Below are 264289 nucleotides of genomic sequence, written 5' to 3' on the forward strand. Positions count from 1 at the left end.
ATAATCATAGGGATTAAATATCGGGGTTATTATTATCGTTATTATTAATAATAATAATATTGTCATTATTATAATTATTTACAGGACAGTTCTGTCAGAAAACACTGCAACTAGATTGCGGGTTTTTTGTTTTGCTTGTTTTTTTACAAAAATCCTTCGAATTTGTCCTTTTTACCTGCTGGCACATTCAGTCACTATGTGATGAGATTTATTGTAAACAGAACACCAATTAGCACATTTTATATCATATAAATAATTATTATATTTGATGAAAAGTTGTTCCTCCACAACATAACCCGTCACTGAAGTGAGTGTGAGGGTTTTGCCTCCTGGATGTGGACGTGGACACCCACACTCCCCACACTCACGTCAGAAGATTTCAGATTTACCCCTGACCTGTGTCATTCCCCCACGTCTGAACGACTTTTCACCTTTAACCAAAAAACAAGGTGTTCCGGGGTAGAAAATATCTTCACAAATGCATAAACTGCTGTTATTATTGCTGCTGCTTCCCCAGGAAGAGCCAGGACCCTCCTGTTTTCACTCTTCTCTTGCAAACAGCAGAAAAAGAAGCCTCCTCACAGACACCTCCCCCCTCCAGCAGGGACAAGAGGTGCCCCCGCACTGCCCGCGGTCCCTCCCGCATCCCCCGGCTCCTTGGATGCTCCAGCCCCGTGGCACTGCCAGCCGCTGCCCCCCGGCTCTCCAGGAGCCCCGGCAAGCCCTGCAAAGGGTCTTTGCCCTCTCTCCCTGCTCCCTGCTGGAGTCTAAACCAAATTTCTTCTATCAGTAATGCACAGATTTTAGAGGGGAAAAAAATTAATAAATTAAATATTCCAGGTCGTGCTCTGCCAGGGGTTTCCCAGCTCTGGGATGGGGAAAGCACCCTCCCAGCAGGGCTGTTTTACAATAGAAAAGTCTCAGAGCCCTTACAAATTACACTGAATATTTGTTTTTTAAAATAAGAGGGTCACACTGGAACTGAAAAATCAGCAAGTGGCATTTAGAGGAGCACTGGAAAGACAACATCTCCAAAATCTCTAGTAATTTAAACATGGATTTTAATGTTTCCTTCAGAAGGTGGAAACTTTTTTTTTAATCTGAAAAAAACCCACAAAAGTGATTTTCAGAGTCATTACTCTGTGCTCAGCTCAGGGCTCGGTGCTGCCCCTCAAAGCAAGTCCCACATTTGCCCCTAAAAATAATTTTTAAAAAAGCCCAGACTGAAGCACTCCCTGGTTGAGCCTGAACCCTCTTTTCCCTCTCTGTAAATGCTGCATCGCAAGGAAAACATTTCACCTGGTGGCAAATAGTGATTTGGGAGGAGTCCCCCACATTCAATGAGGAAAATCTGAGACCAACATCTATTCCCTCTGAAACCACAGCAACACTCAACACCACGTTATTGTTCTCCTCGGGAGCAGACAGGAATATTTCTCTGCTGTCTCTCATTATCCATGTGCTGGTCCCCTTTCCTACCCAATCCCCCTTAGAAAGGAAATAGAAATCCATTCTCATTTGGAAGATGATGAAGTCACACACACGTCCTTTTATCATACATAAACAATTTCTGATAACACTGTCACGGATTTTCATTTCACCTTCTGCTGCAGGAGCAGCCCAGGCCTGATCCTTCCCTGACAAAACCAGCACTTTTTGGTGCACGAGGCATTAAACAATGAGGAATTCGGGATATGTGCACCTGTCCTGGCATCATAGGGAAGTCTCCATGAAGGGATTGGGAATTCGATGTCTCTGGCTGCAGCAGCTCTGCAGGACTGGTGGGAGGCAGCACCAAAACCTCAGCAGGGGAATGGAGAAAGCCCAAATAACTAAAATTTACACCAAACGCAGCTCTGACCAGGGTGGTGCTTAACTGGATAATTCACAGGGATCAGTTTAGCATTCTCTACGTGGGCTCCCCCCTCCTGTTCCAGCAGCAGTTATGGGATTTAGCACAAAAGGGCTTCTAAGACCACTGATCCTATTAAACTTCTGCAAACAGGCAGGGTGATGCCGACGGCCACGGGGCCGAGGAGAGGGGGACAGTCCAACAGCTATGACCCCACATCCCTGGGGAAGATGATGTGCACAGGCAGTAAGTTTGGAGGAGCCCTCTTTCCTTCTCCATGCTCACCCCACTGACCTGCCCAGACCCGCTCATGGGACCCCCCTGCCCATGGACTGGGCACAGGTTTGAATTCCCAAGAAGGTCCCAAAGCCCAGCTGAATGAGGGGCATGAGCAGGGTCATGGGGTGGGATGGAGGGTTGGATGATGATCCTCAAACCCCAGGCCCATCCACACTCCTTCTCTCTTGGCTTTGCCATCAGCAGGCAGGGACAGGGGGTCACTTCCCTGAGGATGTTCCTGAGCCAAAGCAGCCTGGCAGGCAGGTCAGTGCCCATGGCTGGGGAGCAGCCCCTCAGGGACCATCCCTGCATCTGCCTTCCCACCAGGACACGGGTCCCTGGAGCAAAATCCCCCCATGCCCCAGACATACAACAGGGCAGCCTTCACTGACCACCCTTGGAAAACCCCAAAAGCCCAGTGGGGGGGGAACTGGGTGCAGCCACCAGCCTGGAGCCCCAGCAAAACCAATCTCTTCCCGCTAAAACCCACCAGTGCTTCCCAGTGCCAGCAGAAAGCTGGCACCCTGGCACACACCGTGGAGAAAAGAGGGCAGCAGCTGCCAGGCAGCGCCAGAGCGATGACAATTATTGGGGGGGTCGATGGGGGCAGCTGGCTGCTGAGTTTTGTTTTGTTTTGTTTTGTTTTTTTTAATTCATCTTCCTTTAAATAAGATTGTTCCAATTAACAAAGCGCTCGCCCAGAACAGGTTTCGGAGGAGAGGAGCAGGCGCAGGATGCGACAGCCCCCCACAAACAGCCTAAAAAAAAGAGGAATCCAAATCTATTTATACGTGTCTGTCTCTGCCTCAGCTGATCCACGAGCCCGGCGTGGGGGCCATGGGGTGTGATTTAGGATTTCACCTACGGAGGGACCCGGCTCTGTAGGGCAATGCCCGGGATGGCTCCAGCCCTGCATCCCTTTCCTATCCCAACTCCACGTACCTGCTGCAGCACAACAGCCCTTTGTCTCCCAGCCCTGTGGCGGGAGTGCCCTGCATTTTAGTGCCATTAACGTCCAGAAAATAAATGGAAAATAAACACTCTCTTCACAGCTGAATCGCCACATCCCCCCCCCATTAATACAACATTGAGCCACTGACAAATATTCCCTTTAAAAATGCCAGTACAGTTGGAAAGGGATTTGTTTTCATTTAAGGGAGATGGGTAATTTTTGCCTTAATAAATATTTTTCCTCATTTATGCTGGAATAGGAAATTTATGAGGGGTCATTTGATATCAGAGCTGCAGAGGCTGCAGATATCCGTGTCGGGACTATCACGACAAGGCATCCCCACTCTGTGCCACAATCTTAAGCCTTTTAAGACCAGCTGAACTCTGCGATGTTTAACTCGAAGATTTATTAATATTTTGTCGTGTCTAAACACTAAATATTTTAAATTATTCCACCTATGGAGCGCAGGGAACTGCATAGCAATTGGCTACATTCAGATCTGGTCAAAATATTAATTTTTTGTGGTGATGTTTTTGCAATATTTTTGCCAAATGTTAACTAGGACTGTGTGGATATTTCATGACAAAAAAAAATTAGTTTACTCACAGAGCTTTTCTGGTTTAAGTACAAGAAAGTATTGATTTTTGCTTGACAAAAGTTTAAAAGAATTCCCATGTTCCATTAAAAAAAAATTAACAGACATCCCTTCCCTTCTCCTCTATGGCACTTTTTTCCAAAATTATTCGCAGGAGAAGGCTGGGATCTCCTGCCCCTCTCAAAATGAGTGATTTCAGCAATTCCAACAAGATTCCCAAAGCATCCCTCCCACAGCTGTAGCCGCTCTCTGTGGAGCACAGTGCTCCCTTCTCACTGACGTAGCCAGAACAAGGAAAATAAATGTATTTTATAGAAATGTTTAGGTTGGAAAAGACCTTCAAGATCCTGAGTCCAACCGTTAAAAGTTTAAACGAGTTGGAGTCCTTTCTGTCAGCCAGGGGGTCCCTCAGCCGGGTCACAGCCCTGGGGCACTGCCCACCCTCAGCAGGTCCTGAGCAGCCCTGCCCAGGGATGAGGGGAGGGAGCAGCTCAGGGGGTCTCGCTGCTTTTCCAAAAGCAGCTGGTGGGGCACAGGGACAGGGAGGGATGAGATCTGCAGCCCCTGCCCGGGCAATGCCCATCAAAGAGCCAGCACACCCCCACTGCCCTCCCAGACACCACAACCCAAAAGCAAATCCTGCTTTAAACTGTTTAACCAAGCTTTTAAGCATTAAATTGCTCATTATTTTAACCCCATAAATCCTCTCACATCACCCTGCTGCAGCCCAGGAGCTGGTGAGTGCAGAGCAGACCCAGCAAGGGCAGGATCTGGTCCCCAGCCCACGTCTCCACTGAGGGCACTACTGTCCATCCTGCCCTGTGTCTGAGCTTGGGCTGCTCATCCCTGCCAGCCTGGCCCACTGCCACACCAGCCTGGCATTTGGGGGGTTGTTTTCTCCTGGCATTTGGGTTTTTTTCTCCTCATTTTCCATAACTTCTCTCAGTGGGAACATGAAGCTGCATGCACTGCAGTTCCAGGGCCAGTGCCAGTAGAGGCCCCCGGAGCCACCTTCAGCCCTGCCTGGTGCTCCCAACTGTTCCATCACCTTCCCAGTCCCCAAAGTGCTCCTGACTCTGTCACCCTCATGATTCCCAAAGTCAGGGCTCACAGGGAGCCCAGCATCAGGAGGGGTCAGGGAATTGGCTGGTGTTTAACACAGGACAAGCCTCCGACTCTGATTCCTCCTTGGTGAGGCAAAGCCACCACTTCTGCTCTGTTCCCCCCTCTTTTCATAAACCTCTTGTCAGCCAAAGGGCTCAAATATTAGGGCAGGGGAAAGCACAGCCCCATCTGTTTTCCACCTGATTTTCCAGGGGAGAAAGCCAGACAATTATGCTTTTAAAAAATAACCCTTTCTCTGCCCTGAGTCAAGTATTTGGCAAGAAGAGCTCAAAGAGCACAGGGTTTTCCTCCTGGGAGCTGTTCTTTGGCTTCTGGGGTTGATTTGTTTGCAGCTCTTACCTCCTCCGTGCCCAGTTTTGGTTTGGGGTCTTCTGGAGGGCTGGGGGAGGACACATTGCTCCAGGCCATCTCCTGCTGGGGCAGGTAAATGAGCCTCCTCTGCACTCCTGAGGTGCCCAAAACAGGCAGGAAATGGGAGCAGCCTCATCCCGGCCCTTTCACCCCAATCCCTGCAGAACTGCTCACCCCAGGAGGGCTCTCAGGCCACAGTGGGAACACCAAGAGAGTTGCTCTTTTGGTGAGCAGGTAACTTCAGTTACCCATTGGAGAACAAACCCAAAATCCTTCAGGAATCTGGAGCTTCCCTGAGCCCGAAGCTGCTCAGCTTTTCCCCAAACTTTGCTGGAGGCAGGGGGGACACACCACATCCTGCACCCCTGGGGTGAGCAATGCTGCAGGGCGTCCCAGGCTGCCCTGGTGGGATGGAGAAGAGAGGTGGCAAGGGACAGGCTGGAGCTCAGCAGTGAAAACATCTGGGTTTGCACACCAGCACCAAAAACCTGGCCAAATCTCAGCACCCAAGGGGGCCCCAGCGCTCCCCTGGCTTGTGCTGGTGTCAACTGAGGGGTTTGAGTCAGGGGTGGGAGCAACCTTTAAATCCTTCCCTGGGACTGACAAGCTCCTCTCTCTAAATGTGCACAGACTGAAGCTGTTGGGGATATCACCAGTGAACGGCTCAGTGGGTGGAGCTGGCTGGACATTTTCCTGATGGAAAATGACAATTCATCAAAAGCAAGATGTCACGCCTAAACACAGTCCATTTCTACAGAGTTTGTTTTGAAAGAGAAATAGGGAGGGGAGAAGCACTGAAACGAGATCAACACATTTTGCTTTGGGCTTTTCAAGAAGGAACACTGAGCTGTTTTTTTTTTTTTAAAAACACTTTTCATTTTAATATTTCACATTATAGAGTCTAAAGTAATTTACTTTGCAATTTCACTCTGAGAAAAACATTGAAGTTTCATCTCTTGTTCTTCCTCAGAAGTGGAAGAAAGGGGGAAGGAGAAGGGAAGAAAAACCTCAAGTATTGCCAATGAATCTAAAACATCCTCTTCCCCTTCCGGCTGTCTTAACGAGATCAGCCCTGAATCTGTAGGAACCCTGCTCAGGAAAAATCTCATTGGAAATGTTTTCTCAACAACAAAAGATTAGGGATGGAAATGCCCATGGGAAATGAGCAAGTTGGAGAACAGTTTTTTGGTGGGGGAGAGGGAGCTTTTGGCGAGGATGAGCATGAGAAGGTCCCCTGGGATGGGGGAAGGGACCATCTGGAACGACTTGTAGCCGACGCGACATCACAGGGAGCAGCAGCATATGAAGAGTGTGGAGGCTGCACTGAACCCCCTCCCCATTTCAGTGGGAGCAGCCCTGAACCATCCCACCAAAACCAGCCCAGGATTCACCCCAACAGTGGCTCTTCTGTCCCTGGCTGCACCAAGGAGAACATGCACCAGGCCGTCGGCCCAGAGAGCTGAGGCTGCCAGAATAGGCAGCTTTGCTCTGGAGAAAACAATTCAGTGTCTTTCCATGACAAAAAAAAAAATCATCTAGAGGAAACACAGCAGCAAAGAGCTCCTGGATGAAGTCAAGCAGCAACTCAACCTGCAGCTGCTGGAGAGGCAGTGGCCGAGCAGGGGCTGCTCCAGCCACTCCCTTGAAGGGGAGTGCCAAGACACGTTGGAGATCTGTGGCAAAATTGTGCCAAGATGGGTGATCAGGAGCCTTGCTCAGGCTGCTGCATCCCCGAGGGCAGAGCTGGTGCTCGCTGTGCCTTCCACGCAAAGTGCCACCATCACCACCTTGTCACATCCTGCCAGGAGAAAGCAGTGGGACAAGGAGGCTCTTGATCCTCCCTACTGAGCACTCTGCACACACTCAGAACCAGGCAGATCTGGGACAAGGCGTGCAACCAGAGGAAGAGTCCACACCAACCCTTACAGTTGCTCCTGGTTTTGGAAAACACTTCCAAACATGGGGAATAAAATAGGATAGAGCTGGAGGGATGGCCAACTCCTGGCAGACACAATGCCCTGCTCCTCCTCTCCATCCCACTCTCCAGCACCTGCCTGGGGGCAGAGCTGCCTCCTGCTCTCCCGTGGCAGATTTTTAGCTGCCACAATGGCGCAGGCAACGGTGCCGGGGCGATGCCAGGCACATCCCGGGCCAGCGCTGCAGCCCCTTTTGTCTGAGGGCATTAAAACCCCAGAAACGTTGGGGTGGCGGTGGGGGACCGGGGGGCTGTCAGCGTGTGATGAGTGGCTGTGCAGCGTTACCCGTCTGGCACCGGTGCCCCTCACCACAAATGCCATTGGCACAGCTCTGCACAAACAGCTTTTCAGGGCTCGCCTGGTTCTCCCGGCTGCCATAGAAACCCCTGTTCAGCTGAAAGTATATTAAAGGGTGGTGCTGGCCCTCGCACTGAATTCATCACATTGTATTCCCCCAGAAAAAAAAGAGAGAGAAGAAAGCCCACCCCTTTGTGCCTCCGCCTTCGCTTTCTCTGTCCGAGGGAGATGGGTGCTCTCCGGTCCATTTGGAACCTGCATCCCCCCTCCCCGAGCACAGCCCAGCCCTGGGAAGGACCCCTGTGCCCCACCAGCCTCATTGCTGGGCCTCCTCACACTCCATCTCCCCAGACACCACCAAGGCAACACAGAATAATTAAAAAAAGCAGATATGAGAAAATATGGGGGTAAATGCCTCCCTACTCTTCATCGTTCCTCCCCAGCACTGCAGACAGTCATGGAATAAAGCTGGAGTTCCAGCCAATGGGTCCCCACAGGGTTTTTTGGGAGGCAGAAGCATATTTGGGCACACAGGTCCGTTTCCTTACAGAACCAGGTCGAACAGGAAGTGCCCAGCTTGAACAGCAGCAAAAATGCAATGGAATACATCTCAAATATAGATGAAATTATAGGTTTGAAGAGGAATAAACCTGATTTTCCCCAACTGCCAAGAGAGCTCATCCCCTCAGCACAGGCGAGGACCCGGTTCCAAAGCCTCCCTGAGCTGTGCAGAGCAGCTTCTCCCGCCCTCAGCAGCCCAGGAGGGACCTCGGGGCAGCAAAGAGGTAATTTAGTCATTTCAGGCACATCGGCCGGCGCGAGCTGGGAGTCACCAATTCAAGCAGATTTCATGCCCTGCCACTGCCCGTATCTCTCTATCAGGGTGGCCGGCGGAGGTCTCACAGCAGCACCCGGGGTCGATCTCCAGCCTGCTCTGCACAGCCGAGCATTTGTCCCACCACAGCAGAGACCCAAGGAGCCTCAGAACACTCCAGATTTACACCTGGGACAAGTCAAAAGCCCAACTGTGTTAGTCCAAACCCAGCTCTCTGGGGTTATAACCTGTGTTTGCACTTCCAGAAAGAGAAAACTTCCCTCTGTCTTGCAGAATTTGCTCAGGGTTTGTAACAAATTCTCCTGCAGTGTCACCACGTCCCATTCCACCCTCCCCCCCACCCAGGATTTAAGTTTATTGGATAATTCCTCCCCAAGCTTCCCATTTCAGCAAAAAGAATCAGTTTTTCCCAAATTGATGGGCCTTTGTTTTTAGCCAGAACAGTCCTCAACCCTACACTGACTTTACTTCTCATTGCTCATGCCAGCCCCCACAGAGGTGCCTGAGCTCAGCCACCGCCTCAAATCTGCTGTGAAAGTATTGCTGAAATTTAAAAAAAACCAAACCTCGCACCCAATTTAATTTTTAAACCATTTATTTTACCTCCACCGACAATAAAAGCAGAAAGGATCAAAGCCAGGCCCTTCTGTGGCTCGGGGTGCCCCCGCCATCAGTGCGCTTTGTTCGAAACCCCCTCAAAGAAACTCTCATTTTGGTCAAGAGCCAATTATAAAAATTGGGCTGGGGGTTTGCTTTGCTTTAGAGGTGCAAAATTGTCATCACATCTGTAAAGCTACCAAATGGCCCTGCTCAGGCGGTGCATGAGGCAGAGGGAGGGGAGGGTGCGGTTGGAGGGGACGCGGATGGAGAGGACACGTTGTTCAAAGGCTGGTGCAGGAAAGCAGTTTCTCAGCTCAGGAACGAGCCCTCTGTCCTCATCCCTCCTGCACAGCCGCATTTCCCCTTCCCCTGCCACATGCAGCAGGTCCTGGGTTGGGTCCTCAGGAGCACAGCATGGGCTTTGCTTGCCTCCAACAGCTCAGCTGGTCCCCACAGACACCTGACCCCACACAGCCCCTCAGGTCCCAGCAGCAGGACCAGGACCGCAGGAATCACCTGGATCGAGCTGACACAGGTGCAGCAGTCCTGGGAAGAGTGACCCAAAGCCATCCCCTTCAGGCCCACACGGGCAGGGGGAGGGTGTCTGCTCTGAGGTGGCCCCACACCAGGACCCAGCCTTGCTGCCAGGATGCCCCTGCCCCAAACGGTTTGTTAACGTCCTCCCGGTGCTGCAGGAGCACCCACACCCACAAATCCCACACCACAAACCAGCTGAGGGCAGCCCTCGGTGTCCCCCACAGTGCCCCCCACTGCCCGGGGAGAGGGGCAGACCCCCACTCCGGCCCATGCCGGCACATCGGTCCCGCTCGACGTCACTGTGGGGGGACCCTGCCACGCTCGTCTGGCCGCTCTCTGCCGATCTGCATCACAAAAGCCCCATTCTTGCGAACTTGGGCGACCTCCCGACCTCGCCAGCTCGGGGAGTGAATGGCTTTAGTCTGCCACGACCATCATGTCACTTTGATTAGTGCGTGAATAAACTCTCAATCCCGGGCTGGGGGAGGCAGGGCTGGCGGGAGCTGCGCTGGATCGCGGGACCGGCACTCGCAGTCCCACACCCCGGGATGGCCACAGAGATCCCACCAGCACCCAGAGCACCCTCACCCCTCTGCCAGCCAAACCATACCCACCCCCCTGTCCTGCGTGCATTGAGTCCCACCTCAGTGTTTGGGGGGGACCCCAACCCCCTCCCACCACTGCTGCCTGCCCACAGGACCTTGATGGTGAGCAGAGCAGCCAAAATTAAATGTTTCAGGATGTACAGGGAAATACTGAGTTTCCCATATTACTTCAGTGCCCGAAACTCAGGCAGCAGCACCCAAAGCATCAGTGGAACCTCCTGTACAAGCACTGTTGGAGCAGACTGGCTTGGATCCAGCCAAAGGTCCCCTCAGCCCCTGGAGGGGTTTGCAAAGGGCCTTCCAAAACATTGGACTCTTCCCAAATTGCACAGGGAAAGAGCAGCGAGGGCAGTCACCTCTCCCCAGCCTGGGGAAGGATCTCCCGAGCACACAGATCTGTGTGGGGCTCAGTCATGTGTTTCTGTGACAGCAGGCAGTTGGGTCCCACTCACCCAAAGGAGGGATGGGTGCTGTGGGGACAACTGGGTGCCCCAAGGATGCTTCCAGCCCACTCAGGTCCAGTGGACACATCCAGCTCTGCAGAGGTGGCCACACTCTCCACCACCACTCCCAGCTTCACTTAAAAATCAAGCATCAACTGGGGGATCAAAAAGGTCCACAAAAGCGAAGAGCAAGCTTTTGGACAAGCAAAAGTTTGTCCTTTCAGGGGAAAACCGGGGGGATCTTATCTTTCAGGAGGTCCTGAAGTACACCTCAATTTATAAGCCAGCCTGCAGTATGTAACAAGTCTCAAACATCTGCTTTCGAGGAAAAGCTGAACTCCTGCACATCCCTCCCACTCACTACTACAACATCTAATAAACCCTGAGTTGCTCAACAGCCATCAAACCTGCCAAAATATCACAATTTTAAGTCTGAAAATTCAAGATTTGTAGGAAAGGGCTAGGAAGACAGTAAATTAGGCCCTGCATGAAGGGCTCTACATGGGAAGCTAATGACCTTTTGTCTCTCCTGTCTGCAGACAGGCCTCATTTGCATGTATGCAGTTGGAATAATCTCGCCCATATTTCAAGCGTGTGGCTGCATCCCCGTGTACTCCTCCAGAGAGGTTCCCTCCCGCTGTGCATGCCATTATCCTGGTGCAGCCACTTCAGGCTGCCTTTAAAGCCACCTAGACACCAGCCAGGCTTCTCCAGCCCCACAGGAGCCTGTGCAAGAGAAAGAGAGGCTTGAGGCCCCATGTGTGACAAAAGAGAGAAGCCCTGATGTGCCATTACTGGGGGTCACTCCAAGCTGTGAGACCCCGACAGCAGTGCCCACACCTCAGCTATGGGGAGCATCCCTGGGCTTTGGGGGAGCTGCTCCAGGAACAACCCCCTGTCCCTCTCTGGGAACCAAGATTTCAGATCGATCTAAGGTTTATGGAGCCCAAGTATTTTACCAGATCCCTGTGCTGTAAGCTGAAGCCCTGGAATGCCCTTTCTTCAGTGCTTTCGGGATATTTTTGAAGCAATTCCAGAAGTTGCAGGTTAAAAATGTTGGAAGTGGAAAATCTGGATGTCACTTGAGGTCTCTCCTCACATCTCCCTCCTCATATTGCTTCTCCTCAAAGCCTGGAGGTCTCTCGGAGGTGGTTTAACAGCCTGAGGAGGAGCTGTGAGCCCGACAGGGGCCAGCTGATGTTACTGGGGCCAGATCAGCTTCTTGCAATGCCCACAAACCCAATCCCCACTCAAGGTGAGGGGCAGCAAGGTGACTGCTCTGGCAGGGTTGCCTTGCCCAGCAGAACCATCTGGTACCCCTTGGCTTCACACTGGCCAGCCTCACCCACAGAGCCCCACAGAGCTCCCCAGAGCAGGACCACAGAGATCCCCAGAGCAGGATTAGCCCCAGTTCAGATCCATCCAGATTGCAAAAGCCAGAACAAAGCAATCCAGGTCCCCTGGAGAACTCTCTATGCCAGCACCACCAAACGCTGAGCGCCGATGTCCCCCCACCTCCTTCCCAGCCCTTCTAAGGTTAAAAATATTAAAAATAAAATCTCTCTCATGTATGCTCACATCCCACTCCACTGAGCCCCAAGAGCTGGTCTCAGCCCCTCTCCCTGTGCCAGGATCGGGCCCGCGCGGGTGCGGAGCGGCTCCGTTAACAACGATCACCTCCCGTTCGGGAGCTGGGAAGGCAGAGCCGTGGCAAACACAAGCCCTCAGACAGGCAGAGCTGTCAATCCGGCCCCGATCTCTCAAAAGATTGATTAAGGACAAAAAAAAACAAACAAAAGAGAAAAGAGAACTTATGGACATGAGCTGAGAGGCGGGGAAAGAGGGGAGGGGAAATGAGCCGGGCCAAGTTAAAATTCCGACAGAGAAGTTGCAGCTGAACTATAGAGTCTAGACAAGCATTCACAGCCCCGGCCCCGATTGTTATAGAGCCTCTATTGTCTTAATTAACCATTTTAGCTGCAATGGAAGCAGACAAACCTTTTCTTCTCCATCCCACCCCTCCTCTGCTGCACACTCATGCAGACAAACACCACCGAGTCAAGTGCTTTGATTTAAAAACCCCTCGGCATATCCACACACACCTTCTTTCGAGGCAGAGCTTTGCAGGGTTCGTTGAGAAAATCACTCGCCAAACAAGCAAGGGGAGAGGGGCGAGCTGGAGGTGGGGAAAAAAGAAATGCAAATCCTGATGCAACATGAATGGGAACAAATGGGTTGATTCTTTTAATCTCCTAATGTGCTTAATAAAGCATTATTGCAATGCAAATTTTATTTTAATGCTGTACATATTTTATTTGACATGCTGGTAATTTTAGTTGGCTGAACAATCCACTGCTTTGTTTTACTGAGTTATTTCTGTTTGGGGGGATATTTTTGAGGGTGTCATGGGACTTCTGACAGTTGATACCCCCTGGGAATCTCTGCAGCACTCTCTTCAGAGGCTTAAGCTAAAAAAAATAAATAAATAAGAGGGCCAAATTCTCCTCTCATGACCCCGGTAGAAAGGCAGGAGCAATCCAGAAGCACGTCTTTCCCCCCTCTCTGAACCCTCATGAGCCCCACAGACTCTCCTTACTCATCCCACACTGCCTTGCTGTAATTCCATCCCATTTGCACTGATTTAATGGGTTTAGTGGGAAAAGCCTGACCAGCAAAGCAGGTGGTTCCCCTCACTGAGGACACCAGTGTGAGGTTCTGCTCGGGATGCTCAGGGGAAGTGCATCAGTGCAGAGCCCTGCCCTGTCCTGAGATGCTCCAGCCCAAATCAAATCCAGGGAAGAGCCCTCCATTTCTGCATCCAGCCTTCTCTGGAGTGGGGCTGGGATTTGCCTGCTCAGGAGGGTGACTGCCCCTTCAGAAGGGCTTTGCACGAGGCATTCCCAGTCCCTGGCTCATGGTGTTGTTAATATTGTCCTTCCCTCACCTAAAGCCCAAACTTGGCATCTCTGCAGAGGCACCACAGGGCAACAGCAGCTTCCCCTAAAGAAATCAGGGGGTACAAGAATTTTGAGAGTGAACCTTGCCCTGAATGGGGGGGGAATCTCTTTCATTTTATGCCAGTGTGTCAAGGTACAAACTGATTGCCAAAGAAAGAAATTAGTGACAATTATAATCACCGTGCTGGGCTGCAGCTCTCTAATGGAAAACTGTCACTGTGGAGGATAAATGCAGCTCAGGAGCTTTGTAACACAAACAGGGACGTGTGTGAGTGTGCAAGACTGTGAGCGCTCCCAAGGCCACTCAGAAAGGGGTTTTTTCAGGACAGAGATGAACATCTAACTGCTTCTTACACATCAGAAGCTTATTATTTTATATAAGGAAGAAGGTTTTTACAATGAGGGTGGTGAGACCCTTGCCTAGAGCAGTTGTGGCTTCCCCATCCCTGGAAGTGTTCAAGGCCAGGTTGGATGGGGCTTGGAGCAACCTGGTCCAGTGGAAGGTGTCCCTGCCCCTGGCAGGGGGTTGGAATGAGATGAGCTTTAAGGTCCCTTCCAGCCCCAAAAGAGTCTGTGATTTTATGTAGGGAATCCAGGGGCTGCTCTGCTCCACCAGGAGATGAGCTGAAATCAGGGAAAAACCATGTGAAGCACTTTAGGAGACAAGAGGCGCAGCTGGAGAAGCACAGAGAAGGGATGCAAAAGTCTTTAGCAAATGCACTTGTGGGGTCCTGGAGCTGGAGGCCCCCACAGCAGAGTCTGCAACCCCTTCCTGTTTCACTGAACTCCTGCCATGGCATCTCATCAGGGCAGATGGAAGCACTGCTCTGATGGTGGAGATGGGTCCTCTGACAGGGGGGAGAGAAGGGAGCCTGATGTTTTGCAGTGCAGAGGGAGCATTCCTTGCTGCAAGCCTGGAAATGCAGACCCCAAATCTGTGTGGCTGCAGATTCAGGAGCAGGCAGGAAGCTCTCCCTGTCCTCACTCAGGCCTACAAGTGACCAAGACTTTGCAGCAGAAGGTGTGGAACCCAGAGACACAAAGCAGGTCAGTGGTCATCCTGTCACCTCTGGGGAGCAGGGATCCCTCTGCAATCAACTTTAGCAGTTCAGAGATGGTGTCAGGAAGCCTTTCACGGCTGATCACCACCAGGGAATGGCTGCAGGAAGGTTTAAGGGGATTAACGTGATCCAGGAGCTACTCCAAGAGGTTTTCCCCAACCAGAAAGCTGGTCTGCAGCACAAGAAGGGCCTAGCAGGGCCCCTTGGCCTCAGCGAGGGAGCAAGGAGTCTGCAAGTCAAAAGGGGTCCAAAATGTGCCCTGGCCTGTAATGGTCCTCCCTCGGGACCTGCCACAGCTGTGCAAACCCAATGAGCTTCCACCAGTGCATCCCCCAGGATGCAAAGGGCAGCATTTTTGGGGAGAAAAAGCCAGTTCTGCCTAGCCATGTTCACAGCCACGTCTGCAAACTCCTGAATTCCCATGGCACTTCATTCCTACAGAAACAAGGACCCTCGAGGCTCCTCACTTTGAGCCATTACTGGGGACACCTGAGGAGCATGAGACCCTTCATGCCACCTTGACCTCCAGCCACCCCACAAGGGGGGGGTCCCGTTCTGCAGCAACAAGCCCAGCTACACATCCCTTCCCACCTACACCACCTTCACTAGGGCACTCCAACCACTGCAAAAGCAGCTTTGTCATGGTCTTTCAGAAGAGCAGATCCTACAGAGATGATCAGGGTCACCAGCACCCTAACCCTTTACCATCACCCTCAGCACCAGCCAGAGCCTTCAGCTCCCACAAAGAGCAGGGGCAGAGCTGAGAGCTGTGGTACAGGACTGGCCATGGTGTGGATGCCCATCACAGCCTGCAGCATGGGCAGAGGCTGAGCTGAAGGTAGAAGGAAAGCAGAGCCTTTCCATAACCTCCTGGCAATCAGATTGGCCCCTGCCCTGATGGCTCATGGGTCCCAGGTGGCATCTCCTCAGGCTTTTTTCTACCACCCAGCTGCTGACACACTGCTTGATGCCCACCCAGGAGGGTGCAGGAGGGACCTGGAGCAGGTCAGATGAGGGAGGTAGTAGCTTGGTGCATGGTCTGACCATCACACGTGTGTTCCATCCATCACATGTCCTACAGCCATCACATTCATGCTTCAGCCATCACAGGTGTGCTCCTACCATCACGTGTGTGCTCAGGCCACCACATGTGGGTTCCAACCACCACAGGCATTATTCTGACCATCATGTGTGTGCTCCAACCATCACACGTGTCCTTCATCCACCACGTGTCCCCCAACCCCCACGTGCACACTCCAACCATCACCCACGTGCTCCAACCATCACATGCAAGTTCCAACCACCCAGACCTCTCTTAGGGAGGGCACAGACAAGTCCTATGCCCTGGAGAGGGGCTGGAGAGGCCCAGAGGATGGTGAGGGTGTTGTTGCCCCTGCACACACACTGGAGACTTCATCTTTGTTGAAACCTCCAGGCGTGCTCTTAATGTTACCTCTCTAATAATAATATTTCATCTGCCTGGTCTGATTAGGTTAGGCTCATTTGATTTTTGCAAAACACCTTTAATCACCTTGCGAATTCCCCATCATTACAAACTGAGCCACCACAAACATTATCGACAATCCGAGTTTTATTTTCAGCAATCTTTTTTTTTCATAGGCAAGAAAGACAGTTGTAAAAAAACATAATTTTAAAAATATGAACAAGACAGAGGCTGAGAAAACATTAACAAGGCCCTGTGCTTTCTGCTAAAGTGCCTTCATTTCATTATCATTAAATTTGCCTAGTAATTAGATTTCAGTGCATGAATATTTTAAAAAAAATGTAACAGACAGCCTGTCAAAAAAAAGCACTACAACATCAATTCGATAATTTTTTAGACAGAGACATTCATAAGCAATTAACACAGATTTCCTGGGGTTGGAGACTCTTTTTCTCTTTTTTCTTCCCTTTTTTTTTTCCTTCCAGCCTTGTGTTCTTGACCTGAAATTAAAAGAAAAATAAAATCACCGTAAACATCAGCACTTTGTGCCATTTTTTCCTGGTTTGCTGACAAGATTCCAGTGCCAATTCCCCCTCGCTTAGCATGCTGGGGCGCTCCTCTCCCCTGCCTCCCACCCCAGCCTTGCTAAACACGGGCAGGCACAAGGTTGGGTCATCCATCAGACCTCCCCACTCCTGCAGGACCAGATTAAATTAAGGTTGCATGAAGCTTCTGTCTTGATCTTCAGGCATTTCTGCTGAAAACAGTGATTTTGATCACTATTTGCATAATTGTACAGTTACGTATTCACCGGGTCCCTAATTACACGATCCGTGTTCGACACCGCTCCCGACGTGGGGAGGCTTGTGAGGGGCACCAACCACTGCTCCAGCTCCAGGTGAACCCGGGATGATCCATCCCTTTCCCTCAGCTCCTCCCTGCAGGCTGGTGGCCACCTGACCACGGTGGGGACAGCCCTGCCCCCTTGTTTCGGGGTGACATGAGCTGAGAGCGACACCAGCCCCCCCCAGTGGGTGGGATATCAGTCCCTGCCCTACAGCTGCCAAAACACCCTCCTGCAGGGCCATCGTCCTCCCATTTTTACCCACAGCCAAGCTCCAGCACCACCACCCTCTCTCTTGCCCATCCTGCACATTTCCAACAGGGCCAAAAGGTGGAAGGAAAACAGCATAGTCCCAAATTTTCACCTTTTTTTCCCTCCTCAGCCATCCCAGAAGAACCTCACATGCCAGAAAGAAATCCATCTGGGAACTGTTTGCTGCGGTGATTCAAGGTCTGAGCTGGTTTGGAGGTGGGGGTAGCACAGAATAGGTTCAGTCCGTGCCTGGAACTAACACAGACCCCAGGACACATTTCCCACACAACTGATACAGTGTCACTGAGCCCGTGGAGATGCCCAGGAAGGAGCTGGTTGCTCACCATCGGCTTCTTTCACCTGCACAGGGCAAGTTCCTGCTCCCTCCTGAATTCTTTGTTTGGAAAGCAGCAACATTTGTGGGGATTTTCATAGAATCATAGAGCCATGAGATGGTTTGGATTGGAAGGGACCTTAAAGCTCATCTTGTTCCACCCCCCCTGCCTTAGGCAGGGACACCTTCCACTAGACCAGGTTGCTCCAAGCCCCTTCTAACCTGGCCTTGAACACCTCCAGGGATGGGGCAGCCACAAGCCATTTTATTTCAGACAAAGCTTCCAAAATTCCTGGGTTTAGTCCTAAATCAGGACCAACACCTGAAATACTCTAAAAAGACTGCGCATACCAAGTCCTTACTTCAGTGGAGCCCTTGGAATGCCAACAGCCCACCCAAACCCCGGCGTTAGGGCTGTGCTCTCTTACAGGAGCAACGTTTTACAGTAAGTCCCACCCAGGACAGCTCAGGGGTACTGCAGACAGGTAGCCAAAATTAACTTTTCAGGTGTTAAAGAGCATGAGCCAGAGCTAAGAGGTGTGTTGGGAAGAGAAGACAATAACCAAAACCCCAAAGCCCAATTATTTGACCTAAACGTACGCAGATGTTAAAAACCCATGACTATGTTATTTTTGATTATTGCTATCATCACGATCATCACCTCTGGCAAATTAGGAATACACAAAACAGCCACACACAAAGAAAATCCTGGACCTCAACTCAGGTCATGCCTTCCTAAAATCTCCTTTGCAAGGTTTTATCGGCAAGAGCAGGGAGTAGAAGCAGTTGGTACAAGCAGCTGAAAGACCAAATCAAAAGCATGTGAGCAGATTAAAGAATCAATCTCTCCGTTTGATGCAGAGGAAATCCCACTAATTATAAAGAAGGGGCTTATTTCCTGGAGTCACTCTGTTTGAAGTCATCAAAACTAGTAATACTTAATTACTCTACTTTATGGAATATATAACATCGAGGCCCTTCCCCACTCGCCAGCCCTCTGCTGCCCTCGCTGGCGCTGGGTTTCCAGGGGCTGTGGTGATGTTCCTCCTGTACCTATGCCCTTACTTATTCAAATGAAGCCCTTAACAGCCCTCACACCAGCCTGCAGGGGAGCATTTAAACATGCTTTAAAAGGAGGTTATAATGTAAAAAAAACCCGGAGTGATTTAGCCCTGTGAGTTACCTGGCTGTTCCTGCAAAGTGTGTGCACTGTGCGTGTGCCAGCAAACTCCTTCAGAACCAGATCCTGAGGATTAAACCAAACTGAAGGTTTGCCTCATCCTAATCCTTGAAAAGGAAGGGGACTGGCAATGGTGTGACTGAAACACAGACTCCACAAACCATTCAGACCCTGCTGAGTAACCTTTGAAGGGCCAAGAGCAACCTGCCAGCTTCTGGTTTGTGGGCATATTTAGATGACATCCATAGATAGGGGGAAAAACACATTCAGGTGTCTTGAGGAAACCAAAGGAGGCACAGGATCTTCTCAGAACTGGGATAAAGATATTTAAAATTGAGGACTCTCATTCCTCATGTCTCCAGGTGGCTGTAGGGCAAACCTGGTCAGCATGTGCTTTGTTCAAGGACTGACAACCCCCAGCCTCATCAACCACCACAGTAACGCTTGAGTTTCTGACACTGGGTGATTACCAGGGAGGGGAATCATAGCTTCCAGTAAAAAACAGCAATAATCATATTTTTAGAGGTTGAAAAAAAACCTTGGAAAATGTGACCCAGGAGATTCAAGCAGAGAAAGGCAAGTAAGTTATTTTTTGCCAATCTTGGTGAGATCTCGAGGGGAGTTGAGTATTCCTGAGTGCATCCCTGGCACTGATGCTGCTCCCAGGACCTGAGTCCTCAAGCGAAGCTGTTCCTGGCAAGGGAGCAAAGCCTATGGGATCAAAACCTTCTCCCAGGATGCAGTGAGGCTCTTTAAGCCCATCACTCATCTAAAGGCACCTCCAGGGAGCAGTTTTGGTGAAGAGCTGCCCATTTCCATGGCTGGGTAGCACCAGATCAACCCAGGCGTGGGTTTGTCTTGCTCAGGCCTGCCTGGCTATGAGACTTTTTTAGAATTGCTCCTTTTCCAGCAAAGCTGGTAAATTTTGCAGAGGAAGGACAAGATCTCAGCTCTTCATCACCACCTACACACACCCACCTGGGGCTGCAGGAGCTGCACAGGCAACACTATTACTAGTGGCAATAATAAATCTGCTCCATCCTGGAGTTTCTCCCAAATAATGGAGTCCAGCTGGGGGAGCAAAAGGAGATGTGGAGCCATGTGCCACTGTTTGAAATTCTGCACATACCACCAGCAACAGGAATGTCCCAGGAATGCTGCTATGGAGTCATGAGGCTTCACAGCCAGGAACTGGGAGTGAAAAAGGTTTTTTTCCCTAAGATGGAAAGGGAAGAAATCTGCTAAACCCAGGTTTGACCTGACTGGGAAATGCAACTGGGCTCCAGACTAGCTCAGTTGCCCTGAAAAATCCCTTTTAAGATGTCTGAGCTTTGTGAAAGCCTCAAGCAGAGCACATCTCTAAAAACCCTCCACCTGCACGAGGTTCCTTGGATTCTGCTGCCAGTGGGAGAACAGGCAGGTGTCCTGCAGAGCAGCATCTGCAGGGCAGGGATTGGCACCTTGCTGCTCCTCTTGCTCTTGGCTGTGCCCTTCCTTGGTCCTTTTTTGCAGATCAGGCCCCAAAAGGGCCCCAGCACTGCTGGGCTCTGCAGGAGGATGGATGTGCAGTGAGGCATCCACGCAGATATGTGGGGTGAGAGCTCAGTTCCCAGCCCAGTGATATGTTTGCTCCAGGTGCCCAGGACTTCATGGCCCCACTGGGACTTTTCCTTGGGTTTCTCCTTTGGAGAGCAAGAATCCACCTGGAGAAGCACAGCTCAGAGCTCTCTTTACTGCTTTTTGATGCTTGGGAGACATGAATCAATATATTTCCCTGAGCAACACAAAGAATTCCAGTATTTTGCCCATTGCAGGTGGTGGGAATAGTTCAGGGAGGACATGAAACAAAACTCTCACATCTCAGTCCCTCTGGACCTGAGAAATACTCACGATGAGCCTATAGCTGAATTTTTTGCCTCACTTCTGCAGCTCTAAAGTATCAAAGGAGGAAAAGAAGAATCCTCTGTGAGGTGAATGTCCCTATCTTTGCTGGCTGGCAAGAGACCAGCAAGGAAGGAATTTTTTTTTTATCCAAAGAGGATTTCTACGGCTGGACACATCCTTCCCTGACATCTATCGTGCCCCAGGCAGCAGTGGACCAGAGCCAGGACTGAGCCCTGGGTCTCCATCTCAGCCACCAGAGCGAGGACCGGCTGCAGGTGGGAAGGAGCCCTGGCTGCATCCCCCAGAACTCCAGGCAGATGGATGGACTCAACTCCCTGGTTCTAGCCCTGTCCTAGGTCAGAGCTCTGTGCTCTGCTCCTGACAGCGGAGCACAAACTAAAAGCTTGGGAGCTGCTGCTGTGCCCTGAGGCCACAGGAATGGACCTTTTCCCTGTGCAACCTCAGAATGTGAGCTCGAGCTAAGGTGGGTTTTATGCCTGGAAAACAAACACGTCCACAAAACCTAAACCTTCCTGAAAGTGAAGGACAAGGGCTTAAACTCTCTGCTCAGAGGGGTGTGGAAGGGGGTCCCCCTCCCTGTTGGCTCTCCCCAGAGGAAGGGGCGAGCCAGTCACCACCACCACCGTGGAGCGAGGACCTCGCCACAGCCTGGCCGAGGTCTGTTTGTCACTTTTCCTTCATTATTTGCAGTTTGTACACAGCGTCATTAGGGATTCATTCGGTTTCCCTAGCAGCAGGCATTAGTCTGGCTTCCCTTTCCCCCTTCTCTCGCCAGCGCCCTTTATTTTTAGTGTCTTATTTACAGTTTGACAGAGTAACTGTAACCCTTGCAAGCTACTCCAGCGGCTTTAATCGGGGGAATAATGAGTCCTGTCTGGCGATGAATAGAATTTAGGGGACAGATTGTTCCACACTCGCCCGGTGGGGTAATTTATTTATGTGCGCACTTGTCAGGAGGAGAAAGGGACGGGGGATCTGTATGCACCGAGGACACTGCCGGCGCTGAAAGGGAAGGGAGAATGGAGCCAAACGCCCCAGATCCCGCTGCCCCCCCTCCTCCCCTCCGGCAGCTGAATGCCTCCGGTGGCCGTGAACTTGGATGGGCCGAAAGCCCCATTCCCAGGCCCTCGGCACGTCAGCGGGGCCGCCGAGGGCCCGGGCTGCCGGCAGCGGGCTCGGGGCTCCAGATGGGTCCGGGCGCGGCGGGCAGCCCTCCCCGGCACTGCCCCGCATAGCCGCGGCGCGGGGAGCACGTCCCATAGCAACCGTACAGTAGCGGGAGCACAGCGGGGGGCTGGGAAGAGAGGCAAAGCCCTCGGAAAAATACAGGATGGGTCCAGACAATGGCCCTCTCTCATATCATAAATTACACGGCAGCAACAAAAGGCGACGGATCCTGCCCCCTTCCCCCCTCCCACAGCCCGTGCGCTCGCCGGGTGCCGTGGGCATCCTCGGGCACGGGGGCAGTGGTGGCATGAGGGGTTTCTGGAGGAGGGAGGTGAAGGCATTGCACCTCCCAGCTCTCAACATCTCCCTCACCCTTTCCCTCTCCCCTCAAAGTGCAATTTCCTTTGCTCCGCAGCATTCCCGCTTTCTGCTCCCAAATGCTCCCTGAGCATCCACTGCCTCAGCACTGGAATCGTCTGTCCCACCATGACTGTGCTCCTTCAGCCAGTGCTGACCTTGTGCTGGATCAGAGAGAAGCGGCTCCTGGTCCAGAGGTGGGATGCTCTCTCCTTCTGCTCTCCAGGGAAAAGGCCCTTTTGCTCCTCTTTGCTCTCCCTGGCTCAAAGCCAGGAGCATTTTGCATCTAGAGACAGCTCAGTGTCTTCTAGAGGATGGCTGGAGCTGGACCAGACTCCACCGCAGCCATCCCTGGGCTCCTGTGCAAAGCAAGGACAGTGGGATCCACCAAGCTCCAGGGTCTCCTCAGCTGGGCAATGGTCCCCCTTAGCAGAGAGGATTCACCCCAAGAAAAGGCAGGAGAGATGTGCAGGGGGTCTCTTTGCACCCCCAACTGCCAGGCAGGATCAGACTATAACAGAGGGGGGGCTGAGGCTGAACCCATCTGCACTTAGACATGGAGGTGCTCAAGCTCCATCTGAATTTGTTGCTGGTATTCCTTAAACCTCTCCCTGCTTGGCCCAGCTCCCAACTATGTTTGGCACCTTTCCTTTCCCAAATAGCCTCAAAGAGAGCCCACAATTACACTTTCTACCTAAGTTTAAAGTTTGCTAGTGTGGCATCAGGATGCTCTGGCTCTGGCAACACCCTTTTCACACCCATTTTGGCTGCAGGGGATTTGCCTTCACTACTCTGTCAGGCGAGCCAGGACTGAAATGGCAGCAGACTCCAATCCCCATTAACAGCAGCCACGTTGATTCCTGGGGTTTTACCAGTTTAGTGGTGTACTGAGAGAGATGCTTAGAGATGGGTGAGCTGCATAAGTCTGGGAGACATCCAAGCAAGCACCCACACACACCTCACCCAGCCCAGGTTCTTCTCTGCAGGTGAGGATGCTACAAGGACCACAAGTTCTGGCTACATTAGACTCCAAACCATGAAATTGGGAAGCTGCCGGGTGGCAGAGAGGATTAAACCAGGCAGAGAGCACTTGTGATGTCATCTCCAGGCCATGGAGCAGAGAAGTGCCAAGTCTTCTCTGTATCTCCACTGTCTGGAAGAGAATCCATACAATGCTTCTGGCACTTCGCCACCGCAGCCCTGGGACCAAAGGCAATGTGCTGATTTCTTCTGCCCGATGGTTCCCGCTGCCCAGTCCCAGGGGTGGAGAGAGCCCTCGGCCAGCACACAGGTGTCTAGAGGGTGGGGACAGTGTCTGCCCAGACCCCCAGACAGGACCTCACCCCAGGGACCCTCCACCAGCTCCCGGCCAAGGGACACTCTCAGCCCAAGAGCCTGTTCCAGGGAACACCGTTCCTTTGGCAGAGACCGAGAACTCTCCTCGCTTGGCCGAACCCAAGGCAAGAAAAGGTCTTTGCACCAGGAGCCTGTGGGGCTTTTTCTGCCCCAGGCAAGGGCTCTGGCGGGTGGGCAGCCCAGCCCTGGGGTCAGAGGCAGCCCCTGCCCTGCTCCATCCCAGCTCAGGGGCAGAGCGGTGACGATCGCAGAGAGACCTGCGGGACTGCATCAGGCCTGGGGAGGGGGAAAACCTCCTCCTCGGGGTACAATGACTGTCTATTCTGCTGATCACAAGCCTAATCCTCTTTGGTTTTTAATTGGCATTTGGGCTAAGCTGATTTAAACCTCTTCACCTTGTTGGGTCCCCCCCTCCCCATTTCTTTCTTTTCTTTTTTTTTCCCCTTTTTTTTTTTTTACACCAAATAACAACGCTGCCATCACCAAGTCCCCGGCACAATGACAGCTTTGTGCGAGGGCGAGAGGAGAGGAAAGGAGAAGGGAGGGGGAGAAGGGAAATGTGCTGAACCCACTCGGAAACAATGAGGAGTTTGTGATTCAGACTTGACCACTGGCAAAGGACCCGCTTCAGCTGCGCCTCAATAATAAACACACTGTCCCTTCCCAGCACCTCTCCCCCTGCCCATCACCTCCTCCTCAGGCCAGCTGCCCACCGGTGTGGGCTCTACCTGAGGTCCCCATCCCTCAGTGGATGCAGTTTCCCCGTGCCCCAGTGCCACCTGCCAGAGAGGTGCCCACGTCCCACCCCAGTCTCACCAGCAAGTGGTCCCTGGGGTGCTGTGCAGCAGTGGGATGGGGATGTCCCGGTGTCCTCTCCACCCATCCATCCCTGAGCTGGTGCTGTGGCCCCACGCCGAGGCTGCTCAGCAGCCCTGCTCAGCCTGGACGGACGCTGGTGCAAATCATGATCTAAGTCGTGCTGCAGGCCGGGGTCTGCTGCTTGGAGGAGGAGGAGAGGGCATGTGGGATCAGCCGTGGTGAGGGGCTTCTGCTGAGGGTCCCACAAGGCAGGTCCTGCTGTCAGATCCCCGTAGGCAGGGGCTCATGGCTTTTGGAGGGTGGGGGTTTCCATATAGCCCCCACTCCTGGGTTCATATGGTAACGAGCTGATCTGAGCTACAAGGAAACGCAAGAGAAACACCTTTATTACCCCCTTTCCATTTAAAAGGCAGAAAAAACTCCCCAAAGACCTTAAAGGAGCCCTTTGTTCCTGCATGTGGGACAGACATCTCTCCCCGGGTTTGGGAATAACAAACCAACAAACCCACAAGAACAGATGTTAAGTACAGAACAAAATCCCTGGATGGTTGAGACTTTGGGCCATGTGGTCAGCAAGGAAGGTGCTGGTGACCACAGAGCTGGTGACCATGGAGCTTTAGGCCCCTCTTTTTCCCAACGATGTGGTCGCCGTGGGCAAGCACCAGTCCCCAGACACTTGCCATAGTGACACTCGGCCCATCTCAGCAGAGTGACAGTGCCAGAGCCTGGTGTAAGAGCTTAGGGAAAGCCTATAAAAAATTAAAATTTTTTAAAAAATCCACTTACCAGGATATTCCCTGTGAACTTTCACGGGGGACAGAGACCTGCGACTCGTCGGCCAGAAAATGAGCTTCACATGGGATGAACTCACGTCCTCCCTGACAGGAAGAGAAAGAAAAGTGGATGGGAACACTTTAAATGTCAGCACCATGTTCCCTGTCTGCATTACACCTGGACAGGGAGATTACAGCCTCTTTTCTGGCAGGAAAAGGGAATAAGGAAGAGAGAAGAAAGTTGGAAAACTCTCAGCATCCTTGCAGCAGGGTTGGTTTCCAAATTTGAGATGCCCCAGTGGAGCTTCTGCCCTGTGGGAAGTGAGAGGAGCCGGGATCTGCTCTGGGGGGAATTGAAATGGGGGAAAGCTCTCATTGCACCATTCCCTGCCCCCGGCAAGTGTGGGGCCAGCCAGCATCCTGCTGTGGCCACGGTGGCAAAGCCAGCCCCAAGTATTCAGGAATGACAAGGCAGGACCAAACCCCATAAATCTAAGGCAAACCCCCACCTTTATTTATTCTTTGCCTTCAGGGAAGCTGTGTTCTCCAGGCTTCCCTCTCTGCCCAGGGCAGTGGCTGCAGCACCAAGGCCGAAAGCTGAACCCAAACCCAGAGTACCCTGTGGCCCCCGATGGGGGGATTTATCCTGATTGCCCCAAGCACTTCCCCCCCAAACCCAGGGACACCACCGGTGGGAGCCACATCAAGGGAAGGGGCTTGGGATGTACTCTGTGCTCTGCAGGGTTCCCCCTTGCTGATGCAGTAGGAACCAAGCGGGAAAGCTCCAGCACTGCACATCCCTGCCTAAAAATAACAAAACCAGGCAACCCTGACCCTTGTGCTGCCAGCCCCTGCTCCAGGCTGCTTTGGAGCATCCCTACAGAATTGTTTTATATTTTAATAATGTATTAATATTCACTTGGTATATTTTTCCTCTGTGTAAACTCTGCTTTCAGTTGTGGCTACTCACAGGCTACACATCGATTTAGACACCCAGTACAGAACTGACGTGGCTTGTTTAAGAGAGGAAGGGCTCAGGCCAGAGAAAGAGCCTGTTCTCCCGTCCATTAGCCCCATAAATCATTTATAACGCTACAGAAATCAGAGACAATCCAATTCTGTGGAAATTCAGCAATGGGGAGCCCGAGTGGCACTGGTGGGACCAGAGCAGGGACGCCCAGACCCATCCTCCTCTTCCAGCCCCACTTCCAACCCACTAATGTGCCCCATCCCAGGGAAAGAAGGAGAAAAAAAAAGGAAGAAAAAAAATAAATCCCCCAGCATGGACTGAAGTTTATAAATAAAATCAGTGAGAAATGGGCTAAGTAGCTGCAGCTTAGCCCAAGAGCTAAGAGCCTTAGTGCATTTTTGCAAGTTTTAGGGAAGTATTTCCCATTCCTGACTAAGCACGTTTGGCAGGCGGAGCGAGCGCGTGGCCACACACCCTTCCCAGCTCGAGCTAAAGGGGTACAACTGTGACAGTCACCCCTTCCCCAATCCCTTCCCACCTCACAGACCCCACCAGGGACCAGGATTGAGACGAGCCCAGCCACAGTTCCCCACGGGCCCCCCCCAGCCAGGCATGTTCGGGGCCCCGCCGTCAGCCCACCGGCAAAAAATGTGATTTATTTTTCTTCTAAGGATAAATTTCGAGGTGGTTTTAATCTGCTTTCAAAATTCCCGTCACACCAGGGTTAAACTCACTCAACATATTTAGGCTTTTAAGTTTCCAGGTCTCATGGCAACAGAGGGATGGGGAGAAATTAAAAAGAACAACTAACGCGGCCTCTGGAACACCAAGATTTTCCCCTAACCCACAAGCCTCTCACAACAGGTCTTCAGATAAAATACCCCAAAACATTTCAAGTCCTGTAGTAAAATTAACCAGTTCACACCCCACCAGGTTCTATGAGGAGATTTTTCGCCTCTCTCATATTAACCTGAGCACAATAACTTTGTGCTCACAGATCATCTGGACTAGGTGAAGTCTCTCACACCTCAGCCCATCACGCACAAGGAGGGGATGGAGTCACTCATGATTCACATTGATTTTTTTCCCCCTTTCCTGAATAGCCACAAAATGGTTTCAGCAGCAGAAAAAATGAGGCCGTTGAATTTTTCTAGTCCAAAAGAGGGAGGAGGGGTAAAAAAAAATAATTAAACAGCTGTTTCACTAATGCTATCATAGTACACAAAGAATGAAATGTCATCCATTGCATCGAGGAAAAAATCCTGCAGCCGAGCCTCAAGCCCCACAATGTCCCCAGGAGGGCGTTTCAAACAATAATTATAAAAAATCTGGTGAAAAAAGGACCACGCGCTCGCTTTTGGTGCCGTCCCCATTGCAGAAGACGAGACAAGAGGAGGTTGGGTTGGGGTCGGTGCCTCGTGCGTGACCCGGGGGGTTTCGTGGCTGCGACGCCCCGAGCTGGGAACAGGGACCAGGGAAATCCGCGGCCGAGGCCGGGACGAGCCCCGCGGTGCTGAGGACACGGGACCGGGGGCACCACGGGCAGGATCCATCCCCGCCCGCGGGATGGAGCCGGGATGCAGCCGGGATGGAGCCGGGACGCAGCCGGGATGGAGCCGGGATGGAGCCGGGATGCAGCCGGGATGGAGCCGGGATGGAGCCAGGATGGAGCCGGGATGGAGCCGGGATGCAGCCGACCGCGTGGCGAGGAGCAGGGGAAGGGAATCAGCCATTTTACACGGCAGTGCCTAAAATGGTGGCTCCCACCTTGTCTCCTTCCCCTCTGCCGCCGTTCCAGCACGCATGCACCCGCAGGGAGGGAGGGAGAGGGGCCGCAGCCCCCCGCGCGAGAGGGCGCCGGGAACGGGAGCCAAGATGGAATTAGAGGCAGAAATTAGAGGAGGGGAAAGGGGGGAGCGGGAAAGGATGCGCTTCGCCTCGACACGGCCCATCCGCCCCTTGGTTGGCTTTGTGCGTCCTGCGGAAAGAGAGGCAGGAAGGCATCGAGGGGGGAAAAAATGGGGGGAAAGAAAGGGGGGAAAAGAGCATTTGGGCGAGGCTGGCGAGGGGCAGGGATGCGCGTGGGGTGCAGGGAAAAATCTTCCCTTCTTTCTTCGCCGACCCCCCTTCGCCCTCCCCGCAATCCCGCTTTGACTTTTCCCACAGAAGTAGCCAACCTCCAAGAATGCAAATGACATTCATTATGCAAATGCATGCAAATCAGGTTTAACTATCGGAAGAAGGGCTCGGAATTTCTAATGGGTTAACTCCTTCGCGCGCGGCCAGGATAACAAGAGCCCCGTGTCTTCCTTGGGGCTTTGTGTTTCCCAATCCATCCCAGGCACCCCGATCCACAGCCCTCGGTGGGCACCGTGGGCCCTGGGGAGGGTCTTGGGTGGAACAAAGCATCAGGAAAATACCAACAACAACAGACAAACCCCATTGGCGTGGGAGCGGCTGCCCTTCGATAAATGTTCTGGCAGGAGACAAGACAAAGCAGGCTTAAATGCAGAATTAAGGAAAAAATGGAAATGGAAAGAAAACAAAAAATAAACAAAAAATAAAAGCAACAGCAAACCCAGGAAAAATAAAATTAAAGAAAAATAAAAAAATAGAAAGGAAAATAAAAAAATTTCAAGAGAAAATTAAAAATTTAAAAGGAAAATTAAAAAAAAGAAAAATAAAAAATAGAAAATTTTTTAAAAATTAATTAAGAAAAGGAAAGAAAAGAAAGGGAAGGGATAAGCAGGCCACTCTCAGCAGAAGGTGAAACCTTCCCTGTGGTGCGGCGAAAGGTTCTGGCAGCCACGAGGGTTCTGCTGTTCACACCCAACCCGCTCACCAGGGTGGGCACGGAGCCACCGGCTCTTCGTCCACTGGAAACAAAGTCACAAAACACACCAAGATCCCGTTCTTCTTTTTTTTTTCCCAGCTTTTTTCAGTGAGGAAAAAAAATAAATTCTGGTTTCCCCCGGTGCTGAATGAGCCTGTTGTCCTCCAGGGAGGGAGAGAGGAGCAGAAGGATGGCAGAGGTGGCACAGGCCCCCCGTCCACATCCCCGTGACCCACCTGGCATCTCGGGATGCTCAGAGTGTGTTGGGAACATACACGGCATCGGCGTGGGATCACTGCCCTGCTCCTCCAAACCTTTGGAAAAACCCCGATGCCCAATCCCAGCCCCAAAAACACAAAGACCCCTGTGCTGGGAACTGAAACAGGAAAATTCTGGGTGCGTGGCCTCATGCTCACCAAATGTTGGGACTGCAGGAATTATAACTATTACAATGGGCTGTAAAGTGGAGAAATAGAGGCATTGCAGAATTCTAAATATTTTGTAGCAATGCTGTGTTGATTAGCAATAATTAAGCGGTTTAGGATTATTGCTGTGTTTGGCTAAAAATTATTCCTCATTTTTTCTGAAATCTCCTGATTATTCTGTTGCTTTCTATACCTCCTTTTACATTTGATTTTTTTTTTGCATCTAATTAAAAACTCTTGTTATTTAATCTGGAAGCTATTGAGAACAGGAGAAATAATTGTGCAATGGCAAGAATTTCCCAAATTTTAGGGGTTTGGTTGGAGACATCATAAAAATCATTGTTTTAGAGTCAATCTGATGTGCTCTGAAATGCAAAAGCCCAGAACTACTGGTCAGTTATAAAAAAAATAAATCCTTTTGTTTTGTTAAGGTGGTCCCACTCTGCAGAGTGTAAAATATACTCAAGGTTTGCACTTCGGAAAATGAAAAAAAGAACAAGCCCTTTCCCTACCAAAAAAAGAAAAAAAAAAAGGGTGAGGGAAAATAATAATAAAAAAAAAAAAAAAGAAGAAGAATAACTTTTTTAAAAAATAAAGCACCTGCAATTTGGTTTCTTTGTCTTCTGCCCCCCAGCCTGCAGAAGCAGAAGCCTTGCTCTGCTCCACTCATCTCGTTTTGACTCCAAGCCCCAATTTCCAAGTTCATGCATCATTCCAAAACTGGAATTGGGTGGTTTTGTTTTAATAATTATTGTGAAATATATTTCTTTAAAAAAAAAAGGAGGCAAGGAAAGCCCAGTCCTGTGCAGCAGAAGGGCTGGGGGGTGCTGGTGGGCACAGCCGTGCCCAGGCACAGAGCTGGCGCTGGCAGCTGCTCCTCACTAATGGCTAATGTGCAACTGCCTCACCCTGGCGTGGGGCTGAGGGGACAAACGCCTTCCATGCTGCCTCATGAGCACCCAAACAGCACAGAAATTGTTGTTTCCCAGGAAAATAACAAGTCAGGATGCACTTAACAGATACCTGGTGTCCCGGGCACCCCCGGAGCTGCGGCAGAACGGACCTCGGGCTGCAGGACAGAAAACCAGTGTTGGGGTTTAGCACAGTGTTAAGGTAAGGACTGGTGCAGAAATTGCTGAATTTAAAAAGTCCCAAGTGGAGTCACGTGAAAAGGGGTTCGGCACCAGCTCCAAAAGGGATTTTAAAATTTTTACTAGTCTTTTTTATTTAAAAGGCCCCTGTTCATTCACCTCTTTTTGCCTTTTCTTCTCTGTCAAGTTTCACTGCTCACATCCACATCTGTTTCAAACCCAATTGTTCTGCTTTTCCCTATTCTTGATGCATCTCTTTGGCCCTGGAAAACTCCCGAAGGCACCTGGTTGTGGCCTTTGGGCACAGGGTGAGAAAAAAGGTGCTGTGGGCATTTGCAGCCTCTACATCAGCCCATCAAAAAATTCAACTTTCAAAATGTTTTAATCCCTTGGCATTAGAAATCAACTGCCAAGTAACACTCTCCAGGAGTGTTTATCCACACAGAGGGTGGAATGGAGCCTGGCAGCTTCCACAGCTATTCCTTGTGTGGAGGGACCTGTAAGATCACAGGAATGAGGGAAAAACAAGAGAGGGGTAAAAGTTACGAAGGAAACATATTTCTTGTCAATAATTTCAAGCAGCTTCTCAATGAGGTGCAGGGGCTGCACGTCCCATGGGAGATGAGCGACGGAAGCAAAGTGACTCCATACAGCCATTTTCTTCCCCATTTCTCCCACCAGCCACTTGAAAAGCCACTGTCCAACCTTTCCAACATGCCAAGGAGTTTTCTGCCTCAAAAGTCCTATTTTCCCCCAAACCCCTATGTTCCCTCCTTGCCATAGGGGTGTTTTCCAGGTGGGATGCTCTGGGCTTCACATGGCCCTGCTGTGGGGAAAAGACAGGCTGGGAGAAGGTACTGCTGGTCCTTGAAGGAACCCAGCATCAGATCACGAAAGGCAGGGACATATGGAAAATGCCAAATCCTTGGAATGGGACGTGGTGCAGCAGGAACACCACCAGGGGTGACAGTCCCAGGTGCCCCAAACCAGCCTTCCCAACGGAGAAGAGTCTGGGCAAAACTGTGTGGCAAAACTGCTGTGGCAAAACCTTTCGGTTTTCTTACCGAGCAGGACGTCTGTGGGTGTTTTAAGGAAGATCTGAGGTTTGGGCTATTCCAGACAGCAGAAGGCTTCCCTCCTGCTCGCCCACACCATCACTGGTCCTGCCAGGAGTGACCAGGGGACAATCCTGCACCAAGCACTTTTAGGGAGAATCACTCCTGTTTAAGGGCAAGAGGAAAAGAGGAATTTTGCAGCAGCCATTCAATCCACCTTGTGATAGTTGATGCTCATCACCTCTTGGAATGCAACGGGATGTGGAAGCACCCTTGGACCACGAAACAATTTCCTCGGGGGAAATTTGGAGTTTGATTATTGGGCCTTAAAAAAAACATCAGTCAGAGGCTCTCGATACTGTTATTTTTGGAAACAAGGGTTCTCGATACTGTTATTTTTGGAGGCAGGGGCTCCAGATACAGTTATTTTTAGCTGGTTTAAACTCATCTCACCAAGCCCTTTTTTTAAAGCCAGCTCCCCAACCTTGCAGGGCCAAAAATTTATTTTTTTTTTGCCAGACTCAATTCTCCAGCGCCTGGGGCTGCCGATAATGTTCTAAAAAAAACCCTACCCCCTCCCTCCCCCCCCCAAAAAAAAAATCAATCCCACCACCCTTTTCTTTCTAATTTTCCCAAAGAACCCGAAGGCGTGAGCACTGAGAGTCAAATTTGCCCAGGACCCGCGTTCCCTAAGAAAGCAGGGCTCATTCGCCTTCCACAAACTCCGCAGCGGCAACAAAAGTCCCTTTCAAGCCCTTCCAGACGCAAGTCCTTCAGCTCAATTAGTCAGGCACACAGAGACACAAAAAAGCCTCCCATTCAGGCCAGTGGCTGGCTGTGGAGGACAAGGGCGAAGAAAGGATCTTTCTCCCACGCTTTCACTGGGTGTCATAACAAGCAGAAAGCCCTCTTACGGGGGGATTATTGGAGATAAGAGTCCGATGGAGGGGCTGGGGCAGGAGCTGGGGCTGCAGAAGGAGGGGAGGAGGGGATGGGGATGGGGTTGGAGGTTGCAGCTCCCAAGGTCGGGTGAGCACGGCCGCCGACGGCATCGCACTCTATCAAAAATGTTCAAAAAAAAATCCCGATATTCCCCCCACCCCGCGCACACACGCGCAGAGTAATCCCGGTTCTCCATGGCAACCCGCGCCGTGGCCGTCCCTTGCACCGGAGGAGGGAGACAGCTTTGCCTTCGCTCCGGCCTCTCGGCCGGCTTGCTCTGGTGCTGGCAGAGCCTTGGCTGAGGGGGCAGAGTGGCCAGGCAGCACAGCCAGGCTTCCTCCTGCTCCCCACCTCTCCAAAAGCAGTGGGTTTCTAGAGTAAAGAGCACCAAGGAGATGCACAGCTCGGTAGGAAAGCTCTCCCTCCAAAAACCCACCCCACCCTGCTGATGCTCCTGCAGGTGGATGGGTTTAAGGTTAAAAACAACTTTTGTTCATTAAAAACCAAAAAAAAAAAAAAAAAAAAAAAAAAAAAAAAAAAAAAAAGACAGAGAGAAGAAGAAGAAAAAAGAAGTGTTTGTTAGTGTGTGTTAGTGGGTTTTGCTGTTCAAAGCTAAAACAAAGAGGAAGATGGGAGAAAATTCTCCAGAGAGTGGGGTTTGTCTGCAAAATTGTGGGGTGGGGCAGTGGCCCAGGGCCATCCATCCCCCATGGTCCCTGTCCAGCCCAGCCCAGCATCCAGAGACCTCAAACCTCCCACCAGCCAGAGGGGTTAATCCTGTACCTCCCCACCAGGCCCCAGCAGGGAGAAAATTCCTGGATACTGACAGTGCCCTGCAGGATTAATCAAAGTTCCTGAGTGAATTATGTGCCTAATTCCCTTGAACAATCCAAGTTATATTACTAATTCCTCATCAGTCTCCCACTGACTCTATAGGTGGCTGTGGAGGCCAGTGCCCCTCCATCTCTTTTCAAAGATATGATTCCTCTCCCAAAACCAGGGCACAGAGGCAAATTCAAAGCAAATGCCAGAAAATTGGGGGTATTTTTCCTCCTGCTCAGCCCCAAGCCCCCGCCAATTGCCACGGAGGGATTGCCACCACTTGTGGCACCGTGGAGGGCCAGGTGACAAGAACATCCAAGTTCAGCGACATTTTACAAGGATCAGGGAGGGGATATAAACTCTCCGGCTCAGGAACGGAAAGCCAAGAAACTCTCTTGGAATACATTATCCCATAATTGTAGGGTTTCAAGCACTTTCTTCCCAAGCAGCTGGTGCCTGCTGATGCCAGAGGAAGGTTATTTGGCTCTGGCACATTCCTGCCCGGTTCAGCCCAGGAATCCCTAAAGCAATCCACTCCTAAGAAATACTGTAAAAGATGAGTATTTCACTCTTACCTAAAATAGCAGAAATTTACTAAAAGCCAGAGGAGGAGGGACAGATGAAACAAAGCAGATTCCCCAGGGAGAAATCTTCCTCCTTGCCAAAGAGCACCCAGTGCCTCCATAGGGGTGACAAGGATCTTGGGGACCCACTTTCCCCTCCCCAGAGCTCCCATGCTGATCCAGCAGGGTTTATGTGGTTTTTTTCAAAGGATGTGTTCTGAGCTTCCAGCAGGCAGGAACCTTCTGAAGGTCAAATTAAACCTGGTTTACCTGCCTTGACCTAAACGCCACAAGGCCACAGGATGAGCCAAACAGGCCCCTTGAGCCATACACAGGTCTCGAGGTCAGGTCATCCCACCACACCAATGAGTGTCCAGTGTTTTTCATTCCCCACACTTAGTAATCTGCCTTTTTTTCTCTTTTTCCTCTGAGAGCCTGAATTTTCTCCCTGTCCCAAAGCAAGGTCCATCTCATATCCTCCGCCTGCCTGTAAAAATTCTTCACACGAGACCCAGCAGATGCACCCAGTGCGGATGCTCCCTCCTCCTGCTCCAGCATCCTGGCACTACCCCCTTTGTCCCTGCTCCAGCAGTACTAAAACCCCTGAAAGTAGAATTACAATGATTTTTACACCTAGCCTGAGCTGTCAAAGCCAGAGCTCAGGCCGCAGCCACCACTGCTGGATGAGGATTACACAGCTTAGCTGTACAGTTACAGATGCCAGGTCCAAGTCTGGTCTCAGCTGTAGCAGGATAAATCCTGGAGTTATTCAGCGAGTAAGAGACTGTGATCCACTGATAACCAGAGATGGACTCAGCCAGGAGCACCGATCCAAGACCTCCCCGTTCGCTTTACAGACTTCAGTACATGCAGACACCCCCCACCTGGAATCCCAGCCCCAGGATTCGGGGGGTCCGTCACAGCAGCTGGCACGGGGCTCCTGAACCAGAATTTCTCAGGGCCACCACAGCTTTGCCGGCAGCAGATCCCGCCCGCTCCCGGCGGCTGCCACCCCTTCCCCTGCTCTCGCAGCGAGAGAGGCAGCGAGCAGGGAGGTGTCGGGACTCACACGCACACGTCCCTTTCTATATCTGTCCCTGAAAATCCCGCAGGGCAAGCCGGAATGCGGCCCCAGGACTATTTTTAGGGCCCCCCCGTCACGCTGGCAACGCTGTCACACAAGCCCGGGCCTGCAGAACCTCCCGCCGCGGCGGCGGGCGACGCGGAGAGGTGAAGCTGCCGGCGCGGGCGGCGAGAACCGCGGCTCCGCTTTCACATCCGATCACCCCGGCTGCATCTGAGCGACCTGCCCGCTGGCGCCCGTCTCCTCCCAGCAGCCTGAAGACCACAGAGCTCATCATTTTCCTTCCAGCTGTACCCTCCTCGGGGCACTGCCACCCGCTTCCCCCCTGGCGGGCTGCAGTGAGAGCCACCCGGTCTCGTTTTTGGACACTCAGCACCACGTTTGCAGCTTGGAATATTAAGAAATCCCCTCTCCCTCCTGCTCCTGCCGTACAGAGACCGGCGGCGGCTACTCTAAAACCGTCACAGGGTGGTGCAAAGCACCTTGCAAAGCGCTATGGGTCGGTGGCCGGACCCATCGGCAAAGCCACGGTGGGGACAGGGCCGAGGTGACCCTGCCCGCACCCCTCCTCGGGTCTGTGCTCCGAAACGGGGGACGCCGGGGCCCAGAGCCCAGACGGTTAATTCCGAGCATCGCCCCAGCCTCCGTTCCCACACACCCGCCACTTGCTGAAATTAAAGCAGGGCCTGATCTGATTCCTATGGCGGCTTAGCGCGCCCACTCAGCCGGTTTATCGTAATCCCGACATAAAAATCGTTCCCTTGAAAACGCTCAGGGGTTTGAAGCCCTGATTGTTTGAAGAGGAAAGACTCTGTTCTCGGCACAAAGACGTGCTCCCCTCTCAGCCCCGGTCCAGCGGCTGGAGGCTTCAATCAGCATTTTGACCCCCATAGGTACCGATGGCAGGAAGCCTCATGCTTTGCTTTGGCACAGAGATCCCCCCCAAGCCAGTCCCGACCAGCTGGACCACACACTACACAACCTTGACACCCCAAAACCAGCAGAGCTTTGAGGAGCAGTGCTGGGAGCGAGTCACTGCTGGCTGCCAGCCCTGCCGTGAGAGCACCTTTAAAAACCATCCCCTCTCCCACCAAATCTGGATGCAACTGCTTGGAGGAAGGAATTATATCTGTATCCGTACAGATACACACATATTCCTATTGTATCAGCATGATTTCTTTGTGGTGGCACTGCAGTGCCATTCCACACCTGCCCAACCCACGGCACATGGGACTGTGCCGAGAGGGAGATGCTGGGGAGAGAAAGGGACAACATGCTCTAGGGAGACCTAGAAGGCTTGAGCCATCAGGGCCTCCTATTGTTTTCAGCTGAAAACTGGAAAAGACCAGCAGAAAATTCCTTCAGTGGGGAAATGTCTTTTTTCCTCCAACACCAAACAATCCTGACTATTTAAAAATATTTTTTAACTATTCTTTGTCATTTGGGGGTGAGAATTTTCTAATATTAAATATTAAAAAATATAAATATTTTATCCATCACAAAGTAAAAGTTCATATCCACTGGCAGCACCAACCAGCATGAGTATTTCTGCACTTTTGCCACTTTTGCCAGTCCCCTGACTCACAGCGCATCGTTCATATGATGAGAGTGGTGTGAAAGGGCTTTGGACTCAGCAACAAAATGCCCTGCTGCATTTCTGTATCCTTGGCATAAGCATTAAAGACAGGAGCTAAAGGGGATTTATTGAATGAAATTAATAATTTTCAATAATTATGTTTGTATAGGCTTGTTCTCCACAATGACTCACCGAATCATGGAAAAATTAGTATTGCATTTCCTCCTTTTTTTTTTCCTGCTCCAAGCTGCTGCTAAGCAAGAGAAGGGATGTGGAGAGCTGATCCCTTGCTCCTGAACATGCGAGTGTGTCTCCTATTAACGTCTCCAGCAGTTATACGGCCAGAAGGGAGAACAGAGTAGACAGTGCTGAGTGTTAACCAGTCAAATCATAGTGTCCAGGCAAGCTTAAATGGCCACATGTAAACTGCAATTTGGATCAATGTCATGCCAATACACCAGGCTTACTGCTAGTGCACTCCAGAAGCAAATCAGAGAGAAAAGGGGAAAAAAAAATAAAAATCAGCTCTTTGCAAGACTATCCTAAAAGCCTTTGAGAGAGCCAAGCTCGCAGCCATGCAGCCGGTCTTGCCACTGGGAATGGCCACCCCCCACAACAAAAATCCAAATTAAAAAGGAATCTCCACCCAGACGAAGAGCAACACGCTCCGACAGCACCCACAGAGCCCACGGGCCGCGGCAAAGCTCGTGGCACCGGGACCCCCAAGGACCCACCGAATGGTCAAGGGGCAGTGAGTGGGGTGAAACTGGTTCCCATTCACCCTGCCAGGCTGGGAGCACAAAGGGATGGGTGGTGACCAGGAGACGCTTTAGCCCCATGGTGTCACCACGTCCCTGAACGGGGAGAGTCACAGCCATTTTAAGGGGAGTTTTTTGCAGCTCGAAATGAGGTGCACGGGCTCCAGAGAGCCAGGTCGGGCCTGGTGGGCTTTAAACCCACCCTCTCCATCACAGACCAGCACAGGCACATCCTGCCCCTGGGTCTGGGCCCACCACACATAGTTTGCCAAATTCCTGGCCGAGTTTCGTCCTCATCCCAGTTCGCATCCCCCCACTCCTGCCCGTGCCTTTGTTACAGCCAAGCAAGTGACACCATCAAAATCAGCCTATGGCAGTGCCACACGGACCAGGATTGGTCACCCAGGAACACCAAAAGATGCTCACATGGCATCGCTCCCAGCCCCTGATTGGAGAAAAGGCACTTTCTCCCCCCTTGAACGAAGACACCGGCCAATGGTGGGTGGCACATGGCAGCTCCCCAGTGCTCACCCAGAGGAAGAGTCCCTTGTCCCCCTGGGGAGCCACCTCCCCTCTTCACACGAGGACTTCAGGCCACTGCTCGGTGCCGGTGTCTGCCCACAGACACATCCCAGTCCCTCAGCCTGGCTGGAGCAGCACCTATCCACACTATCCATCTGGACCAGCAACGAGGCTCAGTCTGCCTGGGAAGGATGAAGGAGGAGAGCTCTGTGTGGTAACACCCCACTGTCACCAAAGCCAAGAGTGTCCAGCCTCATCCTACGAGACACTCAGGTGTGAGTGTCCATGGAGGACGCTCTCTCCCCTTCCGTGGAGGATGCTCTCTCCCCTTCCGTGGAGGATGCTCTCTCCCTGTCCATGGATCAAAGCTCAAATGATTTCTGGAGCTGGCTCCCTCTTGCCCTGTCCTCTGCAATGTCCCCCTTTGACTGGGGATGAGCCACCTGGCCAGGAGAGCAGCACTTCACTCGCCCCAGGGAGGAGAAAGAAGAAGGCAACAAGGAAGAGGGAATCATATAAGAGCCTGTAAAAACTTCCCTTGCCACCACCGACATGGGCTGCGGGAACAGCACCAGGAACAATGGCAGCACCCAGGTGAACCTCGATGGGAAGACAGAGAGGAGGTTTTCCCTAAGCTTTCCCCTAGAAGATCATTACATCCCAGTTAACACAGGCACTAAATTATTTTGAATTACAGGGCCATGGGTGAGGGGGAAAAAATACCTTGTTTATTAATTTCAAGCAATCATATGAGCAGGATAAATCTTTCGTGTCACCCGCAGCGCTACAGCCCTTCCCTGGATGAGGTGCCAAGGGACAGTTTCTTCTGCCCTTCTGTTTTTTTAAAGATCCTGATGAGCACATGAGCAAAACGAGCGGGTCCAGCATGGGTCAAAAGTCAGCTCATTTCTACATCTCTCACAAGAGGGTTTTCATAAAGTCACAAAGCTATAATTGCTCCTTTCCAAAATTAGTTCAGGTGCCGTCACCCGCATTAGCTCTTTATTATTATTAAGACCTTCCTTTTTTTCCCCTCTCCTTGGAATCACCATTCTGAGATTATTTTTTCTTAATCCACCATGAGATCTTTGTGTTCTTCTAAGCAACATCAAGACACCTTTGCAGATATTTTGCTGTATTTTGAAGGTAGCATCTAAGGCAACCAGTCTCACTATTAAAAATGAGTGGGAAGCACCCAGCTCACCTCTTTGATCCAAAATTCCCTTCTACAGTAAAGCAGGTAAAAAAAAATCTCAGTTTCCACAAGGAAGAGGTTGACACATAATCCAGTAAAGAGGGGTAAGAACCAGTATGGATTTGCAGAGAAGATAAACTAAGCAAAATCAAGTTTCCCAAATAGTCTCACACGGTTCCATACACAAGTTATATATATCTATATATTTTGTGAATCCCCAGTCTTGGAATCTTGAGTCTATGCAAAGAAATGTTCATAGACAAAGGGTTAAAAGAATAAAGAAAGTGTTTGGATAGATACTAGGGAAGAAAAACAAAGAAAACTGCAAGAAACCATTTTCCAAATCACCATATCCTTCTTTCTAATCCTGATATCAAGTTATAGCTGTCAGGGAAGAAAATTAAATGTATAACAGATAGGGAAGAGTGGGGGAGGGAAGTAAAAAAAAAAGGAAAAAGAATCCAGTACTTGTATTTGCAAAACAACCATTAATAAACATTGCTCTGTTGCTGCTTTATTAAACAGATAATCCAACACAGTAATCTGTATTGATTTATGGATTCTCTGATGCTCTACGACTGGTTATGCAATGAAAGTTCATCCTTGATCTGTAGTCTGGGTCCTGGACTTAACTAATTCATAATCTGATTGGAAGTTTTACTTTGTTAATTCAATTACGGTTAACGGCCGAGGAGAGAGCGGCAACATCCTTGTCTTTCTCAACACAGACGGTTTCTCCCCACGCCCAGAATTAGTAAACTCTTAAAACCACAGGAGGAAAATGAGTTCTTAAAAAATAAAATAAAAAAAATCCTACCTCGGGTTTTAATTCCAGACTCTGAAAGTTGTCTTTTTCCCCATTTTTTTTCTGCCTCTCATTTCCTTTCTCTTCCTTTTTTTTTTTTTTTCCTCTTTTCATTTTTTCTTTTCCTCCTCTTCCTTTTGATGAATTTCCTTTCTTCTCCACATCCTCCTCAGGCGTGTAATGGGGTTATTTTTACTTTCGGTTATCTAGCTTTATGAAGAATCGACACCACTCATACAGCTAGATAACCAAAGATAACAACCAACCCCTGGAGTCTACAGCATCATCAGGAAAAAGCCAACCTCCTCTTCTCCAGGGGTTCGGGGGCACGTGGCTTTTAAGGAATGAACGAGGGAGGAAAATGAATAAAAAGAGATGCAAATATTAGCAGCCAGATCCATAATATGTGCACACAGCTACAGCCCTGGCACTGTTCCCGCAGCCCAGCCAGCCCAGGGCACAGAGTCCTGAGCATCACTGGGACAGGCAGGATCAGGCCCCTCGGAAACACAATTTGGAGCAGAATTACAGGATCACCACGCAGGAGCTGCCTATTTTCTGCCGAGTTTCAATTTGTTTCATTTGCAAACCAAATGATATTCTGCAGGTGCCGAGAATTAAGCCCACATTATTTTTAATAACTATCAAATTAATGCATTCAAACTGGTAATAATCAAAGCAAATATAATTTGCGCCCGCAACTTAAGATATGCAGAGAAGACCAAAAGGACATTTCCCCACCCAGAAACGCGTTTAACGCTCTCTAAACAAAATGACTGCGAGAAAAACCTGCCGGTTAATATAAATAATAACTTGTGATGCTTTGGATTCAGCCAAGATCTGGGGGAACAGAAGCGATGAAAAACACAGAGGAAATGATGAAAGGAGGAAAGAAGGAAGGGAGAGACTCATGCTCGCGGCTCAGGACCCCGGCTCTGCACGGGGACCGGGACCCGCATCCCTCCGTTCGTTCGGGGGGGACCGGAGCTTTCCGCTGGTGTGGACCCGCATCCCTCGCCTTCCTCTCCCCGTATCCCTCCGTCCTTTCTTCTTTCGCGGGGAGTACGCATCCCTCCATCCTTCCTTCGTGGGCTCTGCATCCCGCCATCCCTCCTTTCTCCAGGGGTGGGGGAGAACCCTTCTCCTTCTCCGGAGTGACCTGCGTCCCTCCACCTTTCCCTCCTCCGGGAAGGAACGCGCATCCCCGCACCGCTCCTCCTCTCCAGGGCATCCCGCATCCCTCCATTCTCCAGGGGAGGAACCCTCACCCCTCCCCTTCCCCGCGGCACCCCGCAGTCCCAGCCGCCCGCCTCCACCCGCATCCCTCCCCTCGCCGAGCGACCTGCTCCGCTCCCATCCCTCCTTCACCTGCAGCCTCCGCGCGCTGCGGGGAAGACGCGGAGCCCTCGCTCCGCCGAGATGCCGCGGCTCCTCCGCCCCCGCCTTCTCCCGCGAAGCGGAGCGCCGGCAGCGCGGGGCCGGGGCCCTGCCGGCAGCTCGGGGCCCTGCCGGCGGCTCGGCTGGGCTCGGCAAGTCTCGGCTGGGCTCAGCACGGCTCGACTGGGCTCAGCAAGGCTCGGCTCGGCTCATACCTGCTGCCCGCCCCGCTGCCCGCAGCCTCTGCGCCGGGGGGAGCGGCGCGCGGCACTTTTCATTCATGCTTTCCCACTCCCGGCCCTCTCCGGGCGAGCCCATTGGCTCGGCCCCTCCTGACGTCACCCGCCCCGGCTCCCACCCCTCTGCAGCGCCCATCGGTTCATCAATGGGTTTGGGAGGGGCCGCGAGCCGCGCGCACACGCGCGTCGCCGCCGCCCGTCACCCCCCATCCCTATCGCCCTGCCCTCGTCCCTCTCACCCCCGTCTCTCTCACCCCCATCACCCTTCCCCATCATCGCCCCCCACCATCGCCACCATCACCGTCTCCACCATCGCTATCACCCACCTCAGAACCACCATCACCATCGCCATCACCAGCACCATCATTCGCCGTCACCATCACCCTCATCACCATCACCCTCATCACCATCACCCTCAGCACCATCGCCCTCATCACCATCACCCTCAGCACCATCACCCTCATCACCATCACCCTCAGCACCATCACCCTCAGCACCATCACCCTCAGCACCATCGCGTGTACCACCCTCAGCACCATTATCACCACCATCACCCTCACCATCGCCTCGTTCACCACCCTCAGCACCGTCGTCCTCATCACCATCCTGTTCACTACCCCCAGCACCATCATCACCACCGTCATCCTCATGTCCACCCTGTTCATCACCCTTGGCACCATCACCACCACCATCCTCATCACCACCACCACCACTGGCCACCACCCATCGCCACCACCCACCCCCAACACCAAGTGTCCCACCACCAGCCATGACCATCATCCCACCTCTCCAGCTCTCCTCCTCTCTGCCCCCCAGGCTCAGCCCCCCGGGCTCTCCTTTCTCGGGGAGGGGAACCCTTGCTCATCTGCGCTGCCGCCGCTGTCCGAGTGGTGCCAGTGCCACTGGGGCCCAGCCGGGCTGTGCAGCTTCCAGATGGAATCAAATGCTACTTTATTTTTGTAGTTTTAACCCCACAGGCCACTAACTGCTCTGATTTTCCTGCTGTAATACAGATCCCACCAAAAATAAAGCCATGATTTTTCCTTGAACAAGAATGGAGATTGGGGGTTGGTTCCCACCCCCCACATTTTCTCTTAAAATTCCTCTTCACCTTGGAATTTTTTTTTCCTAGCATAAAGCCAGCTGGGTTTGGGTCTGTGAGTTTAGAGTGGGAAGTTACTCCCACTGTCACCACCAGTGCAGCTGGTGGCATGCCCACCCTGTCGGGGTCCTCTCTCCCAGTTGCCCCCACTGGGAAAATGGGAGCCCACTGGTCTGGCTCCCATCAGGCCCAGCACTTACAGCTCTGCCTGAGAGTGGGGAAAGGGGGCCAGGGGATGTGGAAATAACCCCAGGGAGGGTCCTGTGGGGCATCGAGGCAACAGAGAACCTTCTCAGCCCTCAGTGTTCCCAAACTTTCCCAGGGGGGTGGTCCCAACAGCTCAGCGTTATGGACAGCCCAAACCATTCTGGCCCCAATTCCCGGGGCTGGGGCTCTGCCCCCCCGGACTGTCGCTGCTCCGCCGACAGCCCCTCCCGCGGCCTCCAGCCTGGCTTCTCTGTGGGCCCCGTCTGCACAGAAGGGTTTTGTGTGTGGGGTGTTGTTGCACCTTTTCCCCTTCCCTTCGTCTGCTTCTAGACTTGGTTGGGGAGGAAAATGTAGATTTCAGGAAGACTCTGTGGGTGCTCGCAGGGGATGGAGGGCGGGGTTGGATGCAGCACCTTTTGGAGGCATCAGGGGATTCCCCCCCACCTGCGACCCTCAACCGAATTGCAGCCCCCAATTTCTTTTAGGCAAAGGGCCCTTCCCACGCCCTCCCGGAGCTGCTCGCGCCCCGGGGCTGGCGGTCCCCGGGATTTCTCCCTCCTCGTTTCCCCGTCACCCACCTGAGCCGCGCTCCCCACGCGAGCGGCTTCTCCCCCGTGGGCAGAGCGGGGCTGGGGCCGGCCGGGGGGGAAGCAGCCACTGGACCCGGAGCCAGGGCTCTCCTGGAAGAGAAGACACAGAAAGGGTCGGTTAAAGAGCCGGCAGCGCCGGGGGTGTCCGCGCAGCCCCCACGCGTGGGTGTCGGCGGAGCAGCTCTGCAGGGTCCCGGCGGGGCCGGCCTTAACCATTCCCCACCCTCGCTGAGATGGGATTTTAGAGACACAACCACACGCCTTCCCTCTTTTTATTCTCCTTTTCATTAAATCCACATAAAAAAAATATCTAAATTTCTATTTCAGGCTCCTCCAGAAATTATAATTATTTTTTTAACCCGCCAAAAGAAAAAACACGACGAATTTTGCGATTCATCCTGAGAAAGGCTGCAAAGACACGGATTTTGCTTTCAAACTCGGATTCTCCCCGGGATTACCCCGATGACAGTGCAGTTTTAGTTCTAATTTTATTTAATAATAACATCGCGTTAGAGTCATCCCGATCTGGGAGGATTTAGGGAAGGACACGAGCGATTAACAGAAGATGCTCGGATGTATTTTGAGTCTCTTGGCAAATAAAAACCTGTTTGCTGTTTTCCCGAAAAAAAAAAAAAATCCAAATCGCCGGGAAACAGAAGGAACCGCCGCGATCGCGGGATCGCCCCAATAACGGCAAATTTGAGGATTTCCAGCCCTAAAATTTCCACGCACAACAGTGCATAAATAAAAACTTAATTTTCGGGGACTAAAAACGGAGCCGAGCCGGGCAGAACCTGACCCCGTGGGTACCAAGTGGTTTTCTGCAGAGCAGGGAATCCGTGCACGAACTGAAAAATAACCTAAAATAAGCTCGGTTTGATTTTTCCCCGCGCACTCTTTGAGTGCAGCTTCTTCTCCTTCCCCGCGCAGAGGGGAGACTCAAGGACAGACTGCAAGGATGAGGATTTTAAAGACACACACCCAAAAAAAAAAAAAAAAAAAAAAAAAAAAAAAAAAAAAGGAAAGAAAAAAAAGAAAAGGAAAATAAGAACTAAAATACAAGTTTAAAAAAAAAAAAAAATTAAAATAGAAATTAAAACTTCCTTAGCAGAAAATAAAAAAAAGCCGCGAGGGATTTTCCATCGGTGGCAGCACCGGGCGCCCGGGCCCACTGCAATCGAGAGGCGGATTTCGGCCGGGGCGTCACGTCTGGCTCCAATAACTGCTAAAGAAACCCTAAATCCACTTAATTTGGGTACCCTTCGCAGCCTGATGAGGGGGAGCCTTGGCGGGGCCGCCCCACGGCCGGTTATTTACGGCGGGGGGGGTGGCGAGTGATGGAGCGGGTCGAACCTGATTGGGGTGGGGGGAGAAATTTAAGAAATGCCACGCAAGGAGAAGTTTGCGAGGCTGGGGAGGGATCGTGTCCTCTCCGCTCCGCACCCGCTGCGCTCCGCCGCGCACGGAGGACACGTGGAACCTCAGCACCGGCTCTATTCCCACGCGGGTTTAATTCACTCCCAGCCCCATCTACTGGGATTTGCTTGTTCCATAACGGGGTGCGGATCCGGGGAACACTCGGCTCTGCGTATCCCACTCCCTCCCCTCCCAAAATCTTACTCCGGGATGGACGTGACAGGGCCCTCCACTTCCCGGGTCACCCGTGTGCGTGTCCCCACGCGACGCCGCCCACGCTCCGCGCTGCCACCCGGCCCGGCCCCTGTCGGCCCCCTCGGCCTGTCCCGCGGGGAAGCCACTTGCAGGAGCGAGGATTTGGGGGTGCCTCTCCCCCCACCGCGGGCGCAGGGGTGGCTCCACGCCCCGCGAGCATCCCCTCCAGCAAAGCGCAAAGCCCCGTGGCCTGGCGTGGAGGGCAACAATGAGCCCACGGGCGCGCGTGGATGGGGGACGAGGACTGGGAATGGCCGCGTCCTGCCAGGCCTCTCCCATTCCCTGCCCGAGGTGGAGAGGGGGATTCCAGCGGGGCACCCGCACCTCAAAACTGGGTCCTCGAGCCGGGAGAAGGTGGAAGAAGTGAAACCCTCCCTCACTCGGAGTGGGTCTGGGTCATCCGCGGACCGAGAGAAAATCACGGCGGTTCGGGAGACCGCGCTCGGCCGTCCCCAAACTCTCTTAGCTCAGATGCCGGGGTGCCGGGATGGGGGGAGAGGAAGAGGGGAGAGGAAGAGGGAGGGAAGCTCCCCCTGCCCTCGGGGCTTTGGGAGAAACTCCCACCCCGCAGCCGGCCTTTGGTGTACCCGCGCCCCCAGCCCCAAGCAGGAGCTGGACCCGCTCCCGGGGCATCCTCCACCCGGCCCCGCAGCTCTGCCGCCCCCAGCCCATAATAAAGACGCTTTGAGAGTCCCCCCTTCCCCCCGCGTCCGCCCCCCGCCCCCCCGTGCCCCCCTTATTTTTTTTTATTATGGTTTTCTTACCGAGTCCAATAAATCGCGCGGCTCGTCTGGCCTCAGACGTGTTCAGCAACTCAAGCCCCGCCGCTTTTGTTCCGCCAAGTCTCACATTGTTTGTCCGGCTGCGGGGCCGGCCCCGCGCGGCGCGGGAGGCTGCGGGGGCTTCGCGGGGGCTTCACGGGGGCTCCGCGGGGGCTCCGTGCCCCGGCCCGGCCGCGAGTGCGGGGCGGGGGTGGATGAGCGATGGTCGGCCGGCAGAGTCCGGCCCGGCCGCTCCTCGTTCTTTCTCTCGGGTTCCCCCTACTTCTTCACCCAGCTCGGGGCGTCTGTCGGCGGGGGATGCTCCCGTATGGGCAGTGGGTCCTTTCTGCGCTGCCCTCTCTGCCCTGCTCTTCATCCTGCACTGCCTGCCCTCCCTGCATTACCCTGTCTGCACCTGCCTTCTCTGCCTGCACTGCCCTCCTTGCCTTCCCTCCTTGCCTGCCTACCTGCCCCTCCTGCCTGCACTGCTCTCCTTGCCTACCTGTCTGCATTGCTCCGTCTGCCCACCTGCCCTCCCTTCCTGCTCTCCCTGCCTGCCTATCTTGCCTTCCCTCCCCTGCTCTCTTTGCCTGCCCGTTCTGCCCTGTCCTCACCTGTCCTACCCTCACCTGCCCGCCCCCGGCCCGACTCGCCCCCGGGTCCCGCGGCCCGCGGGTCTTCACGGTGGCCCCGAGCCCGGAGCCGCCGCCGGAGGAGCGGGGGCCGTGCCCGGCGTAAGGATATATAGGAGCGGCCGAGGAGCCTCCACGTAGCCGATACGTAAAGTGTACGTGTGAGAGTCAAAAAAAGTTGGGATGCAAATGCGGGGCCGGCTCCATCGCGAGGGGAGGTTCGGGAGGGGGGCTGGGGGAAGGGGGGAGCCGCGCTATTTCCAAGCTTCCTTAACCTCTGGATTGCTCGAAATCGATCAGCAAAGCGCAGCAAGCCTGGCAATTAGGAGCTCATTACCATATATGCAAATATGGCAACCTCTCTCCTCCGCAGCCACGGAGGCGCGGGGGGCGAGAGAACCGCAGCAGGGTTTGGGGTGGGGATTGGGGTGATGCGTGCGGGGGAACGGGGACAAGGAGGGGAAAAGGTTATTTGGGGGTATTTGGCGGGTTTTAAAAGAAAACGGCGAGGTCGCGGGGGCAGAAGGAGCTCGGGAGTGGAGGGGGGGCGCAGACACGCGCGCCCGGGGCCCGCGTGGCTGCTCCGAATTCGCTCCTTAAATCAAATAAAATTTTTCTCCCTTTGAAACAAACTCCGAGCGAGCAGCACGGCCTGGCTGGGGTGTGTGGGGGGGTCCCTCCGCCGACCGAGGAGCCCCCAAAAACCGCACGGTTCCCGCAGCATATATCGGGGATAAGCCGGTACTTCGGGGACACGCGGGGGGCCGGGGCAGGGGCCGGACGGCTCCAGCTCCGCTCCGAAGGAGTGTTTTAAAGGTAATTCCTGACTCCTTGCATTTTATTAATAAAAAACCCCACCATAAAGCGGCGATCCCAGGCGCACGCACTCGATAGCGGGTTTCCTTGTTACCTGCGATTTTATAAGCATCGTAGGGTTTTTTGCTTAATAAGCACGGATTAGGGGCAAAGTCTCCCTGGCATTTCCTGAAGGCTGATTAAAGCCGGGGGGTCATGGCAGGAGCAGCGCGGGGAGCGGGTTTTTTCCGCGGTGTGGCTCGGGGTGGGGGCATCGCAGCGTCTCCCTCAGTGGCACATCATGAAGTTCCCCCCGGCTTCCCCCTCGACTGGGGAATTGACTTTGTTTTCCTCCTTCCACAAACCCTAATCACGGCGTATTAAAGAAGAATAATGCCCGTTTCAAGCTGGGCTCCAATATTCTACCCTGCTCTAGATTATTTTTAATTTTTCCCGCAAATAAATAACATTTTCTCTCTTTCAGCCGCCACCCAAACCCCCAAATAACGAGAAAGAACTGAAATCAGGAAACGATTCCTTAGTCTGAGCGTGTTTTGCGGCTTGGTTTAAATACTAAAAATATAGAAAAAATAGTCAAAGTGAACAAAACATTCCCAAGGGCTCTGGGGGGCATGGGGGTGGCAGCAGCCCAGCCCCGGGGACACCGCAGCATCCCCGCAAGCCCGGCCGGCTCCGTGTGCCCGAGCCCGGGTTATTCCTGCTTGCAAGCGCAACAGTCGTGGGGACAGAGTTAATTGCGTGGATCTTTTTCCTTCTTTCTTTCCAGTTTTTCGAATTTATTCTTATTTTATTTTATTTGGGGAAAGCTCTTTTCAGCCGTTGCATTCGCACCTCGGCAGCTGAGCCGCTTTTCTCAGCCCCGTCTGGGTCGCTGCTCTCTGCGTTCCTCTACCCTCTCCCTCTTTAATTCCCGAGTCACCAGGATTTATTTTTACAATAATAAATTTTTTCCCATTCATTTTTTTATTCCGAATGGCCAGAACCGGGAACAGCCGCGGCCCCGGGCAGAGGGACCGTCTGTCACCCCGAGCATCTCCGTCCGTCCCATTCTATAGTTTGATTTGGTTATTATTTATATTTGAGGAATTCAGCCGCCTGTTCCTGCAAACCTCCCGTGAGCTTCGAAATGCAGAGAACACTATTTAGAAAGGAAATTAAAAGAATTAAAATTCCTTTTCGGTTTCCTCTCTCTTGGCAAATTCACAGCTACCGACGACCAACGAGATGAAGCGTTTTCCCTGCAGAAATCATCACTCCAGCTCCGAGACCCTCTGGCATCACTTCCCCGCCCGCCAGCAAGGACGGCGGCTTCGCCCACCAGCTTATGCAAAAAAAAAGAAAAAAAAAAAAAGGTGGATTATTGTTTTTTCCCTCCTTATCCCGAAGTAACAATTAAAGAAAGTGGGGACCTTTGCCTTCTGCTGGGACAGACCTTGAATTTTTTTTTGGGTGCCGCTCTATCTTACCTAATACTGAACTTTAAAGAGGAGGGGTTGGAGCAAAGAGAGAGAGAAATTTTTTCGGAATTCCCTCGGCATTGCAGGCTCCTCCAGTGGAAGGTACGCAGCCTTTCCCTCCAGCCCGTTTTGTGCCCGTCTCATCTCACATTTATTTTTCCAGCGCCAGGCGCTGCCACAGGGCAAAGAAAGGGTCGTTAGTGCCGCAAAATGGGCGCTTTAAACTTATTTTTAAAGCGAGTTTCTGCCGGAAGGCAAATCCCGGGCTGCGGCGGCGGGGGCGGTCAGTCTCGGATAATCCAGGAGGATTTTCACCTCGGAAAACCGGGATTTTCGGCGGTGGGTGTCCCGGGGGAGGCAGACGGGCAGGGACCCGCGTAACCCCCGCCGCCGCTCCCGGTCCCGCGGCACTTGGGCTCCGCGGAGGCCGCGGAGAAGCCGCCCCCACAACCCCCTGCCCCCGCAGGGAGCCGCCCAGCCCTCGCACCCGTAAAAAAATGCAAAAACCCCTCCCTAAAACCCAAAGAAAACTCGCAAGTCCGCCCGGAAGGGTCTGGTTTGCAGCGCGCAAGGCGAGGAGGGTCCCCAACCTGGTGCAGCCCTCCCCCCCCCCGGGTTTTATTTGTAAGTCTTTGCAAGGTACCACAGCGCTGTGGGTGCAGCTCTGTCCTCCCAGCCCCTTCCCCACCCCCTGCCACGGTGAGACCCGGGGAGAGGTCACACACATCGGGGGGGGACGTGATTCGACAGCAACACCCCCAAAACTGCTCAGAAACCCTCGGGGTGTGCATAAACCCCGCGTGTGCTGCCCTATCCAAGTGTACCCGCCTCGTGTGTGCCCTGTGTGTGCGTGCCCTGTGCACGAAGGGTGTGTGTACCACAGGTGTGGCACACGGAGGCCCCGGGCAGGGTGGGGGCACGGTGGGATTTCCACCCAGCTGCACGGGGCACACTCCAGCTCCATCCACCCAAGCAGATCCGGGCTCCCTCCTTGCAAGGCTCCTGTAGGGAGATACAGACACTCCCTCTGCCCCTGTGAGTGTGGAGGTGCAAAATAGCCACTGCGAAACGCCCTGCCTGCAGCCCTTCCCTGCTTGGGGAAGAGCAGTGGGTGCTCCCTGTGCTCACTGGTGGGTGCTGGACACCAGCGAGCGCCTCTGAGGCTGTGCAAGGTGCAGGGAGCCTGCAGGGCCCCAGCATGGAGCTTCCCTGCCGGGATTTTTAAGGGAAATTCCCTTCTTTTTCCCCTGCCAGCTCAGAGAGGCTCCATACGGGAGATGTTTCAGCTCTGGAAGAAATGTCACACATGGATCAAAGATGATTTTTGGCTTTTTAAGTATTTGCTCTGATATATCCACAAATATGTGTGACTTTAGACAAGCCACATGTATTTTGTATAAACCACATCTACACAACCACCACTGCCTCTGAACCTGTGTGTGACTGCTACCATGGGATGTTCAGATACAGGTTTTCATTTGAGATTCTCCCAGCAGTCCCAGTCACCTCAAAATTTGGGGTACAGGTGCCTGGGCAGGTTAGTGGCTCATGGATTTGGGTGAGGAAGAGGGGTCTGGAGCTGGGTAATTTCTAAATAAATGTCTTTGTCTCAGTGCAAACCCCCAACCTTGTGGATGGCCCTTCCCTGCATTCACTGGGCACTTTGGCCGTGCGGTGCCACCAGACAAAGAAAATGGCAACAAAAGCCGCATTTTGAAGCAAGCGGGTGCACACTGAGGGAACAGCATCAGAGAAGCTCCAGGGCCATCCCCAGGCCTGCAGGGCTGTGCCAGTGGTGTAGAGGCAGCCACTGCCTGCCTGCAGCCTCCACCCTCGGCACCTGCTCCCTTTGCTCCAACCTTGACTGGACCCCGTAGTGAGACAACCCCTTCTCCCCCGAGTCCGCTCAGGGCTGCAAAGCCTTGTGCCTTCCTCCTGCCTCTCTCCCCAGCAAGTGTTTTCCTACCTCAGGTAGAGATTTTAACAGCTTGGGAGATTTTAATAGTTCACCCCAGAGGCCAAACAGTGGCTCGATGCCTTCAAAGGCACCCATGTAACCTGGTAGCTTCAGAGGGGAAGGGGGCTGGAGCCTGAAAACAAGCAAGTTCATTTATATCAGACCATCTCAGCCTGAGACGTGATGTTATCCTCAGCTTCAGCTCATCTCCAAACCAATAGCAAAAAAAAAAAAAAAAACCAGGAAAAAAAGAAACCCAAAGACTAAACCTAAACCAAATATCAAAATTTCCCTCTTGTGAGAAGAGGGGAGCTCTGTTTTGTGTCGGTAAAATTGGGTGAAGTGTCCCCCCGGCACCTACCCTGGCTCACCCAGCTGCCCAGAGCCCTCAGTCCAGCAGGTGCCTTTTCTTCTGCCTCAAAGGGCTTTGATCTGGACAGCTCTTTTGGAGAATGGCTGTTGTAAGAGATGCCTGGCACGAACACGGCCTGATTGCAGCCCAGCTCGTTAAAAAAATGTTCCCTAGGTATTGAAGGGGATAACAAGGATATTTAAACATTCCCAGCGTGCACCTTTAAGCAGCAGAAAATAAGGGAAATTGCTATCATTTAATTCAGTATTGCTCCTTTTGAACTCCCACTGGCTCTGCCTGCAATTGTTCCCTTCGCCGGAGCTCGGAGCTGACTCTGGATTACAGGGACGATGGGGCTGCGGGTCCGGAGGGCTGGGAGGGCTGAGCACAGCAGGACCAGCCTCCCCCTGACAGCAAAAGGCCGACGAGGCTGGTTTCCATTCGGGCTTTGAAAGATTTCCCTCAATAGCTCAGAGCAGGGTCCAGGTTTGGGGCCCACAGCCTCAGTTTGTAATTACTCTCGTATTTTGTGTGCGCCAGGGAGAGGGTGGAGCGGCGTTTCTTTTTTGTCTGTATCTCTGAGGAAGCTTTTTCCAAAGCGAGAGCAAAAAAATCCACAGCTGGTGTTGGTGGATGAGACACTCAGCCATGTTCTGGTGGGGGGAAAAAAAGACAAAGTCTAATTTTAGATGTTCTGAAATGCTTACAACATGCATCCCTCCAATGGCCTGGCACGGGCACCGGTGGTTATTTCCACCCCAACAGAAGGAGAGAACAGGGAGCTGGGATCCGCCGTACCCTGCACTGGGCTCTCCCCAGGTGACCCCGAGGGATCTGCCCTAGGCAGGCCCATTACTTAATATTTATGGAGAACAGCTCCTGGGCAGAGGAAGAGACAGGGTTCCTCTTATTTGAGGCAATTTGCTCACATTTTGGCTGAGCCCCTCCTGGCCAGAATTCCTTTGGGAATGTCTCTATCTCCAGAAAAGCAGCTTTGGGAGCCCCACTGATGACAGGCTCAAGTCATACTCCAACAGCCCATTGTTTAACAGGAAGTTCGTTATTTCCCAGGTTTTTTGCCCTCAACACCTATGGTCACCCCCTCCACGCTTCCCCCACGGTCTCGGTTCCTCTGCCAGCCCTGTGTGCCAGTGGAGCCCCAGCCCCATCCACCCCTCCCACACCCATCTCCCTCCCAGACTTTTCCTGCCAACCCTGCGGATTTTGGACCCAGACCCAAACAATTCCTCGTTTTCCCATTTAACCCCGAAAGAGCTGTTCTGAAGAAGCACTTGAGTACAGGAGAAGCTTTCGGGGGAGCAAAGCCCCTGCGTTCCCGCCCCGGCGTGGGGAATGTGCCATAGAGGCAGGACAAAGCGGCTCAAAGGGCTGCAGCCCCCTGCCCGAGCCGAGCCTTAGGGGAGGGTGAGGGTCTCAGCTTACCCGGCCTCTCATAAAAGTCTCCTCCATTCTAGCAAATAACCTTTATGTCCAGGGACTTGCAAAGTTTGCTTTCTCCCTCCAGGGTTAGTCACAGCAGGAGCGACAGAGAAAGCAACCGCTTGTAGGAGGTTCCTCTGCATAATAACCTCAGAGGAGTTTAGGTCTAAAGACTAAAAGGCTCTATTTACTTTCACTGACAAGGAACAATCTAAGCAGATGTCCTTTGATGGGATTAGTTATTAATCCTTGAATCATGGGTAAATGGGAAAATGATCCATTATTTTCTGCAAAATCCTTCACTACTTTAGATTTCAAGGATGGGGTGGAGGATTGTTAGCAGAAAGGTCTCGACCTGTCTGTTTTGGCCGTTTTAAAATGTATTTTTACAGTTTGTGCCGTGGAGCGTGACTCTGAAATAAAATTAAAAAAAAACCTCAAGAAAAAGGGGTTTGATTTCACTGACGGCCGAGAACAATGTGCCGAGTCAGACACTCGGCAACGATGGGCCCAAGCATTTCTTGGGTAAATACCTTGAGGTTTAAAATAATAACAACAACAACAAAACAACAACAACAATAATAATAATAATAATTACTCCCCCCTCTAAAAACATATTCTGCAAACAGCTTTGGCAGCTCTGCCTAAGTGTTTAGATCCTCCCGATGTCTCTGTGTCCCATCAGTGACAAACAGCAGCGGAGCCCCCGTCGGTCAGGTGGGGCTCAGCGTCGGCTTGGGCATCCCAGAAATAGTGTGTGTAGGTGGGTGCGATGCGTGGGATGAGGGAGGGATGGGAATTGCTGGTGAGACACACCGGGCTGGCTCAGGGGGCTCATTCTCCCCCGGGTGTAAATCCATGCAGCCGATTTCTGGTGCAGGGGGAGGTGTGGCCACACGAGCATCATCCCACGGGCTGGGGGGAAGATCCTGTCCTGCACCGAGGGGCTGGAGGACACGCTGGTGGAGCTCCTACCCAAGGGTCACCACCCCAGCCCCTTGGCCCCCACGGGAGAGCAGAACCAGGAGCTGCAGTTCCCGGCAGTTCATCCATCCCTCGGCGCTGTGGCCGCAGCTCAACGGAGTGAATATTAACAGTCCCGAGACAGCCACTCGCCCCGAACTCTGCCTCCAAGTCTCCCATGTAGGGAAAGCAGGAATAGATTCCCAATGAATAATTTACTCCGCTTTCTTTTGATTTGCGTTCTGATTGTGCACAGCAGTGCAGGCTCGGAGGGGAAAACATATTCTGATTAAAGATTTATACTGGGCCTATAATTTTGTTGTTGCTGCTTAAATCTACTTCAAAGTGGGAGTAGGGTGGCTGTAAAATAAACACTCTGGAGAAGCCAAGAGCTTTTGGACCATCTCAGGGTGCGAGTGTGGGGGTGCACAGCATGTGCAAAGCATGTGGTTTCATGGATACAAATTTTGCACTGGCTCTCTGGAAAGGTGCTGTCCCAGGCATCCTACTCATATCAAATCCAGCCAAACAGGGATTGAAATGCCCTCTGTTGTCTCAGACTACTGACTCTGGGTTCCTTCTCCTGAGCTGAGACCACATCTCAAAAAATGAGAAATAACATGAATTTGGGCTTTATTCTTTTACTACTCTTTTTCTGTTCTTTTGCTATTCTTCCATCACACAAAAAACAGTATCTGGCTGCAGGGAGTGATTAGACCTGGAGCTGGAAGAGGCTCTAACTAAAGGCAACCCCATATATAGGGAGGAACCAAACTTCAGCTTCCAGCTTCCTCTGTTACCAAAACTTGGAAATATGTGAGTGCAGCATTCCAGGCCCTTCCCAGGCTGCCAGCTGAGTGAGCAGGGCAGAGGATTTTTCTTTCCTTCCTCCCTCTTCCTCTGGCTGCCACGTCCCCAGCAGGCAGACCCACTTCCCAGTGCAGCCGAGCTGTGGGACAAACAGGATCATCCACCATCCCCTAAAGAGCCTTTGGATAAACCCTTGGTGTTGCCATCCCCATGTCTGGTTGACTGGGGAAGAGGGAGACCCGGTTCCTGGAGCTCCCAGCCTGCTCCTGGGAAACAGCAGTTTGCATGAAGTGGAGTTTTGTAACAAAAATGTTTTGTGGGATATTTTGGGGCTTTTTTGTGGGCATTCAGCTGACTGAACACGTCGCTACAAAGCCCTGCCAGGAGAAACCCCTCAGAGATGGATGGCTTTGATCCCACTCTTCAAACCATCTTCCCAGGATGGGGAAACTCATCTCTGGAAGCACTGGGAAGTCTGTGGATGCTCCAGATCCTCAAAGGGAAAGACAGGTCCTTGCCTCACCTGCATGGGTAGGAAACTTTGCAGGTTGCCCACAGACCTGGCTGCTGTCGTTGGCTCGGTCAGCAAAGAGTCAGAGAATCATGGAATGATTTGGGTTGGGAGTGAACATAAAACTCATCTCATCCCATCCCTCTGCCATGGACAGGGACATTTTCAACTAGACCAGGTTGCTCCAAAGCTTGTCCAACCTGACCTCGAACACTTGTAGGGATGTGGCAGCCACAGCTTCTCTGGACAACCTGTGCCAGGGTCTCACTACTCTCAAAGCCAAGAATTTCTTCCCAATATCCCATCTTACCCTGCCCTCTGACAGTGGAACCCATTTGCCTTTGTCCTGTCTGGCCAGGTCCTTATGCCATGGAAGGGGCTCTCAGGTCTTCCTGGAGCCTTCTCTTCTCCAGGTGAACACCCCCAGCTCTCTCAGCCTGTCTCCAGAGCAGAGGGGCTCCAGCCCCTGAAGCACCTCCGTGGCCTCCTCTGGACTCACTCCAGCAGCTTCACATCCTTCCTGTGCTGGGGGCAGGGCCGGAGGCAGCTCTGCAGGTGTGGATCTCACCTGAGTGGAGCACAGGAGCAGAATGCCCCCCTGAGGTGCTGCCCACGCTGTGGGATGAGCCCAGGCCAGCGCTGGCGTTCTGTGCCGCCGGTGCCCGGGAGCGGGTCCCGCCAAAGCCCATCCCTGGGGTTTTACTCCTGTCCGAGGAATTCAGGCCAGACCGCGGAACTCCCCAGCCACGGAGCACGGGGAACACGGAAACAACCCGCTGAGGCCCGAAATTCCCCTGCTCTGCAGCCTCGCGGTGCCCCAAAGTCGCACCCCCGGCCGCGGTGATTGACAGCTGTCAATCAGCGCCGCCAGCCCCGCCCTCTGCCGCCACCTGGCGGTGACGCGGAGAAACGCGCCGGGGCGGGGGCGACCCCCCCAACCCCCCCCACTCCCCAAAACCGGGTTGGCATCGGGAACAGCTTGGCTGTACGAGCATTAAAGGGAATAAAGGGTCAGAGCAGAGCCCTCGCGGGGTGGGGAAGGGGATCTTTCCCCTTCCCCCAATCAGTTTTGGGGTGAAAAGGCTATTTTTCGTTGGGAGGCAGTTCTTGGTCTGGTTTAATTGAAACCATACAGTCATGGAATTGTTATGGTTGGAAAAGGCCTCCAAGATCGAGTCCAACTGTTCCCCCAGCACTGCCAAGGCCACCACTAAACATTTCCCAAGTACCATGTCTGTTAAATCCCTCCAGGGATGGGGACTCCACCACTGCCCTGGGCAGCCCTTGCCAGTGCCCAACCATCCTTTCAGCGAAGAAATTCTCCCGAATATGCAACCTAAACCTCCTCTGGTACCACCTGAGGCTGTTTCCTCTTGTTGTGTCCCTTGCTCCCCGGGAGCAGAGCCCGACCCCTACTTGGCTCCAACCTCCTGTCAGGCAGTTGTAGAAAGTGAGAAGGTCCCCCCTGAGCCTCCTTTTCTCCAGGTTGAGCCCCCCACAGCTCCCTCAGCCTCTCCTTGTTCTCCAGACCTTCCCCAGCTCCACTGCCCTTCTCTGGACACACTCCAGCCCCTCAATGTCTTTCTCATTGTGAAGGGCCCAGGATTCGAGGTGAGGCCCCCAGGAGCTGGGTGCTGCTGCCCTTCCTGCAGGCATCAGCCTCACAGCATTCCTGGGTGTATCCTGAACCCAGAGGTACCCAGCTGGGGTGTGTGACTGGGACCCCAAATCAAAGGCAAGTCCTCAGGAGCTCACACTTACCTGGCATCCTGGCTGGAAGCCCAACAGAAATCCACCCCTGGGTGGAGGGAGGCCCCGTTCTTAAGTCAAGCCCCCACCAGGAAAACCTTTGGGTAGGAAAGGCAGTGCCTGACCTGGAAGGAGACTGCAAGGGTCCATGGGAGCCACAGCACGGCGTGTCCTGGGGTGTCCATTCCAGCCCAAGGACTCGGTGCCTCCAGCAGTAAGGCACCAGAAACTGGGTGGTGGGGACCACCATCTCCACTGAGAGTATCCCAGGGGAGCCAAGAGCATCCCAAGGCATCTGAGAGCATCAAAGAGCAGCCAAGAGTACCCCAGGACAGCTGTCACCCTCCTCAGGGTGGCCTGTGGGGAGGGGACTCTCCACGAGCCAGGGGTATCTTGGTCCTCAGCCTGGTTGAATCCCTTGTGGACATGAGACAGGGAGACTGGGAACACTGAGCAGGACAGAGGGTAACGCCCTGCTCCTGCATCCCTGGGGCTGCTCCAGGTGTGTCCCTCTGCCAGGCCACTGCTTTTCATCCAGGTGATCTCAGGCCCATGTGCCCAGTGGAAGCAGGGACAGCAGTGTTACCTGCAGCCACCAAGAGCAGGTGACACAGGAGCAGCCCCCCCTTGCTGAGATCTCTGACAGGAGCTGGAGGCCAGAGAGACACACCCTGCTGCACCCTGCCATGGGGAGGGCAGGAAAGAAAGAGCCAGAGGCACGGAAAATTATCAGAAACGTGTATTTTTTTTCTTTTTAATAGTAAACCTCTTTACAACAAATATAGTGAAAGAGTTTCCAAACAAAACTCATAAGAATTTCTCATGGTAATTATTATTATTATCATCATTTTTTTATATATTTTTTCTTATTGTGGAATATACAATAACGCATCACCATACAGCACAAAAAAGGAATATTGAAAAAACGAAACAGACGTCTCAACCACGTGCTGCAGTCCCTGGGAAGGAGCCACTGATTGTCAAGGGAGCAGGGACAGGAGGGGATGGGGATGGGGGGCGACGGCATCCCCAGGGTGGGGGAGGTTCTCGGTCAGGCCAGACCCCAAGGGTGCAAATACTCCAGAGAAAGATGGAATTATTCAAAAACCACGGTTAAAATGTTACAAGCTCTCAGCATAAATCCTCCCTCCCCTCCCACTGCTGCTTCTGGGCTTCTGCTGCATCGCCCCTGGAGAGCTGGACACGGGGAAGGGGACACCCTGATCCCCCGGAGAGCTGGACACGGGGAAGGGGACACCCTGATCCCCGGGGAGCTGGACACGGGGAAGGGGACACCGTGGTCCCCACTCAGAATCCCTTGACTCACGCACACACACACGCACACACACACGGGTGGAGGAGCATCAGGAAAAGAAAAGAGGTTAAAAATATATATATATATATTATAGATACACAGTTTATTTTTTTTTTTCCTTTTAAATTGCTTCTCAAAACAATAAATAAAACTCCTCAGGGGAAGTGCACATCCTGTTTTGTTTCTACCTGTGCAGCACCCTGGGGAGAGGATGCAGAGCTGCCTGCGCTGTTACAGACGGGCTGAGCGGGGCGATCCAACGAACCATCACACAGAGAAGCTGAGGGAGAGGGGATTTATGTTTGTTTGTTTGTTTTTTTCTTTTAGTGCATCATTTAAAGGGTCTATTCTATTTTACAAAGGTTGTTGCAGACACCCCAGAGTTTGCTAACACCTACCTGCTTTACTGAGCTACAGGGAACCAGAGGTGTGAAGGGGATGGGGGAGACTCAACCCAGAGGCCATGTGGGGCACAAAAGGGGAGCAGCAGCACAGCCGTGATGGTCCCCACCTCTTCAGTGTCCTATTTGCCTGCACACTGCTCAGAAAGAGCCGTGGGGAGGAGGGGTGTTGTGGCCCGAGCTGGGCTGCTTCACCCCTCGGCCTTGCAGGAGATGCTGGGAGCCCACGGGGACATCTCAGCATTGTCCCACGACAGCGTTTCCCTGTGGAAAGGATGCTCCATAAGGCTCTGCAGTGGGTTTGTGCCCAGAGAGAGAGGAACTGGGCTGGTCTCTACATCTCGGTGGCACCAGCAGGAAAATCCCGCTCTGCAAACCCAGCCGAAGGGAAGAAATCCCTCATTTGTGGGTGGGATGCAGGGGGGGAACAGCTCACCCCGGCTCACCAACGCCTCTCCCCGCAGCACTGGGCTGGGGATGTTGTAAAACTTCCAGTTCCCGGAAAACTACTTCAGACTGCTCGGAGACGATCCCCGCGCAGTCTGAGCCACACCACCCTCTTCTGGCTTAAGGAAAGCACATTCCAAACAGGCATCGCTCCAGAGAACGGAGCTCGGGAGGAAGAAACTGGAAAACAACGTGGTTTTCCACTCGCTAGGGAGGAGAGGGGAGCTGGAATGACCTCATCCATTCCTCCGAGGTCCCTGATTCCTGCCGGGAGTGTAGCAGAGAGCGGGAGCATCCCTGCACACCAGGAACCTCCTTATATCCAAGGCTCACTTAAATATCCTCCTGCATGTTTCTGACCTCTCCAGACCCACGGGGGGACACGCCGGCGTGTTGGGAACCCTGTGGAAAAGCATCCCTGGTGTGAAGCCATTGCCAAGTGGCTGCTCCCAGCTGGGAGCCCGGCCAGGTCTGGGTCTGGGACATGGAAACCTGGGGAGCAGGGAGGGACGGGGAGGGGAAGAGCAAGGGAAGAGCCAAGAGGGTTAAACAAGAAATCGCTGTACAACTCGGCCATGTCCAAAGTCAGTATTATTACAATATACTCTGACAAAAATATAATCTCATTTCATATCAATACAACAAAAAACCCCCCCAAAACCAGTTTTCTGTACTGTTACCATCGCTAACAGATTGAAACTCGCTATTTACAGTTACAGTAGCCAGGTAAAACACTACAGGTGAGAGACCAGAGAGAGGAGGGGCAGAGGGACACAGAGGAGATAAAATCTCTGGAGGAAAGGGGAAAATAAAGGGGGAAAGGCCCTCTTACATCCCGAGCATGGCTTCTGGCATCAGAAGGGGAAGGGTGATGGATGGAGGTAGTGAAAACATAATACTTGGTTTATGGGTCTGGTTGGGATTTTTTGTGGAAGAGAAAAAGAAACAAAAAACCAAAACAAAACGAAACAAAAAAAGATAGAAAAGGAGAAAAAAGAGAAAAGAAAGAAAAAAGAGAAGAAAGAAAAGTGAAGTGAGAGGGGAAGGCAAAGGATAAACATGGGAAAGGGAAACGAGCAAACGTTCAGCTGAAGCCCATAGTTATGGACTCGCCCACAGCCCTGGGAGAGGTGGATAGAGATGAATTTTTTCCACTTTAAGTGGTAAAAATCCCCAAAATATTCCCAAATTGTGCTCTCAGCCAGAAGGATGGGAGGACAAGGCAGGATGTGGCACCAGGGATGGCACGACCAAGGCATGGCTGGGAATATCCTTCCTCATCCAATGGATGCTCACCCCAGCAACACAGAGGGACCCGTGTGGAGGGACCCCTGAAACGTTGAGGGCCCCTCACCCCTGGCAGAGCTCTAGGCTGGCAGAAGCAGTTTGCAGCCTTCTCCCCAGAGCTGGTGACAAACTTCACAATTCCCATCCAAAGCGTTAGGGGGAATCTCCCAAATGAGCAACATAAGGGAAGAAAAAAGTGCAGGAGGTGAAATTTTCAAGGAAAAGGTGGGGTTTTTTGTAAATTTGCTTTTTTCCCTGGTTTGCCAAGATTATTTTGGGAGGGAAGATGGAGATGAAAAAGGGGGGAAGAAAAGGAAACTCTTTCTCCTTGCCCCACTTTCCCCCAGGCCCGCGCACGGCCCCTTGCCAACAGCTCTGGATTTAACACTTCCATCACCCTCCAATCCCAACACTGGCAGCAGCCCCAAACACACAACAGCAGCAAAACCCTTCCCCAGGGGTCTCCTTGCCACCACCCCTGGTGGTGCCCCTCGCACAACCACAACCCACTGCCGGACCCCTCCAGCACCGACGCCCTCATCCAAACATCCAACACAGCCGAGCTCTTCGCCATCACCCAAAACCACCCCAATCAGCAGGGGGTCACCCTGTCCCCCACACCCCACCCTGGCACCAGCGATCAGCCCCGCAGCCGCCCAGAGCAGGCGAGACCATCCCCCTCGATCCATCACCATCCTCACCACATGCCAGCAGCCCTTCCCGGGATTTCAGGTTTGAGATACCATTTAGGGCCCGCTCCATCCCTAAATCTCCTCCCGGGGTGGGCAAGCAGCTTCCCACCCCATCCTGCTCCTATGGCTACCAGTAGCAGCATCACCTGAGCCAGACCCTGCAACCTCCTTCCATCCTCCTCCTCCTCTCTGCACCAAACCCCGGCCACTCCGGCACACGCTGGCGGCAGAGCCCTCGTATGCTCCGTGCTCCTGGCACGTGGGACTCATCCCTTCCTCTGCATCTGCCCCCTGCAACACTGCTCCCCTGGCATCGTCCCACGAGGGACACTGCGGTCCTGGCCAGCCCTGTCCCCCCGCTGCCGGCACAAACACCCCAAAACCAGCCAGCCAAGCCCTGGGAAAGACCAGCCTTCCCGGGACGGGGGTCACAGCCCCTCCCACAACACCAGCACCGCGCTCACATCCACCAGCACCCCAAATCAGCCGCCCTGGGGCAGGGAGAGGAGGGGGCGACGCCGGTGCCCCCACCCTGGCTTACCTGTGGCCGCGGCGTCAGGCCCCGGCGGGCATGGGCTGGAGCATCCACAGAGAGTTCAGAAGGTAAAGATCAGAAACAGACTTTGGTAAGTAACCACACGTTTAGAAAGGAATATATCAGTTTGGAAACATCTCAGTGCATACTTCTTATATGAAAATATACACAATTGTATTTCATTCTCCAAAAAAGGAACAATTAAAAACAAAAGCAAACTAGCCCAAACACAATATATTAGCTGTTTTTTTGTTGTTTTTTTTTTCTTTTTTTCTTGTTGTTGTCATCCTTTAAAATCTTAAACGCTACACTTTGTTCAGGTTACACTTTTTTTGTCTTTTTTTTTTTTTGTAAATGTTTTTTTTCTTCATGCATTTTACACCTTTATAGCCTTTGAGAATAAATAAGCTCCATTTTGCTTCCACATCTCTAAAAACTGCAGCATTTTAACTATTGTCATTTAAATCGTGCAATTTTTTTTTGCAACACCCCTTTTTAAAAAATGGAAAATATATATATATTTTAAAACTAAACCCTATACAACGCAAAAATTCCAAATTAAAAAAAAAATTATACACAATTGTAACTGTCAACAGTACAGATGAGCACAAGAAATAAAATTAGATCAGAAACATATTTATAGAAGCACAAAGGAGGGTGTTGGTTTCTTAGATTGTCATTCTTCTCGTTGTCTTTTGAAAATTAGGAGGAGTTTACCGGATACTACAGTCTGGGGGGAAATAAAGGATAATGACCCGGACAAAAAAAAATAGAATAATAAAATAACCCTAAGCCCCCAACAAAATGAAGACCCCGACAAACAGCCCCCAAACCCCTTTCACCACAACGTGAAGCCGTGTCTGACCCGGGGCAGCCCCGCCTTCCCACGAGCCATACTTGCCCGTGGCACCAGCCCAGGGGATCGTGGAGTTCTGCTGCCGCGCTGCTGCGGATCCGTCCGGCACGGCACAGCCCGGCGCTGAACCGCCGCGCCTTCCCCGCCAGGCACATCTAAACCTGCATCTACGGAACCCAGAGCGTTTGTGTCTTGGATTTCGGGTTTTTCCAGGCTCTCAGCTTCCAGGCAGAAGTGTGAACTTGGGAGTCAGGGCGTGAAGTCCATGAGCAAAAATGTTTTTTTGGGTTTTTTCCCCCGCTCAGGGTTTGCTCTGCACCGGTGGCGTCAAGTGCCAGGGGGGTCTCGCCGCCGCCTCCCCGCTGGGGTCTCTGGAGAAAACTGCTCTGCTGGGCCCTCCTGCCGTGTCGCTCCCAGCGGGGCAGACCTCGGTGAGTTGGGTTGAGTTTCTTTTTTGTGAAGGAAAAAAAAATTGAAATACAAAACAAGAGCGATGAGACGTCGTTATCCCGCCTAATTTCCAAAGCAAAGGCCGTGCAAAGAGCTCAGGTGCGCGTCCGGTACATCGGGCATCGCCGGGTCGGGGGGTCACAGCGGGGGCGAGGAGGACCACGGTCCGCAGTGTCTCTCCCACTTCTCAACGGACAAACGGAGATGGAGGGAGGGAGATCCGCTTCTGCCACCGATGCCGCGCCGGCATTCCGGAGGTGAGAGCCGAGCATGTCCCTGGCACACAGTGGTACCCACTGGGTTCGTCTTGGGGAGGGGAGACGGGGGGTTTAACTGCACAAAGCCTGCCAGGAGCCCTCCCTGGCACCACGGGGCTTTACCCTTGTCTGCCCAAGGCCCTCCAGAGCGCAGGAACAGGAGAGGGAACTCCAAATTTATCATTGGAAAGGAATCAAACCATTATTTGGAAAAGCCTTTGTGGCAGGAATTTGATATGACAAGATTTTGATGGGGTGATTTTATCCCCCACATCACTCCGTGCCTCGTTCTGCAGGCAGGGGATGCCAGTATCTGGAACTCTGGCACTGCCAAGCATCTGCCACCCTGGACCGTTCCCCAGGTCTCCACACCCAAATCAATGAATCCTTGGGAGAGGAGAGAAGGTCAGGGCAGGTATCAGCTCAGGAGGGATGTGTGGGTGACCCCCCTGCAAGGATTTTTGGAGGATTTCCTCTCCTCCCCCAACCCCTCCCTTTAGGTCACCCCTGTTCATTTCACAATAATCACCAATTTTTTTGGTCTAGTTTTTCCAAATTAGAAACTTTGGGATAAATGCTTGGTTGGGAAACGTTTATAAAAAAACATACATTTTCTTCTGCTTTGCCCTCATTCTGGGACATTTTTATGCCATCCACCTCATTCCAAGGCTCAGTTGGTGCTGACACCTGGCAGAGGGATGCAGGAGGAGGATAAATCCCCCTGTGACTCTGCTCCTCTCCCTCTGCTCCAACTCGGGGGAAGCTGACCCCAAAGCATCTCCCAGCTCCTCTGAAGCCCCCCCAGCCTGGCCAGGCTCCAGTTGCTGAAGGAGTTGGCAAAGGTGGCATCCAGGCAGGTTTTGTGCCAGTTTGTGACCGTGAGCCCAGGGGTGAGCGGGGCTGGGGTGTCCCTGCACAGGGTGACAAGGCAGGCTGGCAGAGGGATGGGGAACCAGCATCCCAGAGGAGAGCGCCTGCAGGGAGGAAGCTCTCCCTAACACCTACACAGGTCGGGAACAGACCCTTCTGCTCCAAATCCTCCAGCCCTGAGTTGGCTGCTGCATTTTGGGATCAGAGTGCTGACACCTTTCCCTGGGAAACTGCCAGAGCAAGTGGCAAGACAAGGAAATTCCTTCTTTTTCCTTTTTCCTTCCACTAAATCACTGCATCGAGACTTGAGTAGATTTTCCACACAGCTCACCCTTACCTTTTGAGGCCTAGAAACCTTCAGGCAGAATCCCAAAGGATCATTATTTCAGTTGCATCCTTCAATAAAAAAATAATTTCTTCCCATTTTCCTGATTTAAAGCTTTGGCCCATGTGGAATGGGAATGCATTTTTAAAATGCTTTTACGGATGTCATTTGATAAAACCCACCATTTTCTTTGAAAAGCAGCACTAATACATCCTCCCTCTGCACACCCACTGCACCCAGGCAGAGGCAAGGCTTTCCTGGGAAAGAGGAACTCCAGTGTTCCAGTGACCCTGGCCAGAGATGGCAGAGTTCCCTGCTCTGCTAGGAAGGATGAAAGGATGCTGTCTGCATCCATTTGTCATGCAAACTGCAAACGGGATTAAGCCTTAAAAATTCTGCCTCTTACTCCCTGGATTAAGCTTTCCAGTATCCAGGAGGCCCAAGCAGGCTGTGGATGCAGCTGCATCCTGTTTCATACCAAAGCCCCCTCAGCCTCCCTTTCCAGCTGGTTTAGGAAAACTGGTGTAGGAAAACCCTTTTTGAGGAAAACTGGTGTCTGCCAAAGCCCTTCAAGCTTTCGGAGAGCTGGATTGTGTCTGAACTGCCCCTTCCTGCGCATGGACCCAGGAGTGCCCGGGCACGGCGTGAAGGTGCATTTCAGGGGTGCTCTGTGCCCTGTCTCCCCCTGGAGCCCTTCCTGCTGCAGGCGCTCTTCCCAAGGGATACGGTCCCACTTCCCGGGAAGGGGTCTCGCCAGCCAGTGGGCACCGACTGCCCGGCCCGCCCGCCCGCGGGGGAGCATCGCCAGAGGCTGCTGTTTTTGGCAAGCACACAGATATTCCATTCCCGTGCCCCGTTCCCACACCCTTGGCTGTTCCCGAGCCCGCGGCCCCGGCCAAGGAGAGCCGTATGTACTGCGTGCGTCGCCTGCTGCGCTAGAATGAATGCCTACAAAAATCCTAAAGCTATTTCTCAGGCAGTTTATGATAATTTTCCCCCCACCCCAGCCCATCCCCATCACCCGTTTCGCCCCCCCGCCCCTCCCGCCCCCTTTCCGCGGCCCCACCGGAGCCGGCGGCGCTCCCAGGGACGGCGGGGACGCGTTATGTGACCCAGGTATCCAACCGCATGCGCTTTACGGAGGGGCTCTCCCCCTCGGGCTCGCTGCTGGGCCGCAGGAGGCCCAGGGATGAGCCGAAATCGGGGCGGGCGGGATCGTCCCGCTCGCTGCTGCCCTCGTAGGAGCTGGTGTTGCTGCTGAGGCTGTCGACGGGCGAGCGGCCGGTGGGCTCGTGCCGGGGCTGGTGGGGGAAGGTGCTGAGCGGGGTGGCAGTGTTCCTCTCCCGGTTGGGTGAGACGGGCTCCGACTTGATGCTGATGTTGGGGTTGGTGTTGACAGTCAAAGTGGTGGTGTGGGACAAGTGACTCCCTTGTCTGGGCATCCAGAAGGCAGGGGAAGAGGTTGGGAAAGGAGGAAGAGGAGAAGGAGGAGAGCAGGAGGGGGGGGAGGGGGAGAAACAGGTGAAAAAAGAGATAATGGTAAATTTCTCATTATTATCTTTTTCACAGCCTTTTACCCTCCAATACACAGAATCCAAAACCTGCACATTCCACAGCCAAATGAACACAGGATTATGAACCTGGATTAGATTACTAATCTGGATTCATAATTAGAATTATGAATCACTATGACTGCAGAACACACGAGCTGTGCGCTCACCAGGACACGTCGCTGCCGACCTGGCACCTGCAGAACCCCGCGAGCAGCACCTATTCTCCCCCAGCACCCTGTGATCCAGCTCCAATCCTACCCACCGTCCCAAAGCAGCAGGAGGAGAAGGACAGGGTGTGACATCCCTGTCCCATGGGTATCCGTACAGCTCTGCCCCAGCATCCCCGTGGGCTGCACAGACATGCTGGAGGGTTTTGCTCCAAACTGGGAACCTCTTTGCTACAACCCAAAATTTCATCCAGACTTTCCATGCTGGTGCAGGAGGTCTGGGTGGCTGCTGGGAAAGCTGCTGTCTGCCCTGCCTGGAAATGTGCTCCAGGCAGTGAGGAAATGAACTGAACTCCCTGCACAAAAGCCTAGTCAGTCCACCCCTCCCTCTCGCCGTCTATCCGTCCATTCCTCCATCCATTCACCCAGCACTTCATGCTGGGCATATCAGAGTTTTTGATTCAGTGACTGGGGCAAAGTCACAGGTTTCCCCTCTTCGATTCCTGCCTCTTTCTGTCCCACAGTCTCAGTGTCATCTCAGGCAAGTTGCTTAAATCTTTATTTTGACCAAGTAACTTGGTGTGTGGATGCTTTATTTCAGACTGAAAGGAGATCCACTTCAGAAAACCTGCTCCAAGATGTAAGTGCTTGTGTTTTCTTCCCTGGAGGAAAGCAATCCATTTGCAATACTAAAAGCCACCTTCTTCCTACACCAGCAGGGCACAATTCCAGACACCTTATCCTGCAACTTCTGTTCCATCTAATGCTGACTCTGGTTGTATCTCTGGCCCCCCAGTTGAGAGCAGGGAGCAACCCTGCTGTGGACAGACAGCAGGATGCAGCTCTTGGAGCATCCCTGAGCATGCCACTGCTCTGATCTCAGCTGGGGACTCTGGGTCACTCCTATGACAGAGGCAGGGACAGGACTCCCCAGACTTCCTGAGCTGGCTGGGCTGGCTCCTCTTGCAGCTGCTCCTGCCCCCCAGAAACACAGCGTGGACCCACCGGGGCCCAGCAGGGAGGAGTCACAGCTGGAGTTCTGCAGGTTTGGCACCTCTGAGGAATTCCCCATTTCTGTCTGAGTGGCCCTGGTACCTGTTCCACTTACATTAAGTTTCCTAATGACACAGGGACCAGGTGCTGCTGCTGCGGCTGCTGCTGCGGCTGCTGCTGTTGTTGCTGCTGTTGCTGCTGCTGTTGCTGTTGCTGCTGCTGCTGCTGTTGTTGTTGCTGCTGCTGCTGCTGCTGCTGCTGCTGCTGCTGCTGTTGCTGCTGCTGCTGCTGCTGCTGCCAGGCAGAGATGTTGCCAAGGGACAGCCCTCCAGGTGAGCTGAATGCTGGCAGCGAGGACAGCTCAGCGCTCGTCAGCTGATAATCTGGAAGAGAAGGAGCCCTTCAGTCATTTCAGTGTCAAACCTGCTCCTACAGCACCCTGAGTGCTGCGAGAAGATGGAGACCTGCAAGAGACACAAACACACAACGTACGGAATATTGTCTCGTGCTGCAAGTGGTACAGGGATGCTAGCTAGAGGACACAGCTCTTGGAACCATGGAATGATTTGGGCTGGAATCACAGAATCATGGAGGTTGGAAAAGACCTCTGAGATCATCAAGTCCAATCTATGACCAAACAACACTATGGCAACTAGACCACGGCATTATGTGCCATGGAAGGCACCTTTTAAAGGCCATCTAGTCCAACCTGCAGGGTCACCTTCCACTATCCCAGGTTGCTCCAAGCCTCATGCAACCCAGCCTTGAACACTTCCAGGCATGGGGCAGCCACAGCTTCTCTGGGAAGCTGTGCCAGTGCCTCAGCACCCTCAGCATAAACCATTTCCTCCTTATATCCAGTTGCCTTCTGGCCTCAAGGCTGGTAGGACCCTCCACACCCCCAACACCCACTGGTGCCATTATCCCCCAGGCACAGCAGTGGAAGGGGCAGCCCCATGGTGCAGCTGCATCCAGCTCCCCCCAGGAAGGACTGTGGGCATGTGAGACACCCCACAGCCACCCTCCAGCTGGGTATACAGAGCACAGACACACATGTCCTCCCCTCCCTGGGCAGCAAACCTCCAACAGCTGGTGAGACCCACCCATACCTGGGGCATCCCCACCCATACCTGGGGCACCTTCACCCACAGCTGGGGCATCCCCATCTGTGCCTGAGGCACCTTCACCCCTACCTGGGGCATCCTCACCTGTATCTGGGGCACCATCACCCATACCTGGGTCACCCCCCGTGTGACAGCAGGGGGCGCTCCCCACCCGCCATGGGGACATTCAGCAGCCACCGTGTCCCTCCCCACGGACACCTCACATCCCGGTACCCCCCCACGCTTGCAGGACGATGCCCTTCCCCTATAGGATCTGGGAAGCATCCCAAATCCCCGTGGAGCACCCCATACCAAGGGGGGATTTTACAAGGGGCGGGAACGACGATGGAGAAAACTGGGGGGAAAGTGCTGCTGCTCCTGGAGATGGTCAATTCTCGGTCGGCCACATCAACACCTGACACAGACACCACGGACCCACAGGTCAATCGAACCTTCCCCGTGCCCTCTTCCTCCCCCTTTCTCTAATTTTGGGTGTCTCGTGGTTTCAGCTGTCCCCGCCCAGCAGCACACACAGAGGTGGCTGTGCTGGTGCTGAACCGCTGCCAACGCCGCCGGCGGATCCCCGGCACACCCCACCCAACGTCCTTCACCTCCCGCACCGGCCGTTCTGGTTTGGGAGCTCCAGACACCCACTGGTTACAGTGGCCGCCCCCACAGCCCCCACCAGGGCTGGAGCTGGAGCCTCTCTGGATCACAGAGCTGGGAATGGTTGGGCTTGACTGAATCCAGCTGCGGAGCCGGCGTGGGAAAGGGCACGTAACCCTGGCCAGGCAGCTTGGCACAACTGCACCCACTCGAAATCCAGATAATTCCCACTCAATTAACAGGTGAGTCCTGGAAAGAACAAGTGGCAACGCCTCAGGCTGGGAGTTTGCTCAGGGTATCTGCACCCCACAGTGACCCACAAGATGATCATCCTGGCAGCATCACAGAATCATGGAATTATCTAGGTTGGAAAAGCTATCCAGGACTATCAAGTCCAGCCATTCCCCCAGCATTGCCAAGGCCACCACTAACCCATGTCCCCGAGTGCCACATCCACACGTATGTTAAATCCCTCTAGGCATGGTAACACCACCACTGCCCTGGGCAGCCTGTTCCAATGCCTGACCACCTCTACCACGATGAAATTTTCCCTAATATCCAACCCAAACCTTCTCTGGCACAACTTGAGGCCATTTCCTCTTGTTCTGTCACTTTTTACCTGGGCGAAGAACCCGAACCCCGCCTGGCTCCATCCTCCTGTCAGGGAGTTGTAGACAGTGAGGGAGTCCCTCTGAGCCTCCTTTCCTCCAGGCTGAGCTCCCCCAGCTCCCTCAGCCACTCCTTGTGCTCAAGATCCTTCACAAATTGAGATAATTCCCACTTAATTAACAGGGCAGCCCTCGTAAAACAAGTGGCAACAGCCCAGGCTTGGAGTTTGCACCCCATAGCGATGCCCCCCACGCTCACCCCCACAGCAAACCCCGTGGCACAGACACCGCTGGTGCTCGGGCAGGAACACGGCTCTGCCCGTGGTCAGCTCTGAGAGAAAATAACTACAGAGAGCTGAAATTCAGCCCCTCCGCCCTGAGCAGCAGCACAGGGCTCAATTAAAACCTATTTTGGGGACTCTGGCTGTGCCCAGCCTGGCTGGCGAACGGCACGGCCAGCGCCGGCTGCCACGCGGGGAGAGGAGCCTCATCACGCACAACCGGCATCTTCAGGGCTACACCTACTAATTTAGGAGAGGGAGTTCCCAACACGCCTGTTCTGGGTTCTTCCAGACAAGCAGCTTTTTACATTTTTGCAAACTTTCCTCTGAGCTCAGAGCAAGTTACACAGGCAACCAGCAAGTCCTCAAAGTTTTCACGGAGGTCTGACAGGTGGTAGATGAACAACCCCTTTGCTTGGGCAACTGCGCTGTCACCGTCGCCTCGGGCTGGCTTGAACCCTGCCAGCCTGAATCAGATGTGCCTACGAGCAGGCTGGTTTGCATTCTTCCCAAACTTTTGGGGGCCTACGCTCATTGTCATTAAGCCCCTATTACAGCATCCCCCGAGCTCTGGAGAGCCCAGGGATGGGTGTAGCTGTAATTAGCATCCACTTCCACAGTTTGATGGGCTACAGTGGGGCAGGATCAGCCCTCACAGCCCTTCTGGCTATGACAGCATTTATATAATGACTTTCCTCTTGATTTTAATCCTGTGGAACCTTCGGACTCAACCATGTCTTGCAGCGGTAAGTTCCGTGAGCGACGATGCAGCTGCTCGGAGAGCACAGGCACATTTCCCTCTCCTGTTAATTCACTCAGCGGAGAGCTCAGACCTGGCCACTGCTCTTACCTGTGTTGTACGCTGTGGGCATGGCAGAGAAGGGCAGCCCCTGTGTCAGCAAACTCGGAGTCGCCACGGAAACAACCGGTGTGGTCAGAGAGTGAGTTGCTTGGGAAACACCCAACCTCTGCGTGTTCTGCTGTGGGAGCAAACATGGAGGGAATTAAAACCCAGATGGTTGGACTCTGTCGTCTTCGGCCTCAAGACCCCCTAGGCATGCACTGGGGTTGAGTACAGAGACTGTGGGATAAGCAGGATTGATCCTCTGGCCATTCCACACTGCAACAAAGCAAAGTGCAAACCACACCAGCTACTGCCACTCTGGACCTTGTGACACTCATCTGCAGGTCACTTGGCCTTATGTCCCCTTCGGGCCCAGGGCTGGGCTTCACCCACCAGGACCAGCCATGTCCCTCTGTGCATGGGGGGCAAATGTCAGCAGGATGCTTCAGACTATTCCTCACTGCTTTCCAGAGGTTGTGTGTGAGGTTTGCTGGGCTACCAAGCAGTGACAAAGGGACCACCAGGACCAGCCAAGGCAGCACAGAGCCAACACATCCTCTTCCCTGCAGCTCCAGTGGCCAATATCTGCCTCAAGGGAAGCTGAGGACGCTGAGCATTGGCCTCAGGATTTTAAAGGGACTCTGTGGCATCCCTAAACTTGAAGTCCAGTGCTCAGCAACCTGCCAGCTCAGTGCCCTCATGAGGTTTGTGTGACTCAGGCATTAGCAGGTCCACTGTGGAAAAATTCTGCCCTTGGACCAGTGCACGCCAGCCTCCCCCTGTGGTTTTCCAGGCAGTTACGTGGGCGGATCTACAGGTCAGATTCAGCCCTGTTTACAAGGCAGATAATCTGGACTGTCTCTGCTGATCTGATTTAAATCAGACTCAAAGGCTTGCCTCTAATCCGAAGCACCCCAGCACACGTCACCCTGTGAAGACTGGGGCAGTGCCCAGCTTAAATCATGCCTGGCACGAGGCTGGCTGCGCCCTCAGCACACAGCGAGGAGCCTTCCTCCCACACTGAGGGCTTCCAGGGCCTTGGAGGGCTGGGCATGGACCATGCAATGCTTCATGGCCATGGGGACTCTCCCGGGATAAGGCTGGAGGCTCAAACCCTGCCCTGGCCACCTCCAGAGGGTGATAGCACCCGGCTGTGCTGGATTTGCACACCCTACGCCCACATGGTGCCCAGCCCGCAGGTCCCTCCCGCCGCCCGCCCAGGGAAGGCGATTACCAGGACTCTAATTGCTAAAGCCCTGGGCTCTAGAAGCGGGTTTTCCTGGCACGCATCCTGCTGGCAGCCACCCTCGGCCATGCCCACTGCCATGGGTTAAGGACACGGCAAGAAATGCCTCCACAGAGAGCAGGACCCAGCCCCATCCCTCTCCTGCGTGTACTGGACCCCGAGCCAGTTCAGCAGGATGCAGCCCGCAGCCCCCAGCCCCATCACCTCTGCCCCTTGCTCTGGGGCTCTGCAGCTTTCCCAGGAGAGCGGAGGCACAGGGACAATTGTGGCCACACTGGAGGGCTGGGCTGCTGGGACACGGGCTGTGCCAGGCATATCAGCCCTGGGAATCACAAGGCAAGTGCAGGGATGTCATCCTGATTTTCACCCCAATCCATGCAGAGAGGAGGTGTGCAAGCTGCCCCCCACCCCGGGCCACTCACACTCCATGCCCACACACAATGCTCCAGTTGCAAACTGCCATTCCAGCTGGCACCAAACCATGCACATGCTCCCAGGGAGCCCATGCGTTGCTGTGGGTCCACGAATGGATCCTGCTCCCCCTGCCATGTTAGAAGTGTGGAGACAAATGGGGGGATGCTTCTCTGAACCCTCTAAAGGAGCAGAGCGGGCTCAGAGCCCAAAGCTGCAGGAGCGGAGCCGGGGCTGGCAGGGCTGGGGCTGCCGGCAGAGGCTCTGGGCAGAGGGCAGGACACAGCGGAGGGGCCGCTGACTCATCCCGCTGCTGCCTGGAAAGAGGTGGGAGCTGCCATTTGGAGAGAGGATCTGGTATGTAGGTTGAGCAATATGGAGGGAGCAAATCTAGGGAGAAGGTTAATGGAGCAGGGGGGCAGCTGTACCGGACAGGAGGGATCAGCAGGGACAATGCTCCGCATTCCCTTTCCCGATCCAGTTGTGCCAAAGTCCCTGTCCCCCACTCACCGTATTTCATCACCCTCCACCTCCCTTCTGCCACCTCAGCTGCGCAGAGGATGTTCTTCACTTCCCAGAGCCTGGGAACGCCTTGGGCAGTGGGAATGGGGATGAGCAGACCGGGAGGAGGGGAGTGACTGCTCTCTCTCTGCACATGGGGAAACTGAGGCAGGGAGCTGCTGGGAGGGGGCCACTAAGCAAGAAGGGTTTGGGGGCACAAAGAGCAAAAGAATCCACGTCTGCCAAAGCCCTGGCCCATCCCTGCCCTGGCCAAGAGTGTCTCCTTGCAGGCTGCCAGAGGGACTGGCTTACTCCTGTGTTTTGGAGAGCTTTTCCCTGTCTGTGATCTGCATCCTGCAGCAGCTCTTGCCCTTCCCTCGCTGCGCTGACCTGTCGCCCATCTGCCCTGCACCAGAATAGCAACGGAGCAGAGTGAATCATTGCCACAAACAAGGTGGCATTCACTTTGCTGGCAGGAAGAGGAAAAAAAAGCCATAAAAATAACACAGAAAAGTGCCCCGTGCACAAGGGAGGTTTAGGGACTGCACTAGCCAGCCCATGGATTTACACAGGCTTTAAATAATATCCTTAATATGGGAAGAGCCTGATTTACTCCCTGTCTCTCATGTGCTGGCAATGGACCAGGTCTTCCCGTGTTGTAACTGTGGTGGTTCCAGCAAAGCCCACGGGGCAGGTCCAGGCCAGTGGCGGCGCCCAGCTTGGCTCTACAGCCCCCAAAGGGACCCTGGCTCACCTCCCTGGGGTGACCAGCACAACTCTTTTAGCCTTGGTAGAGAAACAGATGCTTTACAGCTTGTGTCAGCTCCTTCTTTTCCATAGGGTACTCGATTTTCCTATAAGTGCATTTTTCCTGGGATTGATTTTCTGAGGCAGGACCGGATGTGTGTTTGGTGCCCACATCCCACCACATTCCCAACGGAGGGCAAAGGAGCCAGTGTCCACCCCCTCCGCATGCTCCACGCCTCTGTCAAGCCAGGGCAGGGTGTGGGGACCAAGGGGGACAAGTGGCCCACGTCCCACCCTGCTGCCATGCACACTCAGAGGGAACTCACCAGAGCCAAGTGGTCCTCGGTCTGCCCGCGGGAGAACAGGGAGAGAACCGAGAGGCACCGTTAACTGGAGCGCCCCATCCCCGCCGCACCCCGCGCTCGCCGGCACCACAATGGGAATCCAAACCTTCCTCCTCAGATCTCCCTGCCGGCACAGCCCCAGCCGGCTTCCACTACTACTGCATGGAACAGGCGCCTGCCCTGCATCTGCTCCAGCACCAAGTCCCCCTGCGGCCTGTCCACTGCCAGGGGACCCGCTCCCACCCCAGCTGGTGTCCCAACAGACCCACGGGCACTCACCAGGTGGTGCATCAGCCCCTTCCCGCTCTGCGAGGTGATCACACGCAGGTCTGGCTTGCGGCTGTTGGCGGCGAGCTGCGTCCCATGCGAGGGTGGCGGTGGGGACTTGGCTGGGATGATCTTGCCCAGGCTGCTGCCATTGGACACAGGAAGGAGACTCGGCGAGGCTCTGGCACTCACATAGCCATTTCCTGCAAGAAAATGGGTGACAGAGATGAAGGAGGTAAGTTCATGGTGTGATGGCGAATGCACGGCAGCGAAAGCACGGCAATGGCAAGTGCATGGTGGTGAACAGGTACAAACTGAGAGAAGGGACATTTAGGCTGGATATTAGGATGAAACTCTTTGCTGTTAGGGTGGTGAGATACTGGAACAGGTTGCCCAGGGAGGTTGTGGATGCCCCAACCCTGGTAGTGTTCAAGGCCAGACTGGAGCGACCTGGTCTAGTGGGAGGTGTCTCTGCCCATGATAGGGGGTTGGAACTAGATGATCTTTAAGGTCCTTTCTAACCCAAATCATTCCATGATTCTATGATTCTACAAATGCATGGCAGTGGTGAATGCATGGTGGTAAATACATGGTGATGGTGAATGCACATGCACAGCAAGCAGTGGCACAGCGGGGCTCCATGGATGCTCCTCCCAGGGAGAGCAGCACCTCATGCCCCCAGGCTCCCCAACACCCTCCTGCACCCAGGCAGGCTCACCCTGCAGGGTAGGCAGTGGCCCCGAGTCCCCAGTGCCCAGGGCAGCTCCTCAACCTGCAGAAACTCCCTTTTGTTCCTGCAGTAACACCTGATACATCTCAGAGGCCTGATCAGAGGCTCTTTACATGCTCTGGCCGGGCACCACGGCTCTGCCATGGCAGGTAATTACTGGCACATTCACTTGTAAGGTCTCCTTATGGTACCAGAGCAGCAAAAAGGGGCTATGGCCAAGTGAGGACTCAGTTCACTGCTCCCATTGCCCCTCTGAAGATCTGAGGTTCCTTCCTCCTCCTCCTCCCGATGCCCCACTTAAGGATTTTATGTGCAAAGAGGGGGAAAAAAAAGAAGAAAGGAAAGGAAGAAAAAAATTAAAAAGGAAAAGATTTGATGAACATCAGGAAAGGAATAAATTGGATCAGATTACTGTTCTGATGAGGGTTGGTTTTTTTTTTCTGAATAGGCCCCAAAGATAGAAAGGCGTTCAGCAATCACCAGGATTCAGCCCTCATATTCATTGCACGTTAGACCAGGAAAAATAGGTCGCTGATTGCATTATTAATCACATCTACCATTGCTGCATCTGCATTTCAGCAGGCGGCTGTGGCAGTGACGCCGCAGCCGCGGCGTGCGGGGGCCGAGTGCCAGCCACTGCCTCTCCAGAGCTGTCCCGGGGCTGAACGCAGCGGAGATGGGGTCAACCAGGCACAGGGGACGGCCACGCTCCCTGGGAGCCATGGGTCTGATCCCACCGATGCCGCCAGGGACGGGAGGTGCTGCCCCACCAGGCGCCTGGGAGCTGCCATCGGGGATGCCCATGGTGGCCAGGCTGCTGCAGGCTGGCAACTCCGGTACCCATGTCCCTGATGGAGGGAGAGGACCAGCTTTCCTGTCCCCAGTGAGGTGTCCTCCAGGTCTGAATCACTGTGAACAGCCCTGCATAAGGCATGTGCCTGGTGCATCAGGTCCTGGTACCGTGAGCTGTCGGCGTCCCGCTCACAAGGCCACTGGCTTTTAGATTTATTAACAACAAAGGTGCAGAAATTTCCCGGGTGACCTTTGCTACCCACAGTGCCAGTGGCCATGGATAAGCCAAAAGAAATGTTAAACCCCTTGATATTCTCCTGCCCAAGGTGGTACCGACACGGGTACACACGTGGCTCTCATGGTGACTCCCTGTTTGAGGCGTGGCACGTTATCGTGTGTGTCACCTGGGGTGTGGATCGGGGTGGCCCCTGTGCTGGAGGGGAGCTGGTTTGGGTTCCAGTGCTGCCACTCACCCCAAAAGGCCTTGAGTATTGTCATCACTGTCTCCACCCAGCCTGGACTCAGCCACCCCAGTGAGCCAGAGAGAGAAGGGCTGTGCTCCTGCCCGGATTTCCCAGAAAGGCCCCACCCCCAAAAAAAGAGGTCTAAAAGTGAAGAACTCTGGGCTGCCTTTGCACCACCCCAATGTGAATCTGAGCAGAACTGGGGACGGCCAGGGCTCAGCATCCCCTTCTCGGGGCAGGCAGGGTGGGCCGGGTGCCGCATCCCGAGGGTGGCACACGCTGTGGTGCACGGGCAGGGATACAGCCGGGATACAGCCGGCATCGCTGCAGGATCCAGCCAGAGGCACCCGCAGCTGATGACTCAGAGGCAGCAGGTGATCACTCAGTGCTGCAGAGACTGCAAGGGAGGAGGAGGAGGAGGAGAAGGAGGAGGAAGAGATGTCCCAGGTATCTGAAAACCGCAAGCGCAGTGCCAGAGCCAGAGCCAGAGCCACGCTCCCCTCCCGCAGCCGTGAGGGGAGCCCCGGGGCGGGCAGGGGGTCGGGGACAGCGGGGGTCCGGGGCTGGCCCCGGCCGGGCTGTCCCTGCTCCTCACACCCGTTTCCTGCAGTGGCGGCAGGAACGCGGGGAATGCTCCGGTGACGTCAATGGTGACATTCACGGGCCCTGCCAAGCTCCGACCGCCACGGCCGCTCCCGACAGCTGACGTGGGGGCGGCGGGGGGACCGGGGCCGCCAAGGTGCCTGGCGGCCGGGGCACGACGGCCCCTTCCCTCTGCCCTCAAGGAGCAGCAAAGCTTCGTGTCGGGCACTGCGAGGCCCCGGGGAGATGCAGCCTCCCAAACCGCCCTGGCAGGGTTTGCTCTGGAGGCGCAGCTGGGAAGAAATCCCGCTGGCACTGGCATGGCTGGTGCCCAGCACAGGGAAAAGACTATTCCCAGGAGGGGCTGTGGTGCAGGGCACAGGGACAGGCGGCCACAGTGCTGCCGAACCGCAACTGGACCAGCCCCATCCGCACAACCGGCGGGACCCAGCTCCAATGTGGTTTTAATTGGGGCAATGTGGAATTTCACACTCCTACTCTGTGCTGTCAGCTGGAGCCCTGCTGCAAAAAGGCCTGGAGGGGGTGAGAAGCCATGCTCCTGGAGCAAGGCTGCCTTCACCCTGGGACGGATGGCATCCACCCTGCCAAGCCCAAGCCCATGGCCTGCAGCAGCTTCCCAGCAGGACCTGGGGGCATCACTGGTTTTTGTGCTGTGCCCACACCAGCGCTGGGCTGACACCCTCAGCCTGCAGATGGCGGAGGCAGACATGGGGATGGAGATGTTGTTAATGCATTTTACAGCCAGGGAGCTGAGCCACAAGGCCTGAGCCTTGTTAGCATTGAGGCTCTCGCAGTGGAAAGGGACCTTAATGAGCTTTTTTCCTTGCAGTAAAGTTGCTTTACAGGGCCCAAGCGTGAGGAGGAACTGAGTGTTAATTGATCACGTGAGGTCAGGGGGGGAACTGGCTGCAGCGTGAGGAGCTAAACCCAGTGCTGCCCAAATCCTGGTCCTCAGGGATCACTTCTCTGATCTTCAGCAATCCCAGAGACCCAGGGGAGATGGACACACCTCAGTCTCTGGGGTCTTCACTGAAACCAGCCCTCCCCACAAAGGCTAGAGCTCCACATGCCAACTTCTCCCACTGCCAATGGCAGCAAAATTTTCCCCAGCGCTTCCCACTGAATAGCGAAGCAAAATCCTATCGGACACATGGGGAAACCATGGGCAGGAGTGGCACACGGGGCCCTGGGCACAGGGCTGAAAGGCTCCTCACTTACCCACAGGGCTTGGGCAGGCTCCGTTTGTGTTGTTCAGGTCTCCCCCAAGCATCGCCCCTGCAAAGCAACCGGAAACACGGGGTCACCATCCACACTTTTGGGGAGCAGGAAGTGGGGGAGGAGCACAATGGAGGGAAGCAGAGGAATATAAGTGGGGTTGCGGCACCGGGGAGAAAGTCCTGGGTGAAATGAGCAGCATTCCTGGTGATCAGGTTGGGAAACATTATCCAGGCAGATCCGTTTCCTTTGGGAAGGAGCCAGGTGCACAGGAGCCTGCTCCAAAGGAGGTAAGCTTGGAAAACACTGCGGCTATTTTATTCCAAGCCCCCCTTTGGGGGACACGGGGCCGGTGCTGCTGGGGAAGAGAGCCCCAGCAGCACGACGTGAAACACTATCCCCCCTGTAATGTTCACGCCGAATGGAAACCATCCCTGCACTGCCAGGACGCTGCTACGATCCGGCCTCCCACAGTCCCAACGCTTGGAAAGTGCCGCCACTCCCCACCAGGCCGGGAAAAAACAGACAGGGGGCTTTTACGTTCCCAAAAAACTGAACATTTTGCCTCTCCTGCAAGAAGATTTGACTTTTTTCTGCCATGTTATGGAGTCACTTCTGAAAGCCACCTATTCCCCAGCTGGGGCTGCCTGGCTACGCCGGGGGCGGCGATTGTGGCCAACAGCCGGCACGGAGGCTCTGAAGCTGCAACCGCAGTCATCCTGGAGCCCTGGGCTGGGGAACGAGGAGCCTCCGATCCCAAACCCCACCTCTAACCACCGCCCAGCCCTTCTCAACCCAGATGGGGAAACCTGAGACAGAAACCTTTATTCAGCCCATGGCTCTTGGCTTCAGGCTTGCAGCGAGCCCCTGACACCGGGAGGAGGGCAGGAGGGCTGAGCCATTGCTGTGAAGGGTAGTATAGTTGCTCCCCACATGGGAGCAGGGTTGGGAACAGAAGTGGTCCCAAATATTGTACAGCTTGAGAAAGGGCAAGGTGACCCACAAAATGTGGCAGACATGGCACCACAGCATCCTCCCTTCAAGGAACGGGGCTGTAAAGCCAGAGGTCCTGGTGCCTCTAAAGTCCTGGAGGAAGGAACCCACCGGGATTTTAGGGCTGTGCCCTGCTGTGGGACTCCACTTGCACCCCAGCCTCTGGTGCCCAGGCTGCTCAAGTGGGCTCACTCCCTTGGGTGAGTGATGCCAACCCTGCTCCCAGCCCTATACAACCCCTTGTCTGCCCTTCTCCCATCCCCGAGCCGATGGCATTGGGCAGTGCAAAGGCACCCACCCAGCACTCGCTGCGCATTTGCTTTGGAAACAACACTCCCGGCTCCGGTGCAGTGCTAAAAAAAAATTTAAGGGAAAAAAGGGAGTTTTTCTAACATGCAAGGCCCTGGCTCCCACACGCAGGATTTCTTCTGTGTCCCAGGCAGCGAGCGAATGAGACACAGATGGCCGGACTTGGAACACCTCTGCACTCGCAACCACAAAATGATCCCCCTCAAACGAGCAGCGAGCGAGCTGGAAACGGCGAGCCCCCAGCGGGGTCTGTTTTACCAGGGAGCCTCCTCTGTTCTCAGCCGAGGGGCCTGTGAGAGGGCGGAGATCCCTGCAGCCGGAGTGCTGGCTGCCCATGCCTGAGGAGGGTTCTGCTGCCCTGTCTGCAGTGAGATGCTGCTCTGTGGGACCAGACTTAGAACGGAATGAGCCCTGTCCTGCAAGTCTGGGGCTTCATCCTGATACTGATACCTGAGCACTTCAAGGCACCTCAAAGACCCCCTAAGGGGAGAGCAGTGAGCAAACAAGCCATCTCTGAACCACGGCTCCTACTGCATCCCAGCCAGGCAATTCGCTGTGCTCTCCCCGACCCACCACATAATGTGCTTCTGGAGGCACCTCCCAGCCCTTCTCCCCAAATCCACCCCCTTTGCAGAGCCCTCCCGAGCTCTCACAGCGCCGGGGGGCCAGAGCCAAGCACCCACCGCCCAGACGTCCAGGCAGTCACAGGCACCAGCTCTGCCATTTTGCAGCCCATGCAACTTTCACAGACCATCTGTGACACCCAAAATAGCAGGCAGGGGCTTTCTGCACACTATTATTATTTATGATCGCACTGTGGGAGAGCTGGGCTGTGGTCACACGTCGTCCTCGTCCCCCCCCCGGCACTGCAGGGGACACGGGTGACAACTCCTCTCCCCCACCCCGCCCTCCACCACCCATCGCCGGTCCCTGCTGGAAATGATGGCTCCTCCAACCTGTCAGCAGAGACACATGAATAATCACTGGGACCAACTGCAACCAGCCCGGCCCGACTCAGAACAGCCCTTTTTAGGCAGCAGTCCCATGTCACTGGAGTGCCACCGGCAAGCGGGATGCCAGCAGCCACCCCCAAGCCTGGGAATGGCACTGGGTGACTCATCTTGTGCTGTCCAACCTTGAAACAGATCCCTGCGGGGATCCAGCTCTCAAAGAGATCTGGGTAAGGCGGGGGGGTTGCCCTTCGTTTGGGGCCAAGGTACAAACTGGGGGCATCAACCTCTGGCAGGAGGACAGGAGCACACGGCCAGGGGCAACAACACTTCCAGGCTGCTCCTGCCACCCACGGATGCTGGGACACGGACCCCTGGGTAGGGGATGGAGGCAGCAGGGGCATCCCCTGCCACTCGGGATGCCCTGTGCTTGGTGCTGCACGCCCAGCCAGGCTCTGGGCAGGGAGGATGGGGAGGGGAGGGTGTGAAGGGTCACGGCGTGGCTCACCTGCGCTGGCTGGCCGCTGCGGCAGCCCCGGGGACACCGTGTTCCTCTGCAGTGCCGGCTGCTGCGGTGACAGGAGCCGGGGGTCTGTCAGCGACGAGGTCACCAGGGACTGGGTCACCAGCGAGCTGCCTGGGTTGCTGAACTGCAGCGTGTTTTGGTTGGTCACCGGCACCGTCACGGGCATGGCAAAGTTGGGAGCGGGCACTGCGGACTGAACAGAGAGTGGGGGGTAAAGGGCAGCCAGAGCCGAGTTCCTGCAGCACAGCAGCAGCAACACCCACTGCTGACCAAGGAGGGACAGCCAGGGTCCCCAAACCTCCATCTCACTGCTGGCCTGCACTGCTGTGCTTGAACCCACACTGGCCCTTCAGGAGGATGCACCAGAGCCCAGACTTCACCAGGGAACACGGGAAGAGCAATGGGCTGTCCCCTCGGACACACCAGAGCTCTGCAACCTGCTGTTTTGGCCTCATTTTCAGACTATTTATTTACCCTCAGTGTGTTCAGGGCAGCCACAGAGGAGAAGCTGAGAACATCCCAGAGCATGAAGATGGGCAGCACCCCAGTGGTCTGCCCCACCAGCACAAACAGTGGCCGAGCTCGGCACTACCCTTCACCCCAAGAGCCAGCAGGGGTTTTATGAGGCCATTCCTCATCCAGCAGGGTGGAAAGAGCCCTCCAAGGAGCCAACAGTGGATGTCAGTTTGGGCTGGCACTGGTGCTGGTGGCCGAGCACCTGGGAAAGACTCATTTTGCTCCACACAGCCCCCAGGTGACACTGTCATCTACCCTGGCTCCTCTGGGAGCTGCTGGGAAGGAGGAGCTGACCCCAGGGAAGCAGGAGCATCGCTAAAGCCCTATCCTTGGCTGCAGGTCGAGGACCAGCTTCACCTACCAGTGTCCCCGTGGGAGCCAGACCCGCTGCGATTATCCGGGCTGTCTGTCTTATGTCACTGATTTGCTCTTCGTTAACAGGAGCGGGCACCTGCTTAGAAGCTTTAGCAGGGGCTTTGCTAAAGTCCCACTTTAATTTGCTCAGGGATGGAGAGGCAGAGTAGCCCAGCGCTGGATGGGACCACGGCAGGACCAGACCCAGGACCCCAGAGGCTGCTCTGGTGAGGGCAGAGGGAGTTGAGAATCTCCCCACTACAGCTGGACGGAGGCTGCTGCCCTGTGGCCCCTTCCCCTCCAGAAATCTGCCCTTGGACGGGTGCTGCACCTTGGTGGCAGAGGGGAGGATGGGAGGAAGGAGTGGGACGGCGCTCACCCACGCCTCGCTGCCAAGAACCCTCCCCACCTGCCTCCAAGGACACCCTGTCCTTCAGAGACATCCCGTGGTCGCAGCCAAGCTGCGAGGACGGCGGCTCTGAGCCTGCGCTGCAGCACTGCTCCCGTTCACAGGGGCAGGGCTCGGCAATGCCCAGGCTGCTGGGGAGAGCCAGAACGTGGAGCCCTCCCTCTGCTCAGCCCCAGGACCTCATCCTGCACAGCAGCAGAACCAGAGGAGGAGGAGGAAGGTTTCTTGGGCGTCGCACGAACACCAGAGCAGTTGTGTAATAAATCACTGCCAACACGTCTGTGTGCGTGCACATTCCCAGCGAGGGAGAGGAAGATCTAAACCCCCTCTGCAACGCAGCGTGAGTGATAGAGCCAGGAGGTGAATACACCGGCCCGAGAGCCGAGGTTTGCCTTAATTCAGCTCTATCCCACTGCACCTGCAGACCAGCATCAGGCTGATGCTGCCCCAGCGTGCAGCAACACATACCCAGGCCACCAGATTCCCCCTGTCCCAGGGAGGGCACAGCTTGGGACAGTGGTTTGCATATTGGTCCAAAATTTGGGGAGAAGATGCATACGTCAGCCAAACTCCAGGGTTTCCGCTCTCGTTAGAAGCAAGGACAAACACCAGAGGCAGAAGCCCCGTCAAGGCCTCTCGTTAGCAGACACAGCTGTCATTAAGCTGCCCCGGCCACCCTGTCGGGTTAGTTCTGGTCACACACCAAACCAACCCAGCAGTTAAAATGGAAAAGCGTCATCTTCAACCGCACACGCTCCACCTGCACCGCTCGGCCCCTCGCTGCCAGGGAGGTTTAGTGGGGGAGCCGGATGCTTCGCCCTGACCAGGAGCCGCCCAGTGCCTGAATGCCACCAGCCGTAAGGACTTTTGGGATTGTCCCTCTGGATTGGCATGTCTGGATGACGAGGGTCTGCTGGGAGCCCTCCCTCTGCAGCAGATATGTACTGAGGCTGAGCAGCCCCTGCTTCCCAAGGGGAAAGCTCAGGTGGCTTTTGGGCCTGTTCTGTGCTAGTGGCAGGGCTTGTGCCAGGTGCTAGGGAGGTGCACGTCCAGCTGGGGTTGTACACCCGCACCACGCAAGCCCTGGTAAGGTGGACACCTGCCCCCCACTAGTGAAACCAGGGAGGATGAGGTAGACCAAGCCTCACCAGAGCTAATCCTGCCCTGAACCCACCCGTGGGCCTGGGCTCACTGTCACAGCAGATTTGCGAGCAACCATCACCTCCTGCACCCCACTCTTCTCCACTCCTCAGCCCTCCCAGGTCTCAGAGCAGTCTCCTCACCCCGTCCACCCCAAGATGTAAGGGATGGAGATGCAGATTTTGGGGTCCTTGCGAGGCTCCTGGAGTAACACAGCACTGAGTCAGCAAAATAAGAACTGGGGATTTCACAAGACCTAGCTCTCGAGAAAAGCCAGAATTTTAACTTGTGGGGGGTTTGCAAAGCACAGGACAGATTATTTTGCTGGAGGGGGGTGTGTCATTTTTGCTGTGCTGCATCCACCCCTGGAAAAGGAGCCTCCCTCCTGCTCCCACAGCATTAATTATGGCTGCAACAACTCGGGGCTAATCCCCCTGAAAAGCCGTTGCCTGCATCGACAGTCTCTGCTCCCTTGAACTAACAACTAATTTGAAACACGTCCCCCTCCTCCTCCTGTCTCCTGACACAAATCCCTTTCAGCACTGTCCTGATGCCACCCCGCTGCTGGTGACAGCTCTGGGATCACAGGCTAAAACCTCCCTGGATTTCTGCCACGGCCACCAGCTGCCCCGAGGGCTCGGTGGATTTGGGGGGAATTAATGTGAAACAGCCCAAAACGGGCTGAGCCCTGCAGGGATGTGAGGGGTCGGCACCCACCACCAGCTCGCATGAACATTGGAATCTTAACCCAAACAAAAATTCTTTTTGTGGGGAAAAGAAGGTGAAAAAGGAGGCCCTAATTCAGTATTTGCAGCAGAGGAGGGAAGAGAGACAATATCCTCCTACACTGTCCAGACAGAGCTAGGAAAGCTCAGGACACTGGAGCTAATGGGAACCGTTTTCTCAAGGGTGGGAAACAGGAGGGACCCTCAAGGCCCCTCGTGCATCTCACCTGTCAGAGCCGGCTGCATTCGGGGCTGTGGGGGCTGCGGGCATCGGCTCCCAAGGCATGGCACGGCTCCGAAGCAAAGCCATGCAAAATCCCCCCCCCGTCACCTGGAGGCACCGGGGAGGGGAGCGGGGGGCTGCAGGCCACCAGCTACTCACTGCGAGCCGGTAACTCTGCATCATTTTATCAAACTCCTCATCAATCTTTTTATATTTCTCTTCCGTCTGCGGGGTCAGCGCAAACACTTCATCCCCTTCCGGGCTCTCGCACTCCCTGTGCTTCTTGTTCAGCGCCTGTTACGTTTGGGGGGACACGGGGGGTGTCGGGGAGGGAGCAGGGGACGAGGTTGGGAGGAAGTCGAACAGAAGAGAAACAAAACAGAAAAGAACATATAATGAGGGTTTTCCAGCCATGGGCAGGTACTTACACCGTATCGCTTGAACAGGATATCCAGATCCTCGCTGCCTTTGCGGTATTTATCCTCCATCAAAGGGCTCTGGTCTATGGAGTCGTCACCGTCGGGCTCTGGGCTGTCACAGCCGTTAAAACCTTTCTTTCTTAATGTCTGAAAACACAACCGTGACAGTCTGAGATCCAGGAGTGGGGATGGGGAGCACGGGCAGGTCCCCCCCAGAACACCCACCAGCCCGGACGGATCACAACTTGCCCTCACACAAATCAACACCATGGCCCCAAGATGCTGTTTACCTCAACAGGGTCAAAAAGTCAGGATAGAGATCCTAGGTTTTGATGACAGGGCATCTCTAATTTAGGAATTACAGCACAGGGAGGAATGGAGAGAAACTTCTTGCTTTCAAAGGCTCTGTTTACGCTGGAGCTGAACTTGGCCCCACACCAGCTCAGGCACATTTGTCACCTACAAGTACCACATCATAGAGGGGAAATAAACCTTAATGCTCTCTGCTTTACTGCAAAAACCAGGGAAAACCTGCTCACAAACAGAAAAATAACCCCCAAAATTATAAGCAAAGAGTAGCTCATCCTTGACAAAACCAAATGGGTGGCATTTACCAAACACAAAGGTGCCACAGGAAGAGCATCACAGGACAGGGCATGTGGCACAGTGACAGCTGCGAGCTCTGCTGGGGGTGGCACAGGGGGGTGACGGTGACAACACTGGGCAGCAAACCCCACGCCAAGACTGGACTCATGAGCAGGAAAGGTCCCCAGCATTGCTGCACCAAGGTAACAAGGTGACATCTCCTCGTTAGGAGGAGCCCAGTGACTGCCCGTCTGGGCCATGCACAGGGGACAGTGACACCCCAAAGTCCCTCGCTCGTGCTCAGCAGCCAGTTGAGATCCACATTCAATCACTCTATTTTCAACATAACAAAAGCAATCAGGCGTTATGATGGAACCAGCACTTGCCAACTCAGTTTTTTTTAGAAGTCAAAGCTACAGAATTTCCTGGAAGTCTCGGTCCCTTTTCATGCCAAAACCAGCAGTGGGGGGAAAAAAAAGTCTTGACAATTCTCTGTCTTCCTAAACAGCAATAAACATCTCCATTCTGAGGCCAAAGTGTGTTCAGGAGTGGCTCTTCCACTACCTATGAGCTCTGGGAAACACAGGGCTTGTAGGGGAAGTTTTGCTGGAGAGAATAAAAACCGGGATGTCTCCAGAAAGGCTGGGAATGCCGCGGGTAGGATATGCTCGGCACTGGTCCGCACAGCACTGGTGCCACACAGCTCCACTTCTCCTGCAGGCCTGGCTTAGTGGATGCTTGTGCCAGGTGGCCACGGCCAAGCAATGGGCACCACACCCACCCCCAGCCTGTTCTCCAGCCAGCTGAAGCTTTTCACAATATTTTCCATTAAAATTACTCCTTCCGTGGCGCCATTTTCACTCTCGCCGCTGGATTCAGTCACAGAAGGGAAACGTCCTCGTCCAGGTCCAGCTCCAGCAGTGAAGGACCAGGCTCGCTCCCGGCCACAGCGGCATCTGACACTCTGCTTGGCATTACCAGTAATTCCTGCTACCTAATAACTATTAACTAATTACCTAATAATAATGATTCTGAATAATTCTTATACACAACAATAATATTCCTAATAATTCCTGGTACCACAAGTTCCTGTGCTGTCCTTCTATAGAGAAAGGCAGTGGGCATTGGAGTCACTGCCATGAATGGGAGATTCCCAGGGCTCGTTCTGCAGGTTCCCGAGGATTTTTCCCTACTATTTTTCTATTTTTTTATGTGTCCTTGTTTGTTCTCAGAATGGCCCAAAAGAGGAAGAGGCACTGCTGGTGGGGAAGGAACAGCTTAGCCTTCTTTTTTTTTTTTGAAACTGCTTTTTGTGGATTTTTTTTTCCAAAACCTTTTGTTTCACCAATGCATCTGAAAGACGGAAAGTTGAGCTTTTCTCTAAAAAAAAAAAAGTTTTTTCCTTTTTTTCTTTCAGAGGAAAAATGGAAAAAGTTGTTCCATGATCAGCAGAAGGGTTGAGGCTGGGTTTCCTTTGGGTGCTGGGGAGACTCTCCGGTGTCTCAGGGGCTGTGCCCATCTCGCCACGATTCCTTTTGCAGGGACAGGAACTGGACCTCACACCTCTGCCCTCCCATCCCTGGCTGGGAATTGGGAAAGCAATCCCTCACATCCCTGGAAGCTCCTCTCCTCCAGCAAAAGCTGCTGGCAGGTTCAGAAGCTGTGGGAATGGATGAGCCATCGCCATCCCCTGGGACCTTCGAAGGAGGGAACCTCACAACAGAATTTTTAAGAGGTTTCAGCCAAGCAAAAACATCCTTCTCCTTCCTAAAACCTGTAGCAATGACACAGAGGCCTGGATGTTTTAGACAGCTCCCAGTGCCCCTGCCTCTGCCCCCCCATTCACCACCCAAACCAAGAGCAGGGATGAGTGAGGGGCTGCTGCCACCAGCTGCAGTATTTTGCCATTTCTAAATCCTCATGAAATCATCCCAGGGATTGCTTCCTCAACAAGGCTGTCAAGGAAAGCAGTGGAATGGGGTGGACGTGGCTCTGCTCACCTGAACCCTGAAACAGCTCACAGCATTGCCCTTTGCCTTTCCCAAGGTCTTTCTCTGTGAGTCTAACATATTTAGTGCCCAACACAGCTTTACCTTGGTCTCCTCGCTCTTCCCAGCCACCAACTTCTTAAAATCAGTCCTAACTTCATTGTCTGTGAGACCCACAGCTCCCTGCCTGGGTGGGTTTGGAGCATCCCGAGCTGTGAGGGGCTGCTGCAGCGCTGTCATCCCCGCCCCAAGCCTGTTGTAACCCTGCCTGTAACCCTGGCCACAGCGAGGGGCTGCTGGAGCTGCGGGGAAGGGGAAGGGGACGAGCTCCAGAGCTGGCACAGCCGAGGACGGGGCTGATCTGCAGCGCGGTGGGACGGGAAGCACCGGCGGCGGTGAGTGACCAGGGCCCGAGTCGCAGCAGGACACGAGCCAAGGCAGCCCAGCTCGCAGCAATCTGCTGCTCAACAAGAGCTTTGGGACAACAAAATGCCATTTTCAGCCATACAGGCATTGGCTGCTGGTTCTTTCATTTTTTTTGACAAAAAAAATGTGTGTCCCACATTTTTAGCTTTTTAAGATGATGTAAAAGGAAAACAATCCTACTGGAGCGGGAATCAAACCCAAAGATTCCTGTTTTCAGGATCTCTGGAAGGTCTTTTAGAAAAGAGCTTTCCTTCTCATTCCTCCTCATTCTCTTTGCCAGGGTAAAAACAGAAGATACAAAGAGGTTTTCAGGAAACCTTTCTGTCACTGGGCTGCAGCCAGTGGAACACGACTATTTTTCATATAAAAGAGACTTAAAAGCAATTCTTTCCGAGCAGAAAATTTTCAGAGGAGAAAACCAGGGTGAGAACTTCCCACAGCAAAAACTGACCTCGCTCATCGTCTGCCCCTCTTGCTGCCACCCCCAGGACCCCCATTCTATCAGGATCCACTGCAGGTCCTTCTTTTCCAGGAAGTATTCCCACTCCCATGATCCCAGCTCACACAGGAGCACACTTCCAACCTGAAGAGCATGAGAGAGCAGCAGGAAATGCAGAACATGTGAGAGGAAACGATGCTTGACCAGGATGTGGTTGACTTCCCTTAGAGGAGGGAGACTCAACCACCCTGGGCTTTGGGGAAGTCTGGACGAGGATAAGGATGAGAATGAGGATGAGGATGAAGATGCGACACTGGCAGCTGCCTCTGCACTTCGCCGCCTCCCCAGCATCCTGCAAAATGCCTCATTTTACACATCCTGGGGAATGACAACTCCAGGAAGGAGAATTAGGGGAAAATCAGCCCCCCTGCAGAACATTCAGCCAAGGAAAGGACAGAAATGGCTGTGTGGCTTTAACTGGCTGTGGAGCACCCCAGTGCCCAGTGAGCTCTGCTCTGCCCAAGTCCCTTATCAGAAACTGGCACGTCAGCTGGGCTGCGAGGAAACGAGAGGCGACAGCGAGGAGCAAAGCCGGCGTGATCCCAGGCCGGGCGCGCACGTGGCACCCAGCGTGCCTGTCTGGGGGCTCAGCTGTCCCCCGCCTGATTAAGGAAACCCCCCTCTCTGCATTAGAGAGATTTTCTCAGACTTAAAAGCTTCCAACAGCCAGGACTTTGCCGGGCACGGAGAAGCCGCAGGGGTTGCGTGGCTGAATCCCGCTCACGACAGCCACTGCCGAGCCCTGGCATGGCTGAGACACAGGGATGCCCCCGTGGGGGATGGTCCCCAAAAGGCAGTCAGGGGGTGTGGAACCCCTCTTGAACTAGGGCTGTGTACGCTCATCCCAGAGCAGCTCTGCCTCCTGCTAAATATCCAGGGGGATAAACTGCTCCAGGGCATTCCTGTGCAGCATGGGCTGGGGTGCCTCCAGTGCTCCCCACACAGATGCCTCTCCCCACAGCCAAAAACCAGGAGATCCTCCCGTTTACTGTTGTTTTAAAACATAATTTGGACAGAGAAACTTGTCCTGCCCTGAGCTGTGGTAACAGTGCCCAACCTCCAGAGCCACCACCCACTCCCCCTCCACCAGGAAAACAAAATCAGGAGGCTTCTGCCTTGATTCCCCCAGGTCCCAGCTGCTCCTCATCCTTCCTGAGATGATGCCAGAGTCCCTCAGAGCTGCATCCCTCGGCAGGAAGGGGCTGTGGGCATCACAGGGAAGGTGGGTCCTTGAAATCCACTTAAAATCATATTTGGTGACAAATTCCCAGCCTCAACCTTCAGGGTCTCTAAATGCTTAACACGGGAAACTTCTGAAATGTGAAGATACTTTCTGGGAGTCATGTTCAACTGGGAGACACCAAGAAACATGAGATAAATTGGGTTTGTGTGCAGTGGGGACACAGCTGGGCTGGTGGGACCTGACCTGGGCGAGGGGAAACGGAAATCAGCACCAGGAGCAGGAATGGTCTCCTGGGGGCATGGATGTGGGAGAGAAACTGGTAAAAATCTTAGAGCAGCCCTAACCCTGTTCCAAGACAAGATGAAGATGAGGAAGGAAGCTTGAGCAGCCTCCAGAACTGCCTTCACCCCAGTGGGTTTCGCTCCGTGACAGCTCTGCCAGCAAGATGTGCCGAGCCCAGCGTGTTTGGGCTCTTTTTCTTGCCATCCACCAATATCCTTCCGCTCCCGATGTTCCTCTCCTTGGCTTTGGATGCAGATCCAGCTTTTCATGTGGTGCAAACACAGTGTTTCTTTGGGTGCCAAGGACTGTGTGTAACTTGTCGGCTTGGGAGTGTTTGCATCTTGGACCATACGGGAACAGAGAACGCTGCCCAAAATGTTTACGGTATTTTTAGGCCAAGACAAATCTGTTCGGCGCTGCAAGCGCCGCAGTCTGAGCATCCCGGAGAGGCTGCGCTGGCGAGCGTGGCAGGGAAACATGCCTGCAAAACCCGAGCATCTTCAGAGAGAAGGGGCATCACCTGGCTCAAATGGGCCAAAAAGGACATTTCTGAACCATTTCTAAGGCCCCTACGCAACTGTGCGGTGGCAGAAGAGTCTCCAAACCCCAGCGAGAGAAGGCAGATGCTGCCAGATGCTTGGCCATGGCTCAACTAGATGGACAACGAGGTGAAAACCTCAAGTCCAAACCTCTCAAAAAGACACATTTCATAGAGAATAAAAACAAAAAGAAAGCAAGATTTAGGGGGCTGGTTGGGTTTTTTCCCTTCTCCTTCATGAAATCAAAGCCTGAGCATGTTGGCCAAGACACACCAAAGGGATTCAAAGGCAGAAGTGGTTCAGCCTGATTCCTCCAGCAGCACAGGGCTCCTCTCTGTCACCAGCGGCTCTGCAGGCATTAATTGATGCCATAATGCTGCTAATTACCCAGCCAAGCCCTTCGTTTGCCCAGATTTAATGGCACTTGATGACCCCACAGCTCTATCTCCGTGGATGTGACCAGTGGCTGAGGCACCGCTGGCACCTTTGTGTGAGCCAAACGCCGTGTGCTTGGGCCCGGTGATGCTCTGCCAGCACCAGGGATGAGGACAAAGCAGTGGAGAGGGCCAGCACAGGGGCACTGACAGCACATGGCAGCTGAGCATCTCCTGCAATGCCAGCAGACTGGAGAGAGCAGCCTTGGCATGAGCACCGTCTGGACATGGCAGCGGCAGTGCCAGGGTGGGTCAGACTGGACTTGGTTGGGTCATCCCTGGAGACCCACAAAATACAGATGGACAAGCCTTGAGCAACCCCACCAACCCGTGAGCTTGGCCGTGCTTTGAGCAGGGGCTGGACTAGAGGCGCCCAAGGTCCCTCTCATCTGAACTCCTCGTGCCCTCCCACAACCTCACTGTGCCTGTCAGAACACTGGGCTGTGGCAATGCCACCAGCTGCACCAGGCACCTCAGTGCAGCAACCCCATGAGATGCCTCCAAACACGTGGTTTGTCTGGACCACAGCAAAGTCCCACAAAGCAAACCTGCACCTCAGTTTCAAGGCAGCAGGTCAACACATAACTTGAGACACCTTCAACTCTACCACCCAAATGGAGTATTTTTGTAGGCTGAACCAAAATGATGCAAAATCCATCTGGCACTGAGTGTGGAAGGTCTGCTCGCTCCATCCCCACCCTGCACCAACCTCCTGCGTTCGGCGGGGTGCCAGACCCAGCCCTGGCTCCACCACAACAGCAGAGCCGGGGAGCGGACGGGTGGCCTCACCTCGATGATGTCTGCGTTGGTCCGGCTCTCATGGGGCTCGTTGTACTCGGTGTACTTGAGCAGCACCTTGTCCATGTCGGTGCTGGCATACTGGAACAGCTTGTTGGAGTGGTTGAAGATGATGAGGGCGATCTCGCAGTCGCACAGGACACTCAGCTCATAGGCTTTCTTCATCAAGCCAAACTTGCGCTTGGTGAAGGTCACCTGAAAGCAAGGACAGCCGTGGTCAGAAACTCTGTCCATGCTGCCACAGACCTGACACTTCCCAGAGACAAATGGAATGATCACTGGACAAAGAGCAAAAGGAAAGGGAGGGCAGTTTCCTCAGACGGACCCAACCCCAAGCTCTCCTCTCTTTTTTCCCTCTTCCAACCGGTTCATATCGATGCCTATTTTGGGATCCTCCAAAAGCAGACACTTCACAAGCACAAAGATGATTATCAGCGTTGGAAATCACATATTGCCAAATCAAGAGAAAATAAATTTCAGCAAAATCCCCAGCAGAGCTGCCATCTGTCTGGGGGCTGCGGGTTCTCGGCGGTTTTTAAGTCGAATGTTCAAGCGATGGAGATCTCGTCCTCGCTTGCCGCAGCAGCACTGTGAGCACCCAACCTTAGGGGCTGCAGAGCTGGGGGCTCAGCACCCTGAAGCTGCCTTGGGGTGCCCACCCCACCCTTGACTCACTGTCCTGCTCACCAGCCCCCACTTCTCCTGGGAGGCTGTGCTTCCCCAAGGGCACCCCGACCCCCCCACGCTCCCTCTTGCTGTCCCCATAACCTTGTTGGGGGGTTTTCTGCATTGCCTGCCTACTGGGGTCCCCTGTCCCCCAACCTGCCCTGCCTTGAGCTGTCACCAGAGCTGTTGGGTAATGAGGCAGCTTCTGCAGGACTGATCCTGGTGAGCTGGCTGGGGCCCGGGGCCAAACTGGGTGCTGGCTCCAACACCCGCTCCAGCTGCCGGGCAGACATTGGGCTGCAATTCCCAGCCCACACTCAGCTCTTGCTGCCACGCTCCTAACAGGACCCAGCTGGAGGGGAGGGAGCTGGTTTGGGGCTCCCAAGTCCCTGCTGCAGTGCAGACAGCTGTTGAGGGTCCCTCAACCCTCCAGAACACGTGGCACACTGCTGGGGAAGGCATGATGCTTGGCCAATGCCCTCTCAGCAAATAAAAAGCAGAAAAAGACAATAAAAGGCAGGAGGTCACAGCTTTGCTCTAAGCATCGCTCTGGGGGTGAAGCAGCCGCCGGGTGAAGGGCTGGAGTCGAGCTGAGATGCCCTTGGGTGCCGAGAGCTGCTCCCTCGCTGCACGGGAGGGCTCGACCCCACTTTGGGCCTCCACCACAGCATCGATTTTGCAGCTGAACAGCTTTAATGTGCAGAGCTGAGGGAGGAGAGTGAAGGAGGCTGCTGCCTTTGCTCAGCCCGAGTCAGTGGCGTCACAGCCACAGTCCAAAGAGCTCAACATGGAGTCTCCCAGCCCACACCAGTGTTGAGGAGCAGTGCCACCACGATGCTGCCACAGCACCCAGCACACACCCCCCGGGATCCTGCACCCCTCGAGACAGAGCCGTGTCCCCGCGTGTGGTGGGAGGGCAGAGCAGAGGCAGGTCTGGGCACACTCGGCACAGGGAGCTGCTGCCCCTCCCCACCATCTCCCCGAGATGATTAAGCAGTAACGAGATTCGGCTCTAATCACCTCATCCCCTGGAAAGTGCAGGGCTGGCACCCCACGCCGCTGCGCCCTCCACGTGCGCCCGCTCTCGCTGCAGCCGGGCTGTGAGCACTGTGCTCACATTGCCAGCGCTGCCCCAGCCCTGGCACGCTCTGACGCAAATTAAATTACTTGAGGGCCAGCTCTGGTGTCATCAGCAATTTCCCCTCCTCGGTGGCATCCTGGGCCTCTTGGCCACCCAAAATCGCTGCTGCCAGGTGCTGGACCCGGCTGCTCCCAAGACCAAGAGCTGGCAGTGCCACGCAGCAGCCAGTGGCCGCATGGTCAGCTGATATTCTGCTCCTCCATGGCAGGACAGGCACTAAAACCAAGCCAGGGCTCCCCAGCACTGTGGCAGCAGCGTTTCTGGTCCCACATCCCTACCAGAGACCAGGTGCTCTGCCGCAGCTCTGGCAGCACCACAGCCTGGCACGACCTGCCTCGCTGTCCCGCTGGGACAGCCCCACAGCTCTGACTCACCCTCTAAGCAGCCCGAGGAGCCCCTGAGAGGAAAACACACCATGTCTCTGCCAAGACAGAGGGAACAGCCGAGGGTGGTTGCTTCTGCTGCTGCCAGTGCTGGGGATACCTCACCAAAACACACCTTGCCAAGCACCATGAGACCTCTCATCCACCAAGATCGGAGGCAACAGGGTGAGGCCGAGGCGTGTGAGCAAGGGGGCAGCTCTTGGCAATGAAGACCAGGAACAAGTTTGGTTTGGGTTTTGCCCTTGAGTGTGGGGTCACCTTCCCCAAACCAACCAGCAACCTGGGCAGAGCTGAGCAGAACCCAAAGCACCAAATTATCCCTCTACAGATGAGGAGATATTCCCTCTGCAGACAGGAACAGGGCAGAGGAGCATCCCTCTGTCTTGGCACCCTTGCTTCTTCCAGAGAAAAGCAAAGATTTACCATTTAGCCACCACATAACACAAAGGCATCACCTAATGCTGCCTTGGGCATCCACCCGTGACCCAGGACAGAAACCCCAAACCTTCCCCTGACGCTGTGCACGAACCCGATCTAGAAGAATTAACCTCGTAAGTCTAAGAAGGTAATCAAATCTCATGCTTCAGGGCATAAGCCGATCACCAAAGGGGTCAGGAAGGAATTACTGCCCCACACTAGCAGGGGATTTTTGCCTTTCCCCTGATGCAAACCATATTGGCGGTTGCCAGAGTCAGCGGCCTGGCCCTGAAGGACTGATGGCCTGATCTGTCGTGGCAAATCCTCTCCAGTAATTCCTCTAATGACATTAGTGACTCTTACTTGCTCTCGTCCCCTGGTTTTGGCTGCTGCTGTAATTCACAGAATCGCACAGTGCTTTGGGTTGGAAGGGATCTAAAAGCTCATCTTGTCCCATTCTCCCGCCACGGGCAGGGACACCTTCAGTGAGACCAGGTTGCTTCAAGCCCTGTCCAATCTGGCCTTGAACACTTCCAGGGATGGGGCAGCCACAGCTTCTCTGGGCAACCTGTGCCAGGGCCTCAATACCCTCACACAGAAGAATTTCCTCCTAATATCCAACCTAAATTCTCCCCCTTTTCAGTTTAAAACCATCCCCTCCTTGTCCTTTCTCTCTAGGTCCTTGTCCAAAGTCCCTCTCCAGCTCTACTGAAGCCACTGTAGGCACTGGAAGGCACTCCAAGGTCTCCACAAAGCCTTCTCTTCTCCAGGCTGAACAATCCCAGCTGCTCCAGCTTGTCTCCAGAGCAGAGGTGCTCCAGCCTTCAGAGCATCTCCGTGGCTTCCTCCAGACCCACTCCAGCAACTCCACGTGCTGTTGGAGCCTCCATGTGGGTTTGTGGTCTGTGCCCCCATGAAAGGCAGAACGTGGGACATGAGCAGGGTCAGACTCACTGATGCCGCAGGCTCAGTGTGAGATGCAAGGGAAGAACTTCATCTCACAGTGAAGGCTCTGGAGAGCCCCTGTTCAGCCTTAACTCTCCCTGAGGTTCACGATGCCTCAGCAGCCCTCAAACCACGGTTAGGGATGAAATCCTCGGCAGCACAAGCGGAACCGCAGGTGTCGAGAGCGGCTCTGCCTCCAGCTCCTCGCACAACCATTCTCCAGCACATCCCTGCGCTACTCCCATTCCTCATCTCTCCCTCTCCCGGCAGGCGCAGGTGCCATGGGAGCCATCCGGGCACACCGAGGATGGTGCACAGAGCTGCCAGCCCTACATTTCCAGCAGCAGCACCGCGGCACAAAGCTCCATCCATAATTCATCAGTGCCAGGCTGCTCCGCTCCTGGGGCACGGCACCGGAGAGCCGAGCGTGCCCCCCGCACCGAGCCAGAGCGTGGGGGCTGCCGTGGAGGCAGGGGTGGGCTGAGGATGCTCCCAGACAGTGGGTTTAAGCCAGCTTAGCCAACAGCCCACAGCACGCACGGACACCTCTCACCGCTGATCCGCAATAACAGCCGGAGAGGGAGGACACGGGAGCGAGAAGGAAGAGGCAGCTCCAGGGAGACCTCAATGTGGCCTTTCAGCTTATAAAAAAGATGGAGAGGGACTTTTCACATGGGCAGATATTGATGGGACAAGGGGGGATGGTTCTAAAATGATGAATGGGAGATTTAGGTGGGATGTTAAGGAAGAAGTCCTTCCCTGTGAGGGTGGAGAGGCTCTTGTACAGGTTGCCCAGAGAAGTTGTGGCTGCCCCATCCCTGGAAGTGTTCAAGGCCAGGTTGGATTTGGCTTGGAGCAACCTGGGCTAGTGGAAGGTGTCCCTGGCCATGGCAGGGGTGTGGGACAAAATGGTCTTTAAGGTCTCTTCCAACCCAAACCATCCCATGATTCCACAAGATGAAGCAAGAGGGGACACTTCTGACTCTGGGGAGCAAATCGTGGCACTGCTCATGTACAGTGTGGAACAGGAGGGTTCTCACCCCCTTTACAGCTCCCACTGTGGTGGATAGAGCAGATCAGCAACCCACTGCCTGGAGCAGCCCTTCACAAAATGTCCCATCTTCCTGGTGTGTCCTTGTTTCCCAAAGAAAGGGAGCAGCGAAAGTAACTGATTGCAAAGCTGCACTGATGACCAATTAAACAGCTGCAGCTTTGCTGACACTCAACTTCAACAGGGCTGGGTTTTTGGGAAGCAAAGCGAGACGTGCCGTGCTGGGGTGGGGAGCAATGCTCCCATACTGGGTTTTGGAAGAACCAGCCCAGCCAGGGCTGCAGCTGCTGCCAGGGGAAAACCAATGTCCCCCAGCCCAGGGAGCTGGGCTTTGGGGAGAACATGTGACATGGGAGACACGCTAAAGCCACAGCACCCAGCTGGGCAGAGCAATTCCTGCTGCCAAATCCCACCTGGTGCAGCAAGACCCCCAAAAACAGCCCCACCACCTTGACTGTTGTCTCTGGCAGAGAAGTGCCTCCTTCCTTTCCCGAAGCCTTATCCAGCAGGGCCAGGCTGTGCCACCCCCCTCCAGCATTACCAAATATTTTCCATTTGTCTGAACTTCCAACAGGGCTCCAGTCGCTGTGGATCCCTCGCTTCCCCCTCAGTGCTGCCCCATAAAATACAGCCTGGCTCCTTTAATAACCCCTAAGGCCCCGTTTCCTCTTCATTATGGACACAAACAGTGCCAGGAGCAACTGGGACATCAGCAAAACCCATTTGATGTTCATCCCAGCCCCCTCCCCTCAAATGAAGCTGTAATGAGGAAAACCTGCCATTTCCTATTGTTCTGCTGCAGAGCAATAAACTGGTTATCCAATTCTGTTCTTTGCCACTCTTTAAGCATTAGGAATACATCCACACTTTTTTTTGCTGTTTTTTTTTTCTGTTTTTATGTAATAAAAGCATCAGGAAAGAAGTGTGGCAGGCCATTCTGGGGTGTGGAGGTTGCTGGACTAAGGGCAGTGGCTTGGATCTGCTTAGCCAAACTCCAGGAGCACAGGAAGCAAAGGGACCTGCCTGGAAGTCTTGTGGTTATGGGGAGTACACCGATGGAGTCATCCCAGAGCAAACCTGGGCCAGCACAGAGCTGCTGCTCCGCTGCTCCGGCTCAAGGAACACGGCAATTTGGGAAAAACCTGATGGGTTTTTTTCCCTCTGAGATACACAAATGCATTCCTACACACATGCACATGCATGTGTGTCTCGGGCTTGGCTTCAACACAGCCCAAGGAAAAAAACCCTGGAGCCATGTAAGTTTTCAATTGAGAAGAAAAAAAAAAAAAGGAATAATTTGGGTTGTTTGCGTTCAGCAAAATGGATACTTGTTGTGGCTGTTTTTTATTGGAAAAACCACATGGAAAATGTCAACTGAAATATATTTTCTGCAAGACAAAAAAAAAAAAAAAAAAAAAGGGAACTAACTAAGTGGAGAAGATACTTTCTTCTGGAAAAGCACTTAGATGGAAACGGCGCGAGGAGCTCCAAGGCGAGGAGCAACGCCTGGGTGGGGGCCGTGGTGCAACGGGGCTGTTTGCCTGGTTCTGGGATCTGCCTGGATCCAGCCCCGGCACCGAGTCTCACCCATCTGCTCATTTTATGGGCTGGGAATAAAACAGCACCAGTGGCCCAAAATGAGATGGAAATGGGTCGTTTTGAAACAGAACCCCTAAAATCCCCGACGGGACAGGAGGAGAAGGGGCAATGAGGGGCAGCACCAACCTGCCGATTGCGCTCGTCCGTGATCCGCTGGATCTGGATCTTTTTTCTCCCCATCTTCTCTGGAAATCCTCACTGCACCCGGGACGACTTCGGCTCAGGGGAGGGGAGAAGTAACCCGCTTCAAAACGCTTTCATTAAAGAGCGTCGAGGGGCTTTTTTCACGGGTGGAAAACAAACCCAAAAAAAGCCAAAACAAAAAAAAAAAAGAGAGTTTTGGGTGTCTCCGTGCTCAGTTCATGGTACCCTCGTGTGCGGCCGGATCCAGCGGGGCTGAGCTGTCAGCAGCTGCTCAGAAACCTGCACAAGGAGAGAGACAGGAGTGAGCCAGTCTGTTCCCAAATCACATCCAGGACCCAGCACCCTCCCGGCATCCTCCCTCCGCCGGTGCGGATCCCACTCCCCAGGCCATGGGGGTCTCTGGTCCTTCCTCCCATTCAGCTCTGGGGCCAGAAAGGCTGCAAAGGGATTTATCCAACCTGGTCTTGAAGAACCCCAAGGATGGAGCCCAAGAGCACCCGCGCCACAGGACACGTGTGGGCCGGGCATGGCGATGCTCAGGGAGGAGGAGGAGACGGCAGCAACGCGCCCATGAATCATTATTCCTCTGTGACACTCCAGACTTTTTTTTTCTCTTAATAAAGTCATAAGTAGTCGAGTGGCTGGTGATTAGCTCGGGCAATTTAAATCCGTCTCCAATTTCTGCACTAATCTTCAATTTGGAATTTTAAAATATCTTTATTTGATTACTTAAAAAAACCTTATAACCAGGCACAGAAACCTAATTCTTATGAGAAAGGAAGACTCTGAAGGTAGCTGAGGCAGCCTGGCCTTCCACTGAGCTCAGCCACAGCCAGACACTGGATGTTTCCATTGATCTGGGGGGTGTGTGGATTGACTCGGGGGTATCTTGTGCCCTAAGCTCTCCCAAAGGGGTGAGTCCACAGATCCCAGAGCATCCACATGGTTCCAGCCTCACTCTGGGATCCCACAGCAGATCACAGGGCAGGGACTCAGCCCCCCTGGGCACCTGCATCCCCTGATACCAGAGGCTCTATCCAGATGTACCAGGGCACCTCCTGACACAGCCTCCCAACCCCATTTCACCCCCATTTCTCAGCATGTGCTGCAGTGCAGCGAGGGGGACAAAGAGGGAACTTCAGCCAGTTCCTTTTCCACAGGTATGTTTTTCTCCCAGCTCTCTCTGCGAGCGGCTGGATAACAGCAGTGATAACGTTGCATTTAAGGCGAGGTGCCCTGTGCCAAGACCCGGACAGAGGGAAAAGCCAGTCCCAAAATAGCTTCCTATCTGCCTTGACTTGGCAGTCCCCAGCTCTTGGTCTTGTTACAAAAAGCATGAAAAAAAAAGCTTTTTCTTCCATCCCTTCATCCCAAATGCACTGCAGCAGCTGCAGCCAACCCTGACCAAGTTCCTCCTGCTCCTCTCCCACCCTAGAGCCCCCTCAGGCCCCACTGAAGGCCCCCAGGGACCTTGGCCCCGTCCTCTGCCCTCTCATCAGACCATGTTTCAACAACAAACAAGCCCTGATGGTCTCACTTCCACACTTGTTTTTGGGGTTCATTGAGTCATGTGAGTCACTTAATCTTTTTTTTCGGTAAAATTATTCATCGTGCACCATCTTTTATGGTTTAGTGCAGGTTTAAGCAGCCCAGAGGAGAATGGGGAGACTTTTTCCCCCCACCCCCAAAATCCACCATTTGCCCTTCAGGGAGGATGCGCAAGAGGAAGCACAGGAAGGAGACCGGAGAGACAAAGGGCAGCAAAACCTGCTTTTTTTTTCCCTTGTAAATCCCACCAGGAAGACTCTTTGCAAGGACAGACCATATAGGGATGGCATTTGCTGCTTGGACCATTATTTCTCAAAATTGGTGAGTGTTTCCCTCCCAGCAGCAAATGGGAGGGACCGTCTGGCTGTGAGGAGCATTGTCACCACGGGGGATGCTGAACCAGTGCCAGGGATGTCCTTCAGCTCCCCGTCCCTCTGTGGGCAGCCTCAAAAAGATAGGTCCCAGAGTATTGCCAGTCCCAGAGCATCGTTGACCCCAGAGCATCACCAGTTCCAGAGCACTGCTGGACCCAGAGCATCACCAGTCCCAGGGCATCACCAGTTCCAGAGCATCACCGGTTCCAGAGCATCACCGGTTCCAGAGCATTCCCAGTCTCAGAGCATCACCAGTGCCCCAGCATCACCAGTCCACAGCATCACTGGTCCCAGAGCATTGCCAGTTCCAGAGCACCACTGCCCTGGCTGGCACCAGCAAGCAGGGAATGCAGGTGCTGGGCTGCCACAAGATTATCCCTCAAAGGTTGGTGATATGAGAAGAGCCAAAAGGAAAATGAGGACTTTTGTTACATCCACCTGGAGTGTCTGCTCAGTGTTTCCCTCACTGTGAGGCCGCACGGGACAGAGTCCACAGCACAAGGCTTGAGGCCAAGGTGAGCATTTTGCATGCACAGAGAGCTTTGGCAGAGGAGAAAATTTCTGCCGGGTTTGCTTTGCCACTTTTCCCTTCAGAGATGCCATTTCTTTAAACTGGCTGAAAAATATTCACCTTCAGCATCTTCAAAACCGCCAGCAGCAGCACGAAGTAGCAACAGCTCCACATCCGGACCCAGGGCAAGATGCTAATTCTTTCCGAGTGCTGCAGCTCTTGGACAGAGAAACCCTCTGAAAGACGGCGGATTTACTGTCCAAACCAGAGAGGAACTCTCCAGAAGCAACAATAAACACTGGAGAACAACGGGCAGTAAATTTAAACTGAGTGAAAGGAAACATATTTTAACACAATTTCGTTGTGGGACTTGTTCACAGGATGCTATTGCAGCCAAAAGCTCCAGAGCGCTCAAAAAGAGATGGGATATTTGTAGGGCTGAGAAGATCCCAATGCTGCTCATGCCTGCCCTGACCTCTGCACGAGCCGACACTTCTTGCATGGGAGCAGCGGGATTCAAACCACATTCCCCTCCCTGGGCCACAAATAAACCCCAAGTGTTTCAATTCAAATCCCCTTTTTCAACCACCAAACCAGATTCCTCCTGCTGCTCTGAATCCCAAATCCTGCATCCTCAGCACCTCGGCTGGATGGGGACTGCTGTCCCAGCCTCAGGGTTTGCTCATGCCACTGGGTAAAGTTCTCCACAAGAAAAAGGCAACTTAACAGTTTCTTGCTCATCATCATGGGGAGAAAAGGAGCTGCCGTGTGATGCTCTTGATCCTTCTCCCCTGCACGGGAAGGAAAACACCCCATTGCAAGGGCAACCATCAGATGGGACAAAGAGGAGGGATGGAGAAGAGCAAGGCATGTTTGCTGCCCTCCAAATGCACCCTACAGAGGGGATTTCAAACTCCTCCCTTTTCTCTTTATGCTCCTGGTGTTGGAGTTGGGGTTTGGGGGTGGGTTTATTTGTTTTTAGGTTGGGGTTTTTTCCCCACCATATTTTTAAACCCAGGTATTTTCATGTTTCCTGCCCGGGTGGCTGTTTCAGAAAGTCCAACCACAGGCTCGAGTTTCTGATCAGCACCTGGAAGTGCAAGAAACCTGGAGAGCTGCCTTTGTTCCTCCTGCCCCCCATGCCAGCACTGCCACTGCCAGCTCAGCCCTAACCCAGGAGCACCCCTTTTGCCCCTGGAGCTCCCTCTCCTTCACCACCAAACTGCTCTGTGTCCCTGATTGCCCAACCCGAGGCATTGGGATCACCCATGACTCTTCTCCCCTCCACGATCAGGTGGAATTTAAGCACCTGAACGTGTATATAGAGAAGCACCCAGAGAACAGGACTGTTAAAAGGAGTTGAGCTCCTAAATAACTTTCAGCCTTTGGGGTCTCAGGTGATTTTATTCAACACAATAACCCCAGTCATTAAAACATGTTCTTTCTCAGACAGCAGCTTCCTTCTCCTGAGCCTGGTTTTCCAAGGAAAATGCTACAGCCTGACGAGGAAGGTCCAAGGGCATCGAAAGGGACCTACAAACCTGCTGGAAAGCAAACCACTGGCACTGCACCGGCAAAAAGCCACCCTGTCCCTCTTCCGCCCCAGGGAATCTCGGCAAGGATCAGGGAATTCAGCATCGCCCCGGGGAGGCAGCGAGAAGCGCTGGGAGAGAGGCAGCCGCCAGCGCCCGCACACCACCCCCCGCCCTACACCACCACCCCCCACCCCCCGCACTCGCACAAGTGTGACTATCACAGCAATTAGCACACATGCCAATTAACTCCGAGCAGGTGCTGGTTAACTCTGTGCTGAGTAATTCATCCCCGGCTCCCAGTAAATTGCTCCAAATTGGAGAGACGGGCGAGGGAGCAGAGTTAGCATTTTGCAAATGGGGGAAGAAAGAAAAAGCAAAGAGGAATGTCAGCTGGGAGATGTTTTTACAAAACAAGGCATTTGGGGGGCTGGACCCCCAGCTCCAAGAGCTGGGGGACACAGGGGAGCTGATAACTCTTCCAAGTCTCTATTTCTGTATTTTTTTACCTATATTTTTCTGATCTATTCTACCTGTTTCTAAGTGGCTTCACCTTGGCTTTGCACAAGCAGTGGGGTGCTCTGCACCGCTCTGTAATTTGTCACTTTTCCATTCCTCCTGAACAGCCCCACGTTTCTGAGCAGGGACACTCAAAGTCTCACATCCACTTTCTATGGCCATTTGCTATTTTTAATATACTTTTATTGCATCTCTTTTTAGTTGCTCCTTACTAAAGTTAGCACAACACACTGCTCCTCTCGAGGGCAAAGGAATTCAGCTGCCCTTCCTTAATGCCCGCCTTGCAAAGCCGTGTGCTCTCAGCACAATGTCAGCTGAGATAAACCAAACCTTGGCCGTGCAGCTGCAGGGGGAAGATCAAAAAGATGAATCCAAAAGCTTTAGGAAGATAAATAAAGGGAAATAAACGCATCCTTTCCAAAAATGTATTTGCCTTTGGAGCTCTTTGTTTTTCCCGGCGTGTGGCACCACGCTCCCCAGTCCACTCGTGCCTGTGCAGAAACACACAGCAGAGCCAGCGACACGGGTGACAGTAAAACTGGGATGGGTTCAACATGGCACTGGTTCAAGGGACGTTTCCCCCATCTCCATTCCCAAACCAGGGCTGGCGCCATGGGGACGTCCTTGGCTGTGAGGAAACCTGCAAAAGCAGCTTCAAAGGACAGTCGGAGCTTGGGTAAAGAAAGGATGGAAAAGGGAAAGAAATAAAACACTGTCCTGTGAAGATGCAGCTCATCTGATGGACGGGGTGAATGGGAGGATGTCTGATCATGGCACAGAAAGCCCCAATTTGGAGGGAGAAATGCAGGTGACAGGCAGAGCACAGCCCAACTTAGCACCTGCTCTGCCCAGGCACCCAATGCTTTCACTGTAGGATTAATCCACCTTTTACCCAGGATTTGCAGGAATTCTCCCAAAGATGGGTTTGTCCTTACTTGGCTCCATCAAGTCAAAGGGCTGGCTGAGAGTTACAGGTCTGAATGCAGCGAGATGGGGTCTTCCCCACCGGGTACCCCCCTCCAAGGCACAGGGCACCCAACAGGACTGAATTCACTGACCCCAGCCCAGCGGGACCAACACATTCGGGGGAGGGGGGGGCTCAGGGTTTATTCACATACAGAAGTTACTGCAATAACATGTCCCTGTCTTGCAGCATCTCCATGGGAGGGTCATTGCAAGAGAGCTTCAGCACACAAGCAGTGGGTACATGGGGTACGAGGTGCAGGGTGTTACAGAACTGTAGAACAGTTTGGGTTGGACAGGACCTTAAAGCTCATCTCATCCCACTCCCCTGCCATGGGCAGGGACACCTTCCACTACACCAGGGTGCTCCAAGCCCCATCCAACCTGGCCTTGAACACTTGATACAGGGGCAGCCACAGCTTCTATGGGCAACCTGGACCAGGGTCTCACCACCCTCACAGCCAAGAATTTCTTCCCAATATCCCATCTAACCCTGCCCTCTGGCAGTGGGAAGCCGTTCCCCCTTGTCCTGTCACTCTAGACCCTTGTCCAAAGTCCCTCTCCAGCTTTCTTGGAGCCCCTTTAGGCACTGGAAGGGGCTCTAAGGTGTCATAGGACTCTTCTGCAGGCTGAACAATCCCAGCTCTCCATAGCAGAGGGGCTCCAGCCCTTAGAGGATGTCCAAGGCCTCCTCCGGACTCACTCCAGCAGCTCCACATTCTCCCTGTGCTGGAGGGCTGGAGGCAGCACTGCAGTGGAGTCTCACCAGAGCAGAGCAGAGGGGCAGAATCCCCCCCTCATCTGCTGCCCACGCTGTGGGGGTGAGCCCATGACAGTGCTGGATTTCTGTGCTGCAAACCAGCCCACGAGCTCGGCCTGCCATGGGAAGTGGTTTACACCCACCACGCCGAGCCACTGCCGAGCCCTTCACCACCCTGTGCTGGGGTGTGGGAGAAAGGGCCAAGCAGAGGGAGGGAGCAGTGATGCTCTCAAGGTGGCAATGATACTTTAGAAAGAGCAGCCCCCCTGCCCTGCTGCATTGCTCCCCGCCACAAACCTGCAGCTCTTATCAGGAGGAGCGGCTGAGTTGAGGTGCAGTGTGGTTGCCCTGCCCCGGCAGCCCCCGGCACAGCTCTGACTCCCCACCCGCTGCAAAGAGCCATAAAAGCAATTGCAAATAAAGCAGCAGCCGCAGCCGAGGTCTCCAAGCCTCGGCTCGAGGCTACCGAGTCCTGCACTCGCACAGACTGACGGAGTCACTTCCCCACCCACGACCAGGGCTGGATCCTTTCCCTTAAGGACGAGGATTTAGCTCAAGTCACCTCTTGAACCCGCCTGTTTAACTGCAGTTCTTGCCTTCCTGTTTCCTGCTGCCTTTTGTGAGTTAATTGTTGTTTTTTTAACATATCCTCCATGCTGACACCAAGGACTTTTAGTTTCCTTCTTGGTGGTTTCTGGATCTGCAGGACCAACTTCCTTCTCCTCTGCAGAGGGGGAAAAGCATTCTTCCCTAAAACGCAGTGCCTGTACCCAAGTTAACATTGGTCTTCCTCTCCAGTAAAGGCACCCTCGTGGTGCCAGCCATCGCCCCGGTGATGGACACGAGCTGGCTTTGCTGCAGGATGGGGGGCAGCACTGGAAGAAGCAGCCCCAGCAGAGGGATGTGGCACCCTGGAGGGATGTGGCACCCTGGAGGAATGCGGTACCTGCCTGGGGATGTCCCCAGCAGGGCAGCAGGCAGCTGCCATCGAGTTCACCAGCCCCGCTGCACACACCGGGAGGGACTCCAACTCGGCAGCTTAGCATTGTTTAGCACCTCTTTATCTACAAACCGAGATCAAAACCGCACAAACATGCTCAAGTCTCCTCCAAGGCTTCTATTCTGGTTTCAGGATGATGTTATCTGGGTTCCTGTGTCGAGCCTCCAGATGCAGGCAGGGGGAGGGGAGAGGAAGGCGTCCGAAAAGCAAACCTCCCGCTGGGAAATGCGGCTGCTTGACCCTCCCTGGGGCTAAATCCCACTTGCCTGGCAGGTGTCAAAGCAGAGCTCCTCCTGCACACCTCATACCTGCGGCAGGACCCCGATTTCCCCGAGATGGGCACCAAACTCGGCTCCTCCTGCCTGCACAGGATCGGTCCCGCCAGCTGCAGGTACAAACCTTGGGAGCTGAGGGGAGCAGGAGCGAGGCTGGATCCAGTCAGGCCCCCGAGGAATTTGAAAAAGACACATATATTCCTGACCCAGATTCAGGCACTCTCTGGAGAAAAGCAGATGCCAACCGCGCAACCAGCTCCGCTGAGCTGTAACAAAACCTCGCGCGGTGCCAAGCCCGGCAGAGGCTGGGGAACAGCACAGCCCTGACACGATGCTGGAGAACCAGCATTTGCTGTGCAAGGGCGGGTGAAAGAAAGGATTTAGGGGAAATTATTAAACCAGGGTTGATCTTCTCTTCCCCTGCAGCTCGTATGCCAGTGTGGACCCAGACAACACCCACAATAAGAGTGTCAGCACCAGCGAGGACTGGAGGCAGCACCCAAACCAGGCACCCTGGTCCCCTGCACCCCAAATCCCACGGTTTTATCCCACGCCACAGGGAGGCCATCACATCCACCACACCAGGAGCACGTCCCAGGCTGGGGATGTGTTCTGCAGAGGCTGGGTGGCAGCAGGGACAGCTGGTGACCTTCTCTGCACTGTCAGCGTGGCCAGAGCCAGCAGAGGCTGGAGGAGACATGGGAAAGGGAGGCTGGGCAGGAGCCCTGGGCGAGGTCACTGGCAAACCTGTGGCCCTTGCCAAAAGTCAACCAGGGAACCATTGTCACCGCATGCCAAGGTGAGGACGTGGCCTCCAGGAGGAAGAGCCCACAGGACCAGGACAAGCAGGGACTTGCAGCCCCTCATGCCACATGGCTTCCCAGGGTGGCAGCTGGTCCTCTCTCCTGAAGGGAGATGCTGCAGGGAGGGACTAGCAGGGACGAGCTGCTGCAAGGCTCAGTGTTAAAATGGAGGGCTCAGACAGCCCCTTGCTAAAGTGACCTTCAAAGCACCCTGGGAACAGCAATCAAAGGCTGATGCAGCTGCCAGAAAAGTCCTATGACCTTGAGCAGCGACCTTGGCAGTGGCATCCTCACAGTGGGGGTCACTCATCACCCCAAGCCTGGTTCTGGTCTCCAAGGTGGTTCAGTGGCTTCCCTGGGTGTGCACAGCAGGCTGGGGTACCCCCATACGGGTACAGCATTCCCTTCTCTGGCTGGGACCAACTGCTTGCACAGGGCAGCCCTGTCATCTCCATGCCCATCTACCCTCCATCCGCATCCATCCTCGTCCCCGGCCACCTTTATCCCCTTCCACCCCCATCCACTCTCTATCCCCATCCACCCTCATCCTCACCCACCCTTGGCCCCCATCCATCCTCCATGCCCACCCCACCCCTTCACCCCAAACCACCCTACACCCCCAGGGAGGAGCAGCCGGACCCTCCAAAAACCACTCCCCTTCCCCATGGTTATCCATAACCAGCTCCAGAGCTGGAGACCGGGGGTAATTTTCCCCTCTACACTAAGTAGGGTTTTCTAAATGATGGGAAGCGAGAGCCCATTATCCGGCTCCGTCGCCCACCCCCACGGCTCCCTGCAGGGCATGAAATAACCACCTGCCAGCTCCCCAGAGCCCCGCGCCGTGGCAATGAGATCGCAGCTTCCCCTGTCACTATTGTCAGAGCAAAATTTAGATACCTGGTAATGAGGAGGTTTAATATGACAGATGAGAGGTTGACTCATTAAAAAAAAAAGAGTGAGAAGGAGAGGGAGCTGAATTCGGGGTCGGATCCTGCGCTCATAAATCTGGAGGCCGTCACAGCCATCCCCGCACCGGTGGGGAGCAGGAGCAGCTCTCCACCCCAAACCAGCCCTATAGAGGGGACTTTGCTGGTGTTGAGGTCACATGGAGGAAAGGGAAGGGATGGAGAGAGTGGATGTCGCTACAGTTTTTGGGTCCACCCAGTTCTGCTGCTCACAGAGTTGCCTCCCCCTCTGGGGTGGGGGGTTTGAGCCCAGGAAGAGCCTCAGTGCCCAATGGCAGCAATGTCTCACTTTGAGGGGTTTTCTCTGTCAATGAACAGCATGGCAAGATGCAAACCTGGGGAGTGGGTGCAGCCAAGGTTCCCCACACTCCCAACACCACCCCTATCCCAAGGGTGCACCATGCCCTAGTGCAGCCCAGCAAGGATCCTGCTGCCAGCACCTTCACGGTGGTCACCGTCACCACTATGGTCACCAAGGACATCGATGGCTTGCGAGTCCCAAAACACAACAGGCCAAAGGGGGACAACCACTGCCTTCAGCTCACACACAGGGGGCAGGATCCCACCACTGTGACCCAGTGAGGCTCCCAGGGGCAGCTCAGCAGCATCAGGGTAAAACCCTCCCTGCAGGGAATTTAGGGGCTCTCCATGAAGGGGACAGGATTTCCCCCAGCAGCAGAGGGGACAACTCTCTCCCATGGTGGGTTTTACCCAGGGGAAATTCCATGAGACCTGACTGTTGCTCTGGGCCATCCACGAGAGCAATGGAAATCCATGGGCAGCCCCGTGGGACACGGCAGAAAGTGAAACTGTCCCAGAGGAAACACTGCTCTTCCCTCCCATGTCAATGGCACGGGGATTGGGGATGTGTCCTCTGCAGCCAACCTGGAACATCCTGCTGTCACCGTCCCTTTGCCCAAGAGCAGTGTGGTACAAATCATGGAATCCTAGAATTGTTTGGGTGCGAAGGGACCTTAAAGCTCATCTAGTTCCAAATTCCCTGCCACGGGCAGGAGCATCTTCCACTACACCAGGGTGCTCCAAGTCCCATCCAACCTGGCCTTGGACACTTCCAGGGATCCAGGGGCAGCCACAGCTTCTATGGGCAACCTGGACCAGGGCCTCACCATCCTCACAGCCAAGAATTTCATCCCAATATCCATCTAACCCTGCCTTCTGGCAGTAGGAAGCCATTTCCCCTTTTCCTGTCACTCCAGGCCCTTGTCCAGGTCCTTGTTCAAAGTCCCTCTCCAGCTCTCTTGGAGCTCGTTTAGGCACTGGAAGGGGCTTTAAGGTCTCCTCGGAGCCTTCCCTTCTCCAGGTTGAACAGCCCCAGCTCTCTCAGCCTGTCTTCATCTCCATCCCCAGCCCAGCCCCACTTTCAGGGACCCCAACCAGGAAGGGACACCCCAGAGCAGCTTTGCAGATCCTCCAGCACCCAAAGCCCAGTGCAGGCTCAGTCTGGGAGCCAGGGCTGTTAAGAGGACAGAGGCCCACAGTTGCCACCTCAGAGCTCAGCCCTCTAACACGATCCTCCCTCCCAGTGCGTGACCTCGGCAGCGCTGCTCCCAAAGACTCAGCCCTTTCCCAAGGGCCACCAAGATCTTTCAAACCGGCCTCCCAAAACCACTTCTTTGTTGGTTTTTCACCCTCAAGCACTGGTGAGTAACAGCTGCAATGACCAAAGTCACGAGGTTGCTGATTTTATTTGCATCTAGTGACTGCTGACTGCATCCATGCCCAAGGCAACTGTCGCTTCCGTCGGGTCCAAAGATATGGAGGCAGCAGAGAAGCAGATATTGCTCTCCATCAGGGTTTACATCTTGAGCTCCTGGGCAGGAAGCACCAGGTTCCTCGGGGGCTGCAGGATCCATGACTCATCTGGAGTGTGGAGGAGCTGGTGAAGAAGCCAGAAGCTTCCCATCACTGGGGAAGGAGACGGTGGTCACCAGCTCCACTTGACCACGAGAAGGATAAGATGCAAAAGAGCTTAATTTGTTAGTGATATGGCAATGCTGATTACTGGGAGGGTGATGCTGCAGCAGAGCTCACCAGAGTCCCTTGGAGTGATAAATGGGAAAGATTGGGCCAACACCACCAGGAACGGGCAAGACCAGGCTTCTGCCTGCATCCCAATGCTCAGATTCAACTATCACAGCTCCGACCTGTCCCTGGCACTTCCAGCCTGGAAACAAACCCACAAAAATTGTCATCCTGGCTATCTGCTTTTCTCAGAGGTGGACATGCCAATCCACCTTTACACATTCCCAAAACCCCACTTCGGTCTGTAGCCACAGTATCACACGCAGAGTGCACTGCCATCCAACACTTGGGAGCTCACCACCAGACAGTGCTATTTCAGTGAATAAAGGAAACAAAGGCCCAAACCCAGCGCTAGGTTATCTGGGTTCAAGGCCCTGGGCATGAGAAGCTGTCGCTTGGCTCCAAGATCTACAGTCCAAGTGTGAGAGGAGGAGCCACTGATGCCCAGGGACTGCGGTCCGGCTGCCACCAAACCCAAACCGAACTCACTCTAAGCAAACGGAAGGAACCAGGACAAGATGCTCCATGGCAAAAACGGGTCTAACTTCCTCTTCCCCTGCACTGCTTTGAAAACACGGTGTCTCCTGGCACACAAATAACATCGGCCACCACCAGCGCCCCTCATCCAGAGCCCAGGCACTGGAGCAACCTGGGGTGCCCAGAGCTGCTGCAGCCAAAGCCAGGGTGGGGAGGAGGGCACAAACCAGATCAGGGCCCCTTGTCCCCAGCACAACCCTTGGCTGCTGGGACCAGGGGATGCCCACTGTGCCCAAAGGCTTTGCTGTCAGCCAGGACAGGATCCAGCCCCGCTCCCCAGCTCAGACACAACTTGCACCCACATGTATCCTGAGCTGAATGCCAGCAAGCCGGAGGGGTGAGGATCCGGCTCCGGCTCATCAGGCAGCCGAAATCCTTCAGGACAGCTGGCTCTCAGCTGTTGCTACTCACTCACAGGATGCACATTCTAGGCCCAGGTGCACAAATCCTGTCCTTCTGCTCCCTGGCAGCAGCCAGGCCACCACAGTGAGGCCACGAGGTCTGCCAGCCCCGTGGCCAACAGTGGCAGCCGCAGACAGACCCACTGGGTGATGGTTCCCACTAGAGAGAGACGGATTCATCCAGAGCTCATCCCGGCACACAACCTCCAGGAACAGTGGGGAAAAGTATTCTGTTTTTAAAAGGGGATTTTTTAACCCCAAAGCCTGTGTTTCAGCAAGGAAGATTTAGGTGGGGGTAAGGTCCCCAACAAGCTGAGCCCTTCTCCGCAGCTGCACCAAAAGCCACGTGCCAGAAGGGTGCTGATTTTGACCAGCCTTGTGCTTTGGGGGTGTGGACACTGCCCATGTGCCCCTCAAGGACATCCCAGCAAACCATGGGGGAAATGGTCAGGAGAGCAATGGGGATGCCCAGCCACTGCCGAAAATGTCAAGATTTGGCACTTTCCAGAAGCACCCAGGTCTGGCACACTCCACAGTCTCACACTGGAGCACCACTCCAATGCACGGCTATGGCTCAGGCCAACAGCTTGGTCATGGGTTCCAGCTGGATTATGAGGGATGGCAGCAAAGCCACTGGGATGCTCCTGCAGCACAGAGGAGATGTATCCCAAGGGCAGAGCCATCATGAGTGCAGGAGTGTCACGGATAAACATCAGCCACGATCCCTCTTGGAAAAGGGTAAATACTGGGAAAAAAACTCAAATAAGGCAGTTTCTTACGCATACATGCAAAGGGGGGGGGAAGAGAAAAAGTGAGGCACAAGTTTGCAGGTAGAAATAAAAATACTTCAGTCAAAAGTTTTGCTGAAGGGTGGGGATGTAAAACTGTGTCAATAAATAATTGCCCTGATGGGTTGTTTGCCCAAAAGAGGAGGAGGAGGAGAAGGAGGAGGAGGAGGATGAGGAGGAGGAGGAGGAGGAGGAGGAGGAGGAGGAGGAAAGGCTCTGCAGCCCAGGGCAGTATTGGGGCAGCCGCTCGGTTCCAAACCCCTGTAGTAGGTTCCAGGACCCTGTAGTAGCTCCTGCAACAACAGGGACCATCCTGTGACAAGTTCCCCCAAGTCAAGCAGAGGGGAGAACCCGCCTCATCCACCCCCAGCGATGGATAAAGGGTTGTGTTTAGCCCAAAGTGCAGTTTAGCCTCCAGTCCTGGTTGTGTTCAAGCCATCCATGAGCATCAGAGCCAGGGCAGTGCACACCTGGGAAGGGAAACACTTTTCCCTCCCTCTTGGGAGGGAAACACTAAAAGCACTTCTGAAGAATGCTGACCCCCTTCCTACAGGCTCCACATCTCCATTTTCACAGGCATGGATAAGCAATTTATCAGTATTATTAACTCTCACCCCAAAGCAGCAACAGCACAAAAACCTCTGAAAAAAAATTGAATAGAGAAAACTTTTTCTAGGATGAGCCAAACCCAGCACTGGTCCCAGCCCTATCACATCCACCCCCACCACCTCCACCTGGGCCAGGCTGGGCTCTAGAGCAAACTAAGCATTTAAGAAATAGTCAAGGGAGGAGAAGGAACTGGAGAGAGAGCCCCAGTGTGACATCGCTGCCGCCCCTGATGCCCGGTGCGTGGTACCCGGCTCACCTCCGCTGTGAGCTCCCGCCGCACCGGGCATCCAGCCCCGGCCAAGAGGATCCGGCACTGAGCAGGAGGGTATTAAAAACCCCCGGTACCAACCTCAGAGGAACCACAATAAATAATCTCCGAGTTAACACGGCAGCTGCTCCCCACTCGCCTTCCTGTTTGCTTTCGCAGATCCGGGCTGGGACGTCCACTTCCAACTGCCGGCCCCGTCCCGGCGCAGCAGAGCTCCGGCCGCAGCACCCTCCACCCGCACAGTGTCACCCCTGGAACCGTCCCTGCCACAGGGGACCCGTGAACGCGAGCTTCCCAAAGGGATTCATCCCCCGGGACAGGCACCGATCCTGCATCTGAGCCCACGCCTGCTGCCTTTTCCTTCCTTGTCTATGTTTGTTTTGATTTTAAGAGGAGGAAATCCCGGCTCGCCCACTCCCCGTCGGTGAACCTTGTCTCCCCTCCTCCGTGCCTCAGTTTCCCCCCTCTCTCCAGCAGGGGAACCCCCCATCACCCAGACCCCCCCTCTCCTTCCCTGCCCACGCAGCCCTCGATAAAAGCAACGGGTCCTGATTTACGGGCACTTCAGTGCTTTACCACGAACACAAAGGAGAGGGGAAAACAAGAGGCAAACTCACATCGAGGATCTGTGTCAGAAGCAACAGGGGGGTCCGGGGCAACCCCCCCTGGCAGAGCAGCGGCGACCGCGGAGGCTGACAATAGATAAGGGTCTAAATTCGGCGCTGGGCTCTGCCCCAGGCTCTGTAAGGCGATCGGGGTGGGGGTGCGCCGGGCTGTTTATTTGGCTCCGAACTCCGCACCGACACTGCAGCGTCACCCGTGTTTAAAAAAGAAAGGAACGAAACGAAGGGGGGGAAAAAATAAAGAAATAAAAAAGGAGAAAAGTGCACGCACACGTTCAACAATAACAACAAAATAAAAAAAAAAAAATCAAGAGAAAAGGAGCCGGGGGCGGGGGGGGGGGGGGAATAAAAGGAAACCCAGTTGGGCTGGCGAGGTTTAAAGCGACGCCTGCTTTAAAAAAAGAAGTTGCTAATTTTAACTCTCCAGTGGAAAGAGTGAGAGGTACTTACAGGAGACAGGGTGGCTGCGTCCTTCTCCACGGCTGCTGCGCGCTGGCGGCCGGGAGGAAGCACACGGGATGGAGCCGCCGTGCCCGAGCCACCGTCACCGCTGCCGAGGCCACTGGCCGGCCCCCGAGTCCCCTCCAGACCCTGCCTGGGGGGCACCGGGGCGCTCGGCGGCGGCTGAAGGGCAGAGGCAGATGCGGAGGCAGGAGGGGGTGGTGAAGCGTGTGGGGGGAAGGGAGCGGCCAGAGCTTGCCAAAAACAGCGCCCTGGTCTCGCTTCCTCCACCACCCCAAACCCGGGGACGCGGGGACGGTCGCCGTAGGACCCCCGGGGAGGATGAGCCAGCTGCTGGGTTAGATGACATTTCTGCGCAGACATTTCTGACCAAGTTGGCTTTTCCCCAAGGGAAAAGGGCTTTGAAGACATTTTTTTTTTCCCCTGCCAGTGGCAAAATAGCGGATGAGCTCAGAACCCAAAGCGCAGGGCAGAGCCGTGACCAGGAAAGGCCGCCCGGCTCCGCAGGGACTGGAAAGGTGACCTCCAGCAGCTCGGCCACATTTCAGCTGCCACAAGGGCAGCGGGAACCCACTGCTTTACCAAATCCAGGATCCCATGTCCCAAAGGGGCAAGAAGTGGAGGTTTAGGTTTTGGTGTGCCCACCAGCTGGCTTTTATGAGCTCCCCCTGAAGAGAGAAGGAAGATCCCACCAGATGCAAAGAGCCAGGTGCCAGGCGAGGTGGCACACTTGCACCTCGAGCATGGCTGGAGCCTGGAAGCTGCCAACTCCAGTCTCCACCACCATTAAACCTTCAAGAGAACACAGGCAAGGCCTCAGACAGTAGAGGAGCAGATCTGGTGACCCAAGGGCTCTTCCCAAGCAGCTGGAAATCAGCCTCAGGCTGCAAAATCTCATCAGGAGAGAAGTAAGGCTGGTACAGACCCCGGGGTGTGTGCATGCGGGGACGGACACATGATTTACCGAGCATGGCTGCAGTGAGACGATGCGACTGTCTTCAGGACATAAAAGAGTCGATTCAATTAAGGTCACAGGCCCTAGAAGAGTTTTCTGCGGCAGAACAAGGTTTTCCTGGTGTGCCTCAAACAGGACTGGCCTCAGAAAGACAAAATGCCTATTGATCATGGGCAGCGATGCTGCACGTCCAGGACGCAAGGACGTGGCTTCGTTGGGATTAAATCGCCCGGTGCAGGCCGTGTCACGCTTCCCAGGCTGGGTCGATATTGCTCCTCTAATTGCTTGGCTCCTGTTGCTCGCAGAGAGAAGGGGATGAGTCTCAAAGCAGTCCCTGGAGGTGCTTTTCTAAATCCTCCTCCCTAAGCGCACCACTTGCTGCACTGCTCCTCAGAGCGAGCAGTTCTGCAGTGGCAGAAATCACTAAACTGCTCCTCCCCACCTCAAAACTCTGTGCCGGCGCCAGTGGCAGTGAGGGGCTTCGTGGGAGGACACTGCCGACCCGAAAAACAAGAATTTGTGTGAGCCTAAAAAATAAGGAGCCATTGTCACTGGTCAGGATGGAGCCGGCGGAGCTGAGCATCCTGTCTCCAGCAGCAAACCGTGATGTGGGGGAGAACGCAGTTACAGAGAGATCCTGCCAGGGCCCACCAGCATCCGGGCTGGGGGACAGAACATGCACAGAGCACCAGGACCATAGTACTTGGGACCCAAGGAGGGTCCTGCCCTCACACACCCCCCACAGCAGACAGACCCATCACTACAGTGCTCCGTGTAGTCATTCACTGCACTAAAACACGTTCGCAGAGCGAGTGGACCAGAGACGGTCCCGTACCACCCCCTGGAACACTCCCACAACACCGTGCTCGGCCGAGCTGCAGCAGGACAGACCCGGCCAAGCCCTCCAGCCCTGCTCTCCTCCAGCACACCACGGCCCATCCCTGGCACACACCGAGCACCACTGAGATACAGTGAGGCCTGTCTGCTGCACTCACCCCAATCCAGGCTGGGGAGCTGCTCTTGGTTTCTATCAGCAGATGAAGCCCTTGGTGCTGACCTTGCGGAGGAAGCAGCGATGCTGTCCCCATCTCCCAGCATCAGGCCTCTACATAAATTACCTGCCCCTTCTCCGGCACTAAAAAGCCATCACAACCCCACAAAACTGCTCACTAAGCAGCGGCAACAGAGCTCCCTCCGTTCAGGAGCTGGGGGCAGATTATTTTTAAAAATCTTTCCTTTTTATTGATTTTACTCTCAGGTACAGAAGATGCATTACATGAAACTGTAGAGCCCTCATAAACTGGGCCCACGGTGGTGTCTGTACCACAACCTCACTGCAGACACAGGAGATGCAAACATTTACTGTAAGAGCAATAAACAGGCCAAGAAGGTTGAGAAGGGAAAAAACCTGGACATGATGCCCTCTCCCAGGGGCACCTTATTTCAGAGGAATGCAAGGGACAAAATAACAGCAGGTTTAGCCACATGTCTCGTCCACACAGGGAGAAACCAGGTCAGGAAAACCCTCCTTTGCACGGATACAAAGTGATGCATTGCAAAAAACCCAGAGAGTCCCAGATCACTGCTGGGGCCATGGCTGGGACTCAGCAGAGCTGTGCCAGGCAGGGAAACGAAGGGGAGCATGGGCACTGGAGAACAGCAGTGACACCCACTGTTGGGTGCCACCTTCCTGCCCTGCTCTGGGGGCTCTGCTGCCCCGTCCCACTCACTGGGACCCCCGTGTGCGGCAGCACGTGAGGGGTGCACAGCCAGGCAGGATGTTCCCTGTGCCCTTGCAGCACCAGGACCTGCTGTTCCTCCTGCCACCAGAGCAGGGCTGCAGGGTCTGGTCAGCACCACTGTGGGATTCTGAGCCCCTGAGCTGCACCCAGCTGGGGTGACCTCTGTGGGGACCCCCTGCTTGCCCCCAGCCTGCAGAAACACAGTCCCTGGCAAGCGAAGCCAAGGGGGAAGGCAGGAGCCCAGAGGCTGGGATTTCCACTGTACCTGCTACGCAGCCTCCTGCATCTTCTACTCCTGCCAAGGATGAGCTGCAGCCACCACTCCTCAATCCAACTGCAAAGACAAAGCGAGCAGCCATCAGTCTGAGGGGATGGAGGCAAGGACAGGGCTCCCCACACACCCCATCTGTCTGGCATGGTGGCCACAGGGGACAGTGAGGGGCTCCCAGTGTCCCCTGCTGAAGTCCTGGCGGCAGGTCCCCTCCTTCGCTGCCCTGAACCTGAGCATCACTGCTAAGGCCACGCAGGTGGGGTGGGACCTGGCTGGGAGCCTGCAGGGAACCAGGAGCCCTGAGGCTATGCATGGAGAGCATCCCAGTGTCCGAGGTGGGGACAGGATACAGGAACTTGTGGGACCGTGAAAGGAAAGGGGGAAAAGGAGTGAGGGAGACATGTATAAAGAGACCGGGGGAAAGTAGCTAAAAAGAGTTCAGGAATGAAACAAATGGTAAACCGAAAGTTATCATTAATGAGGGACACAGTTCAGGCTGGCAGCGTGGCCAGCAGCAAGTCACTCAAGGTTTTAGGTGAACCGGCAATTTCTGGGAAGACCCTCACACACATCCCACAGGGAAAAGCACCAACCTGCGTGCTCAGATACCCTTCTGGAGAGCGAGCACAGCCCACACGAGGAGAAACTGCCATGGCCCAGGAGGAAATGTGGCTGCTGAACTCATCCCACTCGCCACTGGGAGATAGGAGGTGACCCACAGGGCAAAGCCCAGCAGCTTCAGCCAGTCTCATCATTTCATCTACCAGTGGCCGTCACCATCCTACGTGGGACAAGCCCTGCCCTGTGCAGAGCCCATCCCCAGGGCACACTCCTGCAAGAGGAGCGTTGCTGAACAAAAGGGAAACCGAGGCATGGAGGCCAACACCCGCTCTCCGAACACACCATCAGCTCCCGAGCTGCAGCCTCACCCCCAGTGCCTGCAACAGAGCGAGGAATTGTGCTCGGCTTTCCGGCGTCCTCATCCTCCGCTCCAACCACAAAACCAGCCTTCCTCCCCCGGCTGCCTCCCCTCCCACGGCCAGCTCATTTCCTGGCATTACAAAATTCAGCCTGAACAAAGCCCGAGTGAGGAGCGTGTGGCTCCAGTCGGGGCTGCACCTACCCCTCGCTCCCAAGGAGCCGAGCAGAGGGGACACCCCAAAACAGCCAAGGTGCAAGCAGCTTTCCAGCCTCCAACGTCATGCCACATCATCTGGGGTCCTCCAGATGGACTAGTCACAAGGTTTCTCTCATCAGGACAAACAGATGAGTCTGACTGTCACCTCCACAATGGGGGAGTAGTGGGTACAATGATGTGGGGCTCCTGCCCCATTTGTACCTGTCAATGCCCAGACCAACCTGTTGAGCCGCCCAGAACCACCTCTTTATTTCCCTGAATAAAACAGAGCATTCTACTGAATGACCGACCACGTGGGGACAAGGGGACCCATAGAAGAAGCTCCACCTTGCGAATGCCACACTCCCAGCCAGGATGAGGGAGGCTGGTGTTTATTGCAAAGGGACTCTCGACAGGCTTCTGAGCTCCCCCTTGGTGTCCAAGCAGCTCTTGTTGGTCTCAGCAGTGCCTTGCAGGGCTGGTGGCAGAGCCACACGGGGACCAGGGACCACGGGCTAGACTGGGTGGAGGATGTGGCTGAGGTTTGCCCCAGGCTGGCTCTGCTCTGCGCAGCTGAACCCCCCCTGCCTCGGGGGGCTCGAGGCCAGCTCTGCCAGCTCCTGGGATGCAATGGGGGACACTTGGCCAAGCAAGACCTCATATATCTGTACACAGAGTTGTTCCCCTCCGTGGGGGACGCCGGTAGACAAGCCTTGAGCGTGTGTTTCCGTGGGCTCCAGGATCCCCAGAGTGCCACGGGACAGCTGGTACAGCCACGCGGTCACTGCTCACACAGACCCTCGCACCGACGGAACTGCCCATGGTTGGTTGTTGGCAGCAGCCACATCCTCAGCTCCCAGATCCCACCAGGCTGTCAGGACAACAACTGTCAGACAACACCCAATTCCATGCAGCCTTTGGCCGTGTCACAGTCCCCAGATTATGACAACTAATGGCAGTGCCTCTGCCGACCACTGGGGCAAGGCAGGGTGAGAAACTCCAGAGGGACCAGGATCAGTCTCAGGGTGTATAGCCCACAGTGCAGGGTCACACCCCAATGTCACCCAAGACAGGGATGAACGGCATGCATGGAGTGACAGTCTGGAGCCCTCAGTGCACACAGACACCAGCTCAAAGGCTCGACCCTCTCCAGCCCCACAGCTCCAGGGCTGCTTCACACCCCAGCCAAGCTGCAGAAGCCACTGCTCTTTGGACCCAGTGGTACATCCAGCACCAGTAAACCCCATTTTTGCAGCTTTTTTTGCTGCAAAGGATCAAAGCCCCCACTTGCCAGCACTGCCATCTCCCCATGTCTGTCCATGCACATCCTGTGCCCCGGTGGATGACCATCCCGGCACTGCTCCCAGAAACTCTGGATTCTGGAGTATTTTGAAAGGTCACCGTCTCACCCGCTGCAGCTCTGTGAGACCAGCTCCCAGTGAGGGGCTGGGGCTGGGCCGGGCTGGTCCACCAGCAGCCCCCATACAACCCACAGCTCTCACCCCTGTCACACATCTGCCTTTGAAGCCTTCTTGTTATAAACAAAGAAATGCTGCCCAGGAAAGGGGAAAAGTATCGTGTTTTCAAAATGTTCTGTTATTTCATAAGCTGAGGGGAAAAAATCACGTAAGGGAGGGATGGAGGCGGCAAAAGCAAGTGAATTCCCCTTTCTGAGTGAAAAGAGGAGGGGAGGAAAAAGGGGAAAGAGGAGACAATCCTTATGTCCAGTTTTGGGGCAGAAATGCTGAGCAGGCGATACCATTGTTCCTGTTTGAAAACCAAAGCTTCGGTTTCGCCAAGCGACAAACCAAAACTCCTCAGGGCAGGGGGGACCTCCTGGGACCCCCGTTTTTAACTGATGCAGTAGGGCTGGCACAACCTGCCATGCAAAGGCAGTGGATGCTGGGAGCTGCTCCAGCCTGCCCAGAAGGATCCCAGAGGATGTGCAGGGATGGCTTCCGGAGACTTCCCTGGATATCTGCTCAGCTGATGCTCAGCAGCCCCCAAGCCACAGCCAGTCTTCACTAATACCCCCAAACACAGGCATATTCCCATATATATAATGCCACCAAAATATATGCATATTCCCTTATATACAACCCTCCCAAAATATACATACTCCTATATATATAACCCCCCAAATATATGTATTCCCACTTGTATATATAACCCTCCAAATATATACATTCCCACATATATAAGCCCCTCTCAAATATACATATTCTCCTATATATAACCCCCCAAATATATATTTATTCTCATATATATAAACCCCCAATATATACAAGTCCTGTGTACATGATATATACATGTAATACCCCCAAATAAACAATTCATGGCCACTGCCATGGCAGGAAAGCCAAGGGGAGATGGATGGGCAGAAAAAACAGCCCCGGAGCCAAAGGGGCCAAGAGGGAGGCGCAGATTGCGGAAGGGAAGAGCAGCGACCGCAATCTCTCCTTCCTCTTTTTTCATGTTTCCTTTAGCAATGGGGTCAGGGCTGCAAACATTTGGATGCCAAACCTGAACTTCCCCACCCTGGGCTCCCAATTCAGCTCGCCGCTCCTCTGCCAGGAGTCCATGGACGCCCACCCCAAATCAGGGAGATCCCAGATCCCAGTTCCCAGGCTGTGCCGGGTTGGTTTTGGGAGGATCCCAGCAACAGCAAGGAGCAGACAAAATAAAAAATAAAAAAAAAGAACTTTCTCCATGTTTCTCCAATTTTCTCCATTTCTCCAGTCCATGAAACTAAAGCATCCCAGCCATGGCCTGGCCTTTGGCTTGCACCAGCCACTGGGAATATCCCCAGGGCTTAATTAGACCTGATGAGTCTTTTACAGTTGGGTTTCCTCTGGCTTGACATCAAGAGGTGGGAAGGGACAAACTGGGAGAGATCCCACTTTGTGGAAAGGGGGACAGGAGGGCAGCGTGTCAAGCCAGGAGGGAGAAACCCACCTCCAGTGGCACGGGATGCTCAGCTGCCTGGCATGACAGCACAGGGGTGAGCAACGGCCCAAGAGTGATGGCACAAGCCAGCTGTGCTGAGCGCACATTCACACCACCCAGAATGCAACCACCACCACTGGAGTTCCTCCAAACCTGCACAGGGATGAGGTGAAGGTGTCCCCAGCTCGAGGCAGGGTGGGAATCGTGGAGGGGCATTTCCCTGCTCCTCCAGGTAACCTTGCAGAGGCTTTGCCCCACAGAGTCCCAGCACGGGCTCCCTGCCCAAATCGAGTCCCTGGGCTGTCCCTGCTGAGCTGCGCTCCAGGGAAGGTCACAGGGGCCGAGCGTGGCACAGCTGTCGCTGCAGGTGTTGCGACAGCGGCTGCTGGCCCTGCCAGGACCTGGGGGACACGAGGGGGTGTCGGCGGGGGGGCGGCGACCATGTGCAACCGTTGGAGCCACCGAGTTTCGCTCTCGCTGGCTGAGTTCCCCTTGGGCAGCGGAGATGCAGAACTGAAACCTCCAGCTGTATTGGACGCGGGGGCGGCCGGAGGTGCAGGAGGGCTGGAGACTGGCACGGCTTTCGGAGCACGGCCACACACCGTCACACTGGTGACCAAGGGGTGCTGGAGGGACCAGGGGAAGCAGAAGATGACAGACAGGCAGGAGTCTCCTCTGGCTCACAGCACCCACCCTGCTTCTGCCCTCTCTGCACAGCTGGGCCACCCATCTCCTTGCACTCGGCACATCTGACGGGAGCAGAAGCACCCCGGGGCATGTGGGTGTCCACACCTGGGTTGGCACGTCTCCACTCCACAAGCCTGGCAGGACGCCCCTGCACATTGGGCAGGAGCTGGTCAGCAGGACCACAGCTGCCCACACGGGGTGGTCTCACCGCCAGCAGCACCACCTGAGCCTTCCAGTACAGGGAAACTGAGGCACGGAGAGGGGAAGGTAACAGCAGAGCTTGACACACAAGCGTCCCCCAGCCCAACTCCCAGTTACCTCCCCCTGAGCAATCCCCTTGACTCCCTCCTTGTCTCATCCTGCTCACCCACCAGGACCAGGAAGACCCCAAAACCAACTCCAAAACAGCCAAGGACATCACCAGGACTCCCATGAGAGCACAGGGATGCCAAGATGTGGGTGTCCCATATGCCAAGCACCCAGTGCTTGCCCTTGCCCTGGTGACAGTGACAATGCTTCAGACCACATTGCCACCTGCTGGCACCAGCCCTGGGGCCCAAGGGCACCAGCACCTTCCCCGAGGGAGGCAGCAACTCTGTGCCAGGCACCGGGTCCAGGTTCAGGTCCAGGTCTGCGTCCAACTGGCTGCTGCCACATTTGATCAGAGCAGCCACCGCTCACTTTCCTGAACTAATTTTATCCAATTATCTAATTTAACTTCATGGCAGCCTGGATGGTGCATGTGCAAAACCTTCCCGGGGGTGCCAAGAGGGGCTGCAGGTGCCTCTACCGTGCTCAAAGCCCTCCGTACTTGCCAGGGCACCATGTGAAAGGCCCCGGTGCTGTTCCAGGGATGCAGGAGATTTCACAGCAGCATTGACAGCCACTCCGGATTTCTAATTCCAGCTCCTGTTGGCATTTCCAGGCAGAGGTAAAGCAGAGACAGTACCATCAGATGTTTTGCCCCCCAGACTCCTCCAAGCCTTCCTGACTCCCCACTAACCCCTCCTGCCCTCTGCTGCTTCTCCCCAGAGGCCACGGATCCGATTCTCACTCATCTGTCAGGCCAAGCTCTCCCTTCTGTCGCATGGGGGGACAGATCCTCTGTCACTGCTCTGCAGCCGCTTTACATCAGTGTAAACCCCACGCAAGGCACGGGGGGGATGCAAATCCCACCTGCACAAACACACAGGTAAAACAGCAACTCATCACTGATGCTCCACAACCGGACCAACACAACTGCCCATGGATGGCACAAGTGGAGCTGGAGGAAAATCAACGCTGAGTTTGGTTCTTCAACACACACATAGAGAGCCTCCACTGCCCCCGGAGGGAGGCAGGTCCAAGGGGGTCCTGGCAGGAGCAAGGACCAGGCAGAAGATGCTGGAAGGAACCCCATCCATGACCCCGTCCCGGTGCGCCAGGCACGCATCGGCACCAGCCTGGCCACCACCGTGGCCTCCCGTCAGGCAGGGCTCGCGTGTTTGCAGCGCTGACGTGGATCCATGTGAACGGCTCATGGAAGGCAACAGGAGTTGCTGTGTGTGTGCCCAGCACGGGTGAAGTACACGGGGTCACGGCAAACGGGTACCAGCTCCCCTCACCGCCTCTTCGGGAAATACCCCCCGTGGGCAGGTACCCAAGGACCCCAAGGGAGTTCACCCAGGTGGATGGAGCACTTGTCCCCTCCCAGAACATGGGAAACCGACCGCTCTGGGTGTCCCTGCACCTGCCGGCATCGAGACCAGCTCAGCCCCAGCCCCGGCTCTGGCTCAGTGAGGCAGGTCCAAACTCCAGGGCCACTGGATGAGGTGTGGCGCTGGAGCCGGGCAGGAGGGAGGATGGGAGACAACCGTCATCGTTAAGAGCAAAGCCCTGACCCCTCATGGCCCTGCTCTGCTGTCACCTGAGTCAGCAGCCACCAGCCCCGGGACATTCTTCATCGCCACAGAAACCCCGGGCAGCTCGGGCTGCCACCGGCCACCGGGCCCGGCCTCTCCCCATGGAAACCAAACAAACACCATCACCACGTCCAAAACCTCCAGCCCATCCATCTCCCTGCTCTGACAGATGGTGGCAGGTCCTAAGTCACCTCTCGGCTGCGATTGGGTGATGTGCTGGGGTGGCACAGAGCTTTCCCAGGGCGGACTAACCCTGTGCCAACACCATTGCAAAGGCAGAGGGAGGAGGTGGGCACGCACAAGGAAGGGGGATAAGGCAAATCTCCCCCTGCCCCTCACTGCTGTCCCCCACCCTGGGAATGGGGACAGATCCCAACCCAGCTCTGTGGCCCTTGTTGGAAGCCGAGAGCTTTTTTTAAACCTGCTTGTAAGGCGACTCGCAAACAAGAAAGAAAAGGGAGCTCCTTGTGCGGAGGGGATGTGGCTCCGTGGTCAAACGCCGGCGCCTGGGAGACTCACACTTAATTCTGGGTTGTGCTACAGCCCTTCTGGTGTGCCCTGAGCAGACTCGGCCGCAGTCAGGGTTGCTGCCACCTTCCAGGCCGCAGTACCCTTCAACAACACCTCCTGGCCTCGCTCCAGCACCCAGCCCACCAGTGCCAGCCATGGACCTCAGCACCCACCAGATACAACCCCTGAGAGGGGCTGGAAAACCACCTGGCACAGGTGTGACCTGAGCCAGAGCCGGGGCTGCTCAGCCCTGGGAAGCATAAAGAGGGTTCATTCCCGAGCCGATGTGCACACCCTGACCCCTCGTGCAAACTCTTTGAGTCCAGCAGCTGAGCACGGCTCCTCACCAGCTGCAAAGCGGGGGTTGCATCCAGAAAAGTGGGAGTCACATCCTGATGGAGTGAGACTCTGCCACCCAGCCGCCTCCAAAAACCCAGCAGGGGAAAACTCCAAGCCAGAGACTAAAAATCATCCTTGGGGTTACCCAAATCTCCTGGTTCAAGCCCCAGACCCCCTCGTATCCTCAGTGAATCTCTGTGGAGTGGGCACCTACTCCTCAAACTTCAGATCCACTATTTTTTTATTAAAAAAGAAAGAAAAGAAAAAAAAAAGATTAAAATATTTCTCCCCAGTGAGGTGCAGAGAAACACTTGCACATTCGGTGCCACCGTCAGCAACTCCTACACTGCCCCCCACGTACGCCACTGCGAGGGGGGAGCAGAAGAGGGTGTATAGGCACCTACAGTGACAAAAGAAGATTTCTGTGTAATTTGGTTAATCAGTCAACTGAACAGCACGAATCCATAGCAAACTGCCCTGTGCTCCCCAAACGACTCAGTCGCCTGTGGGGCAACGAAGCATCCGTGGTTGGTACAAGCATCACCTGCCTCTAATGGATCTACACCAATGACCCTTGCAAAAATCCCAAATCCCAAATGCAATCCCCAGTTTGAACACGCTGACACCAGCAAATGCAAAAAAAAAAAAAAAAAGAGTTTATCAAGTCTTGCAATCCCCAGAAAAACTCTTGGTGCTGCCAAAGGGGACCCTGCAGTGGCCTCACAGACCTCAGCATCCTCAGTGCTTCTTCCCCTCAGAACCCCTCAGTCCTGTCAGCTAAAGCAAAAATCAGAGTGCTTGGATGTGAAAGGGATGTAAAAGCTCCTCGCTGGCCCAGGAGCCAATTACAACAAACGGAAAGTGTTTTGCTTTTTAATCTCGTGATTTTTTAGCTAATCTCTCCTTTGGAAAGGGACGATCAGCTCAGCAGTGAGATGCTGCTGGGGAGATACAGCACGTGCAGAGTCCCAGCTGGGATGGCAACTTGAGCTCTCGCTCTCCATTCCTGTCCTTTTTGGGTGGATTTATCCTGGCTTTTTCTCAGAATGACAGTAGAGAGGCAGAGAAACAATAGCAGAGCTTTGGGAAACTTCTGAACAGGGGATTTTGCTGTGTTTTTGTCTACATTTCCTGAAAAGGGGAGTTTTCTCTTTTCAAAATATTCTTTTCACTTTGAGTTTTTCACTGGTTTGCACAGGAGGGTTCATAGGCAGGAAAACCCTCCCCAGCCCCTGCAGACCTCTCTGCTCCCATGGGTTTTGCCCCTTCTTGGGAAAAAAGCTAAGTCCTATTCGTCATCTGCCCAGAGGTCGTGGAATCGCAGAATTATAGAATCATTTCAGTTGGAAGAGACCTTTAAGGTCATCAAGATGATGCTTTTCCTGCTGCAAAGGGAGTCCTGCTCCCAGGAAATTCATAAAAATGGGAAGTTTTAAAAGTGGAAAGAACCACAAACACCCAAGAATGGGTTTGTTTCCTTCTCCAGCCCAGGGCAAGACCTTGACAGGATCCAGCAGAAGGGGAAAACCAGACCCAGCAGTCCAGAAGAAGACAGAGGTCTCCTCACCCCCCGCCACCGGGGCAGTGTCCAGCAGCACACCAGAGTCAGGAGCTGGCTGGAACCTCTTCGCCAACCCAGACGGACTCATCCATTCCCCCAAACACGTGGAGAACCAGAGCAGGGAGGAGGCCATCAGATGCCATCCCCAGAGCCCATAAGTTACAGCAGGGAACAGAGTTGCATTTGCCCTATTTCTTATCTGCTTGGAAATTGCACCGCTTTCCCAGCTGCAAAGGCAGCTCTGTTCCCAAGAATTTCAGCAAAGCCATGACCTCTTTCCAGGATCGTACAGTATATGGTGGCGGGGAGCCAGGGCTAATTATAGGCACAGGAAAAGGGGAGAGAGGGTTTGGAAAAGCTCTACCTTCCCAGCAGCAGGGAGTGGGGCGTCACAGCCCCAGCCAAGCCCACGGCAGGAGCACCCCAAAGGGCTGCGAAACCCAGGGAAGGAGAAAGAAGGCCAGGGATAGGTGCTCCTGGGCATCACTATCCCTCTTTTCTGGGAGGATAAAAGCCAACATAAATCTCAGCTCACAACACTCCCCAATTCCTACGTGCTCTGGTGTAGAAGAGAAGCCCCTCACGGGGAGTGGGACCAACGCTGCCCCGGCACAGGACAAGTGCCAGCACAGCACTGCCCCGGTTGCCAGAATAAACATGGCAAGAAGCAGTGTTGCTCAATGCTATGTCGGGAATCTGAGTTTGGGTTCCCTATGGAGACCCCATCTCCTATAGCTGAGCGATGCCACAAGCCCCTACCATGCCCTCATGCCCTGGCACTGCCCAAAAGCTCAACCTGCAGAGATGCTCCCCAACCTGGAGGCAAATAAATGTGCATCAATTTAAATGCCAGCCAAGGCTCTCAGGCAAAGCCACACACAGGCTTAGAGCCAAGTTCATTGTCGCTTGCTGGGCAATGTCACAGGAGCCACCTCCCTCCCCCGACTCGCCACAGGAGTGGACAAGGACACGGAGACACACATGCCCACGAGACCTTCCAGCACGGAGGAGGCTGGGCAGGAAAGCACAAAACAGGCAGCAACTCATTTAGCCACCAGTCTCCTCTTCAGAGCCACGTTGCTGCACAAAACAAAACCCAGGTAAGGTAAAAATCCCACCTATTATTTTCTTGAGGGAGGAAAAAGAAAAGCCAGGAACTCTCTCGCTTGCCGCAATGGTTTTCATTTTCCACCAAATCAAATCGAGTCTCGACTCCGGCTGCTGGCAGATCCCCTCCCTGCCTGCTCACTGCCGTGTGTGCCTGCGCATGTGGGAATGTGTGGGTGTGCGGGTTTTGTTTTGCTTTCTGCACAGGCTCTGCAGACCATCTCCTGCTCTCGCCGATCGCAGCCTGCGAGGCTCGGCCCTGCTCTATTATCCGGCAGGATGGACTTCCCATTTCTCCAGCTTTAGCCTCATGCGAGGCTGCTCTCCTCCTTCAAAAACTTCCAGAAACACGGCTTGCAGGTATCCCAGCCCCTGGGTGCTGCAGAGCTGTTGCCATTGCCAGTCGCCCCAAGAAGGTCCCTGTGTCTAGGGGGGTGTCAGGGCTGGGTGCTGTGGAGGGGGAGCATGGCTGTGCCAGGCTGGGACGGGGGAGCCGGCGGGATGGAGCAGGGAACCAGCTCAGCCTCCCAGCGGGAAAGCAGCCGCTCACTAAGGGAAGGAATCTGCCTGTGCACACTGGGGCCAAACGATGCCCTTTTATAAGGCTCCAGTGGCAGTGGGAAGGGAGTTCAGCATGTGCTGAGCTCACCTGGCTCCTGGCGAGCCCCTCGGGATCACCTCCCACCAGTTCCCCACATAACCCCAGCTGAAACCTCACCCTTGGCACCTGGCCCCGCCGCAGTGGGGGCTCCCAGAAACTCTCCCGAGGCCAACCAAGCCTTGGTGCAACCAAACCCAGCACTTTTTAATGTGACACCCCCATCCCCAGCTCCGACACCCCAGATGGGCATGTCCAGGGATGGAGGGGAAGATGAACAGAAATGGCATCCCCACAGTCCACAGCAAAGACCCTGGGACTGCCGGCGCCTGATGCCTGCCCAGCACCCACTCCTCTGCAGCAGTGGGACAGAGGGACAGGACCCATCCCCACGGGCAGAGCCCACTTCGCCCAGCTCTGCCAGCACATCCCAGCAGAGCACGTGGCCATGGCAGGGCTGACACAGTCCCTTCCCACTCGGCTCCGCAGGCGCCACCGCACACGGCTCAGCCCTAACGGGATAACAAGCTCACAATGAGATCCTAATGAAGGATTAGCGAAATACAGTTTAAAGAGATTAAAGCTGGGTGCAGCACTGAAACTTTCTTATTTATTTAATTTTTTTTTTCCTGAGAGCCCCGCAGAGGTGAGACCCAGATTACAGCCAACACGGACAGAGCTGGTATTCACTGCCAGCTCCAGCAACTTGGGATGGTTTTTCCATTGCATTCATGCAAAGGGGGGCTGGGGTTGCAAAAAGTATGGAGGAACACACAAAAAATGGCTAAAATGGCTCGTGGCGCCTGCAAGCCCTGCCCGAGGCACTTCACAGCGAGCCAGAGGCTTTCTTCATCTCTCCCTTCCCACACCAGTCCCTTCCCATCTGCATCCCAGCTGCGCGATGCTCTCGGTCCTGTTCATAATGACTGTTGATGTTATCCGCTGGAGCCAGAGCCTTCCAAGGAGCCCCAGGGAAGCAGGTACTCAGCTCTCATTCAGGGAAAGTTATTAATAGTAATTTCTTGGCTCTACACAAACAGAGCAAGAAGTCAGCCCTGGCCTCGGAGAGCTTGGCGTGACTGCCAGCCCCACGCGCTCCGAAAGGTCAGGAGTCTGGTTCGCCCCCAAATCAAAGGAGAATGTTTAAAATAGAAAGCAACACATCTGGGGTTGCTTTTTGGGTTGTTTTGGCCACTCGTATTGTCTTCTGCAACCACCAACACCACAAATTTTCTCCTCCCAAGAAAGGGCAATGTGACTGTCACCCTATCACAGGAATCCAGGAGTGGGAATTCACTAAACCAAAAGTGGTAACGCCCCGGCAGAGAAAGGAATGGGAGAGCAAGGCTGGCACTTGGCAATGGGCTTATCTCATGGGCAGTGGGGCAACTGCTCAAAGCCCACCCCTCATTTCAGCCAAGTCCTCAAAAGCCACACGACGAGAGGGAGGTGGGGAGCTGAGAAACATCCCTGTTGAGAAACTACAAAACAAATCAAATGAAGATGTTTGGAGCAGATCCAGATGTTTATTAGTGACGCACATGGAGGTATAAATAATTATCCGGTAGGAATTTTGTTCACAGGCAGCTCTCCCTTATCTAATCAGATCTCAGTGCGACATGGCCCTGGCCTCCCCCTGCTTAAAAAGTCTTGAGAAAACCAAATGCAACATTAGAAAAACCCTCACTAGGGGCACCAGTTTAATCCCATTAATCACTGGACACTGGGAGCAGAGCTGCCAGCACTCAGATCTCATACAGGCACAGCTCAAGGGAGGATTTTTTCCCCCAGTGGAGCACTGGAGGGGGGGCAGATCCTGCGCGAAGGTGCAGAGCGGAGCCAGGAGCTGAACCCTCGCACCCTGCCCTGTGCCCGGCACAAGGCACAGGTAAAGTGGCCCATGTGGGAACAGAAGGCACCACTGCATCAGCTGAGCTCCTCCACACCAGCACAAGGAGCTCGCCAGGCTCTCGTCTGTAAGAAACCAACTGCTTAAAATACACTGGCCAACAAACCCCTCTCTTGTCCGGCTGCGTGGTACTGACCAGCCACTCCAGCACTCGGACACTGCAATTACCTAAAAATAAACGGACCACAAACCTCAAGAGGCCGAATGGCTGAGGGGGATGAGGATGACGGGGAAGGTGCCCCAGCAGCACGGGGGTACCGGCAGCTGCCAGTGGCTGTTGTGACACCACCAGGAAGCCCAAGCCGAAGGGTTCACATGCGACCAAAAAATAGGTAGAAAAAAGGCTTTAACATCTCAGAAAACCCACCTGAGCTGATTTTTCCTGGCCCTTAGCATCACCTAACCCGTGGGAGGTGCCAGCCCACGGAGACAAACTCCAACCCTCCGCGCCAGCAGCCCTCGCCCCGCCAACCCCCCCCGCCAGCATCTCCAGTGGTTTTCCAAAAATTCAACCAACCCAACCCACCGTAGGCGAGGCTGCAGAGGGTTTCACAGAGGCCAGAGAGGAGCAGTGTTGGAAACTTACTGTAGGAAATTGGCCGCTCGGCTCCAGCTCCTTGTCCCTACTGGTGGGAAAGTCTATAAATCTCTAATAAAGAAAAAAAAATCCCCTCCCATTTTATTCCTTCTCTCTCCCCCCAGCTCCACTCCAAAGGATTGTGAAACAGAGAGGGCAGCCGGGGCTTGGATCTGCAGCATTTCTGAGTTCCTACAGAGTCTGGGCTCTCTGCCACCAGCAACAGCGGCTCTGGGGGTGTGGAAAAAGGGAGGAAAAAAAATAAAAAGAAGAAGAGGAGAAAAAAAATTGTATAAAAAAAAAAGTCCTGTTTATTTTGGGGGATGAGAGAGAAAACTTGCACTGCACAAAGCGGGGTGGAGGGGGAGCAAGGCTCTGGCACTCCTGCAGGCACCGCACACTTGGGAATCAAAAAGACTTTTGGTTAAAATGCCTGGATTTTGGGTGGGAATACTGAGCTTGCAGAGGATGCTCTTTCCCAGGGTGTACACGGGTGATGAGTGATCTCATACAGAGGGAGGGAAGCACCTCCTGGGGCAGCTGGACCCCCCGGGGGCACCCATGGGTGCCAGCGGCAGCTCTGCCCTGCCCTGACGCGGCCCCGGGCGCTGTGAGGGGAATTACTGAAGACAGGCTGGAAGAAAAGTCTGCTCCAGCCGTGACCCAGATTCCCCTCCAGCCTGATCCCTCACTGAAGTCATAATCCTTGGAGGGCTTCTGGTCCTTTTTTTTTTTTTTTAAATACATCCCTGCTCGTTGCCATGGTGACGAGGGGGATGCTATAATTTCAGCATTATAGACTTCAGCACGAGAACAGGAGGGAGAAGGTGGTGGAAATATGGACGAGCTGCACTGGTAACGCATTTAGGGAAAAAGAATTAAAAAAAAAAAGAAAGAACCAAGGCAGCACCTTGGCTTCAGCAGCAGAGGCTGGAGGAGCAGGGTTGTGTTGCAGCTGGAGGGATTCAGGGAATCATGGAATGGTTTGGGTTGGAAGGTACCATAAAGCCTGTCTCACTCCACCCCCCTGCCATGGACAGATACACCTTCCACTAGACCAGGGTGCTCCAAGCTCTGTCCAACACTTGAACACTTCCAGGGATGGGGCAGCCACAGCTTCCCTGAGCAACCTGGACCAGGACCTCACCACCCTCACAGCCAAGAATTACATCCCAATATCCCATCTAACCCTGCCTTCTGGCAGTGGGAAGCCGTTCCCCCTTGTCCTGTCACTCTAGACCCTTGTCCAAAGTCCCTCTCCAGCTCTCTTGGAGCCCCTTTAGGCACTGGAAAGGGTTCCAAGGTCTCCCTGGAGCCTTCTCTTCCCTGGAATGTGGATTTGCTCCTGTCCCCGGGCCAGAGTACCCACTTTGGGGCACTGTTTGGGCAGCAGCTTCCCTGGCATGGATGCTACAGACCCTGCAGGGCTTTGGGAGATGCAGCAAACCTTGCGGAACTCGAGGCAAACCCGCGGAGGAACACCCTATTTTGGGGTGGCTTTAGCCTTGCCCACCATGGCTCAGCACCTGGATGGGGCAAAACCAACCTACTTTGCAAAGAAGCAGCTCCAAAAGAGCTGCCCTCCCCTTTTTACCTTTATTCCCCACCATCTTTCCTTTCTGCCCTGCTCTGCCCATGGCAGGTCCCAGTGGCATCCCATCAGCAGCAGGATGTGGGAGATCCTGAGTTCCTGTCCAGCTCCCAATTAGAAAAAAAACCACCACTGCCCTGTGTTTTTGCAAGGTCATGAGACACCTCTGGGTGCTCTTAGTGTCACACTATCATGGTTCAGCCCCAAAGAGCCCCTGGGCTGATGTCAATGAGTTTTCAGGCTCGTAGGTGACCCGTGACCCCATTGGAGGTTTGGACTGTTAACCCGAGGGCTTCAGCCCCCCCAAATCCCAGCAGCCTCAAGCTCTCCTACGGCACAGAAACAGTAAAATTGCATGAGCAGAAGCTAAACCAGTTTTAGCCACGTTTCCATCCTTCTCGCCCCCCTTCTCACCCCATCGTCAGGCACTGAACCGGCACCCGCCGTGACGAAAAATTTCCGAAAGACACACAAATAAAAATAAGATTGCACACAAACACCTCTGCCCAAACCCAGCCTAACGGCCTGTGACCCCCCATCACGAGGGAGACGGGCTGCTAGGGGCTCACAGGGTCCCAGAGGAAGCCAGAGAGCCCCAGGGAACGCCAGGCCCACACCACGCTCGCCCACGCGCGAGCAGGGAGGTGAGAAAAAGGCTCCGGTCCGGTGCGCGGCACCCGGCACAGCGTCCGGCACTGATCCGGCCGTGCAGCCTGCACCCCTCAGCCTCGCTCTGAGGGGCAGGAGAAGGACCCCAACAGCAAAACCCAGGTGGTCAGCACCAGGGGGAATGGAGACATCACCATCGGTCCTGCACTGGAGCCACAGTGCCTGGGAACAGCTCAGTGGGGGTCCTCAGAGGGCGATGTGATGCTGGGGCAAAAGGGTCTCCTGAGTTCTAAATGCTTAAAAAAAACCCACAGCACATCATTGCAAAAGTAGGAAATCCAGGCATGGGGCAGTGAGTGCCAAGGACCCCCCACCAGGGCTTGCAATGTTCCTCGCTGCAAAAAATTCTTGTATAACTCCAGGCGGAAAAACAGAGAGAGCGTTTTGTTTCCATGCCCAAAGCAAAGCCAAACACCCAAACCACCACCTTCAGCATCCGACCTGTCAGCCCTTGGGCCATCAGGGCGCTTTCAGCAGTGCCCCAAGCTCCAGATTTAGCCTCAAAGGTATTTATCTCCGTGAAGCTAAAACCAAAGATGCATTTGCATAACAAAAAGACCCCGATGCTTGGTGGGGACAGGGCATGCAAAGCAGCCTCCCTCACCAAGCAAAGGCACTCAAGGTCACCCCGGCTGATGCTGAGCTTGCTGTGGCCGGTTCTCTTCCCTGGAAAGGACAAGGCAAGAACATCTTCCCTTATGGGAAGCATCTTCCCGACCTTCCCACTTCCACTTTGTCCAGGTGGAGCAACCCTCTCTGGTGCAAAGCCAGGTGTGAAGTCTTCCTCACTAACACACACACGTCTGGCTCTAAAGCTCAAAGACCTGAGGGCAACTAACAGGTTTTTTCCAAACTCTCTCAATTTGCGAGGAGACCTGGGCTCACCATTTCCTCTCCTGGGTGCCAGTGGCCAGAGCAAGGACGGGCAGCTTAGTCCCCTCAGGAGCAGCGTCTGAAGGGGAGCAGGGTAGTGAGGAACCCAGCCCTTGGCCTTTCCCCAGCAGCAGTCCCTTGGAGGAAGGAGAGTTTGGCCCGAATGCAGCTCCCAAAACACCTGGGGACCCCTGGAGCAACCAGGAACTCACCCCACCAGGACCCCCCACCCCTCCTGTGGGAGCAGGCAGAAGGCACGGAGCCGTGCTCAGCCCTCTGACACACCAGGTCAGCACCCACTGCCCACGCCGTGCCCACGGCTCAACCCGGCACCTGTGTCATTGTTTTGGGACAAAGTCCCTTCAGCAACTGGCGCCACCCAACTCATCTCCTCCTTATCTTGCACTGGCGCACGCTGCTGTGGCACACGCCGACCAAACCCCCTCCTGCCCACCATCCTCACAGCCCACTCAAAGCTCAACTGTTCCAAAAACCCAGGAGGTCACACCAAACCCCAAAAACCACCGCTGTGCCCCAGGCTGCCCCAAGAGCCAGATGCTTGCCTCTCCCCCCACAAGGAAACGCCAGCTCTGGGGAGAGGATTGATGGAGGAGCAAGAAGCAGCCACCAGCTGCCGTGGGAAGAGCCTTGGCTGCCTTTGCCACCAGCATCCTGCTCCAACCATTTGTTCTGCTTCTATTTTAGAAAGCGCTGGGGCTTGGCTCTCCACGGCTCCCAGCCTCCCTCCCAGCCTCCCTCCCAGCCTCGCTCCCAGCCTCCCCTCCGCCAAGCAAGGCGACAGATTTCTGCAAAGAGGTAGCGCCGGCTCCGCTCCCCATCTTGGCAGCGGCATCCGCGCGGGGCCGGGGATATTTTTGAACGAGCGAGCCGAGAGGTGCTAGTTTTCCTGGCAGCTCATTGCCGGCGCGTGGGAAGGACGGCCATGCCGAGTCAGGGAAGGTTGAGGATGGATCCATGATTGATCCCTGTGCTTAAAACCCTGGAGACGAGGCATCGAGTCCTCCTAAGTCACACAAAGTGAGATGTCCAGCAGTGCACGGAGCTCTCTGGGAAAGCATCACCCAAGAAACGAGGTTGGAGATAAGGCCTGACTCCGGCTACATCCCAACCCACAGCCCTGAGCCCTTCCTGGGAGCCCCCACACTGGTCTTTGCTCTTGAAGGAGAGCCTGGCATGCACACACTGTCCATGTGATCCCAAGTGCTGCTCCTCACCAGAATACCAGATGGAAAACTGTCCTAAGCCCACGTCCAAGCAAGCTCTGCCTCCACCCAACCCTTCTACCCTGTCCCAGTTATTGAAATAAATTTGCTGTTTTCAGAGGGCTTTCCTAAGGGCAGAGACACATATCCAGGGAAAATGTGGTTTATCCCCTGGGATAAACCCAAGGGTTGGAGCGAAATGATCTTTAAGTCCCTTCCAACCCAAACCATTCCATGAGTCTGTGATGACCATGCCTGAAGGCACCTCCTCGCCTCTACCACAACCTCCCTGGTGATGCCAGTGCCGAAGGAGATGCTCGGTGACACACACAAATGATTTGCTTTCCCCCATGGTTTTTCCAGCAAGTTCTGAACTGGTCCGAGTGCCACATGCCAGGCTCCATGTTCATGGCAGAGCCAAAGCCAGAGCTCCCTGCAGTGGAATTTTAAAAGGCAAAAATTCCCTCCACAGTGCCCAGCAGGGAGAGGGTGCTGGTGGCAGAGCCAGGCTCCAGCAATGCCAGGATTTTAACAAGCTCTGGGGTCTTCAGCCACTCCAACCTGCCACTCATTGTCCACCCGAGCAGCACCGGGGTCCCCTCCTGGAGGAGGTGCCACGTTTGTCACAGGACACTACAGCCCAGGGATGGACACCACTGGCATTCAGACCAGACAGGCTGTTCCTCTCAAGCCTGGGACCTTGCTCTCATGGCAGTGGGAAGCCTGTGGGTACCAGCTCCATGGGGACATTTATCGGGATATTTAGACAACACACCGACAGCTCAGCCTATGGTTACACAAACACATGACCCCTCTCTGCCTCCGGACCATCCAAGACTGGTGAAAAACATGCATTTCTTGGCAGTCCCGAGCTTGCAGAAAGTCCTCTCCCACAGATGCCACCACAGACCAGGAGCACCTGTGCCTGGAGCCAAATCCCAGCCACTCCCTGCCCCAGCCCTGCATGATGCTGGTTTATCTGCTGGTCCCAGGACTAACCACCACGGCCCAGGGGCAGGCTGGTCTCAGTGACTGCCCTTGCAACAAAAAAAAAAGGCTGGTCGGTCAAAATAATTTGTCTACATTCTTCATTTTAATTTTTTTCTTCCCTGTCAGTGGAAACTCCTGCTCCGGCGCTGTGTCTCAAGGTTACTGCTTGGGGTGGGGGAGGATTTCAGGTTTTACAACTGAAAAATTCCAGACAGAAGCCCAGAAATGTTGCCAGCTTTTCACTAAACTAAAGTTCTTCATCCAATTTATTTAATTTATTTAAAGGGGTTTTTTCTTACACTTGATGCAGCAGGTTTTAAGCAAACTCCATTTTTTCAGCCCCCCAAATTTTGTCAGCTTTAACAGAAAAGTGTCACTGATGCCTTGAACATTTTCCATTCTCAATTTCTTTTCTAAGGAAAACCAAACCAAACTAATCTGACCCCACATATTTTCTCCACCTGCACAACATGGGATGTGTTCCTGAATATGGCGCCTAGCAATTTTTCCCTGAAGTCTTCCAATAATTGGAAAGGAAAACATTTAAAAGTAAAAAGAAAAATTTCATCTTCAAAATAAGAGAAAAAAAAAAAAAAAGATGCTTTCCAAAAGGATGGAGGAAAGTCACTTTGTTCCAAAAGGCACTTCCATTTAAAACGGAAGATGAAAACTTTCAAGCAGGGCTATTTATAAGCACTGCTTATATCCACCAATAGCACCTTCCACCCAAAGCTTCACCGCATCCTCCGGAGCAGGAACCCCCCTGCCGACAGTCCCAGCACCCCCAGGGCTGCAGGATCCACCTCCTGCTGATAATCTCCCGTATTGCAGGAGAAGGATGAGGAGGAGGAATCCTACTGGGAATTCTAAGATGATCCCTTGGCAGCCCTGGGGTGGGCTCAGGTCGGGGACCCCACAGGCTGCCTCCCAAATCTCGTTACTATTTTTTGGGGCTGGGAGGAAAAAAAATTCAGGAGCCATGGATTTGCCCTGCCTCCTTCCAAAAAAAAAGGCCGATGCGGCAGCAGTGCTGCAGTGGGAGGTCACCCTTCCCCACAGCCCACAGCCCCCCACCCGTGCCTCAAGCCCCCCAGTTGGGGGGCGACAGAGGCACCTCCTCTTGGAAGCGGTTTTGGGTTTGTGCCGGACGCTTGCTGGAAGCTGCTTGAAGCTCTGGAAAGAAAAACGATTCCTCCTCCTTCCCTTCCTCCCTGCCCAGAAATAGGTCACTTAATTACCCCCTTTCCAACCCCAAACACCAGTGACTCAGGACAGGAGGGGGGAGCTCTTTCACCCCGTGCCGGCTCATGCCCGGCAGCAGCCCAAAGCCACCGCGCACGGCTTTGACCTTGAGCTACCACGCCGGCAGGACCTGGGCGCCAGGGCACGGCCAGCACAGATGGCAGGGACTCAGCTCCCCCCCTCTGGACTCCAATTAGCACTGATCAATTAAAGAGAGGATGGTCAGGGCCGTGGGTGCTGCCGACCCCCTCCATGAGCAGCCACGGGCACAGCCGTGCGCCGCCTCCAGGAAAACCAACGGCTAATTGCATGTTGGGAAATCATACGTGTCCTGCTCGGCACGGAGTGAAATGCACGGCCCTGGCACAGTCTGGTCCGGCTGCCTGGGGATGGGACACCACGGTGGCTCCTGGGTGGTGGCAGGAGCCTGACACATCCCGGCACAGGCATCACCCCGCCCTTCCACCTCGTCCTCACTGCATGCACCGAGACACCTGCCCGGCACCGCTCCCGCCAATTCAGGCTTCGCTTTTGGCAGCCAGGGAGCAGCAGCACCGCGTGCCCGCTCCCCTGGGAACCAGAGTGGCACGAAGCTGTTTAAAGTCCCACTGGGTGCCACAACAGCACTCGGCATCAGGAACAGGCCCCGGCAGCTGCTTTGGCATCCCAGCGCTCAACGACAACCGGGACATCTCACTGCGACCAGAGCCCTCCAGGTGACAAGGAAGGTGGCAGCGAGGAGCCCCACAACCACTGCACAGACCTCATCTCATCACCCCCTTTTATACAGGGCTCACCTACAGCTCAGGAAAGCAACGAGGGAATCAGGAAGCAGCTGCTGCACACCCCCAGCCTCGGCGTGACCCACACAAAAACAGGCTGAGTTTCCCCAAAAAACTCTCCCTGTGCAGTTCAGTGGTCCTGCTTCCTCATCTTTTTAGCCCCCATTTAAGAGAAAGCAAACGTACAGCCTACCCCTCCCAAAATAAATCACCCCAAATTGATTTCCTGCATATTTAACAAACCCTTGCCCCAAGTGGGCACGTTTTTAACAATTTTTTAAAGGATGCAGCCTCTTGTCTGTTTTGTAAGTGGTGAGGACCTACAGCAAGGAGACACCAAGAGTGAGGAAAAAGGAAAAATTAAAGAAGAACCACAAGCAAAGCAAAGTGGAGTGCGAGATGCAAACCGACAGATCCAGGGAGGCAGAGCTGCTGGCAGGCAGACGGCAAGATCCATCTTGAAAGCAAAAGCAAACTGCTGCTCACACAGGCAGAGGGAAAAACCTAGAGGTCTTCAGCACTGCCTGAGCTCTGATCAAACAAAGTGATTAACAAATTTCAGCTCTTCATTGAAAGCTTCCCTAATTAGAGGAAAAAAGGAAAAGAAAAAACAAAACCAAACCCCTGAGAGGTGCATCAGGTGGTGAAGTCTCAGACACCAGCGGGGAGGCAGGGGGTGATGCATCCCACAGTCCTGCCAGCACAGGGAGGGCCCGTGTGGCCGGGGGCACCCGCTGCCTGCCCCGCGGCACTGGTATGGCCACGGGTTTCCGTGCCTCCCCAGCCTTCCTCCTCCTCCTCCTCCTCCTCCTCTGACTCACTTGCTTTCTGCTCACCGCGTCGGGCTCAGCGGCAGAGCCGAACCTTCCCAGGGGCAGGACTGTCATCTGCAATAGAGTCACCTCTGAACTCGGGACGGCTCAGCCTCCAGGAACTGCCAAAATAGTGATGAAAATAAGAAACAGTCCCTGGCCCGAGGAGTTTGCCCTCCGAACAGATGGGACGACGGCGGGGCGAGGCAGGGGGATATTTTTAGCTCTGGTTGCAGATGGGGAAGTCCGGCACGGCACAGACATGGCATCAGCACGGCAGCCCCACCACTGCCCGTGCAGCTCACCGTGGCTTGGGCCACCTCCGTGTGCACTCCCAGGTATTAACGGGATTTAAATGGGATGTTGTCTGCTCACTTCCCGAGCCTCAGGCATCACCTTCCAGGCTGGCTCACACCACCATGGCTCCACATGGCAGGTCACCAGCACTGGGCTGTTGGGGGCACCCAGTGGGGCAGCAGTGGTCCAGCGAAGTGGAGTTGATGCCAGCAACCCACATCCCTCCCCTCTGTCCCCTCTGTTCCCAAAACAGCCATGGTCCTGCAATCCATGACACAGGAGGGACACCACACAGCACCCAGTGGCAGGTCCCTCCTGGCATGCTCCAAGCGATGCCAACCCGACCCTGGGAAGCACTCTGGCTTGGAAAGAAGAGGGAAAAGCAATTTCTGCCCCTCGCCACAGATGCTTTTCTAGATTTAAATGACTCGCCCAGGGTCCCAGCGAAAGAGCCCATACTGAGCCCTCCACACCTCGTCCAAGCTCTCCTGTTCCTTCAGGATGAGCTAGGCAGCATCTCCCCCCATCCTCATGTCCGTCCTCTCTCCATGAGCCGGGGCCTGCACCAGCATTGACACCTCCCTGCCAGACAGCTGCCAGCACTGGCTCCCGGCACGCGCCAGCACCGCGGCAGCTGGGTCCCACTCCCGTACTTTTCGTCCGACACTTTTGGCTTTGTTCTCTCTCGCACAAAGCCGCTGTGAGGCTGCCCTGGCAGCACGGAGGGACCTTGAAGTGGATGTGGTTTATGACCATATTTAGGCTCCTTTACGTTGCCAGAGTCGCAATAAAGGGCTGCAGCGTTAAATGAGACTCAGACCCCACTTGTTTCACTTGGCAGCCTGGGAAAAATCCACCCCGGGTGACTCCAGCACCGTCCATGCCTCCGTCCTGCCCGCTCGGGGACAGCACGAAATAGCAACAGCCCTTTCCAGCTCTGCAGTTACACTTCCCAAGCTCAGCCAAGAGCCCCACAGCAGTGAGGAGGGGGGAATTAAACCCAATTAAACTCATTAACCACCCCCCCCTCCGAGAGCAACACCAAAGCATGGGGAAGCACAGGGACATGCCCAAGGTCACTGGCTGACAAAGCTGGTACTTCCCAAGGTTCCCAGAGCCCCCCAGCAGGACCGAGCACGTGCACGGATGTGACCATTCAGCCCAAGGAGCCCCCAAGCCGCTTTGTGCCCTGGGGAGAGCCGGGGTAGGAGGGGAAGCACCGAGCCACCTGACACGGGAGCTAATGCCCCTTCAAAACGAGCATGTTAAATCCCTGCCGTGGCAGAGGCACTGGAGAAACCCGAGCAGCGGCCCCACTGCTGCGGGGACATCAGCCACCTGCTCCGAGCCAGCACAAGTGTGGATGCCTCAGCCTGGCAAAGCCACGACAACTGCAGGGGCTGAAGGACAAGGTGGTGGGGGAGGAAAGGAGAAGCCATGAGGCCCGTCCAGAGGTCTATGACCTTCAGGAGCCCATGACAGCAATCCCGAGGGCAGGGCAGGCAGCTCACTTTGAGTTCCCAAGGGACACGAGCAGCCCCAACACTCCCAGGTCAGGGCCACCAGCACCAAATCGGCTCAGGGAAGGGAAGAACATACCCAGAATAACCCTTACCTACACCCAAAACCCGCAGCCTCGCCTGGTGAGCATCCCCATCGCACTGAGGTTGGCAAAGCCCTGTCCCTGTCGGCAGCGAGGATTCAGGCTGGCTGTCCTGGGACAGTGCTTTGAGAACACCCACCTTGGTGGAGCAGAGCCAGCCCGAAAACCCACGTGTGGCCACAGGCACTGTGGGAGAAAGGGCTTTGGAGGGGCAAGATCAGGCCTTCCCTGGAAGGCAGGCAGACAGACAGAGGCGCTGAGCCAAAGTGCCAGGGGAATTTGCACCAGCACCAGTGTCTGTGTGCCTGCCCGGACCCCTCCCCTCAGCAGCAGGGAGTCACCGGCCAAAACCTTGTGGCAGCTCCGACAGCCGGGGAGGATGAGAAGGGCAGTGGGGGGGTCAGCTCAGTTGGTGGCCATGCAGAGCCAGAGGTGCCATGGGGCTCCCGGGGGGAAGAGGGAAGCAAGCACACACGTGTGTCTCGCTGACGGGGTGCTGCTCCCGTGCGCAAGGCGGGGGGAGGGGGGGGAGGAAAATAAATAAAAAAATAAAAGCCAATGACAAAGCCAAAGGGGTTTGGGAACTGCGGGGAAGGGATAAGCCGCGGGCAAGCAGGCGTCACGGATGCCGAACAGCCGCAGATGCCGGACGCCCTGTCACTGCATCCCGCCCCGGCACCGCTGGCCCCTCGCACCGCCGAGCCAAGGAAGCTTTCGCCGCCCCGGGGTGGCCGCGGGGGCAGTGCTGGGGTTTGCCCCCCACCACGGCACTGAGCCCCCCCGCACAAACAATCCCAGCTGTCGGGCTCCGGAGCCGGCGCTCGGCCAAGGCGTGGACGCTCCCGGGACTCGATTTACCGCCGGCTCTCCCAAAATCTGCTCTTGCCAATCAAACCGCAGCCCACACCGGCACCTCGAGCCTCACCGGCGGGTCCCGCCACAGCTCCCCCGTGTCATCATCCCGGGGGAAGGCAGCCCCCAGCCCCCGAAAGCCGCTGGGCCCTGCTTCTCCCCGGGTCCTGCCAGGCCGCGGCGGGTCCCACTCGGGGGTGGCCGCGGTGTCGCGGGTGGGCTCGTGGGCCGTCACCACGGATGTCCCACGGGGACGCAGCCCACCGCCCCGGGGCGGGGTGGGCACCCCCAGTGCTGCCCCCGCCCCATCGGCAGCACCCAGCGGGACCATCCCGGCGCGTCGCACCCGGCCACCGCATCCCCCCGCGTCCCGCATCCCGCCGTGTCCTGCACCACCCCCCGCGCCACACACCCCCCGCCCCGTGTCCCGCACCCCCCTCACCTGTCCCCGCAGCGCCCAGGCCGAGCCGCCACCTCTTCCCCTTCCTCCCGCTCCCTCCTTCACCTCTGCACCATTTTGGTGACGGTTTGTTTTGAAGCGGCAGGGGGAGGAGGCAGGAGGGGGGCGCGGGGGGAGGATGTGCCGCCGCCGCCGCCGCCCCCGCCCATCCCCGCCGCCTCGGGGCGGCACCGCGCGGCGGTCGGGGGGGGTCTCTCCGCTTCCCCCCACCCCAAACACCGACAGGCGCCCCCCCTCCCCCGAAGGCTGCCCGGGGAGAGGAAGGGAGGGAGGCGTTCTCGGAAGTAGCGCCAGAATCGCGAAACGTTAAAAAAAAACACCAAAAATAATTTAAAAGAACAATTAAAAAAAAAGGAAACAAAACAATAAACAAACCAAATCGGCGAAGAAGAGCGAGAGGGACCCACCTGAGCGGGGCGCGGACCGGCCGCTGCCGGGGCTGCGGCGGAGCCGGCGGGGAGCGACCATGGCCGGGCCCGGCCCAGCGTCAGGGGCGGCGGCGGCGGCGCGGGCGGCCAATGGCCGCGGCGGGGGGGGCGACCGGGAGGGGACCGAGGCCAAGGGGGGGCAGAGCCGGGACCTCCCCTCTCTCCCCCGCAGGGTCTGGCGTGGCCCCCCCGTGTCGGTGGGCAAGGGGGGTCCGGCCCATCCCCGCGGCCGAGGCAGCTGCCCCGGGGTGGTGGGGGGACGGTGGGTTCTGCCCCTGCTTCCATAGGGTGTCATGCTCAGAGCAGTGGGTCTCTGAGGTCCGAGTGTCCCGAAAGCCATACGGAGGACATCAGCCGCCCGTGAAGGTCCTAGTTCTGCTGCCAGGATGCTGGATCTGGGATCAGAGGCAGTGGAAGGTCCCGGTTCAGTGTCTGGCACCAGCACAGACCCCTCGTGGGTATGACCCTGCCCGTTTTACCCTGACACAGGCCAGGGGCTGCTCTTGCCTCTGGCATCCCCACTGCACAGGACTCCGGGGGCTCCCAGGGCTCCTGGGGTGCCCAGTCCTGTCCTGGCCCTTCCTGCAGTGCCATGGGCTCAGCCGAGCACACGGCACCATCACTGGGATGGCTCCATGTGCTCCTTGGTGGCAGGGCCACAGCTCCCAGGCCCTGCTACAAGTCGGGACACTACATTCCCTGCTCCTCCAGTAGCTGCAACCTGGATAAATTGCTTTGTGCTGCCCTCAAGAAATCCATCAGGTCAAACAGTGACTCCCACCTCCATGTCAGGACAGTTTGGGGCTGTGGATTGGGGCAGGACTCTGATTTTTAGGGGGTGCTGTCCCTGTCTTGCTGCCATGTCTGGTGCTGTGCATCCACGGCCTCAGGACAGTGCTGGCACCAGAAGCCTCGGGGCTGGGGGTGCGGATGGAGCTGATGGCTGGCGGGCTGCAGACCTCCTGCCTGCACCCCAGGTCCCCAAGGAGGGGCACAGCAGGAGCTGGTGTTCCCACTAGATGAGTTCTCCCACCACTGGGAATGCCAGAGGAGTGCTGTATGGCACAGCTGGGGCTCAGCATGGGGCACAGGCTTTCCTTTCCCAGGGCTGCACGTGGCATGGCAGGCCTGGGCGGGCTCCCACGCGCTGCACAAAGCAGTAAAAATAAAAATGAGGCTGGTGTGGGACTGCTCCCGGTGGAAAAAAGCTTGTGCCAGGGGTTGGAGCCTCCCCAGGAGATGTTTCATGGGTCCCCCTGACCAGTGGAATGCAGCCCAGCTTCCGATACCAGCAGCAAGGAGCCAGCACCAGTCCAGTAGGACTCCAGTGCCCCATAAGTCAGGGATACCAAGTGATGACTCTATCACATACAAGGCCACTGTCCCAGCACAAGGGGGACTGGGGACCAATGACAAGGATGTCTAAGTCCTTTTGGGTCACATTCAGCTGGAGCACTGGGAATACAGGCACTCCCAATGTCCTTGGAGCACAAAACCAGATGCAGGGGAGCTGCTGGGGATGGGGGCAGAGTCACTGCATTTTCACCCAGACGATGCCCATAACCATTAGCACAGCATCACATGGTCTCCCTGCGCCAGCCCCCACGGCACAGGGCACTGCACAAGCCCAAAACACCCAGTTCCCTCCCCAAAGGCCTGGGGTGACACAGGATGGGGCTGGGGTGTACTCCCATAGGGACTCTTCGTCATGGCTGGCTCTGCCCTGAGCCCCATCCCAGGCCGGGAGGGCAGGAAGAGGTTCCCCGATGCCAGTGACTCAGCTGAGGGGGTTGTTTTGCAACACACTGGGTGTGGGAGGCTCCTGGTGCGTGGAAAGTAGGCGGAAAATTATCCGACTTATTCAAGGTGTGTGGTGAGCACAGGGCCAGGGAGGCTGGTGGGCAGGGAGCAGGCTGGGGGGTGATGGACCTGCAGCCCGAAGCTGGGGCAGGGGGTCCCGCTCGAGGGCTCTCAGCGGGACAGCAGGTGCTGAGGGCCAGGATGGTGACTCTGGGCTGAGCTTCCTCACGATCTGGTGCCTCTGCACCTTCCCCACATTGATCTGGAGCAAACAAAACAAAGGCACAAATATCTCCATTAGGGCGAGAGGTAAAGATGGTCCTGACAGAGAGGCTGGATCCGACCAAGCATCACCGGTGGCACGGGCACCTCAGCCTCCACCACCCCTCTGACTCACTGACACAGTTTTCTGCTGGCTCCTTCCCCCATCCTGATACATATTTCTAGTGGACTTTTCAGTGTGTTTGGCTTTTTGGGGCTGTTTGTTGTCAGTTAGTTATTTTATTATATTTATTGTTAGAAATAGGGTTATTTTTAGCACGCTGTTGGTTTAGATAGAGATGGGATTAGTCATCTCACCAAGAGCTGTTTGCAGTCTCTCCTCAAGGATTCTCTGGGGTTTGTTTTCCAATCAACTGAGATCATGTATCCAAAGAAATAAAAAATAAAAATAGTCAGAATAACGCGCAGCAGCCACACTCTGGTGCCTCTCCATGAGTTACGGGATGGAAATGAGGGAAGGATCCAACCCAGGATATTTATGAGACAAAGACAAGAACATTACTATGAACCTCAAAGTATTTTGGAAAGTCAGTTTGAGCTGGGTTTTTTTTTTTTGGTCTCTTGGGAACCAAATGCTGAGTAACTCCCTTCCCACACCAGGCTGCTGCTCCGTACAGCTGGTACGCAGCCTCTTGACAGTGGAAACTGCTTTCCCTTGCCCTATGCCAGCGTGAAGAAGGCAGGACTCCTGGGTCTTCTGAGATATGCAGCCACCTACACGCTCAGGCTATTAAAATAAAACCATAAAAGACACCCAAAAACCTAAAGTGGGAAAAACATTTGTTCCTCTCCCACACCGAGCGCAGGGACAGGAGCAGCGTGCGGGCTGGGGGCAAAGCCAGGAGGCCGAGAGCAGCGTCCTGTGCGTGGAGCAGCATCTCCACCCTCCTTGCCGCGACTTTCTGTCTCTCCCTGCCGCCATTCCTCCTTCTGAGCCAAGCAGGAGCAGACTCCCATGCCAGTTTTGGGGAGACCAGTTTGGCTCTTAAAGATCGGAGTTGGATGCAGGGAGGAAACAAAGTTCGTGGCTCATCTCATCACTTGCTGGCGTAGAAGTGCCACTGCCAGCTCGTCCCTGTCAATGCTGATGCCCTTGGGATGCAGAGTTGAAAGTGAGAGAGGGGATGGGGGTCCTGTCAGCCCCACATGAGCTGGACCCTGGCCTGGGGTAGGGGGGGTGATACCCTTGGTGGTCACACAGCCTGTCTTTGGGGGCGGGGAGAGGAGCAGAGCTGTGCAGAAAGATACACTCACAGGATCAATCCCAACTCTCCAGCCCCGAGCCGAGGGACAGCCCCGATGACCCTCAGGGTCCCTGCCAGCCCTGTCGCTGCGGCTCCCGTGACCCCCGTGCCCGTGCCGGGCTGACTTGCCCAGGGCACAGCGCAGCACACCAGCTGCATGCCCGACCCGCAGGAGGACAAGGGTGGCACACGTGTGGCGATGAGACGGGGGGGCCGTGCGAGCGGGGAGGAAGCATCGCCTTCACGTGGCCCCCCCAGCACCCCCGCCCCGCCGCCCACCCCGGCTCGGGCGCGGGAGGAGGATTATTTGCCCTCGCAGCTGGCGGAGGCCCCAGCATATGCCCGGGGCGGGGAGGGGGGAATACTGCACGGAGCAAAGCCGCCGGCGCTGTTCCCGGGTGACCCTGCAAGGCTGGCTGTGGGGTCCCTCCTTGCCCCGGCCGTGCACCCCCGCCGGCCCCCCGCTCCTGCAAACGCTCCCTTTCCTCCCTGTCCCCCCCTTCCTCTCCAAGTCTAAATTCTCCCACAGCGTCCATTGACGTCCTGCCTGCGTCACCGTCTCCAGCACAACCAGACAGCACGTGGGAGAGGCAGGTTAAAGCGGCAGGGCCCTGGGAGGGCTCCAGCTGCGCACCCCACCAAGCGGGGCCGCGTGGGGAGGGGGCGCGGGAGCCCAGCGGGGGGGGGGGGGGGGGGGGGGGCTGCCCCGGTGAACCCCCCCACCCAAACGGCACCGGGGTGCTGGTGCTGTCGGGAGGTGTTTCCCACCTCACTCTGGGAGGAAGCAGTGCAGGCTGGGGGGAGATGAGGGGGTTTTTTCCTCTCCTGTCGCAAGGTTTGCACAGGAGCATGAACACATTTTGCTTCCAGGTCCGTGCCCTCATCCTCCTTCCCTCCCTGGCGCGCTCCAAACCCACCCCAAATGGGGATCAGCAGCTCTGGCGGCCAGGGAAGACAGCTTGCTTCAGATGTGTGAGCTCCCTGACCCTGCTCCCAAAGCCAGAGCCAGACTCCTGGTTTTTTTTCCCGGCTGCCGGGCCCCCAGCCAGTCCTTGTGCCTTTACATCTGGGCTTTGCCTCTGCCCGAATTACGGTGCAGCTTGGCTGGGTCCTGGGGCTGGGAACGGGGTTTGCACGCAGGGGGAAGTGCCAGAGCTCTGCCAGGGCGTGGGATGCAGCAAGTTTTCCAAGGGCTCAGATGTGGGGTGCAGTGAGTTTTGCAAGGGCTCAGGTACCTTCCCTGAAGCCCACTCATCATTTCTGCTCTGGGACATTGTCTGACAGCCCCAGCTCTGCAGGACATCCCCTTCCCCGTGACTCAGGGTGTCAGGGTGGGCAGGAGAGCACCCCCTGCCCCAAAGCACAGCCCTGCCTCCCCTCTGTGACCACGCTGCAAACCGGGGGGCTATTTTTGTCCCTTCCCTTCTATTTATTGTGCCAGAGCCATGTGCGGCTGGAGAAGGCTGTGGTGTTTGCTTTGTGATTACTTCCTTCCCGCCCATAACCTTTTGCCTTAAAACGGGATTCGCCCTGATCCTGGACCCAAGGCCGGGAAGCCTGGGCAGCGTGCCATGAGCGCTGGCACCACAAGGCTCTTGGGGGGCAGAGATTCCTGGCTCTGACCCTGATTCTGATGCAAATCTGAGTACAAACATGATGCCCTTCAGCTCCTCAAGGCACAAAATGCAGCCCTGAACCTCCTCCCCTGGAGCATCCCCAGCCTCTGCCCCGTGCCACTGGCACTGCTCCATTTGCACCCAGCCTGTGGAATGCTCAGCTTCCAAAGGCAGACAGATGGGCGAGTGGGAACCATCATGGTAAGCCCTCAAACAGGAGCCACCATGAGAGAGGGGAAAAAAATTTAAAAACTCAAGTTGCAGAAGGCAGCCACCTTCAGTGGGGACCACTCCTCGCATGGGCTACCAGGGCTGCCGAGCTTGGACCAACCTGGAGATCAGCTGATAAATTGTGGGGGGTGGGGGAGGACCCCACTGCTGTTGCAAAGCATCAGTGTAGCCTTGACCTGGCCACTGGTCTAGGACTGTTTGCCATCACTCCCAGCAAGCTGCTGCCTCCACCCCTCTGTGGCACAGACTGTGTGGGGTCTGCTCACCATGCTTTATGCTCCATGGGGTAACCACTGTGGCCAAGCCTTGGTTGGGAAATGTCCAAAAGAGAAGGACTTGGAGCTGTTGGGGGATGAGAAGCTCTATGTGACCTGGCAACACAAGCTGGCAGCCCAGAAAACCAACACTCTCCTGTGCTCATCCCCACAGTATGGGCAGCAGATGAGGGGGGAATTCTGCCCCTCTGCTTGGCTCTGGTGAGACCCCACCTGCAGTGCTGACTCCAGCTTTGGGGTCCCCCACATAGGAAGGATGTGGAGCTGCTGGAGCAAGTCCAGAGGATGAGATATTGGGAAGAAATTCTTGCCTGTAAGGGAGGTGAGGCCCTGGCACAGATTACCCAGAGAAGCTGTGGCTGCCCCATCCCTGGAAGTGTTCAAGGCCGGGTTGAACAAGGCTTGGAGCAACCTGGTCTAGTGGAAGGGGGGCAGGGGGTGGAACGAGATGAGCTTTAAGGTCTCTTCCAACCCAAATGAGCCTGTAATTCTGTGATTCTGCAGGCAGCAAACCCAGCTGAGGTTTAGCTCAGCCCAAGCTGGTGGCAGCTTTGCTGGTCTGTGTTGGAGGTTTCCAGCTGGGACAGCAGCAGTGCCTGGGGCAGATCAGGCACAGCAGACCCCCCCCCCATCTCCTTCTGCTGGGGGTTTATCAGCCAGGGAGGCGTCTTTTAGCACCTCAGAGGGTTAAGCCCAGCATGAAGCTTATCAACTAATGGAGACTGGGAACACTTCGGAGCACCTTGCAATTTCAAATTAACCTGATCTCTCCTTTTTCTTCCCAAGCAGAGAACTGCAGCTCCACTCTCCCCGTTCTGGTGCAGGCGGTGGCTGCCGCAGCCGGCGGGTAGAGCTTCAGCAGCTCCCCAAGGAAGTGCATCTCCTCCATGTGTAGGAGGAACTGCTGACTGGGAGCAGCCCAATTTCCAGGAACTCCCAAAAGTTACAAGCCTTCACGTCTTGCTGAATCAGTGCGAGATCCAGAGCAGCTCCACGCTCTGCAGCCTGGAGAAAGCAAAGACCTGGGTTTCTGCAGCCAGAACTTCAGTGCTGAGCATGAGCATCTTCATCCCCTCATCCTCGAGACACTGTCTATGATTCCTGCATGCACACCTGGCCCTGATGAAAGGGCCCAGCGCCTCCCCATTGCTCAGCCAGTTAAACCTGCACGAACTGAGCCCAGTGCACACAAAAAGCCTCTCCTGGGTGAGGTCCTTATCACCCGTGAGTCAAGGCAGCCTTGCTGCCGTGGGCCCGACCCAACCTTGGCTGGGATGGGAGGTGCCCGGGGCTCTGCACCGCAGATCCGGCTGTGTGCCACCCTGCTCTGCCCGCAGAGGGAGGCTGGAGCCCTCCTGGCCACGGCCCTGGGGAGCGTGACCCTCCGTGAGGCTGCGGCCAGGCTGCCCTCGCTGCTCACTTGATCCCGTCTCCTCCCCGCTTAATCCGCGCTCCCCTCCCGGTATCCTCTGCTCCACTTTAATGCCAAACGTTGGCCGGCAGCCACTCATCTCCGAGGACGCCTTTTTTCCTGGTTATGCAACGCACGGCTGAGCTGTTTGCCTTTCGCTGTGAGGAGTTTGGGGAGGCTGGGTTGGGTACCCTCTTCTGGGGAGTGGGCAGGTCCTGGGGTGCCCCAAAAGGGGACTGAGAGGCAGCACAGTGGTTCCCCTCCCTGCTCTGTCCCTGAGGCTTCCATTCGTTCCTAATCCATTCCCCTTCTCCTCTTTCCAGGTGTCCCCCAGGGTTCAGCCCTGCTCCCTTTCCATGTGGACTCTATGCTGCAAGAAGAGCTTTCTGCAAGCTCACAGCATGCCTGGTGCAGCATCCCAGAGAACCCTGCCACAGCATTCTGGCTAACCCTACCATGGCATCCCAAATAACCATGCCATGGCATCCCAGCTAACCCTAAAACAGCATCCCAAGAAACCCTGCCATGGCATCACAACTAACCCTGGTGCAGCATCCTGGCTAACCCTGCCCTGTCATCAGAACTAACCTTGCCACAACGTCCCAACTAACCCTGGTGCAGCAACCTGGCTGACCCTGGCACAGTATCTCAGCTAACCCTGCTATGGCATCCCAACTAATCCTGCCATGGTATCCTGGCTAACCCTGGCACAACATCCCAGAAAATCCTGCTGTAACATCCTGGCTACCTCTGCCAGCTCCCAGTCGGGATCCTCACTGACTCTCAGTGTGGTGGTGGCAGCCCTGTTTCACACACCATGGTGCCCTGGCACTGCTGACACCGAGTCCTGTTTTGCTTTGCACACAGGTCAGAGCAGCACAAGCACTGTCCAAGGACCGGGGGGCACAGCCCCAAATCTCAGCCAGGCCCCCAGGGCCAAGCCTCCCCAACCCAAGGCCTCTCCTCTCCTACGAGCAGAGGCTCCAATATCCCCTTCCAGACCATGGGTTTATCTACTCCACCGCAGCCTTGCTTCCATGCTGGGAGCTTTGGAGATAGGCGAGAACTCGGGAGAGCAGGGATTTAAGGCTCCAGCTGCCGTGCCTGGGAATGCTGTTCCTGGGCTGACGTATGTGGCAGCTTCTGCACTGTGGGCTGGGAGTCAACTGTGCCACCAGCTTATTTTGGGGTAGATCTGGGGTGCCCACTGTCCAGAATGGAGGAGATGCCTCCAACTCAAAGTTTGGGGTGCCCAAACATGTGCCTTCTTCGCTGCAGCCTGGGACCCCCAGCTGAGGCTGCCATGCCCTTCCAAAACCCACCGTAGCATAAGAAGCTGCCAAAGAGCCTCTTCCAGGGAATGAAACATCCCCAAACCAGGCAGCTTTGAAAGGCATCCCAGCCACCTGCCACCAGACCCTTGCTCCTGACACCCAGCAGCCTCCCTGTGCCCAGCTGGAGCCCACCAAGGCATCAGGGGGAAGGTTGGGGCACTGAGGACATTTTGTTCCCTGCTCTCCCCTTAAATTATCCTGCCACATATAGTAGATCTTGGTGCTATTTTTAGGCCTTGCTTGTTTAATTATTGAGAAAGATTTTGAAGGATCTTTTGAAGGCAAGGAGATGAGCACCCAGGGTCCTCACTAGATTTCCCTTCCCAGAGCACAGGGCAGAGAGCAGGGCCATGACAGCTGCCATCTCCCCGTCGCCACACGAATCCTCCAACATCAGCTCCAGCCTGCATTGCATTGCCTGCAGGGATGGCCACAGGGACGGAGGGAGCGGGGCTGGGCTTTGGAGCTGGCGGATGAGCTGTAACCACCTCTTGCACACGGGGTGAGCGGCTCAGGGGCCAAAATGAGGGACAAACCCCATCCCCAGAACAACACTAGGCTGGCAAAAGGGACCGTGTTGGAGCTGGGGAATGCTGGGTCCCAGCCAGCAAAAAACAGTGCAATCCAAGTGCTGGCTTCCACCAGGAATGGATGTGGCCCAGAATTCACTAGTTTTAGTTTTAGCTAAAACAGCCACTTTTCTTGCTGAAAAGTGACCTTATTCTCATCTCACCAAGCAGAATCGCAATGGCAGATTCTTTTTTTTAAACGGTTCCTTTCATGTTTCCACTTACAAAAAGGCAGAGAATGGCCTTTATTTGAGATTAAAGGGGTTTGGTCAACTTGAAGTCCACTGAGATTTCAGCAAAATGGTACATAATAAAGTACAAGCCAAATCCTCAACTGGCATCCACTGCCCAGGCTTCAGCACCTTCATCTTTCCAACACCTTTTTGTACCTGTCAGCAACCTGGCCCAGGACTTCAAGGGAAACATTGATTTGCCCCAGGTGCTGGGCTCAGCCAGCTAGAATTGACTTCCACCAGATATCCAGGGTATCTGTGATGTGCCCAGGCTTCCTAAGGAATATAGGTGTATAGTTATGTATTTGATCTGTTCATCCTCCTCCTCTCAACCACATTAGGTACAAAGTAAAGATATCAATTTAATGGTGCAGATTCTGAGGTGCTACAGGTTGCATGAAAGTAATTATCCTCTGTGTGAGATCCCATGCTGACCTCAGGGAAGGATGGTGGGATCACCTTGACTCCATCCCAGACATCAGCCACGCTGCAGTTGGAATGCCCCAAGGGAAGCATCTTTGATCTGAATCCCCCACAGCCACCTCTGCATCAGCCCCCCTGCCTGTGTCTGGCCCCATGTCATCCCCGGGGAGGTACCGAGAGATGCCACACTGCCAGGATGCTCCAGGGACTGGCCTGAAGGAGTTGCCACACTCAAGGATGGGATGAAGCCAGGCCTGGGGTGGGGACCTCATGGCAGAGCAGGGCTGCTCCAGCAGCACAGGTGGGGGGGCGAGTTGTCAGCCCCTGCTCCTTAACACCCTGACAAGCTTATAACTATTTCATTTGTTACACTGTGAACCTTTTTAAATTAATGAACATAAGGTTGTCACGGTTGCTGTGGTGACGACACGTTGCTGGGGCAACGGCAGCGATGCAGAACCTGCGGAGTGTAATCAGGGGTCAGGCTGAGCCGGGATGCGCGGGGGCTGCGGGAAGAGGTGGCCAGCCCCAGTGCTCCCACCACCCCACGGCCCCCACGCCACCCCCCGACCCCCAAACCAGCACCAATAGTTGAGAAAACCACCACTGCAGTGCTCCCCTGCCATGGCCACCCTGGCCCAGGGACTGATGCTGCCTCAACACCTCGATGTCTGCACGGCCCAAGGATGCGTGTGCTCCATGCGGGCCTGACCCACTAACGGGGAAGACAGACAACCTACACACCCCATCCCATGGACTTATCACCTCTCCTCTCCAGTCTTCCCATCCCCTCTGGGTCTGTCCAGCTCTCCAGTCCCTCACACCACTGCAGGGTCCATCCAGACCAAGGGTGGCTGAGGCAGAACAGACATGGTGGGGCAAAACCACACCTCTGGGTCATCTCCCAAAGGGACACGAGGATGCTGAGGTGGTTCTCAGGTGGTTTAGGAACAGCTGCCTCATTTTTCCCACCAGGCAGGGGCTGAGGCCAGAGACACTGCCATAGCCCTGCCCTGGGATCTCCCCACCCTGGCAGTTCCAAGCCTGTGTGTAATCCAGAGGTTTTGCAGCCACAAAACTCTTTAAATGTATTTATTTCCCCCACCCCAGCAACAAGTTAGAAAAGGGAGGAAAGGGAGGGGGCAACAGAACAGCTCTGCAGAGAAACTCCCTGAAATTTGAGCAGGAAAACATCTTTGCAAGGTCTCTGGGCACAGGGGCCTCGAGCTCCTCTTCCTAAATCCAAGTAAAAGGCCAGATAGTACAAGGGGGAATGTTTTTAAACTAACAGAGGTTGATTTAGATTTGATAAAAGGAAGAAGTCTTTTACAATGAGGTTGGTGAGGCCCTGGCACAGATGGTCCAGAGAAGCTGTGGCTTCCCCATCCCTGGAAGTGTCCAAGGCCAGGTTGGACAGGTTTTGGAGCAACCTGGTCTAGTGGACGGTGTCCCTGCCCATGGCAGAGGCTTGGAATGAGAAGAGCTTTAAGGGCCTTCCTGCCAGCACCAAACCATTCCATGATTCTATGACCTCCAGCCCCTCTCTCTCCCCAGGAAGCAGGTCAGCAGCCCCAAACACACAGTGCTGCAGAGATGCCACGTGCATGTGGCATCCACATCCAGGGAGCTCATGTAGTGGGGACCCAGTGGGGAGAGTGGTGGGTCAGAGATCAGCCCTGGGAAGGCACAGCCCTGCTAGGTGAGAAAGGAGGCTCTGTACCCCCTTGGAATGAGGCAGAGCGATGGGTGAAGCCTGAGGGGCTGGGATGAAGGGAGTGGGGCACAGGATGGGAACTGTTCCCTCCCCAGTGCAGGGCGCGGTGGCCGCTCTCTGCTCAGGGCTGACACGTCCCCGAGACCAAAACCTGAGGGTGTGAGCAGGAGAAAAAATGGGGTGGGGAAGGCAAGTTTCAGGGCTGGGGATTTCTCTGCCTCCTGGAAAGGGAGGTTTGGGCTCATCCCAGAGCCATCAGCATGGAGGAGGGTTGCTCTGTCCCTCACTGACACTCCCGAGGTCCCTGCAGCATCCTGGGGCTGCAGGTGGGCTTTTCACTGGCCTTTTCAAGGTACATCTGGCCCAGACATCCACTGACAGGAAAATGGGGAGCTGGTATGGACCACAAACACCAAAGCCCTTTCCAGCCTTGACAGATGCACAATATAATGCAAAATATATATATTTTAATACATATACTACTACTTATTCAATACAAAACTCCTACTATAGTGGTTTTTATTATGCTATATAGTATATTTTAATATACTATGAATATTTTTATATACCCAAGATTTTATTTATATATATACATACATACATACACACCCCCCCAAAACATCCCCAAATCCAGCTCAAACCCATTTTCTTTCAAAGGCAACTTGGTGCTGGGCTGCTGGCAGGAGAAATGACCTGTGGGGTGAGCACAGACATTCCACCCTGTGGGGCTTGTGGTGCTGAGGACACTGCATCCCCCAGCCCAACTCTTTGTGCTGAGCTTTCATCAGCACACGTGAACGGTGCTGCACCGCAGCTCCTCCAGCTCTGCCGCCTGTCAGGGAAATGTCTAAATATTTCTATTTTCCCCAAATACATTTTTCATCAGAATTCTAAGGGGGGGAAAAAAATAAAAAACCATGAAAATATTGAAATCCACATTAGGGCTCAAACAAAAGCAGTGTTTAAGCATTAGGAGGAGGACACACCCGTAGGGCCTCAAGGGATGCTCCGCATGCCTCTGGGGCTTTGCTGGGCTGCAGCATCCATAAAGCCCCGTTTCCATCCTGTCAGAGGGAGGTGAACCACATGGAGTCCCAGGGGGACAATTTACTGTGCTATCTCCTGAGGATATCCACATCAGCCAAGGAACAGGGACCGGAGTGGAGCCTGCCTCTGCTTGTGTCCCAGATAACGCTGTCACCCCAGAGAAACCAGGCTTGTCCCAGCAAGCTCAGCAGAGGCCAAGGGGTGAAGGAGATATGTCAGAGCTGCCCTCCCACTGGGAAAAGCAGGACTGTGATGCCCAGGAGGGACGAGTGTCCATGAGACCTTCCCTGGCTGGCCCCAGCACTGCTCTCTGTCACTCGCCAGCAGCCACTGGGAGCTGTGGCCAAATCTCACATGTGCAAACTGGGAGGAAAAAACAGTAAATTAAAAATGAGAAAAGATAATTTTTTTTAAAAAATTAAAATCTAAAAACTTTCCATGACCTGCATAGGTGCTTGGCTTAACTCAGGGTTTGTTTCCCCATTGCCCTTGGTCGCTGCTCACAAGGTCCCTCACTCCCACTCCAGCCGCCCACCACCAACGCTGCTGCCTCTCCCAGCCAAGCTCCTGCCTGAGTTCCTGCCCTGAGCTTGGCAAGACACCACTTCCCTTTCCAAAAGGGTCATTTCCAGAGGCCAAACTATGACCCGGCAGCCAAACCACAGCTTCCCCTTCCCGCAGCACCAGAGTCAGCATCATGTGCCTGGTGATGCTGCTCCCTCCCTCCACTGCCTTTTGTGTGTGCAAGGACTGAAGGAAAGAAAAAGGCAAGGAAGGAAGAAGGAGCCTGACCTCACCGAACCCTGCGACTTCAAGCCAGGGCCAGCCTCAGAGAGGAAAGGACCAGCAAAATCTGCTCCAGCAGCCGTCAAGGCTAATTAAAGAGCAAATGCAGCCGTTCCCAAAGGATTCGGCACTCTCCAGCTGCAGCTGGACCTGCGGCACGACCTTGGGCTGCAGCCAGCAGTTGTCACCTCTCTTATGGTGGCTCAGCACCCCAAAATCCAGGGTAGAGCTCACTGCTGGGGACACCCCAGTTTGCCCCACTGCCTGCCCATTCCCACTGGCTCAGCCAGGGATCGCCGGGTGCCATGAGGCACATCCTGGAGTGCATCCCGGGCTCTGCCATCCCCGTGCTCATCCCCAAACACGCTCCCACCCTGCAGGTTCCTCTGTCCTAAAGTCAAAGGCAGTCGTGCAGAAAGACCCTGACAGCTCTCAACACCACTGGGCACAAGGGACTAATCCCGTTTTACAGATTAAGGAAGCATCCTGCCACGTGATGGGTTGGAAATAGTGCCTGGCTCCCTTCCCCACTCCGACCCACAGCCATCCTGACTGCCAGCACCCCTGTTTTACCGTGTTAGCCCTAATCCCAGGATTTCAGTCCTCCCATTCTCCAGGTGCAGGGCTCAGTTTCTCCTGCCACCTCAGTCCCCACTCCCTCTACCCCAGCACCAGGCACACACTGCACACCCACCTCTGCTCCCTAATCCCTCTAATCCTCATTTCTGCCTCTGCCTCGGAAAGCCCTTATCGAGGTCCCTTGTCTAACTCAGGGGGCAGAGATAACTCGCTATCTCCCACCCCAATCTCTTCCATAGTCTATTTTCTTCCTGCCCAGAGTTGATTTCCCTCACCTAATTGCCCAGAAAGCTTTTTTCCCTTCCTCTAATCAGTCTGGAGCAGACTTTCTCTAGATAATTGTGCCGAGACCTGATCACCCTTTTCATCTCCATCTCTCCAACACTCCCATTTCTTCACTAAACTCATCTGCCGGAACCGCATTCCTTGGTCTAATTATTTCAAGGCTCCATTGAGTTACTTAATTGCTTGTTCGTCTGGCACCCATATCTGGAAGCTCCCAGAGCATCTGGGACGGGGCGCAGGGCTGAGTTATCCTGGTGTAACTGCCTTCCCAGTGGATAAACTTGCTCCAGGTGTGCGACGGTGTGAGCCCAGAGCAAAACCTGCTCGAAAAAAAGAAATTCTCTGCAATTCACTGGCACAGGTTGCCCAGAGAAGCTGTGGCTGCCCCATCCCTGGAAGTGTTCAAGGCCAGGTTGGACAGGTTTTGGAGTAACCTGGTCTAGTGGAAGGTGTCCCTGCTCCATGGCAAAGGGGTTGGAATCTGATGAGCTCTAAGGTCCCTTACAGCCCAAACCATTCCATGAATCCATGACTCTATGAAATACAGAACTTTTTGCTTCTCTTGGTTGGAGGAGCAGCCATCTGGAAATGCTCTGCTGCAGCCCACAATGAGCTGTGTGGGGCTCACACCAGCCACAGCCAACAATAAATGAACCTGTAGGCCAGGTGTAAATTCACCTGTGCCAAGGCCAAATTGAAGTAGCCCACCAATCTCAGCCCAGTGCCCCAGGTGCCCGCAGCCCTTGGAGGCTCCCGCTGGGACCATTTTCCCTCCTTCCATCCCTTCCCTTCTGCTCCACCAGTCCCACGCTTGGAGCTGTAGGGGTTGGTTTGACTGGCCCCTATTCCCATTATCACCCAGCCTCCTCCTCTTTCCCAGGCTAATTGATCCACTGTTTTGTTTTCTTATCAAATTGCTCTCAGCCTCTGATGCTCCTTTAATCAATGCTCGGCCCTATCAGTTCCATGGGCCGCCAGGAGACCTCTGCTTGCAGCCACCACTGTGTCTAATCACTCAGGGACTTTACCTAATTGGTGTAAAACCTGATTTCTTTCTCTAATCGCTCCGAGGCCCTGATTCACTTATCTAATCACTCCAAAGCCCAGGCCTTGCACACCTCTCTCCAGAGCTCTGGCATATCCTTCTCCTCCATAGGTTCCCCCCTCCCCTCCGCAGGTGGCCTGGCTCTCTTGACTCCCTAATCCCTCAGCTGCTTGATCTCTTTAACTAATCCAGCCAAGATTCGGCACCCTGGCTGGCTGCTCCCCTAACCCAGTGCCAGGAGGAGTAACCCCCCCCCCACGGAGCCACTTTCCCCATCTTCCACCCCCCCACCAAAGCGCAGACCTGCCACGGAGGGGCTTTGCCTGCTGCTCCCCTCCGAAGGTCCCTTGGGAAAGGCGATGCATGTCCCCAGCACCTGGTCCCCTTGGGGTGTGGTGGCCGCCCCAGTGACAAAGGCACAGCCCCCCAAGTGTCAACCCCCATCAGAGGAATCTCCCCTCTCTGCCAGGACGGGGTGCACCGGCTCAACCAGTTCCCCCTCTGCTGCACCCACTGGGCTGGGCACGGGGAGGGAACAGCGATGGGACAAGGGGAATGTTAGCCCACAGTCTGGCTCCTCACAACCAGGGGGATGTGGACGCTGCTCCTGTGGTGTCCCGTGCTCCAAAGGGCCCCGGTGCCTTGGATGGAGCAGCTCATCCAAGCCCTTTCTTTCCTCCCAGTGAGTCATGTCCGCTGATTCAAGCAAAAGAAGTTGATGGGGGGAAAACATTCACAAGCACCAGCCTGGAAGGATCCCAAGGCTGAGGACAGGATGGCAGGAGCAGAGGGGAGTTTCATCTGTTTTTCCCTGAAGTTTCACAGGAAAGTGAGTCCTGTCACAGCATGGCTCACAGATGCTGCTCATCAAGTCCCAGAGCACACTGCCAGCAGGACAGGAGTGCCCAAACCCTGCTCCCTGCTCCAGCAGGCCCTGATGTTCTCCCCTCAGAGACAGGGCACACCCCAGACCCTCTCTGACCTCTGCCCTAGTCCCTTCCAGACAGCAATTTCAGCCCCAGAGCTCATTCTTTCCCCTGGAGCATCCATGCTGAGCAAAAGCTTCCCCTTCCGTAGCTGACAGGGCCACGGCCCCCAGCCCACAAGGCTCAGCAGCACAAGGTCACTCCTGCCTCGGCAGCAGCCACACAGGGTGACTCAGGCTGGCTCCAGCTTCTGCTTAGCCCCGCGGGGGGAAGTTTTTGGGGTGGAATGTGCTGCCCTTTCATCCTGGGATGTGGATTCAAGTCCAGCTCCAACCTCTTATTGCTTCCGTTTTCCTTTCCTCCCAAGACCTGGGCTTGGGCTGAAGCTGCACCCAGAGATCCTGTGATGGAAACCATGTGCCAAAGAGGGGATGGAGATACCAGAGCTGTAAGCAAAGAAATGGGAATTGGGTCTCGCCTGGTGGGCACAGCAAGGATGTCACAGAGCTGGGACCTCCTTTTGGAAGAGGGAACAGGGCAGCAAATCTCTGCCCTTTGGGATTTTTCAGACCCTCATCAGAGCAAAGTGGTGTTTCCCCCCACCCCAGACAGCTCCAGGTGTCACCAAAGCCCCCCTTGCTCCAAGGGTGGGAGGAGGCAGTGGGAGGCAGGCGGACACTCAGCCTCTTCCTGGGTCCCTGCCCTCCACAAAGAGCCGGGAGCACGTTCCCAGAACCCAGCAGTGGGAATTTGGTGTGTTTATTTGCAATCCAGCGCTGACCCCAGGACTGGGAGGAGAATGAGTCAGCTTCCAGCTCAGGGCAGGATTCCTCATCAGGCCTCTCCTTTCAGTTAAAAAAGCGCCATTTGGAGATGCGGCAATTAAATAATTTCATTAAATTGGCACTTCTGACCAGCAGCAGGCTGGAACCTTTCCTCGCTGGCACTTCTTGTGCAAAGTGGGACAGGAAGCAGCAGAGCCCCCAAACCACTGGTTTGCAGAAATATCTAAATATCCAAGTCCTGGGATCTGCAGGCTCTGGGTGGATGGTGCCCACAGCCCCGAGGAGCTCAGTTCTCCTGCTGCAGCCCCCAAAGAGTTAACACGCATCTCTGGAGCTGCACAGAATGTTCCTGGTTCCCAGGGGCAAAGCCTTCACCCACCCCCTGACTGCTCTGCCCTGGGGATGCCGCGGGGCACACCGACTCCTGCTCTGACGGATGTCAGCTTGCACAGATCCCGGGGCTGCAGGAGGGAGAGAGTGGCTCTGGGAGCATCCCCATCCTCCCCGAGCTGCTCTTGGCCCCGTCCCCTCCTCGGCCAGGCTCCTCTGCCCTGGTCCCCCTAGTCCCACGCTGCCCCTCAGGATCCTGGCTCCATCCCCCACTGCCACACAGGCAGCAGCCCTCTCTGCCCCACAATGCAGGAGACGGAGCTACAGGAGACAGAAAGCAGCATGACCCTGCCTGTGTTAGGCCACGGTTTGGTGCTCCAGTACCAGAGGAATGGCTCCTTCCTTGGATAGACAGAGATGCCCTCACACTCGGCATTTCCTGATGCCCCTCTGGCAAGCGCTGCATGGCAGCGGCTGCCCCTCCACAACACGGCTGTTTCGCTCCCTTTCCTCTGGACAAGGAGGGAGGGGATGAGCCCAGACACTCCTAGGCTCCTGGGGAACAGTGGGGCTGGCTGCTGTCCCCATGGCAGAGATAACCCATCGGACCCTCCAGTCACTCTTCCTTTGCTCGTCTCTGAGCCAGGTCTCTCTCGGAAGGTCCATGCGGTGCGAAGCAAGTGCCCACCACAGGCTCGCTCAGGAGGGCAGCAGCTGAGCTGGGCACCAACGTGACCCCATCAATCCCCTGCCTGAAGCCCTCCAGCCCCACCGGGGGCTGCCACCGGGCCGGCAGCTTGGCCCTGTGGGAGCGGAGCCCCGGCTTCTCGCACGCCGCGCTGGTACCCGCCATGCTACAGCCTGGCATATCTTCCCGCGGTTGCCAAAGCAACCGCAGAAACACAACAAACAGCAACAACACACAGCAGACAGTCGGCAAACATTCCCCTCTTATTTTCTCCCCAGTTCGGTTTGTGCTTTTTCCCCCTCTCCCACGAGGAAGCTGCTGCCATCGGAAGGGAACAACAATATTGCTCCTCGGCGCACGAAGCCTGCGCCACCCCAGCAGGAGCCGCGGTGCAGAGCCCCCGGCGCTGCCGGGAAGGCGGCTGCTCCCGGGGAGGGGCCCCGCTCCGACACAGGCAGGTTCGAGCCGCTCACCTGCCTCCTCGGTGCTGCCGCCAAGGTCGTCGTGCTGAGTGACCGGGGCTGTGCCGAAGCCAGGTTGGCCAAGTAAGTGAATTCTTCCCTCCTCCTGGGCAGCGCGGCGCTTCCAGGGACTGCTGAGATGTCCTGACCCGGTACGGCCCAGCCTCTATCAAGGTGTGTTTTGCGGGTGTCCAGGACTCAGCACCCGTTTGCACAGGGCAGGGAGCACCTGAGCATCCTCGGGGCTTGGAGCAGAGGATGTGGGCTCAGGCAGATGTGCCTGTAGAGGAACCCAGGGGCAGGGACACCCTGGGGCTCCCCGAGGCAGCGCGGAGCCCCGCAGCCGTGGCACTGAGGGGGATTAGCGGGTGCAGTGCGGGACGCGGGCTTTCAAAACGGGATTAGCATCGCTGTGGCACGTGACAGCGGGGACAGCGGCTCTGGGGGAGCTCTGCCTTCGAGCCGGCCTGCCCAGCACCAGCTCCAGCACCCAGCACGATCGTCCAGCACCAGTACCCAGCACTCAGCACCCAGAACCAGCACCCAATACCCACCATCAGAACCAGCATCCATCACCCAGCACCAACTCCCAGCATCAGCCCCCAGCACCTGCTGCACCAGGCCATGCAGTCCCAAGCTGGCAGGATCAGGACTCGTGGCAGCAGCTTTCTGAGCCCAGTTTAACAACTTTTCATCCCTGTTGGGTGTGGGTTCCCACGAGCAGGCTGGAGTGGACAGAGAATGCTGCCAGAACAGTGAGCTCCCAGCCCTGAACCTCCCAAAACTCCTCCATCATATCTCACCTCTCCCTCCCAAAACCTGGGAAACCTCAGCAGCCTCTTTCCCACCCCAGACCAGGGCAGCAAGTGTCCCAGTGTGGGTTTGGTGGCACGTTTCCCCATGGATTACACTTGGCAGCTGCCTCCAATCTCCCTAATTCCTACACATACAGGGCCACAGGCTGCAGGATTTATACCCAGTCCAGCTGGGTGAGATGTGAAATACGTAACACATATCCAGTATCCGGGTGCCATTTTTCTCTCTCTCTCACACACACATCTATACACATACTTATAGTATAAGGTGCAGAGTGGGGAGGTCAGTGAAGGGACTCTCTGCAAGCACAATGATTCCCTGTCCATGCAGAGAATACTCGTGGGTCAGGCATTGGACAGGACCTGCAGGAGCTGGACAAGGTGAAACAGTACCTTTCTGTACCTAAAGAGTGACAGGATGTGGGGGAATGGCTTCACACTAACAGAGAGCACGGTTAGATGGGATATTGGGAGGAAATTCTTCCCTGTGAGCATGGTAAGGCCCTGGCACAGGTTGCCCAGAGAAGCTGTGGTTACCCCATCCCTGGAAGTGTTCAAGGCCAGGTTGGACAGGGCTTGGAGCAACCTGGGATAGTGGAAGATGTTCGTGCTCCATCGCAAGAGCCTGATGAGCTCATGGATGAGCTCTAAGGTGGATAAGCCTGATGAGCTCTAAGGTGCCATCCAAACCATTGTAGGATCCTCTGATATGAAATATGAGCTTCGGGGGGAGCCCAAATCTCTTCCTTTCTCCCCATTCCCAAAGAATACCTCTCAGGATGGGCTTTCCTCCCAGGCCCCTTTCACAGTCCCAGCCTGGGCAGGCACCACAGAGCCCCTAGTGAGCCCAGTGCCCTGGGAAAAGCTGCCAGGGCAGAGGAGAGGCCAGAGGCTGTGCTGTGAGGATGAATCCCTGTCACTTGTGAGCCTCAGTCTCGCTTTGTCCCATTTGGGATGTCCTGGGATCACTGTGATGGATCCACCCCTCCAGCCGGGGCCACACCATGTGTGTTTGCAGCACGGTCCCTCAGGATCCTGTGGGGGGGCTGCTGGTACCCGCAGTGCTGTCGGGTGCTCCAAGCACCTGCGGCTGGTGCCCAGGTGGCCACAGCCACGAGCTTATCCCCAGCTTGCAATGACATCTAGTGGAGCCACCTCGGGAGGAGCTCAGCGAGCCAGTGCCAGCGCCAGGCCTCCCCCAGCGCTCCCAGGGCTGAATTCTCCCCTCCAACCTTCTCTCCAAAACGTGTGGGCACGAGGCAAGAGCCAACACCCCATTTCTGAGTCATGGTTGGCCACAGCACAGCTTCCTGGGAGCCCAAAAAATCACCTTTTCCACAGCAAAACTGAGTCCCCTCCAGTCGTGCTGCGACTGTGCTTAATGAAGAGCTAGGGATTATTATCGTTATGTGGAGTCTTTACCTCAGGTTCTCCTCCATCCCCAAAACATCCCAAATAAATGGTTTTAGTGTGCCAAATGTTGCTGCTGCAAATCCAGCAACTGCTCTGGGAGGTGGCTGGTGGCAACAAACCACACCGAGCCACAGCCAGACACGCTGGATTCTCCTCTGAAGGCAAGGAAGGTAAGAAAAATAAACAAATATACTAACTGGAATAAAAAAAACCCCAGCGTGGTGATGGGAACATGCAGCAGCAACTCCTCCGGATCATCTCCCTGCAGACAGAGCAGCACCCACAGCAGCCAACAGATCCTGTTTTAAACCCGGAAGAGTGCTGCAGCTTGATCCTGCTTCACTCCTGTAGAGATATAATCATAGTCTTTAGGAGATGTAATCATAGTATTTATTTAAGAATTAAATGTGTCTGAAAGTGGCCTAAATTCCCCGTGCAAGAGCTGAGTCGGTGCCTCAGTGCCTGACTCGGCACCACTGCGAGGGAGCCGGTCCCCATCTAACGGTGGTTAATGGCTGGTGCCCACGGCCACAAGCACCTTCTTTGGACATGGGAGACTGTAGAGAATGTCATGAGTCTGAAAGACCCTGATAAGCCAGGGGAGAGGCTTGTGAGGACCACGGGGAAACAATGATCCAGAGCAATTCTGCATTTTCTAATACAACTTTATTTAAAGTAAACAAGCAGAGGCAGCACAGCAGGAATCCAGCATGGGCAGGGATGAGGGTAAGCACCGTTTGCAGCTTTTATATGACAGAAGGGAAAGAAAAAACACATAAAACCCTCACAAACAAACATCACTTTTCAAAGACAAGACAGAGCCCCAGATGGCAATAGATGAGGTACCATTGAGCCAGCTTCAAGGCTAACCCTAACCCAAGGCAGTTACTTGAGCAGTGAGGGAGATTCCAAATCCGATCCCCCCAAAAAGTTCCTTTATGAGCAGGTTTGGGACTTGCTGCTCCTATGCCTGATGGAGACAGGGCTGGGAGGAGGTTGGGACTGCCACCAGCTCCCTTCCCATCCCAGGGAAGGGACTCACATGAAGAGAAAGTGCTTTAAATGCATCCGTGGACAAACTCGATCATTATCCACATTTGAAAACTTTGCTCCCACCAGAGCAAATAAAGAGGGGAGAGAGACATCACCATCCCAGCTGAGACAGTGCCATGGGATTGCTCCACATCCAATACCAGGCAAACCCAGAAAGGGGAGGTCCCTGCTCTGGTGCCCTGTGGCATCCATGGGAGAGCAGTGGCTCTGAGCCACCCTGCTTTGTATCTGTTCTCAGCCTGGCTGGAGAGCAATGAAATTCATCTTTGGAAACCAACATTCTCCTATTGCACCTCAGTTTAGTAGGGAACAGCCATGGATGTCCTCACAAGCAGTTATTGCCTCTATGTTCTGCCCCTCTCCTACCCCCCAATATAAAGACTGATTCTGACATTTCTCCAGCCTTACTGTGAGGAAGAAAAAAATATATATATATTAAAATACCTTTATTACATCACTAAAAACCTGTGTAGTGTCCAGAAATCCAGTGTCCTTGAGCAGCTGGCTGTTGGCAACACAGGAACTAAACAGCCAAAATACCCACAAAAAAAATAGATTTTAAAAGCAACACGTGCTGCAAAAGCTTTGGCAGCCGCATCCTTCTGCGAGGAGGTCAGGTACCGGCTCAGTACCGAGCTTGGGGTGCCCAGGGCTGGGGCTGAGCCAGCTGCAGGTGCTCAAGCACTCTGTGTCCAGGCAGGAAAGATGCATGGCCAGCGGAAACTTCCCTACCCCAGGATCACTAACCCCAAGGTGCCTTTGGCAGGTTTTCATCGGTCCCCCCGTCCCCGTAGCCCATTCCACCCCCCCACCCCTGTTACTTCTTGAAGAACTTCTTGTTGAGGAGGAAAATGAGCAGGTTAACGTTGACCTTGGCCTTACCAAACATCTTCATGACTGCTACGCCCTCGTACTGCAGCTGCAGCAGGTCCTGTGAGAGAGGTGACCGTCACTGCCACCAGCCCCATGCCCGGGAAGAAGGATCAGCTCAGAGCTGGGCTTGCAGTGGGAGATGCACGACAAGGCTGTCCCCAGCTCAGGGCAGGGCTCCCCATGGGCTCTGAGTCCCCCAAAAACTGCAGGCGGGGGGACACCACCTGTCCCCTGCACCCCCTGGCCTGGCTGGGCACCGGCAGCCCCAGGACAGGCTCCCCACCTGGTAGTGCAGCTGGAAGTGCTCCATGTCAATTCCCATGAATTTGGCTTTCACCTGGAACTTGCCCGATTCCTCACAGGGGATGATGTCAAAAATCACATTCTTGAACCTGAGGAGACAGAGCCACTCACTGCCAGAAGGAGCTTCATGGCTTTAAGGCAACCAAGGAGCTGGTCACCCACCCAGCACAACCCCTCAGCACAGCAGCCAGACCCACAGCCCAAATCCCCCCTCCAAATCCCAACTGTCCCTTGTTCTCCTACATGAAACTACTTGCCCCATCCCAGGAGAACAATGGTGGCTCATATGCATTCTCCTCCTGGGTTATTTTCCTCTACCTGCTCAAGCTTTCATGGAATATCCTGAGTCGGAAGGGACCCGCAAGGATCATCGAGTCCAACTCCTGGCCCTGACACAGGACAACCCCAAGTAACAGCTCCTCCCATGGAGCCAGGGCTACATACTGGCTGGGTGGCAGGTCCTGGATCTCCAGCAGCACTCCCTTCTCCAACAGCCGGGCCGCCGTGTAGTGCAGCGACGGCAGCTTCTTACTCTTCCTGCTGACCCTGGAAGAGGAGGAACCACATGCTGAAAGCTCATCTCCAGCCATCTGTGTCCCCTTGGACCCCCAACATCTCCAGGAGTCACAACAACCAGGGAGCAATGAAAACAAATAATGGGTTTTTTTAAAAAAGTACTGATTTTTGGTAAGAAACCATACTTGTTGCTGGCTGCCAGGTTGTCGAGGCAGGTCTTGATGTACTGGTTGTAATAATCAATTTGCTCCTCATAAAATAAGGTCTTGGCATCGAGGCTGTGCAGGGTCTGCCTCAGCTTCAGGAGCTCCGCGCGGCGGTGCTGCCGGTGGCGCCGCTGGTTCCGGATGTCCTGGAGGGAACAAAGCCAGGCAAGAAAGCCAATATACCTCATTCTGAGCTTTCTCAGAGCACCAGAGCAGGATCTCAGGGGGGCTGACTCAGCACACCTTGGCCAGCGCATCAATGAGCTCCTGGTACTGGTGGGCAGAGTCCACCAGCCCCAGGCTCTCCAAGTGCCGCAGGTTACGGATGATCTTGCGCTTCTTCTCCTCCATGGAGAGTTGACCGTTGGCAGCCAGGGAGCGGTGCCACTTCAGCTGGGTGGGGGTCTGAGCATCCTGCAGCGCTCGCCTGTGCACGAGACGGTCGTGGGCAGCTTCCTAGGGATGAGAAGGCATTGAGCCTGGAACGCAGCTGAAATGGGGCACGAGGAGATGGAGCAACCAAACCCCCTCTCGCACAGTTTGATGTGGATCTCTCCTGGTCCAGAACACATGTTTCTGGAGCTCTTGCTGGAGCTCTTGCTGGAGCACAAGAGCAGTGGCCAAGGCTCCAAGAGGAGCAGGGCAGCTTTTTGCTGAGGGTTTTTTTGCCATTTCGCTGCAAACATTTTTAGCTCATGCCCAGCAGCAGCCTCACTCAACCCACCTCGTGCTCCAAGGCTTGTGTCCACAGGATTTCTGGGAGGGAATCTCCTGACTGGGACTGGATCACATCCACCAGCATCTGCTTGGTGCTAGAGACCAGAGTGAGACGTCAGGCATCCACTCCAGACCACCACCCTGGCTCACAATATTTACTTTCCACGCAAGGGTTTCTTGCCCCTCTAGAGTATCCCAGCCCCCAGCACAATCCCAATGCCCGTGGGGCCCATCCTCACCTCAGCAGCAAGCTCCTCGTGTCACTCTCCTCACTGCTGGCCGCTGGCAGCAGCTTGCCAGTGAGGGTAAGGGAGATCTCTGTTCTGCTGAGCTGAGAGAGCACCTGCTCAGCACCACTGTCTGCCAGGCTGGCAACACTTTCCCCTACAAGGGCAGAGAGAGCCCTGCTAGCTGTGTTGGGCTCCAAAGGGTCAGTTTCCCACACAGAAGGAATCCAGATCAAGCTTCATGCAAGTCAAATTGTCCCCATGTCCACCCTCCTCCTGACAGTGTGGGTGGTGTGTCCCAGAGTTTGACCTACCAACCAGGGACTGGACTGTAGGAATCTCATCAAGATCCTCCAGGAGCTCGTGCAGAGGATCTCCATGATGCGGTGCGATGGAGTCCTGGTGCTCGAGCAGGAGCTGGACGATGCAAGGGATGAGTCAGTGGCAAAGGAGGATGCAAAGGAAGAGGGAGAGAGGGCCCCCTTTGCATCCTTTACACCCGAAAGGGGATGGAGCAGATATGATGTTCAGGGAAGGACAAGCAGCAACAAACCTGCAGAATCTGGGTTATTTCCTTGCTTAAAAAAGAAAAAAGAGTCAGGAGGAAAGGAGCTGTGCTGGGGGTGGGACACAGAAGAGTGTGAGGAAATGCGGCAGAAAGCCCAGGAGGTGGGAGCAGAGGAAACAGAGCTCGCTTGCTGTGAGCTTTATGCCCTTACCTTGTGTGTGTTGATGAGCTCCCCCACAGTGATGTAGATGACTGGTTTGGCCACCGCCACCATCTCTGAGTACTCATCCATATTAAACCTCTCTTCTGGTTCAGGGACACAGCAGGCAGCAGAGATGAACCTCCTGCAGAGAAGGACCCCTTCGGTCAACCCCAAAACCCTGCCACTGGCTCACAGTCGCCTTCTCACCCCAATGCTGTCCTGGTGCCCACCTGAACTTGTTGTGGGTGTCCTCCAGGTACTGGTTCACCCCGCAGAGATGCGCGTTCTCCCCGTCGAAGGCCTTGCGGGCGGCTGCGTGCTGCAGCACTTTGGCGATGGAGCCCAGGCTGCGGCGCTGCTCGGGGTGCAGGGTCGCCCCAGCCGAGATGTCCACGATGTCAAAGCCATCAGGGGCCACCACAGCCGGGTTCATGAAGCGGTAGTAGAGCAGGTTGCCCACAATCTAGGGCACGAGACAGGCTGAGGGTTGGAGGAGCAGGCAGGCTGAGGCCCGAGGAGGTGGTGGCTCAGCAGGGAAGGGTGTTGCATCCTTGCGCTGCCCTGTGGGAGCCTCCCAGAGGGGATGGCACCCTTGAGAAGAGCCCACCTTTGGCATTTCCTTAGTGGCTCATGGAAAATACTGACTTGGAGGTATTTTTAAGTCCAGAGGACTTGACTTTCTGTGAAGAGATACTGGCCCTTCACGTGCAGACACAGATGAACCCCACCAAACGGCACAGAGCCCCCCAGCCCCAGGGTACCTTATCGATTTCCTCTGCCGGGGCCTTGGGGAATTTCTCAATCAAAGATGTCCTCAGGATTTTGGCCATGTAGCGCATGCCATAGCTGAGGAGAGGGCAGGGAAAGGTCCATCAGCATGAAGGACCACCCTGCCCCAGCTCTCTACCACCCACAACTCAAGATACAGGAAACCCCCAGCCCTGGGGCAATGGAGGAGCCCACAGGAGGGGCCGGCAGCTGCAGCATCCCTCGGTTCCCTCCTCTACCCTGCTGCCAGCCCAGACATCCCTGGAGGAAGCCTTCATCCTCTGAGATGACCACAGCTCAGATTCTCCCTGGCAACACCTCAACACCAGCAGTAAAGCACTCAGAGTGGTCCAAAGAGCCAGCCCATGGGGCACTGCTGATATTTGGTTTCAGCTTGCTGACAGTGCAGTAAAACAGCCCTGCAGCACTGAAGGGGCAGGAGGACCCCAGTCACCAAACCTCCTTTCTAAGGCCTCGCTAGAGACACCTCTGAGCCGGCAGTGCTCCCGGGCGGGCACAGAAACCATAGGGATACATACGGGATCTTGTCAACGGAAGAGGTGATGGCAGAGACGAACTTGTCTGTCATTGCCAGGAGGTTTTGGATAGAAATATCTAGCCGCCTTTGGACCTCAGGGTGGCTGAGAGCCTGCTCAGGGCTGACCTCATATGGGAACTTGCTGTGAAAGGAAGATCCCCATCACCATCCCAACGCCTGTCACCCTGCGGTCGGGCCAAGCCTCCTCGCCCAGGGCCTGACCTTCTCTGCCCACTCTGTGACTCAGCCTGGTTGATCCACGCCTTGTAGATGTCCACAGGGTTGGTACGGATGCCAAGGGCCTTGTCCTGCAGGACCTCCTGCACTGGGCCGCTCAGGATCTGCCGCAGAGCGTTCTGCCCACGCGCGTTGCGGTAGAAGCTGACCACCAGCCGGATCACCGTGGCATTCCCCATCAGGATGTCATGGACATGGTCCACCTTGGACCTGGGGAGAGAGACAGGGCAGATGGGATGAGGGGATGGACCAGTATGTGTGTTCTCCAAGCAGGAGGGAGTAGCCAGAGGAGATAACTGCATCCAAGATGATGCCCTTGGTTCAGCCTTTGCCCAGGCCTGTCCCCAGACCAGGACACTCATGGACACCCACCTGACCTCCTCCTGCAGCGCCACTTTGAAGAGCTGGAGCAGCAGATAAGCCTCCCGCGGGTTGGATGCGTAGTTGTAAAGCGTGAAGATTACTGACTCCATGAATTTGGTGGACTTGTTCTGGGGCATCTGGAAGATCAGCCTGGCCAAGTAGACTGGCTGTGTCTGCAGGCAGGAGGGACACCAAGCTAACCCAAATGTTGTGGAGTGCTGGGGGACCAGGTCCCCACACTGCCCCCCCACTGTGGGCGACACAGCAGATCCCCACCAGCCCCACCTGCAGCAGGTAGAAGAGGTGCTGGTAGGCCTCCAGCTTCTGCCGCTTCTCCTTGCTGAGTGACTTGAGCCCCTTCTGCTTGTCTATGGACATCATCTCTGAGAGCTGCTCCTTGTTCTTCTTTGTCAGCTTCTTGCAGTGGGAGACCACCTCCTGCAGCCACGTGGGCAGGGAGAGAAGTGCTGGGGACTGCCATAGGCTCCGGCATTCCGACCAGCCTCTGGGAAGAGCCTGAGGCATCCCAGTGCTCCTCAACCCCTCCCAACCCCTCCAACCACTTGAAGAGTGAAGCAGAGATAAGTCCAAGCTGCAATGCCATGGAGAGCAGGACCAACGGGCTCAGGCACTTTGGCAGGACCACATGAGATGTCTGAGATCCTCCCCTGACCCCTGCCCTGCTCCCCACCTGCAGCGTGATCCTGTTCTTGACCAGCAGCCCGATCTTGATGTCCATGAGGTCCAGGTCACTCTCCAGTCGCCGGCTGGCGCGGATCCTCTTCACCACCTCCTCCTGCAGCCGCAGCACCTCTGACTCCTCCCAGAAGTCATGCTGGCTCTGCTCCAGCAAGTGGATGAAGCGCCGGACGATGCTCAGTGGTGGCCTCCTGGCATGGACTGCAGCAAGACACAGCGACACCGTGCATGCTTGCAGGGGGCAGAGCAGCCACCCCCATCACAGACCCTTGCACCCCCAGGATCTCACCCAGAGACCCCATCCTCCCGGAAAAAGCATCTTCTTGCAGTACTAGGACATGGGACAGGGCATGGCCACACCGTACAACAGCCCCTAGGAAGCTTTTGGGGGCAGAGGGGCAGCTCCAAGGCTGATGCCCAGGAACCACCAAGGATCTGTCACTCCTGTCCTTACCACAGGGGCACCGATGGCCAGCCTGCCACCACCTCCCCACCATGCAAGGCCAGTGAGAGAGGAGGCAGAGCCCCCTTCCCAATTAGCCCTCACACTTCAGAGCAGCAATGAGCAGACACTTACCCAGCATCCTGTAATCCCCACGGGCCTTGTTCGCTCGCACAAAAGCCTGGATTTTAATTACAGCTTTAATCTGCCAAGACAAACAAGGGGATGGGGGATGTTTCCTCACAGCATCCCTGACACACGTGGGGAGTGGAGGAGAGCTGGACAGGCATTTGGGTGCCTGCTCCCACTGCTGGCAGTGTGCCAAGGCCTGGGATGAGGGTCTCCACAACCAGGGAGGGATTTTGGGATTCCACCCTCCTCAGCAGTTGTTCTCCTGTGCTCACTGTATTTCAGAAGCTGCAGCAACTCCAGAGGTGCAGCTTCGCTTCCTGCAGCCAATACCTCCCTTTCCCCCAAAATTTCCTTCCCCTCTAATGGGCATCTTGAATTCCCTGGGTTTTGATGGAACTGGAGTGGTTTTTGTCTCTCCTCACACCTCAAAGAGCCTGATAGTTTGGCTTCCAGACCCCCCCGGCACATTTTCCTTCCCATCTGTCCCCCTTGGCCAGGATGCAGCAGTTCTCCCTCCAGCTGTGCCACAAGCACTCAGGGAAGGAGATCCAACCATGGGCTCCAGATCATTCTCCTCCATCCCCACCAACATGTTCCCAGGAGCTGTTTTGCTCCCATCCCATCACTGACATTCTGCCTGAAGTAGCGCAGCCTCTCCTGGTACTTCCTCCGAGCCTGCCACATCCTCACACCCGCCTGGATCTGGAAGAGATGTTCAAATAGTTGGATTCTGCAAGGAGTCACTTGGCCAAAGCAAGTGGGTGGAGAGGGGGGAAACTGAGGATTTCCAGAGGTTTAGATTGGACACTAGGGAAAATTTCTTCATGGCACAGGCTGCCCAGGGCAATGGTGAAGTCACCATCTCTGTAGGAATTTAACAGACATGTGGCACTTGGGGACATGGGTTAGTGGTGGCCTTGGCAGTGCTGGGGGAACAGTTTGACTCAATGATCTTCAAGAGCTTTACCAAGCTCAACAAGTCCATAATTCTATTCAATGATTTTTGCAAGATGTTCTCCCTTATCCCCTCACACGCTGCCCTGGCCCAGCTGCCATATCCTCCCTGGCTCCTCTGCACTGGGCAGGGGGTAGATGCCACCCTGCAGCTGAGCAAGAGGGTGGCAATGCCCAACGAGGGAGCAAAGGCTGAAGGAAGAGTCTTCCCAACCTTGATTGCAGCCTCTGCGTTGGCTCGCAGGTAACACAGCCTCTCCAGGTAAGCTCTGCGCTGCTTGTACCCCCTCCAACAAGCCTGGGCACAAGAGAAGACACCAGCTAGAGACCTGCATGAGGTCACCATGACTCCCAGTCAGGAGCACACAAGGGAAGAGGATAACGCAGCACAAGAAAAGAGGAAAACAGCACCCAAAGCAGCTGCTGTGAGAGAAACAAGCCCCACACCACCCTCTGCAGCACCTCGGGGGGCCCCAGCAGTGAAATGGCAGAGGTCGCTGGACCCGCCAGAGGATGCTGTGTCCCTGGCACAGAGGTGGGATGGATTCTGGCTGCATCACCTGGATCCTGACGGCAGCCGGCTGCTGCTCCCGCAGGATGTGCCGTCGTGCCGCGAACTCCCGGCGAACAAGGAAGCCCCGGATCCGAGCCTGCAGCCTCACCACGAAGGCGGTGTTGGATGCCCACAGGCACTCCCGGTCGTGCGCTGCCGTCACTCGGGTGACAACCAACTGTGGGGACATGAGGCACCAGCTCAGCCCCAGTGATGCCACCGGTGCCCACGCAGCCCCATCCGGCCTGTACCTGGATCTCCTCCCGGCTCAGGTGTGTGGTGTTGAGGCCGCCGTCGTGTGGGCACTGCCAGCTGCCCTCAAAGGTCTTCAGGCTCAGGTAGTACTCGGCACCGTCTGGCAGCCTGTGCCGGATCCAGTACAGCTTCTCACTCCCTGCACGCCAGGACAGACAGGAACTGCTGGGTGGTGCTGCTCCCCTCGAACACCTCAGGTGGAGGGGGGGCAGTTCTGCAGCTCCCAAGGTTTTACCTGCCGGTCTCTTGGTGGCCACCAGAGCCGCCAGCTGCTCCTGGTAGGCACCAGCACAGGCGCTCACCACACCACACAGGGCCACGTCAGGGTTGCGCAGCACCCGCAGCGTCTGCGCCGCCTTCCCTTCCTTGATGGCCTGGTTGATGGCAGCAATGCCCAGAGCCACTGAGGGAACAGAGGGGGCTCACGTCAGCACCTTCTCGTCCTCTGACCCCCACAGCAGCACCCCAGCCCACAGGGGCTCAGCACCCAGAGCCTGTGTGGGGAGAGCACTCACTCCTTCTGGCTGCCACTGTGTCCTGGTTAGCCCGGCAGACCCCTTCCTGGATCTCTTCCCACCAAAGCACAGCTCCGTCATCCCCCATGGCCTGTGAGACAGCAGAGTTGGGCACGGGGGGAAATGGAGTCCAACAAGCTGGGCAGCCCCCCTTGAGCACCTTCTGCTTCGCAGGGTGCTGCACTAATGGGGGTGGGGGGTACTTCACAGCCTTGGGGGATGCCATGCCACCAAGGTGGGGTACCCCACATCCAGGGCGGAATGCCATGCAGTCAGTGGGGTACCCCACAGCCAGGGGGGATGCCATGCAGTCAGTGGGGTACCCCACAGCCAGGGGGGATGCCATGCTTCCATGGAGGTACTCCACAGCTGACGACCCCCACCCCACCTGGGCTTTCTGCCTCCGTGCCCGGGACAGGACGTCGTGGTAGCGCTGGGCGGTTGGGAGGGCGATGTCGGGTAGGGCAGCCTCCAGCAGCAGCAGCGCCGCCAGCGTCTTCTCGGGGTCTGCCTGCAGCAGCGCCTCATTGACCAGCCTGACCGCGTGGACTCCTGCGTGGGAGGGAAAGGGACATGCTGCTCAACCCCCCGTGTTCCAGGCACCTAAGGGAGTCACAGCCCAGGGTGGTGCAAGGTTCTCTGGGGCTGGAATCCCAGTGCAACCTCCCTACCTGGGGTGTCTGCAGACCCCCCTGCACGCCCAAACTCCATGCGGGCAGGACTCACTGTCATTTTCATCCTGCACCAATGAATTGGTGCTGTTCACACTGTCCTGAATATCATTCCAGCTCAGGAATTCAGCTCCCGCTTCCCTAGGTTGGCCTTTCAGCTGCTGCAAGTCCTCAAAGTACCTGAAGGAGAGACACAGGGCAATGGCTTAGTGCATTCCAAGCAGGGTTCAGTGCATTCCGAGCAGGATGGTGCCTGCCATAGCCAGCTGCCTGGCTCTTCAGAGGGGAAAGGCAAGGCACAGGGCAGGAGGCTGCTGGAACAAACCCATGAAAAGCGCAGGCCGACTGACCATCCCCTCCCACTGGATTTCTCCACACTGACCCCAAACACAGAGCCCATCTTCTCACCGTTGTGCATTTGCATCCTCAACTCCCGAGAGGCCCAGGGCAGGGCTGACCAGGCTGCTCCAGAGCCCGTCGGGATCCCCGACATCCAGGGCTTGGTTGACCAGCGCCACAGCCGAGAGCATCTCCACAGCCACGAACAGCTCCTCCTGTGCCAGCTCACCCTGCCCGGGGCAGACGGAGACACTGATCCCTCATAACCCCCTCCTCCAGCCCAGCACCCCCGGGCGCAGGGGAAGCACCAATCCCCCTCATCTCCCGTGCCTGGGGATCTCTCACCTGTGGGTGCTGGCGCTGCAGCAGGGCCAGCTGGCGCTGGTACAGGGGGGCAGCAGAGGGGTGCACATCGGGCAGCTGCGCCGCAGGGTCCGTCAGCGCTTCCAAGGTTTCAGCCAGCATCCCTCGGCGGATGGCGGCGTTGATCCGGCTGACAGCCAGCAGCACTGAGGGACAGACCAGGGGAGCTGGCACAGGGGGGCTGCAGGAGGTGGCCGTGCCTGGTCTCCCTTTGGCCAGGCTGCTGGCAAGGGCACCAGCTCCTGGGCATTCACAGGGCAGCACTGCGAGCACCATGTCCCTGTTGGCACTCACTGGCTCGCTCCTCCTCGCCCCTCCTGTTGGCTGTGAGGATCCCTGCCTGCACCTCCTTCTGGTCCAGCATCTCCAGGTAGCCCAGGTCCTGCAGTGGGCAGAGATGGGTGTTGGGTCTCACACCTCATCCTGCTCACACCGATGGAGGAGCCGTGCTCAGACCCTGTCAGAAATCTGCCGACCCGCAGAGCAACTCCCACCCAGGGGACCCTCCTCCTCCTCAGGACCACGGGGGTGCACCCCCAGCACAGGTACCCCACACCATGGGCTCCTGCCAGCACCTACCAGTGCCTTCTGCTCCCGGTCCATGCTGAGCTGCTCCAAGTAGAGCTGGAGGTTGTCACGCTGGAGGCAGCGCAGGGCCAGGACGGGGTCCTGCAGCGCCCGGTGCAGTGCTGGCACATCCTGTGTCTGCAGGGCATCGTCCACCTCCTCCAGAGCCCCGTGCACTACAAGAGGCCAGTCCATCCCAGAGGTCAGCAGGTAAATCATCCCACAGCTTCAGGGAGCAAAGGCAGCTATGGCTGAAGCCTGCATACCCATCATTTTAATTTCTCCTTGGAAATGCACATCCAGCCCTGATCCCTGATGGGTCTGCATCACTCCTTCCTGCTATAGCCATCACTCTCCTCATGCCCTGGGGTACTATGGTCCCACCATAAGCCCTAGAGCCCCCCCCCAAGAGGAAAGCCCCACCTTCCCTCACCGTTCACTTTGTTGATGTTCCCCTGGATTTCAGCCTGGGTCAGACACCGGTCATAGACATCCTCTCCCTCAGGGATCACCTGCAGATACTGGAGAGAGACTCCTCACCCTGAGCTTTCCTCCCAAGCTCACCCCACAGCACACAGCAGGGTCCCTTGCAGGTGCCTGGGCTCATTTCCCAATTCCAAGCCCTGGGGATCAACTAGGCCCCCAAAGAGGAATCATCTCCCCCATCTTCTGCTCAGCACAAGGGCTCCCAGGTTGTGTTTCACCCAGCAATCACCATATGGTCTGTGGCCAAGGGACCCCTCCAGCTTGAAGAACCCATCAGCAAAGGGGCTGCTCCTCTCTCAGCTGCCCCCCCCCCAGCCCCCCATGCCCTCCTCACCCTGTTCCTGGCATTGCTGCCCTTCTCCAGCTTTGCCCGGTGCAGCACCTCCTGGTAGGCACCTGCCAGCTCCCCACGCAGGTCCTGCAGCATCGCGCTGGGGTTGCGGAGGGTCTCCATCGTCTGGGCCACCACCCCCCGATCCACAGCTTCGTTGATCGCCAGCACTGCGGCGTGGACTGGAGGCGAGGTGGGAAGGAGGGGGGTGAGATGAGACATGGAGGAGTGAGATGGACCATCCGCTATAACCCTGCACGCAGTGGGACAAGAGCCACTCCATGCATGATGGTGGGAACCACCAAAGAGTGAGCTGCAGTCTCCAGAACGTGGGAAGTCTCGGTGTCTCACAGCAAGAACAGGTAATGTAGCGGGGAAGGGGCTGTGCCAGCCCTTGCAACCACGTGCGGGGCTGAAGGTGAGCAACCAGGTGCCTCCGCTGCATCCCAGACCACCACCACCTCCCAGAGCACCACCTCTCAAGTTTGCTGGCCTCAGACCTGGTATCCAGGGGCTGATTGCCCAGCCTTGCTCCCCACCAGGCACCCGTCACCTGCTGCTTCATCCACTGAGAGCTCATTGGCCAAAATGCCACCGATCTTGCTGAAGGCAGGCAACTGCAGCCCGTACTTCTCCAGCTCACGCTTCATGTTGTTGATCTCCTCCTCTGGAGCAGAGCAGAGAGACAGCACTGGAGCGGGGGCAGCCAGCAGAGCCCCTGTTCCCCTTCCAAACCAGAGGGGTGCAGAAAATCCCCATACTGGGGTGAGCATCCCTGAGGCAGCTTTGGCAAAGCTCACCCAAAATCTTCACTCCTCACACCCCTCCTGCCACAGGATCCCAAAACATCAATGGCAAACCCCTCCTCACCAGCCCCCAGCCCAGGTCCCCCCACACAGCAGCATACCTGTGAAATTCACTTTGCCATACAGGTCCTGGATCTGAGGAGCCAGCCCCAGCTTGAAGAGGTACAAGCTGAAAGACAGACCATGACCATAACATCACCTGCTTCTCCCTCCCAAAGCTTCTGTGGCAGCCAAGGCCGGCGGGTGATGCCACCAAAGGGCTCGTGAGCACAAACATGAGCGGCTCATGAGTGGTGACAGCCAGGCCAGGCCACCCACCTGAGTGCGTGGATGCAGTAGACCACCCGGGGCATGTTCTTCTTGTCATAGATGTCGGTGGTCTCTGGGTGGAAGATCTGCCAGAAAGACAAGAGACAGCTCAGGTGGGGATGGCATCGAGACAGTCCCTGGGCAGGATGGTGCCCAAGGGTGAGGGGCAGAGATAAAGATCCCCTGCCACACCAGCACTCCCCACAGTGCTGCCACAGGGCAGAGGCCAGCGTGTCCCTTGGCCGGGGAGAGCAGAGGGGGGACATTACCGAGGGAAGGCCCACATGGCTCATGGCATCACGCCAGTAGTTGATGTTATCCGTGTGCCGAAAGTGAAGCCCAGCTGCCTGGAAAAGTGAAGCTAGAGTCAGGCTGAACTTGTACACCCTAAGGAACACACCCCTGGTGTCACAGCCTTACCTTGTACCGAGTCTGCTCACAATCATAGATCTTCTTCAGCGGGACCACAGCCGGGGCGAAGCAGTGGCCCAGCTTGGCCAGGAGGACCCCGTTGCGCAGGGTCTCCTCCAGCTCAGTGGGGGGAGGCAGCCCCTCACCCAGGCAGGCCTCCATCCAGCTGGCAGGGCAAAGATGGGGCACATCACAGATCCCAGCATCCCACCAGGCAGGAAAAGCACCCAGAGGAGACCCCCTCAACCCCCTCCCCGGAAATGCCCCCGGCAGGGGAGGTTGGCCTCCAGCCCTTTGCTGCCAGGTGGTTCTCAGTTTGGGTGCTTGGCTGAGAGCCTTCCCCCAAAAACCACCCCCAAAAGCATCTTTGAGGGCCACAAAGACCCAGAGTCTGGGTAAGATTCTGCAGCATTATAGCTGCCCCCCACCCAGACCCCTTGCTCTCATCCCCTCCCCTTTGCACCCCTTTTCCCCCCCAAATCTGAGCTCGAGGGGCTCCCCAGGTGCAGCCCCACCGCTTGGCTTCCTCCAGGTGACAGAGGTACTGGTAGGCAACGTTCTGTCTCCTCTGCTCGTCCATCTCGGCCGCAGTCAGGCGCTCACCTGGGCAGTGATGGGGGTGCCCGTCAGAGCCCTCTGCTTGGGGGGGCTTTTGGAAGCCCCCATGGCCACCCAAACTAAGATCTGGGAAAGGGAGGCAGGCTTTTGGCACAGCAGCCTCCCACAGCCACATGGGGGAGGCACCAGCATGACGGTGACACCAGCCAGGCCCTTCAGGCGGTTGGAGGAAAAGTGTCCAACTTCCCTTTTTCCCAAATAACGGCCACAGCTGGCACCCAGAGCTGGCACCAGGGAGCGGGGGCCCAGAGCGAGCACTCAGGGGGACACAGCTGCAGGTTTGGGATCCTTTGGCACTGCTGGTGCTGGAGGCACCCATGACTGCTGGGGGGCACCCGGCTGCCCACCACCAAACAACTCCTCAAACACATCCCCCTGTTTGTCCCCAGGTGCCTGGGACCTTACGCACTACTGCCCTTCCTCTATGCACGCCCTCAGACCTGTTTGTTCCCTCATCCCTCTGCATCTTCAGACCTACCAGCCCCTACATCCCCCTCTCCCCCCAGATCACTCTGCACCCCCAGACTTACCTGTCCCCCCAGATCCCCCTGCACCTCCAGACCTACCTATCTCCCCAGATCGCCCTGCACCCCAAGACCTGCCTGCTCCCCTCATCCCCCCCTACCCCCGGACCTCCCTGTCCACCCCCCGACTGCCCCAGACTTACCCGGCCCCCATCCCCCTGCACCCCCAGACCTGCCTGTCCCCCCGGCCCCCCGCACTCCCCATCGCCTCTGCTCCCCCGGCAGTCCCCCCTTGCCGGTGCTGGTCACTCACAGCGCCCCGTCCCGGTTCCCTCCATGGCCGCGGTGGCGGCGGCGGCTCCACCCGCGGTTTGAATCTCCCGCCGCCCACGTGGCTCCGCGCGGGGGCCGCCGGGTGCTGCAGGCCCGGCACCGGCACCGGCAGCGGGCGGGGGGAGCGCCGGGCCGGGCGGCCCGTGCGTGCGGGCAGTGACACACGATGGGGGACGGGGGCCCCCCGAGGGGAGTGGGGAGTCGTGAAGAGGGGGGGTGACCCCGGAGGTGCGGGGGCCGGCACACACCGGGGAGCGGGGGGAGCCCGGGGGTGCGGGGAGTGGCACAAAACGGGGTGCGTGGGGACCACCGAGGGGAGGGGGGGAGGCCGTGGGTGCGGGGGTTGCCACACGCCGGGATGCAGCGGTCGCCTATGGGTGCGGGGGGTGGCACACACCGGGGGGCGGGAGGACCCCGGGGGTTCAGGGGCTGGCACGCACCGGGGTGCAGGGGGAACTGGTGGGTGAAGGTCCAAGCAGGGGCTGCTGAGGGACCCCACTACGGGCTGTGCCCAGGGGCCAAGGCTGTGCCAGGCCCAGGGGGCCAGCCCTGGGGTTCACTGTGCCCTCCTTGCTCTGCAACTGTCCATCAACCTGCGCCAAAGCACAGACCTGCCCTGCCACGAACCGAGCCCCCAGCGCCTGCCATGAGCTGCCGAGACAGTGAGGGGCCAGTTGTGCCATCCATGGCGTGGTTGTGTCATCCCTTGTGCCTGTGTCCTGTCCATCATGCGCTGGTGCTGCCCAGCGCACAGTTGTGCCCTCCACTATGTGTTTGTAGGATCCATCAGTCCTGGTTCTGGCTGGCATGGAGCTAAAATATTCTTCTCAGTAGCTGGCACAGTGCTGTGTTTTGGATTCAGAATGAGAATAATGTTGATAACGCCAATGTTTTGGTTTTTGCTAAATTGTGTTTCTCCTAAGTCAAGGACCTTGAGGGTTTTTTGTGCCTCATGCTCTGCCAGTGAGAAGGTTCACAAAAGAAACTGGGAGGGAGCATAGCCTGGGCAGGTGACCCAAACTGGCCAAAGGGATATTCCACACCATAGACCATCATGCCCAGTATATAAACTGGGGAAATTACCTGGAAGGGGCTGATCTGGGTTTGGGAAGGGAGTCTGGCATCAGTCAGTGAGTGGTGAGCAATTGTATTGTTTATCACTTGGGGGTTTTTTCTTTCCCTTTTTTTTATTATTATTACTTACCATTATTATTGTATTTTACTTTGTTTTCTATTTTTAAACCGTTCTTATCTCAACCTACAAGTTTCACTTTTGATTCTCCTCCCTATTCCATGGGGTTGGAAGGGAGAAAAAGGGGGATTGAGCGAGTGGCTGTGTGGTGCCTAGTTTCCATCTGGGCTTAAACCACGACACTGTCACCCAGTTTGTGCCGTCCATCCATGACAGGTCTCACACCGGTGCTGCTGCACGGAGTTGCCATGGCGCTGCACACCATGCTGGTGACAGGGATGAAACCAGAGTCAGCAGAGCCATTGCAGGATGTGCTTCCCCAGGAGCTTTGTCCCAGCCTGTGCCAGCTCCTGCCATGCTCCTGCCACTCAGAACTCGGCTGTGCTCCAGCACCAGGTGCCAGCGGCCATCACTGGGGGGCTGCGACTTGCTCGGGGCAACTTTCCAGGAAGCCCAGGTGGAGAGGCCCCTCGGACCCCCTCCATCCATCCCCATCAGAGAGCTGTGACTTGCAGCAGCGACGGCAGGGATGCCCTGTCCCTCCCCTCCCTGCTCTCAGCACCCTTTGCGCCTGAAGAGCAAACAGTAAGTATGTGCAAATGGTTATTCTGCCTCCCAAAAAGGCACCCCGGGAATTTCCCACCCCTCCGTGCTGCTGCATCTCCCCTGCTCCCCCAGAGTGACCTCTCTCACCTCTGGTGGCCACCGAGGTTAGCAGGGTCCTCTGTGGAAAGGCCTTTTTCCTCCTTGAAATTTTAGCAGCAAACAAACTGCAAGAGTTCCCTAATTTTTCGTAAATAATATAAAATAACTGCTCATTTGAAGCGATCCCTGGCAGGATCATGCCAGCTTAGCTGCCTGAGCCTCTGCCTCTCTTGTAGACAGGTCACTGCCCCTGCTTATGGCTTCAGAGGAGGCTGCTAACCCAGGAGTGCAACCCACCGCCCCTGACAACCCCGTCCTCACCACCACCACCACCCCTGCAGCCCCTGCAGCCTCCACAGCCCCCAACAACCCTCCCAGCTGCAAGAAGAGCCTGAAGAAAAAGAAGAAGGCCAAAGCCAGGGGAGATGCCCAGGAGGGAGGTGATGAGGCGGTGGGGAGGGTGGCTGCGATTGAGGGGCTCACACAAGCCGGGCGCCAGGCACTGGCACTGGGTGCCGGGCAGGAGGCAGTGGGGTGCTTCAGGAAGGCCCTGCTCCTCTCCAGGGACATGGTGAGCACTCAGCTCCGCAGGGCTTGTGCCTTCAACCTGGGGGCTGCCTATGTGGAGACCGGGAAGCCCAGAAAGGCCCTTAAGTTCCTCCTCCAGTCCCAGCCCTTGGAGAGGGAGAATGGGGAGCACTCGGGGGACCTTTATTTCAACGCTGGGGCAGCTCAGGAAGGGCTTCAGGACTTTCCTAAGGCTTGTTTTGGCAAAGCCACCGGCCACAATGACGTGTCGCAGGCTGGCAGTCGAGCAGGGACCCACATGCAGATGGGCTGCTGCTATCTGGGGATGCGGGAGCCGGCACGAGCCGCGCAGTGCTTCCTGGACGCGGCACAGACCTACACGGCAGCAGAGAGCCCTGAGGCTGCAGCGGTGGCTCTGAGCAGGGCGAGTGGCTCCATGCTGCAGAGCCGGCGGTTCCGAGCGGCAGAGATCGCAGGGGTCCTCGCCCAGTGCCGCTCGCTCTGTGAGACCGTCCCCGACCCGGCCCTGCGAGGTAACGCTGTGCTGCACCCTTTGCTCTCAAGGGTCCCAGGTAGCAGCTCCTGCACCCACATTTCCTCTATGCCCCCAGGGAAACTCTACAATGACATCGGCCTGGGTTACTCCCAGCTCCACATCTTCTCCCTGGCTGTTGAGAGCTTCGAGCGGGCCCTCGGGCTCTGCGGAGGAGAGCTGGAGCGGGACCGGCACCGGGAGGCTGCACTGCTGCAGAACCTGGGTGCTGCCCACAATGCCCTGTGCAGTTTTGGCACAGCGCTGGGCTGGCACCAGCGCGCGGCCGCGCTGCACGGTAGGTTACACCGCTGTCTCCGGCTCTTGGCTTTGCTGGATGTACTGGCTTGGGATGGAGCCCCGTGTTCCCAATTCCAGGCACTCTGGGGAAACGGAGGGCGCAGGGGCAGTGCTTTGGGAATCTGGCATATGCCTGGAGCCGGCTCGGGAACCATGAGGCTGCCGCAGAGAACTACCTGCACGCCCTGCAAGCCTTCCGGGACTCAGGTAAGGGGAGGCACAGGCAAACCCCCCCGGGCAGTCTGCAGCATCCAGGTGCTGAGTGGACTCAAGCCGGGTGATGCTCCCTGCCCAGGACCTCGACTACACTGTGCTGGGACTGATGCTGCCCTTTGCTTCCCAGGGGACGTGCAGGGGCAGTGGCAAGCATGTGAGGGGCTAGGCACAGCCTGCTTCCACCTGGGAGACCCCCAGAAAGCCATCGGGCACTACCAGGAGGCCCTGACTTTGCTTTCCCACTGCCAGGTAAGACACACTGGGGAACCTCCAGGGCCAGACTCTGCTATGCATCACGGGTGCCCCAGCCCTGGGGACAGACACACTCAGCCCATCATCTATGTGGGCTCTGTCCACCACAGGACACCCCCGGAGCTGCCCGAGAGCGGGTTGTGCACAAGCTCACGGATGCCATCCAGCACCGGCTCTGCCTCAGTGGCCGCCTCTCCCAGCGTGGGGGCCGAGTGCCCACCCCAGCTCTGGTGAGCATCACCCTGGGTGTGGGACACACAGGCGGGCTGGGGGCTGGGACCCCAGTAGGGGTTGGTGGCAAGAGGTGCCCAGGTTTGGTGGGCAGAGGGACACACATATGAGCCCCAGCCATCCCTCCATCCCAGCAGGAGCTCAGCCAGCTGCGGTTTTGCTCCATGCTGCCCCAGGCCAGCGGGACACGGGTCCAGAGGAGTGAGGTGTGAGTAGGAAAGCTGCTGTCCTCTCCCTCCCTCTGGGATGAGTTCCCAGCATCACCCAGGAGACAAACCTTCCTTCCTTCACTCCAGGTCCTTTGGAGGGAAAGCCCAGGACCAGCTCTACATGTATGTGCCAGGAGCACATCCCAAGCATTCAGGTGAGAGGGTTAGAACTAAATGCAGGATTGAGCCATCCAGGAGATTCCTGCCGGAGCTGAGGCTTCAACACAGTCTGATACTCTGCTCTTGCCTGTTTGTCCTTCCTCCCCGGAGGCAGAGGAGTGGCCCTGACTGATGGCCTCGCGCTGGAGTCCTGCAACCCACACAGCATCCTGAGCACCTCTGGGGAGGATGAGGGTGGTCCCGATGTGGCTCCAGGGTGTCTGAGTCAGCCCCAGGCTAACAGGTAGGTGGGCGAGAGGGAGTCACCCCAGTACAGCCCCTGGTACCCAAATACCCCTGCAGCAGATGTAGCACAACGAGTGGTGTCTCTCTGGGGACTTCTCCTGGTTAATGGGGAAAATCCAGAGATTTTTAAAGATCCGTAATTCTGGGGAGTGGGTTTGGGGTACTTCCAGCTGGAACCTGGGGAGGGCTCAGTCACGATGGGATGGGGAGAGTTTGTCACGCAGATGCTCTCTGCCACCTCCACGTGAGCTGCACTTTGTTGCCAGTAACAGGACCACCCCCCTGTGCCTGGCCCCACCACCCCACACAGACCTCCAGCCATGTAAGTATGGAACACAACCGGAGTGTCACTTCCGTGGAGAGCCCAGGGCTGCAGGTCTCACACTGTGTTCCACAGGGCATCGTGACCACCAAACCCTCCAGCCAAGGCCTCTGGAGCGGTAGGTGATGCCCTAGGGGAGTGGACAAGGGAGCAGACAGGAGGTTTGGGCTCCAGGGTGTCCTGTGAGAGGAGGGTTGAGGGGTGGAGACCCCCAGCAGGGCTTGGGACACCCCTGATCCCTGCAATGGACAAATCTCCAAGCCAAAAATCACAGGGCCTGGGGATTTTGACACCTTGTAGCCAACATCAAACCCTACCCTGTGGATGGGGCAGTAGATCTGAGGGTGGTTTCCAGCACCCCAGTATGAACCTCCTGCCTGCTACTGCCTAAAGGGGCTTCAGGAGGACTGGAGAGGGACTTTGGACAAGGGCTGGAGTGACAGGACATGGGAAAATGGCTTTCCACTGCCAGAGGGCAGGGGTAGATGGGATATGGGGAAGAAATTCTTCCCTGTGAGGGTGGTGAGGCCCTGGCCCGGGTTGCCCAGAGAAGCTGTGGCTGCCTCATCCCTGGAAGTGTCCAAGGCCAGGTTAGACGGGGCTTGGAGCAACCTGGGCTAGTGGAAGGTGTCCCTGCTCATGACAGGAGGGTGGGACAAGATGGGATTTAAGGTCCCTTCCCACTCAAAGCAGTCTATGACTCCATAACTCCATTTTGCTTCCCGCTGGACACCCCCACAACCTGTGATGCCTCCGTGATCTCGCAGCCCTGGCGATGACCCCACTGCCACTGTCACCAGCTGCTGGCCCCGCCGGGAACCTCGCAGAGGGACCAGGACACTGTCCCTTGTCTGCAACCTTGTGTGACCAGCAGGACACGTGGGAGATGCCGTTTCTCGGGAGGGCTCTCCAGCCCCAAGTTGGGGCGGGGGGGCCCATCGAGCCAACACGGTTTTGACCCCACTCCGTTTCTGCCATCCTTTCCATGCCAGGGTCTGGCGGTGAGGGGAATGAAGGGACTGGAGGGACCGCGGGGGTCCCGGGGGAGACTGGAGTGGAAGGAGGGGCTGGATGGACCGCGGGGTCCTAGACGAGGGCTGGAGGGACCGCGGAGGTCCCCAGGGGACTGGAGAGGGCGGAGGGGCCTGGACGGACCGCCGAGTCCCGCCGCGGGGAGGGACCGCGGGCTCTGCGCGGCCCCGCCCGGGCGCTCGGTGACGGTCGCTCCGCCCCGGGGCGGCCCCGCGCCTGCTCCTTCCGAGCTCCGCGCCCCGTTCCGGGCCGTTCCGGGCCGTTCCGGGCCGTGCCCGCCGCATGCCGGGCCCGAGGGCGCTGCTGGGGCTCGGGCTGCTCGTGGCAGCGGCGCGGGCGGGCGGGCGGTGCCGGGGCTGGGGTTGGGGCCGGGGTTGGGGTCAGGGCCGGGAGTGGGGCCGGTGCCCCCCCAGCCGCGCCATGCACGGGCCCAGCGGGGGGCCCGGCCCGAAGGGGCTCCGCTTCCTGGGGTACGGCTGGGTGGGGAGGCGCGGGGGGAAGGAGGAGGTGGTAGAGCGGGCGGGGGGTTCTGGGGGTCCGCAGGGTGCGGGGGGGGCGGGCAGAGTGGAGGGGGCACGGTGAGGGGGTAAGGGGTCGAGGAGGACAGGATATGGGGGGGCTGAGAGGTGCAAAGGGATCGGGCAGGACCTGAGGTTTGGGGTGCAGATATACATGGGGGGGCTCAGCATGGGGAGCTGGACCCTGTGTGTCCCCATGGCTCATGCAAAGTCGAGGGGATCATAGCAGCCCCCAGCCCTGCAGACCTTGTGGGTGGCTGAGTGTCGGGGTCCCCAGGGGTGCCATCCTCCTCCCCCCAGGCAGGAGGAGGCCCAGGCCATCGACCAGGAGCTCTTCACTGAGTACAAGTTCAGCGTGGACCAGCTGATGGAGCTGGCAGGGCTGAGCTGTGCCACTGCCATTGCCAAGGTGGGGGTCCTGAGGGGCAGGGGAGGTCCTGTGGGGTGCCAGCACTGTGTACTGAGCTGTGACACCACCAAGGTGGCAGGTGGGGATCCTGGGAAGGGTTCTATGGAGGTCCCAGTCCCGTGGGCAGAGCTGTGTCACTGCCAAGGTGGGGGCCCTCGGGAACAGGGGGGATCCCAAGGGTGGTCCTGGCACCATGGGCTGAGCTGTGCTACTGCTAAGGTGGGGGCCCAGGAGGCAGTTGAAGGTATTGGGGGGGGAAGTCCCAGCACTGTGGACTGAGCTGCACCACTGCCATTACCAAGGTAGGGGTTCTGGGGGGTCCCAGCACCGTGGACTGAGCTGTGCCACTGCCAAGGTGGACACCAGGGAGGCAAGTGGGGATCCTGGGAAGAGTCCTAGGGTGGGGTCCCAGTCCCATGGGAAGAGCTGTGGCAGCACCAAGGTTGGGATCGTGGGAGGCAGGTGGGAGTCCTGGTTCCGTGGTGTGGCCTTGCTTTCCCACCATAACTCCACATCTCCTACCAGGCCTACCCACCCAGCTCCTTCACGACGAGCCAGCCCGCTGTGCTTGTGATCTGCGGGCCAGGGAACAACGGCGGCGATGGGCTGGTCTGTGCCCGGCACCTGAAGATGTTTGTGAGTCTCTGCGCACTCCCCGTGAGGCTGCCAATGCCCATGTGCCCCTGTAACCGCAGGCTTTGGGGTCCTGTTCCTCTGGCTGCTGCTGGTGCCAGAGCAGGATTAGTTCAGGTTCCTCATGCTCTTGTAGGGCTACCTGCCCACCGTGTATTACCCCAAGCGCCCCAGCAAGCCCCTCTTTGAAGGTTTGATCACCCAGTGCGAGAAGATGGACATCCCCTTCCTCCCAGAATTCCCAACTGAGGTGAGGGGCAGCTGCCAGCTTGGGAGCAGGGGGAGCAGTGCCCAAGGCTGCCCTTCACCTGCTGCCATCCCTGCTGCAGGCTGCATTCATTGACGAGCTCTACGGCCTGGTGGTGGATGCGATTTTTGGATTCAGCTTCAAGGGAGCGGTGCGGGAGCCCTTCGGCAGCATCCTCAGCACCCTGGAGCGTGTCACGGTGCCCATCGCCAGCATCGACATCCCCTCGGGTGAGTAACGGCCGCACCCCCTGGAGGAAGGTGCCCAGCCAAGGTGGTCCCTTGGCTCCAGCCCAACCATGGTTCTTGTTGCAGGCTGGGACGTGGAGAAGGGAAAGGCAGACGGCCTCCAGCCCGACATGCTCATCTCGCTGACGGCGCCCAAGAAGGCGGCGACGCACTTTGCTGGGCGGTACCACTTCCTCGGGGGCAGGTTTGTGCCACCTGCGCTGCAGGAGAAATACGCTCTAAACCTGCCAGCATACCCTGGCACGGACTGTGTCCTGCAGCTCACATAGGGCTGGGGCCACAGGGGCTGGGGCCACAGGGGCTGGGCTCGGCTTCAGTACTGCACATCAGGGCCCAATTCTGCCCAAGCCTCTGCTGGGAGGGTGCTCAGCACCTTGCTGGGCTTCAGCCCAACCCAGCAGGATCAAAGGTCACTGCAGACCAAAGGCCCAGGAGGTGGGAGTGATGGGGGGCTGCTGGGGGGGGCTCTGTTTGGGGTTGCTGCCTGATCCAAGTGATCTCTCGCACCACTCACACTTCAGGGTGGTCTCACTGCAATAAAGATTTATTTGTGCCCTTGAAAAAATACTTCAATATGCTGCAGGGTCTGTCCCCTTGTGTCCTTCTGTGACGAGCCCACAGCAAATGGGTCCCTGCCCCAGGGCCTGGGGGGAACTGGGGTCACCCCTGACCAGTGAAGGCTCAGGAGGTGAAATAAAGGTCGATCCAGCTCCAGACCAACCCAGCCCAGCCCAGCATCCCCAGGCTGAGCCACAGTGCTTGGGCTCTGTCTGGGACGAGCCTGGAGCACCCTTGGGCACCCACCAGCACCAGGATCAGAACCCTCACAGCAAGGTGGGATTGGCAGCTGCACAACACGGCAGCCGTGGCACTTACTCACTCTGGCTCCCTCTTCCTTTTCTTCTTTTTTCTCTTCTTCCTGGGGCTGTGTCCCAAGTCTGGCTCACCTGTGCCTTCTAGAGGTATGTCTGTCTCAGCTGGCTCTTCTTTGTCCTCCTCCTCCTGCTTCTGTTTCTTCTTTTTCCTCTTTGCAGCTTTCCCCTCCTCTTCTGCCACCTCTTGTTCTGTGTGTGCCTCTGGCTTCTTCCTCCTCTTCATGACTTTCCCCTCCTCTCCTGCCACCTCCTGTTCTGTGCATGCCTCTGGCTTCTTCCTCCTCTTCATGACTTTCCCCTCCTCTCCTGATGCCTCCTCTTCTCTGCATGGCTCTGTGACCTTCTTCCTCATGACCTTCTCTCCCTCTCCCATCAGCTCCTCTTCTCCACTTGGCTCCCAGATCTTCTTTTTTTTCCTCTTCACAACCTTCACTTCTTTTCCTGATACCTCCTCCTCCTCCCCATTTGATTCCTGGCTCTGGGGCACCTCAGGGTCAGCTCTGTCTCTGGACTTTTTCCTTTTATTCTTCTTTTTGCCCTGGCTCTCTGCCAGGGGGCTGCTCTCTAGGAACTCCTGCTGCTGCTCCTTGTGCTGGTACATGGCCAGGAAGGCTCGTTCCTGCTCCTCCAGGCGCGCCAGCTTGGCACTCATGGTCAGGCCATGACGGGCACCCCTGCAACGACCACAGGCAGTGGGATCTGGCATCTCCCTGGCAGGAAACGTGCCCCCCAGCTCGGCCATGCAGCCCCCCCAGCCACTCACTTGTGTGCCGTGCGGCCCCCACACGCCTGCACCAGCTCCTCGTCCGTCAGCCTGCGGGACACAGAGAGGACGTGTCACCCCCCAGCAGTGTGGCAGGGGCACGGTTCAGACCGGGGCTGCCCCTCGCAGCCCTCATCCCTCCTCATCGTGGAGATGGGGCTCAGCCTTGCCTCCTGGCTGAAGAGAGGTCCAGCTTCTCCTCCTCCTCCTCACTGCTCGCGGAGCCAGTGGGCAGCGTCACGGACTCCTCCCCACAGGCTGTGAGTGTGGCCGACTGCACCAGGGACACAGAGGGGCCGTGAGGAAGGGGGACACAGCAGCAATAGGCTGGGGGCCGTGCTGCAAGGGGGGTGCAGAGCTCTCCACAACCTTTGCAGAGATACCAGCTGCTCTCTGAGCTGCATCCCAGGGCCAGTTACCTTCACGAAGCGGCCGTACAGCAGGTCCCTGGTGCCACCGGCCTTGCGCGGCTTCTTATTGCTGATCCCACCTCCCTGCTCAGAGAGCGCCTTCACGGAGATGCCATCCTGGAGGGGAGAGACAAAGGGCTTGGGAACGATCTGCCCAAGGGGCTTCACCCCTCTAGCAGCACGTCTCTGCCACCACGGTCCCTATGCTGAGAGGGGCTGCGGGGACACGCACAGAGCGGCAGCACAAGGACCACCAAAGGGACCCCAACCCCCTCCCCTGCTTTCCACCCTTGTCTGAGCAGGGTGCCCCTCCAGCCCTCCCACCTGCCCGGCCTCCACAGCGATGTTGGCAGCCGCCTTGTTGAAGACGTGGTCCCACCAGTGGAAGGTGAAGGGCTCCGCCGCGTCGTGTCCCACCTGCGGGGTGCAGAGGAGCCGCCGGAATGACTGCGGCGGGCGGTGGGCGCGGGGCCCCGGCCGGGCAGGGGGGCTGCACTCACCCCCGCCGTGTCACACTTCACCTTCACCCGGATGGCCTCGGCGATGCCGTCCTGCCGTTTGCCCAGCCCCTGCCCTGCCGACACAGCCACTCATCACCCGCCGCCGGGGAGGACTGGGGACCACCGGGGGCTGGGGACCACCGGGGGCTGGGGTGGGGAGCTGGGGCCTGGAGGGTCCCGGGGCTCGGGCGTAGCTGGGTACTGGAGGGAGCCGGGAGCTGGAGGGAGCTGGGGCCTGGCAGGGGAAAACGGGGCGCTGGGGGGGACATGGAGGGAGATGGGGCTTGGCAGGGGGAGCCGGGTCCGGGGGGTTCTGGGGCTTGGGCGGAGCGCGGGGCGCTCGGGAGGGGCCAAGGGACGGCGGGACAGTCGGGGGACCCCCGCCCCGGGACCCCCGCCCGGCCCCACCTCGGCGCCAGCCGTGCCGCCGCAGCTGGGTCTCGGCGAAGCGCATCCCGCGGCCCGGCGGTCCCGGGGCGCTCATGTCCCGGGGAGCCCCGGGGAGGTCCCGGGGGGTCTCGGCGGGTCGCCGGCGGTTCCCGGAGGCCCGGGGGACTCCCCGGAACCGAGGCCCGCGCACGCGGCCGGGGGCGGGGTCACGGCCGGGGGCGGGGCCCGCCGGGAAGGGGCTCTGCGCGTGCGCGAGAGGGGGCGGAGAGCGGGAAATGCACCCGGGGAGGGGGCGGGACACGGGAAGGGGGGGGGACATTGGGATATGGGAACATGGGAACGTGGGGGTACAGGGGTGTGGGGATACACGGATATGGAGATACGGGAATACAGGGACAGGGGGATACACAGATACAGGGGAACGTGGGGATACATGGACACGGGAACATGGAAACAGGGGGATACAGGGATGGGGATACACGATATGGGGACATGGGAACAGGGGGATACACAGATATGGGGATACGGGAGCAGGAAGATACACGGATATGGGACACGGGGATACAAGAACAAGGGGATACACACATACGAGTACAGGGGAACGTGGGGATAGGTGGACACGGGGACATGGGAACAGGAGGATACAAGGACGGGGATGCACAATATGGGAACATGAGGATAAAGGGATATGGGGACACGGGGATACAGGGGACATGGATGGGGAACAGGGGAATACGCGGATATGGGGATATGGGAGCGGACATATACAGATATGGGGATGGAGGGATACAGGGAGGGGAATACATGAGTATGGGGACACAGGAATGGGGATACACAGGGAGATATGAGAACATGGACACAGGAACATGGGAATGGGGATACAGGGGTGAGGGATACACAGATATGGGTCACAGGAAGATGGTGATACAGAAATATGGGGACACAGGGATACAGTAACATGGGGATACACAGATATGGGGATACAGGAACAGGGGGATACATGGATATGGGAACGGGGATATGGGGATACAGGAATATGGGGAAATGAGAACGTGGGGGTACAGGGATATGGGGATATGGGAACATGGTGCCAGGTGTGCAGTGGGGTGCACGTGGGGTGTGAACTGCATGGTGGAGTGCTTGCCTCCGCAGACACACAGCAAAGGCACCAGCTCCACACTTGGCTCTGCTGGAGCCCTTGCACGTGGCAGCAGCATTGAGGGATCAAGGGACATCCCCTCCCCTACGCCAGCCCTGGCGTCCCTCCTGCTTTTCCTCATGCTTTGTTTCCTCTCTTCCGCTCCCCTTGATAACTGGGGGCTTATCTCCAGGGTAGCACCAAGGTGGGAACCTGCAGCAGCCCAGAGCCCACAGGGCAGCAGCCTCAGCCACTTTTACCTTCACCACTTTCTGCTCTCTTTGCTGGGATGAAAGAGCAGCAATAACTTTTGCAGGGGAGCCATCTCACAGCTGCACTCCAGATGTGGCTCACGGGCAGGGAAACGGAGACAGCGAGGCTGGGGATGTTCCCACCAGGACAGCCAGGGAAACAGGAACAGGAGCGGGGCACGATGCAAGGTCCCAGCACTGCAAAATCTGCCAAAAGCAGAACCCCTTCCCAGGGCAGCGTGGGGAGTGGGGGGGGCTTCTCATCTGTCCTCAGCAGAGCTGGGCTGGAGCTGTCCTGGGCAGGAGATGGGGGCAAAGCTCAGGCTCAGCCACATCACTAACACTGGGGGGACACTGGGGACAACCACTGGCCTTGTGTCACTACTGCCAGGAGCAGCCAAGGGCTGCAAAGCCCCTCGGGCACCCTGGACCCTTTCCCAGTGCACATTAGAAATCCATTGGGTTTCGTGGGTGACACAGCTCTTGGTGGACCTGTGGGTGCCAGCTCAGGGGCACCAGCCAGGCCTGATCCTACGTGGGGCCACATAGAGGCCCAGCAGACCTGGAGGGAAGGGCAGGTGCCAAAATGCCTCCCCTCTCCCTTCCTCTGTCCCGGGACAGCTCCACTGAGTGTCTCTGGACCACCCCTCCTCTGTCAGCTCTGGGGCAGGCTGGAAGACTTGTGATTTTGTTGTTTCCAATCTCAGAGGGAGCAAACAACAAATCCCAGTCTCTGTCCTGCCCCAGGAACTGGTTCCCTCCTTTGGTGGGCGGTGCTGGCTCCAGCACAGTCGGCCCTGCGAGCTGGGAACACCCCCAGCAAACCCCAGTGAAACAGTGCAGCCAGCACTGGCCAGGCAGGGACTGGGAACCAGGTGTCAACTTGCTGGAGGAATTAAAAATAAACCAAGTCAGAGCAACATGAATATGGCCCTGAATGTGCCATGGTTGGGTCCTGCTGCAGGAAGCCACCCAGGCTGGCCGTGGCCCAACCAAGCTCTAAATCATTGTTTTCTGCCCCAAATGTTGCAGAATTGAGCAGAGAGGCCAAGGAGCATTGTTGAGTCTTTCCTCATGGCTCCTGTGGCTGAGCAAAGGTGCTGCAGCAGCTCCACATGCACACACATATATATTTTCCAAGCTATCCCACTCCATGACCTCCTAATCCCGGGGTATTTCCCTACTGACCCTCTCTTGGGATACTTTGAACTTGCCACACCATAATAAGGGCTGTAGCTGCAGGAAACCACCTCTCTCATGGATCTTAGTAATAAAAAAATGGTTTCTTGAAAGCAATGTAAATGTTGGTTTCCTGCAATCTCTCCCTCCTCCACATTTCGGAGGTTTGATTTTGAAGTTGGAAGTGTTACATTGGGATATTGTGGGAAAAGGCTGCAGATCTGCTCCAGGGAAGGGGGGAAGGAATGAAGTGAAAATACGTCCTTGACAGCAGAAATCTCTCCCAATCAATCAACTGGATTCACCACTACTTGCTGTGGAAATTGCTCCCTCCATTATATTTTGAAAGTATTAATTCTATTTATTGGAGTAAAATAAGAGGAAAAAAATCAGTGAGAACACCTTTAGGTAATTCTTTCGGGAAGGAGGGATATGGGAGCAAGAAAGTGTGGTCATTCCTTTGGAAGTGGGCTTTTGAACAGCACCTTACCAGGGACTGGGGAAAGCTCTAGAGGGGATTAAGGTTTCACTAAATGGCTCCTTCGCATCAGCCTTCAAAGCACCTTTATTTCCAGAGCTGGGAAGGCCAGACCTGCATCCCCTATGGGTACCAAGGGCCAGGCCCCCCATCCCCTGCAGGTATCAAGGGCCAAACCCCCCATCCTCTGTGGGTAACCATGGCTGGAGTGGCTGCATCCATCACACCTCCAAGCTCTCTGATCTCATCCCCACCATGTCCCACACCATGGTCCCATTCTCCTGCTAGCAACACCAAAGAAGCCACAGGCCCTTCCCTCCCAGCTTTCCTTCCCCATGAGCAGTACAACAAAGCCCCTGGGAGCAGCACGGAGTGGGTGGCCTTGCCAGGCTGCTGGGGGAGGGTGGAGAGCTGGGAGGTGGCATCAGATGGATGCAAGAGGTTGCAGGCTTCTCTGTGTCTCTATTTTAGCATCTTGGCTGGTGGGCTGGCAGCAGGTGAGGAACGGAGAGACAGGAGAAATGTGTTTTCCTGCTTCAACAAGCAAGAGACACTAAGAACTGAACGAACAGCCTGTGAGGACTCATCATGGCCTTTCAGGACTTAAGGGGAACTCGTGAAAACAATGGACAGAGACTTTTAACACAGGCAGAAGGTGATGGGACAGGGGGGAATGGTTTTAAACTGGAAGAGACTGAGATGAGATGTTAGGAGGGTGAGGGTGTGAGGGTGGTGAGACACTGGCCCAGATTGCCCAGAAAAACTGTGGCTGCCCCTGGATCCCTGGAAGTCAAGGCCAGGCTGGACAGGGCTTGGAGCAACTTGGGCTAGTGGATGGTGTCCCTTCCCATGGCAGGGGATGGAACGAGATGAGCTGTGAGGCATCTTCCCACCCAAACCATTCTGTGATTCTCAGGCTGCTCTGGACTCTTCTCAGTGGTTCACAGCCATCTGCCCACACCGCAGCAGGATCTCTCCACCATACAGGGATTTATTTCCAGCCAGCTTTGGACTCACTGGATCCCTCCATCCCTCAAAGTCCCTGTTCAGACACAAACCCCCTTGCACACACAGATCCCTCACACACACAGAGATCCCTCAGGCATGGGCGGATCCCTCACCCCAGATCCCCTCGAACTGGGGTGGCTGACACCAGTGTCACGCTGACACCACTGAGTCACACCTTGCTGACACCAAGGGGGGTGGAAGAACTGTTTCTGCCTGGCCAGACACAACAGGGTTGGGACTAGTTTTGCTCCTCAGAGGTTCACACACACCATGGGGGTATGTCTCCCTGTGACCCCCCGTGCTCCCTTTTCTCCCTTCCTTCCCTGCTTGCCCCATCCATCCTCCCAGGAGCAAGCGCTGGCATGTGCAGGGACAGAGACCTTAATGCCAGCAAGGGACATCCAAGAGATCACAAGGATCGCAGGCCTTTTCAGGAGCCCATTTCAGGGGCCGATCAGCGACATTTGGAAGAGCTCCAACCCCTCCAGCTCCCATCCCTACACAGCCGTGTGCAAAATTCCCATGTCTGAGGAGAGGTCACACAAAGCAGTCCACAGATCTGTGCACGGCCTCCAGAAGAGGTTAAAGCTGCTTTCCAAATCTTCCTCCAAGGGATCCCAGTCTAGTTGGGATACACACACACAGGCAGGAGCATTTCCAGCTCGCACACTCACGTGTTTTCTCCACCACCACCTACACTCTCAGCAAGATGAGCACCCATCGAGCCCAGCTCCAGCTCAGGAGCCCCTGGGTGCAACAGGTTTTACAGGTATGCAGGAAGCAGCGCCAGGACTCCTCCTGTTCCCTCTCACTGCCCAATCCTCCCACACTGAAAGAAACTTGAAAGTACCAAATAACACTAACTCCCAGCTCACAGCAGTTCCAAGGGTTGCTAATTGCCAATTCTAATTGAAAGGAAGCTTTCAAATAGGCACATTTAGAGCCAGAGTTTGGGAACCTTCAGCAGCATTCCTGAAGTTTCCTGCCACAGGGGAAGGCAGCAGAAGGGGCCAAGTGGGGAGGGAGCACGACACCCCCACTACCTGCTTGAGGTGAGCACAGGGCACAGAATGGATTAATCCTGGGGAACTGGGAATGCCCCAGCTGAGGCAAGGCAGGCAAGGACGAGACAGGGATGCAGGGAGACAGATGGTTGTGCGCATTTATTTTCCTTTGATAAAAATGGTGTATGCAAATTACACAGCCATGGAGGCTCCTGGGAAATACCACCCTGCTGGTCCTGGGGAGTCTCTTGGAGAGAGTCAGAACATTCAAACACATCAGAATGGAGGGGGGGGTGGAGGATGGATCTAAACTGGGAAGAACATGAACTTCAACATTTTCCAGTGAAGCGAAAAAGATCATTAACTTATTTTTCCATTTCCTTTTTAGTTTTTACACTTGGAGAAATGAGCCCACCGAGCACAGGAGTCAGCGGCCCCCGACACCTCTGCTCAGGAACCACACTGCTTGGGCAGAACACACCTTCCAAACACCTTCCTCTGCACAGCACCCTCAACTCAAGCTCAAGAACAGCACACCTGGTCCTTGCAGACCCCTGGACTCTGTTATACCACCCCAAGAGCATAAAGACCACACTTCAAATGCAGTTTTCGCACCCATTAACCCTTTACCAGGAGATCAGAGGCACCTGTGAGTGAGGGATACGGGCTCGTTTCATCCCAGGGAACATTAAGACAAATGACATCAGAAATTTCCAGGTAATTTCAATTTTTCTTTTGATCCATTCCCAACAAGATGCTGAGAGAAATAACCAATCCCCAAACTCGGCTCAATTTTTTAAATATTTGCCTGAAAGGAGGGCTAGGGAAGGGAATCATGTACAGTTAAAATCAAGCTACTCAAAACACAATCATTCAGGTAAGTAACTAGAAGTATCGCCTCTACCATCTAGAGAGAGAGAGAAGAGTGTCTGAGACAGGGCATATTTAGGAAAAAATACACATCTGAAGTCTCTGTGGCCACGATGAGAACTGGAATCCACATACAAGCCAGTTAAAGAGCATTTCAACATGAAATCTTAACTTAGTAGGAAGGTCAGGGGTTAAGCTGTATCTTTTTGTTTTAAATACATGGACAGCTGTCAGATATGAAAATGATGGCGGGCTTTCCGGAAAGATCCCCTGTGCATGTGTATGGATGCATGTGCTGACGTCTGTGGGGCAGCAGGACAGAGTTTAGGAAGGCTGGGAGCCCAGCAGTCTCTCGATAGCTGCGTTGATGTCCCCGCCGGTGGCAATGAGCGCCTGGAGATTGGCCTCACGGTTGATGAAGCCCATGGCATTCAGCTGCTCCAGCTGCTGTTGGAATCGCACTTCAGGGCTCTGCGCCTGTGAGGGAAAGGACGGAGAGAGAGCAGAGTCAGAGAGCAGAGACAGCATCCAACACGGGCAGGGCTGGCAGCCACGGCTGCACAGGGACCCTCAGCTCAGCCTCAGGCTTGTGTGGGGACAGTCCCCATGTCCCCCCAGGCTGTGGCACAGCAGCCACACCAGAGTCAGTCCTGGCTTGGTACCGACGGCAGCAGCAGTGTGAGGAGTAGGATCCCCAGCATTACAAGCTTAAATCTCTGCAAAGGGTTCCACACCCCAAAGAACCAGCCAGACCCCTACACCAAACCTGGCCTGAAGCACCACAGCCACAAGAGACTGTTGGGAACCACATCCCCCGAGCAGGGTGGGATGGGGAGCCCCCTGGAGACCTCCCTGCCTGTCCCAGGAGCCACTGGGCATTACGTACTTGAGAGTTTCCTCCGGCCAGCAGCTGGATCATCTGCTGCATGAGCTGCTGTTGGGGGTTACCACCCCCGGCTGGAGAGGCACTGGCCGGCGTCGAAGCAGAGGGAACGGGGTTCTCCGGGATTGTGCTTCCTCCTGTGGAGGACGGGGGCATTCGGGGCATGCCGAAGGAGCCGAGGCTGCAGAGGAAGGCAGGGCACGCTCAGGGGCACGCTGGCGCTCTGGGCAGCAGGGCAGCCAGCAGGCCAGCTATGGGGCAGCTCTGGAAACAGAACCGGCTGTGTCCGTGCCTCAGTCACACGTGGCGCTGTGAGTGAGCAGAGCCAACAGAGGCCTGCAGGGAACTGCTGAGATTGAGCATGACACACAGTGACAGCGAGCAGAGGGCCAGCAGCCCAGCCTGCCCCAGCACACCCACCCAGCCTTGTGACTGTCCATCTCTCTCCAGAGATACAGTTCTTGAGCTCAGTCCACACCGAATACAGCAAACAAAGGATGGGGGAGGGACCAAGTGCATTCCAAACCTTTTCTCCAAAAAGAAAGGGTCAAGGACTTCCCAGCGAAGCACAAGCAAGGAGCAAGTGCTAGTTAGCCAGGCTCAGAGAGGCCTGCAGGCACACACCCAACTGCCCCAGGACAGAGCACCCTAAGCAGATCTCCCCAGTGAACTGACAGCCAGTTCTGCCTGCTGGTCCCAGGCACAGCAGCTCCGCCTGCATGACCCCACTCCGGAGTGCTCCATACCTTGGCACTAGTCCAGGGGCCTCCGTCTGCAGCGTCTGGAGTCCCTGCTGGATCTGGAGCAGGGCCTGCATGGCACGAGGATTGGTGAGGATGGACAAGGAGTCTGGGTTCTGCATCTGGGGACCAAGGCAGAAAGACACCATGGTACCAACCAGCGAGAGCTCGGGCAGCCCCAGATCCAGCACTGCTGCACTCGAGCAGGCGCCGAGCTGCGCCTCTCGCCCGCGGCCAGCGCCGACCCCCGCATTTGGATCCTCCTCCGAGGCTCCAAGACCGCAGGGCTCATCTGCAGGGACACTCACAGAGCTCAGATCAGGTTTCCTAAATGAACTGGGTGAATCAGATTAGAACTGGGGGCACGTGCCTTTGGAATCTAATTTACCTGAGAACCAGCTGCTCTAGCACAACTAGCTGTGTTAATTTTTGTAAACTCAACACAGTGGGAGACTGTCCACATAGGGGTTCCAAGTAGCTTAATGAGCGTAATTTGGAGTCCACTTTTCAGTAATTTCGATGAGTTAATTCAGACTGCCTTGTCTAACCAAGCTCTTCCTCTCTGTCTCCCCTGTGCAACCTCTTTCCTTCCTCAGCCCAGCCCCCCAAGCCCACATGCTTCCTAGTGCACTTGACCAAGCAGCTGAGATCCTGCCTGTCCCACAGTGGGGGGGAAGAAGCTCTGGAGCCAGGGGCTGAGGGCAGCACAGGGCCAGCCAGAGGCCTTTTACCTGCTGCAAGAAGACAGGGAGCTGAAGGCGGAGCTGTTCTTGAAGCTGTGGATTCCCAGCAAAGAGGGGGACATTTACCATGATCTAGCAAGAGACAGCACACGTAGGTAGGGTCAGAGGGTTGCTGCCACTGACTGGCTGTTAAACCCTACACGACTAAGCCATGAAGAATAGATCATTCATGCCCCTGACTCCCTCCCTGGGCTTTCAACATGCTCCCCTGCTAAGAGGGACCAAACCAGGACAGCTCAGTTCCTGACAGCAGTGTTGAACAGGGGCCACTTGGCCATGGGAAAAGAGAAGGGCCATTCCCATGTCCCTCTGAAAGCCACCTCTTGTGTCAGGAGCTCTGCTAAGACACAGGGCTCAGAGCTGGGGCTGCCTTCAGGCTACCAAGAAATACAGCCAAACTGTGTGTATTCACTCTGCTCCGGTGTCTGCAGGAGGAACCAGTCTGACCCCGCAGCAGACTGGTCTCACTGTGCTCACAGCCTGCTTGGCAACAGCAGATGACTGCAATACTTTTACCTGTGCTGCAAAGTCCGGGTTCTGGGCAAGAGTTTGCATCATGCTCCGCATGTAAGGGGCAGAGATCATGTTCTGCATCAGCTGAGGGTTTTCAGAAATCTGCTGCAGGAGTCCTTGCATCTCTGGGCTGTTGAACATGCCTGCAAGGGGAAGGGAAGACAGAAAAAGATCCCTGATGAGCCTGAGTGCCGCTGCAATGTCCGAAATACAATGTCACTGGTAACGGCACTGCCTGTAGTCCATCCCCCAGCCAGCAGCAAACACCACTGTGGACACCATGGCAGTGCTCTGCTGGCCACTCTCCTGCTCTTGAGAGTGCAGGGACACCAGAGTTCCCAAAGGGACCCTCGGACAGGCACACCAGAACAATCCATTTGTGCTTGCCACTGGGCTAGAACCATTCCTCTGGAGAACAGCTCCGAACAGGGCTCTAATGCCAGAGAGACTGGCCCCCCGACGAAGCCTGGGTGACCTGTTCAGCCAGGAGCATCCTCCAGCTCCCCCCTCACGTACCAGCCCCGATGCTGGCAGCGTTCAGCCCAAAGGGATTGGATACAGTTGGGGTGCTCTGGGTGGTTGCTGAGCCCGTGCTCCCTTCGCTGCTGGGTGCTTGGCTCTGGGAAGCAGGGGGCGTGGGGCTCCAGGGGTTTGGCAACGGCTCTCTGTTCTCCGTCCGCAAAGGCTGAGAGCTCGAGCTGTCAGAATTCCCCGTCAAGGAAGAGAAAGGATTGTTGCCAAACTAGGGAGAAAGAAAAAAGAAACAGCCGGAATCAGTTAGTCCCAGCAGAGAAGGTCAGACCAACCCCAGCACTGAGCGAGCCAGGGAACAGCCGATCACATTCAGCCAAGTCCAGAATATGCTAAACATGTGCCATGATTTGCCTCCTGAGAAATCTGCAATCCACAACACACCTCGCTCGGAAAAAGACCAGGCTCAGGAGTGGCCACAGCCTCCAGATTTGGCTCCTAAATGCAAGGCTTCAAAACGCCTTTGTAAAACCAGCGCCCGGACATACCAGTAGGTAATGCTGGACTGGAGTATGTCTGCACAGCCCTCTGCAGCCAGACCTGCGCTCCCTCCTCCTGCGCTCCAAGCCAGCTGGATCTGAGCCAGCTCTGCTCCAAAGGCGTCAGGCTCCAGCTAATCCAGAGAGCAGAGGGCTGTGCTAACAAGGCAACGGGGGCCTGCCCATGGGCTATGGCTGGCATCAAGCCTGCTGGGGGACTGCAGGAGCCAGGGCAGGTCTCTGCTCTGACACCCCAACCCATGTAACAAGAGGCACTGCAGGCCAGTGCCTGCACTGGAGGGACACGAACAGCCACGCTCTAGAAAAGCTGCCCCACCAGCATGGGGGCCAGGGAATGATCCCCCTTCCCACACTACACCCCACTTAGAGGAAGGCAGCCAATACCTGCTCCCTGGCTGCGCTGAACATGGGCTCCTGGATGTCCGTGTACATTCGGCGCAGGGCGTTGTATCCTCCTGGAATGCTCTCGAGATTACTCAAAGCACGGTCCTGGTTCCGCATCATCTCCTGCATCATGGCAGGGTTACGAGCCAATTCCATCGTCTGGGAGAAGGAGGAAAAGATGGAAAGCTCAGGTCCATGTGTGCCACGGAGGACCAGGGTGGATCAAGAACCTGGTCAGCAGCCCAGCAGTTTTCTACTGATCCCCTAGCCAAGTCCTGAAAGAGTTAAATCTCAGCTCCCAGGAGAAAGAGGATAATTAAACCCGTTTCACAGGCAGAGAGCAGAGAGATCATTTATCCAAGCAAAGAGAGCCCAGGGATCCCAGCTCCTCCCAGCCTTGCTCAGCCTCTCTTCCTTCTCAGCCTCAGTTAGGCTGGATGAGACTGTTTTGTTTCTAAGCAGTATCAGGACATCCAAACATCTAACACCCATATGTTCCGACTCACACTGGATAGACTACATTCAACAGCTGGGAAGGCGGAAAAGGCTGAATCCTTCCACCTTCTCCAGACTTCTGATGGGTCTCTCCCGCACAAGGAATATTCAGGTCTCATTTGAAGATCTGCTTACGTACGGATTATTCACAATTTAGTCCTGCAGCTCTGGAATTTCATGAATGGCTGACACAGTTGAAAGCAGAATAACCGAGAAGCAGATGAAAACTAGGCCCATTCAGCACAACCCTTCTGACAAGCCTTCCCAGGAAACAGCAGAGTCCTATTAACACCCTCAACTTCTCACTCAACCCTTAAGCTTCCCTCTAGCCAGTCCTCTAGGGAACTGGTCCTCTCTGTTCTGGGAAAAATCAGAGCCCTCTGGGATCCCGGCCTACACTAGTGCTCCCCACTGATATAGGTAGTGAAACACTGACTATACAGCTCGGGGCTCTGTACTTTATCTGTCAAGAGAACTAGAGAGAAACAAAGAGCTTTTGCAGTAGCTTCACTTCTCCAGCACTGCTTTTACTCCCATTCCTGAATCAGAACACAGTAGTCTTGTAGGCAACATGCTAGGATACTCCCAGCATCCTTTTTTTCCCCAACACACCATGGATTCAATAGCTCTGAAAGGGAGACAAGATTTGCAAGGATGTGGGTTGTGTAATCAGTATTCACATAACTCAAGACCACCATCTGTTTGTTGGGAGCTCACAGCAGGAAGGAAGAGAGCTCCAAAAACCACTGTTCTGGCATTCCCACTCCCCCTCAGCAGAGCAGACACTAAAGCTGGTCCACAAAGACTCTCCTGAACGCTCTTTACTGAGGCCCTGGTGTGACTCACCTGTCTCATGAGCTCCGGGTTATTCAGCATGTGGCTTATCTCTGGATTTCGTTCCATGAGCTGCTGCATCTGGGGATTGGCCATGATCATCTGCCTCATGAGGTCAGGGTTAGACATCATGTTCTGCACCAAGGGATTCTCCATGATCTGGGAAAGCATCTCTGGGTTGGACATCAGCTGCCGCTGCATTTGCTGCTGGAGCTCCATGAAGTTGGCAGAGCCCATCCCAAGATTGCCCAGCCCAGTGATGCCACCGAAACCAGCTGGAGAGGGAACAACACACGGGGAGAGAGGCGTGAGTCAGTAACTGTCGGCAGCTGCAAAAAGAGGACAGGCACATCAGCTGAACTGCACCCCACAAACCCAGGGGTATCCCACGTTCCTATGGCAGCCAGCTCTGAGGGAAGACACCCCTACAACACACCTCACTAAGGGCTGTGGCATTACACTGAGCAGGGACACTGAGGTTTGCTACGGGAGTGACTCAGGCAAAGCCCACAGCGAGCAGAGACAACAACGGGGGTCAAGAACCCTGACTCCTAATCCCAGAAAATCCTTCCTTCTCACAGCCCCCACTTACAGAGGATGGATGTAGCACTGTTGGGGCCTCCATCTGCAGGACCTCCCATGGTCCCTGACCCGCTGCTCCGTCTGCTGCCACTCCCTGTGTCCGGACCGGCACTGCTGGATGTGGAGGGCTGAGATGGGGCAGCAGGAGAAGAGGGGGTTGCAGTGGGGGCAGAAGCAGCATTGGGGGCAGAAGCAGCAGATGTTGAATCTTGGACCCTGCAAAGGATCAGAGGGTGTTAAACTCCTGGGGCTAGGGAAGGGCGAGCAGAGTCCTTTGTGGGGTCACGGGACATGCAGCCCACGCTGACCAAGCTCCCAGCACACCGGTCACCCCCGCAGGAGCCAGCCCCAGCTCCTATCCCAACCCTGCCTGCACGCATCCCAGCTGTGCTCCCAGATGCCTCCCATCTGCTGGATTCTGCCTCCCATCCTGATGCATTGCAGCCCCTGTCATGTTGTCCTCGCCCATACAGAGCAGTTGGACAGGTCTTACCCTGAGTTGTATCCAGCTCTTCCTTGAATCCCACTGAACTATTTACCTCAGCCATATCCTTGAGCAATGAGTTTGCTCCAAACAGGAAAATCCTCCTGCTGCTCCCACAGAAACCACAGGAGGTTACAGCAGGGCTGGTACAAGGGGTAAACGAGACTCTGCACTTTTAAATATTCCTATCAGTGCTCCTGGGGCAAAAAGAAGTACCAGCATTACTCTACAGAGAGGGAGACTGAGGCACGAGGCAGTAGCACCTGTCCCACAAAGCTATGGGCAGTTTGGCTCCAAATTCCCAGCTCTGCCATTGGCTGTACCTTCATGCAAGACTCCTGCATCCAACACAAGTTGTCTGGAGCTTATTTTAACACACCCACGCAGCCACTGTGCCATAGGCCACTACGCAGTAGGTGCTGGACGTCAGCTTTGCTAAGTACACCAACCCAGTTCAGTACCTTGTCACCACAGTTCCTTCTCAGGAGTGTTCCAGGAATTTGAAACAGAACATTTAAAGATTCTCTGAAGCCTTTGCAGTCACAACAGTGAGTCCTGGACTAGTGCTGAAGAGCTTTCACATGAATTTAGACCAGAAAATTCACTTTACTTGCCTCAAATAATGCTATTATACCTCTGAAAATAAGAACAATTATTTCTCTACTTTTTCTTTTCCAAACCAAGAATTATTCTTTTTGTCTAACTCCCTTTCCTTTTTCACTCTTATTCTAGCACTTGTAAGATCAATCCCAAAGGTCCCTGTCCACTGTCCAGACTCACCCAACTGCTGCTGAAAACCAGCAGCCACTGAGAGAGGCAGAGAGTGGGGAAACAAAGTAAATAGGAAGCTGAACAAAAAAGGAAGAAGGAAGCTGGAGAAAGGGCACTTGGTTTCTATGAGCACAGGGAGAAACTGTAATGTATTTAGGACTATTGGCAGGAGAAAAATGAGCAGCTCAGGACAGCTCTGATTCACCCTTTGAAATGGTTCACCAGTACCACATTTGCTGTGGGGACAGTGGAAGAAGAGCATCAGGCTTTTCAGCTACCTGGAGAGGCAGAACCCAGGGAGAGGCTCCTGCAGGACCTGATAATACACATCCCTGTCTTTGTAAATAACAGGTGGGAAAAAAAAAAAAGGGCAAAATAACCATTTTGATTAATGCAGCTCTCCCAGAAGACGGCAGAACTGCACAGAGATGCCACCCTGGAGCTTCCCAGGAGCCCAGACACACCATGGCAGGAGCCCAAGGCAGAGGCAGCCCTGGAGACTCCCACACTGCTCTGTGCACGTGGTCACACAGCCTGAACCTCCACACACTCTCGAAGTGGAGCACCCACTGTGCTTAGAGCAGAGTACATGGTAGGAGATGACAGAAAAACTTGGGTGCTGGCTTCCACAGCAACACAAATTCATGAGAAAGTAATTTCTGTTATCAGCAACTTGGCTTTGTTAGAACCAGTATCAAGTTCCGATGGCTTCTTCCAAGATTAGTGAATTCTAAAGGCTCAAAATACATGAAGCCACACACACAAAACTCATGTTAAAGGACCGGCCCCACCAAGTACCTGCCACACACCCATGGAGCACACAGGTGGGTGACAAACCCCATTACAGGCAGGGAGAGCCTGGGAAAGCTCATCAGGAACCTCACCATCAGCTATTCCCAGCCCTCATTTGCCCTCGGCCCCCCAGACCAAACTCTTACTTCTGCGGAGTCTTAATGACCAAGTGCACAGTCAGCCCATCTTTGATCCCATGTTGATTCAACGTGTCTCCATCCTTCAGGATCTTCCCAGCAAAGATCAGAACCAGCTGATCCTGTTTGGCTTTAAACCGCCTGGAAATCTCTTCTTTGAACTGGAAAACAAACAGAGCATTTTTCAGGCAAAGGACCAAGACCAGAAATATAAAGCTCCAGGGACCAGATCCACTCTGGGAACAGCACAAGGGAGTGACAGGCCCTCGGAGCCCAGGTACCACTCAGGCACCAGTTGCTGAGCATGTTTGAGGTGTTTAAGGAAAACCAAAACAAAGCAAAGACAAGCTCTGCACTCACAAAACATGGAGTAAATCTTGGAAAGAACACAGCCATTCCCTCGGGAAGAGCTAAAGGCTTCCAAAGCCAGACCAAGTGTGTCTCAGGCCTAACCCAAACACACCATTTATTCTGAATGACTGAACTGGTTTTGTCTCTGCTTATTTGAGCTTTTTTCCTAAGGAAAGCCTAACTCTGATTCAATACAGGACAGAGCTCTATGGAAAAGGGAACAATCCTATATCAGCCAATGGAAATAAACTAGGTCTTCTCCAATGCCTATTTCTGCAACCGAATTCCCTGTGAGCGCGCCACGGAGCACGGGCATCTCTTCCTTACTGGGTGGTGTGCTGGGATTAACACCTGCCAACACCGCTGTCACTGCTGGCCCCACCAGGGCATTCCCAAACTGATTTGGAGGAAACAAAGCCTTGCACTTGAAAGCCACAAATTACAGGGAATTCAGAGGGGAAGGCCAGCACAGAGCGCAAAGCCCATGTCTGCCCCAGAGCTCACAATCTTCACGCCAGAACCCTAAAAACAAGGCTGGGGAGAGCACAGCCCAGGCCCAGAGATCACCCTGGCCCCACAGCTCTGTGCCTTCCCTGCACAGCTCCATGTCCCACCCTTGCACAGAGCCCTCACTCCACACTCCCTGTAGCCATGGGCTCCCTGGAGCCGGCAGAGGAAGGAGCAGGAGGGCCACATGTGCACAGCCCGTGCCCACACCGTGACCTGCTGCCCAGAGATTCCTGCCAGGTCCTTCACAGGCCGACCTCATGCCCTGTGCTCGACCGACCAAGCAATGACACCTTATCCCAGTGGGCACTGCCACTTCCACGGCACTGGGGCCAGCCCCGGAGCCAGCCCTTGCCAATCCCAGCCTTTGCCAATCCCAGCCCCCTCCTGCTCCCTAGCAGGAGAAGAACCCCCCCCCAGCCCCCCCTGGAAGGGCTGATGCTCCTTTTCTTCCTCCCCATCCAACCCTGTCCCCAAACACCTGCCCGGCTCCTCTCCCCTCGCCTCGGGGATCCGCCTCCAGGGGGGTCCAGACCCACCCCACGACTCCCACCTTTCCCCCCCTGCAGCTCCCCACGCACCCAGCCGGCTCTGCCCGCAATTCCAAAACCCTTCCCACCCCGCCCCGCTCAGGGAACTCCTCCCCTCCCACTCCCCCGCTGCCCAGCCCACGGGCCGAGCCCCCAGACCCCACCCCGTCCTTCACACCCCTCCCACAACCGCCACCCCCCCAAGAGCCGCGCTCCGAGCCCTCACACACCCCTCACACGCCCGCAACAAATGTGGTTTCGACATCCACGACCCCTCCCACGGGTGCCTCCCACCCCGGACCAACTGCCCCCGCCCGGGACTGTCCTCTCCTAAAGCCCGCCAGCACCTGCCCTCCCCCGGTCTCCCGGCTCCCTCCCAGCCTGGCTCCAACAAGGCCCAAAGGCCCGGGTTGCCCCCAGGACCCCCCCGCCGCCCCTCCAGCTCTGACCTGGTCCCCGAGAGCTCCACCGGACGCCCTGACACCCCCCCAGCCAAAGCTCCCCTTCCCCTGCTTCTCACGTCCCCCCGAAAGTCCTCCCCGTCACAAACCTCAGCTCGCTCTCCAAAAACCCCTCACCTCGCTCCCCGGCCCCGTGAACTCCCCCGCACCAGCCCCCCCCCCGCCCCTCACGCCCCCGCCAGGCCCCTCCGCCCCCTCCGGCCGCCCCCGCCCTCACCTCGCGCACGGAGGCGCCGTCCGCGATGGCGATCTCCTCCTTGTCCTTGGGGGTCTTCACGGTGACGCGGATGAGCGCCCCGCCGGGCCCCGCCTGGCCCTCCCCGCCGGGCCCAGGCCCGGGGCCGCCGCCGCCGCTCGGCTCCGCCATCTTCGCCGCCCGCCGCCAGCCCGGGCCGCCGCCACCACAGAGACCAGCGAGCGCCGCCCCGGCCCCCTCCCCGCGTCCCGCGACAGCGCCCCCCGGCGTCCCGGAGGGCCAGGGGGTGGGCGGCTCGGGGGGCAAAGAGGGGAGGAAAGGGGTGGGGGAGCAGAGCGGGCACGGGCAGAGCGGGCACGGGCAGAGCGGGCACGGGCAGAACGAGCAGGGACAGAGCGGGCAGGGGCAAAGCGGACAGGGGGTGCTGCCCGCAGGGGCCCCCCGGTGCCCCCAATGACCCCCTCGGTACGCGGCTCCATCCCCGATCCCCGCGGTGTCACCGCGGTCCCACGCCCGCGCCGTGTCCCCTCCGGCTGCCGAGGCCTTTCTGGGGGTCCGGACCCGGCCGGGAACTACAGTCCCCGGGATGCTCCGGGCGCGGCGCGACCCCGCGCCGGCCCCGCGTCGGCCCCGCCCGCGCAGCCGGGGCGGCCATGCTGCGGCCCAAGGCCCTGACGCAGGTGCTCAGCCAGGCCAACACCGGCGGCGTCCAGAGCACGCTGTGAGTGCGGGGGGCACTGCGGGAGCGGGGCGGCTTCCCCCGCCCGGGGGCTGCGGCGGGCGGTGCGAAGAGGGGATGCTGCCCCTGCCCGGGGGTGCTGCCTTCCCTTGTTCCTGCTCCTGCCCCGGGGGATGCACCCAGCCCCTGCCCTCGCCCTGCCCTGGGAATACTGCTTGGCCCTGCCCCTGGGGAAGCTGTCCCTGTCCCGAGGATGCTGCCTGCCCTTGTCCCTGCCCCTGCCCTTGCTTCTGCCCCTGCCCCTGCCCTTGCCCCTGCCCTGGGGATGTTCCCAGGCCCTGCCCAGGGATGCTGCTTACCCTTGCTCCTGCCCCAGCCCCAGCCCTGCCCTGCGAATGCTTCTTGCCCCTGCCCCAGGGGATGCTGTGCCTGCCCTTGCTGCTGCCCCATCCCCTGTCCCTGTCCCCCCCATGCCCCTGCCTTGGGGATGCTCACAGTCCCTGCCCAGGTATGTTGCCTGACCCTGTCCCTGCCCTTGCTCCTGCCCAGGGATACTACCTTCCCTTGCTCCTGCCCCAGCCTCTGCCCCAGCCCTGCCCTGGGAATGCTGCTTCCCCTGCCCAGAGATGCCTCCCCAGCCTGGGGATGCTGCCTGCCCTTGCTCCTTCTCCTGCCCCTGTTCCTGCCCCATCCCCAGTCCCTGCCCCCTGCTCCTGCCCTGGGGATGCTCCCAGGCCCTGCCCAGGGATGCTGCTTGCCCTTGCTCCTGCCCCCAGCCCCTGCTCCAGTCCCTTCCCAGGGATGCTCCCTGCTCCTGCTCCTGTCCCTGCCTGGGGTGCTGCCTGTCCCTGTCCCTGCCCCTGCCCGGGGATGCTCTCTGTCCTGGCCCTGGAGGGTGAGGGGCCCCACCAGGGGTATGCCCACACACCCTGCATGGTGCTGGGCTATGGGCAGTGCTGGGGCTGTGCGTGACACGGGTGTGCAGTGTTGTGATCCCTGTGCACTGTGCCAGGGCTGTGCGTGCACAGGGTTTGCCCACCAGGCTCGTGCCTGCTCTGCAGCAGGTCCCACTGCTTCAACAGACGCAGCCACTCAAACCCTGCTTGGGCCTGGGGCCACCCAAGAGCTTCCTGGCTTTGAAGCCCCCACACCCCCTGCCAAGTGGGGGTGTCCAGGGAGCAGCGCTTGGGACTGGGCAGGGCTTCACTCTGCCCCTGGCACTGCAGTGGGGTCTGATGCCCATTTAGAGGCACCAGTTCCCCCCCCATGTCGTTTCCAGGCTCCTGAACAATGAGGGGTCCTTGCTGGCCTACTCTGGCTACGGGGACACCGATGCCAGGGTCACCGCGGCCATCGCCAGCAACATCTGGGTGGCCTACGACAAGAATGGGCACCAGGCGTTCAATGAGGACAACCTCAAATTCATCCTCATGGACTGCATGGTATGTGGGGCTGGGGGCTGCCCTCCCCTCCCTGGGGTGCTGGGAGTCCCCCGGGACCCTGCCCGTGGTCCGGGCCAAGCTGGGATGTGACAGATGCTGTTTCTCCCTGGGCAGGAGGGGCGAGTGGCCATCACACGGGTGGCAAACCTGCTGCTCTGCATGTATGCCAAGGAAACAGTGGGATTTGGGATGCTGAAGGCCAAGGTAATGGTGGTGGGGAGGAAGTCTGGGGGGCTGCAGGGCTGAGTCCCTGCTGTGGTGTGGGAAGGAGCTGTTGAGGATGGGAATGGGAGGATTGGAGGAAGCTACCATGCCTGGGATGCCTCTTTCCTCCTTGCAGAGGCTCCTCTGTCGCCCATGCCCACCCAGGCACCACACCACACCTTTTTAAGGCTCTAAACTGAAGTATAAATTACAATAAGCACCTGGGCAGTGGGCACAAAGGTGGCAAAACCCCCGTGGGCACGGCTCACACTGCTCTCTGGTTGCAGGCGCAGGCGCTGGTGCAGTACCTGGAGGAGCCACTCACCCAGGTGGCCGCATCCTGAGCAGGGCAGCAGAGGGCTCTGAGGTGCTGCCAGGCTTTGACACCATCACTGGCGTGGGTGGAGGGTGAGCGGCCCCATGAGCATCCCAGAGCTCTGATGTGGCCTTAAAAATAAGGTGGGGGGAGCACAAAAGCTGGGGGTAATAAAAATGTGTCTGATGCTTGTGTCTGTTGTGAATAAAAGGGGGAGCTGGTAGGGTAAAGCATCCCGGTGGGATCCCCAGGCCAGGGGGGCCTGGGCGGTGTTTTGGGGCTCCTGTTGCTCTGCAATGAATAGAGACCCAAGAGAAAAACAGGGCTGGTGTCAAGGGGGATAGGTACAAGAAAGTCGAGCCCCCCGACAGCCCTGCCCAGCCGCTCGGGGTAGCGAGGGCAGCGGGGGCTCCTTCCTGTCCCAGTTTTCCCGACTTTCACACGATGGCAGCAGAGGCGAGGGAACGTTCAGAGTCGGCAGGAGCTGGGCTGGGGAGGGGGGGCTCTGTTTCTGTCACGACTGCCCTCGCACCCCTCACTGCCCATGTTGACCATCCTGTTCACGCTGCCCTCGCTGCCCCAGCCTGCCCCGCGCTCAGGCAGGATCAGGCCCCGGCTCCTCCTCCGGCCACCCCGTGACGGTCCCAGGGGTGACACTACCTGCCCAACCTGCGCTGCGACACCCGGTCCCACCCCTCGAGTCAAGGGCCGCGCTGCGCTGCCAACCCGGCCGGCCCCGCCGCCGCTGCCGCCACCCTGCGCGCCCCCTGGGCCCCCCTCGCTTTTCCCACCCGCTCCCCGACGGAGAGGAACCTTTGCCCGCTCCGTCTCCTCCCTCGGCGCCTCCGGGAGCTCGGCCCGCCCCGCCGTCTGCTCGAGGCTTGGCAGCGGGAAGGAGGAAACCCAGCGGTGGCCCCGCGAAGGCGGGCGGCAGCCGGGGCGACATGGGCAGCGCCGAGGAGGATTATAACTTTGTCTTTAAGGGTGAGTCCTGCGCTCGATGTGAGCCCCCTTCCCCTAAAGGGATTGAGCAGGAGGCCAGGGGCTACGGGGAGGGAACTGGGGTGGCTTCCCCCGGGGCTGCTGTGTCCTGAACCGGGACGTTGTTGACTGTGCAGCTGTGATGGGCACTGGAGCTGCAAAGGGTCAGGGAGTTGGGGAGCAGGCACTGGCCTTGGCCGTGTCCCCAGCTGACAGCAGCGAGGCCAGGGCTGACAAGCGATATCTGGATCCATGGAGTCATGGGGAGATCCACATACCCCAAGGCTTCAGGTGGGGTGCTGGGTGAATTGCTGGTGTGAGGTGTAGGGGCTGTGACAGCTGGGGTCGAGCATGTGAGACATAAAGGCAGTATGAGCCCATAACTCCCACGAGCAGCAGGCGTTGAAAAGTCATTCTGCTGTGGTGACCAGGGTGGTGGCACATGCAGAGGACATGGGGGTCAAACCTCGGCTGGAGAAACAGGGGCACAGCCTCACACCTTCTGGCCTGAGCTCCTCAGACACAGGGCCCTGGCATCCTGTGTCTCTGCTGGGTGCTACTGGCCAGACCCCCCAGGGGCTTAGAGCTCTCCTTTGGCAAGCAGAGACGGACAGGCTCTGGTGTGCCACCCATCCTGGGTGCCCACTGCAACAGGGTGACCCAGGGCTCACCAACATCCTCACCCTGCTCCTGCTGCCCAGAGCCTGGTAGCTGTGACTCTTATGAACAGCTCTGGGACTGTACCAGCAGATGGGGAGCATAGCTGGGCTGTGCCGAGGTGGCTCGGCCACACTCAAGGGGCTGAGAGCTCATGGCACAGGGACAGACCCCAGTTTGCTGAAGGAGCAAACACACCAGGTGTTAAGTCCACACACCTGCCCAGCTTCTGTGCCCGGTCTGGGGTCACTGGACAATGAGTGATGCCCATGCAGCCAATGCCAGTAGCGGGGCGGTCTAGTGGGATTTCTTCTTCCTCCCACAGTCGTCCTAATTGGGGAGTCCGGGGTGGGCAAAACCAACCTGCTCTCCCGCTTCACCCGCAACGAGTTCAACCATGACAGCCGCACCACCATCGGCGTGGAGTTCTCCACCCGCACAATCCTCGTGGGAGATGCTGTGGTGAAGGCTCAGATCTGGGACACTGCGGGGCTGGAGCGGTACCGCGCCATCACGTCAGCGTAAGGATGGGATGCCCGAAATCTGGGCTCCTCTGGGACCTGAGGGGTGATGCCCTCATACTTGAGCCCTATGGGTGAGGTGTTGAGGGGGATGTCCGGAGCGTGAGGTGATGGTGGGGTTCTGCCATAGGTATTACCGGGGGGCCGTGGGTGCCCTGGTCGTGTTTGACATCACCAAGCACCAGACGTATGATGTGGTGGACCGCTGGCTGAAGGAGCTCTATGACCATGCCGAGGCCAGCATTGTCGTCATGCTGGTGGGGAACAAGACCGACCTCGCACAGGCTCGGGAGGTGCCCATGGAGGAGGCAAAAATGTTTGCAGGTACAGGCTGGCACCCTGCTACAGGGGCTGGGGGCTTGGGAACCCCCCCAGCAACAGGGACCTGCACCAGTGCAGGCACCTGAACATCTCCAAAGGGGCTCTAGAATGGAGCCATGCCCTTTCTGGGGTCTGCATTGTCTCAGGGACTCCTCTACTTGCAGACAACAAAGGGCTGCTATTTGTGGAGACGTCAGCGCTGGACTCCACCAACGTTGAGCAGGCTTTCGAGACCATCCTGAAGGGTATGGGCACTGGTGCCGTGGTGCAGCAGGGTCCTGGGCCATTGCAGGGTTCATTCTCAGGGACGCAGTGCTGGGCAAAGGATGTGCAGAGCTTCTCTCCTCTGCCCTGCCCCACCTGAGCTCTTTGGGGCTGGTTTCGGTGTTGGCTTTCTGGCTGGTTTGGTTTCCAGCCTTTGGTGCTGGGCGTTTCTCTCCCCACACCCACAGCTTTGTTCTCATGGCCCTTGGGAATTCCTAAAGCCCCAGAGGCTCCTTCTCCCCCATAATCTCCAGTCCCCTTCCTGTTGTCTTGGCTCCTGACTCAACGTCTCCAGCACCCTGCTGAACTGGCCATGGGGACCTGGGGATAGGGATGGAGGGGGGTGATTCTTGGCTTATGCAGGAGCAGCTCTCCAGGAACGGCAGCCAGCAGCACCAGGGCAGCCAGATGTGCTGTGCCATGCCAAGCCATGCTGTGCTGTGCCATGCTGTGCCGGGCTCTGCCGAGCCAGCCTGGCCCGGTGAGCTGCCAGGCCCGGTGCAGGACGAAGCACTAATCCCAGGTTGGGCAAGAGGAAATTGCCTAAGCACAGGGTGTTCCCCTGGTGCCACAGGGATGCAACCTGGCAGAGCTGCTCCTTTGTCACCTCTCAACTCACCCCTCTGCTGCGTAGAGGGGAGGGAGAGCCATGGGCGAACAGCAGGGGCTGCAGGCTTGAGGCTGTCCCTGCTTCCCCAGGGGCCTGGGCTGACACACAGACCCCTCAGCACCTCTTCTTTTGCAGAGATCTTCCACAAAGTGCAGAAACAGAAGCAGAGGAGCAGCCAAAGCAACACGGTGTCACTTGCCAGCGAGAGCCCTGCAAGCACGGCCCCAGCACAGGCGGAGAGGCGCCCGTGCTGTGTGGCCCTCTGAACCAGCCGGGCACCCTGGGAAGCCCCCAGGGAACCCCACAGTCCCGGGACATGCCAATGGCATAGAGCTGGGTCTGCCTCTGGCTACCAGCACAGGCTGTGCTGCCTGTGGTGCCACCCTCGTCCTGGTGCAGTGGGGACCAGCAGCCTGGACAGGGGCCAAATTCTGCCATAAATGGTGAGAAGCACCTGTGCCGGGAGCTCTTCTCTCTCTGTTGTGTTTTTGCCGGGCCCTGATTAGTATCACCACCATCATGCACTGTCCCAGTCCCTCTGGACCTGCAGGACAGAGAACTGGAATACCTCTAAGGCACTGCTGGGGAAGGAGCCAGGAGGTTCTGGCCAGGGTTATGCCAGCAACAGGAGCCTCTCAGATTGCCTCTGGCCCTGGAGTTGCTCCTGTGCCACACGCTGGGGATGTGGCTGACCCACAGGTGTCCATCCTGCCAGGTACTGCTCTGGAGTTGAGCCAAGCCCTAAGGAGTGAGTGGCAGCACTCAGCCCTTGGCTCACTTCTGTCCCATCCCAAACATGGGCAAGTGTGACAGCAGGACCAAGTGAAGGTCCCTGCTGTCTGCATGGTGGGACAGGACTCGTTGCAGGGCCCTGGTGCCACAGGGCCAGGAACAACAGCTCTGTGTCCAGAGCAGGGGTGATGCAATCATTAAAGGACTTGTGAAATGCAGGTTTGCTGAGCTGGAATTCCTGCATGTTTGTGGTCGACTCCCTGGGTCCCCACCTTCATAATGTGCTGGACACAGCGGCCTCCAAAGCAGCACAGCTGGATGCCATGGCCCCCCTGCGCCCCCTCCCACACCAATGCCATGGTTCCTCTGTGCCCCCTCCCACCCCAAAGCTGTACTCCCCCTGCAGCCCCTCCCCAGGCAGCCTTTACCAGTCCACATCCCCCATTTGGACTTCATCGGTCCAAACGATGATGCAGCCTCCGCCAGTTATCCGAAACCCCTCGGAAATTCCTGCTGGATTCTCCATGTCTTCACTCACTTTCCCTTTGCACCATGCCAGCTGTGCCCTGCCCAGGTCCCTGTCCCAGCCATGGTTCTGCATGGAGTGTGTGGCCGTCACCGTCCCTATCAGTGGCAAACACAGGTGGTGGCCTGTACCTGCTGCTGTGCAGATCCCTGCCCCCCCTTACCTGGCCCAGGTGAGCACACCTGGGCTATGACGGGCAGCCCCAGCTGCCAATGGGTGTGGAGCAGGAAGGGCTGTGGCCACCAATGGGTGGCACGGGACAGCCCCTGCCAGGGCTGGATAAGGCCTGGAAATCCCGGTTAGCCCAGTGGGAGTGGGGCTGTGGTGCCGGGCGAGATGCGAGGCAAGGACGATGAGTACGATTATCTCTTCAAAGGTGGGTCTCCTGCCTGTGCTGTGCTGGCCATGCCTGTAGTGAGCTGTGCCAGTCTCAGCCTCCTGCTGGCAGGGCTGGCTCCATGCAGCACCCTTGGGATAGGGCTGGAAGCTTGTACTGGGATATAACACCCAGTTCCCAGTGCTGGGGACCAGCATGTAGGCTTGTTGTGACATTTCCCTCTGCTGAGCAGGGAGTGGGTACTGGTGGGACTGGGGTTGAAATGCTGCCGTGGTCTGAGGGTTTGCTTAGAGCTGGGCTGATGGTTTGTGGTCCCAGTGCTAATTACAACAGCTCGTTACTGCTGCGGGAGGAGGCTGGAGCCCTCGCCTGAGTGCAGTGTCCTGGGAGGGGTGGCCGTGGCTGCGTCAGGGTGCTGGTCCCTGGGGCGGTGGGCGAGGCAGGTCTATGGGGCTCTGTGGGGCTCTGTGGGTGCTATGCTTGCCCCTGAGCACCTGTGAGTGCTCTCCTCTGCCAGGTTGGCTGGGGGGAGCATGTCTGGGGGCTGAGTGAGAGACCCCAGGAGGGAAAGCTGTGCCAACCCCCAGCATTGGTGGAGGGGAAGGATCCTGAGATCTGGGGTTGTCCTTCCTGGTGCTGGTCCTGGTGGGACACCTCCAATGTGCACAGGAGGACAGGGACTGGCCCTTGGAGACACAGTGTTGGCATTCCTGGTTATGGGAGCCCAGCACCCCTGTGGAGCATCCCCATCCCTGTGTATGGCAGGCTTCCCTACCATCTGCTGTGGCTGGAGCAGGTGCTGGAGAAGCAAGGGGACATTTTGGGCCTGAGTGGGTGCTGGCAAAGCCAGGGGACATCTTAGAAACGCCACAACCTCCTGAGCCATAAAACCGGGGCGTGAGCTCACCGGCGGGCGGCTGTGAGTCAGCCTGCCCACACAGCCCTGCCCGAAAGGCCCCGAGTAATTCCAGCCACCGACACGATGTAATTCCAACCAGCGACATGCTGGTAGCCCCTGGCTCCTCACACACCTCCCCTGGCCTCTGCCCAGGAAAATCCTCCTCCCTGGAGTTATTCTGGGACCTGGTGAGGGGGAAACTCTGATGCTGGGTGGTGCCTTGAGCGAGGCACCCAGGCAGGAGCTCCTCTGACTGCTGTGCCCTGCACTTCCTGGCCGGTGCTGTGCCAGCAGAACAGCTCTGAGGGGGCTCCAGCACATGATCCTCCTGTGCCTATCCATTCCCTGTGTCCAGGGGCATGGAGCTGGGCTGGTGCTCCTGGGCTACAACAGCTCAACTCCTCCCATGAGAGAAGGAACATGATCACAGCTGGAAAGCAGCATAATTCCAGCTTTCACTGAGACAGGAGCATCAACTGTTGTGATGCTCATTCCGGCTGTGCTTGTGGGAAGGCCCTGATGCTGCTGGAGGGGCTCAGGGTGGATGAGGCACAGCTCTGGGCATGGCTGCTTCTGGGAGCCCTCCTTGGGGCCCTGTGTGGAGGTACAGGCTGTTTCCACCCCCTCCCCTGCAGTGGGACACGGTGTGCTGCGGATGTTTGCTGGTGCTCGCAGGATGCCTGTTTGAAGGTGATGAGGACAGAGTGTGTCAAATACTTTTGCTGCTCCAGCCCCTCGCGCCCTTCAGGCTCAGGGGGAAGAGGCTCAGCACATTTCCCCTGGAGGCTGCAGGGCCCTGCCCACCCACCCCTTCCCTGCATCCATGGTGTGGTCCAAAGCCCTCTGGAGCCTGCCATGGAGCACAGCACTGCCGGGATGGGGGTTGCAGCTCGGGAGTTGCAGTTGGGAGTTTAGCTGGGGAAGCAGCAACTTCCCTTTGGTTAAGGACTGAGCCCAGATCAAAGCTTCGATGCTCAGGAAGTGTTAACGAGCCTGGCTTATCACTGGCCTGCATTTTCCTGTCGGCTGGTCCCGAGTATTGCAGACTGTCACAGTCCTCCCAGACCTCCATGCAGTGAGCAGCAGCCGAGAAGCCAATGCTGTCCTGGGCACATCCCCCAGCATGGGCAGCAGGGCAAGGCAGGGATTCTGCCCCCCTGCAGAGCTGCCTCCAGCCTTGGGGCCCCAGCACAGGAAGGATGTGGAGCTGTTGGAGTGAGTTCAGACAAGCCCATGGAGCTGCTCCGAGCGCTGGAGCCCCTCTGCTCTGGAGACAGGCTGGGAGAGCTGGAGGTGTTCACCTGGAGAAGAGAAGGCTCCAGGGAGACCTTCGAGCCCCTTCCAGTGCCTAAAGGAGCATCAAGAGAGCTGGAGAAGGACTTGGGACAAGGGGCTGGAGTGACAGGACAAGGGAGAACGGCTTCCCACTGCCAGAGGGCAGGGTTAGATGGGATCTTGGGAAGAAATTCTTGGCTGTGAGGGCGGTGAGGCCCTGGCACAGGATGCCCAGAGAAGCTGTGGCTGCTCCATCCCTGGAAGTGTCCAAGGTCGGGTTGGATGGGACTTGAATCAATTTTCTCTAGGGGAAGATGTCCCTGCTCATGGCAGGGCACCCCCTAGATGGGCTTTAAAGTCCCATCCACCCAAACCATTCTGTGCTGCTGTGGAGGAGCTGCCCTTCCCTCTGTCACTGGCTGTCCTGACATGGTGATTGCCAGTGAGGCTCAGGTGCTTTCCAGCTGTCCTTGGTGACCCCAGGGACCTGCTCCATGTGCTGTTGGGCTTCCTGGAGCCAAGCTGTTTGCTGGCCGCCCTTCACTGAGGGTTTTGGCAAGGGAGTGGCTGCATTGTTGAATGTTCTGCACCCCAGTCCATGCAAGAGAACCGTGTCAATGAGCTGGAGCTGGTGGGCAGGGGTTATCCAGGACATGGAGCAACATCCTTGGAGGATGGTGTCTGCTGAGCCTTGGCTGAGTGTAGCTGTGCCTTGCTGTAACTCCTGCAGTATGTGGCATCCTGGTGATCCCTTGCTGCTGCTGCTGCTCTGATGTCCTCCCCATCATGGTCACTGGATGGTCATGACCTCAGCTGTTGTCTGACCATGGTGGGGAGAAGTGTCCGACAGGGTGGGCAAAGTGAAGTGTCTGAGTGCACCTGGGGAACGAACAGGCTTGGCAGTGAGGGAATTAAAAATAAATTAAAAAAAATAAAAATGAAAACCTGTTGAGTCATAAACTCAACAAACTTGACAGGGGAGGCATATGATAAAGCTCCCCAGAGCCTGTTGCACCAGGTTTTACCGGAACCAGCCAGATGTGGGACAAGCAGAAAATGCACTTAACCCACATCCAGGGACTTATCGGCTCATGGGCTGGACCAGCAACAGCGGAGGAGGAGGAGGAGGAGGAGGATGCTTCTTTTCAGACCTTGTCTTTAAGTCCTCCTGTGTGCCCTCAGGGTGGGAGGCCACAGAGGGTTGGAAGGAGGAGCCCCAGCTCTGCCTGGCTTCTGGCCTGGCTGTTCCTGCATGGGTCCCGGCCCTGGTTTTCTGCCCCTTTTGGGTACATTAGTGCATACGACACCTTCCTGTCTCCAGGGCTGGGACAGAAACCCCTGGCAACTTCCCATTGATGGCAGGAATTTTCTTGAGGGGTATTTATAGGCAGTAGTGATGCCACCAGGAGGAGTGGAGGAGGCTGATCCTGCTCTGCTTCGCCCCTCACCCAGCAGCTTCTCCTGGAGGAGATAGAGGTGGAGTCTGGGCTGTGGGATGGGTGGCTTTGCTGGTGTCTAGGAGAGCTGACACTGTGCTTGTGCTCCCCCCAGTTGTGCTCATTGGGGACTCTGGGGTGGGGAAGAGCAACCTGCTGTCACGCTTCACCCGCAATGAGTTCAACCTGGAAAGCAAGAGCACCATCGGGGTGGAATTTGCCACGAGGAGCATCCAGGTGGACAACAAGACGGTGAAGGCTCAGATCTGGGACACGGCCGGGCAGGAGCGGTACCGCGCCATCACCTCAGCGTGAGTTTCCTTGCTCCCCACCTGTGGCTCTCACCTGGGGCCCTGCTGTGACCCCGTCCCCTCGCTGTCCCCCAGGTACTACCGGGGGGCGGTGGGAGCTCTGCTTGTCTACGACATCGCCAAGTACCTGACGTATGAGAATGCCGAGCGCTGGCTGAAGGAGCTGCAGGACCACGCTGACGCCAACATTGTCATCATGCTGGTGGGCAACAAGAGTGACCTGCGGCACCTGCGGGCTGTGCCCACTGACGAGGCCAGGAGCTTTGCAGGTATCTTTCCCCCTCCCATCCCATCCCCTCCCATCCCATCCCCTCCCATCCCATCTGGCTGAAGCTCACAGAACCCATCTGAGCTCACCCTGTCCTTGCAGAGAAGAATGGGCTGTCCTTCCTCGAGACATCTGCTCTGGACTCCACCAATGTGGAGATGGCTTTCCACAACATCCTCTCAGGTAAGGGGCAACCAGGAAAGGGAGGGGGCAGGGACAGGGATGGCTTTGGACCTTGTGTCCTCTCAGGATCCTCCTGGGGACCCCATCTGTACCGGGTGGGATTTGGGGTGGAATCCTTCTCCCTGGATGGGGAGATGTTTGCATTTGTACCCCTGGAGCTGTGTGTTTGGAGAGGGGGCAGATCCCCCACTGACATATGTACTTAAAGAATTGTTTTTTCTCTTCCTTTCCTCTCTCTGTTGGCAGAGATCTACCGCATCGTGTCCCAGAGGCAGATCACTGGGCAGCCGGAGTCAGAGTTCGGCCCCAGCACCACCATTGAGCCCATCCGGGTGCTGCCCACGCAGCAGGAGGGCCGGCAGACCCCCTGCTGCCAGAACATCTGAGCCCCTGGACTGCCCCCACCATGACGGTCCGCCACCCAGCACATGGTGGCATCATGTGTCTCACCCTCTGCCTCTGCCCCCCACAACCCCCTGAGCCGGACAGGCTGGCAGCTGCTTTTGTCTGCAACCTCACGCTGCCCATGCACTGCTCTCCCTGTGTTTATGTAGGACCTACAAAAATAGGGGGGGAGGCAAAGCATCAGGGTGTCTCCCCTCTCTCCCCGTGATTGGGGACATGCCATTCCCTGTGTCCCTACTCCCTCTAGCCCTGCAGGCACAGTCACCGAGTGGCTGGGTGGCACTGAACAAGCCTGAACGTGATGAGTCCCTGTTTGGTGACGCCCTGGGTGCAGCCCTGCAGGGAGGGGGACACCGGGTGCACCTTTCTCCCGCCCAGTGAAAGGAGCAGCAACATGCCCAGTTGCACCCAGCCCTGCCCCTGTGACACCGAAGGCTGGGAGTGCCCCTGGGTGCTGCTGGGGACATTGGGGTGGGGTGTGGGGATGACACTGTTTTCATGCTGTGACCCCTTCGAGGCATGGCCCAAGCTGTGACTCTTTCATGAAAAGAGATGGGAGCAGGAACTGGGGGGCCATGGCTTCTGGGGAGGCCTGAGGAGGGGACAAGGGGGGGCCAGGGCTTTGGGGGCTGAGGGTGAGGGCATGGATAGGGTGCTGAGGGCAAGCACATGGTCCCTCCACACAGCTCCCCGTGTGGGGACCAGTGCCAGCACTGGGGACCCCTTAGCTCCGGTTCTCAGGAGCCCCTGGCACGGGTTGACCCTGCCCCACTCCAGTGTTTGGCCACTGGTGGCTGGTGCCCTCATGGCCCAGCCTGGGGACATGGTGCCATTAGATGGAGCATCTGCTGCACCTGCAGGGTGAGAGTGGCCCTGTCCCCTGCCTGGAGGGCAGCAGCCACCCCCCAGGGTGGGCACCTCCGAAGGTGCTGGGACAGACTGGGCTGGGCCCAACCCCTGTCAAGGGCCATTGGCAGGTATCAATCAGGACTGGTGCAAGTGGGAGAGCCTGTCCCCACTGAACCAGTGCTGGGGGTCTCTGTCTCTCCGTGGCTGCCCCCCATCACCCCATCTCACTTGACTGTGTCGGCAGGATCTGGGCCAGCCACTCACCTTAGGGTGAAATTTGTCAATGAAACAGGAATTGAGGCAAAATCCCCAAATAAAGCTGCTATTGAGAGTCTTTCTCTCTCTGCCAGGGCAGTTCCTTGAGGCAGGAGCGGTGCCAGCCCCACACGGGGCAGCTGGGCAGCATTCCCAAGCAATGAAGGGTGACAAGGAGGAGGGCAGGGAGAAAGGTGTGACTGTAACCTGGGCAAGGGGGTGCCCTCCTGGGAAACTGGAGAGGAGAGCTTGGAATTCAGGCTCAGAGGGGCAGGTTGGATCATGCTGCCAGCACAGGGGCAGCGTTGCAGGGCACAAACCGGGCATGGGAGCAGCTGCACTACGTGGATGTCAGCCCCAAGTGGGTCTGGGTTGCCCCTTTTATCCAACTGACAGCACAGCCATGGCAGCATCTTAACCTTGGCTCCAGCCACCCCTGCATGGTGTGTCCCTGCACCGCAGCACTTCTCCATCCCAGAGACAGCCTCATCCCTGAGCCAGCCAGTCCCATCCTTGGCTGCATCCTGGGTCTCCTCACAGCTGGGGGCTGTCCCCAGGTGAGCAGTGGTCATCGCCCCATGGACTGGACTCTGCCCTGTGCCCACCCCAGCTGGCAGAGTCACGGTGACACACAGACCAGCTGGAGCTGCCAAGCGCCACCCCCTCCCACACCATCTGCCCACACCAAAACGTGGTGCCAAGAGGTGATGTCAGTCCTGCCGGCAGGAGAGGTGGGCGTGGGGGCGGATGATGCTCCAAAGGGCTCCTCAAAGGGACAGGGCTGAGCCAAACATCCCTTGGGGCTCCCTGCCATCAGACGTGCCATCAGCCAGGCACCAGCACGGACATGTGGGATGATGAGTTCATTTAGGCTCGTGGAGACACTTGGGCTCAGCACCTCAGTTTTGTTCCAGGCTTTCCAGCTTTCAGATGATTTCTGCAGGGATGAAGAAGTGGGCAGGGTGAAACGCGGCACAGGCTGGCTCATGGACCTGCTGGCACCAGGACTGGGAGCAGCAGCTGCTGCAGGGGGCTCACCATCTCAAAATGCTCTAACAAACCCCAAGAAGTGCTGCCAAAGGCACAGGACTGGTGGGAGACCCAGGAGGGGTAGCAGAGGGAGGTCTGGCCCCACCGCCTTGGAACTTGGCCCCTCAGGGTGCTGTTCCCAACCACTGCTCCTGCCCCCTCCTAAAGCATGGACAGACAGAAACCAAGAGCAGATACTGAGTTTCTTAAGTAATAATACTTTAATAAAATTAAGTTCTTAATGTAATTTAGCACATTTAATACATTAACCCTTTCCCTTCTTTGTTTTCTACAAGTTGTGCAACATCATTATTTTAATTTTATTTTAATTTTTTTCCTTCTCCCATTATACTATATGCCTCAAAACTCAGACAACGAGCCTAACTCTACTTCTATGTTCGGTTACATCTCTCTCTCAGGCCTTTATTTTTGCGTAACGCCGGAGAGATGAAAATACCTGGATGGAATATGTGATTGGTTTCCAATAGTAACAATCCCGACTACAGGTTTCCTATGACATTAAAAGAAAAGAGGGGAAAAAAAATAGCAAACACAACATAACAGGGAATGGACTTTAAATGGAAGGGCCACACAGTCGGGACGACCGGGAATCACCGGGCGACTCCGTGGCCACTGGCTCAGCGCAAGGTGGGAGTACCGTGGAGCAGGACCCGCGACAGCGCCCGCACCCGAGGGAAAGCGGATACACACCAACAGGTACAGCAATCTGGAGTGAGGATGAGGGGGAGCCAACGTAGTGCTGGGCAAGCAAAGCCACGAAGGGCTGGGGAGGGCTGCCCTTCCCCGTGTGGGTATCGGCGAGATAGGCTGCTGTGAGACCCTGTGGCTTGGGTTTCATTTCACCTCATGTCTCACATGGGAAATCCCACTGGAGCTGCTCTGACAGAGTCCCCAGGGCAGTAAGCTGAAGCCTGGATCTCTTTGATACCAGGGCAGAGCCGGAAGAAATCCTCTGCAGCCCCACAGGCTCCTGACTGTGCAGCCAGATGCCTGAGGGCTGCTCTGGGCATCCCTGGGGATTTCCCTGGCTTGCCTGGGACTGGGATCAGAGCCAGCTCCACAGTGGTTGCAGCTCGATCAGACCTGCCAGTCTGGGATCCACCAGCCCTCATGCCCATCACCTTTCATGTTTGCTTAACACTGCTTCTAACCCAGGAGCAAATCCCATACTGCAAAACAGGATCCAGCCCCTGGGCTTTTTATTTTTCCTCTTTTTTTATGATTATCTTGAACAAAAGGCATAAAGAAAAAGGAAAAAAGAATGCCAGTGGTTTCACAGATGAGCAAAGCAGCCTGAGACTGCACCTTCCAACTCAGCTCTCGGGAGCCAAGAGCAGATCTCCTCAGCCACACCACACTGCTCCGTCTCCCTGCTCCGTTTCTCTGCAAATTGTTTCCAAAGCATCATCACAAATCCAAAAAAGCACATCCTGCCATCACCAACCCAGTACCACTGTCAGAGGGAAGCTTCATTTTCGTATCCCTGCAAAGATACCAGTGGAACAACTCCAGATTTTACATTAGTGTCACTTTACTGGGGGTGACTTTCAATTTGCTCCATTAGCAGCCCTGAAGTGACGCTGGAGCGGATCCAGCGGGAACGATGCGGGCTGCCAGGGCTGAAGCAACTCCAGATTCCAGTAGAGTAACCCCATTGGAACAGGGGAGTCACACGGGAGGGAAGCAGAAGCTGCCCAATCTCTGCCATCTCCCACTGGCATGGCACAGGCAAGTCTGCCCAGCACAATTCCAGCTGAATTTTTCACCAGGTCAACTGACAGCAGAATATGACTTCGAGTTTCTACAGTATGTGAAAACCCACACTAAAACACAGAGATTGCTCCCTAACATCCTCAAAAGGGTTTTGGAAGAACCAGCCCACCCTGGCTCTGCTGCCACCAAGGAAGCCTTGCTGGGGCAGAGGCAGGATGGGACTCACTGTCCGTACACAAGTGATGATAAAGTGCATCCACTTTCCAGTCCAGGGTACCACTGTACAATGTCCATCACTGACGCTTCTTCAAGTATAAAACAAAAAAATGAGGTAAAGCAAAACTGAAAGAGCAAACAGGCCACCTCACCGCCCCAGCAGGGAAGGACCAGGCGCTTGATTCCACCAAGCACGAACTCCTCTGGAAGCGCGGGAGACATCGTGCCCTGCTTCCCGAAATGCCCTCGTGTGCCGGGAGGGTCCCAGGGAGGGATCCTGGATTCACAGTGCTATTTATATGCAGAAACCGAATGAGAACTGTCTTCATTCCTGTCCTGACCTATTGCATGGCTTTGCTGAGTGATGAATGCTGGTAACGGCTGCCCCGGCCACCTGAAGCAGGTGCCATCAGGGAGCAAGGGGCAGCCACCACGCTTCTTGAAGGCTTTGGGATCTGTGTGGATGATCCCGAGCTGCAGGGCATCCCTGGGTTTGCTGTGGCTGAGCCACGACACAGAGGACAGGAGCAAAGGCTAAACCCAGAGGGAACCACCTTCCAAGCGTGTTTTCTTTGTGGCACTGAGCTTTGCTAACAACGGCATTGGCGCTTGGTCATTTCTTTCTGAGTTCTATCCTGTAAAGAGAGATTTTGGTGCAGCGAAAAGCATCACCAATGCTCTGCAGAGAAGTGCTAGCCTGGCTCTCAAACACATGGAGCAGCTGGCGGGGGCATGGGGCACATCCTGCCCCACCACCAGAGCCAGGGCTGCGCTACCTTGCCCTGCAGTGCCCAGAGTGGATCTGCCATCTCTGGAACACTCCACCAGCGTGCACGGCCCTGCCAGCCAGCCCAGCACACCACCATGCACCACCAGCTCAGGGAGCCCTCAGTCCCACTCTTTGCACTGCAGGGACTCAGGATATGGCCAGAGCCCAACACGCTGTGCCGGTCAAGAGTGACCTTCAGCCTCCTCCTCGCTTTCACAGCCAAAAACCAGGTGTGTGCCACAAGTGTCCCCCTCCCGTGAGCAGGACAGTGTCAGGGCGGCTGTCAGGAAGCAAAGCTGTGAGATCAGGGATGCCACGGCTCAGCACAGCTGTGGGAAGGACCTCTTGGGTCAGCAGGGACTTTTGCAAAGATCTCACCCGCAGCTCCAATGCTAGAACCTGATGGTTTGAGGCTGAGTAAGGAAACACCCGACAAACCAAATCTGGCCTCCCGGGAGGTGCCAGATGCCAAGCAGGAGCTCGTCCCAAGGCTCATGGCATCTTCCGGTGCAACGCAACCAGGGCGAGAGAGAACCAAAAAAAGAAAGAAAACAAAGAGGGAACAAACCAACTCTAGTGCCCTGTCCCTGCCCAGTGCAAGGGCAGAGCCTCCGCACGGCACCTCGCTGCCTTCGAGCTCTGTCCATCACCTTACAGAGGGGAGATCACCCAATCTTCCTTTCCTTCGCCTTCCCACTCAGGACAGTCCCACTTGCCCGTCTCGGGACCCTCCCACACCTTTGGTGCTTGGAGAAGTTCAAAAACCAAGAACAGTCCAAGGAAAGTAACAGCAACTTTAACATTTTTCTGCAATTTCCCACTTCAAGCCCAAGGCTGGAAGTCAGAATAAGGCAAAAATTAATGGCCTAAAACTTCCTTATTTTGTTCTGTGACTAGCCAAATCTGTCTATTTTTATTAAAAAAGCAACATAAAACCCCAAACGTATCTTTTTAAAAAAATACATATTATTAGATCCCTTTTTTTTTCTTTTTTTTTTCCCCTCTATAAAAATAGCTTCAGGACTTTGATTGACAGAAGGTACCAGTCGGTGGCTGTTATTTTGTTAGGCTTTTGGTTGTTTATTTGTTTGCTTCAGAAAAATAGGACCAAAAAAAGATGGAATTCCTGGGGAAGTTAACAATGATCGTGTTCACAAGCTTATTTTACATTCTGCTCTGTCTGGGATCACTTGGATCTACTATAGATTAAACAATATGGATAGCATCTACTATTTGAACTAGTTAATTTTTTTTTAATCTTTACTCTAGGATTATATGAAATAAATTTGAGTGTTTATTATTATTAACTTTTTTTAATACCCATCAACACAAACTTTTTTTTCTTCTTCTCCTTTTTGGTTAAAAACAAACAAACAAACAGAAAAAAAAATCTTATTTTAAAATGCTTCTTTGAAAGGCAACAGAGCAGAAGCATCGCCCCGTCTTCCTGCTACTTTGGGACAGGGAGAGGGACACGGGCTGGATTTGGAGGGTTGAGTGATCCAGCCCATGGGGACGTCATGGCTGCTCAATGCATCTCTAAAGCAGTTCCTGGGCCAAGATCCTGTGAAATGCTCCGGGATGTGCTGGAGCCAAGCACATGCTGAAGTGCTATCCTGGATTAAAGCAATCCCAGAGCCCAGCCAGGAGCACTCCCCTCGCTCTGGCTGTCCCTACGATCCATGTCTTACAGGAGCTGTGCCCACACTGGCTTGAGGGAGCACATGGGGTGACATGTCCTTACCTAGGATGGGATGGAACTGGCCAGGAGCTCTGTGTAAGCTCAGCCTCTGGCTGCTCAGAGCACCAGGACAAGCCCACAGCTCCGATCTGGCTCAAGCTACAAAGGGAAGATCACGGATGTTCTCAAGATAACACCTGGCCTGAATGCTGGGACCAAATCCTCCTGTCCCTGCATCCTGCCCAGGGCAGGAAGAGATGGAGCCAAAGTCTAAAGGGAGGCAACAGAAAGCATCCACCCCCCTGATCTGCAGAGCCCCCTGTGAATGCCCTCTGGCCAGGGGGCCGTGCTGGAACTGGCCATCAGTCCCTCCCAGCAAGGCTGTGGAAAGGACCTTAAATCCTCTCACTACACTGGGCTCTCTGGAACTAGATCCAGGGCAAAACTCGCCCCGCTCTCTGGGATGGGATTGGGGTGGTAGTGCTGGGAACGAGGAGGAGGAGGGTGGAGAGGTGGTAACACCAGCTTTGCCGCCTGAGGGCTTAGCATTCTCCAAGCCCCTGTCCCAGGGAACCACAGAGGGAGCAAACTCCGTCCCTCAGTGCCCGCTCAGGCGGTGGGTCGGGTCAGGTTGAACCCCAGGACACCCACGGGTGCCCTGGAAGTGCTTGGCCACTGCAGGGCCTGGGCTCACCCGGGCCAGCACAGAGCAATGCTGCCCAGACATCCCCCAGACCCAGCCCGGAGCCAAAGCCCAACCAGACCTTAACCCATTCCAAAGGGATTCCCAGACGGAGCAGCCACAGGATGGGGGCACAGGCTTGGGTTCATAGTGGTTTTTCTCTTCTACTTCTCTGGTTTTTAATTACTTTTTTTTTCTCTTTTTTTTTTTGTTTAAATACATCCAACTGTGTTAATTTCTTATTTCTGGAAAGGGCTATCTGCACCATAACTATCACCTTTACATACACACACGCACACACGAAAAAGGAAACATATATTAAAAACACTTTTTAAGCAATACTCTGGATACAAATGTATTTTTAACCTACATATATTCTAAACCTTCTAAACTTTTAAGGATCACTTTATCATAAAATAAAATATCCTTTTTTCTTATAATAAATTACCTAATAAAAAGTATTTTTATTAGCCCAGTTCCTTGCTACATTTACATGTAATAAATGCATTTATTAAAATAGAATATTAAATTATAAAGAAATGTTCTAATTTTAAAATCTTAGTCTTTTTTTCCCTCCTCTCTCTCTCTTTAAAAAACATCAGGAAATGCATCAAAATAAACCCTTCAAACGCCAAACAAAACAGGTTGGAGCATTTTGATTTCAGAGGTTCACAATATTAACAGTCTGAGCCGTTGTATGTATGGAGATTATTATTTTTTTAAGAAAGAAAGAAAAGAGAAAAAAATAATAGATATCCCTCCAGCTGAAAAATACTTTTGCAAATGGGAGCTAGGACAAGATATTTTTATAGTATCTCCTCATTAAATATAAATCCAATTTTGGTTCTTTTTTTTTCCTTTTGTTATGTATTATAATACACACTATTCTCTATATAATTTATGTCGATGAGGATGACATCACAGCATGATATTACTTTATCCCTCTGTTTCCCTTTGTCATGTTTTGTCACCCGCTCCCCTGCATCGTCCCTTCTCCAGGAGTCCCCATTCCCCCTGTGGCAGCTCACGAACACCGGCTGAGGACGCAATTTTGGGGGACATGGCACCACCCTGACACTCCGAGCACCCCACAGCCCTGGGTCACATCTCCCTGCCACGCCGGGACTGGGGAGCCCCTGCTCCCACAGCCCTGGCACCAGCTTGGCTCTGCCCAGGAAATCATGTCCACAAGGAAAGGTCATACGACGAGCCCCAAATCCAGCACAGCCCCAGCCCCCGCTCCTCAGTTTCAGCGTTTGGCAAAGCACGTGTGTAAATCCCAGTGGTGCTGAACTGGGGAACCGTGCTGGTCCCATCAGAGTCACTCCATCCCCCCTGCGGGGCTGATCCTGCCTGGACCTGGATGCCTCCTGCCAGCAGCTCAGCACCTTCCAACGCAGCTCTGCTCCCACCCCTCCGGGTTTCCAGGACCTGCTCTCGGTCCCACCGCTTGTGCCCTTGGAGGCCGTGTTGCTGCCTTGCAAAACACCACCACTGGCATTCACCCAGCATGGCAGGGCACAGCGGGGGTCACCCGGGTCCCCTCCTTGGCTCCATCAGCCCCACAGGTTCATGGAAACCCCGGGGAACACCCCCCTCCCCAGCCTGGCCGAGGGGAAACCATCCTGCCAGTGAGAGTGCCTGTGCTTCACTTCACCACTCCCAGGAGCTGGCCTTGCTTTGGTGGGACATAAAGCCTCTGAGGGATTTTGCAGGATGGGGGTCTCAAGGACCAGGCTTCCCACAAGGGTCTTGCTGCTCCTAAACCAGAGGGAGGGAGAACTGGGCAGCTTGGGGTGTTGGGTCCCAGCCCCATCTGCCTCCCTCCACCCCAGGTGCAAGTGGGGTGTTCTGTATCACCTCAGCACCCTGAGGGGGTTACCCCAGAGGCCTAGGAGGGATGTTGAGGGGGGTCACCAAAGGCATCCTAGTGGTGGGAGGGAAGGGTGCAGGGACCCTGCTTGGTGGGTGCCACAGAGATGGGACGGGTGCAGGAGGAGAGGGCTGTCTTTAGTTATCGTTATTGCTGGTGAATTAGACCAACAAGCCATTTTTAGTCACCTATCAAGGAAGATACAAGTCAGAGCAAATAGTTAAGGTCATGGGCATTTTTCTTGTTTTTTGTTTTTATTTTTTTTTTAAGATTTTTATATATATACATATATTTAAAAAGAGAGAAAAAAAAATTACGCAAATTTGTTGTTTAAGCCCCGCAACCGGGCTCCCCATGGATGCCAACAGGCAGGGCCCGGGCTGCCCCTCTCTGGGTGCCCCGTGGAGCCAGGGAGTGGGCTGAGCCCCCCGAGCCCCCCGTAGCCCCACTCGGGGCAGAGGTAGCTCTCGGTGCGTTTACAGCGCCTGCTTTTTCTTTCTTCCAAAGTTGCTACATCAAAATATGGAGTCGGTGGGGGGTACAGGGGGAAGCAGGGGACAGGGAGAAATCAAAATAAAACAGGGGCCGAAATACTTCTATTAATTTTAAACTAGAACTGCTACATCAAGCTTTCTTTTAATATATATGTATATGTATATATATATGTGTGTATATATATATATATATATAAAGGTTATTGGAACTGAAGATTTTATTAAAGGCCAACTTGGAGACTTGAGTAGGAACCTTGTCTGCAGAGAGGGGCAGACCCCTGGACAGCCCCACTCCGGTTCCCATCAGCAAGCATTGAACATTTGTTTGGGTCATGATTCCTTTTTTTTTTCCCTTCTTTTTTTTTTTTTTAAAGAAAGGTTTTTTGTTTTTTTTTCTCTAACATTTTTCAGCATGCAGGAGGCTTTTACATCGTTTTCGCCTGTTAAGGTGAGAGAGGAGGTACAAGAAGCAGAGGACAGCCCCCCATACCTTCCCCCCTCCCCACTCCCAAGGGTCAGTGCTAGAACAGGTTCCCCCCCACCCCAGGTCCCCAACATAGGGGTCTCCTTCCCCCCTCCCCGTTCCCACCCACCTCTTCACAACCTGGCATCAAATAAAGACATTGATCAAGAACTTGCTCACATTACCACGAACAGACTCCACTCAGCCAAGAACGACTACTCACTCACTAACACGGCGGCCGCCGCCGCTTCCAGCTCAGCCCCCTCCAGCACCAACACGAACATTTCCGAACGCCCCTCTGAAGGGTGGTTGGTCCCCCCCGTGCCCCCCACCCCCCAGGCTCATGCCCCAACCACTCTCTCGACATCAGCGGGAGAATTTTGCGCAATGAACGGATAAAATACAACCCTGGGGTGGGGGGATGGGACACAATGGAGGAGGTGGCACTGGGGAGGGGAGAGGTTGCCAGAGAACAGGAATGTCACCCTCTCCCTTCCCTTCTCTTACTGGGACCAAACCGAAGCTAGATTTTGAACAAGAACTGGGCCAGTTTTAGGAAGGGCATGGCCAGTGCTGGCCGAGGCTCCGAAGCCTTTGCCGAGGCCGCGCTGCCGTGGGGATGGATGGCTGCCACAGCCATGCCCCAGGACGGTGCCAGGCCACGGGGGCTCTGAGAGTTCGTCCGGAGCACCCCAGCCCTCCGTCACCCCACAGCCCCCACACTGGCGGGTCCAAAACACGGCGCCTTCGCCCGGGAAGTGCTCGCACTCCAACCCAGTCCTGGTGCAAACGACTGTGCACACCACAGGGCCGGGAGAAACGCACAGCTGGGGATTTCTTAAAGCTCTGGGGAGGAGTACCAATTCTGCCCGACAGTGTCCCGTTAGCACGGTATTATTACTTTTGTCTTTACTTTTTCCAAAACATCAGCATCCACTATAGCCTGGGAACATTGTCCACATCTCCATCCACCTCTTGCCTCTACGGAATATTTCACCGTTGACGCAAAACGGTGGAGGCATCCCATCATCCCATCATCATTTCACACCCTCCAACTGGTATCTGAAGATCAAAAGTGGATCTTTATCAGTGCAGAGCACCGGTGCTGCCTGCCCCGGTGCGGCGAGCTCAGCCCCTCCGGTGACCGCAGCCGGTGACCGAGGTCGGCCCAGCCCACCCTACCGGGGGCTCAGGCAGCAACCGGGAGCAAGCAGCAGCACACTGAGCAGAAGAAGGGATGTTCCCAGGAACATTATTACGATGAAAATAAAGTCTCCTGTAACTGAAGGGATTTAAAAAAAAAAAAAAATCTCATGATTTTTTTTTTTTTTTTTTTTTTTTTTTTTTTTTTTTTGCTGTTAGAACTGTCTCTGCCAAGTTGTGAAACTTGTTGGTTCAGTTCTAAATCAGGGTCCAGGATCTGTGAGCAGAAGTCGAGGGGTAGGAAATGGGGAAGCAGTGGTGGTGGGAGAAAAATTATATATATATGGGTTTATATGCACATATATATATATAGGTGCTTGATTAGTTAAGTGCCTATATATATATATACACATATATTTATAGCTGGGTGTACTGGTACTTGATAGGTCAATCCAACACATCTTTTACCATCACAGCATTTTGGCATCCACAGACTGGCTGAACAAACCTGACGGAGTGAAGGTGCTGGCCTACACCTTGTGTGCGTTGGCACAGGAGCCAGATCTGAAGCCCATCCTCTCCCACTTCCCAATGGTTTAAAGTATCTCATTTAACAAAATCAGGAGTCTTGAAATGATTAAAGGATGTTCAACAAGGCAATTTTTTTTCTGTTTTGTTTTGTTCTGAAAAAAATATAATATATAAAAGTGGCCAACCTCAGGAAGATCCAGGAAAAGGACAGCTGAAGAGGTTTTGGTCCATAAAGAAATACTTTTTCTTCTTTTTTTGTTTTTTTTTTCCCCCCACTTGGTTTTGGGTAACAAAAGTTTTGGTCCAGTTTAAAAACAACAACAACAAAATTATTTCTATAAACTCGGGGTTTTTTGCTCTCTGTTGGGATGCATGTTGGTTTCATATGGGCTCATTGCCTGTATTGCATGATCGTCTCTCTTAGGTTTTGGTGCAATAGGTATATTTTTTAAGAAAAGAAAAGCACAACGTGGTGTGTGTGGGTGTGTGTGTGTGCATGGTGCGTGTAGCTGCAGCTGGCATCACTTGGAGAAAAGGATGAAGAGTGACCTACGGAAACATGGAAGTCGATGCACTCCCCCCATGGCTGGGAACTCGGGACTGCTTTGGAAATACCCTGTTAGTGACTCCTGATTCGGCTGATGAACAAATCCCTGCTCGGATAAGGAAAAAAGAACAAAGTTCCAGACTCCACGGTGGCTCAGAATAACAAAATAAATGCTCGTCGCCTGGTGTGATCCCAATAGGTTCTTCCAAACCTTCTTCAGTTTCACCGGCGTCGTTTTTATTTCTTCACCTTCTTTTTTTCATTTTCTTTTTTTTGTGGTTTTTTGTTTGTTTTTTTTTTTAAAAAAAGGAAAACAATAAAAGTTCTTTAGCTGTTGATTTTTTTTGTTTAAATCTTTGAGGTAATACAGTTGTGCCCTCATTCTAACAGGTTCCCAGAGGTTGATGTTTTCTTTCTTGTTCTTCTAACTCCCCATCATCCGTTTTCCTTTCTTTCTGTTTGTTTCTTTCCGAGTTCCCAGTTGGGCTGACATCCCTGGGGGGGAGGAGAGTGGGGGCTTCAGGCCAAGACAAAGGTTGAACATGGCTGGAGAAAGGCTGGCAGGGTCCTCCCCGTGTCCCTGCTCCCTTCCTGGCCGATCCAGGTGGCCTGGCTTGGTCATCGCTGAGAAGTCCCAATCTCACCACCAAAAAAAACTGAACTAAACCGCTTTGCTTGCAAGATCCGAGTGTGCGTTCAGAGTACTTGGTTTACAAAAGACATTGCAGGCTGGAGCATTGTTCGCCCTTCAAAATTTCTGGCTTTGCTATTCATTTTAATTTTATTATTCACTTATTCTTTTTTAAAAAATAACATACATTGCTTGTAAAATAATTTCTTTCTTTTTCTTCTTCTTCTTCTTTAAATTAATTTATTCTTTCATTCATTTGTTTGTTCTTCAGATGTCATTATTATTATTATTATCATTATTATTATTATTATTATTATTATCATCAGCATTTTTCTTTCGTGGACCCCCCCCACGCTCCCTTCCTACCCCCCACCCCCCAGTGCCCTGCTCTGTCTCTTTAGGAAAATATTCTAATGGCCTGAGTGGCTGCTGCGTGGCAAACCGGGCACTCCGGATCAGTCCTCTCGCAGATCCTCACGGCACACTCCATACAGAAGAGGTTGTGGCCGCACGGCACCAGCGCAGCTGTGACCTCGCTTTCGAAGCACACCATGCACTCGCGGCTGCTGGCAACGGATGTCCGGGCAGCGGCCGGCGTTCCCAGCTTGGAAAACCCCTGGAGCGGCTCCCCCTGCGACCTCCTGGGCAGCCCAGAGAGGCTGGGCTCTGGGATGGAGGAGGACGGGGAGCGGTGGGAGTTGGGGTGGATGGTGCCAGTGCTGCTGGAGCGCTGCTGCTTCGAGAAGAGCACCGAGACAGGGTTGGTGTTCTCCTGGCCAGCCCACATCGGGGCCCCCGACTCCGGCACCCCGTAGTACAGATCCTGCTTGTTCACGCCGTAGTTGGGGAAGAGGTAACCGTAATTGAAGTCATTTTGGTCGTTCAGCCGGGGGGTCTCGTAGACAGGGTCAACGGAGCAGTCGCCGATGCAGCCCAGGCTGTTCTGCCGGAAGGTGGAGAGGGGTTTGCAGCCCGGCGCCGGCGTGTGGACCCGCCAGGCCTCCGAGTAGCGGTTCTCCATGCCAGAGTCAGGGCTGCTAGAGAGGAAGTCGTTCTCGTTGTTGTACTCCAGGATCTTGCCCGTCCTCACCGCAATGTGGGTCTCGATCTCCTCCCGGGCGCGCTCCACGTTGCCTGGCGCACCAGTGATCTCGAAAACGGGATCCCGGTCCCGGCTGGGCGTGATGATGTAGGTGTTGGTCTGCTGCTGGATCCGCTTGATGGTGGCTCCCTTGGGGCCCACCACCAGCCCCACCACGCGGTAGGGCACACGCACCCGGATGGTGACCTGCCCCGGCAGCGTGGGCGCACTGCCGAAGGTGGTGCCTGCCTTGTTGCGGGAGGCCCTGATCATGGAGAAGTGCTCAGCCGCAGAGATGATCTCCCGCCGGGCCATGGCCACATCCTCCCGCCGCCCCGTCACCATGAAGACTGGCTCCTCGCCCCGCACCGGGGTCTTGATGTAGGTGTTGGTCTTCGCCCGCAGGGCTTTGATCTTGCAGCCTTGGGAAGAGAGAGGGAAGAAGGCACGGCAGTTAGCAAGGCCATCCCACCGCCTTCCCTGCTCTGCAGGACGCTGGGCTGAGCAGCCACGATCTCCTGTGCCACATGGCAGCTGCTGCCCAGGACCTGGAACGAGGGAAAGACCCTTTCCCCTTAACCCTGATAGGGACATGCCGCCAGAGGGAGGTCCACCCTCACCATGCCCAGAGAGTCCCTCCCTCAGGAGCACCACACTCCCTCATCCCCCAGAATGGGAGTCACCATTTTGTGCACTGCCCTGCATCACACGATCCCACCCCAACTGCCTCCTCTCAGAGATCATCCCCTGAGACCTCCCTTCCACACACCCCAACACCAATGAGTCACAGGGGGATGGATCCAAGCCACCCGCAGGGGCCAACAGTCTCCATGAAGAGGCCTGTCCCCAGAGCCCTCGGATGGCCCCTCAGAGAAGATGGCCACCTGGGGCTCTGGGGACAGGGCTGAAGTGTAGGGCAGCCAGAGGTGACAGGAGAGAGCAGGGGGACACTAATCCCACAGCCTGGGCGGTAGATGTGGTGCCCCTGGGTCACCCTGTGCCAGCTCATGAGGGGAGTCACCAGCCATGACTCCAGAGAGCAGAGCCCTCCATGGGGACATCTGTACTACTGAGGAGGTTTTGGGGTGAATCCGGTGAATTTCAGGGGGCCAAGTTTGGAGGGGAGTTGCAAGAGACGCAGCAATTTGGCCACCCCACCCCAAATATGGCAGGACCCCAAACACTGGCAGTACTAGATGGCTGGGGGTAGCAGGACACCAGGATTTGCTTCGGGGTCAAAACAACAAGAAATGGGGCAGGGCTGCCCTCCTATGAGCCCCACAGCAGGCTGTGCACAGATCCCTGCTCTAGGCACTCAGGCCCTCTTCTGAGATCACTGGCCAAGCCTGTGCTTTCGTGTACCAGTATCCACCTCCTGGACACCAGCAAGCCCATTCCCCCTCTCCCAGAGCCCACCGAGTCCATTCTCTTGCTGCTAGGGCCCACTGAGCCCCTTCTCCCAGCTCCAAGAGCTCACCAAGCCCATTCCCCAGCTCCTCACAGTTCAGAAAACAGTCTTCTGCCTTCCCAGAAAGGGCAAAAGACTTTCCAGTGTGTTTTGGCTTCCAAATGGTATTTTGGAGTGTCTCAAGCCAGCTGTGTGACTCCAGGTTCTGAGACAACACCGCGATGCCATCAAGCAACGAAATATTTTTACAGATGTGGCACAGTTCTCTAAACTACTCCTGGATGTTTCCTTGCTGCTGTCCTGCCCCTCAAACCCCTCTCTCCAAAACTTCATTCAAGTGCCCAAGGCATTTCCAAAGCCTGACTCCAAATTCCTGTGCAAACTAGGGGTTCCTCTGCGGGAGGTTTGCTCTAAGATCAGATCTCCAAGAAAAATTAAAATCTGTGATTCTCCAGGGCGCTGCATCTTCACCAGCGCAGATGGAGCAAGGTGAGCACTTTGCCCTGGTTTCCCAAGGATTTGGGTGTCTGACTCAGGCTCATGGAACCAGAGGATGAGGACGCAGCATTGGGACCTCTGTGAGATCCCCCAGCTACTCCCACCCCACCTTCTCTCCCCTGAAGAGCCCATCTCTAGTCCTCTCTAACCATCTGAGACCAGCAGGTTTTCCCCAACTGCGCTCCACTGACATCACACTTTAACACACAACGACCTGCAAACAATGCCTCTGCAACCACGAGATGCAGATTTCTCAGCTCGCGGGCTGGAACATCATTATTTATACAGATCCTAGTAAATAACAGCACCTCCCCAGCTGGGAGTTCAAGGGCTGCCACTCAGTGCTGCCACTTATCCACAGCTCGCCTCGTGAGACATGGGCTGGTGACACCGGGGTGTTCACCGGAACGCAGCTATCCCACCACTCCGTGTGGTTGGCAAGGATCGAACTCGGGCACCTGTGGCGATGGAAACAGCCTCGTGCCACTACAGCTGACAGGAACTCCCCGTGCTCGCAGGCGCTGCAGACGCTGCAACCAGCGGTGCCCCGGCACAGAGCGCGCTCAGCCCAGCCGGCTGTGCCCACACCAGCACCGCGTGGGCACGGGGCACAGCCCCGGCGAACCGCAGACATCGGCACGCACAGAGCCCTCCCGGTGCAGCTGTGAACCCCATCGCCCATCCGAGGGTCTTGGCAGCGCCGCGGGACACGTGCCGGCAAATCCGGACTCCGCTATCGACTCACAGCACGACTTTTAACTCCTCAGAGCTACTTCAGCTCCCAGAGCCTCACTCCCCCATTTGTGGAGTGGGGAGAATAGCTGCCTCCTGCCTTGGGATCCCACAAAACTTCCTCTAACACTCCACATCGCAGTGCTGCTGCGCTAAACCCATCTCTGAGCCACGAATTCCATGTTCCTGGGGAATGGAAATGCCAGATCTGACACAGAGAAGGAGTTGGGCAAACCCCCAAATCCAAACCAAATCCACCCCTTGCCAAATCAAGCGTAGCTCACAGGTTACTCCCCAGAGTTTGCACCCTGAGGTAGGTTTGTGATGCTTTGTTGTGTAAAGTTTCCAAATGGCCCATGTGGACTGATGGTCACCCCATGGTGTGTTATTAGCACCCAGGAAACCCAAAGGACAGGACCTCATGGAGCCAGGCATGACTCGACTGTAGGATAAACCCACGCAGACAAAATCCAGAACAAAGGTTCACCCCAAGGAGGGTGGGATAAAACTCCGAGGGGTCACCTCTGCCCTCTAGCAGGCCCTGGGCAGGGTGGGCTCCTCCTGACCCACCCCTGGTAGACATTTCCCTGCCCTGCTACTGTGCCGCTTGCTCCAAAGATGGAGATTCCATCTTAGGAAGATTAACCGAGATGCCACCATTTCCCCAGGGATATCACCGAAGCGTCACATGGAAAGACAGGGGGGTGTTCACGGCAAGCATCGAGCTGCAAACGCCTCCCATGCATCACCCCAGGGTGAAGCAGCTCTGCCAAATTCCGTGGTGACCCGCGCCCTGCCTCTGGAGCGCAAGGCTCACTCTCCTGAGCAGAAGGACCTCAGGCAGGCATGTGGCAGGGCTGGGCTTGGGCTCTGCGTTGTTCTGAGCTGCGGGACAATGACGGCGTGTGGGGGAGAGGGATCTGAGCCCGGCACGACAGGAAACAATCACAGAGGCGACACGGAGGGTCAGGCAGGCAGAGCGGTGACAAAGGATGGGGGCTCCATGCTGGGGACAGATGGAAGGGAACAGCGGCAAGGAATACACATGAATAAGAGCAAATGTAAGTGTGGTACATGAGCTGGAGGGGTGGGAGGGAGTTAGGGATGAAGGAAAGGTGACAGAAATTGAGGGAGAGGCACACCCTGATCCCTCCAAGGGAGGAGGAGAATAAGAGGTGTGGAAGCAAAGCAGAGACACCCCAAAACAGCAGAAGGAAGATGGGCAAGGAGAGAGCACGGCAAGAGGGAAGGGAGGGAGGATCTGGAACGGACAAAAGGACGCGTGGTGCAGTCGGCTGTGTGAGAAGGGGGGGAGGAGGGAGGGTCTCCATGCAGGCCTGCAGACAGGAAAGCCAGCTTTGTGGAGACAAGACAGATGGGGATCCTGTGCTTAAAAATGGAAGAAAATTACCCCACAGGAAATTAGACCAACTCTGGCAAGCCCAGCAGCCCAGTGGGTTCAGCGGCCCAGACCTCCAGCAGCTCCAAACTGGTGCAGACAATGGCCAAGCCATCAGCAGCCCAAATCCAAAGAACTCCACAACTTCCAGGAGTGCTGTGCTGGTTTACATCAGCTAAAACCAGGCTGTGCTTAAACCTGATTTAACCCCTTTGTGCCAAGGCTCCTGGCTCACCTCAGCCCCAACCCTCTGACCCTGCTTTGCACACTAAACAGGGGCTGATGCTCCTTTGAGATCGCCGTTTCTGATGGAGCCAGATCAGGATGTGGCCCGTGACACCCCAGCTGGATGAGCAGCACAGCCCAGTGTGCTCATTCCAAATGAAATTTGTCCTGTATGGGGGTGGTTTTTTTAACACTTTCTTTGTGTGTAACTGAAATTTGAAAACACCACGCAACAAAGCACTTTACTTGGTGGGTAATTCAAAGGAGAGGGAGGTTGAGGGAGGGAATTGTTTAGCAGGTGATGTCAAAATGTGAAACTAAGGGGAGTAAAGGACCCGTCGAAGCTGTACTAATACGTAACTTTGTGTATGCTCTCCTCATTACAGCAGTGCGCACACACCAGCGCGTCGATCCCTGGCACGCTCCTGCCACTTAGATTTTTATATTAAATAGGGAATTAAGCCCTTTCTCATTGAGTTTCCACGACCTACCTTCTATTATCCTGGTTTTTGCCAGTAATGCGGATTCCAAAGCATTTTACAAAGGAGGTTGTAAGCTCAGTTCCTCTCCACACCCCTTTTTCTCTTTAATTTCACCGATTGCCAGTTGACTCAAAGTAAATGTTTTTGCAAATTACCTGAGCACACCACAAACATTCCCACACAGGACCAAACCCTGGAGGACTGGCGAGCCTCTGGTGCCCAGACCAGTCAGCTAACTGGAATTAATCCGCAGAACAGCCAGCTCTGGCTGAAAACATATAAATAAATTGAGTCTAGACATTGCCAAGATGGGGGGTGGGGATCAGGGGGAGATTTGGATGCACAGCCACCTCCTCCTCTCTGCTTAGCCCTGCATCAGGGCAACAAATCCATCAAACCTACCGGAGAAGGCTCCAGGAGCTTGCTGCACCTCTCCAGCTAAGGCGGTTGTTCTCGAGGGCAGCGAGGGTGCCGGATGCACCAGATCTGTTTCCTTGGCATGAGCCCATCCCAAATGTTCTCTCTCTGAGCAGCCCAAAACCAACGTGTTTCCATGGGACCTCACTGGGGTTCACACCAACGCTCCCAGTAGCAGGAAAACACCGGAGCAGTGCACGGGATGGACGTGCCCACCACACCACACATGGTGACAGCGCCAGCAGGACAGTGCAATGGCATGTGCAGCCGTGCCCATGGTGTAGATCCATTGGATATTTCACTTTGGTGTAAATTCAGAGTTAAACCTGCTGACAACCTTCTTCTCAGTGCTGCCAGAAGGCCAGATCCTGAACAAGTACGTTCTGCTACTGATGCAGTCTAGAGGCTCTCACCTGGCACCAACTGGTGCCTCCAGCACAGGCCAGTTGACTCTCAGGAGCATGAGCTCCACCTGAAAGCCTCAGAGGCGCTGTACCAGCTACAGCAAACAGCTCCGGAGCCAGCCTCGAGGTGAGTCTTTCTGTTTCATTGATTTTTTTGTGGTTTTATTTTGAAACACCCCCCCCCCAATCACTCCAGGCCCTGTTATTTCTTGTTTTCATCAGATAGAAAATAATCCCTACAGACAAAAGGTTGTTAGCCCTCTTCTCATTTATCCCAAGGCACTGTTACACTGCACGGGTACAAATTACACCTGTAAATACCCCACTCAGGTTATTCTGACAGTGCCAGTGGGGTGTAAGAGAGTCTAAGGGCAAATTAGAACTTGGGTCTTTTTTTCTGTTGTAGTCAGAAAATTAAAGAGGACCATAAAATAAACAACCTTCAGCTACCTCAGGTAAGGTGGGGCGTTCTTTTCCCTGTTAAGATGAAAGCCATGTTAAAAGACAAGCACACAAAGAACCTCACAAATAAACCCTCCTGACGGCCTGTGGGGTAAGGTTTTGCTGCATTGAAAACCTGATGAAAGTGGTGTCAAAAAACACAAACACACACAAAAGGACCACAACCAACCAACTAAATCCCTTCACATTGAGGGTTTATTGTCCTGATGATGCAAGTTGTGTTTACAAGAAGGGAAAAAAAACCCACCCAATACACCATGCCAGGAAAACCAGCGACCGCCTCGTTCCAGTGTGGAGATTTTACGCTTTTTCATGTCGCGATGAAAGTTGTTTATGGAAAAAAAAAAAGGAAAAACATCTTCCCCCCCCCAAAACACCCCAAAGCAACAGCCCTGATGCCACAGACAATCACCGCCTTGTTGTGCGGCAGTGGAAAGTTGGGAACTGGAAGCCCTCGGCCCCAACAGCGATGCGATGCATCGCATGGAGTGGGTGTGCCTGTGGCCCCCCGCAATCCCGCCACGGCCCCGTGGCACACACTCGGGGTCGGAGCTGGAGCCGGCCGGAGCGCGGGGGAAGCGGGGCAAGGCGAGCGACGGGGGGGGGGATGCGGGGAGGGGGCTGCCAGACAAAGGCGGGGGCCCCCACCCAACGCCAGCACGCTTTTCCCACTGCCCTAGATTCCGGGCGGCTGCGCTGCAGCGCGGTTCACTCGGTCAGCGCGGCATCCAGCCGCCCGATCCGATGCACAGAGGACCGTGTGTGTGTGTCTCCCTAGAAAATTCCCTTTGTCTCTCTCCCAGACCCATTTTCTCCTCCCACCTCCAGTTCAAACCGCACAAAGTCGATCTCGTTCCGCACTTTTCCCTGGTGTAAATTCAGACCGATTCTCATTAACACTTTATAACAACCCAGCACCAACTGCAATTTCTCTCTCCCTTTAAGGCTCATCCCAAGCTGCCAGAGCAGCGTATGGAAGTTGGCTTCAGGCTGCACCAGACCGGGTGGCTTTAGCTCCAAGATTTCTGTGAAACAAGGAGACAAGAGGATCTGCCCCACTCGCTGCTCCTCAGATGCTGTACGTTCATCCACCTCCACAGGGTGGGTGGGGGAGCTGCAATCATCAGACTTCCTCAATGGAAAAGGCTTCCTTGGATTATTTTTAAATGCTGAAAGCGTTGAAGCATGTTTGGAGCTACACAAAGAGCCCAATCACCTAGGGTTAGTGAGGCCTCTTGTTATTTGACTTCACCTTGCCAAGAAAGAGCAATTTATGCTAGGCTCCTCTCTCACATAATCTGGTGACAACAAGCTGGTTGAAGTAGGCTGGGAGATGCTGCATCCAAGGGTGTCTCTGGGTACAGGTGACAATGGATGCTACCACTGTGATGAGACCAAAAACCCTTAAAGGGACCAAAAATCCTTAGAGGGAAGGTCCTTGCTGGGAGCAGGCGCAGCAGGAAGTCAAACCTACACCACACGTTCTCCCAACACCTGCGCACACCAGACACACAAAGAACCAGCACCATGTCTCCCTAACCACAACATCTGGCCTTAAATGTGCCCTGCAGCCTCTTCCCTGACTCCACCACCAGCAGCCCAGTTTGTCCATGGGAGTGGGCAGAAAAGTTGAATATCAAGCTTGATTTGGCTGATTTACACCCATCTCAGGTGACTTCTAGGGAAGAACCCAGATCATCGCAGTGGCTGAGGATTTCTGCCGCTTTCTAAGCTCACAGCACACACGACCAAGACGTGATGCCCTTAAGACACTCTCTGCTCCCTTAGCGTCTCTCCTATCTAAACCCACACCCTTGGGTTGCAAGAAACTTCTCCTCCACAACTCCCTTAGTATCCCATCATCTTCTCAAAAACCACCTGTAAACCCTTCCAGTGCTTTGTCTTTACACCCTGGCAAATTCATCCACACAGCTGTGAGAACCCATGCAGTCCTGGACAGGCTGTTGTAGGCAAGACCTCCACAACAAGAGTTGGCAGGAGAAATGCAAGAGCCATCAAGCACCCCAACGTGCCACACAGGCCCTGAGTGGCTCCAGAACCAGGGAGCACTGTCCCTGCCATGGCACATGCTGGGAGGTTCGGTCACCCAACGCAGCACAGCTGGAGTTCTCACCCACCAAGGGAAGGAGGGATGATCTGCAAGAGCCACGACCCAGGCGGAGATGCCCCTGCCCCTCACCCTTGCAGCAACAGGAGGGCAGGCAATGGAGGTTATGGCTCCACCTCCAACCAGAGAAAGGGGTGTCACTGGCAACCCTGGCCAGGGGCAGTGTTCATAGGCACCAGTCAAAAGGATTCTTATGACTTCATCCCCTCATCCTTCCTTTCTCAGTTTCCTCTCCTTCAGTTTGCGAAGCAGTCCTTGGCACATCCCACCAGCCGCCCAGCTCTCTGCCACAAACCCTGGGGCATCAGGTGAAGGAGCAGCTCTTGGTGCCTGTCTGTCCAGTTCCCACCAAGTCCCCCTTTCCAGGGCCCACCATCTCATGCCAGTCAGCCCTTCATGCCAGCCGGCTCGCGGCCGCGCTGCTGGAGATGTGCTGCTCAAATTCAGCGCACAAACCAGCCCCAACGCAAACCCGAGCGAGGTTTCCAGCAGGCGATTGGCTCCGCAAGGGCACGTTCACAGTTCCCGGGGAAAGCAGGAGCTGCCAAGCTCAGGTTGAGCTCCTGCAGCATCTCTCACTCCAGGTGGAGCCACCCCCTCTGCCACAGTTAAACCTGTTCACAAACCACCCTTAGAGATAGTCCAATAAAAATATATGGGGCTTGAGTCTTATTTATGTTCAAGTGCCTTTACACTCGTTCAGCAAAATGAGGGGTGGCCTGATGGCAGGTGGAATTCCCATGGTCAGGCGTGGGCACCTGGGCCCCCATGGCCAGATCCAGGCCTCTCATATCCACACCTGCCCATGAGAAACATCTTCATATATGGTAAATATTATCTTAAAATAATCAAAAGGAACAGTGTGTTTCTTCAGATCAAAAAATAGTAAGTTAGAGAAAACCCTGTCACCAAGTAAAGCCCTGAAATAATTTTTATTTCATTACTACTTTTTGCAAGATGTTCATCACCCCATTCACAGGTACCCATAAACCACTTATTTTCCTAGAAAACCATCCACCACATGAGCAGTACTACCAAAGGGTGACAATCTGCAGTTTCTGGGATTCCTGGTCAGGCATTCATGAGATTGCACGATTCAGTCCCCTGGGAGCCCCGCTTCCAACTCCAGACCCTCGTAATCTGGCCTTCCACTCAAAAACAAGACACAGGAGACATTGGAGACATTCCTACAGGCCTTTAGAAACAAGTGTGGGCCACAATCTCTGCTGGAGTAAAGAGCCATGGCTGCGGGGTCTGTGCGGAAGGAATCCTGGCTTCTCCCAGCACAGGATCCATCCCACCTGCTTCCATGATGGGGCACAGCCTGCACCGTCTGCCCAACCGGCGGATGGAGCGCAGCCGCGGCCACATCCCCAGGGCTCCAGCATACTGACATTTCACGGTTTCCCAGATGTGGGAAAACCCTCACACATGCTAAAAATGGTGGAAAAAATCCAGGTCTGCACGTTCCTCTCCATCACTCTGGCCACAGCAGGCACGTGCTGCATTCTGAACACATCGGAACACACCCCCTTCTCGGGAGTCTGGGGCAGTAGTGAGATCCTGGAAGAAAACAGCCCCTGCACGTTTCCCCTCAGTTCCGCCTGCTGAATCCTCCCTCTTTCCCAACTTTATTAAACAAAGGGGGCCTGATTCTCCACAGCCTCACACACGCCAGTGTGGAGTCGGTGCTGAGCCCGCTGTGTCGGCCCGTGCTCCACTCCTGGTGGTGTAAAGGCATCACGGGGAGGATCAGGATCAGGGCCAGCGGGATCTCCTTGGCCAGACCTTCACCCCGCTCCAGTCGTCTCCCCAACTCCCTGGCGAGGGGCCCCCATCCCAGCATGGTGGACGTCAGAGCAAGAGCTGTTCCCTCGGCTGCAGATGCCCCAAGTTTTGGGGAGGTCAGCACCCCACGGACTCCTGCCCACTCTCCATCCCGGCATGGGGACCGGACCCTTGCTCTGCGGGTCAGAGCGAGCATAGCCTCCGCAGGGCCCATTGTTCCCACCACACACCCCAGCATCATGATGCCCAGCCCGGAGCCATTTATGTCCCTCTCCCTGTGGCTTCCCCTCGCCCACCTCAGCCCTTCTGAGAGCACGGGGGGAGGTCATCACACGCCGGGTCCCATCATGAACCCCTGCTCGGATGTCTGCAATCCCAACCCACGAGGGAGCATCTGCCCGTGGAGCCGCAGGCTCTGCCCGTCGCACTTCCAGAGCGACAAGTTACTTGTGCAGAGAAAGAAAGAAAAAAAACCCCGACACTTAGCCGCACTATTATTATTTTTTTTTCCTCTGTAGCGACACAAAACTTCTCTCGGCAGCACCGTGCCCCGGCTCCCGCAGTGCCCACGGGCAGCGCGGGGCCCCGCACCGCACACCCGGGAGCGGTGGGGGTGGGCGAGGGGTGACTTAAGAGTGGGTGTGGTATGGAGATAGATATATATATTTTTTTTTTTTTTGTAAAGCCCTCCTCCATTCCACCTCGCTCCGAACGGAGCCGTGAGGAGAACAAAAGCATCACTGTGGCGGCGCGCGGGCAGCGGCTGCGGGGGGCCCACGCGGGACGGCGGGTCCCGCTCCAGGGTCCCCCCGCTCCCACGAGCGGCGGGAGGAGCTCGGCTCCCACCCGCTTTATCGGCCGCTCGGACCGAGCCCGGCACCACCACACCCCCTCCGCCCAGCCAACAAAGGGGGGCTCCGGGGCGCGAGGCCGGGCTCAGCCCGCTCCCCCCGCCCTCCCCCCGCCTTATTCCCAGGTTTTTTCTTTTTTTAAGGAGAGCGCGGCCGGGATCGGCTCTTTGGCAGAACCGGGAGCGGCGCGCGGGGCTCCAGTGCCGGCAGCCGGACAAGCCCCCGCAGCATTCTCACAGACTTCCCGTCCCACCCTTCCCAAAAACCCCCGTGCCGGGAGCGCAGCCACCCGCCCGCAGCTCGGGAGCTCCAGGGCTTTGTCCCCGGCGGGGCCGAGCGGCCCCGGCCACGAACAATGGGCGGGAGGGAGCGGCGGGGGCGGCGGTGGGGCCCCCCGGCCGCGGGGGGAGTGTCCCGGGACCGGCGACCGGGAGGACCGTGGTGGGGATCGGGGGGACCGGGGTCCCGGCGCTCACCTTGCCGTCCCACGATCTCGGCCACGTGCTCGGAGCTGGGCACCGGGACGCACTCGGTAGTGTTGGAGCTGCTCTTGAGCCGCAGCTCGGCCTCCTTGTAGAGCGCGCACAACTTGGGCTCCGCCGCCCCGGCGCTGGGCGCCGCCGAGCCCTTCGGGGCCGCCGGGGGCGGCGGCGGCGGCGGCGGCGGCGGCTGCTGCGGCGGCGGCGGCGGCGGCGGGGGCTGCTGCGGCGGCGGCGGCGGCGGGTTATTGTTGTTGTTGTTGCTGTCCTCCACGAGCACCACGGCCGAGGAGGAGGAGGAGGAGGAAGGCTCGCCTAGCCCCAGCAGACAGAGCTGGTCCAGGGCGAGCTGCAGCGCCCGGTCATCCTCCAGCAGCGCTCTGTCTTTGCCGCTCCCACCGAAACAGCCTAAATCGCCGAAACCCCCGTTCCTTTCCATTATCCCTGGGACTACCAGGCTAGGCATGGCTAACAAAGGCTTGGGAGGGGGCTGGGGGCTGAGGGGGGGGGCGAGAGGAGGGGAGGGGGGGGGGACACAAAGAGCTCGGGAGGGAGAAGGGAAAAAAAAAAGGCAGAGGGAGAGAACGAGAGAGAGAAAAGGACCCTCCGCCCCCCGCCCCCCGCCTGGCCAAGCCCCTTTCCCGTGTAACCCGAGCCCCGCGCCCGCCGCCTCCACCGCGGGGTCCCCCCGCCGCCGCCCCCGCCCCCGGCCGCCGCCGCCGGGGGGTGCGGGGGGCGCGGAGCGGAGCGCGGCCCCGCGGGGGGAAACTCTTTTGTTTGAAGGCGGCTGGGCGCTGCGGGAGCGGCCCGGCCCGCGGGCTGATGGGGGATGTAGTCCGGCCGTGGCACACCCCCGCCCGCGGCGGCGGCGCCGGGGACCGGGCGGTGGGACGGGGGCGGCGGGGACCGGGGCGGCGGCGGGCGCGGGGGGAGTGGATATGGGGGGGGGAACACTCGCCGTGACACGGGGAGGGGGATGTGGGGACCCACGGTGACACGGGGAGGGGGGCGGCGGGGCGACCGGCACGGTGGGGGGGATGTTTGGGACCCACAGTGACACGAGTGGAGTAGGATGTGTTGGGACCGGCTGGGACACGGGTGGGGGGCTGCAGAGAGGCACACTGTGCAGTGGGTGGAGGGGTTGCAAGGGCACACACCGTGTCCCGGGTGTAGGAGCTGCTGCAGGGGGACCGACCGTGTCACCAGGGGGGGACATGCCATGACATGGCTGAAGGGGGTGTGGGGGGACCAGCCATGCAATGAACGGGTGCAGGGCTCTGTGTGGGGACTTGCTGGCCAAATGCGTGGGGACCCATTGCAACACGGGTGTAGGGGGCTCCTTGGAGGCCCACCATGCAGCAAATGGGTGGAGGGGGTTGTGTGGGGACCCGCTGAGATGTGGGTGGAGGGGCTGCATGGGGACCCACTGTGAGTGACTGTGTGGATACTCACTGTGCACACTCTCGGCACGGAGGGGTCACAGGAGGAAGGGATCTGTGTGAGGACCCACCATGTGCCCCCCAGCATGGAGGGGTAATGGGTGAAGGAGAGGGCTGTGCGGAGACCTGCACCCCATCAAGGAGGTTTTGTGTGGGGACCTGCCACTGCCCACTCAGGAGCGTGCTGCGAAGGTGCCCAGGGTTGGGATCCATCCAGAGACCCACTGGGATAGCAGGGACGCCTGGGAGGTGCGGTGGCTCAGCAGGGACACCTCGGGGTGGTACCGCTTGGGCACAGGTTGGCAGTGACGGCAGGGTGGGGTGAGGGGTCTGGCCGTGATGGGGCAGGTCCTGAAGGAGTGAACGCTCCTGAAGGGGGGGAAGACCCCCAACCAAAACCACAAGCATTTGAGGGCCGATACTGCGTGTCCACCAGGTCTGGGAATCACGGAAAACAAGGAGAAGGGAGAACCCCCATCCCCCCAAGGCCTTGTGATGGCTCCAGGCGCAGCGACGCTTGGCGGGGCTGCTGGGGCTCAGCTCCCCGCCCTTGGCTCCGTGCCCCAGCGAAGCCCCCTCTGCAGACTGGGAATGCTGGGAGGGCCGTGGGACAGCCCTGCTCCCTGGGCTGGCCTTTCTCATTGAAATGAGGAGGGTTCAGCGCGGAGGGAAGCAGTGACAATCGCTCCCCAGCTCCCAGCCAGTCGGGCTGGGCGGTGTATGTGTGAGCGCGCGGTTCTCCCCTCTCCCCTTTCTTCCTTTTGAATCAAACCAGATGTCTCCCATGAAATGAGATTGCCGAAGCTCACACTGGAGAGAGACAATGCGGAGGGATGCGAGGCTCCCGCCGAGCCACATCGCGCCGCAGCTCTGGCAGAGGCGACGGCTGCGGCGAGGGCTGGGGGGTGGTGGCACTGGTGCCTTGTCACCGAGGCTGGAATTTTCTACCCCCCACTGTATCCTGTATGATTTCCTCTCTCTGGCTCTGGGATCCTTGCAGGGAGGTTTATTCTTTCCCCTCCCCTCTCTGGGTCTACCAGCAGAAGATCTCAGCTGCGGCTAAACTCGGCAGATGGGGCACCCAGCACAAGGAGATGGCTCATCCACTGACTCAGCCGGTAAGGTGCTGCTGGAGCTCTCCTTGAGAGTTTGCCCAGGCACTTTGGGAAGGGGAATTTTTACTTTCGGTTTGGTTTTGGCATCCAGGTTTCCTGATGCACTGCACAAACTCGGGAGGACGCCGGTCAGGCGGTCTGGCGGTGGCTGGTCCCCTCTGCAGCAGGATCTGGTGTGAAGCAGCTATGGGTTAGAGCTTGCGTTGGTTGTGCTGTGGATGTGCACAAGAAAGGAGAAAAAAGTAAAGCTAAGGGCAGGAGAACCCACCCCACTGCTGCATTTCACGTGACTCATTTTGGTTGTGGTTGTAGAATAGTGTCTTGGAATTACTCTTTTATTTCTTTTTTCACCTTTATGTGAGGATGGGACTCGTGAAAGTGGCAGTTCGGGATTTTCCTTCATCTAAGAGGTGGTGTCTGTTTGTGTTGGGATATGATGGATGGTGGCTCCATAGGCACATACACGTCACATGGCGTATTTTAACACAGGCACTCAGCCCTGTGTGCCACATGGAGGTTACACAGACAAAAATGTGCATTTAGCACACATGCATGTTCACACAAACTGCTGGTTACCTTGCACACACCTGCTGGTACACTCCACACTTACAACCAGGTGAAAACACTGTGTGTGTCTGTGTAAGCATGTGTGTTATAGGTGTGTGTGTGCAAGTGAGCACAGGTACACAGTTATGTACACTGAAATATGTACATGAACCACATGTATTTCTATACGAGGTGTTTGTGTGCACACACATCTACATGCAGGGGAGTTCCCAGTGTGGATGTGTATCGTATGTGCACCCATGTGCAGGAGCACATGTGCCAACAGCATGTTGTGGTGCTGTTGGGATCCATCATGTTCTGCCCTGTAAATTAGGGAGTTTTCACCTGTCCAAGCTGGATCTCACACATGAGGCCAATAGCAATGCCTGCGCTGGAGGCAGCCTGTTATTTTAGGGGCACAGTTTTGCTTCCCATCTCCATTTTAAGTTCTGTCCCAGAGCTCTCAGGAGAAGAAAGGAGAAACCCCTGGAAATCAGAAAGTGAAAGGAAAAAAGGGAAAACAAAAAAGCCCAAACTGCCGAGCTCCAGCTCTGAGCATTCTGATAGCACGAGCCAGGCCCAGAAATCACCAAACTGACTAAAAAGTTTGTGTGACTCCAAAAAAATAGTGAAAATGGGGTTTCTTTTTATTCACCTTCTCCCGGGGCTGTCGGATTTCACTCTGGTTACATCACCTTGCTTTTCTGCATAGCCACAAGGTCTAGCAACTTACTTTAAAAAATGAAAATTCCTACTCGTGCAGATTCACATGACTCACAGAGCTGGGAATTTCAGGCAACCAGGAATGCTCATAGAAAAATTACAGGAATTGGCAAAGCGGGCAGTGACTAATCCTGATGGGTCCCCGATAGCAGCGTCTCTCAGTTCATACAATATTTTGGGGGCGTAGCTGGGCTCCAGCCAAGACTTTGATCCTCTTCCCAGTGATAGCAGCTGCTTGGGAATGATCTTACCTCCCGTCTGGCATCGATGCCTCTGGGGAAGCTGGATTTCAGGAGTAATTCAGGTTAAAGTTAGCGCTGCCAGGTGGCTTGAACCGGCTCGATGAGCTGGAGTAGGTCATGGGGGCTCGTGTCGTGGGGCTGTGGGAGGCTGCATTGTTCACAGCTCCACAGATATTGGGGTAAAAGGTTATTTTTTAGGTGCAAGTAGTGCTGGATTGCGAGTGAGGAGTTTGCTGCGGGTGTAATCTCCGCGCAGCTACATCTACTCTGTGAACGTCCCTGCCAAGGTTTTGGCAGAAACGCAGTGTTTCTAGTTAAAAAGTTGGTATTTCCAAATGATTTAAAATCCACATCCCTGAATTACTGTCAGGGAAAAAAAAAGTATTAACTAAAGCCAGGGACGGCGGCAGAGTCCTCTGAGCAGAGAGGTCGGGATCGCGCAGCAGCGTCACATGCTCCTCGTCCCTTCCTGAGGCAGGAGGCTGCAGAATGATCAAAGAAAAGGGAGAAACTGCAAACTGCAGCTGCTGCCGGTGCCAGAGTCGGGGAGGGGTGGCCAGGCACCATGGCTGGTGACAGAAAGCCCTGTGGGAGGCAGGAATAAAGCTGACATTGACTGAGGAGGTGCCAGCAGCCTGTCCTTAGGCAAAACAGCAACTTACAGTCACCATCAAGAGCCAACGCAGAGAGAAACGTTCCAGATGAATTTGTGTCATCAATGTGAAGCCAAATTTGGCACTTCCCAGTGCTGTATCCCTCTGCCCCCTGACACAACCCAAGTCCAGGGTAAAGGTCGCAGCTGCTAGGAAAGGTGTAATGCTGGGGGAGCATCCCACATCCCGTAGACTGAGGTGACGAGCCAATGGTGGGGAGGCCAGAGGGAGCAAACACCTGCTTGGAACCAGGACACCATTTTTAGGCTTTTCTTCATTTTCAGCTCACACAGAATCATAGAATATTCTGAGTTACAAGGCTGGAGCTGGGGTACTATCACCACGAGCACTCCCAGGCAGCATCTCCCCATCCCTGGAGAGCTCATTTCCAGAACTGCTCAGCCGCATGCGAAACAGGAGTATCCCAAATGCTGGAAAGCTGGAAAGGTTCCCTTCCACCCTGTGGGGCCGTGGAGCTCTGAGCCCACAGCCTCATGTGCTGGTCATTTCCTGTAGTAAGCATATGGTTCAGAGGTGACTCTGCCCTTCGTGGTGGCCTATCTGCCCAGGATGTCCCTGCGGCCTTGTCTGTGGCTACCACTGTCCGGACAATTCACCTGCTGCCCCTTGATGTTAAACCTCTTTGCTTTGTCGATGGGACTGGCAGCAAGAGGAGTCTTGCTGTCCATGCAGGGATCCTAAAGTGCTTTGCAAACATTTGTTAATTAAGCTCTTCTATGAGATAAGTAAATTAGCGCAAAGCCTGATCCAAAGCTCCTTGAAGTCCATTGGTTTTGGTGAGCCCAGGTCCATGGGATCAGGCCCAGGAGACCAGATTTTAAAACCCCTCAATTTTGTTAAGAGCTCAGCATATTGTCTGCAGATGGGTGCTAAGCTATGGGGACAATCTGGTGCTGGGACCACGGGTGCTTCGCCGTTGGTTGTGATCATAACTGTGGAGGTTTGGACTTCTGGTCATGAGGGTTTTCTGGAAAAACTGCACTAAGTTTGCTGAAGAAAATCCTTCATCCTGAAATCTGGATGATTTTAGGTCTGGGATCAAAAGTGGAGTTCAGTTTCAAGGTCACACTCTTGCCTTATTCCTGCTGCTTAGACATGTAGTTCATTTTCCAAGGAATATGTTTTCCTCCCATTAGAATCCCATCTTCTGCAAGCAGGTAATTCCCGATTTCAGTTTCTAGAAGGTCGGGTTTATCATGTGTTTCCTTGAGTATGCCCTCTTCTAAATTTTGTCCAGGGGCATGTTGGGGTTTTGGCCACTTGTCTGGTATCTCTGAATTTCCATCAGCCCAGAAATCCTGGTGCAGCCACAGATCAGCTCCGTGGGCATCGCACCCACCTCTCCTGCAGTGCCAGAAGGGCTGGTTTCTTGCATGTGCTCCCACCGGCTGTGTGGGGCATCCGCCGTCAGTCAGATGCTTCCTGGACATGTCAAGCCCGAGGCCCATGTGTTGGCCAGATGGTCTGTATGTGCCCAGCAAATCCAACATGTCCAGGATGTGTTGGATTCACTGCACGTTCACTGTCAAGCTGTGCAGCGCATGTGCACATATTTCTGTCCAGGAAATCTTGTAGGGAAATATGGCAGCTCCATCCAAGGGACTTACCTGTCTCCTGTTACCCTGACAAACGAGCCCTGTCTGTATGGGTCCTCCTGGGAGAGGGGGATGTGCCAGATAAGGAGAAATGGTTTCAAACAAAAAGAAGGGAGATTTGCATTAGATGTTAGGAGGAAATCATTCCCTGTGAGGGTGCTGAGGCCCTGGCACAGGATGCCCAGAGAAGCTGTGGCTGCCCCATCCCTGGAGGTGTCGAAGGCCAGGTTGGACGGGGCTTGGAGCAACCTGGGCTAGAGGAAGGAGCCCCTACCCATGGTAGAAGCATAGAACTGGATGAGCTTTAGGGTCCCGTTCAACCCAAACTGTTCCATAACTCCATGATTCTAGGATTTCCAGTCTCGAGACAAGGATGTGAGTCATGGAGTCAAACCAACTTGCATTAGGTGCAACCAGAGGGACAGTTGTATTTCCCTGAGCTACAGAGGAGCTCCCTCAGCACAGTCACATCATCCCGCTCGGCGGCTCAGTGCGCCCACTTTTAACTCTTTCCAGTTATTTGTCATTTTACATGAAAACAGGGCAGGTTCATCGGAGGGGTTGAAGCCCAACGAAATCATATTCTTTCAGGAGTATGGATGTGGGTGGTGTGGGCTGACTGTAGCCACATTTTTAGCCAAAGAAGGCCAACAAAGAGATCTAAAGTATGGATTTGGACATCTGTGCATGGATTGAAGGATTGATGCCTTGTCCCCACTGCCTGTGGTGGAGAATGGTGACAGTGGTTATTCACAAACACTCTCAACACACACAGTTAAATACATATAAAAGAGAATTTTTTTTACCTTTAATCTGGGTGTTTACTTGCAGTTTATAAATCTCAGGTGGAGTTGGTGTGCATGATCCTTAAGTTTTTTGTGTCTTTCTAAGCAGTTTTACCAAAGTCATGCAGCAAGTCCATGGCACAGCCTAGCAGAGCCAGGATCTTGGTTTTTCTCCTCTGGACAAGCACTATTATTCCAATTTTGTGTGGGAGCACCTATCTCCCTCTCTCACTTTTCCCCATTCATATTCCACAGCAGTTATTGCACGTTCCTTCAGAGATGAGGAAAGTCATTACGTTGCAGGTGATGCCTCCTTTCCAGGGAGGCTCTAATCATCCCATCGTGCTCCAGAGCTCTTCCTGTTGGTGCTAATTTTAGTCTCATGGTGGAAGTTGCTGCCGGGTGCTCTGGATCGGATGGAGGCTGAGCCACGCAGGTGTGTTGCAATCCTGATGCTGCTCCGGCATCCTGCACGGCCCAGCAGTCTGAATGTCAGACCTGGATGGGAAAAGTCCAAAGAACACATCTTGGGGCTTTTTTAGTGGATTTGCAGTTGCTTCTGCCAGCCCAAGGGTGACTGATGCCTTTCCAGAGGCTCAGCATAGACAGTGGGGACCTGCTTTTCCAAGCAGTTCATTCTCATGCAGGCACCTAAACCAGGGCCAGGTTTTCCCAGGGCATTCACCTCCCGGCTCTGCCTGTCTGGGCAGGCTCCTGCAGGAATGCTGAGTGATTTTGAGCAAGCAGGTCCTCACTCTGCTGTGCAGAGAAGACCTTGTCAGCAAAGGGACTCTGGGCACAAACAAGCAGGTGATACCATCAGGCCTTTGCATTTATTCTTTCTCTGCAATTCCATATCCTTTTGGAAGCATCTTGCAGCTTGAAGAGAGGGTGTTTTATCATGGCTCTGGGCTCAGCCTTGCACCGATCCACTCTGGATGCTGCTCTTGATGGTGAAGGTTGAGGAGTGGGACATGAGGGCCTGGCGTGTATGAGGCACAGCAAAGGGACCTAGAGGAGCTATGGCTGCTCCGTCCCTGGAAGTGTTCAAGGCAAGGTTGGACAAGGCTTGGATCAACCAAGCTCCAAGAGACCTTAAAGCTCATCTTGTGTCATCCACTTGCCATGGGCAGGGACACCTGCCACTAGACCAGGTTGCTCCAAGCCCCGTCCAACCTGGCCTTGGACATTTCCAGGGATGGGGCAGCCACAGCTTCTCTGGACAACTTGTACCAGTGTCTCACCACCCTCACAGGGAAGAATTTCATCCTATATCCCATCTAACCCTGCCCATTGCCAGGGTTAAGACACTCTCCTTTGTCCCGTCACTTCAGACCCTGGTCCAAAGTCCCTCTTCAGCTCTCTTGGAGCCTCTTAAGGCACTGGAAGGGGCTCTAAGGTCTCCCCAGAGCCTTCTCTTCTCCAGGCTGAATTCAAGCTCATTGGAGGTTTCTTAGAGTTCCCTTCACCTCTGCCTCCCAGGCGTTAAGGATCCTGGCAATACCCCCATTGCTAGGTTTAAAACCTGGGAAGAACAAGGTCTGTGCCCAGTCTGGAGTGGACACCTGGCCTCGACCCTCCTCGGTTTTGCCCAGGCACCACTGCACCAAATGCATGGCGAGGCAGAATCAGGCCCTGAGCCAATTTAACCCTTCTTCTTATCAGTCTAGACATCCTCATTATCCAGATAAAAGTCTGATCCCTCACCGAATCCCACTAAGCTCCTGCCTGTACAGTGCTGAAGGCAGAGGGCACTCGTCCTCACCCGGGACTCCCCTGCAGGTGGGAGATGCTGCCCCGGCCCTGGTTCCTGTGCTGGGAGCAGGTCGTGAAGCGAGCGTGTATTATTCCAAGTACTTTACCAATTACAAGTCATTACTAATGCCTTTATTACTGTTATTTAATAGATCATGTTAATTATTATTATTAATTTGCTTTAAAAGCAGTGTTTCCATAGCAACGGGGAGATGTGTGCTGCTTTTCAGGCACATCAAGTGGACATGTTCCTGCCTCCTCCCCAAGGGGCTGGCAGCCTACTGCAGGGCCGGGTGATGGAGGGGGCTGTTCTTCAGTCCCTGTGGGGATTGTACCAGCAGGGCCATTCAGGGAAGGATGTCAACACTGTCTCTGTCAATGGAGAGTCCCTCGTGCCATTAAGAAGTTCCTGCAGGATGCACACTTTGTGCCTAAATGCTGCAGAACCCCCAGGAGAGTAGATCAGGTGCAGTAATGTTTGTACCCTGTGTGTGACCCAGGAGTGAAGGTGCCAGTGCTAATTCCTGCTTTGCTGATTCCCTGGCCCCCAGCGCTCCCTCAGAAAGTGCCTTATCTCATTTTATGTTTTCCAGTCAGCTGCAGAAGGACCAAGACTTGGAAGTCAGACTGAAGTCTGACAGATCTTGCATTCCCTGGCTGCGAGATGCCAAATCCCAGAGAGGTCTGCAGTGACCTGGGAGCTGCTGCCAGCGTGCAAGGAAGCTCTGAACCTCGGCAGGTGCCACAAAGGTTCCAAGGGCAAAGGACCATCCAGGATGCTCAGGTGTCACCTCCCCAGTCTCAGGCAGTGTGCAGGCCCTGGTACAGGTACCCATGTAGTGAGAGGGGAGCATGGGGATGGTGTCGGCTCTTCCAGGATGTGTTCAAGGCTTTGCCGAGGGCGGAAAGGGAACGCGGGCACGCTGCTTTGCAGATGAGATTTAAACACTGAGTCCATGTTTAAAGTTTGTCTCTGACCCATCCTGTCCCTCTCACACTGTGCCCTTTGGCCTTTGCCCTGTGCTCTGCCACGGTCATTCCTCCCAGGAGGGATGTGCCTCACACACAGCTCCTGGGGGGCCGAGGGGCTTGGAGTGTAATTTGTTGGGGACCACGTACCCCACCAGCAGTGATGGTACCAGCATATCGGGCTGTGCGCTGTGACCTTGGGAGACAAGTTTGCAGCAGAGGAGATGCAAGAGGCCAAAAGTAAAGCTCAGCCAGGAGTGGTGGGCTGGGGTGTGTCCTGACCCCTGCAGTGCTCAGTGAGAGTGCGTGCCCAGCAATCACTCTGAAACAAGCTGGAGCACTAATTGCTGGCAGCCTGAACACAGAGCCCAGCGCTGGGGAGCCCATGGGGACCACGGCTCCATCTGCCCAACCTTGAGGGATCCCTGCAGGGCTGGAGCCAGACATGCTGTCGCCTCGTCCCTGCTGGCCCAGGTGTCCCCAGGGGTGGCACTGGGAGCAGACATGTGTCCCCACACTGGCTGGGTCCCTGGCCTCTGCCTCGTGCTGGCAGGTCATCATCAATTCCATTCCCCCACCGCTTTCTGTGTTATGAGAGCAGTGGAAATCCATCATCTTCATAAAGGTTCCCGCCAGAGGCTCGATCCTGCAGCTCCTCAAGTGGGTCTGGAAGCTGTAGCCTTAAGGCACACCAGCAGTGACACCCAGGCAAGCAACAGTGCTTAAGGCACTTGCTATAAAGGTAAAAGCACTTGTTCCACAACAGCACATCCCACATCTCTCCAGTTCACCCTGTGTTGGCCTCTGCTGTCCTGGGACGGTGGGTTCCCTGGGACTGGGTGAGGAGATAACCCTGCTAAGCTCTGCGTGCCCCTGGGGAGAGCAGCTCCTGTGAGTGTTTCAGCTGCTAAGGATCAGAAATGGGGATGGCAGGTGGCTGGGACAAAAGCCCCATGTCACTGTCACCCCCCATGCCAGCCGTGGTGTCCCCGGGGTTCAGGGGGCTCTGGCTGCCCTGATGTGGGGTGCAGGCAGGTCCTGTCTCTGTCTAGACAGGACTCACAGGGAGCACAGAGGTACCGTGGTCCCACAGGGACACCCGTGCAGCTCTGAGCTGCACAAAAGCTGCTGAATGCACCCGCTCCTCCCCCTGCTCCTCTAGAAGTGGAGAAACACAAAAGAGAGAGGCAGGAGGGCTGGGAGCGGTGGGAGAGAGGGAGGGAGGGAGAATCCCCCATGCCCGGAGCTAATCCCAGCTCCACTCAGAGAGGGATCTCAAATAACAACCATCCGTGGTCGAGGCCAGATGGATTTGATTTAATAACAAAGCAGGGGGGCTTGGGATCATTTCGGAGCCTGCCAAGGGGCCAGATCCTCCGCAAGCAGCAAAGAGCCATCCGGTGTAAATCCAAGCGTGAGCTGCAAACTACTCACATGCTTCCCAAACTGCCAGGATTGCCTCAACTGTGGGGACATCTCCTGCCCCTCAGGAGCTCTCTGGGTCCTGGCAATCCCAGCCACCCACAGGGCACAGGGCCATGCTGAACCAGAGGGGCTGCACGTTTATCATGTAGACATGGCCAGGGGGGAGAAGGGGAAAGGCAATGCCTGAGGGCTTCCACAGCCCCAGCTGTAGTGTGTCACCTTGAGTACGGCTCAGCTCAGTGGGCTCAGACCCCTTTATGGGGAGTCCAGTGAGAGGAGCATGGGACAGCCCTTGGCCCTGCTTTTGCAAAGCCCAGGAGACCCCCCCTCTGCACCCCACGGTGGCGGAAGCCTCCCACTCTCTGGTTTCAGCATCTTGGAGGCAAGGAGGTGGCTCAGGACAGTGTCATCCCATCCCTGGTCCCTGCATCATGCCAAAGAAGGAGGCAATGCCCAGGAGAGGGGGTAGCACCTGGGGCAGTGATGCTGATCTCAGGTTTTACCCTGCTCCTGCCTCAAATCCCACCCTGGATTTGCTTTGGAGAGTGTAGGTGGGTGCAAGGTGGGTTCTTGCACATGGCAGAAATTCAGCATTTGGGGAAAGAGCCCCCCAGCTGGCTGAACCTCCTCCTGCCCTCCCAGGACACTTGGGGTCCTGTCCTAGACCCCAGTGTCAGGAGATGCAGTAGGTGCCTTTTAGCCATGCCTGACCTGTTCCCTTCCTTAAAGCAGACACAGAGTCAGTGTCAGCAGGTAGATGCTTGGGATGACTTTGGGGACCAGGCTTGCTGAGGCAACACCAAAAAGGCTGCCATCCCCTTTCCATCCGTGTTCCACATGGTCCTTGGTGGTGCTTAAAAGGCGGTGGTCCTGTGGCAGGCAGGGTCATGGAGCAGCAGAGCGTCACCTCACTGCCAGGCCATCCCCACAGCCCTGTTTGCCACGTTTGCCAGTTGGTGCCTGGGCCAGGCAGCCTCCCTGGAGATCTTGTTTCTGGAAATCGGAGCAGCCTTGGCGCTGCCCCGGCAGGTCCCCGAGCAGCAGGAGGTGCTGCCGTCAGCCCAACACCTGCAGGCTCAGTCGGCGACTGTTCCCGTCTGGATCACTTGGCGCTCTGCCGTGGGAGCAACGAGATCCCGGTGCCAGTGATGTGCCGGCAAGAGCAGAGGAGTGTTTTGTGCTCGGTGAAGGATGCTGGGGCCGTGCAGCTGGGCTGGAAGGACAGCGGGAGGCAGGAAAGTCCATCCCAGAAGCAGGGAGCCGGCATGCTCTGTGCGGAGAGGACGGGGTGCAGGAGCTCTCACATGCATATCTCCATGCCTCCAAGGGACTGTGTATCCTGCTCCAATGGTCCCCTGCTCAGGACACCGTGTTCATCTCCATCCCTGTCCCACCTGCTCCCCGGTGGCACCATGTTTTCTTGCTCCGTGCGGGGGCTGCAGCTGGTTTCCGATTCCTGCTTCCACCCAGCAACGCTGTTGGCAGCATGTCCTGTCTCCTGGTGGGCTCACCGGGACTATCTGCTGTCCGGGAGCCTTTTTCCCTTCTCTTTGCTGCTGGCAAACGACCTGGATAGAGAACCGGGTCGGAGTAGGGTGATTGAGGGAGGCGAGGGCTGTGCTGCCGGTGCTGTTCCACCACTGGGGTCAGGACGTGGTTGTTCCTTCCCACACTGGCGTCAAGGGGATGCTCCCCACAACCCAGTGCTGCACTGGGTGCTCAGGGACAAGCGCTGCCGGCAGCACAGACTTCAGAGAGGGATGTTTTTTCTCCTCATCCCCTTGGGAAGACGCCAGCCTGGTATGGGAGCTCGGGACCATTTATTCCCAGCTCTGCTGCCCTAATGAGAAGCAGTCTCTCAGCTCTGGCCCCGTGCCTGTAAAAACGAAGCCGTGCCTGTGCTTTAGGTGCCACGTGCTCTGCGGCCAGAGCAGGGATCTGTGGAGCCGTGTGGCACCGGGCAGCGAGAGGGTGACATCCCTGGGGGCGAGCACCCCCGGGCTGCTGGGAGCCTGAGGGCTCTGGATGGCAGCCGGACGATCCCCACGCCATCCTGGGTCTCCAGGCTGGGACTTCTCAGAGACGAGTGGCATCTCTGAGTCCCAGCCTCCTGCAGGAGCCACAGGGTGAAGCTGACCGTGGCGCTGGCGCACCCGAGCCCACCCGCCGGGACACGGGGAGAGGAGCCGCCGTGGACAGCGTTGTCCCGGGTCTGGGCTCCCCGCTCTGTACTGCGGGCGTCAGACACGAGATGGAGCTGCCGATCCCTCCTGTGCCCTGCCGGGAGCCGGGCTGTGCTGAGCTGACTTTGGCCCCTGTCCGGCCGGACGACCCCACTGCTGAGCACAGCCGGAGTGACCCTCCCGGGGGTCTGCTATCGCCTTCGGGGCTGTTGGCCCGCCTTGGCCGCGCGTCTGAGGGTGCGGGCAGGCGGGCACAGGGCCTGGGAGTGCGGGTCCGCGCGGTGAGAGGGGTTTGGTGCCGTGTCTTTGCTGATGCAGAGCCCCACTGGGACCACGGCTCTGCTGGTCCCTCACTGCCCAGGGGAAGGGAACAAGGATGGACCTGGCCGCGTGTCAGCAAAAGCATGCAGCTGCTCAGGCCCTGGGGATTACAGAATCACAACTGGTTTGAGTTGGAAGGGATTTTAAAGCCCAGCTTGTTCCACCCCCTGTCATGGGCAGGGACACCTTCCACTAGACCAGGTTGCTCCAAGCCCCATCCAACCTGGCCTTGAACACTTCCAGGGATGGGGCAGCCACAGCTTCTCTGGGCAACCTGTGCCTCACCACCCTCATGCCTGAGAGAACAAAGGTCTGTGCAGAGCCTGTCGTGTGGATGATGCTGTATAATCATGAATAATATGTGGGTTTATTTGCATTATGGTAGTTTCCAGCATCCTCATAGGAGAGCAGGGCTTGGATTTGCAAGGGGCCATGTATGGATGTCTTACCAGAGAGGATGTGTCACTGGACCTGTTGGTCACCAAAGCAAGTGAACTCACTGGTGACATCAAGATTGGAGGCAGCCTGGGCTGCAGTGGCCACGCGCCAGTAGAGTTCACAGCCCTGAGGGATGTGGGACAGGCAGAGCCAAGTTAGAGCCCTGAATTTTAGGAAAGAAACTGTGAACTGCTCAAGGAGTTGGTCAGTGGGATCCACTGGGAAACTGCCCCTGGGGACAAGGGGGTAAGAACAGGGTTGACAGGTCTTTAAGGACACTTTCCACAGAGTGCAAAAGCTCTCAATCCATGTGAGTAAGGAATCGGGAAAGAAGACAAGAGACTGGCATGTCTGAGTCAAGACCTGCTGCTCAAATCAAAGGGCAAGAAGGAAATGGACAGGCAAGTGGGAGCAGGGATCATGGAAAGAGGAGGAGGGGCAATGGCTTTAAACTGAAAACCAGTAGGTTTAGATTAGATATTAGGAAGAAAATCCTCCCTGTGATGGTGGTGAGGCCCTGGCACAGGTTGTCCAGAGAAGCTGTGGCTGCCCCATCCCTGAAAGCATCCAAGACGAGGTTGGATGGGGTTTGGAGCAACCTGGTCTAATGGAAGGTGTCCCTGCCCATGGCAGGAGGATGCAATGAGATGGGCTTTGAAGTCCCTTCCACCCCAAAGCAGTATGTGATTCTGAGATTCTGTATGTTTGAAGAGACCATCTCTATACAGAGAAACCCGCAGGTGTTAAGATGGAAAAAGGCTGGAAGAATGTGCTGAACCCAGCCTGGCAAATGGAGAAACTGAGGCACAGACCTGTGCATCATGAACAGATCAGCTTCGAGGACCCCACGCTCCACTGGAGGGTAGAGGGGATGTTTTAGGGGGTGGACTGAGCACTACAGACCAGGCAGATCTGAGTGGCCAGTGAGGGGGACCAGGCTTTGCACTGAGAAGTGCAAAGGTAGAAGCAGAGGCAGTGGAAGGAGGAACTCACCTCCAGCATGGAACAGTTTGGGCAGTTTGTTGCTCTCTGTCAGTGGAGCCGAGGGTGTTTCCTGACTGTCCGTGAGTCATTCCCAGTGGGGTCTGTCCTCCAGCTCCTCTCGTGCAGTGGCTCTTGGGGCTTGTGTTACAGCACCTTGTGCTCCAGCTGCCGTTGGCCTCCACATCTTCCATTCTCCTGCTCTCTGCAGCAATCGGAGTCTCCAGCCAGCACAGCCCCCTTTCCAGGCTCCATCCTGCCCTGTCCAACCCAACCCTTTGGTCTCAGCTCTGCCCTCAGATCACAGTAGGGATCTCCCTGGCTTCCCCATCCCAAACCCCCTTGAAACAGTGGCTGAACCACAGGGCTCACAGCTCCCAACCCGCAGCCGCGGGGCCCTTGGCAACAGGCAAACAAACAGCCCTGTCGCTGGCTCCGTCACTGGCGTGATTCATGGTGAGGCCGGGAGGGCTCGTTCAGCCACTCAGCCTCTCCTGCCTGGGACAAACCGGCATGAGGCGTTTTTTCATCACATTTTTCCTTTGATGTCAATCTGTTTGTCTCCAGTCTCCCTTGCCTTTTACGTCCAAACCCCATTAAGAAAACTCCCACTGCTCCTCCACCCACGCGTCTGGGGGTGCTGCAGGAGCAGCTCCGATGCGGGTGAGCCTCGGCTGTGGGGCTGCTCCAGCTTCACCCCTGCCAGTCCCTGGTTCCCCCTGCAAACCACATCCTGGGGTCTCCCCGTGGCCATTGTGGGGCTCCAGGCTCTTCCCCAGAGTCAATATCCAAAGCTTCCCCCCACGGGACAGATTTGTCCACCATCCCTTGGGGAAAAATCTTTCCCCCCCAGCACAGATGAGAGCGGCCTCGGGACTGTTCGAACTGTGCAGGGGCAGAAGAAAGCGGAGGGTGAGTCCCCCATCCCCCCCTCAGTGCCGTGCCATGAGCGCGGCTTCGTGTGACGTCCTGCTCTCATTTCTGTGACTGAACCCGTTTCGTTTTCTCCTTTAACCTGCGGGACTCTCACAGCGCTTCCGTTTTGCACTATTTTGAGTGCAAATTTTTTTTGTTTGGTTGGTTGGTTTTGGTTTGTTGGTTTGTTTGTTTGTTTTTTCAGCACTAAATGTGGTAAAGCCAACCATCTTTACCCATCCTGCTCCCATGCACCCCGGCGGGAAAGCTGAGGGGACCAGGAGGGAGAGGTGTAGTAAAACAGCAGGAAAACAGCCCTGGTGCAGAATGCTCTGTGGAGGGAAATGAATGGAAACGGCTGAGGACACGCCCGTCGGGGCTGGCGTGATTTGGCCGGGGCAGCTTCCCCTGCTGACAGATACCGGGAGAGCGCAGAGGGGGGAAGGTGCTCGGCAGGCCCCCACGGCCCAGGCCCTGGGCTGGTGCCCATCAGTGCCCAGCAGTACAGGTTCCCTCCCTGGAGGCTGCAGCCCCTGCGCTGAGAGCTGGCTGCTCCCAGCAGCTCTCCACTGCAGGAGGAGCCTGCGGAGGCTCAACATGCCAAGTGCATGGGGAGAATGAGTCAGGCCTCGGGACTGGGCGAGAAGTCCCTGAAGGAACAGTGTAGATCTGTGTCAGCGGGGATTTAGGCTGAATATGCAGAAAAAGGTTCTTCCCCCAGAGGGTGGTTGGGCACTGACCACACTCCCCAGGGCAGTGGGCACAGCATCAAGCCTGACACAGCTCAAGGACTGTTTGGACATGTCAGGCACTTGGTGGGATTTTGGGGTGTCCTGTGCAGGGCCGGGAGTTGGACTCCACGATCTTTGTGGGTCCCTTCTAACTCAGGATATTCTATGATTCTATGGTTTTTCCTGTCAGATCCTGCTCTCTGAGATTGTCAGCATTGCTCAGAGTTGCCTCTGCAGCAGCAAAAGGTTGTAGATTTAGGAGGAAAGAATGGAAGAATGGAGATTTCCATGTCCCTGCAATTTTGAGCTGAAAGAAGCCAACATGATATTTTATATGAGAAAATGTCTGGGATGTTTCTGGCAGGATGTACTGTCACTGAGGGGTTTGTTGCTGTCAGATCCAGGGTGGTTAAAAGGACAAACAGGCTCAAGACAGGGATGAGATGGAGGGTTTGGAGGAGCAGTGAATTTATAAAACATCTCTGGCATAAGAAGACTTCAAGCTGCTTACCAGCAGCTGGATGTGCTGGGGCTTGATTTCCTTCTGCCAGTGTGGGATGGGCCATCTGCTCTGCTCCCAGGTGGTCACAGACATCTGGAGACATGACTGCTTCCCTGGGGAGCTGCCAAAGAGGGACAGAGCCATCCCCAGCTGTGAGATGGTGGCACTACCTGAGGAACTGGAACAGCATGAGGTCTGCCAAGGAGGTGGGATGCTATTTGGAAACATGAGGTGCATCCACTCTGTCCCTTCTGCACTGAGGATGCCAGGAGGGATGTGCTGAGGCCATGTCATTCCCAGGCCATCTCTGGCCTCTCCCTACTTCTCCCTTCTAAAGGCAGTGAAAGGGATGTGAATATCTGCACAGTCAGTGTGGGGCTCTGGGTGTTTGTCCTGGCACTGTCCCTGCTCATGTGCCTTGTCCTTGTCCCCATCCCTTTCCCAGGGCTACAGGACTGCGGGAGTGATGTCTGGGGGTTGCTCTCTGCCACAGCCCCCAGTCAAAGGTGGGGTTTAATCACTGCAGTTGGAGCAGAGGGGCATGCTGGATGTTGTGTACATGGGCAAAGTGCAGAAGTGGGAGATGCCACTCTACAGGTTGAAATAGTCCATCCTGAAGCCATTCCTGGAGATATTTGTCTTGTGGGATCCTTAAAGTCCCAAGCAGTGAACACCCTTGAGCACATGGCTGTTTTACTGTGGGAGCTGCAGCAGCCCTGGGCTGCAGTTTCTTGCACTGGCAAACACCCATCCTGGGGATTCCCCAGGACAGAGTGAAGGTGCCAGGAGCCCTGCCCACTCCGGGACTTGGGCCCTGAGGCCCAAGTGTGGGGCTGGGTTGGCATCGTGGAGGATGCTGAGGAAGCTTAGCAGGGCTGTGGTGAGCCCTGGAGGCAAGATGCCTTTTATCCACCTTCAGCATGGCACTGGGGAGGGCTGAGCCCTGCCAACAATCTGGATCCTCTACAGCTCCATCCTGCACAAACCTCCCTTAGGCACCTCCACTGCCCTGTGAGGAAACTGGGGAGCTGCTGCCCACTGACACAGCCGGGGATTCCTCTGGCCTGGGATGAGGGCTGGCACACCCACCTTCTGCCCACGGTGCTGACTGGGGCTCGGAGGCTCTGGCTTTCTGCGTGCCAGGGTGAGCTGGCACAGACCGCGTGGCAGGAAAACCTCCGCTGCCCTGCCAACCACATCCCTGCCCTGGCACCCCTGGCTGTGCCACAGGCTGGAGAGGCAATGCCACGGGACTGGCCAGGGAGCTCCAGAGCACTGCATTTAGGCCAGAGGGCAGACACACCCCATCTCCAAGGGGGGATTTTCCCTTTCCAGCCCATCCAGAGTGCACCCCTGTCTGGGGTATCCTAAGGGGCATCCCATCCCTTCCTGGCAGTATCTTAAGGGACATCCCTGCTTTGGATCCTTTTATAGCACAAACAGTGAGAGTGGGTAGGAATCACCACAGGCAGCTCTACTGGTTTATTTGTGAAGTCCCCGGTCCCTGCTCTGCCTTGAGGCACTGCATGCCCACTGAGATCACCCACTGCCAGAGACCCTCAGCTCTCTCATGGCTGAGATGACTCTGCTGCTGCACTGTGGGAAGCAGAGACTAATTCCACCAGTGCTGAGGTTCCCCTGATTTGCCCCAGGTGCTCCTTTGTCTTGCAAAGCACAAAGGGATTTTTAACTTCTTCAGGTCTCCCCCTCAGAACTGATGTGGGTGAGCCAGGGTCCTGCCAGTCACTGTGGTTTGGGGGGCTGTTCCAAGGTGGCATTTAGTGGAACACATCCCTGGATGGTGGGTGTGTACGTGTGTGTGTGAGCCCCCATCCTCTGCCCCATGCTGGCCTGGGCTGGTGCCAGCCCATTGTCTTTTGGCTTTTCCTGTGCATGCCAAGCTTGGTGCTTTGGGAAAACTGGTCATGAGGATGTGAGCGTGACCCCAACCCCACAGCACCGGGGGCTGTGGGGAGCAGAAAACCAGCTTGTTTGGTACCTTACACTCATTCCTTTCAGTGAAATGGAATATTTTGAGCGGATGTTTGCATGGTCTACTGACTTTATGAAAAATAGGCTGACCCTACTCGATAGAAGCAACCTCCAGCAAAGCTGGAAAAGGGGCAGGAGGGCTCAGCATCCCACCTCTGATCCCCCATGTACTTAACTCAGGGGTCGGATAACAGAGCCACAAAGCAACACGGCACCAGATCAGCTTTTCCTTTATAGCTCTCCCCTCACGGGAAACCATGAGACCCATTTTCCATTGGGTCACCTCTTTCCATGTGGCAGCCCAGCCACAGTACCTGTGCTCAGGGTTTGGGAGGGTCTGGGGGAGTGTGGAGCAGGCTGCACACCCCAGAGCACACCCGGCACTGTGGGTGGGCTTCTGTCTCTGCTGCTGTACCCATGAGGCCCTGCACAAATGGGTCCCCGCTGTCTTCTAAAGAGGGATTCAGACACTGAATTCTAGGGATTTTTTTTCTTAAGAGTGAAGCATGGGAATGTGGGGGGACGTGGGCGTCCTCATGGTGGTTGCTGTGGGCAGACATCTGCCCCAGCACAGGCAGACAGAGCTGTTCCCATCTCAGGAGCTCCAGCAGAGCAGAGGTGACTTGTTCCAGTGTCCCCAGGGGACATGACAGGTGCCCCATGAGCCTGAGCCTGCACCCACAGAGTCTCATCCTCCCATTAGGCCTGTTGTCTGTCCATCTGCTCTGCCTGGCTGCTGCTCATGGGGCAGTTTGCTGCTGCTGGTGGTTCCCAGACTGTCCTGGGTGGAGGGGTTTGGACAGGATCCATGCCAGAGCAGCCTGGGGGCTGCTCTCCTTCCCACTGTTGGATATCAGAGCAGAACCACTGGCACTGTCCTGGCTGTTGTGTGCTGCCAGTCACAGCTCCTCAATAAATACAATTGGTAAATCTATTCATTTTACATCTCTAATTGATGTATTGCTGTAATTACCTTTTATAACAAGGCAATTAAACCCTATTAAAGATTATTAGCTAATTAAAACTCCTCTATACACACACCCCAACCTCCTTATGTGCACAGATTGTTGAGGGGGGGGGAGTGGAACTGGAAGCCCATTGCAGCCAGAGCTTTGAGGTCAGCGTGGCATGATGTGATGGGTCAGGGTGCTGGATGGGGAGATCAGGGAATCACAGGATGGTTTGTATTGGAAGGGACCTTAAAATTCATCTCGTTCCAATCCCCTGCCATGGGCAGGGGCTCCTTTCACTAGACCAGGTTGCTCCAAGCCCTGTTCAACCTGGCCTGAAACACTTCCAGGGATGGGGCAGCCACAGCTTCTCTGGGTAACCTGTGCCAGGGCCTCACTGTCCTCACAGGGAAGAATGTCCTCCCAACAGCTCATCTAAACCTACTCTTTTTCAGTTTAAAGCCATTCCTCCTTCTCCAGGTCCCACCCTGGCCTCTGCCACCATCTCTTTCTTCATCCTTGGGCATGGCACTTAGGCAGGTCTATAGGGCTAATTGACTGCTGCGTGCACCCAACCCAGCAATTTTCAACTCTCTTGGGTCAAAGATGGGAAAAAATTTGGAGGCTGGGATCTCCTCCTCCTGGTAGTAGGGTGGGTGGGGGTGAAGGGCTAAGGACGCTACGTCTTTTTGGCCAGAAGAGAGAGTTGGAAAGAGAAAATCCTGGAGATGGGGTGTATCTGCCCTGGAAAGGAAATAGATGGAGAAATGGCCCTGTGCTAGGTCCAAGAGTGAGGGGAGTGCATCAGCTGGGGAGAGCACTTGGAAGGTGTGGGGGGGACCAGGATGGCTCAGCCCTGGGTTGCTCTGATGCCAAAAGCTGTGCAGTCTGGGAAGTGAATGCAGGATCCTTGCTAAGAGCCTAAAAGAGCTGAAAAGCCACTGGAAAAGCAGCCCACAGGGCTCCCCCGAGGGGCACTGCCTGGCACCATGGCATGTCCCCTTCCTCACCCCTCTGTGCTGGAGCAGCTGCATGGTGTGGGGGTCCCTGGAGCTGCAGCTCCTCTTGCTGCCCCCACCCCCAGCTCCATCACTGCCCACATATGCACAAGTGTTTGCACCACATTTGTGATATTCCTGGAATATTTTGGAGGCTAAAGAGCTGGAAGGGGGTTGAAATTCCAGGGATGTGACTGCTTTCTGCCTTCTGAGTCACATGAGGAAGATACAGCCCAAGCTGAGAGCCTCTCCTCAAGCCCCAGACTCCTGTCCACCCCTCATCCCTCACCCTTCTGTTGCTCTGTTGCAGGATCCTGCACCCTGAGTTCCTTTGGTGCCCATGGAACCTGGAGAAATCCATATTTGTGGGCTGAAGCATGGCACCCTGCCCATACTGGAGCTGTGGAGCACAGACTGTCCTCCTGGCTCATCTGGTTTGAGTTAAACCCTCCTTCCTCGCACAAGTGCCAAGTGCCTCTTTGCCAGACCCAGTGACCAGCTCAGGGCTGTGCTGGTGATGGGCTCCCCATCCCCCTGTGCCTGTGCTGGGTCAGGATGCTCTTGCCTGCCCTGCTCTGCAGTGGGGCTGAGGACATCGCCCCTGCAGCCCCCAGGGGGTGGTGGAGAACAGAGCGGTGTGGGGCTGTCTGTGTCCAGAAGAAGAGGGTTTGCAGAGGTGTGGTGTGGAAGCATCAACAGCAATCCCATCCTGGGGAGCTCTACGTGCAGCAACTTCTGCAAAGGAGCCAAAGTCTGACCCTCCCCAGGGGCTCTTCACTCTGGGCTGCCAACAACCACTGCAGGCTCAGGAGCCAGCACGTTCCCTCAGGTCCCCTGTCTTGTCCTCCCCCAGCCCGGGGGAGCCCTCAGGCTCAGCCCCCCAGGCAGTGAAGCGTGGGACTGTGAGCCAGGGTCCTGTGCACGGCAGGAGCTTCATGGGGGTGCCAGAGCAGGGACTGGCTGTGCCAATGCCCCTTAGCTGTGATTTTCAGCTATTGCCCAAGCTGGTCCCTCCCTGCCTTTCCCCTGGATGCTGTTTCCCACACTAAGCAAGGAAGCTTTGGCCCCGCTGTCCATGTCCCTGGGGGTGCTCTGATCCGCATCCCTGTGGACGCTCCGGACCCCGGCAGACACCTCCCACTCAGGGAGCACTGTCAGGCAAAGAACACAAGCGCTTTCCCTCCCGCCCAGGGGTTACTTTTTAAAACAAAACAGAGCTGCGCAGTGGCAGGCGGCCCACACGTCCCACAGTGCCCCGCGGCTTGGCAGCCACAGCCCAGCCGAGCGCAGGCCAGACCCGCCTTCGGCAGCGAGACTCTGTGGCAGGAGCGCTGGGGGGCCCATGGCCCCGGCAGGGCTCACCATGGGGCCAGGGCCACCACCACCATCATTCCACCTGTGTCCTCTGCCCCACGGCACAGTCCTGCCACTCTCGCCTGCCTTGGGGATGTGACGTGCATGGGGGTCCCCAGGGCTGTGGTGTCTCCGCAGCAGGGAAGGGGCTATGTGCATGGGAGGATATGGGGAAGGAAATGCAGCCTGGGACAGCAGAGAAGGCAGGAGGAAGGAGGAAAAGGGGAATTCATCTGGGACTGAACAAAGGAGAGGGGTGAAAGAGAGTTTCTATTTCTCCTATCGAGACCCCCCGGGGCCACAGGGAGACCAGCCCTGGGTGGGCACAGTCACCTCCTGCCCACAGCACTTTGTATGCCGAGAGGGTCTTCCTGTGAGCCGGGATGGGGAAGGAGGTGCAAGGAGGGCAGGGGGGTGGCACGAGCACCCCAACAACCTCCCAAACCCCTCCCGTGGCCACGCCAGGAGGGCTGTGCCCGGCCACCTCCCCCTCGGCCCCCCCATCTCTGTCATGGCGCTGGGGCAGATTCCTGGCATAGGGCTGTTGCTTTTTGAAAGTTTGATTTTTACTTTTTAAAAGCTTGATGGGGTCCCTTCCCCATCCCGCTACTGTGCGCTGGCCGGCGGGACTGACGAGCTGCCAGCGTGTTAATCATTGCCGGAGCGCGCACACACGCGTGTGTCTCTGTGTGCGCTGCGTGTTCGCATGTGTTGTTCCGTTGCTGTGTGAGTCATTCCCAGCCTGCCTGGGGCTCTGCTGCACTCCCCGAGCTGGGAAGCAAACTGAGCTTGGATTGCAGCAGGGACAGGAGGAGCCAGGCAGCCGTGGCTCAGGAAGCGGCATGTTGCCTGTGCCCTTGACCTTGGAACCCTCTGTCCTCAGGGAACAGTTGGGGGAGGTTGGCTTTGGGGTGCCCTGGCTCTCGCCAGTGTCCCCAGCTGCGGGGAGCATCTCCCTTTCTTGCTTTCAATGCCACAGAGCCCAGCTTCCCAAGCAGGGGCTCACAAGGAGGAAAGTGGAG

At 55.7% G+C, this 264289-nt stretch overlaps 9 protein-coding genes and 3 long non-coding RNA genes across 27 annotated transcripts; 6 read left to right on the forward strand and 6 right to left on the reverse strand.

Annotated features, from left to right (window-relative positions):
- Window positions 1-46629: 46629 nt before the first annotated feature.
- Window positions 46630-48361, forward strand: LOC113999190. The gene is made up of 2 exons (XR_003544778.2): window positions 46630-46932; window positions 48139-48361. It is a non-coding gene; the product is annotated as an uncharacterized LOC113999190 (long non-coding RNA).
- On the reverse strand, window positions 47449-48807 carry LOC120324192. The gene is made up of 2 exons (XR_005565298.1): window positions 48399-48807; window positions 47449-48253 (listed from the first exon to the last, which is right to left on the reverse strand). It is a non-coding gene; the product is annotated as an uncharacterized LOC120324192 (long non-coding RNA).
- An 8087-nt stretch (window positions 48808-56894) lies between these two features.
- MEF2D (myocyte enhancer factor 2D) lies at window positions 56895-158084 on the reverse strand. 10 transcript variants are annotated; one of them, XM_039385958.1, is made up of 12 exons: window positions 157825-158084; window positions 114669-114737; window positions 96708-97004; window positions 90371-90574; window positions 83655-83792; window positions 79842-80052; window positions 77085-77141; window positions 73290-73480; window positions 72993-73013; window positions 69768-69897; window positions 66435-66702; window positions 56895-65040 (listed from the first exon to the last, which is right to left on the reverse strand). In XM_039385958.1, the coding sequence occupies exons 3-12, from the start codon at window positions 96759-96761 to the stop codon at window positions 64710-64712; spliced, it is 1605 nt and encodes a 534-aa protein (XP_039241892.1). In that variant the 5' UTR covers window positions 96762-97004; window positions 114669-114737; window positions 157825-158084; the 3' UTR covers window positions 56895-64709. The 10 variants fall into 10 exon arrangements, with proteins under 10 accessions (XP_039241892.1, XP_039241893.1, XP_027598250.2 ...); XM_039385959.1 differs by lacking the exon at window positions 157825-158084 and adding an exon at window positions 139728-139763; XM_027742449.2 differs by lacking the exon at window positions 157825-158084 and adding an exon at window positions 139303-139499 and having other exon boundaries at window positions 69768-69894.
- LOC113999188 lies at window positions 124739-126041 on the forward strand. The gene is made up of 3 exons (XR_003544776.2): window positions 124739-124835; window positions 125050-125202; window positions 125672-126041. It is a non-coding gene; the product is annotated as an uncharacterized LOC113999188 (long non-coding RNA).
- On the forward strand, window positions 157609-181594 carry TTC24 (tetratricopeptide repeat domain 24). 5 transcript variants are annotated; one of them, XM_027742431.2, is made up of 14 exons: window positions 157609-157986; window positions 164759-173220; window positions 177208-177576; window positions 177873-178697; window positions 178776-178994; window positions 179075-179203; window positions 179340-179461; window positions 179575-179694; window positions 179833-179903; window positions 179992-180059; window positions 180175-180307; window positions 180576-180631; window positions 180707-180749; window positions 181399-181594. In XM_027742431.2, the coding sequence occupies exons 4-14, from the start codon at window positions 177893-177895 to the stop codon at window positions 181496-181498; spliced, it is 1866 nt and encodes a 621-aa protein (XP_027598232.1). In that variant the 5' UTR covers window positions 157609-157986; window positions 164759-173220; window positions 177208-177576; window positions 177873-177892; the 3' UTR covers window positions 181499-181594. The 5 variants fall into 5 exon arrangements, with proteins under 5 accessions (XP_027598232.1, XP_039241889.1, XP_039241890.1 ...); XM_039385955.1 differs by having other exon boundaries at window positions 157609-157896; window positions 179830-179903; XM_027742430.2 differs by lacking the exons at window positions 157609-157986; window positions 164759-173220 and adding exons at window positions 176013-176027; window positions 176409-176461 and having other exon boundaries at window positions 179830-179903.
- IQGAP3 (IQ motif containing GTPase activating protein 3) lies at window positions 161911-175822 on the reverse strand. The gene is made up of 38 exons (XM_027742428.2): window positions 175780-175822; window positions 174900-174987; window positions 174394-174550; window positions 174243-174320; window positions 173983-174059; window positions 173766-173833; window positions 173412-173525; window positions 172862-173040; window positions 172475-172562; window positions 172054-172217; window positions 171769-171856; window positions 171457-171620; window positions 171181-171341; window positions 170828-170952; window positions 170490-170653; window positions 170102-170192; window positions 169822-169989; window positions 169583-169725; window positions 169339-169509; window positions 168993-169076; window positions 168455-168526; window positions 167828-167897; window positions 167243-167451; window positions 166837-166989; window positions 166561-166724; window positions 166174-166398; window positions 165953-166093; window positions 165407-165491; window positions 164876-165108; window positions 164655-164787; window positions 164250-164352; window positions 163948-164092; window positions 163716-163803; window positions 163235-163447; window positions 162971-163137; window positions 162714-162815; window positions 162250-162358; window positions 161911-162024 (listed from the first exon to the last, which is right to left on the reverse strand). Exons 1-38 carry the CDS (start codon window positions 175802-175804, stop codon window positions 161911-161913), a joined length of 4923 nt encoding a protein of 1640 aa, XP_027598229.2. The 5' UTR covers window positions 175805-175822.
- A 294-nt stretch (window positions 181595-181888) lies between the features above and the next one.
- Window positions 181889-184293, forward strand: NAXE (NAD(P)HX epimerase). Its single transcript, XM_027742455.2, has 6 exons — window positions 181889-182133; window positions 182482-182590; window positions 183116-183226; window positions 183360-183473; window positions 183553-183700; window positions 183785-184293. The coding sequence occupies exons 1-6, from the start codon at window positions 181946-181948 to the stop codon at window positions 183985-183987; spliced, it is 873 nt and encodes a 290-aa protein (XP_027598256.1). The 5' UTR covers window positions 181889-181945; the 3' UTR covers window positions 183988-184293.
- GPATCH4 (G-patch domain containing 4) lies at window positions 184242-186816 on the reverse strand. The gene is made up of 7 exons (XM_027742452.2): window positions 186675-186816; window positions 186267-186340; window positions 186091-186183; window positions 185776-185883; window positions 185527-185630; window positions 185357-185407; window positions 184242-185267 (listed from the first exon to the last, which is right to left on the reverse strand). The coding sequence occupies exons 1-7, from the start codon at window positions 186748-186750 to the stop codon at window positions 184595-184597; spliced, it is 1179 nt and encodes a 392-aa protein (XP_027598253.1). The 5' UTR covers window positions 186751-186816; the 3' UTR covers window positions 184242-184594.
- Window positions 186817-191854: 5038 nt separating this feature from the next.
- Window positions 191855-203212, reverse strand: UBQLN4 (ubiquilin 4). 2 transcript variants are annotated; one of them, XM_027742435.2, is made up of 11 exons: window positions 203040-203212; window positions 200983-201134; window positions 198800-199005; window positions 198220-198482; window positions 196879-197037; window positions 195980-196205; window positions 195467-195606; window positions 194939-195022; window positions 194214-194329; window positions 193471-193648; window positions 191855-193061 (listed from the first exon to the last, which is right to left on the reverse strand). In XM_027742435.2, the coding sequence occupies exons 1-11, from the start codon at window positions 203187-203189 to the stop codon at window positions 192909-192911; spliced, it is 1827 nt and encodes a 608-aa protein (XP_027598236.1). In that variant the 5' UTR covers window positions 203190-203212; the 3' UTR covers window positions 191855-192908. The 2 variants fall into 2 exon arrangements, with proteins under 2 accessions (XP_027598236.1, XP_027598237.1); XM_027742436.2 differs by lacking the exon at window positions 194939-195022.
- A 364-nt stretch (window positions 203213-203576) lies between these two features.
- Window positions 203577-205847, forward strand: LAMTOR2 (late endosomal/lysosomal adaptor, MAPK and MTOR activator 2). Its single transcript, XM_027742477.1, has 4 exons — window positions 203577-203739; window positions 204977-205139; window positions 205254-205343; window positions 205631-205847. Exons 1-4 carry the CDS (start codon window positions 203672-203674, stop codon window positions 205685-205687), a joined length of 378 nt encoding a protein of 125 aa, XP_027598278.1. The 5' UTR covers window positions 203577-203671; the 3' UTR covers window positions 205688-205847.
- A 464-nt stretch (window positions 205848-206311) lies between these two features.
- RAB25 (RAB25, member RAS oncogene family) lies at window positions 206312-215686 on the forward strand. 2 transcript variants are annotated; one of them, XM_027742481.2, is made up of 8 exons: window positions 206312-206643; window positions 207623-207818; window positions 207949-208142; window positions 208304-208384; window positions 214333-214528; window positions 214604-214797; window positions 214899-214979; window positions 215226-215686. In XM_027742481.2, exons 1-8 carry the CDS (start codon window positions 206604-206606, stop codon window positions 215363-215365), a joined length of 1122 nt encoding a protein of 373 aa, XP_027598282.1. In that variant the 5' UTR covers window positions 206312-206603; the 3' UTR covers window positions 215366-215686. The 2 variants fall into 2 exon arrangements, with proteins under 2 accessions (XP_027598282.1, XP_027598284.1); XM_027742483.2 differs by lacking the exons at window positions 214333-214528; window positions 214604-214797; window positions 214899-214979; window positions 215226-215686 and adding an exon at window positions 209149-209963.
- Window positions 215687-228582: 12896 nt separating this feature from the next.
- MEX3A (mex-3 RNA binding family member A) lies at window positions 228583-241155 on the reverse strand. The gene is made up of 2 exons (XM_027742479.2): window positions 240633-241155; window positions 228583-229784 (listed from the first exon to the last, which is right to left on the reverse strand). The coding sequence occupies exons 1-2, from the start codon at window positions 241099-241101 to the stop codon at window positions 228679-228681; spliced, it is 1575 nt and encodes a 524-aa protein (XP_027598280.1). The 5' UTR covers window positions 241102-241155; the 3' UTR covers window positions 228583-228678.
- Window positions 241156-264289: the final 23134 nt, after the last annotated feature.

Source organism: Pipra filicauda, unplaced genomic scaffold, assembly GCF_003945595.2.
Source record: "Pipra filicauda isolate LSUMZ 115617 unplaced genomic scaffold, ASM394559v2 scaffold453_size531900_pilon, whole genome shotgun sequence".
Taxonomy (NCBI): Eukaryota; Metazoa; Chordata; class Aves; order Passeriformes; family Pipridae; genus Pipra; species Pipra filicauda.

Bases quoted from the DNA above. Each gene is read 5' to 3' on its own strand.
- MEF2D (XM_027742447.2), bottom strand. From the start codon at position 96,761: ATGGGGAGAAAAAAGATCCAGATCCAGCGGATCACGGACGAGCGCAAT. The intron at 73,481-77,084 runs GTAAGTGAGGAG...ATTTTCTTGCAG, and splicing joins AGCCTGCCCAAGCCCTGTGG to GAAATGGCTATGTGAGTGCC. The intron at 66,703-69,767 runs GTAAGAGCAGTG...CTTCTCTTCCAG, and splicing joins GCCCACAGCGTACAACACAG to ATTATCAGCTGACGAGCGCT.
- IQGAP3 (XM_027742428.2), bottom strand. From the start codon at position 175,804: ATGGAGGGAACCGGGACGGGGCGCT. The intron at 170,953-171,180 runs GTGAGAAGATGG...TCTCTCCTTCAG, and splicing joins GAGGATGCAAATGCACAACG to GTACTTTGAGGACTTGCAGC. The intron at 164,093-164,249 runs GTAGGTCAAACT...CTGCCCTTGTAG, and splicing joins TACAGTCCAGTCCCTGGTTG to GGGAAAGTGTTGCCAGCCTG.
- TTC24 (XM_039385955.1), top strand. From the start codon at position 177,893: ATGGCTTCAGAGGAGGCTGCTAACCCAGGAGTGCAACCCACCGCCCCT. The intron at 179,204-179,339 runs GTAAGGGGAGGC...TTTGCTTCCCAG, and splicing joins GCAAGCCTTCCGGGACTCAG to GGGACGTGCAGGGGCAGTGG. The intron at 179,904-179,991 runs GTGAGTAGGAAA...CCTTCACTCCAG, and splicing joins CGGGTCCAGAGGAGTGAGGT to GTCCTTTGGAGGGAAAGCCC.
- NAXE (XM_027742455.2), top strand. From the start codon at position 181,946: ATGCCGGGCCCGAGGGCGCTGCTGGGGCTCGGGCTGCTCGTGGCAGCG. The intron at 182,591-183,115 runs GTGGGGGTCCTG...ATCTCCTACCAG, and splicing joins GTGCCACTGCCATTGCCAAG to GCCTACCCACCCAGCTCCTT. The intron at 183,474-183,552 runs GTGAGGGGCAGC...TCCCTGCTGCAG, and splicing joins TCCCAGAATTCCCAACTGAG to GCTGCATTCATTGACGAGCT.
- GPATCH4 (XM_027742452.2), bottom strand. From the start codon at position 186,750: ATGAGCGCCCCGGGACCGCCGGGCCGCGGGATGCGCTTCGCCGAGACC. The intron at 186,184-186,266 runs GTGAGTGCAGCC...TGCACCCCGCAG, and splicing joins TGAAGTGTGACACGGCGGGG to GTGGGACACGACGCGGCGGA. The intron at 185,268-185,356 runs GTGAGTGGCTGG...TGGTCGTTGCAG, and splicing joins GGGGGCCGCACGGCACACAA to GGGTGCCCGTCATGGCCTGA.
- UBQLN4 (XM_027742435.2), bottom strand. From the start codon at position 203,189: ATGGCGGAGCCGAGCGGCGGCGGCGGCCCCGGGCCTGGGCCCGGCGGG. The intron at 197,038-198,219 runs GTGAGTCACACC...TCCTTCTCCCAG, and splicing joins ACCCGGAGCTCATGAGACAG to ACGATGGAATTGGCTCGTAA. The intron at 193,649-194,213 runs GTATGGAGCACT...CTTCCTCTGCAG, and splicing joins GCCCCTGGACTAGTGCCAAG to CCTCGGCTCCTTCGGCATGC.
- LAMTOR2 (XM_027742477.1), top strand. From the start codon at position 203,672: ATGCTGCGGCCCAAGGCCCTGACGCAGGTGCTCAGCCAGGCCAACACC. The intron at 203,740-204,976 runs GTGAGTGCGGGG...TGTCGTTTCCAG, and splicing joins GGCGGCGTCCAGAGCACGCT to GCTCCTGAACAATGAGGGGT. The intron at 205,140-205,253 runs GTATGTGGGGCT...CTCCCTGGGCAG, and splicing joins TCATCCTCATGGACTGCATG to GAGGGGCGAGTGGCCATCAC.
- RAB25 (XM_027742481.2), top strand. From the start codon at position 206,604: ATGGGCAGCGCCGAGGAGGATTATAACTTTGTCTTTAAGG. The intron at 208,143-208,303 runs GTACAGGCTGGC...CTCTACTTGCAG, and splicing joins GGAGGCAAAAATGTTTGCAG to ACAACAAAGGGCTGCTATTT. The intron at 214,980-215,225 runs GTAAGGGGCAAC...CTCTGTTGGCAG, and splicing joins TTTCCACAACATCCTCTCAG to AGATCTACCGCATCGTGTCC.
- MEX3A (XM_027742479.2), bottom strand. From the start codon at position 241,101: ATGCCTAGCCTGGTAGTCCCAGGGATAATGGAAAGGAACGGGGGTTTC. The intron at 229,785-240,632 runs GTGAGCGCCGGG...TCTCTTCCCAAG, and splicing joins CGAGATCGTGGGACGGCAAG to GCTGCAAGATCAAAGCCCTG.